The 220756-nt window shown below is 37.4% G+C and overlaps 4 protein-coding genes across 8 annotated transcripts; 2 read left to right on the forward strand and 2 right to left on the reverse strand.

Annotated features, from left to right (window-relative positions):
- Window positions 1-12566: 12566 nt before the first annotated feature.
- On the reverse strand, window positions 12567-144209 carry LOC124153688 (arfGAP with SH3 domain, ANK repeat and PH domain-containing protein). Its single transcript, XM_046526998.1, has 21 exons — window positions 143936-144209; window positions 40737-40809; window positions 39712-39860; window positions 39476-39597; window positions 39013-39145; window positions 38778-38863; window positions 38425-38584; window positions 37748-37978; window positions 36066-36213; window positions 35045-35173; window positions 34886-34984; window positions 33796-34018; window positions 33022-33202; window positions 31744-31897; window positions 30615-30811; window positions 29255-29374; window positions 28498-28762; window positions 27121-27633; window positions 24325-24629; window positions 20926-20985; window positions 12567-14636 (listed from the first exon to the last, which is right to left on the reverse strand). The coding sequence occupies exons 1-21, from the start codon at window positions 144059-144061 to the stop codon at window positions 14313-14315; spliced, it is 3798 nt and encodes a 1265-aa protein (XP_046382954.1). The 5' UTR covers window positions 144062-144209; the 3' UTR covers window positions 12567-14312.
- A 5-nt stretch (window positions 144210-144214) lies between these two features.
- Window positions 144215-145270, forward strand: LOC124153687 (biogenesis of lysosome-related organelles complex 1 subunit 5). Its single transcript, XM_046526997.1, has 4 exons — window positions 144215-144319; window positions 144419-144501; window positions 144586-144774; window positions 144933-145270. Exons 1-4 carry the CDS (start codon window positions 144301-144303, stop codon window positions 145095-145097), a joined length of 456 nt encoding a protein of 151 aa, XP_046382953.1. The 5' UTR covers window positions 144215-144300; the 3' UTR covers window positions 145098-145270.
- LOC124153686 (transmembrane protein 199) lies at window positions 145179-149090 on the forward strand. Its single transcript, XM_046526996.1, has 2 exons — window positions 145179-145638; window positions 148562-149090. Exons 1-2 carry the CDS (start codon window positions 145179-145181, stop codon window positions 148798-148800), a joined length of 699 nt encoding a protein of 232 aa, XP_046382952.1. The 3' UTR covers window positions 148801-149090.
- A 7197-nt stretch (window positions 149091-156287) lies between these two features.
- LOC124153689 (nicotinate phosphoribosyltransferase) lies at window positions 156288-210688 on the reverse strand. Of its 5 annotated transcripts, none has more exons than XM_046527000.1 (14): window positions 210406-210688; window positions 209730-209900; window positions 209510-209636; window positions 209122-209205; window positions 207814-207941; window positions 182319-182437; window positions 181532-181710; window positions 181082-181168; window positions 173397-173537; window positions 166085-166209; window positions 161766-161909; window positions 161107-161243; window positions 160791-160919; window positions 156288-158237 (listed from the first exon to the last, which is right to left on the reverse strand). In XM_046527000.1, the coding sequence occupies exons 1-14, from the start codon at window positions 210488-210490 to the stop codon at window positions 158160-158162; spliced, it is 1734 nt and encodes a 577-aa protein (XP_046382956.1). In that variant the 5' UTR covers window positions 210491-210688; the 3' UTR covers window positions 156288-158159. The 5 variants fall into 5 exon arrangements, with proteins under 5 accessions (XP_046382956.1, XP_046382955.1, XP_046382957.1 ...); XM_046526999.1 differs by having other exon boundaries at window positions 181517-181710; XM_046527001.1 differs by lacking the exon at window positions 210406-210688 and adding an exon at window positions 210196-210289 and having other exon boundaries at window positions 181517-181710.
- Between the last annotated feature and the right edge of the window lie 10068 nt (window positions 210689-220756).

A 220756-nucleotide genomic window follows, 5' to 3' on the forward strand; every position in this document is an offset into this window, starting at 1 on the left:
TCTGTTGCTCATATCGAGTCTCGCCAGAATGCCAATTCTCCGTCCTATTTTGACATTTATTTCCTCGCGTAAAATGCTTAAATAAAGTCAGAAATGCGTCTCGTTTGGTCTTGTTCTTTTTTAAATTACGTGCACATTACTAATATTTCAATCCAACAAAGGTGTAATATCAATTACCGAAAGTCATTGTTAGACACCTTTTGGGCTAATAGGTGATTCATGCAGCAGTTGACCTCCAGAAACTGGAAACTTAGAAGCAGGTAGGCTGAAAAAGTTCAGTGGGTGAGGAAAGGGGGGGGGGGGGGGCGTGAAACACATTTCTTTTGTTCTCGTGTAACTTGATATTTTATCGAAGCTAAGGTCTTCGTAATGTGATTCCTGCGCGAGCTGGGACCTTTTTTTATTTCGGAGAAGAGGAAAGCCTCAGAGGGGGGCTAGTGCTGAATGGAGGGGGATAGCGGATCTTGGGATATGCGCTGTCCTTATTAGCCATAAATGACACAAGGTAAACACTTCGTCTCATTTTGCGAGCTGGGGCCTTTTGTTTGATTTCGAAGAGGAGGAAAGCGTCGGAGGAGGGGCGGAGGGCTGATGGATGGAGGGGGAAGCGGTTTTGGGAATTGTGCTACGTAGTTACTATCCCACGGCACTGAGGTTTTCCTGGTGGGGGAAACTGGGGATTTTCGGATTTTTTCACCTGGATCAATTGAGGTTCCCCAAGTCGAACTGTTGTGATTGTTTTGTTTGAATATGGCTGGTAATCTCCCAACTATCGTATTACTGTATTCATTTGTTTTTTTGTTCTTCACCGGAAGTTTGTTCTTTTAATAAATTGCAGTTTCGCCATGTTATTCAACACGTGTGGTCGTGTTCATTTACCACTCCTCCTGAATCTAAAACCATCGTCCCCCCAGTAACTATTTACAACAGGTTATGGGCCCAGCGCACTTTCCACTGCGCTGCTGAATTCAGATTTCTTTATTTTTGTGGTAAACCGTGTGGTAGCAAAGATGCAAGAATCTCAGGTCACTTCGCAGGCGTATGGTTTCGAAAAACTCGTTGGGCGGGAAAACTATTATGACTGGTCGTTCGCGATGACGAACTATTTACGTCGTAATGGATTGTGGAGTTGTGTCCAGGGAAGTGATAATGGCGAAGGTAAAGAACGTAGGGACGAGAAAGCTTTAGCAGACATTTGCCTTATGGTGCAGCCTGTGGTATATCCCCATGTAAGGCCAGCTAAAACGGCAAAGGATGCCTGGAATGCTTTATCCAAGGCATATGAGGATAAAGGCAAGTGGCGGTATGTATCCCTGCTTCGTTCTATGTGCCAAATGAGGCTCGAAAAGTTTGAAACCATGGACACTTATATCAGCGAGGTGATAATGTTGGCACACAAGCTCGAGGGTATCGGTGAGCCGATGGCGGAAAACTTTGTTGCAGCAATGTTGCTTCAGGGGCTGCCAAATTCGTATGACAATCTTGTCATGGCCATCACGAGTGGGGAGAATGTCTTAAATTTGGATCGTGTGAAGACGATTTTGCTAGACGAAAGCTACCGGAAGAGCGTGAGTGCCGGTCAAAATGCGAGTGTTCCCGAAACCACTGCCCTGTATTCCAAGGGCAAGAAGTACAACTCTTCGACCATGGCTGGGAGTTCATCAGTTGTGAAGGCGTGGAAGTGCTGGAACTGTGGTGAAAAGGGGCATCTTAAAACACAATGCCCGCAGTCGCAGAAGAAGAGGGATCCGAACGAGAACAGAGCCGAGGTTAAGGGAGAGAAGAAAGGAGAAAATAGGAAACCGCTGAGAAGTCTTCTGTGTGCCCTGTCGGCTGCATCGTGTGACTCAGATTGGTTTGTAGATTCCGGAGCATCCGTGCATATGTCACCCCATGAAGACCGTATGCATGATTATTGTCGTGACGTTGACAGTCATATTGAGATTACTGTCGGAAATAACGGTAAGCTTAAAAGCAGAGGTGTTGGATCTGTGAACCTAAATGTAAGTGATCACATTTGTGAACTTAAACATGTTGTGCATGTTCCTGGATTGAAAGAAAATTTGATTTCTGTAAGTCAAGTTGCCGACAAAGGGATCACTGTTGTTTATGATAAAAAGGGTTGTAAAATGTATGATGATGACTTTGTCTGTAATGGTACAGAACTAGCTACTGCAAGTAGAACGAGTAATGGGTTATACCGTTTGGATGTTAAATCAAAGCAGGCATTTGTGTGCAATATTAATGATTATGAATTGTGGCATCAAAGAATGGGTCATTTGGGTATGCAAAATATGATATTGTTGCGGGATAAATTTAGTGATTGCATTGGTTTCAAGTATGAACCTGCTGATGATTGTAATGCTTGTGTTCTTGGAAAACAGCACAGAAATCCTTTTCCTAAGGAAGGAGGTACTAGGGCAGATGAGGTACTAGGTCTTGTTCACTCTGATCTGTGTGATTTTGGTTCTAATGTAAAGTCATGGAGTGGGTCAAGGTACATTCTTACTTTGATAGATGATTTCTCTCGCAGAACGACTGTTTATTTCTTAAAGAGCAAGTCTGAAACCAAGCAGAGAGTGATTGATTTTGTAAATATGGCTGAAAATGTAACTGGTAAAAGGTTGAAAATTTTCAGGTCTGATAATGGAACTGAGTTCTTGAGTGATGAGTTACAGAATTTCTTTAAAAGCAGAGGAATCACACATCAGAGAACTGTAAGGTATACTCCACAGCAAAATGGTGTAGCAGAGAGACTGAATCGCACCATTCTGGAGAAAGTGCGATGCATGCTCTTTCACGCAGGAAGTCCTAAGGAGATGTGGGCAGAAGCAGCTAACACTGCTGTGTACTTATTAAACAGAAGCCCCCACAGGAGTGTCCCTGACAATGTCCCTGAGGTCCTGTGGTCAGGTAAGAAAGTCAGCTATGATCAGCTCAGGGTGTTTGGTTCTGATGCATATGCTCTAATCCCTGAGGAAATAAGGGGGGATAAACTAAATCCTAGGAGCAAGAAAATGGTCTTTGTGGGTTACTCTTCAGCTTCCAAGGGGTATCGTTTGCTTAATCCTGAAAACCCGAGAGAAATTCTTGTTGCTCGTGATGTTAAATTCATTGAAAATAGTTTCACTGCAATTAAGGCTATTGGTAAAGGGAAGAAGGGTTCTTTCAGTATGCCTGTGCCTGTAAACTTAGATGATGATTTGCCATTTACTTCAGTGTGTAATGTCAGTGATGATGTTCATTGTCAGAGTGAAACAAATGCCAATGTCAATCACATTCATGGAGCAGAGAATGATATTGAAAATCTGTCTTTTGCGGATGCAAATGAGGTGCAAATAAATCCTGGAAATAATGTCGATGAAGGTGAAAGGAGGTATCCTATGAGGGAAAGGCAAAGGAAGGAATTTCCTGGTTTTGAGTTATATTTAGCATGTGATGAAAAGGTAGAACCTACATCAGTTACCGAGGCATTAAATGGTACTGATAAAATTCATTGGAAAGAAGCTATGGAAAGAGAGATCAGTTCTTTTCAGGAAAACGATGTGTGGGATCTTGTAGACAGACCTAAGGGTGGAAATATAGTGCAATGCAAATGGGTTTTTAAATTGAAGCGGAATGGGGAGGGAGAAGTGGACAAGTATAAGGCTCGCCTGGTAGCTAAGGGTTTCTCTCAGCGTTATGGTATTGATTATCTTGACACTTTTGCTCCTGTGGTGAGACATGATACCTTACGATTGTGTTTTTCAATTGCTGTTGCTCATGGTTTGCATGTACATCACTTGGATGTTTCCACAGCCTTTTTGAATGGTTCACTAAGTGAAGACATTTTCATGTACCAACCGGAAGGTTTTGTTTCAGATGCAAGTAAAGTGTATAAGTTAAAGAAGGCCATTTATGGCCTGAAACAGGCTTCGCGTTCCTGGTATGAGAGAATGGATGAAGTCGTATTAAGTGTTGGTTTTAAGAAATCTCAACATGAGCCTTGTGTTTATTTTTGGAGAGATGGTGCATCCATGGTTATAATATGTGTTTATGTTGATGACTTTTTTGTATTCTTTAATGATGAAGTTCAAGCTGAGAAACTGAAACAAAAGCTCCACTCTTGTTTTAAGGTAAAAGACTTAGGATCAGTCGTGGATTGCCTGGGAATGAGGGTAGAAATGGGTAATGGTAAAGTAAAGTTGAACCAAAAACAGGTAATTTTGAACTTGCTGAGTAAGGTGGGGATGGCAGAATGTAAATCTGTGTCAACCCCTATGGTTCCTGGCACTCGACTGACCAAGGGTGAATCGATAACGTGTGATAGTGTACCTTACCAACAAGTGATTGGAAGTTTACTGTATTTATCAGTGTGTACCAGGCCTGATATATCCTATGCTACCAATTACCTCAGCCAGTTCAACAACTGCTATGGAAATGAACACTGGCAGTGTGTGAAAAGAGTGTTAAGGTATTTAAAAGGAACAATTGATGCAGGAATAGAATTCCGAAGGACTGAGAATAATCCGGATATTTGTGGTTTTGTTGATGCGTCATTTGCTAATGACGTCAACAGAAAATCAGTGACTGGGTATGTTTTTGTGTCTGCTGGTGGACCAATCTGCTGGGAGAGTAAAAAACAAAGTGTAACTGCCTTGTCTTCAACCGAGGCAGAGTATATTGCCATTGACTCTGCAGGTAGGAAGGCCACTTACTTGAAGGGGTTACTCTCTGAGTTATGTGGTAGGAAGGGGCCAATTCTTTTATGGAATGATAACCAGAGTGCACTAAAATTAGCCTCTGACAATGGATTGCATGCTCGCACTCAGCATATAGAAGTGAAGTTTCATCACATCAGGGAACTTGTCAAGCATAAGAAGGTTGTCCTCAATTACATGGAATCTGAAAAAATGATTGCCGATGTGTTTACTAAGGCACTTAATGTGACTGCACACCGCAAGTGCATTATTCCTCTGGGTATGGTTAATTGTAAAAATGCAATGTAAAGTTGGTAGATTAAGGGAGAGTGTTGTGATTGTTTTGTTTGAATATGGCTGGTAATCTCCCAACTATCGTATTACTGTATTCATTTGTTTTTTTGTTCTTCACCGGAAGTTTGTTCTTTTAATAAATTGCAGTTTCGCCATGTTATTCAACACGTGTGGTCGTGTTCATTTACCACTCCTCCTGAATCTAAAACCATCGTCCCCCCAGTAACTATTTACAACACGAACTCTTTTCACCGCTCTAACCCGCGAATTTGATGTAGTTCGTCAACTTGCCTAAAACAGCGCTGCATGCTCTAAAAGACTCGAGTTCTCTATATTTTTCCGAGTCAACTACCAACAACGTGCGTGCGACAGTGTACGACGCGAAATTCAAAGTATTCGAGGTGGTACTTTTCGCATAACTATTCGAGACCTCGAATATCGAATACTTTCTAGTATTCGCAGGGCCGGCCCTAGCAGGTGCGGGGCTAGGGGCGAACCTTCAGTGCGAGGCCCTTCACTTAAAATATTAAACTCTATACCCCATCTACAAACTCGAGCATTTTGAATCCCTACCACTCTCTCTGGCTAAGTATGTGTTCCCCTCCCAAATTCAGACTTCGTAACAACGCCGTTATGATACCATCACGCAGTTGAGTTCAAAATAGTATAATACAAATAAAATTTATAATTATATTTTTGGGTTAGGAACTTCGGAACTGTTGACTTTGTCAATGTCAGTATCACTTTGATCTTCTTCATTTTCGTACTCAAGTGTTGTTTTTGAAGATGAAGGTTGAAGATATTTTTCGAAAGCACCTTTTTGTGCATTATTATTCCTTACTTAAAATTACTGTATTATTATTCCTTTTTCATAATATTATTTTTTGTCTAGCACGTACTTAACAATACAGTAATAGTTGAAATTGCGTTTTCAAAACTATCGTATATTTTAATTTTTTTCACGAACGCGGGGCCCCCCAAAGCGCGGGGCCCGGGGCGGTCGCCCCGCCCTAAGGCCGGCCCTGAGTATTCGCGGATACTATTCGCACATATCTACTAACCATTGATCCTCTCATTTCAAAATTAAGTATATTGGTGCTAATTTTGGCAAAAAATATTTTGCCGCATATTTAGGTACGTGCATTTAATTTAAAACTGAAGGTTAAATTTGAAGCCATTTTTTCCAGCACTCAAAATTAATTGTGTAAATACTTTTTAATGCGTAATGTTTTAATTTAAAGAATGAATATGTTTGCATATCTGCCATTTCGACGTAATTCACTTAACTACTAGCTGATTTAAGTTGTTTAGACTCCCATTGTCTGCTCTCCTCTGTTTTCTGCGTTGATATGTGCATCTTTAAAATGGAGAAAATAAAAAAATCTGATGTTTTCAAGCTTTAATTTGTCAGAATAATAGAATAAACTTTTTTAGGTTCACATATATATTTAATATAGCACCAAGGATCACTAATATATTAAAAAAAAGCACTCTATTCTTGATAAACCACGAAGCATAGTGTGCTTTTAAAAACATATTTTAGTGAACCTTAAAACTTTTATTCAAGCGCCGCAAAGCGCCGCGAATTATATATACAAGTGAGGACACGTAAAGGGTTCGAGAGAGAGTCTCAAACCCATTAACTTCATTCTCCCTACCACCCCGCACACCCCTTCCCTCCACTCAGGGCTGGCCCTAGCAGGTGCGGGGGTAGGGGCGAACCTTCAGTGCGGGGCCCTCTCACTCGTTGTTATCACTCACACGACACAGTACTGTGCTGACAAACGCAATTGCACAATAAAAATTATTGCTTTATTATTCCTTTTTCATAATATTATTTCTTGTCTAGCACGGACTTAACAATACAGTAATAGTTGAAAATGCGTTTTCAAAACTATCCTATATTTTAATTTTTTTCACGAACGCGGGGCCCGGGGCGGTTGCCCCGCCCTAAGGCTGGCCCTGCCTCCACTATTCGTAGGCCCTCTGCGTCTCAGGAATACAGTACGGCACTTGGTCATCAATTATGAATTGAATTCTGCAGCAGTGGTTGTTGACTGTCCGTTGAACGGCTGGCTTACCGTCCTTCCCCTGAACGGCGGGCTAGTCGTAATACACCCCCTCCGTTCAACCTATTTTCGCTGAGCACCACGCCAGCCAATGGCAAACAGAGCTTTGGGAAGAAGGGTGAGTAGTCGTACCCTAACAGCAATGGTTCTAGTTAAGTGGGACAACTTACAGGGATACCTTCTTATATGTTATTCTCGCCGTGGAGATACAAGCCTCAAATATCGCTGATTTTTGCTTCTGGGACGTCAGACTTTCTATAAAATGGACATTTTAAAAGTCGGCTATTAGTGTCGTATGTTATGGCAGGAGGTATACTCGTAAATGGTATCATTAGAATTTGTTTACATTTTTCCTCCCCTTCTGCAGCAGTGGTTGTTGACCGTCCGTTGAACTGCTATCTTATTATCCCTCCCCTGAACGGCGGGCTAGTCGTAATACACCACCTCCGCTCATCCTCTATGCGCTGAGCACCACGCCAGCCAATGGCAAATAGAGCATTGGGAAGAAGGGTGAGTAGTCGTACCCTAACCGCATTGGTTCTAGTTAAGTGAGGCAACTTACAGGGATACCTTCTTATATGTTATTTTCGCCGTTGAGATGCAAGCCTCAAATATCGCTGATTTTTGCCTCTGGGACGTCAGATTTTCTCTAGAATGGACATTTTTGAAGCCGGCTACTAGTGTTGTACGTTATGGCAGGAGGTATGCTCGAAAATGGTATAATTAGAATTGTTTACGTTTTTGTGTTGCTTTCAGCTTCTTTCGGGCTTGTTGACTGTTGACTCTAACGGCTGGCTTCTCATAATACACCGCTCAAGGTTAGCTGCCCCCTGCTCGATACCTCGCCGGCCAATGCTGAACACAGCATTGTGGAGTAGGGTGAGTAGTTGTCCCCTAACGACAACACCAGCTGAAGCTAAGCGGGGCAGCATACAGGGATACCTCCCTACACGTTTTTCCCGCCGTGGAGATAAAAGCCTCAAATTTCACCGATTTTTGTCCATACAGGACCCCAAATACACTGTAAAGACGGCATCTTCGAAGCTGGCTCTAATGGTCGTATAAGACGGATCAGGCGTATAGGACGGAATAAAAGGATCATTGTTGTAACTAACTCATCACTTCGTTTTACCTGCTGAATTCTTTTACTGAATCGCGATTTCGAAAACACGAATATCGCAGAGAAAAATATGAGCATTCACTGGCCACTATACTTGCCACTTGTGCAAACTCCATGTATTCTAAAATAGCATTGCCTGAAGTAGTCCATTATGAATCTATCCAACGCTATTTTACAAACCAGAGTCACTTGCTTAGTACTTCATCAACTACTGCAGCATGTTCAGCAACTCATAATTCTTCCGAGAGATACAGAGCATTAGTTATCCCAAGAGCAGGAAAAACACTACCAAGTAAATTATCGTCTTCCATCACTTTCAAGTTTTAACTTTAGGAACTATTCAAAACCTAAAGGTACTGCAAGCGACGGACTTCTAATTCATGTGCCAACCTTTTTTAAATATGGCCAGAAATGCATCCTGTTTGGACTATTTTTTTCAAATGTTGTGCATGTAATCAATTCGGTAGATATATTAAGGTACAACATTATCTGCGATAAGTTATAATCCTAGAGCCTATAGTGACCACCTATACAAGGACATTCTGGAGTGATTGGGGGCCCTTGGCTGGGGTTCATGATTGGGGGTCCGCCCCCTACCCCCACACCTTACCCCAGCTGGGAACATTTAAGGGATTTTGACGCCATTCTGGCTCTAAAACTACCTTAATTAAAAAAAACAGCAATTATGTAAGAAAAAATACTATGAAAAGTGAGAAATTCACAGATTATATAATTTAATTATCATTATGGCTCTATTAGGTATTTATTTAGTGAATTTGTTCCTTGAAACTACACTAAAATTTTCCTTAATTTATTGTCTGAGGGCAGTGTGACCTAGGGTGTCCCATGGAGTAAGGTGGGATTTATGATAGCAGAATAACACCACCTCTTGTAGGAGGCAAATCAGCTTGAATAACCCTGCCAACCTTCAATTGGACACTCTCAGAGTTTACACACCCTGTCCTCTCTTTTTGGATTTCTATTTTATTTAAATTTTTTATTATTTGACAACATGAATAAGTCCTTGATATTCAATATGGTGGTCACTGGTTAGATTCCTAATGACGACTGGCAATATTTTTCTTGTTTTGAACATAATTTGAAAACTGTATTTACCATGTGTTTCCTTTTAAATATTTGATGTAACCTTTTCGTGGGCAATTGCTCTTTGATTTAATTATGGGTATTTTTATGCACGCCTAAAATGAAAATATGAAATATTCCAACGTACCAGAATCTATACCTAAACTCTCATTGTGAAGTGCTGTCGATTGCGTATTTGTACTGGAACCACTGCTCTTGTTCAGTCAAGCAATCAAGTTTTTTGAGATATTATTAACATCTAAAAGTTTTTCTTTCAAGGTTCACGATGCCCCTTTGTCAAAGATTCTCGGACAAGTGCGATGGAACCCTGCAAGCAATTACTATTTTACAAGAAAAAAACCCATACACAAGAACTTCCTTCCCTTAAATCGGTGTTGAAAGGCAAAAATGATGACAATCTGAATGTGGAAAAAGCAGCTAAAGGCAAAGCAGCAGCGCTAATAGAGTAATCTAATAACCTAGAAAAATGGCATGATTTCACTATAGAATTCAATAGTGAGACTCCCCAACAAACCAACACCTAAATTTTGAAGAACAGTAAGAGGAACACTAAAAGCCGTCAATGACGTAGTGCAGCCTAATGAAATTTATAATGCTTAACCCGAGTGCTCCGAGATTTTTTCTCATTCACGAAAATCCACCAAAGAGATATTCCAGTCAGGTGGTGCAAATATGTAGCCCATACTCACATTCTTCTAGAACATCCATCTTGGCATGGTGTAAAACCTTGGGTATGAAGTCACTATTGCATGAGGCTTCCTGATGGTGTTTCGCAAGGTGGGATTGGTTCACATTCCCGTTGCAAAAACACCTATTATGTACATTCTGCTCTGGTTCAGAATGCCCTACCCCTCTGCCCCACAGTCATTTAAATTTAATTTGTACATACATCCCACTAATTGTTCACTTTATCTTTTGTCTTATTGAGGAGATATCTCAAGTATGATTGTAATAAGCAAGTCTGTATTTTCCTTTGGAGAAGACACTCAACACTTTTTTGTAAGCCAACCGTAATATGGTAACTTACACCACTCAAACTCCTTGCCATTCTCTCCCGTGTTTGTGATTCATGTGGTTTGTCCAGTCAATATTTTGTATTCAAGAATGATGCCTTAGGGTTGAAACGTGTCGTACCGATAAAGAATTCTGTGAAAATTTACTAAGGTTGTTTATCTTCATTCAGCATGCATTTTCACCAAGTGAAAGCCAAATATATCGATTTCAAAAACCTATTGACAGCTCGAGGCCAATGGTTATGCTATCATCGATCACCAGTGGAATTATAGTAATAAAATACATATATATTAAATTAAAGTTATCCAATAGTTCAGTTTGTACGGCATAAATGATCACTCGAATGTCACAGACATGGTGGATATGGCTTGAATTTATATTATTTTTAAATGATGGCTGTAAACAATTACAAATAAAAATTATCTGAATAAAATTTATCCATTCCAGCAATAAAAATTCATTAAAGAAAGCAACACAAGAATTCCTATAGCTACTCAACATGAAACACCTTTGGAAATTTAACAGCAAACAATTTGTGATGTTTTTTTATTTTAAGAAGAATGACAAAATGAAAATTTCCATAAAATGCAAACTACACTTCCAGCTACATGTGAGACAGGTATTCTATAACAATAAGCACCATCAATAGACTGGTACGAAATGATGAGTTACACATTAACATAAAATCAAACAAGTTGATAAAAATATAGAATTTACATTATCCATGTAGTTGTCGAGCAATGTCATTGAACAATAAAAGGAACTTTTATCATTGCATGTTTTAACTAGCTGATTCACATTCATACACATTATTGGTATTGAATATTACCAGCGTACTCGGCAGGATACGTCTATGACCTGTGCTTGAAGAAGAGTTAGTTCTTCATTGAGATTTGCTGCTCAAGTCATGCTTACTGAAAAAATAGGATGCTTAGATAACATAATTACGTATTTGAATTCCGACTTCACTGCAGATGTTTTCTCTTGAGTGAGCTATTGCACAATAATTCAATGAATGGATGGTCTCCATTAACAGAAAGAGTTCTTACCTTTATAACAGTAACAACTATCACAGTACACTGCTAACTTGTAGCAGAGATTACTTGGATGAAAAAACCCACTGAATATTGAAGAAGCATGATAAAACAACACAGTTTAAATTATTTTCCTAGACTTGTAGTCTGTTCCATACTTCTAAACCTTGGAATGATTCCAAAAACCATTTATGTTGTTAATTGATTTGTTTCCTAGAAAAGTGTGATTTGGAACGTTATGCAATCAAGTGGCAGTCTAAATGATTCTTACACAAAAATTTTGATTATTCATAACTTTCTTATTAGAAAGAACCTCCCTAACAATTAAGGCAATTATAGAAGTGAAATTCCAGGATCATCATTTAAGAGATGAGAAAAAAATAATTCCTATCCTAGAAGACCACAAGTATAAGTTTGGTTGTTCATCTTCTCATTATATTAAAAATAATATTTTATGGGACAAAAATTGATAACACAGAAGAGACCTTTTTCTAAAATAAATATTTACAAGGAGTAAGATTTCAAATAGCCATGGTTAATATCACGAAGAAATAAAACTGCCAAAAACTGAAATGAGAAATGTAAGGTATCACCCAGCAATAAAAAGATTGTGTAAATATTTTGACCAAAAGTGAAGAAATCAGAAAACTGATCAACAAATTGGTTATTAATTGCACATACCAAGATACTATTTTCATTTACTAACATGGTGACCTTACTTTGAAAATATTAACAGAATATGGAAAAGTTGAAAATAATTACTTGTCACACCTGACTTCGAGATACAACCAATTATCTGTAACTAATTATATGTGACAAAGTCAAATATGCATACCTATCACACATCGTTTATAACAAAATTGTTGGCACTAGGGAGTTTTTTTATTTTTAATACTTCTTAAGGCCATTTAACACTGCGGAAAAGCAAGTTGCTAAGATATAAGACACTGAGCAAATGAAAACCTTGAACTTGCATACTAATTAGAGGGTAGTTTTCTTTTTTACTAGGTTGTCACTCAAGAATTCATGCAAATTACTATGTTACAAATACAACATCTTTGTTCATGAGCTGTTCCAAGAATTTGTGATGCACAATAGCCTTAAGAACATATTTCATTTAAAAATTATGTAAATAATATTGGATAAATGGTATCCATCATTTGGGAACTTCTTGCTCATACTACTGTAAATAAAATACGGTTCAATCAGCACAAAAAAACGGAGGTAGAAAATAAAAAAATAAGATATTAAAACCTGTTTAGAATGGTATTTTTATGTGTGTGTATATATATACTGTACATAATCACATATATGTATTTTCCTATTTACATTTAACATACTTTGATCACAAAATAATTAATGTTTCTTCGACATATGTACACACTCTCTCTTTATGATACAATTTACACAGACAGGCAAGGGATGAGCTGGGAGGACAATCTCACAGATGGGGCAAGAGGGAGGGCTGTAAGCCATATTTACACTGATTAATCTCTTTGGTTTCACAAGGGAATAACTCCTGTCCTTCAAATCATCCCCCTCAGCAGTGATTCTCATGCCCTCAGCCTCGTAGAATATTTTTATAAGCTTCGAGTTCTAAAATATTTGTAGCACAATGCACAGCTGAATTACTCTCACTTTGGGACATACTGTTTTCTGGTAACAAACACATGAGAGCAGGGATGGAAAACTCTCCTGAGACACATAAATAACAAGCTCATGAATCAGAAGATCTAATCACATCACATATCTTTCCTTTCTATGTCCTCACACTATTTCATTCCTGTAAGTTTTTCACACTCTATGGTTGTTGTCTCAAATTAAAAATAAGGATGATCTTGCAAAGGCATTACAATCATTGAATCTTTCCCCAATATAATGTAAAAAGAACAAATATTTAAATTAAGATGTGTTATATAAAAAGATAACAATTTTCTGAAAAAGAGCAAAATTATCCCATTTTTTGTGACAGTACAATAAAATGTAAAAGTAGTTACACACATTGCAATAATATGGCTTCAAAAACACGGGTAGAACAAGAAATCTGTAGAAAATATAGTGAACACTTTGTAGGCAGTTTTTTTAGCATGCAATTTATCACAATTGATTGAAGAAGAGATTCAATGTGATACACAATACACCTTAATGGGTATTCTAAATTTTAAATTACTTTAAGTCTTTTTATTTGGATAAACAGAAGATTATATTACGGCTTCCTTTTAAAATAATTAAACTCATAAAAAGGGGACATTTGAAAAAACTGCACAAACATTCAACTTTCGGAAATATTAAATAAAAGCACATGAAAAAGCCACATAAAACCATGATTTTATACTTGTTTATCACTTGATTACACGAAGAAATCCTTTGGCATGAAGTATAAAAAAGTGACTGTGAGGTTTTTTGTTAGCTTTTTTCATCTTTTAATAAAAACACCAGTCAAAAACTCACGTTAACCTAACTGGGCATAACATAATGTGGAACTTAAAGTACAGTTATGCCATAATAGGTGGAAATCTTTCTACTTTCCAGAGGGATATGAATGTTCATAAAATTTGACTGATACATTAGCCTCATAAAAATGAGATATATTAACCTCATTAGCAATACTAAACATCACCTTACAGATATTAGAACTAAATCACAGGGAATAAGATGAAAAGACAGTATATATACGTATGTAATGGCATTACATAAAGAGAATTTCACAAAGCAAGAAGAGATCTTTGAAAATTGTTAGTCAAGCTTTTGAAACTCACCGAAATAATTACTAATGGTTCAAAGCCTCAACAAAAGCAGTTACATAGAGAAATCCAGCACTTATAATACACTGCATAAGAGTGTAAAAATGGATCACCACCACTGGGAGCATCTCGAAGAAGCCCCAGGATTCACTAGAACAACACTTTCTCTTGGCGCAAGTAGCCAACGAAAGTGAGTCAACCCCCTTCTCGGGCATCACAATTGTGGGCAGCTTTGACGAAAGAACACATGGTATTCAGTCACTCAGCATGTGCACAAAACTGACTGGGAACATTCCCCTACGGCCAGGATCTCCCTCCACCCGGCCTTCCATCCAATTGTCGTCCTCTGTCTGATCGTCAGTCACTATGATTACTTCACCCTCTCGGAAAGACAACTCGTCTTCGTTGTCTGCTTCACAGTCATAGAGAGCCCGGCATCGCCGCAAGACTGACGATGCAGCGTTCCTCGTGGACGCACCCTCGTTGTCTTGCACTGCGCTGCAGCTCGACTCGTCACGTGGGCCATTGGTCAGGACTCCACTGCTCTCCAAATTCTGCAGGGGACAAAAGAAATATGGCTGCCCACAACGAGCAACACAATTCACAGCAATGCGAAAAACACGTAAGCACGAACAGAAAAAAAATAATAAAAAATAAGATATTTAAATGAAAAAAATAAATTCCTCTCATAATTAATCAACGACTCCTATTTAATAAATGGTATTGCAGCAAAATGAGTGAGAGTAGAGTGAACATTTTCAACTGAAAGCATACCACAGACTTCAAATGATTAATAAACATTAATGAATTTCAACATAAATGAAAATTTGGCTACTCTAAAATAAAACTAAGTGATGGATTTCCCTGCTACTTCTAAACTTCATCATAAGCGTGAACCATAGGCATAAAAGTTAATGCAATCGTTGGTTTGAAGGGCCAGTCATAGTGAAATTATTTGACCAAGACGGAGTATCGGCATTGATGCAAGTGGTCACTTGCCTTCATCAGACTACCTAAACTGGGTTGCTTTTATTTTCTCCTTTACAAAAAAAAAAGCATTAATTTCTAAGCTTAACTTGCACTGTAAACTAATCCCTAGCCAGAGAAACATTTTTTAATGCCCCGCTAATTAGCAACTATGAACACAGCCAAATAAAGATCAAAATGAATTTCAAGGCAAAAACAAATAGAATGCTGGGACCAGCAATTACCAATTACTTTAAGGCCCATTAAATACAAAATAAAATATCACTGGCAAGGGTCATACAGAGATTGTTTGAAAAGAAATTATGCAAGATTATTTCTTATGAGTGAAAATTAAACTTTACATAAGAATGAATGCAATGACAAGTATTCGTAACCAAAAATGGTAATATGAAAAGCAGAAGCAAGAAATCACCTCAATTGATTTCAGTCCAACTGAAAATTCTCAGATAATATAAATGGAGTCATGATTTTGGACGCATTCTAATAAATACTTCAAACGAGGCTTTGGGGAGGATTAGGTACAGGTATATTTCATTCTGTAGACCTCGAGAACACAGCCTATGATGAAGGTTGTTCGCAGATAAGAAAAGACTTTTAAGCTAAGTTAAAAAAATGAATATACAAAAAATGAATTCTTTAACACATTCAATGCGGATGATATTTTCACCGAAACCTCCAGTGACGGATGGGTGATTTTCCTTCATAACGGTGGTCTTGGAAGTAATACAACAGAATTTGCAATTTTTTTTGTTTCTATTTCAAGCAATTTGTAAAAAACCCTAATGACATACATGTATGCCACCCGTCACCAGTAATTGACAATTCATGCAACCCGCATTACACACATGCAATTTTCCTTGTATGAAGAAGTGAACTTTTCTTATTTCCGTTTATAATACTTCTTCTACCGTTGATTCCATAGGTTAATGACGAAAATATCTTGGAATTAGTCTTTACGTGTATTTTTTTGTTTCAACGGCCGTAGATTTAATTTTTTCAAGTCACAGAAGTAGAACACACAATGAACGGCAAGAAAAATATAAATTTATGGGATAAACATTTTTTTAAATCTATGTTACCTCAGAGTTATTGCAAAATTGAAACATTTCAATAAAAATTCTCACAGATGTTTATGATATATTTGAAAGCAAGGCCTTAGACAGAGCCCTGGTTGACCTTCACATTCTGGGCAAATCGTAGTCACTGTCCTACGGATGCCATCACGGTTAGCGGAGAAATGAAGAGCCTGCATCATTCCTAAAAACCTATCACGGCACATTTTCTCCCGAATATCGCTACTCGCACTAATTCTAACCTCCAATCGTTAGAAATCGTGTTAACCCTAATTGCGCCCATGTGTGGAAGTTTCCAGTTCTCCCTGTCCAACGGCTTCCAATCCATTATGCCCTTAGTGAAGGCCCTTGGTGAAGGATTTTGGAGGAAAATGCTTTCTGCATTTTTCTCCGTCTATGAGAGGATTATTTCAAAGAAAATATCATTTGCAAGTTGAAATAATCTCTGCGAGTGCCGCTGGTAGGGAGGGACTCCAACCTTGAGCCTTAATAATTATCCAGCAAAATAGTACAATTTGTGTAATGGAGTGTTGCATATGTGATTAATACCTTAGTTTTTAGGAAAATTAAGACTGTATCTGTACCTAACACTAGAATGTATAAATGACCTACAAAATGAAAACACCATAATGATCAGAGGACAAGTAATTGATGTGGAGCAATGACTGAGAAAATATGCCGTAAAATTAGGAAAAAAACCCAAATTATGTAAAAAAACGTAATTTGCAATAATTATTTTAAAATTATAAATAAAGTATAAAATACGACCTTATGGACCGCATGAAAACATTTTGGAATAAAATAGTAAGTTTTTAGACGGGAATACACGTTATTAACAAAAACTAAGTCTTATAATAATTTTTGTGGTTGCACATAAGATATGAATAAATTAAAAAATAAGATAAAAATACTATTTCAAGGGAATAAATAATGTTTAAATGCCGTAATGCTTAAAATACCTCTGAGTCTATTCTTTTCCGCAATTTCGTTTACAAAGCTAAGGAAACAAATAAACGAGTAAAAAAATACAGACCAATACTGTAGATAATGTAATGCAGTGTTGCATAAGCCATTAATATGTTATTTTTTTATGAAAAGGAAGAAAATCTGCAACTAACCCAACACGTATGAATAACTCAGAAAATGAAATAAAATCGAAATGAATAGAGGATTGGTAATTGACCTAGGGAAACGAATAAGAAAATATGACGTAAAAGTAGGAAAAAGACCCAAAAAAAATCACTCAGGATAAACGTAATTTGCATTAATAAAAAATGTTCCTTGAAAAAGAAATTCAAATATAACATTAACTGAAGCACCGCAATAAGATCATTTTTTTATTATGTATTGAGTATGAAACGGGGATAAATATCTTTAATAAAAAAGTTAGTCTAATCATAATTTTTGTGATAGCACATAAAATATGAATAAATTAAAAATGAAGGTAAAAAAACAAATAAAAAAAATAATCCATATGTAAGACATGATTATGATATTTACGATAAGAATGATGAAAAAAAGACGAAGGAAATGAAAAGAAAAATCTCAACCTGCCAAATTGTTCCAGAAATAGCACTAAAGTAAACAAAAAAACACTAAAAATGAAGGAACTCGTAGAACTAGAAACGGACACTTCCGCAATGGTGTAAGGTCACTCCCGAACTGCGGGAGGGTGAAAAAGTAACGCTAGGCGCGCTCGGAGCACCCTAGTGACCAGCGGAAAAACGAACTCCCGAAGACATACATTTATGTCATCCGCCTGAGTGGAAAAGCCCTCATGACATATATATATGTCATCCGCACTGAATGTGTTAATGAGCATAAATTTAACAATTTTAAAAAAAATACTGTGGGTAAAAACATAAAATAAACTTTGAAATTATTCAAAATAATATAAATAAATCAAAAACAACAAGACAGTTGAAATAAAAAAGCTGTATGAATCTGAAACCTTGGCCACTATGAAGATCTCAGAAAGCACAAGATTCTGAGCAATATCAAAGCATGATATCCGATGATTTGGGAAAGAGAATTTTTTGGATTTTAGGAAATCCATTATTAAAACAATTTTTTAATTTAGAAAAAATTAAAACATAAACAATGTTCTTTGAAAGTCCAGAGAAATTTATAGTATGTATTATAAGAAGAACAATTGACATTTATAATCACTTTACCTCTAATATGATGAATTTCATTAATCCAAAATACTCTAAAAAGTGAAGACAAAAACAACTAGAAAAGCAAAATTAAAGCAAATCATGCGATATGTGAACCTACAAGTATTCTCACATGAATTTACCGCTACAAACACTAAACAGAATTGCAGCAAATAAATGCAGTTAATGTGCACAGCATCACATACACAAAGAGACTATCTCAATGAGCATTATGCAATTTGACTTCACATAAGAACAATGACATCATCATTGCCAAGAAATGAATTGTACTTCATTTGCAAGCAGAAAAAGTGCATGGAAGCATATAAACAAAACTATGATCTAAGAACTCAAAAACATATCATATCCTATGAGCTGATGAGAACATCTCCACTCATATTCAACAATAAAATAATGGATTGATGTAGACACTGAGCACCACAAGTTTAACTCCCACAGAAAACCATACCTCATGTTATAACACTATACTTTGAATTAAATTCAAAATCAAAAGAAAGTAAATGATAATAAAATGTAAAGAAAAGATGAATTATTTGAATAGCTGGAAAATCCTATGTTTAACATATTTAATGCTCACTTTTACCATACTCCAATGGTAGCCACGTCTAACCTTGCCATACCTGCTTCCCTCCAACTAGGACCATTATGGGTAAAATATGAGGACTTAGTTCTCTATGCTGGCATGTTATTACCAAATATTTTTTTAATTTTAAAATATATACGCTCAGTGAAATATTCCTGTTTCTAGGCATTGAACAGTAAATACGATGCTGGATGGTGATAGGCATTCTTTGCAAAAATCATTTCACGACCACAAGGGGGAGAATTCTATAATATAATGGATCTGAAGTTCAGTTTAAGAAAAATAGTACAAATAATGCCTTCATTCTGATGGAAATTTACTGCTTCACTGAACATGGCACTGCCTTTTCAAAATTTCAAAAAGAATAATTTAACTCACTGGTGTAATTAGTTCACCTAGTATTTGGAAACAGAAGGCATTAAGAAAGTCTCATTACAAGGTTAATTAAATACTTTGAAAATATGGTAAGATGCACAGAAAAAGACCTTATGTACTGTAACATATTTCAGGGATGAAAATCATTATAGCAAAAAATAGCATTTCATGAAGTATCCTGCATTTCAGGAAAGCTGCAATATCAGCATTTCACTACGTTATGGGGATCCACATCACTTAATTGGAAAGTTAAAAGAATGAACCAATCAATTACACACTACAAAACATGAGAAATTGTAGAAAATATATAAATATTTATGAGAATTATTCACTATAACTTTTGGTAGCACAGGTGAAACCACTATCAATTATTATTACAAAGGAGTATTGATCATTTGAAAACTATACAAATCCTATGGAGGCATTCAGTTTTTGGCCACGTGACAGAGCTTAGGCAGTAGAGCTACACATTAAACCATGCAGAAACAAACCTGATTTCTACAAAATAAATACTTCCTTTCACCACACAGCATTACCACCCATTTTGAGAGCCAGAAGTATTAACACTTAACATATCCATAAAAATCCAAGTCAAGTTACTTAAAGAGCTAATCAAAAAGGAAAAAATACCAAAGTTTTGACACGTAAAAGAGAAAACTAGCATAACATGCAGGTTTTCAGTTGCACATATATATAGGGTAATACGTATATCTACAGTGATTGGATAAGTAGCACGGCAACAATTAATTGCACTGGATTGGATACCATAGTAGTGTTTTATGGCCTACACATGGCTGTGGTTACCAATTGAAGTTAAGATGAAAAAAGTAGAGAAGAAGAATGAAAGGGGCAGAGGGTGAGCAGGGTACAGGGTTCAGAGTCCAATGCTGGAATGGACAGTTTGGAGTGATTGATAGTGAGAGGTCTCTAACCATTATGTAAAACACAATAATGTTTATGCAGAGTGAAACAACCCCAAAACTGCATGGAAAGAGGGAATATTCTGCCTTATTGGGTGAACTATCATTCTTTCTTGGGAAGAATAATTAAATTAAATAAAACATCATGGTAAACAGTCTACAGGTATAGGGACGGGTATATGCAATTATACTTGATACAGCTTCTTAAAATCAGAGGCCTCATGAGGCATGATTACTCATTCATTAGTTCCTTTGCAACTAGTATCACACCTATTTTAAGCTTGCAACACAAATGCATATTCACCATCAGATACACTTTCTTTAAGGGTCAGAATTATAATAGCCTTAATGCAGTGATTTCCCAAAAATAAATGCATAATCCTTATGGGTAAATACCAAAAGGAGTGAAATTTTTTTAAATCATTACAAAAATTAACTGAACTAGTTTATAATCAAACTAGTACACAAAAAGTTGCGTTAAGGTTATAATAGCTGAAAATAAAGACCACTATAGCTCAGATCATTCTCAGAAATGCCAAAGTAAAATGAGGGAATTCCAGGAAAATCATCAGGATGCATGCTGCTCATAACATGAATGCTCATGGAGAGAATAGTACATGAATATATTATGAATGCATTAACACATGCCAGACTCGCACACCACAGAGAAACCACACGCAAGACCAGAATTAAAGACATACAAACCAAATTCATATTAAAACATTCACACAAGGTCTCACAAACAATCATACCAAGGTCAGCTGAAGGTCACCTTCTTCAGCATAACTCTCAAGCCTTGCTCGGTCTTTTTTCTGTAACATGAAGATGGGAGCACAGGAAAGATGACTTTAGATGTCAAGATGGCAGTGAAATTATTATCTTTCCTTACAATGATACAATTTGATCAACAAAAAAACTATGCCATGATGCATGCGAAAGAAATTAAGGTGAAACGACAAGATTCTTAAAAGTATGTAGATGATTTAGCAGAAATAAAAATGAATGCAGAAATTTATAGCAGCCATCCTATTACTTAATTTATTGGCATAAAAACATAGTGAACCATGAATACTTGTATGTATAGTGTTTAAGGTTAGCAAAAGATTTTGAAAGAGACAATTTCAGTTTCAAGGTTTAAAAATTAAATAATTGAAGCACTGAAGGGGGAACGATGCATCCCAGCTGATGGCCAATGTGCTGAGCCTAACTACCCGCATAAAATTAGTTATTATGTGAGTTTACTGTGTGATTCTCAACTAATTAAGATGATGACAACCCCTTGAGCTTCCTGAGTAAAGCTAACAAATAAAAAAAATACTAATGGGAAAAAATAATCAGATACATGTATACAATTTCAGAATTTTCTCTGAATAGCCATACTTAACTCAAGAATAAATTCTTAAATAAAGTTTAAAAACAGACAGTATGTCAGACAGATTCAGGGATGATTTGCTAAACTAACGGAACTTCCTATGATTCTTCAATTGCCAAAGAAGATACATATGTACCAATTTTACACAAATTTGCATTGATATGAATCTTTACACTAATTTTCAGTAGAATCATTAATATCAATAAATCAAGTTAAAATTGATGCTGTTTAAAGTCAATTGAAGAAAAAAATTGGTACTGTTTGAATTCAATGCAATGCTGAAAAGTTTCTAGGCTTCCTGGTCTGACACATGACCAAGAATAGAAAGCAGACAGTGGTGTCTACACAATTAAGAAGTCATCAGATATATGAATATATGTACATACATGTTTATATTACACAAGATTAAAGAAGCAACAAGATTTTGAGATTCCCTACAGATGTACAGGGCCAGTCACAAAATTTAAAATGTTATTGATGCTGATTATAAGGAAAATCTGAAGTGAACCTCACCTATGAATATGTATCTCAATACACATAAGCAATCATTTATGAATAGGATGAATTTGTGGAAGTGAACACACTGAAAATGCTTATATGGAATGAGAAAAAAACTTAAAATGCAAACGGTAAACATAAATGGAAAGAATTAATTAGTAAATATCAAAGAAAATGTACACATCAGTTTGATGAGGCTTCACATTTTTAAGAACAGTGCTGAGTGCAAGTGCTTCAAACCTACGCAAATTTATTATAGGAGCTAAGACAAAAGTGCGAATTACACTAATTTATTAGGTGACCCATGACTAATAGTATAAGATAAATGTGATTCCCTGCAAGCTTAATTCTAAATTAAGCTTTGTACTCCCAAAGCAGTGCTAAGCTCCACTAACCAATCATGGCAGGTATGAAAATTCAACTTTATGTGGCTTTCACAGAATGACTCTCCGAAGTTTGGTTGAAAGGCATAAAAACATACCCCCTTTGATGGTTTCATCATTAAAAGCAAACTTATTAAAATTTATAGCCACTTGATAGTGGGTATGGAGATAAATTACTTAAAGTTTCCTTTCAGAGTTAAAATAAAATAGTTTTCCGTATGAAAAAACAAATATGTACCACTTTTTGCTCGTTTCGGTACCTTCATTATATTTTTCTTTGATATAAGGTTTAAATTTGGTGGTGGCACTTTTGTTTCTATAGAAGTATTTTTTTCTTGCAAGCATGCTTTCTTCCATCACGAAGTCTCTCATGACAATGAGAAGACATGTTGCTAAAACAAAGGTGGCTGCTTTTTTGAAAATGGAGTAGCAATCTTTATATTATCCACATTAAAAAATAACTTACATAAAATGTTTGTCATCACATCTGCCATACATAACTAGCCTCAAAATTCCTCATTGTATTCAGGTACCTCATATGAAGAGCTGCTGCTTAACAAATTAATTTTGATTCAACTAGACACTTAAAAATACCTTCGCAAAAAAGGATTAACCTTGAGCAGTAGAAATGATCTCCTATATCTGAGTAAAAATGAAAATGGTGAGGGAAGTTCTAACTTCTACACACTCAGTACCACCAAATTTTCAGCAAAATCTTTATTTTATATTTTACTCCTAGTGTACGTAAATAGGTATGTTATGATAACTGCAGATACCATTGTTGTCATTCAGACTGCCATAAACACTAGAATTCTGTCCATACTCCAGAAATGTGAGATGCCTGAGAAATAAGCTCTCCATATCTCAATATATGTTATAATGTATTTCAACTACAGGGAGTAGGTTGAATTCCAAAATAAACTTCTGCATCAATTAGTATTATCTTAAGCTGGCATAAAAAAATTATACAAATTTCAATGAGAAAATAAAATTTGGTGCACTAAAATGAGTGAAAATGGTTGCATTACATGCATTGCATCTGCATGCTGTACTTATGATTACCTCGAGTCACTTACACAGCTTAAAGTAAAAAGTCCTCGATAACTTCACTTCAGCAAAAAAATCTACAAAAGTTGGCTGAGAAATTGAAATTCATGAATCTATAGAGAAAAAGACAAATTATAACTTCTGGGGAAAATAATTGACTGCAGCAGGATGAAAAAAACGCAGTTGTTTGCAGAATACTTGAAGAGTGTAACTTTGTAATAAAATTAATATTTATGATCCTTAAATGCAATTAAATATAAATAAACATACAGCAGATCAATAAGAACCATCTTTCGTCCAAGGCAACTAACAAAACTCCCAAAGAAGTTCATGCAGTGCATTACATCTTTATATATAATCATGCATTAGTAGGCCAATAGTGCAAATAAAATGGAATTAGTTGTTAAAATACTAATAAGAATGCTAATACGCCACGTTATACCAAAGCTACCATAGTAATGAACTGATTAGCTAAGAGATTAGATTAAAATTGGAACTACTTTTATCAAACCAGTTAAGGTAAGAGAATAAAATTGGAGATATAATTAGTGCAAAATTTTGAACAACTTGCCATGCTTCCTTCACTAACCTCATTAACCTGATGTACTTGATTAAATGTGTAAAAGTAAAAAAAGAGAAGCAGCGCATTAAATAAAAACAATTGCATGCACTGCCCCTAAACTAGCCTCCTGGCCATTACAACACAAAAAGAGAGTTTTGATAATAAATCCATGAAAGGTAAAACTAGGCACTCGATGTAAAATGATTTCCCTTGGTATCAAGCCTGAAAAAATAAAAATTGGCTATGCGTTAGGCATCTCATCTAACCATATTAACCCATAGAGACATACCTTCCTAGGAGGAGGAACAGGGTTTGAGGGATTCCCTCTCACTACACCCGAGACATCCAAATCTGAAGAGACAGAGGAAATGCTCTCGTTGGACCGGCCATTGGCGAGCGCTGTTTGAGACATCCTCATTCCGGGAGGGCTGTTAGTGAGGGGAGGGGCGGGCGGAGGGGGCCCTCTCGGCCTCTGCACCCCACCCGCCATTGGCCTCTCCAATGACGGAGATGCACTCCCGCTAGGTGAGGCAGGGCATGCAGTTGGCTTGAGCACAGGATGCTCCCCAGGTGGCAATACCAATTTTGCCCCAGCTACAATTCAGAAATAAGTGATTTACAAGCTAGATAATCAAACATATAGGCCGTTTTACACAGGGTACGGAATTGCGCAGGTTAGAGCTGCATTGGATAAAATTGCATGGAATTGCACCAATGCATGAACGAAATTAGAACAGGGGCTATTTTGCCGTCTTGCATCCATGCATTCTTGCATGTGTTCTAGCAATTCACCGCTTTACACGACGCAATTTTGATTGTGCCTTCGCACGCACGTCAGATTGCGCAATTCCGTGTACCAAGTAAAACGGCCTTAACACACCGTTCTCAGGGTCAATAAATTAAATAGCCAATGATAAACTTGTAGGTAAATACACACCCACACTTTAATTATTGCTAATTTATTGCATTTGTTACACTAAAAGAGAGCACAAATTGAAACTCTGCTATTCAAACCATCATTAAGATAAAGATGAATGCTAAGCAGCTAAATTCTTCCCAGATATGCCACCTTCACAAGTTTCAAACAGAAGAAATTTCAAAAATTATCCTTTAAAAATAACATAATGCTGTAAAAATTGCTTCATAAATGATTAAACATCATTCATATTTTACTTCAATTTTGAAGTAAAACAATATATGAATGATGATTCATGAATCAGATCCATGAATGAATAACAACAACTATTGAGCTATAGGCTTCAATTTAAGTCATATGTAGTGTAAGTCACTATGTATCTTCATGCATGTGATTTTATTGTAAAAAATATGAACTTCTAGTGTTTATCTAACGATCCAATTGCGTCTTTCAGTTCTTTGAAAATCAGTACGGCACAGAAGTTAAACTAAAAGCCTCAGATAAAACAATATACATATCACTCATTGCACTATCAGTCACAAAAGCACGACAAAACTTGAGAGAAGACAACTTGGCTTGACCATAATTACACCTTATTATGTACTTACATCATAGATAACATAGTAGATCATAACATCATATGGTATAATCATAACATGATAGAAAGAATCGAAAGATAAAAGCCTTTACCCAAATTATAAAAGGCAAGAACCCTGAGGGAGCGTCACCATTATTGTCAACTTTTTCACATAAAGACGTTGCAAGACTTCTAACTTAATGCCAAGTTGTAGTGTATTCCTTGTCAGGCTGCATAGGATCTTTTATTCTGTAAATTTAACTGTGAAACAGGACATGAAAACTTAGAATGGGTACAATGAAAAACTAATTTTAAAAAGGTACAGAACTTAGCCAAAAGGTTCACTAACCGATTAAGTACTTAATGATGTACAGCAGACTCCCGATGTGGTTTATCGGGGTTGCCGATTATCCGTGCATGATTTTCACTCTCGCTCAATTGTTTCCACGATCTTTATTAAAAAATAAAATCTGACAAAATAATCGGAATTACTGCTTTAATGCTAGGATAAACGGGGCTTATTATTTCAGTTAGAATCCCCTTCGTAAAACGGAAGCGATCGCACACTAGCTGCATTCACGGGAGTACCGTGTTTCTGTTTTCAAGCTTTGCAGTGAATGACCGCGCTCCGTGATCACGGATACACGTCCTGCAGCAGCTGCAACCCGGGCAGCATGTGCAATACGCGAATACGTGGCATGGTGCCTGACAGTGTAGTTTCCGACGTCGAGCAGTGGTTTTGAACCGTTCGTGCAAACAACTTTTCTATATCCGTGATCACAAAGCCACGGATGTGTGGTTTTCAAAACCAGGCCTTACATTGAGCATTGATAGTACGAGTACAACTATGTTATCGCCACTAAAAAGATCGTGAACTAGCGAAGAAAGCTCTCATTGAGTCTGGGAAGCATTCTAAAATAATAGAATAACTGCATAACTAAAGTGAAAGTTTGGGTTATCTGTATTTTCTGATTATTCGTGCTGTCCCTCCCCATCATTAGCCCGGATAATTGGGAGTGTAGTGTAATAGCAAAAGCCTTGATCAACCTGTTCTTAAAATTTTGACAATATTCATTTATAAAAGTTTTATATCCGGGATTTTTCACTCAGAAACAAACTAAACAGGTAGCAGAATACAATCCTGACTGAGGCATAGGGCACACTGGGTGCCGTAATCACAGTGCATTGCGGAAATTTCGAGAGCGTAAATGTGGAATAGTGATAATATGAGCAGCGTAAATCATGGAATAGGTGTACAGCTAAGGCAGTAGGGTAGAGTACTGGCCTTCCACATCCTATTCTCATGTATCACAATCAATTCCATCCTTAATTTTATGGTAAGTTAATGATTCTAAATGTGAAGTACTAAGTTTTAGGATGAGATGCTAAAATATGACATGCCTTTAAATCAGGTCGAAACTGAAGGCTAATACCAATGATAGGTTTCTACCCTCTTTCCCCATCCACAGAATGATGATAGATGCTCAACAACACTACCTCTTGATTGCAAAATAATTTCACCGGGCCTAAATAAAAACAATGAGATATAATGGAAGCATTACAATTAGATTCATATTAACACTTCCACTCACCAAGGTGCATTCCCGCTGGGATAGAGCTACGAGTGGTAGGCTGCGAGGAACCAATCCCCCCAGGAACGGCAGCAGAGTCGCTGGAGGGGGAACGTTTGTGCGCCGTGGTGTTCACCTGGCTGCGACCACCCACACCCGAGGGCGACTGCTGTTGCTGGTGATGCAGGTGTGAGTGGTGGAGCATGTGGGAGTGGATGTGGTGCCCATGGTGATGGTGCCCGTGGTGGAGGAGAAGCGTGGATGTGGAGGGCGATGGCGCCACGGGGTCCGACGTGGTGCGGCTGTGACTATGGCCCGCAGAGGGGAGCGTGGCATATGGGTGGGCTGCGGTGAGGGTTGACGACGAAGAGGAGGAGGACGAGGGGGAAGGGGACGAGGAGGGGGCGCAACCGACTGCCAACTGCGAGGCTGCCGAAGACGATGAGGGGGAGGGTGACGCCGAAGGGGAGGGGACCGAGGGTGGCGGTGGGGCAGCTCGCTTCTTCAAACTCCCGTGGACATTTGATGTTGACACTGAAGAGAAAAAATTATCTTAATTAATACGCTAATATCAGTAAAAGTATGCTTCAACAATAGTCAAACATAGTGGAACCATAGTTGAACAACCTTCAGTTGTACATACTACTCACTCAGTTGAACGAATGAAGTGGGTTTTCTCAGGGTAAATACATGCATTTCTATGGGAAATCACTCTCGAGTGTACAAAATACAGTTTTACAACTTTCCTTGTTTCATCATGCAAAAAATCTAACCACACTAATCTAGTTATATGTAAATCAATCTTAGTAGTACGATGCAGCTAATCTCCCTACATATATTTTGAACATCCCGTGTAGCAGGCCTTCAGTGAACCTTCTCAAGTCCCACTTTAAGCCTACTGTCTTCAATCAATCACTGTTTTTAAACCAATAATTTTATTTAACCAAACAATAATATTATTTGATTAAGGTTAACATTTGCCACTTTAGGGTAGAACATAATATGTTTTACCAAAAAGCACAATAGTAGGTTTATTTTCTGCATTAATGCCAAGGAAGCATGCAAACAGTATCTTATACTTCATTAATGATTTAAATAAAAAAATATCTATCAGTATTTTTCAAAAGTGCAAAATAAGTAGTGTCGTAGACTACAGTAATTATTTTTTCAAAATACTTTTTTGTTTTTATTGACTAGATTTATTAAAAAAAAACTCCAGTTACTATCTTCAAATGGAATGGTTTAGAATGTTTTTAGAGTTTTTCCCAAAATTATGGTGAATAGGCTTCCAAAAGTAAGACCTCTCAATCGTATGATGCTCTCATTTGCACTACGTTTTTTCCCTGGATCTGGAGCGTCATAAAACTGAAGTTGCACTGTAATTATAAAATCACTCACCGACAGATGGCTTCCGATTTTGTGGAGGTGGTGGTGGAGGCATTTGCCCTCGTCCAAAACCACCCGCACCACCAGAGGGTCCTTCCCGAGGGCTGGAGCTTGACTTCAAACTATCCGACGTAGAGGACCGTGAGCGAAGATTGACTGGAGACGACGACTCTGGCCCCGATGTGGCCAATGGGGAAGGACCACCAGCATTTCCTTGACCAGCATAGCTGGGGGGACGAGAGAGGCGGGACTTCTTCTCAGGAGTGACAGAGCCATTCTGTGTGGAAGAAACAGCAAATCAATCCAATCAGAGGAACTGAGTTACCAACAAAAAAACAAATACATATGTACTTCTTCATGATTGGAAATATGTCAAAATAGAAAGTCTGAATTACAAAGGAAAGGTTTTAGAATTCAATGTATTCCTTTTTACCAAAAAATCCAGGAAATAAACAGAATGCCTTTCCAAATTTGCACTACAGATTTCTTACAATAGTTCACACTGTTTGAATGTTTACCTTCCCTTTATCGATTATCCTTCATTTACCAGTTGATAATTCACTATATTTTCAAGAGCCAAAAAATGAAGGAATATTTTTTTTTATTTCAGTTATAACTCAACCTAAATAATGATCAATGATGCAGAAATCAAACCTGGTGAAAATCACTTCATTTTAATATGCATACTCCTTCTGAGGAAGATAATTCTACCAGGCAGAACAATACAAGCTTCATAAATAATACCTAAATGTCATAAAAAATGACTTACCCTATCTTCCACAATGGTTTCATCATCAGAAAAGTCTGTCGAGCCTTCATCATAAGAAAGGTTCCAATCAATATCCACATTATCGAAGTACCCTTTCTGTCTCTGCATGGCATGTTGCAGCTGCAAAAAAGTGAAAATAATATCACTTCTATTAATTACTAATAATATATATAATATTTCTACAATTAATTTTGAAGAATTCATCAAAAAATACAGATCGAGTATACTATAAAATGAAGGAAATGAAAATGGGGCCTGGGTCACAAGAAATTGAAGACATCTTTGGCACTTGGTACCTCCCATCGGGCTAAGTTAAAGTCATTTTTTATGATGAGGAATAACTATTCAAAATCTTGATATTTTAAAACCTAAACAACCTTTCACTTGAAAGCATGTACAATTTTCTGGGTATTGCCCTGACAAAGAACACATTCCATTAAATGGAAAACAATTTCTACAGGACGTTTTACACGAGGCACACACTAGCACTACCATGTGTGTAAGAAGGCCCAGTCAAAATTGCATTGTGTAAAGCGGTGAATTGCTAGAACACATGCGAGAATGCGTGGATGTTGCAAAATTCCATGCCCCCTGTAAAACAGCTTTAATACAATTCTGTAGAGTTCAAATCAAAGTTGTTTTTAAGATTGAATGGGCATGCTGATTTCAAAACTGTAGTCAGTATTCTTCTACCAAATTAAGTTTTTTCTCAACAACTTATGTACATGAATGTGACCAATCTCTGGAGGATTGAGCATGGATAAGGAAGCATTATTGCTCCCCTATAACTAGTGCTGGGTGATTTATGTTGTAGGAGACCAGCAATACATGCATCATTGTTAATTTATACTTGAGATACTGTAGTGAGATGTTCAGTGATGCAGTGATAGTGAAGCGCATTCTGATGTTGAGTCCGTGTTCTTTCCTGTATACTAGATAACAAGTTTTTACTTTTTACTAATATGTGAACTGAATACCTACTTTCCTTACACCTGTCTCTGTTAGTCTGCTTTATAAGCGCATAGATAGGTATTGTAATAAATGCGGCAGTTTTGCCATTCCAAATCAAAAGACAAACATCAATATCTCCAACAGTCACGCACGCCTATTTTGTTTGTTTTTAAGTGTATAAACAATGTATATTGTCAAGTATTTAAAAATTGGTGTACAATAATTATTCATCAGATGCAATCAAAAGAGGAGATATAAATCCAGATGAAGTACTACCAGGCATCATAAGTCAGAAAATTCATTATACTCTATTTACAATCTGGGAGGGCATTTTAACTTTCTTACAGAAATAATATTTAATTGGCAAAAATTCATTAGTGAGAATTAAAATCAGTAAATGGCTCCTTACCAGCTCTGCACATTGTGCGTGCCCTCGCTCTTCAGCAAGTTCGAGAGGAGTTTTATCTTGTCCACTTCGTGCACAAGGATCTGCTCCACTCCTCAATAAAAGTTTCATACACTCTGATCGACCATGCATGGCACAATAATGCAGTGGTCGAAGGCTACCAACACGAGTTGGTGCCTCTATGACTCCACCACTGCCACCTGCAATAAATTAATATAGATAGAAGTATGAGATTGGCAATCAAATTAAATGGCAAAATATGATTAAAATTACTTTTAGCATTTTTAAGCAGAAAAAAATGCACTTTTGTCTTCAAAGAGGTGTTTATAATGTTACCATTATTTTAATCAATCTAATATAATATAAAACCATGTTTTGGGAAAATAATAGTAGTTTACCACTAAACTTATGATATCCCCAACATCTGAGCTATGAATTTTCACAAGTTTTAAGCTTAATATATACATATATACTAGTTACTATGAGTGAGTAAAAAGCATCCTGCTTCAACTTAGCCACCTCGTAGAGGATTGTGTAGACCAAGTTGCGGCATAAAAAACACTTAAGGGAGGAATAAGATATTTTGGGGAGATATGAAAAAATAAATAAGATGTAAGGATTTTTGGACAAAGTAAATATCCTGAGATCATTTTTCCTATAGGATGATTTTCTATTTTTTGGGTTGGTTGATCACATTTCCTTCATATAACAGTATGAGATTTTCTCTCCCTTCTCTTGTGAACTTATCATGACACTGGCAGATTCATTGTGCTCATCACATTGAGAATTAAATTTTCTTTTTCTTTTAGTTCTAACATTTTAAAATGCAGGGTAATTAGGTCCAATGCCTTATTAACCTGACTTTAGGAGCAAAACTTCATAGGGCCAAAATTACTTCTGATTTAACATCGATGATGAGGGAATGCATGATAAAAATTGGGGGAGGCAGCAATAGTAAAGTACATTCAATCCACTGAAGAGGTTACATAAGCTGTTCATGTGGAGTGCCAATTACAGCTAGGTCTACGAGTGAACAGAAGAACTGGTGACATATGGGGAAGAAAGGTGATAGATAGTTGATTATATGATTATTTGAAAACAAGACAATTGTGAAAGTAAATGAAAAACATACCTCCACCATTTTGTATTAAGAAATCAACGATATGGAGAGATGTCCCAGTTGATGATGCTGAGGAAGTTGAGGCTGCAGAGGAGGATGTTCCACTGGAGGGACCTCCTTCTTCCGCTTGGAGTATTGCTACATGCAATGCCGTCTCACCTGTCTCCTGAGGGTTGGTGGAGAAAAATATTAACAGATTCATTAACACGCAGACAAGGGCATATAACTTCCTACACATGCCCTGGAGGAGACAAACAGTGCATGAACCAATTCTTCAATAAACATACATTTTTCCAGAGAAATATGATGGAACTAATCAATCATAAATGAAACCATCCAATCAAATACCATTTGAAAATAAAAAACCACACTTGATCATGGTGTCACACCATACAAATACATACATAGTATGTGAAATGGAACTTTTAAGGAGAATTTACAAAGTGTTTTTTAAAAGTCAATTCCCTCTTGGCTGACATCAGTCACGGCAAGATATTGAAAGAACATGAGTTTATCAATTTCCTTCTATGCATACCATCATCTGATTGACAGGTGATAGCTAAGGATGTTAACATAAGCATGTAAAGCTTGTATAGCATATATTGTTGTTTCTTTGCATTACTTTCTTTGGAGCAGAGATCCACCAATAGACAAATATTCTTCTACATAAAGGTACAGTGACGTACTAATCTTAAATTATTACTGCAAATTGAAACCTTACCCACGAGAAAATATTCGCTTGATGACTTAATAGACAGACATTTTAAATTATTGGTTCCTAATTTTCTTTTAAATTTCACCATAAGGCTATCCCCTGAAAACTCCAATCAACAATGATAATCAACAAATACATTGCCGGTAGCCCTCAAATTCATACATCTGTGCTTGTGGTTGATCTTCTGAATTGATAGGCCAAGGAATAAAATATATTTCACAAAATCAAAATAGAGTGTTTTCTTAAATACATTTCTTTTAACTCATAGCTTAAATAAAGTAAATGTAAAAATCAACAAAAAATGACGTACAAGGAATATCCTAAAGGTTATACACATCCTCATGACCAAATTATAAATTTACACCAGATCAGAATAAGTACGAAAAAACATTTTTTAGAGAATCAGATATTTTAGGGAGATAAGAAAAAATAAGCTGCAAGGATTTGTGGACAAGTTTGGAGAGAAAAAACCCACTAAAACACATGATTTAATAAAATTTTGCAAGGGGATAAACATTTTCAGAAAATCAAAACTAGAGAATAAAACTATTGATGCACCATGGAGATTTACTCACACTGGAAGGGAGGGGAGCTGATAGGTCAGCTCCTTCAGCAAATGCCTGGAGCAAGTGACTCAATTGCCTGCTATTCACTGCCTGCTCAAGCTCACACAGCAGATCATGCTCATTTGAACATGTGCGTAGAACGTATCGCTTATCAACGTACTTGGCACGGATAAATTCATAACGCTCCTCCCTGAAAATAGAAACACAATGGAATAACTTTTATTTGCTTAGCTGAAACACCTGATCACATGATTCAAATGCTATGAAATATTCTACAGTTTATTTTGCAATAAACCAGTCATACAATTTTAAACATCAATAATTTTAAAAAGATTTGATGTCATCAAATCAAGGGAGTTAACCACGTATCATTAACAAAGAGGCTAATGTAACCTTGAGTGTAGGTATGCAAAGCATACAATAAGTAATATCAAGAAGACAAGTTCAATGACAGCAATACTTTGAATAAACATACAAAAAGCTGATCTTGCCAGATTTAGATTGCTTTAGAATAGTAAAATAAGCATTACAATCACATGATTGAAAATTAATAATTTAATTAGGTAATAGAAATGAGTCCATCAATGAATTCATCAATGGTTCATTTAATGTTACTTAACTCAAAACAAATTCATCTAAAAATTTTATAATGGGATCTCACCAGATTTATATTGAAGACAAATTTCATTTTTGTTAAAAATCATGATAAGTCAAAAATAAATTCAGACTTATTTAAGAGTTTAATATTTATTTAAAAAGCAGCAAATTTCTGAATACACTTACATGGAGCTACCAGGGTGAGGTTTGTTCGGAGGATGAAGGGTAGCTTCCATGACATCATTGAAAGCTAGATTAGAATTGTGACGAGCAAGAAGTAATTGTGCTGTCCCTAAGTGGTCCAGGGTGAGAGACTGGATTCGAGAGATATGAACTCCAAGGTCTCGATGAATACCTGAGCACTCAATGCACACCATCACTCCAAAGTTTGTAGAGAGCCATGTTGCATCTAAAATGAGAATTTTCTTTGCTCATAAAATTGTACATTGTTTAGCTGAGACTTTCAGTGTATTTTTATTTAAAATTAATTCAGTTCTTAAAATAGTACGCAGTAAACCCTTGCAATAAGATTTAAATACATTCCTCAAGACAGATTGTAAAGAATATTGCATCATATGTTAAATCGGCATAATGCCTTGGCCACCTTTGCAAAAAAATATCAGCTTTTGAAGTCGCTATAATTTGAAAACTCAAACACACCTACACACGCACCTCATAGATTAATAAAACAGTTGGAAAATGTATGCTCTACAGCACTGTTAGTGGTCTAAAAAATAGAGTGCTCACATTTTATTCTCAAACTCAAAAGTAATCATTTAAAGTTCCATTCAATCAACTTTTGATCTATAATAGATCATCATGCTCCAAAAGTAACAACCATTTTCATAGAATTAAAAAAAATATAAGCTCTGGAATCCATTAACTCTTTTAGTGCCAGCTTCATTTGCCTGGTACAGTGGAGAAAACCAGGGCTTATAGGCGAATTTGTAGGTTTGCACTTTAAAAATTTATATATGTAAAGCTTAATACATATACATTTTATGAAGTTAATATTTTTTCTGCGTTCTTAGAACTTACGGTTATGTTACATTACACATATTAAAAAAACTGTTACTAAAGTCATACAAAACACAAACTATGAAAAGTGTGAATGTAAAAAAACTCAGTCGATAGATCGGCCCCCAGCACTAGAGGGGGTTTATTAATACATGACAGAAAGTAATATTTTATTTACAAAAGAGAAGTATTAAAATGGCAGTAACATTTATTTAAGATAAGATAGTCAACTTAAAGGAGCAGGGGTTCCATGTCTCACCGTTATGAGAATTGCAGTCACAGCACTTGTCATTTCCTGGTAGCCTCTGCACGTATCGAATGATGGCCTGCTGGAGCTCAAGGAGGCTGGGGGAAAGGGCTTTGCCCCCTGGGCCATGCCCCCAGCCCCCCGCTCCACCTCGGCCACCACCACCCCCACCACCTCCACCCACCCCCCCGGGGTCGTCAAATGCTTTCATTAGAGCACCTTCCTTGCAGTTCACCAAAACTGACATCCAAGCCCTTTGATCATTCTCATCTTCCGCTTGGAAATGATAAGTTCGGTTGTCTGAAAGGAACAAAAAATTACACATTAGGAAGTGGAGTCCTGGCTTCAACCTGAAATTACTTTTTATTTGGGCACAATCTTGAAATGTTGCGCATTCAAATGTGTACTAAAACAATTAAAACAGTTGTGCCAAGAAATGAGACCTCTACACAAGTTCAAAGTTAAATGCTCTGATAAACACAAATGTTTAATAAGGTCTACATGATTCCTATCCATCCAGTGTACGACACACATTAATTATCCTAACTTTGAGCTATCAGCACTATCATAAAGATACATGCTACAACCGAAACACATGATTCAAGGTGCAATCATTTATCCTGGATGATAGGGAACCCAATTAACATATTGACCACCATTCCTATCTTCTTGACCAGCAGTAAAAGTTCCTGCGATGCAGATTTAATTTTTCTTGGGTCTTCTTATTTTCTTTTGAAATTAATGTTAAAATTAATGCGTGTTGTACTTTGGAGCCAGGCTAGTCATCAGCTTAAACACAAGTTAGGTTTGGAGCAGCATGAGAGGAAAACTCAGGCATAAACCCAGTATGGAGTAAATGACTAAATACAGCCAAAGATGATAGGCATGCAAAAAAATGGATTAAAGAATTTCATTGGAATAGCTGATTAATAAGTATTATAAGAAGGAGGAAGTTCATGGTATAATTATAAAGTATTAAGGATGGGTAAGTACAAGATTCACGGTTGCAAAAAAATAATTATAGCCTTCATAAATAAACTAAATAGTAAGAAAGATTATTATAACAATGCCTCCACTGTGAATCTAATCTAATATAATTATACATATTTCATTATTCATTTGAGAGTGCATTACATTTGATGTCAATGAGTCAATTTAGGGCACTAGGCAGAATATCCTCACAAACACTCACAGGAAATCAGGTCAAAGCACCTCCTGTCATCGGGGACCATTTTGATTTGGCAAGTCAAAAGGTTCACCCTGGTCGGTGGCTTGCTCTCATCACCATGGCAAACATCCAAGAAACCTTCTCCCACCTGACATTTCCGTTTTTGCCACACCTTGAAAGGAAATGATCAATTAAATACTCATTCCCTTCCAATGAAAATGATAATGTAAACATATAATGAATACAGTACTAGAAATAGATGCTAAGTAATTAATACCAGTTAACCATTCAACATTGAAAAATCCATAGAACCATGAAACTGTACAAGAAAAAAATTATGGCATTGATGGTTGAATCTGTTTATAGAATGACATCATTCCATGAGGAAACAAAAAGTTCCCACTCATAGCAGACAATACGTGTCCTGAGATGCAAAAATGCTAAGTCTCGTTCCGAGAGCCAAAGAAGATGCAGGCAGGCATAATAAAGGTACCGATTCCTTAATTTCAAGGCATTTGCATCCCTTGCTTGTGCAAGATGTCTTGAATTCAGTGTGTTAATAGTGAATGAATGAACGAGGTAATTAGGATTCCAAATTTCATTAAAATCTTTCACATATATTTTTAAGAGACACATTACTTTTGACAATTAATTATAAACACTTCAGATAATTTCCTCTTACTTATTAAACCAAGACTGATTACTCAGGATAGCCTGAATTATTATTCACTGAATGAAATGTTTTTAGGTAATAGGTTCATCCATCCATTCCTTGACCAATCCCTCAGTCTCCCTTCAGTTCATTCTCTGGCACACCTTTTTCCACAAAACGACAAGAACGAATTTGAATGGAATGGGCACAAAGGAGACACAGAAAGCATAGAATTTGCATAAAGGGATAAAGACTTCTTCCTGCAACTTCCAAGAAAAATAATCATTAATAAGTGATTCATCTTTTTTGAAGATAAAATTTGTATCTCAGTCTTTTTAAGGGTAATAGGGTGGTTTCCTATTATTTTTTTATTGCCTAAATCGAAAGATTATTACTCCTGGAGTACGTATTTCACGCTTTTAGATTTTTAAATGACGATACCTATTTTTCGCGATTAAATGAAAAGTGAAAAATTTCAAGCGCGAGAAAATGCGACGTGTAAGTAGGAATGATGGGAAAAAGTCCGTGCGACGCATTTCTGGTTCCCCCTCCCGCATTGTGAGGTGACCTTGATCGAGGCTCTGAGCGCTGATAGGACGCAGGATGCTAGCAGGTAGCCGAGTACCTTGCTGGCTGGTAGCGCTTGGCTTAAAAAAGGTTTATTAATACCTTATCAAACGAAGAAAACTTTCCGACCTTAGCCAGTTTTAATAGGTGATTATTAAGACATGTTTCCCTGAGCTCTGTGCCTCATGCATGCATTGGTAACCTCAGACGATGTATAACTCCTATCCTCTCGTGTAGAAACTAGGTCCCTGTGACGTCACGTGGAGTGGAATCACATGGGCGCCAATCTGGCCTTTTTCAAATGAGGATAAAATTTGACCCTTGCCATTCGTCTAAACCGGTATTTCAAAAACCAAATAATTTGTGTATTATGAATACACTAATGGTGGGTAACGAATCGCAATCGATGCCTTTCGTTTTATTTGATGAAGGAAACTACCCTATTGTTATCCGTAGTAGTACATGAATTCCAAAAACGTGAATTTACCTTCCTCATCTTTCCCTCTGATTTTTTCATGAGGTATCCAACCCTTGTTGTGCCTGCTTGTTTATCACCTTGAGGTTGGTGTAATGAGTATCCGCCAGTTGAGGAACCAAGACTACCTCCACTAACACTCGAAGACCCAATCAACCCACTTCCACCACCAGAACCACCGCCACTAGACCCCAAACCTCCGGTCCCACCAAGGGTCGTCCCACCTGATGTCATCGGTGTCAACTGCAAGGAATTTAACAACAATTACAGTATGCACTATAATCATTATTGTTATAATAATTATTAGTACTCACTAATTTTACAGGGATATTAAAATAAACAGCAGAGAGTGCCTGCTCAAAACATCTACTCCACAACAACATTAACAACCAGTTCTATTTGGCACGTACGAAGGTTGAATCTTTACCTTATCTTCAAACAGAATACAGATAGCAAAACACACAGAAGACAATGAAGATAATCATTAAGATAAAAATATACTCTTGACTGCACTGCTAGTTTGCAAGAGTCTCGAGGTTATTAAATGTTGGTAAAAAAATTTATTGCTTCACCTTTAATGCTATGAGGACTGGCATATTTTAAGATAAGAAATACTATAATTTATACCTAAGTTATGAGAGCATAGAAACAGCTTCCAATGCAACAATCATAGGAAAGGAAAGTTCAACCTCTTTGTCTAATCCTGGAGCACTACGAAGAAGTGTGCGTAGTTCCAAGAGCCGACGACGCTCTTCATCTTGCTTTTGTCGAATTCGATGCAATTTTGAAGAGAGATCTTGGACATACCCTCCAAAGTGCTCAATAGTCTTCAGACCATCTTGAAAGTAGCTGTACAGAAAAAAAGTATACACAAATGGTGTCATAAAAGGTACAAAAACATATTTTTTTGTTCCATCCACAGTATCTTCCTAATGACTAGAACAGCCTCAAAAGTTAGTCTTTTGAGCTCAAAGTCAGTATAAAAAATAATTTAGCAGTAACTATTACGATTTAAAAAAAAATAATAATAAATAGCACTTACTTGGTTTGTGCATGGTAGTACTCAACGAGATGTTGCAATAATTCAATACCCTTTTTAGTTTTGATTTCATTGACTTTGATGAGGTACTGTAGGAATATGATGGAAAAAGAAAAAAGTTAAACATCATCATATGAAAATGAGTAGACTCATAACTAGGTTATCAGACTTTAAAAGTTAGCAGAAATAGAACTTAATTTATAAGATCCACTTAGAAAAAAACAGAAGTACCACTTACTTCACACATTTGTAACTGAAAGACTTTTCGCTCCTTATCCATTTCATCAGCAACCTCTGCAGATGTGACTTCTGTTCTTATTAAACCAGCTTCCCTCGCTTGCTGTTTTTTCTCCTTTTCTATGCGAGCATACCTTCAGTAGAAAGGTCAGAACGAAATAAATACCTCAATTATGCTATGTTATTTATTTACACAAATTAAAAAAAAATTGTTTAAAAATTTGTGACATATAGCATTAGCAGAGTTTTTGAGTAAAAAACAGAAGTGCAAATAAGAATTTTTTCCAGATAAAATTTTCCAGGCAACTTTAACCTAGGATTAATCTCAAATGAGTTTTATAAATTGCAAGGAATGGGATTGAAATAATATACAAATAATATCCAAGTATAACAGCTCTGAGCAAGCATGGCTATTGTGTGCTATCGACTGAACAAGAAGCAATCATGAAGACAAATTTCCTCACCTGGCTTCATATTCCTTGCACGCCCTGTCAAAGGGCCTCTTGAGGTCACCCTTAACCCCTTTTAGATCTCCTTTCAGAAGATTTTCAAGGGGAAACATCACAATGTTGTTGACATTCTGCATCTTTTGATGAAAAGAAGTTAAAGAAAAGGAGAAATTAAGAGGTATTAAAAACTAATCATAACCTATAATGTTGTGAACTAATATTTCAATTAGTCTGCTTTGAAGAGAACTTACCAAGGTTTTCATAAGGGCTGATAATTCTTTCGTGACAACAGAGAACTTGATGAATGCAGCTCCGATGTCTGGCTCCTGATCTTTACTGAGCGCTGCACTTCCAAGCCTTTCCAAGGCTCGAGAAAGGTACATTTCATTGTCAACATGAGCTAGAAGTACACAATTATCCTGAATTATATGCGATGACTCATGGTAACACTGATTTTCGTCCTTTCCAGAACAAAACTTCCTACAGATTAAATGCCTTCACGCAACATATCAATTGCCACTTAGACTTCTTTGCAATCCTTTCCATAGCATCATATTCCAAAGAACAAACTTGAGTCCATATTTAAACCTAAATAAAAATCATGTAAAACCTATAAAATCAATGAATGATCACTGACTAGCTTGCATTACAATCTCTAGTTGTTTCATTTATGCATAAAATTACAGAATAAATATATGTAAAATTTATATAAATAAATATGATGCTACGTATTGAGAGATTAACCAAAATTATGAAGTATTTTAGTTGATAAAACTATTTCCATTACCACCAACTTGTTCTAACTCATGAATTACTACCATCTATTTGACAATTCTAGTCTCAATTATTAGACCATTTCAGTACGTGAAAAATGATAACAAAGCTTTATGATTTCACTTCCATCGGAAGATTGAAGCATGAACTTAATTTTTTCATCAAATGCTACTTTTATTCTTGCTGGAAACTACTAAAACACAATTGAAATCACGGTCCATGTTTCTGTTGTTTTCCATATGGTTTGCAATGGTTTCCATATGGTTTGCAATATGATCTTAGTCATTTAAGCAAATGGATATTCATCACATATATATGCCCACTGTAATTCTTACATGCCCTTAGCATTTATTCAAGGCATATTACCTTAATAATAATTAAATAAATATCAATGTGAAGATGAGATGACTGAAAAATTGCTATGATAGTTTATGATTACTAACAACAGAGTAGATTACCCCCAGTAAGTATTCATAGCAAAAGAAAGTAATTATGTACTCACAATTACCACTGTTGTGAATGGCTTTCACTGCTTTCTTCATTTTTGTGAGGCCATCCCGGTCAAAGTCAAGAGTCTGAAAGAAAAATATACTATAAGTAAACATATATTGAAAAGGGTTTAACATCACAATTAAGTCATAAAAATTAAATAAAGATAGCCTTGGTGCTAAATAGATAGTAATAGTTCATTTTAATATGAAGCTTTCCTAAAAACTCTTCTCAGATAATTATATAAAACAATACTATCCCCATATTTATCTTGTTTCTGATCAGGAAAAAGATTTATTTTTCAATGTCAATGTACGCTCGAATTCGGCATAGAAACAGAGAATTTTATTTTTGGTCTTGCAAATGATTATTGACAGCAGCTATGAAGAGAATTCCACCCCCTGAGAATAATATTAGTGTCTTATCCATAGATGCTGCCATGATGTTGGTGAGAGGGAGATTTTCACTTCCCCCATGGAAGTGATTGTGAGGAATTTTATATCAATAAAAAACACTCAATCTTCCAGTAATGTATTTATTAATGACCTGGATTTGACTTTATACAGCACTTTCAGACCTGGGAGCATCTGGGAGACCTTATAGTGAACCAGATAAGGGATGGACAATGGAATACACTAAACAGAACCCACACGATTCAAGAGTATTGTATATGAAATATCCTGTAAAATGCCCAGCACCATATCTGCTTATCTACCATGAAACCAGATGCAGTTTTTGAAAACAGCGACTACTATGTTGCCATTTTACACTAGCCTCAAATATTTGTGACATAGATTAAATTTTTTAAATATCATCTATGGGCTGAGGAGAAAAAATTGGAAGCCACAGACCATTTTCAGAGGAGTTTTCTATGTCATGGTGAAGTATTAATAATTATTCGATTTTGCCATGATAAAACACAAACGTGCACAAAAAACATGTAGGGTGCATTGAAATAATAGAAAAATTCCAGAAATTATCAACGAATTAAAACTCCATTTCTCTTCAAACGGCATTATGAATGTCAAATAACCACAAATTGAATAGGATAATTTACACAGCACTTGATTACTGGGTCATAAAAAAGGATGCAATCAAAGTTGATAACTGGCCACCCAAGGGTATAATCAAACAAATTAAAAGATTCATCCACACATTTGGAAGATAAAAAAAATAATTGGTGGATATAATTAAGACAATGATAAAAAAATAAATGTACTTCGTATTAAAAAAATCGCCACACTAAAATTGCTATTTCAATGCGGAGAACTTCATCAATATTTTAAATCTAGTCGTTATGTAAACTAGTATTGTTTGTCATAATTTCACGATGCCAATAGCTGTCGAAAAAGACTAAATAATGCAGTTTTAAACAACAAAACACGCCGTTTAAGTTGCTTTAAAATTCATAACTTTAAGAAGAAATGTCGCAAAGCTCTGTTCAATAAGTATATTGCTCTGAGTTAAATTTTGCGGAAAAGGTAGCGCAGCGGAAACAAAATCATATCGACGCGATGGGCAACGGACAGCAAAAATAGAAATTAAAAAATGCGCAAGCGGGCAAAACGTTCGGTTCGTTTGACCAAAAGGGGGGAGGTGGAGGCCGGGGGTGGATCGGAGAGGAGGGAGTGGAAGATAGGGTTGGCGAGAGAAGGGAAGAAGACAAGAGGGTTGACGGCTCACGAAGCTAGCCAGGGGTCGGCGCGCTCTTCCAAACCCCCCTCCCCCCATCTCCCCTCCGAAAGATATCTGACCCGCTTCAACCCGGCGGCTGCTCGCTCAGATGTGAAAGCCGCATTGCTTCGCGAGCCGCCACCGAAACGGAAATGGGAATCGTTTTCTTTTGCCCCTCACACACACACACTCTCTCTCTCTCTCTCTCCCTTTCTTCTTCCATCCCTCATAAGTCGTGCGTGGGAGGAAGGGACACAAGTCGTCGCTACATGCAATCATCCTCGACGCCTACTAGGGCAGCGGCGCACCTGATGCAATGCCATTCGTTCCGAGAGCCAAGAAAAAGTAGGCGTTGAGAAAAATTCCGTCGAGAACATTATGCGCCGATGAATATGCCTCATCTGTCGGGAACTCAAGAGTAAACACATGCAAGATCGCTCAAGGTGACCGCGCACTAACCAAAAGCTGAGGCCAGGAGTAAAAAACCAGCTTCAATATCATTATGGGAAATGGAAAAAATATAGCAAATGAAAAACAATATATTGTATTAAAATCCCGATATTTATCGTTATTACTATTACTAAATTGAATTGAAATGAAACTTATACTCTAAATATCAACTTGGAAATCAAAAGCTATCGTTGTGGTCAGCCAATCAAACACATCACGTGATCCCCACGGACCAAATGGCGAGGCCAGCAATAAAAACCCAACTCCAATATTATTATGGGAAATGGTTAAAAGTTACCTAATGGAATACTAAAAAAAAACATATTTTATTTAAATTATGATGTTTCTCCAGATTATCATCAAATTTAATTGAAATAAAACTTCTAATCGAAATATGTAACAACATGAAATCAAAAGCTATCGTCGCGGTCAGCCAAACAGACATCACGTGAGCTAGGATTTTACCATGTCAATCCTGGTAGAATGCGCGGAAGTTGAAGATCGCCCTCGTTCGGATTTTCTCAGAGGCGAGGATGAAGAGGGACGAACTCAGCACTTTCTAGAGAGGAAAATGACCAACGCATATGCCTAGGGGAAGATGAAATTTTTGGAAAGCGCTTTAGGGTATCTGCATCCAATAATACGTAGATATACGAGAAGTGCATATATCATTAGCTCACACCCAGACAGAAGTACGGTTTGGAAACAAATAGGAAAAAACAACAAGCAGAGCGGAACGAAACTGATGGCTGAAGAAATGGAAACTGTAGGAAATATTCTGTATAATTACTGAATATTCTGTATCACCCGTGGCATAAAGATGAAAAAATAAGGGGGTAGAGTACACCGATAGGTCAAACAGGAGAAAAATATTAATAGGTGAAAACATAATAATAACTAACGGCCAACAATTCAATCCAAAGGTGGACGGACTGCAGGGCCCAGCGCAATCGAAGATAACGTACTATCAAATTTATAACATTGCTCGCACTTATTCAATCATGTGCACACATTTAAGTGAATACATTAAAGAACGGTAAGTACAAACGACTTTTTTCGATTTCATTAGTTCCAACCGTCAACCTAACCGGAGCAAAAGGTTCAAATTCTAACATTAAAAAGGAGAAAATATACTCAAGACGCTTTGTGAAAAAATATATTGTTTTATGAAATATCCACTATTCCTATAAAAAAAACTGACACCATAAAACGGTACGAATGAAACAACGTTGGCCAGCACCAATCGTGAAGAGTTTCGATAAGGTCATAGAAAAATAAGCAGGATGCGATGAAATTAAAGGAACAAGCGAAAGATAAAAGACTGCGAAATAGGCGAGAGATTCGACAGCATCTCCAACGCTCAAGATTTAAACAACATTGAAACTTACCGGGCGAAACGTGGCCGGAAAACGACTGATAACACAAATCCCTAGCTAAATTATCAATATAAGGATATAGCTTTGCCTGTGGGGGTATATGGCGCGTATACCCTAAGATACATGGGAACGAAATTACATGCATGCAGAGTCGAATAATTTATTGGACTAAAAATATACGACGGAAAAATTTACAAACAAAACGATTCGTATTTCGATTAGCCCTGGAAGTAAAATGGAATCTTAAATAGGAATACAAAACAGCGGTTAGAGATTAGAAAGCTCAACAATCTAAACGGAAGGAGCCAAGGTCACTTCCGGTTTCAGGGAATGGTTCAAGATCCAAAAAAATCTCAACCCATCCATAAATTTCCTGAATTCGCATTAACTACCCTTTTTGAGAATCACCGTCGACAGGTTCCACTAGCGTCATAACTACAAAAAAAGTTATAGCATGTATACATACCAAAATATATATCAAAACATGGTATATACCATGTTTTGAAACTCATCAAATTCAGATATTACCTAATTCTTTAAGATTCAAAAGAGATAATTCAGAACAATAGAGGGAAAACCCAATTCCTCATCCTCGAGGCCAATATTTGCATTAATTAAACCAAATTCTTTGCATTTATTTCATTAATTATAAATGCAAAAACGTATCTACATTACGGTTATTTCCGTGATCACCCCACAAGTAGAGGAACTGACATCCAGCGCTATTCCGTGACGACCACATTGCTAAAATTGGTCATACAGAATTGGGTATTCAATTATCTAATAATATACCAATGCAGTTGAAATATATGTAAAATTATGGGCCGTTTTCATTCCAATCAAAATGGTACTTGTGACAGAAAATGTACCATTCTGTGCAAAAATAACAAAAGTACATTTAATGACTTATGGTATATATTTAAAATGAAGTGTCTTTTATCGTGCCTAATTAAAAATCATTGTTTGACGGCATCCTGATACTTTTGGAAAATAAATTATATTATTACTATTCTAAGCGTGGCATTCCAGAGATTCGGATGAAAAAAAAATTGAACAGTTTACCACAAGGCTTTAACCATTCACATTTCAGTATTTCACCCAAATTGCTGTGAAAATATCTCTCTCCGAATTTTCAGAGTGACCCATTAAGACGCAGATGATTCCTGCACAAAATTCGATAGCGTTAGAACAAGGGCCTTGTGGCGCGTAGTGCCGGAAGTACTGGGCGTAACTTCCCATCTGTTGTTCTGGCGGCGTGAGCTTTCCGTCCAATTTGGACGACCGTTATCGGGAGCTCCAACCGCACTTCCCCACTCTCGCATTATCACTCAGCTACGACAACACTAGACAGGATGGACGCCCGCACATTTTCATCCATGGGATAGATAGCTTGGACCAGTTGCCTTAAATAAACTCGAATACAACTAGCCAACAGCGAAAATTGACAAAAACAATGAATAAATAGGAAGTTATGCAGGATCAACACGCAGGTACGACTCTTCCACAACAATGCAAACCTTAATGCCAAGGCATTTTTTTGTAAATATACGACAAGATTTTGCAGGCGATTCGTAAAACCACATCATCAAACACCAACGTCTCTACAGTAATTGGAAGGAAGACCGTTGATCAGTAGAGTACATACCCTGAATAAAATGCCAGAAAGAATTTCGACACTTCTATGGATAAATTATGCTAGGAGGCCCTGGTAAGCTCACGCTTGCCGTTTTAAATGTCGGAGCAATTGTGGAGGAATTAATTTTTCAAAATTAGAGTAGTTGTTGACGGTATTCCACTCATTGTGAAAAATCATTACAAATATTTGGTTAACAGTACTGATAGTTCCGACATACTCGTACAATTTACTTCCTTCACGTTAAATTTTTGGAAGAAAAGGTTCTCAAGAAGGTGAAACTGGAACAAATAGAAAAACGAAACTAAGGTGAGGGACAAGACGAGAATTTAAGAGCACCGGATAAATTTTCAAAAATAATAGGCATGCTGCCACTAATATGATACCAGAAAAAGGAAGCTTTAAGAATTGAAATGAATCTGACGTAGTCTAAAGGCCAATTAACACGCTACATTAGCTCGTACAAGTTAATACCTAAATGCACGAACGCGAGAATGAACGCACCGCGTAACAACATCCCAACTTGCACGAATGCATGAACAGAAAACAGAACCTGATCTAATTTGATCAATGCATTCCTACATGTCCCATTCCGGTCCTCAATAATCGTTCATGCGTTCAGGCATTAACTCTTACGTGTTAATTTACAGTGTAACCAGTCCTTAATAATTGGGAGGGAATAGAGAATCACCTAAAAGCAATTTCAAAGCGTTCATGAAACTGATCCAAACGCCTACTTATTGGAGTCCGAAATTAAAGAAAGAACAGAATTTCAAACGTTCACATTTTCAGCTTGAATAGCTCGGAATATTTACCGATGAGCGCGTCAGTTCGGATCATTGCCTTTTATAGTAGTAGGACTTTTCACCACTCAAACACGTGAGGCACCAATGATTTTTCCAGCATGGAAAACACTTATGGCTTTTAAGGTAAAGTCAATTCAGAGAAGAAACCGTGGATAACGCGTCCTACATAGAGTGTCATCATTGTAGTGGACTTTCGCGAAGTAATCGCTATCACCCGCTAAACGAGAGGATTCCAATACTCCCGCGTCACGAGGTTTACCCAAGACTCGATATGGACGAATCTTCCTGCCTGTGACTCAGCCACAATTGCAAGTGCCCCGATCATCACAGATACCAATTGATAAGAGCGACGGAGAAATTATGTCACGATTCAAGCAGATATGAGACTACATAGCCCATCACTCATCACTGACGACAAGAAAAGCGATTCTCCCTAAATAAGGATGACATCAGCGACCCCAGATCGGATTAACCCGACGGAGCTATGCTCTCTTCGGGTGACCACGAGCTCAGGGTCTATGGCAGAGAGGTAAGCAGGAAGAAGCTTTTAAAAGTCCCTTAAGTCATGATTCCATTCCCCGCATTCTAAAATCATTCCTCGGCAAGCACCACTAAGGATGAAGACCAAACGACGAGGAATCACTTAGGCTCTCGCCGCTTGCATTGAGTTAAAAATACTCAAATAAGTGTCGCCGACATTACGATAAAATTGAACAATGGGCAATCCCTTTAGACCACTTTCATCTTCTCCAATGATCACATGGATAATTTCAAATCCTGAATGAACATACTTTTCAGATAATTACTGTATTACAAGTAGTTATTACAAATACACAAATTAAGATTTCAAAAATGATCCTAATAAGTACAAAGCAATTTGTTGGGAGGAAATATCCAATTAGAATGGTATTCATTCATATTATTAAGGTAGAAATAATAAAATCAGCCTCGCAAGTGAGCGTATTATCTTATGAAATGGTAAGGATGAAAAAGCTTACAATTTATTGTTCCGAAAAAATAATGCACTCAGTAGCGAGAGAAAAAGAAGAGTGAGGAGAAATGTCGACACAAGCAACAAAGAGGTTGAAGAAAATGCTCACATAAAAGATTATTTCTAGAAAAAGTTAATTGGTGAAATGCTGGCGCAGAGAACTTTCGAAATAAAGCTAGAGAGAACGAAGTGCTACTCTGAGCATTTTTTCGAACGGATGATATGAGAAACATTTTACTTTTTTTCTAGTTCATTGCGAATAAAAATTTTAATATTTCCAATTCTGCCAAGTTGAAACGACGCCGAAGGAATGAACACCAAAACTTTCGGAGAAGTAACGGGGTCCAGTCCTCCGACAATGATTACACAAAAAGCAAAATGGGTCGAAGAACAAAGTCATTATCATTTATTCCTTTTATTACAATGGAGACGGCTTCAAGTCAACGGAACTTCTAAAGTAATAACAATTATGTAGTACGGGGAAAAAGTTCTTCGACATTAGTCGGAATACGAGGGTTAAACGAACTTAGTTTTTTCCTTAACAAGTCTAAACTTAGGAAATTAAAACGCAATGGAATCAAAAAATGAATGTACATAATAGACATGCAAAATCTGGTACATACTTCTCGGAAATATTTCCTTACGACCTCTAATGCCTTTATGAGGAAGATTCGATAATATGTGGTAGTTCACCACACCGGAGCTATAATCCCACCCAATAAGCCTGATAGCCCACTATTTTCATTCATTCAAGAGTGTGTTCCAAGAAATGCCTGCTTCTTGGAAGACGGACCAAATTTGAATGAGGGAAGATGGCCAAGAGAGTTGGATTTTTAACTGGGGGTACTTCCGATGAATCGGCGAATGCTCAGCTAATGGCTTAACAAGATGACGTCCGAGATAATGCGTGACGTCTATCACTGGACAGGATGAGTTTTTGAGCGTTTTATCTATGAAAAATATTTTAAAACAGTATTTTAAAATTTATTCACCAACAGCATCAACGAACTTAATGATTAAAACAATCGTTTCATTATGTAGAAATAAAAGTAGCTAGGCCACAAGAACCAGACATATAAAAAAGATTTGGATGCAAAAGAGAAGAAATGTGCACGCACAGATAGATAGATAAGACAGTTGAGTGGAGAGCTGCATTAAAACGATCCCATACTGACGATGATGATGACGATGGGTATGAAACGTCCATAGTTCATAGTAACTCCAAAAAAAATTAACACCTAAGATACACTGAAATGGCTATTTTTATTAAATAACACCACACGCTTCATATTTCTAGCTCACACAGAAAATATGCGACGTCGTATTAAGAGGGAAGCATAAACGCCGGAGAGAAAGGGATTACAATTTATAATTCAGTATTAAGTAAATATATTTAACAACCCAAGAATTTTAGCATTTACTTAAGTACTTTTCATAAGCAACGATATGGACATTGTTTTCTGCGACCGATCTATATTCAATTCAAATTTCGAAAATAAAACAGGAAAACAAACAATTTTGAAATAAATAAAGAATTCCGCGCATGGAAATACTATGAATATAAAAACAGTCAATCTAAATTTTATAGTCAGAAGATGACTAACTCCAAAAATTTTAAGTTATAAAACATGGATATTCAATGAAAGTCACAAAAAAGTTTACGATGTGCTAAGAAAATAGGCCTTGCACTGAGCGAGGAAAATAACTAGATATAGCGTACGTCATAAGTTTTCTTGGATATATAACACTATTACTTATACCACTTCTTTTTTACATAGCGCGTCTCGGGTTTCGATGAATTATCATAATTTTCAGGCGCAAATTATTCAGGTGAAGATGATGATAATTCATGGAAACCCGGGTCGCGCTGTGTAAAAAAGAAGTGGCATAAGTAATACTGTTATATGTATATCCAAGAAAACTTATAATGGAATACCACAAAGTTAGTAATGAGTTAGTGAATTTTGAGCGCATTTCATAGCTAAACTTAATTTGTCAACGCTTAAAATCAAGAATATGGACTATAAATTCAAGGAATGACGTCTAATAAGCAGACAGCATATGTATTCAATAATCTTCAGAAGATTATTATAATATTTTAGCATTATTTTATCAACCATAAGCGAAAAATAATCACTGGGAGACGTGTCCCTACAAATATCCGCAAGCTGCGACAGATACTGCGAACTGAACTACAACTTCCCGGATGTCATGGACCACAGGCCACCAACAGCGATAGAAAGAGCGGAACATGTGGTTAATTATGAACGACGATTTCCTATTTTATCGCTCTCAAAGCAAGTTGCGACAGCTAGCTAGCCAACTGGAAAACAAAACGAATGCAGTTAGCTCGAATAAAGAGTTGGAAAATTTAGCCCCACAGAAGTTAGTGAGAAAAAAATTAGTGAAAGAATATATTTTTTTTTAAACTCTCCCTTCAATAACGACGATGACATTTTAACTACCACGAAGAATATTATTAACGTTTAATTTAATATCTTTGACCTTATAATAGAAGTTACTTAGTAACGTTCATCCTCCAGAGAACGCTGATATGCAGCGAGACCAGTTTAGTAGAATAGAGATTATTTCCCCGGGGAAAATGCAAGCGTTTAACGCTACGCTAACACCATTAAAATACTGCTTATGCAATTACGTTGGCGTCCAGCAAGATGATGCCCACTGAGGACAGAGAGTGAAGCCCCTTCAACACAAACACAACGGTCGTGAGACAAAGCCTAGTACTTTAACAGGATTTCAAAAGAGGAGAGACATACGCTTTGGGGAGAGGGTGGAAGAGAGCTTAAAAAAACAATGCATCCCTTTTCCTGCTCCTAATTGGATCACGGGGTTGTCGCATCGTTGGAATTTCAAGCGTTAAATGTTAAGGTCGTCCCAGAGCTTGACGTCCGTTGCATCCAAGCCAAGCTATTTAGGAGACCATATGACGAAATCGCCGAGCATAGGCTCTGACGAAAATATTACCCTCTCGGCTCGGTGGTGTGTAGAATGAGGGGAAATTTGGGGAGGGAAGGATGTATAGGCGAGCCGAGTGCAGGGTTGAGGAGGGGGGGGGGGGTTAGGTTAAACACACTGAAAAGAGGAGGAAAGGGTGAAGGGAGTGGAGAGGAAAAAAAAGTTTAAGGGTGCCTATGAAAGCGTGAAGTCAGTGGAGCACGGGGGAGGCGTTTTTGCATGCTGGAGCCGTTAATAATTCACGTGAGTTGTGATCGCGAGATGGAAGTTCCTCCAGGGATGGGGGAGGGGGGGGGGGAGCGAATTACATTTTTTTTCGAGCGTTGTAAAATCAACTTGCTCTTTCTCCCTCCGTTCTTCAAAGGGTATCAAGGTCAAATATAGCCCAGGGGAAGAGGTCAACGTGGAGTACCCTACTTCCACTCGGGTTCATACTTGAATTGGATGCAAGACAAGCGGAGAGGAATGTCTCGCCTGCTCCTTTGGCGATCATTGGCCTGGCAAAGTTAAAAAAAAAGCACGGTTCATGAGAACTACGAGTCTAATCCAACCGATGACAATTTCATAAATTAAATTGGATGGAGTAGATTTACCAGATCATGCACCACGGCAACTTGCGTTGGTGGAGCTTCATCAGAGAAAACTAATGCTATTTAGCAACGGAATTTTTTTTAGCATCACGTATATAATACGTAGGTAAAAAAAGAGCCAGAATCAATGACAAAATTAATCGATTATTCCTTTTCTCCCGATTTGAAACTTGAAATATATATTATAAACTCCCTAAGTACCGAAAAAAGTTACAAAAAACATTATTCCTATACAGGGTAAAAAGTAATCCGAAAAATGAGTCAACGAAACACAAACATCCGTTCAATATCAAATAATTGTAACAAATACATAAAAGATAGTATTTATTTATTACATTAAGGATTATGCGCTGTAATTATCAGCAAAATTAAGACTATCAGCCGTTGCAGCAAAAATTCTACTTCAGCGATCGCATTAGCCATTGTATAACTGCGCAACAAACAATCCAATAGGAAATGAATATAAAAAAATCATCCGAACGAAAACCATTGAACATCCTCAAGACGAGACTCGAAACAAAGTTTCCTCAAGCAACTAATGGATGCTTCCACATTTAAAAAAAATTACGCACAAATTTCTCCCCTGGCGAATACATTCATAGTAACGTCGCATAAAAAGTTAGCTACTCAGTATAAAATAGTGCCAAAACTAAAATGAAATGCGGAGATACTTTAAAATATAATATGGGGAACAAGAGAAGGGATGGCTTGAATATACATTAAAATATAATAGAGGGAACAAGAGAAGGAATGACTTGAATATTTTCACGGCACAGAATTTCCACGAAAACCAAACTTCGGTTACGTACTTGAACAGTTTAGTTACTTAATTATGTTTGAATCTCTTCACAAGGGTCCAACTAACTTTCGCCTTCATCTCTACTAGGCTCGATAAAAAGCTACGCGGGACCAATCTCTGCCGTTGGATTCCATTACGAGGATTTCCAGAGAGGGAAGATTTAACGAGTCAGACGAGAGGTAAGCTTGCACATGAGTCCACCCTGAGCCTCCTTCACTTCATTAAAAAAAAAAGAAAACCGGCAAGGCACGCTCGCAAACAAGATGCTTGAATTCAGATGGTGATGAACGATGGCGTGTGGGTAGTAATGGAAATATAGAATTTCATTACCCACCCACCTCTATTTCCAAATAAAAACGAAGGGACACCCTTCCCCGTTGAAGAATTAGAGGAATATCAGACGTCCTAGTGTTAATCCGAAACGGTACAGTAATATGATAATTTTGAAAAAGATTAACCTAAGCCAATATAGAGATAAGAGGTATTGCTCTTCAGGTGTTATAAAGGGGTAGGACGGGTAGGATAATTATCAAGCCCTTGTAAGAGATTTATTTCACTATAAAATCATCTACAGGCTCCCACGTTTCATCATACCATGGTTAATTCCACGTTTCTTTCATGCAGTTTTATAATTGTCACCACACCAATGTCTACATTTGACTACAAAGTTTTGCTTTACAAGGATGGATAAATTGAGGGAAAATGAAAAAGTGTCGAGTCGTTGGTTATTAGCCTTGCGCACAGTACGCGGTCTTTCATTCAAGGATTACTACATTCCAACAATGTCGCTGCCGAGTCGAGAACACTCCGGGACGCTCGCAGAAGTTCATTATCTTTCATAAAAATTGAATAAACAGCGTGGCACGCTCTAATAACTTGCAGAGTGCGGAGGAAAGTATGTGACCCTACGCTACTCCAGATTGAACAACACATTGTGATAAAATAAATATACGAGCATTTATCATTTTTCCATACGCAGAGAGTGAAGTGTCACACCAGACGCTGTGCGTCAACGTATACGGGATATGATTATACGCCCACAAGGTATAAAAGCACTCCTCTCATTTATTAACACTTTAAAAACGCCACATTAAAAGTAAAATGACGTTATGACATAATTATTTTAAAAATAAAACCAAGTATAAAATACTAAAGGGGATAAAATTTAACAGCAATAATATGCCAATTTCTAAAATGAAACTTGGTAAACGTGTTTCTTATTTCACAGTGCGTCCCAACCTGAGATATACGAGTAGTAATGCTAATATTTATCATGAAGGGCGTTTGGAATAAGAAACCTAAATACCAAAATCATAAGTCTATTTCTTTCTCACAAACGACATCCTGAATAGTACAGACTAGGTGGTGTCTTTTTTGGGTCATCTCCCGCACAAGTTTTGGAAAAACCAGGGTGGTGCATCTATAGGTAGTTCAACAACAAGATTCACAAACGTAGCAACCAATCACCTGAATCTCATAACAAAATGTACATTCATTTCTTTTTGGAGAGACTGGAGAAATATCAACCTGTGCAGTCATTAGTAAACCAGCGAATCTTGTACACGCACATCCATGATTCACGTAAGTCTTTGGACAGTAAGAAGGAGTTCGAGAGAACATTTACACTAAACTCATTAATCTCATCCAGCTAATTCGCAAGAATAAATGGTAGCAATAGTAATAAGTAACGCAAAGATGTTGAATGATACGGGAATATGGTGGAATAGAGTAATTAAAATGATTTGATAACATTTCCAACTGAATGAAGATAAATGCATTTGGTTCAAGATCTGGCATAACAAATCCCACATTTATCTGAGAATGGAGTTTTAAATTTAGTTAGAGCAGCTAGATAATAATACGGGATTCTTTACCATAATTTTTTATCCCAAATTCTCCAAGTTTTTATAAAATTTATGCATATCAAACAACTATCGTCTAAGATATTTAATTTTACATGTTCTATAGCAGTCGAAGTAGAGAGATAATCCAAGGGTTGTCATTATCTCTGGTCGGCAATTATTTCAGAACAGCAAGTCATAGATCAACTTGACATGTACCTATAAGTGCCTGCATATTTACGGTATGAAAGTTATGGACGATTACGAGTTATGGGGGCTAAATTGCATTATTTATAAGATCTTTGCCTAAAAAACACAAAGGTAGCGGAAGAGCTTTCGCTGGAGCTATTCCTCGTAAGGACAGCAAAATGGATTCGGGCTTTCGAGCACCGGAGTGCAGAAGAAAGGGATCTATTAACGCGCTCACCATGGTAGTATACGGCCTAGAAGGTTGGGATGTGGTGCTGTGAGAAGGCGTGCAGGGAAAAATGAAGGGACGAGAGAGGGCTCAGTGGCAGGGCCCCTGGGGAGGTTCGTATCCCACGCGACATTCCGACGCTGCGGGCGACGTCATCGGCTCGCGACCCCTTGTCACAACAACGGGCCAGGTCGCCAGCTGATTTTTCACTCAATTCCTACCATAGGGTAATTCCATAAAAGAATCAACTTCGACGAAAATTTTCGTTCCACAAAATCACTGGATTAGTTATATATTTTGTGTTGATTCAGTGTCTTTGAGTATAGGTCTCGAAGAATTTTAAATGCACATTTCTGATAACGTTTCGGTGCATTTATACACCTTCATCAGGGTTTTAATATGTACTAAGGATCATCTTGGATTGTAGATTTTTGTAATCTACTAATATAATATTTATCTATACAATATTTGTTTTGTGATAGTCTTCTATACCTACCTCATGATTGTCGAATTTTAATTTTTTGGAGGCTCTCCGAGTACTCTTCTGCTTTTGGAAAAATAGTCTTTTAGAAGTAAATATTTATTATAATAATTATTCAAAGTAATTTAATGTCAGTAGCAAATATAAGAATAGAGTTTACCGTTTAAAAATTGTAATTATCTTAGTTTCACAACAGAGTAGTTAAATCTTAAGGCAGTGCATATTTTACGCCCGACACTAAAAAAAAAATAATTTTATAGTAGAAACAAAAAAATTCTCGTTGATAACAACTCATGTTCAAATGTGATTATCGGAGGGTTAAAAGATAAAAAAATAAGCTTTCACAAATTTTGTAAAATTTTTCATCAAAAAAGAACTAAGCTAATTGTTGCATCAGAAAACTACAAAATGTGATACCAAGAGCAAATTTTAACCCGGCATTGACTGAAAAAAAAATGGTTTGGCCTGTTATACGGATATCATCCACTGAGAAGGTAAAACATAGGCATACGAAAGGAAGAAATGGAAGGCAGTAGTGCTTTAATCCTGGAATTTTAATAATACGAATGCATGCACGGATATCACACGTCTTACTTAATTTTTTTGCCATAAAAAAACCACAATTTAAAATGAAATCATAGCCTTTGGCAAAATTTTCTTTATTTTTCGAACAGGCATTTCGAACAGGGCGAAGAAGCTGTCTTTTTCCCACATGAGTTAAGGTCACATCACAATCAAACCATTACTCACAAATTATGGTAAATGAGCTTTTACGAGCCTTAATTAACATTAAACCACAACGCATTCTAATAAGAAGTTTTTTCGTTTGTGCCGTTAGGACCCAAGATAGCAATCAAAGCCAAACGTGGGTTCACAATCGTTAAAAACACCTAATTTGAAAGAGGTGGGAAAATAAAAAAGCTCAACCAGTATAAAACAGGTTTGTACAAAATATTTTTGTCATACAAAATCCATTTTCTCTCAAAGATGATGTTGATAAATATAAAATAAAGCAGCGCAGCTGGCTGTGATGAAGAATTAAGGTAATTAAACTACACATTTTACGAGGCATTATTATTAATCTACGCAGTCTACACATCATTAAAAATCGCAATATATTGCAGTGACCATTAGCCTTCAATTAAAGCATTGCAATGGTGCCAGGATATGGCACATTCAGGGGTCTTCCCTGTGCCATTCTATTTTCAACTGCCAGCTCTTGAACAACCTTCACACCTTCAAACACTGATCGAGGAATCAATTGAAATGTCTCCTAGGAGATGCTGCAACCGGAATCTAGAACAGAGCTATTTTGGCAATCAATTTGTTCGGCATCCAATACACTGTCGACCTTGGGGCTATCATCCAAATGAACCTGTGACACGAAAATATCAATAGTTGCTGGATTCAATGAGAGGGGAGGTTGTAATTTGTCAAAGATGCCAATGCAAACAAAAAGAAGCAAATAATCAGCGAAAGCGTTCGAAAAACATTTATTACTTTGGAATTCAGTTTATTACCCGTCAGTTATTCAGAGCGATTCCAAAGTAAACTAGCACAAAGTAAATGAAGCGATGTATACGAAAAACCATCAAACTGAAAATAGAAAAGCATCGTACGGTATAAAAATTGACGGCGTTAGATGATAGCAGCTGAAGATCACTAAAAAAAGCCGAGTACCATTTCCTCGAACAGGTAGTAAGTTCTACTTCTGAGATGCAACTAAACCCACATGAAGTCAGAATAAAAGTAAGCAGCATTCTTCTACAACAATGTTGGATATCACCAAACCACCGCAAGAATTACAGATGCACCGAACAAAGCCGCAGAACATAGATTAGAGAACCCGATGAATAAAGCAATACAATTTTCATTACTTCCATCTAGCAAGGTAATCTCGAGTGAGTTTAATAAACGAGTCAATTATTAAAATTACAAGAGCCTCCAATTGGAAAAAATCCATTACTAAGAGGCATATTGTACGCAGGCTCAGGGAAATAATACCAGCGGAGTAGGCATCACATTTTAAATTCAAAGAGTTATTTCTTTTCATTGTGATTAATTTACCACGGTATTAATGTTAAATGCAGCTTCTAATGGTTCCTCTCAAGGAGCAATAACATGTTTAAAGGGTTTATTGCATGCATATTAGTAAGGGACACTCAAGGAGGCAGTGAAACCTTAGAACATGTGATTCTATGGTCATCGAAGTAAAACCTTTGATATAGGGTGATAAAATATTTGATTATGGCAGATAAATTCTCCAGAAGGGTCGACACAAACAATAAACCAAAATTGAAAAAGAAAGTAGGCAAAGAAAGGGTAAGTTTTCGAAGTTCCTGACCGTTGGGTTTCGTAAAACATAACACAAAGGCAGAGGAAAGGGCACGAAAATTCTAAAAATACGTTTCTAGTAGAGTTCTTCCAAAATTAGGAAGTTTAGAAAAAATAAAAGAGGAGATGAAATACGCAGGTGTGTAAATAATAGCTGATAGGTGAATTAAGTGGTATGCTAAGTGAAACCAATATCAGGTTTTGACCAGTGATCATGATGATGTCATAATTATAAAAAATATGAATAAGTTTTGATTATATTTTCAATAAAATTTCGCTTCCTTTCGAAATTCAATGTTCCATAATACAATTGAAAAATTTATATTGTTTTTGCGGAATTTTATGTCCAAACCCTTCCCACCAATACAAGTTTGGGAAGGCCAAATAATTTAATTAATAGCTCCTGAGTTAAAATACAAATCGAGGAGGATATGAATTTCAATAGATAAAAAGTGAAAAACAATCAATAAGTACTGCAAATATGATAAGGCGGCAATTACATAAGCCACTGGGAAAAGTACATAAATGGTATTTAAAAAAATTCACTTCGATTCTGAAATTAGATTAGAAAATGCAAATTGATCCACAAATTAAAATCTTTCTTGTAGTAACGTAAGCAAAGATTAAGCCCTGCATCTCACGTAGCCTATTTTTATCCATTCAAAACAACGAATATATGCCTTAATAAAAGAAAGAACAAAATCGGAGAGGTAATTTGAAGGAAGCAGATGCAATAAAATGAGTTCAATTTCGAATTGATGAAAAAAGATGCGCATTACCTACTTCAAAGAGCCGTTGGAGATAGCTACGGCATGAACTATTCATCCCTAGTGCAGGAAGATGATCCACTACACTCAAACGAGTACTTTAAGTTTTATAATGGTATTTTTCCCGACCAATTCTTTTTAAGCAAATTTGGTATGATAATTTCCTTTTATCGGGACAGCAATAGCGAACGGAAGTCGGATTCGAAATACCCCACTGAAAATGTACATTTTGAAACACAAGGCTTTCCTGATTCTCAAATGGACGAACGAAAAGTTTTTCTTATCGCGTAGCCAAAATACTGAAGTAGGAGGAAAAATAAGTTTTCTGATACATTCCCGAGACCAAGTAGAGCCTAACGGAGTGACTTTCCAGATTTGAATATCTTTGAGAAAAAATATTGTCCCCGTAAAAACATCATTAAGTATCATTAACCTTAAAAGGAGATTTTGATGGAGTTCTTTCGTAATGTGGGGTTATTTCGTACAAAATAAACATGGATGACGATCATGCCACTTACGGATCGTAAAACCCAACCCAATTCCGGGAATCAGAAATAAATGGGGACTAGTTGTGCACTCATGTTAATTTGATGCCATTCAACGCAAAATAACCTAGTTTCAATCCATGGAGAGGCAATTTATTCAAGTGATAGTCGACGCTGATTTTCATATTATCCTGCATCTCCTATTTTTAAACCGAAAGAAATGAACTGAAAACGATGAACTATTTTGCAACACGAAAGCCGCCCTGACAGAACATCTCTACGACAAATTGATTGCAGCGATTGACTGCCGAGGAATCACGAATAGAATACGCAAAAACAAGTTCAACCCATTTTCATTTCTTCAAAACAAATATTTTAAAATACTGATTCATTACTTTGCATATACTTCCTGAGTCTATTTTCGGCAAAATGAACTTCAAAGCGGGTCATCCTACCGAGTATTCATCATTATACGACCCTAAACTAGGTTGAAATACTGATGGGATAAAATTTATAGCAGGAAAAAAACCACATACCCACAAAATAGGTAGACAATGATCAAGTCAAATTATCCAAACATGGATCATGAAAACATTTTATGCAACGTGGTAGAAAAATGTTTTATTTTTATAAAATACTGCGTCCAGTACTTAAACGAAGTCACAAGCAACTTCACCAAAGAACAAAAACTACCAAAAAATTATATTCTTCGGTCTAGATTTGAACAAAATTTGTCATAAATTCACATCTAGTGACTTACAGCTACTTACCTTAGGATTCTTGCCAATAACAGAAGAGAAATAAAACGTCTAGAACAAAGAATTTGTGAAACAGCACAAAATTGAATGCAATGGGAAAGAAAATCTCGACATTCCCGACAAACATGCGTTAACCTGGTCCGCAAAAATTAAAACTGTAGTCCCTACGCCAATTTACACCGCGGGATGAGCTTTCAAGACCAAAGGGCTTCAAGGTCGGGTACATTTATTTGAGGAAAGTCATTAGTAATTTATTTTTGAATTTTACGCAGCGGAAAAATTCATCAGAAAACTCACGATAGATTCGGTGAGTATATACGAACTCATATGAGAAAGATTCAGGTACTTTCTCCACATAGTAGGTTGTCCCACACAATAAGCATATACATCTCACGAGAATAATAATGAGTAATTTTTAATGAATATTTACATGCTCGAATCCTTACGGCATTGTTCCTCTCTTATTCATACGCAGTAGCAATTTGCTGGACAAGAGAGGCTCCATAAACGCTACGCATACGCCTGCTCCACTCTAGGAAGTGTCAATCAAAGACGAAACGGAAGTGCATACGGACATTCCTCTCTGTATGTCCTTGACCTTGATCGCTCCACGAGCTAATCAAAGGACGAAGGATCCCGCATCGCAAAGAGCTGAAGTCACCGCGCCAACTACGTTCAGATAAGATACACACAATGCAAGGAACCATTGTGAGGAAGAAAACTGAGGAGGAGAAGAAGATAGAGTAATCTCACAGATAATATACTTCTCCCAACCCGGAAAATAAAATGCACAATTGCGAATACTTTTCCATCGTATCATGATCCAAGAAAGTGAAATCTTTCCATCTTGTATTTCCTACAAAATTTAGCTTTGTTAACTGAACTTAATATTACAAGGACCTCATCGTGTTAGAGTGAGGAGAAATGTTAACCTTCCCACTCATGAAAGAATTAAGAATACCATAACGCGTAGGAAAACCGATTTATACAATGACATTCACACATAAAATGGATACAAAGAGGCAAGGCAACGAGTGCAGTCACATAATGAAACGGTGAATCCACAAACTGCGTCTTCAGTATCATCGAAAAGAATTTTACAGCCATTGTAGTTTCATTATGGGATTTAAACTTATTTGACTATTGAAAAAATCCAAGAAATTGAAATACTCTTAACGGAATGAGAAATTTGTCCAATATTAAAACTCTAATTGTACCACCTTTCTTGACACAACACCCTTGTACTCTTAATTCTCGATTGTCAATTATGAAGTCATACTGAACTCTAAGCTTATATTCACCGAACTATGATCTGCCGCCAATATTGTTATACTACCAGTTTGACAAAGAAGATACAACAATTAATAAAGAATCATACTCAAATAACTAGATATAGATACCACGAAAAGTTTGGTTTTTAAAAGTACTAGACTAAAGATTTTGCGAGAATATTTTGGCTATTTTGTGAAATAAACAGGCATTCATCGTAGCAACGCAAGATCTTCTTTTAATGATAAAATATCTTTCACGAGAATAATCTCGAGTAAATTTTTTCAAAATTTGTATTGTCTCATTAATGGAATAATGAAGATAATTGAATGATTAATAATGAGAAAAAGGTCCCAAGGATCAATTTCACCACAAATAGTGATAAAAAGAGAATCCTTGTGTACTTAATATTTAGCTGGTAATCATAAAACATTTGACCAAACAAGCAATACACTAACGAATTTTGGGTACCAGCATAAAATTTGGGCTCAAAACTACCACAGAAATGAAAACATTCCACACAGTTAAGGTTGACTCGAATTCCAGCAACGCGCGAGAGAAAAATGCCATGAAAATAGCACAAGGTAAAATCCACTAAAAATTCTTTCAGTCCGAGACCGAGGTTGGGATACACTTTTCCCTTCCAGCACATATTAGACGTAAAACTTGTCCTCGATGCCGTGCATCGCATGAGAATTTGTAAGTCGCACTGAGCCAAGTTAAAAGGTAGTGTAATTTAATAATGTAGAATTAAACTTACGAAAAAGTACGTGCATTTACCTGCCGATATGGAGGTTCTAATAGGAGTCTTCGTATTTTTTCAACGCAACTTCACTCTGCACCCTACTAACACTACCGACTATCGTAAAACATTAATTGTTTTGGTCTATACATTCTTGAAATTCCATAAAAGTATAATAGCCATGATAAAAATGAAACGCAAGCACTTCAAAATACTAATTTATTAGTTAGAACAAATTCATGCCGTTACTGAAGTCAAAACTTTACAGAAATAGGCCCCACAATTTCATTTGGCTCAAATAATTGAATTTCATACCTCAGTTTATATAAAGAGAAAATAAAATAATTAGTAAATTAAAATTATGAGTGCAGTAGTACTGCTTTTCAACAATGAATGACGTCGTACATGAAACAAATGTCGTTAACGAGATAAGTGAGACTTTTCCTACAAAATTTAACCTTGATAAGTGAACTAGTTTGTGCAATGACCTCCATGTGAAAGAGTGAGAAGAACATTAACCTTCCATCTCATCGATTCCTGATTATTGAACAATATAGCAAAAAGGGTAACTGATTCATGCAATGGAATTTATTCCTACACATTTTCGTAGCGCGAGAAAAGATAAACCAGCCTTACTGGGCACCGCTAATCGCAAACACGGATAAATTGCGAAGAGCCAAAAAGCAATTGGGAGGGGAGGGGGAAGGTGAGTCACAGAAGGGAGGATAGTGGGAGGGATGAAGGTTTACAAGTGGGAGAGTGGGGAGGTGTACAGAGATTCCAAATGGAATGGGGGAATTAGAGATTTAAGCCGCTGGCGAACGCGGGATTTGCGGTCTGAGGAGCGTGAAAGGAATAAAAGGAAGAATGGAGCAAAACCATTCGTCGCTGCCTAAATCATTGTCGCATTACAGGAAAAGTTTGGAAGCATTATCTCCGGAAAAGAAACGTTTTTAGCCATCCGTTTTCCACCTAACAACTCATAAAAATCACAACAGAAGATGATTTTTTTTTAAACATTTGATGAATTTTTTAAGCAATTTTCCCAGAGTATGATTGATGAATTTCTATTCTGGAAAATCCTACACTCCCTAATGCATAAATTCTCGAAATTAATTTATTCACTAGAGTATTAACATAAGAAACAGTTTGCGTATTGGGAATGTAATTGTTTGCTCGAGCAATGCTAATTCCCTTCTCACCCTGTCCTATATCACTGATTAGAATGATGGCCATGATAATCAGACCAGTAGGTCCTTCCTAGCATACAGTACTAACAGTCCTCCATGGAAAAACTTTTAGTCATTAATTATCAGACAAAATGATGTGTTTTAAATAATTTCCTTGTCTATACCTTCTATCTATTTTACTTTATATATATATATATATATATTCCTTGCATTAAAAAATACCCAGAAAACAGAAATTTCCACGGTATTTATGAAGCCTGAACAATTCTCAAAGACGATATTTATAATCAGTTTCGTCAACAGTAATAGCATACCTTCTAGGCGCCTTAAAAATATCAAAAGAAATATAAAAAAAGCCCCCCAAAAAAATGAACTTATGACTTACAAGGAGGTAAATTTAAAGCGTACTTGTAGAAAAATGGCATCATTAAAATTAAAAGACACTACGGAACCCCTTTGTCCAACCGATGACGATTGCGTTAAGCTTCTCCGAATGGCTGAGGAAATACTTTCTAATGTTGGCTCAGTCTAGAAGTAATATAAACTAGATACGAGATTCGTTACCAAAGTTTAAATGATAGAGCACCATTACTTGTAGCAGTAACATAAATACACTATATAGCAAATATCACAGTACGCTAAGAAAGTTAACGCCGATCGATAACTAGTATTAAAAGAACACAGTCTGATATACCAGCCACATAAAAACATAAAAAGTATACTTAATGCTAATTATGGTTCAAGGAAGTAATCTATTTCAAGTATCGTAGTCGATTCAACATTATGTTAAGTTCCTATAAATAAATGTAAGACTTTCCACACATTAAATCAAGGGAGACATGCCGATGACTACCACAGATCCAAAAATACAAGTCTGAAGTTTAATTTTCCTAGCGAAACATATCTTTTGAGATCGATTAAAACAAAGAAAACATAAAAAATATTTTCTTGGTCGATCACAACTCGGAGAAAAATAAAAGAATAATCAGCAAGAGCAGGGTAAAAAGGACAAGTTTTGAGAATGTACAGGAGGCACTTCACCGATGGAATTTCTTTTTTTGGCTTACAATTATTTGTGAGCATCCCATCCCATTAGCAGAACGAAAATACAGCACCAGAGAAACCTTGAAATTGAAAGATTTTGGAACAAGTGGAGCAGACAGACGTTCAAGTGAAATTTCGTCTCGCACTTCCATCTCCATTACAATACCACGAGGCGGCACATAAAATTTTCACCCCAAAAATATTTATTATTTCCATGCCAAAAACTTATTCACTTCCGCCACAAGGACGTTGATACGTCCTTGACTCTTTGCTTCTTTCTTTTCAATAACAGAAAGTAACATACCGGATTTTCATCGCTACTGCTCCCCACAGAAACTTTTCCAAGTAACAGTTGTCTCCGTTTCCAATGACATATTTTCATTTTCCCTGCTTTCTTCAGATATTCAATACAACGGAAAGGTGCCGCTCGCCAAGCATTTACATGCCTATTTCAAAAAATAAAACCGTTTAAAACACTTTCCACACAAAAACATGAGATAACTACACCGACCAAGGTTTCGGCACCTACTGCCATTATCAACGTACCAAACACTATCACGGGAATGACAAACACGACAGGATGCGGTATTACAACATAAATATTATTCATACTTAAAAAATAAAAAAAGCTGTGAGCGACACGTTCATACGCAACTAGAGAAGATCAACATATGATGCCAAATTTTAAGCTTCAAATGAAGTAACCACATTCTAAGCAAAAATTCAACTGACGTTGCACTGTTCAAAAATGTTCTTTTCAGTGACCGCAAGGCTCTACAAGCCTGCAAGACATAGAATTAATATGTAATCTTGCAGATGAAAGTAAACTCTAAGTCCGTTCACATAAATTTCATAGAACACCGCTCAGTTTATTTTAATGTCAACAAAGAATTTTCCATGGCAGTTGTAAAAATTAGGTCCTAAAACTCATCCATCCTCAATATGGCTGAGGCGATGAAAATATGGTCTCAAAAAACGGTGTCAGGAGCATGATTTTGTTTTACTTCGATCACAACATACCAATTTTGTTTAAAAAACAACGTTCTCTCGACGCTCATGATTTCATGGAGAATGCATAATCTCGGAAGATACAAGAATCTCGTTGACACAGAGAGGAGCACAAGACGTTCTTATAAGGAAAACGAAGATCACGTGACCCGAGCTGTTTCCCCATATTTGAATGCACAAAGGCGCAATAACGGGACTTCCCCATACACTTCTCCAAAGCGAGTTTCGAACCCTCCCTCCTTCAATACTCCAGCCGGAGAAGGAGGACAAATAGTGATGCCTCTGCGGGAACATTTTTCATGTCATTTCAAGGCAAATTAGTAATACTTACACATTAACGCTGTAAAATGTTACTAGCTCAGGAATAGTTTCCATCCACGAGGGGAAAAAAGTCTTATTTTTTTATCATTGGCACATCAAAGGTATTTCCAAATAATTCCACCAGCATATCTTAATGCTGTCGCTTTCTTAAAGTTTGCGACATCCAATCTTGGACCGGCCTTCCAATATTCTCTACCATTCCTTCACGACTCGATTCTTTCGCAACGATAATTTCAATCCCACGAGTTCGAGTCAACAGTGGATAAAATACAAAACTGAAATTAGCAACTTTTGAAATACGAAGACAGCCATAGTAATTTCAGATGATTGTTAAAATACACTTCGCTATATTCCACACGCATTTATTACAAAAAGCTCAATCGATTATGATTTATTTATGGAAAAAATTCCACTAAGTGAACTCCTTAAGATAGATAATAGTTATTTCCAGCAACAATTATCTCACATATTTTAATATGAGAAACTCGGCTCCCGAATAAGCACAGAGATCAACGCACAAGATTAACCGATGATAGCGGGCTCGTATGACACAACCAGTAAATAAATACACTGAATTTTGACTTGGGATTAGCCTGATGTAAAAAGAACCGTAACATTCCTGTTACAAAGTATATTTAGAGCACCACAGAGCACACAGAATACTACATAGTGTCACCAATAATTTTATGAATGGATGCATTTACGCAAGTCAGTCAAGGTAAAGAACCATCGTATTATTTTTATCATCACTATCAGTAATAGAAATCATACTCCAATTTGATAGATAAGAAAAAAATCAGCAATGATACCCGTACGTAGTTATGTTACTAAAAAACAACAAATAAAGCGGAAAATAAACTCTCATTTTCACAGGAAAAGTTCTTCGTAGAAATGGTAAAAACGACCGATGCCAACAAAAACGACTGCGTAAAAACCAGAGATGACATAAGACTACGACGGTTCTTTCGTAATCGGATTACGTGTTGTATTCTTCACATTTTGAAGGCAGTATTTCTACAGCTATTTGAATGTTAGAAATAAAGAAACATATCTATGGAAAAAAATTCCAAATGTTACCTGAATCTGTACTTTATCTTCCTTTACTACCGGGATTACATTCGGGTTTTCGGAATGGCCAGCCAAAACACCGACTTCCTTGCCCATGAATATAACTATGGAAGATTCTCCAGTCGACCTCTAGTTGTGTGGCCACCTACCGCGCGTTTAAATGGGTTAACATAAGTCGCCACTCGCGTCGCTAGCAGTCAGAGTGATTCGCATTTCACGGATAAATATGCTATGATTACGGATGTGAGCCGAAATTGATATAATTGGCGATGTGACCAATCAAATCCATAACTTCCGAATTCTATCCCCAATTCTGCAGAGTATCTTCGTAGTCACACGCGGAGTCTATCACGTAAACCACTCCGCTGAATCTTCATTAGAAACGCGAAAGCCTGCACAAGGACTTCTATCCCTTGCGATTACAGATAGTAACTGGAAAGCATAAAGAATATATGGATAGTTGAGCACTCATCGCCACGCTGCGGATACTTTTGAAAACCGATTAATACGAGCCCAAAGTAGCAAAAAAATCAAGCTTCAGCGGTGAAGCCTCCTTTACAGAGGGGCCTCTACGACTGTGCCCAAGGGGACTGCATAGAGGCCCAATTCCATCCCATGAAAGGCTGATTTCAGTTGCCATTTCGGTCGCATTTCAATCGGTTGACAACCCTTAATTATACCTTATTTCCCCGAGAAACTTGGATCGCTTTATCCACCAGCGACACGAGTGGCGAATTTTGTAAACCCATTTAAATGCGCGGCGTGTGACAACGCATCGCGGGTGGCCGTTTCGACGATCCTCTTTTGTAATATTCGTGACCATGCCAATCCACTCCCTATAGCAGGGGTTCCCAACCGGTGGTATGCGTACCCCTTGGGGGTACGCGACGAACCAGTCCAGAGGTACGCCGAGTAAAATCGGTGATGGCGGAAGCCAGGAACTATTAATGCATGTTATAGCGGTTAATTAAGAGTAAGTTTCTACTTACACAATTATTTACAACTAAAAGTGTCAACTACTCGTAGTGAAATTATGTAATAAAATGTCCACGTTACATTTTTGGGGGTACAATATTAGTTATATAGAGGGTACGGGAGGAAAAAAGAGTTGAGAACCGCTGCCCTATAGGATGCGATGATTTATCTTAACGCGGGACTTCGGACTCGGTGTTACATGAGTAAAGAGGGATGCGCACGTCTTCTCGCCAGACTTGCTACCCTTTAATGGGTCCGAATCCAGCGTCCACATGAGCGGACGCATGACGCGTTCTCACACGGCGACCACAATTGCTAAGGCGAGCCGCAAAAATGACACGACCCGCTTACCCCGCCCACCGCTCGTAGAGCAGCTGAGGCACGTGCAACTGTTAACATGGACAATTTGAACGGGCGAAAAAAAAACGTAATAAATGACACGACCCCTCCACCCTCGCTTTTGAAGCAGATGAGTCACGCGCGAGCAACAGGACGGGAAAAAAAGGATGCGTTCTGGTGAGCTCGTGGAAGACAAGTCACTACGCATGGTGATACGTAAACGAAGGAACGAGGAAAAAGGGATCATGGGTAACATCTTTTGAGAACTTTAAAGAATTTTAGAAGACCCAAGCAGGAAAGTGCTGGAAACAGAAAAAATCGGGTTCATTAGCGAAGGGGGTGAATTTTGGGTTGGTGCATTGTTACTCTCATCCCTAAAATAATTGGGAGGTTTGAACACCTTAAAACCCCCGCTCTCTACAGAGAATGAAAACAACTGCCAGGAAATACGGACTGCAATACTATGAATGCAAAAAGAATGTTAAAAAACCTGCCCTTATGATAAGAAGAAAAGATAACTTTTACTAATATTTGGCAAGAATTAACCTTTAATTAAATTAGGCCTTTAAAAATCAATTTCAACATGCATTTTTTTGCACTGAGTTTGAAATAAGTCCCTACGCTTTTTTATGGACTTCAAGGAGGTTCCGCTGAGAAACGAAGAAAATGTCATCTAATTGTAAGTTAAATGCTGCAAAATATCAATCTTATTTAGTTCCATGAATTGCTTTAAAAATTAGAATACCGTTGTAATTTCCTGATAATTGCAGTTAAAATCGGAGTGGATTCTCACGTTGATGTTATAATTGTCTAGAAAAAAATACAGGCAATACTAGAATATATATATCGCCTGAAAATTAAACTGACGTAAGGTGCGTATAAACATAAAATTAATTATAAAGGCAAAACATTGGGAGATCACCCAACTGCTTCCAGCGTAGCCGTCACCTCAAAGTGTCGGAAAAAAGAGTTGATTTAAAAATATATGCATTTAATTACTCACATCATTCGTAGCCTAAACTTGCTCTCAAGCATTTAAGAATTCTGCCTATTCAATCAAAACTTCTTCTAACGGCACACGACAAGATTGTTTGTTTTGACATGTGCAGTCACAACGGAATTTCTTTAATAGGAAAGTTGCTGCAACTTGTCGCGCGGTTTCCTTCCCCTCATCAAACAAATCTTCACCAGCCATCAGATTCCACCGCAGGAAGTGGGTTAAGGAAGAATGAGAGACAGTTGGCGGGAATAACTTAACCAAAATTCTCACGACGGCATGAAATTAAAAGATGAATATCAGCACGAGAAAGACGATTAAAGATATGCATAGCTGCACGGGAAGGTACTTATTCCAACTATATAGCATTTTCCTCAACGCTATTTGTATTTTTTTATCAATAAGATCGCCGTAAAACTTGAAGAGTTTCGACATTATGCGGTGTAACTTGAGATTGCATCAGCGAAGAATAAAACATCTACTCAAGAAGACATTAGAACAGGTATATCGCATGATTACTTAATTTCAATTGACAGGTTTGTTTCACATAATCAATCTCACGGAAACTTTTGTGAGCAGCGTAATATTAACGAGTCTATCACGGGAACGGGTGAGAAAACTTTGCAAGTTGTTCGCATTTCTCCATACTGAGTCAACCTCCCATTATGGTGACGAATTGCATTGCATTAACTTAATTAAATTAGTCGAGCATTTCAGCAATCAGATAAAACAACGCAAATCTGGCACTCCATGGCTGCGTATCTCATCGAATTTCTAAAAAAAAATCGATAAATCATTAGTTGATATGATTTTTCAGAACAACCAAACCTTATCATACTCCATTGTAGTTGAAACCCTGGGTCAACGCCCTTTATTGTTGCCATATTTAAAGGCGATGGAACCAAACGGTATTTTAAGCCTAGATTTACGATGGAAATATTTTTCGTACAAGACGCTTTCCAAAAAAACCTTATTGAAGAAGCTGGAAAATTTTTATAGTTTCTGCTAAATAGTTGCTGATAGAAATCAGCAACTAATTTCTACCGAAATATTCTCTGACTTACAACATTTTCTCTTAACATCAATTGTTCTGCGAGTTCTTACCTAAGTAACTTGCACAAAAAATCGCCTGTACATAGCTATCCAACTAGCTATTTAAGAATCGATTACGGATCTCATTCGTTCCATACCGTTTAATATCGCAATCAACTGCTATCTCTTTCTCAGCCAACTCAATAATCACGTATTAATTCATGAAGGGAAATTCGAACTATAAAGTCATCTCAAACACTTAACTTAATTGGACAGTAACTTAGACTGGCGAAAAACCAACCGAAGTAGAATTCCGACCTGAGACCTCATATTAGCAAGAGAGAACTTAAACCCATCGGCAGCGAGGCCAGCCTATGGACCAATGCTGAGGCTCCACTGGTTGGGAACTTCTGCATTATAGCGAGGGGAGGAAAAAAATGAGGAAGACGATCCGGTATAGATTTGAATCGTTTTCAAATTTAAAAATGGCAGGTATGAAGCACCACTTCCTCCGAGCGACTTCAAGATAGGGTGGGAAGCATTCTGCAAGTATCCCCGCAATGAGGAAGTAAGGAGACAGGGTTGAGCACGTCGGTGAATTCCCAGGCCTCCTCGTTACGGGGAGCATTGAGGAAAGGGTTCGAGACTTGCCAGACCCAAGGAGTGCCCCAAAAAGGGTACCCACACACACACAAAGCCCATTTGAGCAACCGCTCTCTGCTCCTTTCTCCACAAGTGAGATACATCTAACCCACCACACCCCCTCTTAAAGAAAAAAAAAACACTTCCTCCCCTCCACAAAGAAGTTACGGGAAGAAAGCGAATCAGGGCCGCGTCGAAGGCGGCGTAGCAGGCGAAAGTAGGGCCCGCGGGGGGAATGTACGGACCAAGTTTCGCCGTTGAAAAATGTTTAGGGGTATTTGAAAAACTGACAAAGAATTTATTTATTAAGCGAAAAATCGACATAGAATTTATTTAATAAGCATCAACACACATTTTTAGCATGCTTAGACAAGTATCTCCATAAGAACATGTATTTAAAAGTGGATTTTCAATTGTGATTTCCAGAAAAATAGCTGTAAATGTCTAGTATTTGTCAGTCAGTCGATGAGGTAAAATCGGTGAACCAAATTTTAAAATTTTAATGAAAACGACATATAACTCATTTTCCGGCACAACCTCCTTAAATGATGTACTTACTATTACCTTCTGTTTATATTTCAAGCCGAATTCAGGTTTTATTTGGTATTGATAGACGTTAGCCGTTGGTATATGAATATTAATATGAATGTCCAAGCACCAGAATATTTTAGTGCGCCAACAACGGCGCTGTATGAAATCAAGAGCAATTATAAGTAGATAGATTCTAAGAAAAATAAATGCATCGCAAATATTTTTGTGAATCTGTAAGGTTAACTAAAAATACTTTTCACTCGTTTAAAAAGTATTTGAGATGCATATCTAGGTTATAATAAATTATGGATATCAAACGTTCATTGTAGTTTAATAAACCATCCTCCCAGTATGGGAGCGTAATGACCTATTCGATAGAGCCAATGGCTTTTGATCTTAAGGATTTGGATCAAATCCCGAGAGAAGCCTTCTAAAAAACCCCACACGAAAACTCTCGGACTGTGGGGCGGTCCATGGGCTGTATTTGAACCGTTCAAGCGAGAAAAATTCGATCGAAGTGGACTGAACTGAGGCGTTAGAGATATTAGAACTCAAAGATAGATGAAAAAGTAAACTTTGTTGTATTCCACACCGAATTTTTTGATTTAATAACATTAGTAAAGATTTTAATAAATTCTGCGTGGAGTACAACAACGTTTACTTTTTAATCAATCATGTTACCATCCCACAAAGTGAACTCACTACAAACCATTGATTTCATATAAAACGTATTTGAGTCCTAAAACGAGTTCTCTCATCGGGAATAATCACGGAAGATTCAAACACACCGTCCCAATGAAAGGAACTGGCCATTCCACCCTGACTCTGTGGCAACGACACGGGGCTCTATCCCCGGCTATCACAACCAATTTAAGGGCGGATTCACTGAGTGAGGTGATGATGAAGCCATGCTATCAAACTCCGGTCCAGGGAAAGTGTCCGGATGAGGTGGGCTAAGACAGATAATTTAAGAGGGCATGTGCCACCATAATTGGACAGGGGGAGAGCTGGGGAACTCTGAGTTGGGGACTCTATCCTCGGGAAAGATGGCTCAGAAGTGGAGGGATGAAAGCAAAGAAATCTTGAGAAGGCGGAGGGCAGAATATGAACAACGATTAGGTAGATTATGTACTTAATTAATATTGCGTGAAAAATGTGTCAATAGATAATTGATTTCCAAATAACTCAAAAAGGTTAGGTGAGGTGGACTTAGGTACGTCGTATTTGATCACGATTGCTATGTCACGACGCACCTCGTATCTGTTTTTCAAGATGATGAATAAACTATAGCAATTCATCAACATCTATAGTACGTTGAGACAGGTATCACCTTTGAAAAATCGAAAAAACCTGAGAATATTTCCAGAAAATAAGGAGTGTAAAACCCACTTTATATTGACCGTCAGTCGATGATTTACAATTAAAAATATGCACTACATAAAAATCTCTAACTTTTTGGAGAAATAACACACATCGTTTCAAAAATCTACCGAAATTATATCTTAAATCAAGTTCCACAACACCTCGCCTTCACTTGCGACGAAGACGCTGCTGGAGAGAAAGAGAGAGAGAGGAGGAAAGGATATGGAGAAAGGAGGGGGAGGAGGAAGAGAAAGGAGGTGAATAGGGTGGGATACCTACGCCCTCCTTTCCCTCCCATGAGAGGAGGGGTACAGGGGTCGTCCGCTCAGCTCAAAATCCAATCCCGCCCCGGCAAAAACCCGAAACCAACCCACCTCCTCCCCACCACCTCCTTTCGCGAGAACAAGGGCGGAGGGGGCGGGAGGGTGAAGACCGCCCCTCTCCGCGCGTAACCCTGCCAGACGGAGTGGAGCTGGGCTGCTGCGAAGGGGAGGCACCGAGCGAGCCCCTAGGAGAACGTCGTACGGGGGAAAAGGGGTCGGAGACCTCTCACTCTCCGGTTTCCCCCGCCAGTTGGAGAGTTCGGTGTGCTCGTGCGATAGACGGATAGATAGTAGTGCAGGCCCTTCTAGGATTCAAGGATTTTCTCGAAAGGAGACGGGAGAAGCTGGTGGGTGGGAGGGTTCAAGTGGGGAGAAGCCGGTGAGAAGTACTCGACCGGCATAATAGGAGAGAGGGGAATTATGGGAGACGGCCAACGCGGGAGTAATGCTAATGAGCTAATTGATTGCATCCCCAAGGCGTGCATAACTCTACCGGAAATCGAAGAAAGTTACTTCACATTCGCACGTTTCCAAAGGTGAATCGTTGCATATAAGCAAAGGCCTCATTGCAGAAGCTACTTCAAAAGACTCTAAACGGCTCCGATACGTAACCATATGTTAGGGTTCCCACAAGCCTGCAAAACCTGAAAAGTCCTGGAAATTCGAGGAAAAAAGAGTCATCGGTTCTGCAAAAATTAAAAGGGTTGATTTTTCATGTACCAACTGTAAGGAAAAATCCCTGCTCACTAGTCGTTCTTATCTCAGCTCACGGCTATGGACTACTAGAAAATGCTACAAGTAGCATACATGGACTATCATGCGATTCTATTGATTTAAGCCGTACTGACCAATGGTTAAAAACAAAGAAATTTCTAAATTATGGTCAGGAAAGTGATGGAAACTGACAAGTGAGACATAGTGGGAAGCTTGTATGTAATGAAAATTGAAGGGAGTGGTAGCCCAGTAGGTAAAGATTACCTTGGCTGCAGATCGAAGGGCTAGGTTCAAATCCCCGTCGAAGCCTTCGGATACCACGAAACAAAAAATTCCTCCAAACGCGAGGTGGCTAGAGAAAAGGAAATGGCACTCCAATATTGAATGTATGAACATCACTGTGGCTTGGATCAAGTTGAAGTCAACTCTCACCGATCCAACCAATCTTCGGGATGGATCACTGAATGAGTGATTAAAATAGAGACGCACTAGAACAAGACTATGCGCCGACAATAAGTTACTGAAATGCAAGCACATTTTTGTACACTGATTCAATATCACGATAAATTTCGGCGATATGAATTAGTCACGTATGCCGTGCGTCACTGGTGACGCGTAGCATATGGAAAAATATAAATTTTTCGAAACATTATTCACTACGTTCCGGCTGGCATCGGTGGCGGTAGGGGTAACTCCCAACTTTGCAACCAAAAGGTCGCAGGTTTGAGTTCCACCTGAGTGGATGTCATAAAGCATGGTTGCACGTTATTTTCCAGCAATGCATTATAAGAGAGAACCTGATAATCGTTAAACTGTTTCGTGAAGTAAAGGAGAAGTTATCACTATTAATGTTAAAATGTAGGTGGTCGCAATTGGCAAAGTACATCCCATTCGAGCAATTATTGTTAAGTTTACAGTATGCTAAACAATATTCTGGATCAATGCTAACGCCGCGGAAATTACGGGCTCGACTAAGGCCACCGGTTTTTCATAGTCGTTGCTAAACCGAATAATGCAGACACAAGACATGTGGGTAACTGTGATGGTCGCGAAACACGTTTTACAAAAATTGCTGAGCTGTCACGCAGGCCATCTACTTCGCAAGCATCATCTTCACGTGGTTTTCTGGGACAAATTACGACGCCTAACGGCCTGAAAATTTCCAAAATATAAATACTCTACAATAAGACATTTGGACGGAAAAAATTGAAAAGCACCAAATTGAAAGAATAACTGCAGTAGTCACAGTGCTATGACGTTTTCTTCCATAAAAAATTTGGTGATTAAGAAAATCCTACAACATATTTTACTTCTTCGGCAAAAATTAAATTAAGTGAAAGCAAATTTTGAAGCAAAAGTAAGCAATAGCAATAGCTGAAATATGAATAGCATTGATTTAATTGCCGAATACAAAAAAATCCTTTAATTAACAACGACAGAATTGGTACCTGATTTTACGTTCAGAATTTTGGAAATAGCGTAACATTACTAAGGAACCGCAAAAGTCACACTATAAATTACATTGACGAGCATAAAAAATTTGTGAAGTACCAAAATCCGAGCTTTCTATCATTCTGTTTGAGTGATCGAATCGTATTAAATATTTGGACTTGATACGCAGTCACTCGTTACAACTCTGGCAACGCAACGATCGTGAAAAGTTAAAAGTGTGTCAGCCTATGAACCGCGGGTGTCGGTAATTGGTCGCCATAAACCCGAGCTGGACATAAAAACGTCTCGACCGATTCAATGTAAAAAATGAATATTTCATGAAACACATTTCCGATGGAATTTATCTTAGCCGGAATTACCGTATAAGACTGTCCTGCCACCCATATTTCTTGATTTAATGGAAAACTTATGGGTTGAAACATAAAGGGCAGTGCTAGCATGGCCGCCCGCGCATGCGCAACCCACTACTATCCTCGCAGAACCCACCAGCAGAGGAAGCCACTTCAATAACTTAAGAATCCGGATTAACGACACGAAATCTCAACGGGGGAAGGAAAGAACGGAGAGAGGCCGAAGAAAATGTAACTTTAAGAAGTGGCCGGCCGTAGATGAGATCAAGCGGGAGGGAAAATCCAGACCTGCCCCAATGAGAGAATAAATCTGAATTCCCATGCCAAGATAGCGTGAATGATATTATCGTAGGTTCACAATTGTGACTCGAGGACGTAGGGGGGAGATAAAAGCCATGAAAATTGGGAAGGGAGTACAGATTAGTAAATGGAACATCGCAGCTGCTTCTCTACAAAAGAACAGGACTTATGCGCGAGAGAACGATATTCTTTCACGCATCCATTCTTTAGGGCAACAATAAAGATTTGATTGAAACAGAAAAGATATCATTAAGATAGAATTCCAACACTTTCCCCACGCCCGAGACAATGACTGGGAAGCGATAACGTTAACCCGGAAAAGTGGAGGATAATATTGTAATCACGGAAATATAATAACTCACCAATAGAGCCAAAAGTCAAAAATATAGAAAAAATTATAGAATGATAATTTTGAAAGTAAACAGTCAAGAATAATTTTATTTTAATGATTGACATGTACACAACAAAACAGAAGAACGTGTTTCCTATTACCTACGAAGAATCCCATGCTTGAACGTAGGAATCGCATTTTCTAATGCGCAAAGTAGGAAAAAACATGATCCAGAGTTTAGAGAGCCTAATCATCAAAACTCAGGAATCCTTTCCGTCACAAAATCGACTGAAAGAAAAGACATTTCGTAGGCTTAGGAGAAGCCCTATAACATGTAGTTTCATGTGTTTAAAAATTGAAGCATTGTAATCAATAGAAATTTAGTATCTAAAGCTTTCCAAAATATATGAAAAAATATATACATAAAATAATATTTACATTTTAGGACGAGGACATCTTCTAATGAGAAGAAGACAAAGTTTCAATGTGTTTTCAGACTCCAACTGTACTAAAAAAGATTCCTACTTCATCAGAGAAACTTTTTCGTCTTTGTCTAATTACAAAAATATAAAAGGAAATACAAATAATAAAAAAATACAAATTAAAGAGGAAGCAGCTCTGAATCGAAGAGATTAAAACTCAAGACACCAAAAGATAAAAAAATCAAATAAGTCTTAATTGCCGGGTAAATTGACTGGCCAAAGAATAAGAGATTAAACATGAATAAAAAAATCCGGAAATCTCACCGGAGGAAATAAAGGAATCATGGCGGGGTTACTTAAAGGGGGCAATCGCTTCCACAGAGCACCTGCGAACTTTTCCTCGTAGCAGACACAGGGACTGTCAAGCGAATTTTGGAGTGCATCTCACTAGACGGCCGCGACTGGCAGAAAATTTTTTCGCGAGCGACGCGGAGTGAGAAAAAAAGAACGAATTAGGATTTAAAAAAGGAGAGTTCCTACGGCGAAAGGCACCTAGAGTCACATTCGATTTCCTAGCGAGAGAAGGAAATGTAATAGGAAGGGACGGAAGGGAAAGGGAAAATGGAGTCAGACCTAGACATCTCCATGGAAACCACTATAATTGGCTTATTCACCACTTTGCCTTCATTGTTAATTGTGATATTATTATTATTTAAGTATTCTACCGAGGTAGGTTTCCATGGAGTGCTTATAAAGAACCTATTATTGCAATCTTAGTTCATTTTTCAGCGAAAGGCACTATTTTAATCTCAATGCGCATATATCGTGAAGAAGATCAGAGAATACCAATGATCCAACCAAGTCAATATTCGCAAGACATTCCTCGTAATAAGTATTAATGAGAACAGCGATTCCTGTTAAATACGAGAGAGCATTTGCACAGGTTTTCTGTTATTTTCTCACGATACTACCAAGTACAGGGCGACGTAGAACAAGATATCGTCTGCAATTTATCTAGGTTATAAACGTAGAATAACGTGAAAGTTATTAAAATTAAATTATTATACCGATTAAGGTAGGTATCCATGGAGTACTTAAGAAATATTCTGGCAGTATCTCCTTCCCTCATGGACTTCCCTCTTCAATTTACAGTGAGGCCTGCTCCCTTTCTTTCTATCTTTAAAATCCTATTCTCTTCCTTCCTCCCCTTCGTTTACCCAAGATTCTACCCTCAAACACTGTTTCCAACATCCCATCCCCGCTAAGTACTCGCTCCATCCATACCTTCTTAATCCTCCGAATCTCATTTAGAAGCCCTTTCTCTTCACACAGCACTTCGTTGTTCCTCCTCCTCTCCGTCCACTTCACCTTCTCCATTCTTCTCCAGACCCACATCTAAAACGCTAATTGTGATAAGGCTTGAAATTTTAAAAGACCCGTATTTTTCGTCTTTCCATCCGTAGCCTATTTCTCGAGCTATTAGCGGAGAAACATGGAAGGTCTTCTTAACCATTTCGCAGACAAGTAGATGACGTCACGAACAACTGCAGTTTACAGTAAGGATAAGTAAAGGGCGGGTGATGTCATTATTTTGGTCCTAACATACCTCGAGCGTCTCCATGGTAACGTGGTATTGAGTGACTTGCATGCAATTAGCGAATGGTACACTATTGCAGTGCATTCACAATCGTACACAATTGTGTTCATGGAATGCCTTAAGAAAACCAAAACTGGTAAATAAAAAATAAAGTGGCATATTATTTTATGCACCCTCTTATTAATTTTAGAGACACATTAGCAAAGAAAAAAATCATATCCCCCAAATTTAATGTCCACAGACTATGATTCGTCATGTCCGTGGACAGTCCCACATATAATTTCGAAGAGGTATTGCATTAAAAACCTTTACTAAATAATTTATTATAAAATCTATGGTTAAATAAGTTATAACAATATAGACATTCCAAAATAGTCTTTTTGGGTTGCTTTTTTCATAATATTCATTAAAAATAAAATATTTGTCCCACCGAAAAAAGAAACGTCCGTGGACGCACAGGAAAAAGGGGGAATTATTCATAGGATATGGTGGCAGCCCTGAACAACCAGCGTGTAGAGAAAGATATTTCCAGCTATATAGGGTTGTTTTAGTGTATACTTGCTTTAGTGAATGTTTTAACGCTGGAAGAAAAATTTTGGTTCAGTTTTTTGAAAGAGCCAACATAATAAGTCATATCCGTGGACAGGTAAAGATTAGTAAAAATAAAATCTTTTACTAATTACAATTGAGATATCTTTTGCAGCTATAAAATGCAAGTTCAATGTAGTAAGGATACTGCCCTAACTTATAGTAAGTCCCAACTATAACTTAATTTAGAGGAAATAGTCACGTGGACGTCCGTGGACATTATTTTCGTGAAATATGCAGTCCATGGACATGACAGGTGGTAACGGACATGATGATACCTACACTATGACTAGTTACATAATGTCCAATATTAAAAAAAATTCTCGTGAGTAAACACAACATTCCTCTTCTAATATGCCCGTGGACACATCCGAATCATGTCCGAAGACAGCACAAACGTAAAAATAAAAAAAGAGTAAATATTACTAATGATCTCAGCCACTTACGTCATTACCTCGCATGATTGACAAACTATAATTACACAATTTTGGTTCTCAATAAACAAAAATTATTTTTTTTTATTTGCCTGTAAAAAATGTACGTTTTTTTGGAGACTGACCCTCCTCAATCTCTCATGTCCACCTACAGAGCTTAGTTGTTTTTTACACTGTTGTCAATGGTTACTTCCTTCAATCAAATGTTCTTTCTGAACGGGAAATGAACCAGAACTCTAATGTCGTCACCAATTTAGGAATTGTGGGCGGTAACTGCCGGCCTCGGTGGCGGCTGGGTTAATTCCTCGCCTGCCAAACCGAAGGTCGCGGGTTCGAGTCCCGCCTGGGTAGGTTGTACCTACCCAGGGAATGGTTGTGTGTGATAATCGTTGTTTCATGTTATTTCTTCCGATGTAAAAGGCCTTAAATGAGCTGTTTTCGGGGCGAAGAAAATAAATAAATAAAAAACTCTCCTTTTTTTTAAATTACAACTGTTGAGTGACTGCCTGCATGAGGAAGATTCATTTTCGCCATTCCCTTTCCATTTCCATAATTGCTTTAATGAATTGCGATTTAGAACCGGAGTGAACGACCCCAATGGAGAATAATAAGCGCCGCCGAAGCATCCCGCACGGATTTGTGGTAAAGTGCATTTCCACAGAATGGAGCCAGCACGAGAGAATGAGGACCCGTCGGATCAGATGAGGAGCACCATGAATATTCACGGGAGTGCCTAAAACAAGCACTTCCTCGCGAGGTAATTCATAATGCGACACGAGCAGGGCGAAAATAATTTCCGTCCCAGTAAATTGATCGCGGTTATATATCCCAGCTGCGGGGCACAAAGCCGGGCCCGGAACAATCTCGATCGGGGGAGGCAGTGTGAGAGAGAGAGAGAGAAGGAGAGGAGATGGCGAACCCCTTCGCTGAAAAAGGCCCCGAACGGGGTCACGAATCTCGACGACCCTTTCCGAAACGAACGGCGACAGAACGTCATAAAAGAATGCTACTCAAATAAACCGGAGGGACGAAGCCACCGGTTCGCTGCACTCATCACAAAAGCCTATCAGACAAGACGTCGCAAGAGGACTTTGGCGGAAGGAGAGAGGACTATGGAAGCGAGAAGAATGAGGAAAATCACTTCCGAACATTGTTAAAATTTATGACCACCCTCGAGCTCACGAAATAGTTCTATCAGGTCCTCAAACCTACCGAAAACCACCAAAACTCCCGGATAGGCGATAAAATAAGTATGCTAACACTCCTTCCAAAAACCACGGCAAAGCTTTCTCCTCTAGCTCCATCCCCGTCAACTCCCCAGGGAAGTTTTCACGGGAAGAAAGAAGAGATGAGGGTACGAAACGAAGGAGAGGATACGATTTGGGGTGGGGAGAATATGGGGCAAAGGAGGAGAGGGAAACTATAAAGGCCATCAGGCAGAGAGGAAGAGGTGCGAAGCGGAATGAAAGAGTATACGTCCAAGCGGAAAGAGAGAGATATATACACGACCGTTTGCGTGAAAGAGAACGGAGAGAGGGAAAAGAGAAGAAGTAATTTTTTCGCTCAAAAGAACGAGGGGAATGGAGGTCCAAAGGGTAAGGACGGTTAAGAGAGGAGTTATATAGAGGCGGTGCGGGAGGGGTGGAAAGTTGGCTGGAAGAGCACGGGGGGAGGGGTGAGGGAGGAGGGGGGTAGGGCGCTCGGCCGCTTAGGTAAGGGAATCGATAAGCCTTCTCCCTCCCTCGGTCGCCGCTCCTCTCCCGCACCCGACCACTCCCCGCAGCCCGACAAAACCCACCACCATCGCCGGCGCTCGTCCAATGCACCACCCCAAGAAGAGAACACGCTGGCACCACCGTGCTACATGCGAAGTTGCAAGGGATTGGGCGGTTGGTGTTGAAAATTACTAGGAGCTGAGTCGCTGAGTTTAGCTTTGTCCTCGGCGTTGAACATATTTGAAATGTACTACATTACAATAGCTACATTTTACAGTTTTTACGTTCTTCCTTTGTTAAGTGTCTCGTTCATTATTCATAGGATATAATATAAACAATACCGCACATGTTGGTTGCGCAGTAACCAAAAGCCGAGGCCAACAATGAAACACTATCTTCCATATTGTACAGGAAAAATTGAAACTCTCAGTAAACACCTATTAACATATTTTATTAAAGTCCTGGAACATTTAATTCCTCGCGAACATTCACTTCAATGGAAGCGAAATTTATAATCGGAATTAACAAAAAAAGACATGAAAACAAACTCTACCGTCGTAGTCACCCAAACACACCCATCAGAATCATGACGTGATCTAGGTTTTTGGCATTTGAATTTTGGCCTCATTCGCAGAAGCCGATATGCAGTCTTGTACACAATGCCTATGAAGTTCATATCCCCAATGATTGTTTTAGTTAGTCAATGCTGTGAATAAGCCATTGCGGAGGTTGAACGTTATTCTTTTTTCGTGAAAATAAAGATTACCAGGGCGCAAAAACTGAAAGTAGGCACGGATTTATGATTTACATAAAGAACTTTATGAGGAAGAACGGCTAAGAAAAACAACCAAGAAATGGGGAAGGGGGGATGAGAGGATTGGGGGTTTATGAAAGGAAGAAATTGAGGGAATGGAGCAATGCATAAATGAGCGGGTAAAAATAATTAATACCTACGCGGAGGACGGTGATACCGCGTTATATTCGACTACAAAGGTATGAGGCAGAATTAAAAGAAAGTATGCGGAAAGAGTTAAGTTATAAGTCATTAAATTTTTCATAGATTTAAAAATTGACAAAAGCAATGAGTTACATAAAGAAAATAATTTTCCTTAAATTTTTGATAAACCCAATTTTCTTTACACGCCGCCGTTTTAATTACCTAACAGATGAAAATGTTTATTTATAACCCTGGTTAATCAAATATTTAAAACTCGAACTAGTTTTCAAATGAGCGCGGAAGATGCAAGTAATTCTATACTACAGTACTATACCTGAAACACAATTTCTCATATTTTTCGTAAATAAGATTTTCCCATGCGAGATTTCACATGCACTGAATAGTATTTTTTTAACGAGCTTCTTGAAAGAAAAGTTTGCAAATTTCCACCATAACTGTGGAAAATTGCACGTGTTTCTTTAAATATGGAAAAATTCCACTCCATCACGCTAAGTTCTTCTGAATTTAATCAAACTTCTGTTGTATTTGCATAGAAGAGGGAACTTCCACGGTGCACAATGAATCTATGATCCACAAACCCACCAACACCATCGCCTGCTCCCGTCCAATACACCACCCAAAGAAGGGCACAACGGCTACAACATGGTACGAAGTTGCAAAGGACTTGATTGTGAGTGGTGGTGTGGAGGAAACAGCGGTACGAAGGAAGGGAGAAGGACACTGACGGAGCGAGCAAAAAGAGCGAACAGATAGATACGCAGAGGACGGCGATGAGAAAGAGCCGCGCTGCTAAATGGGGGCAAGAAAGAAAACAGACTTCATTTCAGAGATATCGACTCCATACCCCCCTGCCCAGCTCTTCGCGTCGGAAATAGAAAAATATACTCACAAACATGCACACGAGCAAACGTAAGAGGCGAGATGGAATTGCTAGCGATTAGGGAAAAGAAGACGCTGCATACATACTATTATTTATTTCCATATTTTTTTTTATTTTTTCGTTTAGCGTTGCGCCTCGGCGTGCGGCGTGGTCTCATTCGGGTATCGATCTTTCTTTCTCTCCTCCGTGGACGGGCGCGGAGTTTCTCCAGAAACCAGCTGAGATGATGATTCGTTTCATTTTTTTACGGGATAGGTGCTGAAAATGCCTCCGCTTCGTGCCGACTTCCTGAGGCCACCGCAAGAGTTTACTCGAGGATAAAGACCTTAGAGGAAAACGATTATTGCAAAATTTATGCGCATAGTTTAAGATGGGCGGAGGGAAATATTAATTGGCCAAACCACTAAATAATTTTCGTGAAAACATGAAAATAAATATCTAGATAATTTATTGAAAAATTATATACTGGCCATTAGTAGACAAAATCGATTGTAAATAAGGTTTCTCAGATTCAGAGGGGCATATGGCTATCCTCATCGCCTAAATTATGCCGTCAGTATGCCAATTAACCAAAACATTCCAGAATTAGTGATTCATCGTTTTCCAGAAAGAAGTAACTTATATGTTCTTACACTCACAGTTTTTTAAAAAAGCTGCCGAATTAAAATTAGCCAGTACGCTTGTATGAGAATCCTTGTATAAATATGCAATTTTCTGTTTTGTGATGCCATATTAATTTGTTGAATTTTTGACTAATTTTTTACCTATGCCTACGTAATTCCGGATTCATCTTATTGTAGAAAACCTATTGCACATTTAATTACTAATGCTTTTCTTCGGCCAACGGTTAGGCATGCACAACATGAAGATAACATCGATACATGGCTACCTTCTTGATTATCTACATTTTTCCATCTATTGTAAAATTAAATTAAATTAACTGATATTATAATTACTCATGCTTTAATTATTACCTACCAAATTTGGGGACACCAGGCAGCCATCAATACGATACCTTCTCACGAGTGAAAGGAGGTCATAATTTAATGTTCTAGCATGCATTATCTGTAATACGCTACGTATCATAGCACCTTAAGAGAGAGAAAGCGATATTGGCATAAAATGAAGTATGGCAGCATCGGAGATGAGAAGTTCGCAGAACCGCCGGGCCAAAACCAAATTCTCAACTCTCAGACTCATCAATTAGAAAGCAGCAGACGCAAGTGACGGCTAATAAGGTCACAGGGTGTACGTCAAGAACAGAGTTTGCGGCAAACGTCGACCTCAAGGTACACAGTCACTCATTTGTCTTTGGCTCGGACACCACTCAAAATTAAATAACAGTAATTCAGAGGTCAACAAGGTAGAATTCTGCCGGAGTACAGACCCTCTACTTCAATGGATCTAACTAACAACACAGCACTTTGGATGAATGAAGTGACATAAAATAAGCATTCTCCAAAACAATATTTTCCAAAGAATGTATAGGCTAACAGACAAGAATACGGTTACTCTAGGACAACCAATATTTCACAAGCGGCTCAGCGTACAAGTATGAATATATCAGCAGAAATATTATCATTTCGTTTATAAAATATAAAGTTGGAAAAAATTTTGCATAAATATTTTGCCTCCATCATCAAAGGCTTTTGAGGAAAGATTTCAAATATTGTCGACTTTTAAGGGGAAAAGTGCGTTTAAGTAAACTTTAATCAAAAAAAGCTATAACTTTTCCATTCCCAAAATAAGTTATTTCACACCTGGGCACGAACAACGAAATAAAAAGGCCGAAAAATCGCTCGAGCAGTTCACTGAGGAGTAATCCACTACAATTACCAATTATGCATCTTCTCCAAATCGAGAAGACATTTCCTCGAGAAAAATGATAATTATATGTGATTAAAATAATAAGGAAATGCGATTTCCGAAATATAAAGAACCAGCGCTCGGCAAAAAGGCTTTATATCAAAAGCAGCAAGGAGATGACTTTATCTGAAGACGTATCATTGAGGCCTTACACCGAGAATCGGATTCAAGTGATAAGACAAGAATTCCAAAGCGTTTGTCCTTGCCAATACACCACGCAATACTGTGAATCCGTCTACTGACTCCTTTCATTTTTCCTCTTAAAGCTATCACACAGCCGCGTGAGGCATATTCTAGCTAATTGGCCATTAGAAGGCTTCTCGTATGAGTATATACATAAGGAGGATTTTCAGAACCTTTAGACACCCGATATGATGGACTTGAAAATGAAACCGAGAACTGGCGAGCAGCGCATGAGATATAAACGACGATTGCAAAACAAGAGAGATAAGACCAGCAGCAGGAAGTGGCAAAGATTCACTTCCACAGTATGTCTACTCAGACAATGCAAGCGCCTTCCATATTTAAATTTGATTCACTAATGTTTTCCACGCATTTTTTCCTTGAAAATAATATAGTGCGAGATCATTAGATGGCTCGGTATCTAGTGATACTAAATATATTATCAGCGGCTAAATCCGAGAAAAAATTAAGCAATCAAGTATTTGAAGCTTTCTAAAGCAATAGCACCAAGAACAAAAATTTAAAAAAAATCATCAGATACATGGTTCTTCTCGCACAACTTGTGAATTACAAAATAGATCATACCCGTGAAAGGACAAAAATATACAGGACCCCGGAAAATATAAATAATCATATTTGGAAGGCACACACAAAAAAAATTAAGGATCAAGCATAGTACAGTGCAATGATTCGCACAAGATTATTTCCTCACCCTTCCGAATGAAGTGATGTCGTTTAAACGCGTTTAAGGAAATAATGAAAACATAGGCGCGTAAACACAAGCCTTTACGAACCAATAACCACAAGCGAAATAGTACATCAGGACAAATGCAGCTTTTGGAAAATATGAGAGCATGCAAAGCACAACTGAAAAGTATATACATTCACACATGCAATATCCAAAGCTAAGAAGAAAAGGAAAACACACATGTAGATAAGATATGAAATTCATATGCATACAAAACATTCAAAAATGACGTCCAAATTACCACATAACTCTAAAAGGAACTTTCCGCTTTCCCAAAACAGGACGTAAACGTTGAGCACATGAGCCGTACAAATACGGAAGGTACTACCACCAAAAAACAGAAGATAACAGAAGAGTCGAGGGAGAAGTTTATGGCAACTATTCATGATAATATAAAATTTTTTTATAAGAGGTGATGACACACTATAAACAGGAAAGCAAAAACTAATGATGAGAAAATAGCAAGACGTCATATATTGATATGCGGACTTTTGTCTTTCAAAACGTAGTATGGAATCCGCTGCAGGGGGTTTGTAATTGCAGTGATACAGTAATTTGTTACTAATTACATAAATACATATATAACGAATGAAGCGAACAAGGATGAAAATACAAACATCATCAAACTCTTAGGATGACTTTTCACGTCTTATCTCTAAATTAAATCAATATGACCAAAGGGTTACGAGAATACAATGTACCTCTACCAATTAAAAACTTGAGGAATGTTTTAGAATTAAAAATTACCATAAGACTTATGATAAGGGTGTTAGTTTTCAAACAAAAAAGTGATCAAGTAATCAAGCATCCCTTATGCATGCTGAATATCAAGAGTTATTTAATTTTAAGAACAGCTACTTTGCGACAAGAATCCCATAGTAAACCAGCCAATCCCAGTAGATATGCCGTACGGGCAGAGAAGCAAGATTGGCAAATCGGCCCCTCTGATATCATCTAACTCGAATTCATCACAACCGTGCGCCACAGTTGGTGACACTGATCGATTCGTGGAGATATCTTAACACTCTCTGGAGAACATATTAGCTTTCAACTTGAAATTACTTTTTTATTCTTCGAACGGAGCACAAATTTATTTAATTAGTTTCACATTGGTGGTAACGATGTCAGAAATCATTGTTCTGATGAGTCCTTTTTAGTAACTTCCTTAAACTTATACTGGAGAAGAAAGATAAATATCACAAAAAATAGGAAAAAGCTGCATTATATCACACAACTGTAAAAAGGACTAGAGAAATTAACCCAAACCTGATTCAATTATTACATTTCCATTATTATATGATTCATGATTTATACATGAGTAATACCCGATAGAGGTTGAATTGGAAACAAAAGATCATCATTGAAAAAAAAAAGAATCTTAAACAACGAAAAAATTATAAACTCTTCACTGACGAACACAGCGCAAGATGTTTAGCAGATTTTTAAACGCATCCATTCGTACGTCACTATCTTCCGTACACCTTTGAGTTAGAAGGAAAAGGAAAAATCGGCCATTAGATATATTCATACCATACCAATGTCCCCACATATTACTGTGATCTGATACATTTCTGCTGAAATCAACTTTCTTTCCTATGATCAAACCTCTTTATCTTCTTCTAATAACCATCTGCATTTCCTTGTTTGTAGTCGTCATCCGGTCATCTCACCCCCATCCTTTCAATCATTCCAAGTCAACAATATCAAAAAACAAATATAAATCGACATTATCGTAACGAAAAACTATAAGCCATGTCCTACTTCCTCTTATACAGCCATTGACACATAATGGCGACGATTAAAGTGACAATTTGTCGTGTATCCAAGATAAAAGTAAAATTACCTCTAATCGCACACCAATGCACACAAATTCGAAAATAGCACAATAAATCATGCACTTCCACGAATGACGCATCCAATAGATAGTGATCATTACACTTCGTACCAACCTTCACTGTATCAATTTCAACTTTCAATGCATATTGCTTATCAGCGCAACTACACGACGCCAACAATCACAGAGATGAAAATTTGCGTCCGCGGACAATAAATAAAGTAAATCCATAACTTCCTCGATGAAATACTAACGGTATTTGAAAACAGCTATGATTTCTCAAGCGCCTGAGTAGTACATGTGGACAAATTTCCATATCAAGAGGAAATGTTAGCTGACTTAGAGCTAACTGAAAGTGAAGAAGCATGATTTGCGGTAGAACTAGGACCTAATTGAAACACTCGAGGCAAAACTTTGACAGCTCCATAATTAATGGTGTCTGGTATGCAACTAATATCGCAAAAGTTTCTTGAATATTGGACTTTCGCCAAGGATATTGGAAACAACTTTCCGAAGACTATACTTCCCAATACCCAAATACACCCGGGCTGTGTGATCAATGCACTAAAAGTAATTTTAGAAGGAAACCCAACCACTGAAGTTTTTCACTGGAACCATTTTTTCATTACATAAATTGCGTCGTCAATGTGTGCAATATATACTTAATTGCATTGAAACCGACTTAAATAAAAAGGTGGTAACAATAATTTCGCATCGTTTTTGATATTTTTCATCGCTGAAAGAGGTACGACAAGAAAAAATATTTTGTTACCGACGATCTACAGCTTTGGAAGAGAAAAAATACAAAGGATTTTATTCTCATTTAACTAGGATCTATGGAAGAAAGACAATAAGCTCAAGCTGGAGCAAAGAAAAATAAACATAACATACCCACATCACGTTATTCCTGACCAAAATCACCATATGACATGAAAAAAGGGAAGCCCTTATGCTTGAAAATATCCTAAATGCTTCATCAATTCGACACAATGGTAATAATTATTAACCCAACATATATGGGTGTTATTTATAAACTAAAACACAAGTCATGCCGAAACTAGTAATAATGGAAACTGCTAACAAAGGCTGACTCTTATTCACGACACTACGCATACCGCTTCTAAGAAGCTACGATGACCTAACCCATTCTTTGCATTGAGTAGCGAAACAACTAACCTATAAGTCACATACGATCATATACCACTCAGCAGTTAGCAGGAAAAAGCCCATTTCGCTGATGATTTAAGTAGTAAACACAAAAAATCGCCTGTTTACATAAATATACCCAAAAACTCGAGAGATGATTATTACAGCTGACGTCCCCGTCGAAGCGATGCATACCATTATGTCGCCACAATCGCATGCTCCCCTCGCTGTTTTTTTCGCCCAGTTACCCTTAAGAGAATCGTTAGATTTCAATATTTTCGACAGTTTTTTGGAGCGAAAATATGTGAGCTAAAATGAAAATACACATTTTACGCGTTTTTTTAATGCTGTAAAAATTACTAAACAGGAAAATAACATAGGAATTAACACACTATCCAAAGCTTTACAAATATTGCCGCCAATACCTACTGCCTCCTCCAAAATATGTCTACCTTAAATGTTCTTATGTAGACAGTGAAATATCGGATACAGAAGCTGCAGTGCGCTAGAAGTGAAAGGGAGTCCACCAAGAGTTCTGCTGACTAGTTTCAAAGTATATGCTGTAGTGAATAATATCAGGAAAGTTACCATCGCAACAGAAAAATATTGTAATGGGAAGGTATTGGAAGGCGCTTTGATTAAGGGAAAATCAATTTATCAAATCAATTTTTCCAGGACATTCGTCGAATTCCCAGAGTTTTTCCAACACAACTCAATTCCCTAATAATTCACGGTCACTCGGGCTAGTGGACAACCTGAAAGTTTCTCCGATTACTTTTGGCGCTTCTGGAACAGTTTTTTGGATTTTTATCTATTAATGGATATCAGAAAGACTAAAACATGTATTCATGGAAAAAAGCTGACGTAATGACCGTATAATATTTGAAAATGTAGCGTCTGCGTGGTGTGCCTAAATCATCTAGCCCTATTTCGGAAATCGCGGCTTCATATTATACGTTCGAGTGGCTGGCGGAGGGATGACAGTACAGCCGAACGCTCACAGATTGCGGGCTTGCCAATGGCTTCCCCTCCGGTCTGATAACGCGGACGCATCACGCAACTGCCTCTACCTTATCCACTTTCACTGATTACAGGCAGCCTTAATGGCTTAAATGGCCTACGCTGCCATCAGCTCTTAAGATAGCACCAACTACTGTATTTACACATTCGAAGTGGTGAAAGCAACTGGAGGCTAACCTATGAGCCTGTCTATAATTGAAACAACACATCATAACAATCCCATGACAAGGAAGGTACAAGCAATTCCCGATTATCAGGCTTCCAATTATTCGGTGTGCGGGTTTACCGCAATATTTTTGCCTCACTCAATATAAAAAAAACAATTCAACGGCGAAAATAAATGAAGTCTACGAACTATAACTGTGTACAAAAGTAGCGTTACCCTGTGCAAAAATAATATACATACTCGTTTGTTTATTGCATACTCAACACTTCAACCGCATGGTAGGTTTAGATATGTGACGATAAACCTCACCCCGAAAAATACCAGAGGCAAGTGAATATCATAAACATTAAGGGAAGAGGGGTCAGTTTTTTTCCCAGGGAAACCTGGCAGTGCAAGTATATTTGTGCATGTTCTGTGATGTCAAAAGACTAAACCAAGTCGGCAGTCAAAAACTCTACCCAAAAGGCCACCACTAAGAGCACAGAGTAGCAAAGATATGATGTACAATGAAAACTCGCAAGATACACACAAAGTGATTGGGAAAAATTCGGCATACAACACCAAAGCAAAAGAGGGAAAAAAATTATCGCGAGCATTACCAGGGAAGAACGGAGGGTGAAATAATCGAGGTTTAACAATAAATGAAGACCATTTTGGTGAAAATAAAACTGCCAGCCCAGCCCATGGATCACGAACACAGCAGAGTTAGCACTTGACTAGTCAGCAGATGAGTAATCGACTAGGAAGCTCATGAGGAGAAGATCAGGTGTCGGAACGAAATGCTGACGAAGGATCGATGACGATTAAACTCTTAGTTCATGATGTGGCGAGTCCGCTTTTAACTCAGAGCCAGTTTAAGTTGCACTGAATAGCAAAGTTCGATGCTACTTATGCATTTTTGATGTTTTCCCCTGCTTGAAACATAGAGTATATTCCATATATAGGGAGAGTAATTACCATTGAGATTATGGAAATTGAGGTGCGGATACTCTTAATGCAGGGGGAAAGGAAGGAATTTCATGATTGACGCTTGGTGGTTGTGATGATCAAATCAATTCGCAAATCCCACTTATACAGACGGCTTAGTCGTAGAAAGCAGGTTATATTTCCACTTCAACGCTGACGTTACAAATATTTTCTACCTCAGGAAAATTTTTGCCAACGATCTATTAGTTATTTATTAATTGTAATGAAAAGCTTCAGCCACTATGCACCCGGGGTCACCTACATACATATGACTGACTTAATTCAAAATTTCAGTGATATTTCGATAAAACTTCAGTCAAATAAGTAGGTTAAGGAAGTACGACAAAAAACTCTTGGTATTGATATTGGAAAGTCTGTGCTCCAATTAAATTAATCTTATTTATCAAACAAATAGACATGCAGTCCGAAATGCACATATTTACCAACAAATAGAGAAAAGGAGAGAAGGTAATACCTAAGAGTGAAAAAAACAAAACTTCCAGATAGCAATCTGTAAGCTGACAACGGAAGTGAAAAAGCGGCATGAGAAATTAAGAACCCATGGTATGTCTTAACTTAGAAAGAAAAATCGATATTAATTTAACAGCCATCAAAACCAAACGGGAGGTAAAAATTTTGGCGCAAAGTGAAAACAAACCAAATCTCGAACATCGCTGCAGAATCCGAAGGAATATTAGGAATAGCAGCGCGGCGGAAGAGTGGCAAGCCTCAGGGCACACATTCTAACTCCTAGGCGCATCTTCACTTCAACCCACGCTACGCGGTCGACTGGAAAGCCAATTTACCTGGCCGGCCCGATGTGCCCGATAAACCACGGCAAAAAACCACCTCCAGTCCGCCTGGAATCCCTGTTATGCGAATCGATGCTCAGGAGAGAGAGAGAGAGCGCTGAGCTGGAAACGGCTTCCACACAAAGGCACATGCTCAAGTGAGCCGAGGATGCATCGATATTCGTGACGCTGCACCGGAGCATCCTAGAGGATGCGGCCGTTGGAAAAGAGAAAATATTTCGCAAGCAAGGAAAAAGCACACGACCCGACGGTTAAACATTTTATGAGCCTCTACCATCCATTACAATCCAAATCTTACTTCTTTTAAATCTCGAATGTATTACAGCTACGAATCATTTTCACGTATTCTTGATATTCTTTCCTTTTACACCTTGATCTTTCCAAAATCAAAATTCAACTAAATGGCAAATATCAGAGACACAACTATGGGGGGATGACAAGGATCCCTTCAGAAGATCCAAAAAAAATTAAAAATAAGTCTCACAGCAATCCGCCTTGCATGGAATGCAGTAATTAAATGTTTTACTTTTAATTTCGTCCCTAAAATTTATTCAAATTAGTATTTTATTAGCAAAATCAACGAACTAAAATAGGTTGGTTTCATTAATTAATACACGATATAATATTTCTTGGAGTTTAGGTCAATTTTAAAACAAGTTTCAGCCAACGTTTCGATTTATTTTTAAATCATCATCAGGGCTATGTAAAAAAAATTATGATGATGATGATTTAAAAATAAATCGTAACGTTGGCTGAAACTTGTTTTAAAATTGACCTAAACTCCAAAAAATATTATATGGTATATTAAACAAGGTCAAGAAAAGAAAAAAATTAATTAATACACCCATTTAAAGAAAAATTTCGTGTATTATTATCCGGAGTGAATTGATACTCAATCTGATACATCCCCAAACCCCCGAAGTCACAAAAAAATAACCTGCTAAGCACATGCATTGCATAATTTTTACCAAAGGACAAGAGAAACGGACCTAACGAATGATATTACCGTTTCTGAACGGAGATTTTCACATTCTCTTGATATTCTTCCCTTTTAATCCTTCATCGTTCCGAAGTTAAAAATAATACGGTAGAGATAAATTCACAGCGTATTTACATAAGTAAAGCTCAGATATGAGGGTAGTAGAGCAAATGGACTCAATTAGTAGTCATTTGATGAAAAAATGTTCGGGTACATACAAATGATGTCGTTGGAATCACAATACTTTGCTTAAAGACGAACGAAATATTCTTAGCACAAAATGGAGACTTTGTCAACACTTCGGCGTAAAATATTTGAGCGTCACGGTACTTTCGAAATTGGCAGAGCAAAAATATCCTTAATTTCTATCGGCACAAGGTCCCCATTCCGACAAATTAAAAAAAAAATAATTATAGGAGTGCTGAGAGGACCCTTGGAAAACAATTGACCTTAGTGGCTGGCTGAAGCAAATGTATTTGGAACGTTGCATGCGGGAAAATGTAGGATCCAATGGAATTCGGCACTTTTAGGTCCCCACCGGCATCCACTCGACGTCAGCACAACGCTAAGTGATCGCCTCTGTCCCTCAATACAGAGACGAAACGCGCCACACCGCACCACGAAAGATAATAGGCTGCACTTTCGAAAGAGTGCGCGCTTGCACCAATAATAGCCTCCCACCTCGGGGACACCTCGATGCGTGACAGCTACGAATGACGGCCTTTAATGACGCACGAAAAAAATGAACATGTGATGGCCCAATATGCCATACAATGAATAATTCAATGACAGCCGCGGACAATATGGACGGACGATTTGAAAATACTGTACCATTATCACCACGCCGAACGCAACATTCGAGCCTAATTGAGAAAGAAGGCTAGGTGAGCCGGTAAGCATTCATTCATCGCAAGAAATTATCTTAAATGCGCAGCCATTACATGTTTTCAGGTTTTATTTCAGGGAGAAATACAATCAACATGGTTAGGCTAAATGAATTCAAAGTCCTAAAATAAATAATTCAACTGTGTTGATGGTAGAGTGTTCAAAGACGCTTACATAAACATCTAAGTCCTGCATAAACTAAAATAAATAACTCACCGATGGATTCATATTTAATGATTTTTAAACAAAATGGGAAACGTCGATTGTCAACATATACGAAAAAACGAGGTCAATCGTAAAACAAAGCAAATAAAACTACCATATAATTTAAAACTGAATACCCTTCTAAATGAAAACGAAGGATAACCCGTCTCCAAAACAAATTATGACACCCAACTGATGACACTGAATTCCTATCCTTAAATCGCTACTCAATAAAATAAAAATATTCTAAGTTATTCTTTCGAGAAAGGCTCCCATATTTAACAGGCAGAAGGAGAGATATAAGGGCCACATACGCATATATTCGCCACATTCTACCCTAATATCGTAGGATTTTCTGGTGTGTTACAAGCACACGAGATGCGTTGAGGTAATTATCTACGCGACCATCGAGTACACCATATATACTACATGCACCACTTTTCCGTCATAAATGTCCATTTCAAAAGGAAATATGCGTGATATAAGGTGGCTTAATAATTCCAAATAAGATTATCCCACAAAATTAACTGCTTGTCAAACTTAAAGTATAGCACACACTTGATGAAAAATGTACGTCTTGAGAATGCATGCCACGGGTGTGGACAAAATATAATAGTTAAACTAGCAATTAACTCGTTAAATATATATTAAGTGATTAATAAGTTTATATTCAACTATGGAGATACACGAAGTAAATCCAGAAAGTATGCATACATTAATACTGTTATTTATTTTCTGATTTAAAAATAAATATATCGCGATAAACAAAACTATAAGCATTGGGTTAAAATATACGATCCTCCAAGACTTTGGGCAGTAATTAATAACTCGAAAAATGAATAATAGGTAAGATGGTTTTGATGCCAACTAAAAAAATATAAAAATATCCATGGAACTACTTCGTAAATCATGCACTGCAACGATTGTTACCGCCATTAAACCAATTTTACGCAACACGGCAATGGTATATCCTTTATTGAACAACAGGCTCTCTACTCGGGACCGCTCTAAATGCTCAAGGCACACAATCAATACCACGAACACGGAGACGCGAGCGTTAAGTACTGAGTTTAGCCATGCGAATTTGGAGCAAAGCCTTGCCTTCCCTTCGTCAGTGCCGACCGTTAGTCGCATGCTGTCCGCTATTATCCATCATCGCATTATCTATTTACGACGAGAATCTCAATAAATTATGGGCAAAATAACCATAAGCTTAAGTAAAATAACTTCAAGACCGAAAGTACTACACTTTCATAACGTCATTTTGAGCTCCGCACGTAGTAAAATGACCGCTAAAAATATCTAAAATGTGAGGAATGGCAATCAATTCAAGTACACATATGGTATATGTGATAAAATTACACTGAGGTACGAACCATACTTCAACGTCTCTTTTCATTTAAATCTTTCACAGTCCTGGGTAATTAGCAAAATAATTACTATCCCAGAATTTCCCACTGAAAGAAGTAAACGTACTGCGGTCCATGAGGTGGAACTGTTCCATCATGAGCTATTGAAAGGAATGTAATTTTTCAATTTAAAAAAATGATTTACTGAGTCTGATACGCACGAGTTCGAATACGAAACAGAGTATTGAAACTAGTAGTCTCATTAAAAAAAGTAGAATAATGTATTTCCTTCAGTAGTACAAGATGACGGAGGGTGTGTATGGACGACGACACTCCGATAGGTATCCAACTCTTACCAGCACCCGTTATTTTTTTTACTAGTTCTGCGTTTCATAAATACTACTGCTAGGGAATGTATGGCATGCAGCGGAAAGGGTCACTCGTAGGAAGACAATCGAGAAAGATGTGCTTTGAGGGAGAGACTAGAAAGGCATTCATTTGTCAGGATAGTTATCACCTCAAGAAAAACTCACGCGTCTGAGAAATTCACACTTCCAGTTGGGGGAGTCGCGCCCATTCCCCGCTTCACACAAGGAATAGTGGCATGGAAAAAAATGCTGCATAGGAATTTGAGTCGGGGAGTGTCCCGGCGATGCTCGAAAAAGTATTTTTCTACGGCGATTGAAAAGAGCTGAGCCAACACGGAATCTCCAATTCAGCTGCGACCTATCGATACGACAGCCATCATTCCAATAGGTAAAAGGCAGACGTTCGATAAATAAGGCTTCCTATAGAAAGAACACGGATTTAACACTTGACTAGTGAGTAGCAGATGAGGAATCGACCTGGAAGCTCACGAGCAGAAGATCAGGCAACGGAAGGAAATGCCGAAGAAGATCAATGACGTTCACCGTTTATGATATAAAGTTTGCGCTTTTAACTCAAAGCGAGCATAATTTGTAAGAATGATAATTTTGCATTCCTCTATTTTTGATATTTTAGTCAGATAAAGAAGTACAAAATGTTTCACTATATATTCATTCATCGTTACAATTTTTTAACATAAGTTTACAAATTAACCATACACATTCAATAGCATGCAGTGACGGAGTGAAATGGAATAGCGTGATAATATTTACACAATGTGTGAAATTTTCCATGAGGTAATAATCAAAAGAAATAAATTTGATCTCAATAATAACCAAATACATTCTCTAAAAATATTAAGCAACCTTTTCACATAGCATCATCTAATCTATTTCAACTAACCGACTTTAAGTGCGACAACTCAGTCACAAATACATACGAAGTTGACACTTAAAGTTTCTCAGCTTCAACTGGGAAAATTAACTTTATTTACACAGGTTCATCACTCCCGCAGAACACACGCTGCCAAGCGCTGGACGTCTCTCTTCACTTGAGAATGAATTTATTAGGGTCATATGGGTATGTAAAAATACATTAGTAAGCCATGATATCATGCGGATGTTTGCTTTTAAACGTCATGTTTCAGCTTAAATATTTAAATATGAAAGAGCTAAACGACAAATATTAAGAAATAAACCAATTCAATACACACTTTTACCTCCTGCAGGGTTAAAATGATTAATATACAGAGTGCTTCAAGAGGAATCTGAAAAACTTCAGGCGGTGGAAGGAGAGACAATTTAAAGCATTTTTTTGTCCATAAACATAAGCTCGTAACTCCTCTGTTACTGAGCCTTGGCAACGAAAACATTTTTAAAAAGCACTATGCAGTATCCATGAAAACGTTTTTTATCCTGCGTTTAGGACATTTTATTTAATTCTCTGTATTTTTAAGACATCGAATAATTAGGGTTGGACGAAAATGCGCGATTATAATTGTTTGAAACAATTAGGGCCATATTCCAGAACGTCACTCGAGTGTTGATTTCCCTCACTTGTCACTCCAACTGCACTCGGTCGCTACTTTGGTATTCCAAGACGTCACTCGAGTGACGTTGCTCCCTCGGACTGCCCTCGGAAACGAGTGTGTTGGACACTCCGAGTGATCACTCAAATGGAGTGAGCAAAATTCAAGATGTCTGCCGTTAGCACCTCGCATATTTAAAGCGGAATATTGGGAGTAAAACGATATCCACCAACAAAATTTAATTCCAGTGATTTAAATAAAGCATGATTAAACAATTATAATTTAGTTTAGAGGCGTCAGTCGTTTTAATTAAGTTCAACTAACGTTCCTTCCGATACCCCATGGTGTCCACGGGTCCGTGATTTGGCATAATTTATAATCAGATAATAATTACTGATTTTATGAATGGAAATCTATATGATGTAGGAAATATATAATCCGGAAATACTAATCCAAATTTTGATACCATTTTACTTATGTTATCGGCTCATATTCGAAATAAATCTGAAACATTACGGAGACCTTACTGTCTGGTTTTGATTCGGCTTGGGTTGCGATTTTTAAATCAACTTACAATGACCATATACACCTCTGTTAATAAAGGATGATGATATTTAAGTAATATAAAAGTATTTTGACCCCCTGCATGACATGTAATGCATCATTAATATTCCCCGAAGAAATATATTTTCAATTAACTTCTCGCGTCGAGGTTCAAATTTACCGCTCTTCACTGCCGCGAGTCTTCTATTAAAGTTTTGCTATTGTTTTCGTCAAGTAAACAGATCGCCGAACAGCCCCAGACGAATCACATTTATCTTAAAATAGGTTTACATAAAGTATCCTCAAAGACTTTCAGCTTTAAGGAATGTATTAAAATGTTACAGGTAATCATGAACTAAACTTTGTCAGTGTGAAATGAGCAGGTAATATGAATTCGTTCCAAATTGGGTCCATTATCTTGACCCACGTAAGGTCATCCCACGCCCTGGGAAATAGCGACAGTGAATATGTAAAGAAGGAATGGTTTGTATTATTGTTATTTAAGCGAATTTGTTAATGAAACGAGGTGGAATAGTTAAAGTAACGTTAATTATTTAATTTAGCAATATGAAAATAATGTATTTTTGATATAATGGGTGAAAATAAGACTTTATCATATTAGTGTAGACAAAGCTTTATTGGGTTATTCATAAATACATAAAAGCGACAATGCTTTGAAAACAAGCGTACAAGTAGAGGTAAGCAATCAATATATATGTAACGTACCATTGCAACCCGTTTACAGCAAATGTATGTTAACAATAACACTGTAATTACTAGGGCGCTATTTAAAAAACAGACCCCTTGGGAAACGAGAAATCAGGTAAACTTTGACATTGGATGTTACATAGCATAAAGACAAGGCACGAATGAAATTATTCCTTAATGCAATGGGAAATATTATAATCTGTGAAGGGGATCATTAAAAACATCGTAGTATAACGATAAAGAAACAGAAGACATTATATAAACTGGAGCGCTATCGGAATGACGCCTCGTCGAAAAAAGTGATTGCAGGCCATATGTCACTGGGTCATTCATTTGAACACCTATACGAATAATCTAAAACAACGAGCTTCATAAGAAAGAAGAAATAACAAAATTTATTAAACATAGGATCCCCATAACCATTCAGCTCACATAGAAAAACCAAATTTTTTTTAAAAATAGGGCGCTATTACATTTCGACACCGAAGAAATCCTCAGTAATGGTTAACATTTACACTGACACATTCAAAAAGGTAAAAAGCGAATTTTATTCAAAACGCAAACCTAATTCTGACATGCAATGACGAAATAAAGGCACAGCCGGAGCAGTTTCTAAAATTGGAATTAACGAAGTAGGAAAATAAATAATAATAATTGACCTACCAACAAATCGAAGTAAAGTTTCAATGGGTAATTTTTTTTAAATTGCAGGGAATTTTTTTGTCCGAACTCCTCTAAAATACGATAAAAAAACATCGAAGATTACAAAGCGTCCATAGACCAAATCGTTTAATAATAAATACAGTAACCAGTCAACAAATACTAGGGCGCCCACCAGGGGCGGATTCAGGATTTTTTCCTGGGAGGGGCACAAGGATACCTCGCAATACAAAACGAATGCAATGATAATGGGACCGTATTAAAAATCTTGCATATTTTTGAGGGTCTGGGGGGGCACGTGCCCCCGTGCCCCCCCCCCCTGGATCCGCCTATGGCGCCCACACGAAATCACGCCCATGAAAAAGGATTGAACAGGCTTGGAAGTCATTTTTTTCTAACGACTGTGACGTACCTAGAGCTGAGATAAAGCATACATAACAGAAAAGACATGCGAGACCAAATGGAAAAAATGAAAAACAATCATATAACATCACTTAGCCTCTTTAAAAACTAAACTTGGGCTTGCACAACCCACAGTCTCCGCACCAAATCAAATTCAGGAACAGTAAAAATTTTTATGTCTGATTAATTTGCAGCTGCGATGAAAGGAAAAAGTATAGACACTTTAATAAAATCAAAATAATAGGACTTGAGGGTTTGAAATAACTTTCACACATAAAAGACGGAGAAATAAAATAATTTGCCAGAAATATATTCGAGAAATGGGTTTAAATTCGTCATTTTAAAAAACCGTTAAAGCGAATTTCAGATGTAAAGTCACCAATATTACGTGTGAACACATCTAAGATTATGGGAATCCCATAACCCAAATCGTTTCAATAGAAATGGAGAAACCACGAGTAGAAAAATAATAGGGAAGCCACACCAAATCATCCATATGGAAGGGAAGTGACATGAATAAGAAAATATTTTTTTCCGACGACTGTGCCCGGCGTAAAGCCGTGAGAACACCCTAATCATAGTCAAACATTTTCAACCAAGAGATGAAAATGAAAAACTCTCCATTCAAATTTCGTCTTTGAAATCAAGGCCTGGGATAGCCCAAAATACAGCCTGCGACAAAAATAATACATGAAAAAGTAATGTTTTTAAATTCTTTATTTTCGGTAGCAATTTGAAGAAGTTTACAGAGTCGCAAAAGAAATAAAAACACGGCGATAACACCGTTTTAAAAATTAACTGCAAAATGTAAAAAAATAGAGGAAAATAATAGACCCAAAAAAATGGAAGTAAACATTTAAAACTCTAATTTTCAAAACTCTCCTTCAGAATTACGGATCGAAACTCATCTACATTTCGAGGCAACAAATCAAAGATTACGCTACACCCATAGCCCATACAGATTTACATTACATAGAGATACCACGAGACGACAATTACTTGCTCGCCCACACCGAATCAAGCGCATGGAAAATATGTGATGCGAATGGGAATATATTTTTCCGAAGACTGTGCCCGGCCTACAGCTGTGATGACACCCCAATCGTAGGAAAATATGTTCAAACAAGGGATTGAAATTAAAAACGACAGCGTAAGTACTTCTCCCCTTTGAAATCTAGGTCTTGGATGGCCCAACCCACAGCACTCGACGCCATCAACAAAATCTGGAAAAGTGAAACATTTTTAAAAGTTTTATTACCGGTAAAAGTGAAAAGAAATTTACCACAATCCCAAAGGAAACGAAAGCATGACGAAGCCTCCGTTTACAAATGCATTTGAAAAATTTACAACACTAGAGGAAAATACTTGACCCACAAAAAACTGGAAGGAAAAATGTAAATGTGACATTTTAAAAAGACTCCTTCAGAATTTCGGATCGAAACTCGTCTACATTACGAGGTAACACATCAAAGATTACGTAACACACATAGCCCATACAGATTTACGTTACATAGAGATACCACGAGTCGACAAATACAAAGTCGCCCACCCCGAATCACCCGCATGGAAGGTAAGTGGTATGAATGGCAAAATATTTTTTCCCGAAGATCGCGCCCGGCCTAAAGCTGTGATGTCAGCCTAATCGTAGAAAAGCATAGTCAACCAAGGGATTAAAATGAAAAACGACAGCGTAATTACTTTTCCCCTTTGAAATCTAGGTCTTGGATGGCCCAACCCACAGCCCTGGACGCCATCAACAAAATCTGGAAAAGTTAAACATTTTTAAAATTTTTATTTTCGGTAAATATGAAAAGAAATTTACCACAATCATAGATGAATCGAAAGCACGACGATACCACCGTTTTAAAATTCAACTGAAAAATTTACGTCACTAGAGGAAAATACTGGACCCACAAAAAACTGGAAGGAAAAATGTAAATGTGACATTTTAAAAAGACTCCTTCAGAATTTCGGATCGAAACTCATCTACATTAGGAGGTAACACATCAAAGATTATGTAACACACATAGCCCATAAAGATTTACGTTACGTAGAGATACCACGAGTCGACAAATACAAGGTCGCCCACCCCGAATCACCCGCATGGAAGGTAAGTCGTATGAATGGTAAAATATTTTTTTCCGAAGATCGAGCCCGGACTACAGCTGTGATAACACCATAATCATAGAAAAACTTGGTCAACCAAGGGATTAAAATAAAAAGCGATCGCGTAATTACTTTTTCCCTATGTAATTTAGGTCTGGGCCGTGAAATTTAGCCGTGTTATATATAATCAAATATTTGTTGTTCCCATGGATTAATAATATATAAAATGAATTCCTTGTGTTTGTCTGAGCGTTAAGAAGTTTTAAGCGAACTCCTAACGATCATATTGACGGGTTTAGACTACATATTTTTATTCCATATTGGCTGATTTGGAACTGAAATGAACTCCACTGATGTTAACGCTAGAACTCCGATTGAAATTTCCATGTGATAAGCGAAAAACGAAGAATTCATGACTAACTTCAGGTATAAGCTACGAATATATTTTCGGAAAAAAGACCACAAATAGCAGTGGAAGACCGCGCGGAGGGGATAGAAAAGGGTCATTCAGTTCTATGAAGGGCATGGGCTCGAGGGACATCCAATAAGCTGGTCTTTTGTGTCCTCGGCGGTCCCTTTCCTAACCCCCGTGCGGTGCACACGCACGGTCAGGCTCTTTAACCACTTTTTCGGACAATTTCGTGCCACACGGCATGAAACTATGCGACGCGGAAAATAAAGTGTATGGGATCCTTAACTTTCAAAAGTGAAAAGCTTCATGCCGGCCTGGTCCGAAATGAATCGGATCGTTTCGTGCCTTTTCGTCAAATGTTTGTTTCACCGCAGCTCAGTTGTATATACGTTCATAAAATTTTCGTAAATATTTTCCGTTAACACGGAGTCATAAAATTTTCAATTGTACTGAGTGTGAAATCCTTGATTTGAAATTCATCTACATCTACATAATACCCCGCAGCCGCCTAAAAGGCGTGTGGCAGAGGGTGTTAGGACACAAGCCGTTTACAGCTAAAAAAAATGAAGTGCTCAAACGAAGTTCGGACTAGCGTTTATTAAAGTCCTATATGGTTCGGGGAAAAACGAATTCCCATATCTATCTGGCCCGAAAATTGGGGTGGGCAGGCCCAAGGCTAGTTTAAAAGTATTGCAATAAGTCTTGTGAATTTGAAACGTACGCGATTACATGTTTTTACGATGATCTTAGAGCAATAACAGTTTTTAGCGCGTTAAAGTCGCCGTAAAAACATTTTTCGATGCCAGTCTTCCACTGGGCCGATTTCCGGAAGATTCTGCATATTGTTTATTGGTTTGGGGATGTTCTGCTTCACAAATAATGATGTGTAATATTATTAATAGTAGCGGGCGTAACTTGGTGGAAATACATAATCGCAGGAATAGAATGATCTACAACTTTGCTATTTCCACGTAGCAGTTTATTGACACCGACCATGGTTTCGTAACAAGGTGAAAAATGCAGGTAAATTGATAGTATGTATAGCAGAGGGTTGGGTGCGGAAATACATTACAAGATTTCCCTACCCAACACTGTCAATTTACTTGCATTTTTCACCTTGATAATGTTACTGTGTAACGAAACCATGGTCGGCCTCAATAAATTACTATGTGAAAATAGCAAAGTTGTTGATCCTTCTATTCATGTGTAATATTTATATTGAGGTGCATTTACAATGAAAATTCTCTTTATTTTTTATGAATGACATAGTGAAAGATATATTTTCATTTTTTTCCAGGCTAATTATTTTGTTTTAGCGTCGTATTTTGTTGAAATCCCGTTTTAAAAATTTTTTACTGTGCCTCGCTTCTATCTAAGTTTATGAAAAATTGCATATTTTATTTCCCAGAAATAACGACATGATTAAATTATAATTAATTTTCCTGAGTCTGAAGTACCTGTTATGAAATTGGGATGGAGTGGCCCAACGGTTTTTTAAGCGGAGAAGCAATGAAATGGGTCTTGCGTTTTTTTAACGCTAGAGATAAGATTATTATACGCTGATGTAGATTTAATAACAATTTTAGGCGCGTCAAATTCGTTGGGACAAAATAAGTTCCGATGCGTATGATTTCTCTTTCCATAGGGCCGATTACCCGTTGGCGCACTAGTATTTGGTGACCCGGGAGTACCCTGTATGTACATCGATTACGGTTTTAAGGAAGTTCTCTTTCTTTCATTTTATTATTTCATTTTATATCAATCCATCTGAATTTCATTTAAAATTTTCTTCAATTGTTGCGTGATTACCCGGAGAAAATATCATTTAAAATTTTGAAGGTTAAATATTTTCCATACATTTGTCTTAAATATTGTCATAATTGTCTTAAATTCCAAATGAAATTTTTCACTCGTTGCGTCATTGTTGCATCTAAGATCATGAATAATTTCATTTAATACTTTCCAGAAAATAACAAAATTATAAAATTTTTACTTTTCCTAATCGTGATTTTCTAGCTGGGCAAATGAGGTGGGCATAGATATCAAGATATTTCAAGATAGATTCAAGCATAATTTCAGGAAGAAAAATCAATGAAATGGGTTGTAGTACTTCGCGACTTGCATGTGCTCTGAATATTATTTATTGGTTTCGGGATGGCCTGTTACATCAATTTTGATTTTATATCTTGACAAAAGGATTATTCGAAATTTGCTTTTATATTATTTGTAAATGACCCAGTGAAAATTATATTTCGATTATTTCGTGTATCTTTTCTTTTCTTATTTTTCAAACAAAGAGTAGATAAAATTGCAAACATTTCTTACCATGAGCCATTATTAAATATAAGTGTGTGGTAAATTTCTTTTCTTATTCTCCGAAAATAACGATAAAATTAATTTTAAGGTGGGCCAACCAGCAGTGGCGGATCTATGGGGGGCTACTGGGGCTATAGCGAACGTTAACCTCCTTGGGAATCCAATTTACGTTAGATAGCATGGTAATTATTTCCGACCCCCAATATACTGCTGGTATTTTTGACCCCACTTAGCCCCATTCCCTTTTCCCTATCCTGGATCCGCCACTGCCAATCAGTGGCTATTTATCAAAGCGGAAAAGTATTGAAATGATTCTGATGTACTATTACGTTATGGAATAACATACTTTTACTATTTAAAACATCCTGAAATAATATCAGCAATCGGCACAAAAAGAGTCGACGGGAAAAATATAATCCAGTACGTGCCATTTCTCATCCGCCGCGCCGCGCCGGGACGATTTCGTGCAGGCGCCCTATTAATATTTATTGATTCGCAGTTACATTATACATAGTTAAAGTTTGGGATGGCGTTCTCCCGCAATATTTGATGTTTTATCTTGTAATATAGAAGAGTTACGCTTTGAAATTCGATTCCAATTTTTTTTAAATAACGCGTTAAAAACATTACTTCGATTTTTTTTGTCAGTAAAATATTTTCCTTCAGTATCCTCCGTTGGTTATATCCAATTTCTAACATCGGTGACGTGTCGTTCTGCCATCTAGTTGTGTGGAAAGTTTCCTTAAAAATCTTCAGAAAATAAGGAAGATATAAAATTTTTACCTTTCCCTGTTTTGAATTGGTGGCGGAGACTGTGGGTTATCCCATGCCTTGATTTCAAAGAGGAAAAGTTAATGGATGACGTTTTTAAATTTTCGTCCCTCGGTGGAATATGTTCTTCTGTGATTAAGCTCTTATCTAAGGTGAAGACCTGGCACAGTCTTTGGGAAAAAATATTTTTCCGTTAATATCACTTATCTTCCACGGGCATGATTTGGGATGGGCGACCTAGTATTTGTCGACTCGTGGCATCCCTGTGCAATGTAAATTGGTATGGGCTACGGGTATTACGTAATCTTTGGTGTCTTACCTCGTAATGTATATAAGTTTTGATCTGAATTTCTCATGGAAAACTTAGAAAATGTCACATTTAAAATTAACTTCGATTTTTTTTGGCTTAGTTCTATATTTACCTGCAGTGCCGTAAATGTTTCGGTTAAATGTTAAAACGGTGATATCGTCGTGTTTTTACTTCTTCTATACATTTAATAATAATAATTATGGTAAACTTCTTTTTATATTCACCGAAAATATAGAATTTAAATTTTTTTTAGATTTTTAGTTGGTGCCGCAGGCTGTGGTGTGAGCTACCCCGGGCCTAGATTTCAAAGGGGAAAAGTAATTACGTAGTCGTTTTTCATTTTAATCCCTTGTTTGAACATTTTACTCTACGATTGGGGTGTTATCACAGCGGAAGGCCGGGCACAGTCTTCGGGAAAAAATATTTTGCCATTCATACCACTTACCTTCCATGCGGGTGATTCGGGGTGGGCGAGCAAGTATTTGTGGACTCGTGATATCTCTATGTAATGAAAATCTGTATGGGCTATGTGTGTTACATAATCTTTGATGTGTTACCTCCTAATGTAGATGAGTTTCGATCCGAAATTCTGAAGGAGTCTTTTTAAAATGTCACATTTACATTTTTCCTTCCAGTTTTTTATGGGTCAATTATTTTCCTCTATAGTGTCGTAAATTTTTCAAATGCATTTGTAAACGGAGGTTTCGTCATGCTTTCGTTTCCTTTTGGATTGTAGTAAATTTCTTTCCATTCTTACCGAAAATAAAAATTTTAAAAATGTTTCACTTTCACAGATTTTGTTGACGGTGTCCAGGGCTGTGGGTTGGGCCATCCAGGCCTAGATTTCAAAGGGTAAAAGTTTTTACGCTGTGGTTTTTTATTTTAGTCCCTCGGTTGAACATGTTTTTCTACGATTAGGCTAACATCACAGCTGTGGGCCGGGCGAGATCTTCGGGAAAAAATATTTTCCCATTCATACCACCTACCTTCCTTGCGGGCGATTGGGGGTGGGCGACCTCGTATTTGTCGACTCGTGGTGTCTCCATGTAACGTAAATCCTTATGGGCTATGTGTGTTACATAATCTTTGATGTGTTACCTCTTGATTTAGACGAGTTTCGATCCGAAATTCTGATGGAGTCTTTTTAAAATGTCACATTTACATTTTTACTTCCAGTTTTTTTATGGGTCAATTATTTTCCTCTAGTGTCGTAAATTTTTCAAATGCATTTGTAAACGGAGGTTTCGTCATGCTTTCGTTTCCTTTTGGATTGTAGTAAATTTCTTTCCATTCTTACCGAAATTAAAAATTTTAAAAATGTTCCACTTTCACAGATTTTGTTGACGGTGTCCAGGGCTGTGGGTTGGGCCATCCAGGCCTAGATTTCAAAGGGGAAAAGTTTTTACGCTGTGGTTTTTTATTTTAGTCCCTCGGTTGAACATGTTTTTCTACGATTAGGCTGACATCACAGCTGTGGGCCGGGCGAGATCTTCGGGAAAAAATATTTTGCCATTCATACCACTTACCTTCCATGCGGGTGATTCGGGGTGGGCGACCTCGTATTTGTCGACTCGTGGTGTCTCCATGTAACGTAAATCCTTATGGGCTATGTGTGTTACATAATCTTTGATGTGTTACCTCGTGATGTAGACGAGTTTCGATCCGAAATTCTGATGGAGTCTTTTTAAAATGTCACATTTACATTTTTACTTCCAGTTTTTTTATGGGTCAATTATTTTCCTCTAGTGTCGTAAATTTTTCAAATGCATTTGTAAACGGAGGTTTCGTCATGCTTTCGTTTCCTTTTGGATTGTAGTAAATTTCTTTCCATTCTTACCGAAATTAAAAATTTTAAAAATGTTCCACTTTCACAGATTTTGTTGACGGTGTCCAGGGCTGTGGGTTGGGCCATCCAGGCCTAGATTTCAAAGGGGAAAAGTTTTTACGCTGTGGTTTTTTATTTTAGTCCCTCGGTTGAACATGTTTTTCTACGATTAGGCTGACATCACAGCTGTGGGCCGGGCGAGATCTTCGGGAAAAAATATTTTGCCATTCATACCACTTACCTTCCATGCGGGTGATTCGGGGTGGGCGACCTCGTATTTGTCGACTCGTGGTGTCTCCATGTAACGTAAATCCTTATGGGCTATGTGTGTTACATAATCTTTGATGTGTTACCTCGTGATGTAGACGAGTTTCGATCCGAAATTCTGATGGAGTCTTTTTAAAATGTCACATTTACATTTTTACTTCCAGTTTTTTTATGGGTCAATTATTTTCCTCTAGTGTCGTAAATTTTTCAAATGCATTTGTAAACGGAGGTTTCGTCATGCTTTCGTTTCCTTTTGGATTGTAGTAAATTTCTTTCCATTCTTACCGAAATTAAAAATTTTAAAAATGTTCCACTTTCACAGATTTTGTTGACGGTGTCCAGGGCTGTAGGTTGGGCCATCCAGGCCTAGATTTCAAAGGGGAAAAGTACTTACGCTGTGGTTTTTTATTTTAGTCCCTCGGTTGAACATGTTTTTCTACGATTAGGCTGACATCACAGCTGTGGGCCGGGCGAGATCTTCGGGAAAAAATATTTTGCCATTCATACCACTTACCTTCCATGCGGGTGATTCGGGGTGGGCGACCTCGTATTTGTCGACTCGTGGTGTCTCCATGTAACGTAAATCCTTATGGGCTATGTGTGTTACATAATCTTTGATGTGTTACCTCGTGATGTAGACGAGTTTCGATCCGAAATTCTGATGGATTATTTTGAAAATATCGCATTTAAAACCCTATTTTGATTTTATTGTCAAATATTTTTTTGTTCCATGTTGGACATGATTTCATTCTATTTTTAAACATTATGGTTGTGTTACTCCAAGATATTAGCTTGAGGAGAATATTGTAAATAGATTTTCATCCTCATTATTTGAATGTTTCTGTCCTTAAAGAGATCTAATATGCACCTACTTTTGGTTCCTGAATGCGGATAGCGCCTTAGTTTTTGTCCATGCGTAGTATAGCGCCTTAGTTTTTGAACATGCGTAGTTTTTGTTGTATATTAATTCGGGGTTGGGAATGATACGTTACCATATGTTTGATTTTTTGTGTTTCATTTACAAATCCCTGTTTTAGATATGTCGCATAGGTGAAATAATAAATGTCCAGGGTACATATACACTGCAATCTCTTTTTGCGACTTGCCCACCTCTCGATAGCGCCTCAGTATTTCATGTTATGTGGTTTAACAACGGATAAATTAACGTCCTTATTAATGTCTTTTTATTGATCCTGATGTTTATCGTTAATTTAAAGGTAGATTCAGTCGGTTTTTTGCTTTAATGTTTCGTAAAATTCAGTGTATAAAGTTGCCTTTACTAGCGCTCTCCACGGGACACCTATCAGGATAGCGCCATAGTATAAAACGTATTTTTTTTGTACATATTTATCCTTTATGCCGGTTGAAATGTTGAGTTACATAAATTTTGTTTACTTATCTATACTTTAAAGGTAATTTTTTTGCTATATCTGGTTTTATGTCTTATTAAATGTCCGAGTGGAACGTTGCCTGCACTTATATTTTAGAGTGTCTCTCCTGCCAATTCGTAATAAGAAAGAATAACTATCTTTCTTAAAAGAATAAAATGAACCGATTTAAAGGTGTAATAGTAAGTTTAATTGAAAAAGCCGTCTTTATACCATAATTATAAAGCATTATGTGTTAGCATAATTTTGTCGCTATTTCCCTGGGCGTGGGTTGACCTTTCATGGGTTAAAATAATGCGCGTTTCCAAATTGGCGTTTCTGTCATAGGAAGTTAGCTTGTCGACAAATTTTGAGTTGTCAATTCACTATTTCAAGTAATATAAGTGCATACAGAACGACTGATTGCAGCTTAATCAACAGTGTTTGTGGTAATGTGATCGTGTGTTACTGAATATATTTTTGTGCAATGAAGCAATAGTTATTAAGTTTTTGTGTACTTGTGGCTAAGATTTTAGTTCTGGACTAGTTTTAGGTTTCACGTTACTTTCTTTCATGTCATCAAGGTTTCAAAATCTAGTGATTATGATCGATTATGATTACTGCTATTGTAACATACTGTGTGTAGCATTTGTCAGTGGACCTTCGAATATGCATTCCTTTTCTGATAGGAATTATCGTTTTATAAAACTCATGAATTTGTTTATAAATTGAGATAAATCATCGGTGTGAAGAGAAGATATTTGATGTTACAGGATAGTGTTTCTTTTCCTTGTTCCTTGCTCCTATTGGATCATAAATGTATACAATTTGTGTAACGAAGCATACAACGAGGAAACCTTATTAATTTTCAATGTCCATTGGGTATTGAACGAAAGTTGGATGGGTAAAAAGTTGGTTGGATCTCCACGATTTCGACGATTATTTGCAAGTTAATGGTAACGAAGCTCTTCCTCTTGAAAGTTGGCGAATAAGGGATCTTAATAACAATATGTAAATGTTCAACGACAGAAGTCCGCGCAAGATTTAGATTTCCCAAAAAAAAATGGTGAGAGTTTTCATCATCCCCATAGCTTCGACCCCACACCTTAGCATTCTTTAACTGCCAGTGCCAGTAGCAATTTAGACATTAGTGTTTCTACGATTTGTAGCCATTTGTTGTTTTTAAGTTGGTAAAATTATTAATTGCTGGATATCACATTATGTTTGGTGGTGCATATGGCGTTAAAAATCTAGAAGAATTTTTATTTCACTTCACATGTCTTGTCCTAGGTTGTTTGTGGTGATTTATTCAGAATTATTCTATCAAAAATATCAACGTTTGTTAAGGTTAGTTTTTTTAATGGGTACCTATTTAAATACACAGGATATTTTCACTTATTCAGTAGACTTGAATCTATTGTGATATAATATAACCAGGTTATAGCATGCAGCTCACCCACCCTCTCATCCACTGGGTAGGTATGCCAGTTGGTTATTGAGAGTACAATTGACATTTACATAAATTTCACATTTTCCTAAGTATGTACTTAATGTTCAGGAAAGCATTTAGTGTACAATTTTCTATTTCACACCTTTTTTTGATTATTTGAAACCTACATCGCTGTCTATGACGCTCCCTAGTTCATATGAATTTGAAAATATATGCTCCAATTTATGTGTGTTTTACACTCACCAGTCTAAAATGATTTGTAAAACTTCCTACTAGTAAGTATTGAGCGTAGTAATACACCTATGATATTGCCTACCTTTACTTTCAGATGATCTGCTGAATAGAAATGTTTAATTTTTAAGTGTCCAGGGATTTTAACAGAGAAAAACATAGGAAAGCCAGAAATGAGTCAGAATTGGAATATAAAACCACTCACTTTATCAAGTTATATTACTGAAAGAAAATATATGACCTATTTTTGCAATTTTTGAACTAACTTCTTAATATGGATATTCCACTTCAATTATTAAGCCTGCAAACTTCATGTCATGTATTTATTCCATTTGAATATCTTTAAAATAAAGTTATGTACGAGGAATTTCTCTTTTTTTTAATATGGATAGTAGGGTATTATCTCATTAATTGATCTTATTATGGTTAGATTATTGTGCCAGAAGCTGTGAAGATTTGCTTAGATTATTTTATAAGAAATGGTACCTTATGGCCCATTGATAACAATGTATATAATACAATGTTTTCACTTTTCAAAGCTGTTGAGGTAATCACTCATCTACAAAAGAAATGTGAATGGACCTGGGTTGCTAATTGAGGATTGCCATATCCATGAAATTCTTTTTGAAAATTGCGGACTGAAGTACATGTGATTGTCAGTGACCTTTGGAAAAATATTTCTCCAATCCTCGATTAAACTTAAGCTGATCGCATAATTTTAATAGATGATATAGGCCCCGAGTCATTAATCTATGCAGTTGATCAACATTTTATAGCACAATTATGTATATTTTGTTTATTGGTTCCTTTGAAGAAATATTTTATAGTGAATAATAGCCATTTTAACATCCACCCTGATGGTTCACTATCTCCAATTTAGAAAAAAAATTATGTAAAGAATTCAGTTAACCATGTTTCTTCCATTGTACTAATGATTGCTCCATTAAATATGACTGCATCAATATATTTTGTCCTCCTTATTGAGCATAGATAGCTGATACTAAGCAGAGTCGTCTGCTGCCCTGGTTAAACGTCAAAGAGATTATAAAGGATTAACGTTGAGGAAGATGGTATAGGTGTGGCTAGGATGAACAAAAATAGTACATGGTTAGCAATTTATTGGTCCATTTTGTTGGATTACATGTGTGACTGTACTAGCATGAGCAAAAGTGCACTTCAAGCATTGTGGTAGCTAAAGAATGTATGATATGTACTTAGATTTGTAAGACATGGGTTTGTATATGCCTCAAATCTTAGCCATAGCTCATGGTTGTTGAATTAATATTTACTCAGCTAACTCAAATTACCCATGAGTCTTTTGACAATCAATAATGATCATGCTTATCGTCAATAATGCTAATTTTCTGCATGGCTTATTTCTTTTCTGTGCTTTTAACATTTAAACTGCTTGGTTAACTATTATTATCACTTTAAATAGAACATGAGTATTATGCTCACAAGAGTGCAGTTAGTTTGGTCTCCATAATTGGAGGGGCTGGCTGTGCATTTTTGTAAATCATAGACAAGATTTCTGATTCAATAAGTAGTTTGGAAAATCTAGTTATTTCTATTTATTTAAACTAGATTTTGCAATCAACATACTGAGTATAATCATCGGTATTGAATTGAAATAACATACATAAACAAATCTAAAAGAGTATAAAATTATAACTGGAGGCAAAATGAACATTTCTTAAGAGAGACAATTTATTTTAAAATATCAGATATTGTTTTTATATAATACATTTTTTTGGCTGAGGTATTACCGGTCGTGGAAGGTGGTAAATCATGTTCTGACTAGTTCTGAAAGGTTCTTTGGCTAGTGGCTGAGTGCAGGGTGGCAGTGATGCTGGTAAGAGTACCGATGAAGGTGTATCAGTAGGTATTTTGTTAGCTGTAGATGATGTTGATGAATTGAGAATGGTAGTTGTGGTATTTTAAAGGGATGGAGCTCCTTTTTCATTAGCTTCATCATTAACTATGGCTCTCTTTGTGGGTGGATGGAGGTAATGGTTGGTGGGTAGTGTTCAGAGTTTTTAGCTTTGGTTGGTGGCTGAAGTAGAGTGCAGGGTGGCAGTGATGCTGGTAAGAGTACTGATGAAGGTGTATCAGTACATATTTTGTTAGCTGTAGACGATGTTGATGAATTGAGAATGGTAGTTGTGGTATTTTAAAGGGATGGAGCTCCTTCTTTTTTTGATGCCAGCCATTGTATGAAAGTCAGCTCACATGTGAATGCAATGCAAAATATTAATCAAATAAAATAATTAACAACTTTTGAGAAAAGAACTTTAAGACTAAAAATATGATAATGCAATTTGAGTATTGCATCTCACTACTAATATCATTATGTACATCAACAGGGGCGGATCTAGGATTTCTTTCTGGGGGAGGGGGTCACAACCAAGGCTGTGTCCAGGATTTTGTTCTGGGGAGGGGGGCACAAGGATATCTCACAAAACAAAATGAACACAATGATAATGGGACCGTATTAAAATCTTCCTTATTTTTTAAGGGCCTGGGGGGGGCGTGAGCCCCCACTCGAATGAGTACATCCACCTATGTACCTATATCAACTATATTATCACTATCCCCTGTATTTGGGATGTGGTATGAAATGCATGGCACTGCAATCTCCAGCAAGGGATCAGTAGTCGGGGGATTGGAGTAAGGCCCTCCACAAGTGCCCATTCTCTCCTGCGTCTACTTTGCTAAGGTGGCCTTCCTTCGAGCTGTTATATTCTCCCATGCTTTTATTTTGGCTGGCAGACATCACGCTAAGGCAAAAACGAAAATCAATCCAATGGACATTCTTGTTATAATGCATTTAGGACCATACAATAAGAAAGGAAAACGAATGTTTCATATATCATTATTTACACCCCATCACTTGCATATTAACTTAAGTGAGTGTTCAGTATGCATTATTCATCAATATAATAATGTTAAACTGATCGTAACGTAGTTCATCCATCCGCTTTTCATAATTACATCTCCCAAGACTTAATTTATATTTTTTCTTTTCGTCTCGGCTATTGGAATCGATTATAAAACATTTACAAACATACCCCATGAACGCAACTGTGCGCATTAAATTCCTCTGCTAGCTTCATCCAGCTTTTGTTTTAGCTGCTGATGTTTGCGTATCAATTTTGTTATTTTCTAACGTTGATTTATATTTGAAAACCAAAGAAATGACGAAAACCTAGCCCTGTTGGACATTTTTATTTACAATCAGATTTGCCGCTGATTATTATCGCTCGTCATTTTTTTGGTGTAAATACGTCATAGTAACTAGCAATCCCCAGTTACTTGTAACGATACTGGCCCTCAAATGAGTGGAGTGTGAGTGTGTTCTTGGAATACCGATCAACAATCACACTCATTCTGAGAATGAGTGATCACTCGAATGAGTACGAGTGATCACTCGGAGTGAGTGACGTTCTGGAATATGGCCCTTAAACTTTGAGCTTACATAAACGAGAGCTTTCAGAGAGTATAAAAACTACGCTTGCGCAATCTCACCCATTTTGAGATAATGTAATTTATGTATGCACCCGGTGGGTGAGACACTAGCACAATATATTCCAATAATTCGTACTTTCATGGGCCACACAATATTTCCCATCACTGAATACTATGTATGACCCCGGTGGGAGACACTAGCAAAATATATCCAAATAGCTCGTAGTTTCACGAGCGGATCGCGGGTTGCCGAACCCTGCTCTAGGGGAATAACTGGCGCGCCTAGAGAAACAGCGAGAAGCTAGACTGGGCTACGGCCGCTCGCACACAGTGGAACGCAGGTCCTCGACCTCGCCGCACGACCCCAATCAGGGTCGACAAGAGTGCACCGCGAGAAGGGTCGTTTGAAAAATATTCTCGCGGAAGGTCTGGTCACTGGCCCCTCTGCACACCCTCCCCCTTGACCGCCAATGATTCGTGTGTATTTCGATGCGAGCGAGTATCGATCGATATATGATCGATGACGAGCTCAAAACGCGAGTCGGAAATTGGCGCAGAAAAAAAATTCACCGCCAGAGCCACGCAGTGAAGTACTGGTCTGGGAACATCCAAGTGCAATTTGCGAGCCGCAAAACTGCGACGCGCCAGAGTTTAGAGGGATCGGACAACTCCCAATTAGCGTGGAAATTTCCAATCCAAACTGTTTTTAACTAGTTAAAACTATAAATAATCAGGTTCACATAGATTCAAAACGATAAAACTACAACTTCCAAATCACTACCATGGGCAGCCTACATAAAATACTCAAAAGCTTTGGAATATATAGAAGTCCCTTTCCAGATTCCAGCGCTAATACTAAGCCGGAGTAGATATTTAATTCATTACCCCTATGTCGCCAGTTATTGTCCACAAATTAATTGACTGAAATTATAAAGTAATATTAAAAATTTATAATAATATAATGAAATAATAAATCATAAAACAACTCACAAGAGAAGAAAGCAGTGAATAAACCACAGCTTGTACGTTTCACTTACCCCCCCCCCCCCCCCCAAAAAAAAACTTTTTTAATAAGACGATATAAGTCCAAGAAAATTGAAGAAGGAAACTGAAGTAGCTGCAGAGTTTTTATTATGTACCTATTCGTGTGAAAATGTGCACATCATTTATTTTTGTAGCAATCCAATAAATCTTAATAAATCAATTTTGACCCGTAGTCTTGAGGAGCACGATAGAAAACACCATTTAAGTAATCATTATCGCACAGATTTTTTATTGAGTACGAGCTAATGCATAAAATATTACAACAAACTTTCCCAAGAAAAATGAACTACTTGCTCATTTCAATCTACAAAAATTGCTAATTATTCTTGATGCCGTCACAGGGCAATTAAAAAATCCAATAATGCTGCAATGCAAGCTAAAAATATTAAACACAATTTTTATGTAGCTTCCATAGCCAGAGGATAAGTAAAGCTCAACTAGTCATTACATACTCATAAGGAAAACACTGTTATGGAATTATATCGACGTAGTGGTCAAAATTATTACCATAGGCTCTTAAATCTGAGGGTTACCATAAATCTATCACGAAATATGAGGCCGGAAGTTCAACATCCTTAGCAAACACTTAAAAGGAGACGCTTGTTCTCCAGTTATCGAATTCCAATGCATAAGGAGGAAGCGTAAATAACAAAAGGCATTGCCTAGCTAAAAGTCGTCATGTACGTGAAGGATTTCGCCCCCTGCGAAAACGGAGGGAGAGACGAATTCGCGAGCCGCCTGTTAACTCCGCTTCACTTTCACCGCACCAAGCCCTCGATTCCGTAACTTTTCAGACTGTTTATTACGAGAGAAAACGAAAGTTGAATGCCAAATCGCTCACCTCCATACATTAGGCGAGAGAAAAAAAATGAACTGGCGTCGTACAATAACAATACCTACCAACTTCCGTCCATTCAATCGATTTGTCAACATTAAGAAACCACTAAAGAGGAAATACATACTAGAGAGCGCAAGATGGCTACGCAGTAAATCAAAAGCAGAGGACACTTGAAACTCAAACTTCCATATAGCTACCGGATATTGAAAAGTTAGCTGAAACTTAAGTAGAAGTTAGGTAAGAAAACAGCATTGAAACGAAAGGTAATTCGAAAATAATTAAATTATATTTTTTGGAATTTAATTTGTTATAATTATTATATAATAATCACTATTATTGCGGAAAAGTGCGATACATCGAACTTCCACTATATCACGCCTGAATCGGCTGAAAATATTAAGAAAAGAGTAAACAATGTGAATTCTCATAAATAGATTTTCTTAGAATCCTGATATTTCATTTCATTAATGAAAATTAAATTAAATGGAAATAAAATTACTGATTGAAATAAACAATATGAAAACAAAGGCCACAGCTGTAGTCAGTCTTATCTTATCCATCATGTCATATCGGAATTTGATATTTTAACCTTTCTTCCATGCTCAGCATCCGTTTAGCGCTCCTTCTCTACGGGACACCGCATATGTTTTCTCAGAGCACAACACAAGAACTAAGGAAAAATATGTAGTTTGAAGGTGGCTATGGGTAGCAGATGCGACACCGATACTTTATTATGAAAAAAAATTCAAATTTAAATATGAAAGCAGGGCAGTGGCACCCAGCCGGTCAATGGAATGAAAATGGGAGAAGGAATGGCACTGCGGAGAACCATGGCCAACAGGTAAATACGGTAAATGTTCCATATAATGACAAAGACACAGAAATTACGTTGTAAACATAATGAATAAAAAATACAAAAGCTAAGTCCCTCAGGGAAGACTAAGATATGAAGTCAGGGAAGATAAAGAAGGACAAAGGGTCATAGGAATAGGACATAGTATACCGTTGCAAGGATTATAATATTAAAATAGGAACTCTTGAGGTTTAGGTACCTTTTGTTAAAGAAAACATATTAGCCGAAATTTGGAAAAATTGAAAATTAATTTTACAATTAAAAATATATCTTCTGAAAGTTTTAACAAATAAGCCTTGAAAATGGGAAATAAATATCCGAAACGTCGGTAAATTTGTTTTTTATATAATATACGAGTACATGGATTGCATTCCTATGCATTATTGAAACGATCAAAGTTTGATAGAGTGTATATAAAATCTATTTGTGACTTGGAAATTGCTAATTCAATGCAATAGTAATTATTTGAAATGTACATGCACACAATTTTTTACCTTGTTTGAAAAAAAAACTCATTCGAGATTAGGTGCAATAGAAGAATGATGAAAATCAAAAGCATTGACCGATTAAGCAATGGAGAAGTACTGAGAAGAGTCGGAGAAAAGAGAAGCGATAAGAAAACCTTAAGAGGAAGACAGTGTGACTTTATCGGCTATACCTTGAGCAATGATGACCTGATGACGACAATTGTGATGAAAAAGACGATTGAGAAAACGGAGAAGGAATACCTCGGATAAAATACGTAGGATATATGCTTAAGGATATCAGCAGGAGGAAATATTTAGGTGTGAAAATATTAGGTGATAGGGATAGAGAGAGCCATAATAAACCAATCTGAAGAATTTTGACTGTTGATAACGGTTACGGAACCAGACCGCCTCACCAATAACCTCCTACCACCTTGGATATTGTCACTCCAAATTCAGTTCTGAAATCACGCCACAGAAAACATCGAGGCCTTCTTACCATTAATATCACAGAGTAACTTATCCTTAAAAATAAATCTCATCCGCGAGGGAAGTAAAAATGAGTATATAATAATGACCTCATCAGTTATTTTAGCGAAATCTATGAACGTAAAAAAAAAGGATTCCAAATTCGTTCAATTCAAGTTCGTCACCATATAATTTCTTTTCTGTCAAGCAAGAATATTTACAACGTTGACCGTGGCGAAAAGGTATTAAGACCAGTCCGCAAGGGGAATATTAAAATATTTGGCATAGCATTCTTCGGGACGCCAGAGAATTATAATTAAGTCTCACAAAGCATACACAGACAATAAAAATTGAGTCACTTCTGACGGGGATAGCAACAAGTTCACCTGTGCACCCGTACTGATAATCTAATCATGTTAACACAATCATTGAGAGTAATTACAGGATGATAAGTGAAAACTCACTGATGACACGATAGGTAAATCACCGTAAAACTTATAACAGTTGGTTTCCATGTCATCGTGAAACTACTTCCATACACGCTACAACGCTTACACTGTAATTCCCGCATCATTCTTGCGGACAATTGAGTTTTACAGAAAAAACAACTTTATAAGCAGGATGAAATTGCTTACGATTTCTGAGGCAATAAAACGTACAGTGGTAAATTACACTCAGCAGTAGAGAAAAAAATCTCACAAAATTAGATTTTCTTAACGTATTTCTGTATCCTGAAGTCCGATATGACTCTCAAAACATCATATCACCGACAGTTTTGGCGCTAATCATTTACCTGGCCAGTTTTGATAACATATCTGAAAGTAAATAGTACCTAAATGGCAAATGGATCACGTTGAAGTAGAATACAATTGTTCACCACCAACAAACAGAAATATGAAAGGTAACGTGGAAGTTGGAACCAAACACGCACCAACATATTTCCACTATAGCAACTACTTTTCCTCTTCCAGAGAACTTCTCCGTACTCACGGTGAAGCATCCAGGAGCAGTCACCCATCAACCGAGCGTTTCAAATTTTCTGGACGCATTGTACAATTTATTTGATATTCTGATGAAACAATAATGAAATTAAAAAAAAAAACCTGTTTTATTCCATCTATTTTTTTTTAAAGGTATCGACGCAGCGGCGTTATCATCGGATAATATCTGATGATGAATTTAAAAAAATAATAATAATAAAAAACTAGCCATACCTTTAAATAAATTGGTGGAATATAATGAAGTTCTTTCATTTCATTATTAAAATGAACTTCCACAAAGTTGGGCTTGATACGATAGAGGTAATTCTGATGAAACCTTTCAACGGCAAATTTTGCGATTTGTTGCATAGATGGGTAAATCCTTAGATGTGTATGAAGAATGTTTTAGGAAATCATGCGCACGTCAAACATACTATCAATGGATTTACCCATGGTATACTGCTTCACAATTTCGAAAACCACAGTGAACCATTTCAAGGATCCTTGAATAAGTCGTATTCGTTTCCAGTTCATCCTTGAATGGCGAAGTCTTCGTACAACCCGAAACAAAAATCCTCGAAATCCGTGATAGCCCACCGAAACTAATGGTCACCCTACACTGAATGTCGGACGTATACTCGGGGGTGAGCTCTACCCTCACCCATTCAAACCATTTATCTATTAGGGTTCTATTACTGAGATAACCTTTTACAGATGTGGAATCAGAAACATACTCAATATGATAAACTTCTCAAGTAGGGATGATGTCATGATGAGATTTCATAACTTATCACCAATAAACTTCAATGCTATACTGAATATCAAACCGATACGATAAAGGATATAGGTGCTTTTAAGACATTTTGAACTTAATCTCCGGGTGACCAATTAAAAAAATTGAAATAAATACCCCTTTCCTGAACTCAATACTTTTATCGAAAGCGATATAATCTAAAGCACGAAGAAGAATGCACTCTAAAACATTCTAAGGTATATCGGAAACTCTTGAGACTGATGAATAAGTTATAGATAATATAATTAACCTGTACACTTATAATGAAACAACATAATCCCTCGACTATGAATCATGGGGCTCGATAAAATATCATAATATTCAATTATTAGCGAAAGCTGGTAAACTAAAGATGTGTGCCATATTTTCTTCAAACTCTCCTGCAAAAGCTTCCGAAAGGCCATGGAGCAAGAGTAAATAAAAATGAAGACATAGTGAAATGTGAAATACTTGAGTATTCAGCATACAGTGAGATTTGACGAATTGATAAATATTGAATAACCCCTAAATTTACCTAATATTTACCTATTGAAAATAAAACCTGCATGGAAAAATTAAATAAAGCGATAATAAACAACAAGAAAAACAACCCAAAAATCTATAAAAAAAACTTAGCAATGAATTAGGCAATATTATCTTTCGTTTTTCGTTAAGAGTTGATCAAAAATGCACCTCCAAACGATGAAAATGACCCCATCAGCTTTCAACAAGATCCAGGGAACAAACTGACGAATTAATAATGTATTTAAATTACCAGTGACCTTCCTGTTAAGGTCAATGAATAATGGCAAGACAATGAGAGATTAATCTCGGTGTAAATGGAAGCCAGGAAATCATACATTTCAAATGTCAAGGAGTACAGATGTGGAACGGAGAGGATGAAGAGCTCCACCTACCGATTTGAGTGGTGAAGATGCTATGGTCTGACGGGCAAACGAGTAATTCAGAATTCAACTGGTAGCTCAAGTCCCCTAAGCTAGGTAGACTTGCGAATCATAACAGCGTGACCAAGCCAACTTCGCTAATAAACAATACCAATTGCAACACACATTAAAAAGCTTAGGAAATTCAATTCTGGAATTTAGCGTTCAAGTTTTCCGAAGGAGGATGTACGAGCTTTTGGGTTTATATCCTAAATTTAAACTAGTTCTTCCGACGATGTAGCTAAATATTCCATGCCAAATCCGTATCATCAAAAATGATGTTTCCAGCACGGTTTGCTTTCCTTTTAAGTAGGGAAGAGTTTAAATTGCACCGACCGTTTATTCGGCCACAAACCTTTATAGTAAATAAAACGGGCGTATGTTTAAACTAAAGACAACAAGTGTATTTCCTGTTTTTCTTGGCGCGAAAAATATCCCGGTTTTGAAGGAAAACAAAATTAAAGCCTTAATAAAACCGTGGAGGACAATTATTAAATTATGACCACGACTCAAGGAAAAACTAAGGATGCGTGAAATGTATAAAATTGTCTGAATTAATGTAAGGATCACAATAGTCTCTTACACATATAATTCACATATGTATAGACTAGGAAATAAAATGCATACTACAGAATTAATTAAGAGTAGTTAATGCTGCAAAATAAAAGTCTAAAAATACCTTTTAAATAAGTACGGACAAAATCGGCAAAGGCCACACAGAATGACTTCTTCCTCGCATGATCAACGCTATTATGGCTTAGCATTATTTATTCATGTTTATCTGGCAATCATAGGGAATATAAGCAATGACAAGAAAATGAGATTTATCTTTCAGGCATGGAGTGTAATTTTCCCCAAGTATTCAGCTGAAACGGAAAGCATACATTTCAAAATTAGCATAAATCGGAAGAATTAAAAATATCGTACGGCGGCAAACGACAAGTATGGGGTAAAACTAAAACTCGGGCGAGACAACAAGGACGCCACAATTTTGGACAAACAGAGCAGATAAAAATTAAAAAGGAAGTTAATTTGTTCATCTTCACCGCCCCGAAAACAACGCATTTACTGTTTGTAAAGAAAAAAGGCAAGACACCCGAGTTTGAGGAGCTCTAGTGTCTAAAGGAAAAAATAAATTTCAATACAACAAAAAGCATACAAGAGAGAATTTAATTCTACGTTTTATCATATACTTTTAAAACTCTTCGGCTCCGTAGTATTTCCTGTCCTTAATTTTTTCCCAAAATAAGTACCCGTTTTTTGCGCGTAAAATCAAGTTGCCCAACTTTGAGCGCTTGGTGTTCCCGTAGTTTTCGTTCCATAACTAGCAATTTTGACATAGGAAAGCTAGGTCTAGCATTAACAGTTTTCAGAAAACAAATTGTTTATACCACTAAAATTTATTGATTTGTTGTAGACAACGAAAATCTCTGCTAACTTCGGAACCAATTTAGTTTTAAGTCCTTTACAACGGGGGAATAAAACGAATAACAAAGGTGGACGATCACAAACACCCATATACTGAACAGGGGCAACCAATCTAGGCCAAACTCGATCCCGGGATCTCCAGTTTGGCAGACATGGAGTGAACTTCGCCGCCACAGAGACCGAAAAGAGCGTGATGAAAAGAAAGAGTATTGTACAATTTTAGAAAATACATAGTTTTCTCAAAATAATCTAGCAATAAATGTGTAATAACGTAAGAGAATACTGAAAACAATCTCAGATACATCTTAAAAATCAAACACCGACGAATTTTACCTAATTTCGCAAAAAAATAGATCGATAGAAAACGCATCTCAACGCCGATGCTGATTCTTCAAGTTAACAAGATACGGGAAAAATCGTCGACTTTTTTTTGCATGAGGGCAAAGCTAGCCAGCAGCCCGCACACACAACGCGAGGAACGGCAGGAGTTTTTGGCATGCACGCTCCCTAGGAGACCCTTACGAGGGAAGGGGGTGTGGGGGAGTTGGGGGGGGGGGGGGGTTGGAAGCGAAAATGAGCACCTTCCGGTCTCGCCAGCCGTCTAGGTCACTACCGCTGCTCATGTCCATCCCCCCGTATCGAGCAGAATTCCCAAAGGCAAACAGCGGAAGGCGCAGAGGTGGCGCCGTACAGTTGACTTCGAGCGGAAAGCGCGGAAAATGTTGAAAAAATAAAAATACTGACATTTAAAAAAAAACCTAAGGTATGGGGGGGGGGGGGAACAGAAGGTGAACAAACAATGCGGTATGGAAATTAAAAGTTGAGGCGGCAAATAAGAGACAAACATGACGAAATGTAAAAAAAAATCCCACAGAAAAACAATACTTAGTAATATTACGGTCGGTTTTGTATTTCACACCAGGATGACGAAATGGCTGAAGAACCAATTTGAAGAACATAGTGCCAGTTTTCGTGGTGATAACTTATATAATGAGAGAGAATAGAACCGGATCGAGAATACAAACACGCATCCACAAAATATGTGAAAAACGGTGCACAGTTTATTTCCAAGAGCTCGTTGAAAGAGCCTTCACATTTCACCTATGCATTAAGGTCTCCTGAAGCTGGAATCCGGATTCAAATTGAAATTTCACGTAGCAGCCCAATCTATGTGGATTCACTCCTCCCGTCGATGAGTGATTCGTTCTGCGATATGTCTGAGTACGAAACTGTAAGGGTAGGCTGAATTTCCATCAAGTGCCCATGGACATGATCCACAGACAAAGAACTGCAGAACCACAATGAAATTTATATCTATCTACACTTACGGCAAGTAATTACCCATTTGAAACATTAAACTCATTCAGAATAAACTGTAAATTGCAAAGGAAACACACAAGCGGAAGAGGCAAGTTCTATGGGACACTCATCAGGAAAATACACGGGCGATCACACCATTCGAGTGTCTACATTTAATGAAAATCAAAAAGGGAAAGGCGAAAGCCAGTACTGATGCAAACTGTACCGATATCAGAGCACTTTATTAAAATGAAGTAGTTCCCCGGTCAGAGGAAATAATTTCAGCAACAATTAAACGAATAAAATTTTAAATCAAAGCGTAATACTGACGGATACCGACGGATGGAAAAAATGTTTTTTATTGATTGTAATCTTCTATCAACAGATACGTAAAATAGAGTAAAGGATACCAAGAAAATCAACTTACCCACCAACTAGTTTTCAAGGGAGCCCTAAATATAATTCCCGTCAAATATAAGAATACATCAAATCTCAATACTACGCATGCACTCAATATTGAACACCACACGACAGTTAAGATTCCATTATATGTAAAGAAAAAATCATTCGCTTACCGTCTTCATACACTTGAAGCAATGAACCAAAAACTGCAAGAAGGATGGCAAAAATACCATGATGAATGAAGAATAGGCTTGCTAATAAAGTTATTGATCACATTAACAGCGATTCTTTCAGCCAACAGCTAAATGCAAATGGATGGCCTGGGGAACTGGAATGTTATTTTTCCTGAGACTGTTTTCTGGGCTGAATGATATTAATAAAAATCGAACGATCAACGTCTTGCAGCTTATCAACGTCGCGTCGCTTCACCAACTACACCATCTATCGAATAAACTCTGATGAGAATGATAAATAAAGGAAAGTTCACTTATCTTGAAGTGCCACATGAAGATATGAATCTAAAGAATGATACAATAGTTAACATGCCTTTCGCATTTAAATTCACAGTCCGCACAAAAAATCTATCGACGCTGGAAGCAAGAGACGAGTTAAAAGGAGGAGCGGAAAAGGATGATTACGTATTTTCAATCAAAATTTCAGAAACTTTTTTTCTTGTACTTAATCGATAAAAGGCCACGAAAAAAAGGCTTCCTGAAGTGAGGTTTCTAAACGTATCATTTGAAAATATATATCGTATACTCGTTCTCACAGTGAAACTTGCTTAGACAAAGGATACATACAATGTTAGAAAATATCCATACAATACGAATACGTAATAAGAATATATAGGCATACATTAATGGTAGAATGCATGTATAATTACGGCAATAAGCTGATGAAATATTAGTTATACCTCAATAAATATGGTAAACATAAACATAAAACTGAAGCTTGTCATCAGGCCACTTTCGGAGCAATTAGAAAAAGAAAGCTTTACTTAAAGTCAAAAATTATCAGTTACAAGAAAATGACGCAACGGTTGGCTCAAAGACCTAAAGAAAGGGCTAACTTCAAAAAGGATGGTTCATCCAAATTCCCATTATCCACATTTTGCCTTTTAACCTCGATTAATGTCTTTTGTGATGGAAAAAATTATTTTCAATAATATTTCCGGTAAATATTTGATTCCATTCTTGCAGTTGCATACCAATCACATTACCCTCAGAATTGAATTGTTTCCCCCACGCTACTACAATCAGAAAGGTCAAGGCGAAGAGAATTTGTGCGAAGGGTTGGGCGGGCACGGATATAGCGAGGACGAGCCAAGCACGGAGCGTTTCAATCACGGCCACGGTGAAGGTTCCGCACGTAATTTCGGGGATGGATGAACTAGATAAAAAAAACATACTGTTCCCCATCTGCTCCAAAACTGTAACAAAAGAGGAAGCCAAAACGGAATACTTTACATTCAAAGTTGCAACCACCACTCAAGTGAGCAAATAGGTTGGTGTATACCCTCCAAGTTCTATTACTTTTTTTTGCGGACATACACATCCGTTTCTTGAACTGAACCACTCTTCTGCAGATCAAATACTCTATCCTTGCCACAATAAGAGACTTCAGTAACATAAGTGAGGCGATTTAAGTTATGAGGGGGTTGGCGAAAAATCACAAGGCATCACGTAAAGTTAAAGAAAGTCTTCTAGTGAAAAAAATGTGTTCCATCATCCAGATAACATTTAGCCCCTTTTAATTAATCATTTAAAAATAAACATTTTATGGCATAATAGAGAAATAATGACAGCAGCACTTAATGTTTTATTCCACCCTCCATTTCTTTATCAAATTTTGATCCAAAAGGAATTTTGAATCACTATTAGCACACCACTTGTCTAAAATAGCGATATGAGATGCCACCCATTGAAAAGGGAAAGGCTTAAAATGTAAAAAGAACAAAACGCAGCGCCGTTGCGTGAAAAAGTGACCCATTTAGCACAACGTCAATTGATAGATGTCGCAAATTTCGCGAAGATTCCCCCTAAAAACTCAAGGCAGCGATGGAATGCCTAGGAGGAAATTAAAACCGTTTAATGAGATTATCAATTATTTTGGGATTGGTTGACGCACTAATTGCATCCAATCACAAAAAACTACCTGCTGCCATTTCACTCCACCTTGATGTGGTGCAAAGATAACTTATCACAAGGAAAGAATTACCATATTATAACTTCCCTCAAGGAAGCTGTCGGTATGACTCTTGACATACCATCTATTTACTCAATCACACAAACATCAAGCTCAAATTACCATTCTCTGAGGACAAAACTAATGTTTCCAAAAACTTTTTCCTAGGCCCATGGTAGCAAACATATATTTGCTAACGGAAAGGAAAACGGCAGACATTACATAAAAACAATTTACGAAGAAAAAAAACTTCAGAGCAATAGAAACGATGAATTTCTCAATAAATGTGAAACGATGACCCAGAGTTCAAAAATAAAACCTCGGTCCAGAGAGCAAAATCTATTTTGAATGGTAGTATAAACAAGCTTGTAAATTTTAACAGTAAGTAATTCATTCTGAAGTATAAGAATATAGTCACATGCCGGAGCAAGAGGAGAGTATACAAAATGGCTACACATTCATAATAGTTTAGCGATTCCATCACCAGCGGGTGCAACTAGAGATATATAGATGAACAAAAAAACAATATTAAGTTGAAATTTTATTTAAAAGATGTCTCAAAAGAAAGAAAATACACACGAACATTTATTACAATAAACCCTTAGAAAATACGAAAGGATGTATACTCAATCAGAAAAATTGCAAATTTAAGTATAGAGAGAAATTAAAAAAACTAATTATATATGAAGTTGAAGAATAAATGTGGTTTGCTCATTCGGAAAGCTCGACAAACAAATATAAGATATTAGGCATACGAGAGCTGGCCCCACATGCAAAACGCTGACTGGTGTAAAAAACATACCTAGGTTCTCGCTTAACAAATTATTGGTGAAAGCTACTTCACGTAGCAACATCGATCAATAATGAACAATACGTTCCTTAGATAATTTGTGATTCCATTATGCAAAAATTATCTAAGCATCACACATCCGATATCCTGCATTGATAAAGCACCAGTATTGGCGGGTAGTATTTATCTCTCGTGAATCAGGAAAAAACATGTCTGAAGAGCTGATAAATCCTTCTGAATCATATCATGTATACATTCTCACAGTTAATTTTATCCTTTTGTTATAAGATTATTTTTTATCAGAGTTATAGCCTGATTATCATCGGAATAGAAATCACGCTAACTAATTAGTATTTGCTCAATTTTACTCCATTACGTGGAGGGCTTAACGTGCCTCGATAGGTGGACGATTCAAGCGTTAAAAACGGATAAAAAGGGGCTTACTTAGTATAGGTTATGAAACGACCACGCAGACGTGACCTGAGGACTTTGAAAATGTTTCCTCTCCAGTCTTCCATCCTCCCCCTTCCATTTGTATATCATGCCTTACATGGGACGCACGGGTACAACGCAGAACTATGCCGTAAAGATGATTGAAACGCATTAAGCGATGTGACGATGACAATCAATACAGTGACGGCGGTGCGTGTATGTATCCTGATGCCATCCATACTGCATAAATGAAAGTCAATGTGACTGATTGTTGCGTAGCACCATCTTCTTTAATGAACTACGATGACAAAGGAGCATTAAAACGTCGAGTATATCAGTCATTCATAACAAAAAGTAATAATTTTAAATAGCTGATTTGATCAATTTCATGGTTTCCATTTATCATTTGAAAAGATATTACTTCATTTTTAGGCATTAATTTCGATTTCGAACACTCTTCCGAAATAAATACCCGGATACTACGCACAACTCAACACTACTATTTTCAATCCGACAGCATACCGAAAAACATCACAGGAAATTGCCGTTACATTGAAACCCATATCATAATTACCACGAGTACTGCATTGAACACAGCAGTGAGGTCTAAAGACCTCTTATTACTAGTAATACGCACTCTGAGCTGGTGCACATATTTAATTAGTTTATTCTGGGTTATATCAATCTTTATTCCTAGCATTACAATTATCGACCGAGAATACATATTATCTTACTTCTAAGACATCCATAAACTTTAATGCAAATTTCGACAAAAAAAGCGGAGCACTAATATTTACCGCCGGTTCAGATTACCACTACCAACCAAAATTACATTAAGACGAACATATCCTTTACGTTTCAACAATACTTTGACTCACGACAAATATATATACAACTCCATTAGCTTACAAAAAACTACAAATTATGGGACAAAATAGCTAAATTCAAGAAGTAGGTAGACAAATTTACACATGATCTAGAGGGTTAGATCGAAAAGTAAATCAATTTTTCGAACCCGGGAAATCATCCTACAGTCTCGTATTCTAACACTCTCGAAATTGCTGTAATGGAAGTTACATGCTACTGGGCTTTCAACACAAATATTCCAAGTAAAACTACAGCGATATCAAATCAAAGTCTGCCAAACGATTCATCCCGCTATTTCTGAATCCATGACATGCCGAACAGAAACATGTGAAGATGAAATCCAACGCACCAAGTGCGGTCCTCATGTGATAAAAATGCACGGACGACTGACTCACCCGCCTTGAACAGGTAAAAAAAACAGGCATTGCTGAAGTGTACGTCAATTTCCTAGCCATCTTCACCGCTCCCTGTAGCCTGCTTCAACTCCCTCATGGCCTCCTTTCAGACATGTTTATCCCAATCCTTATTTTCTCTTTCTCTCAATAACCTCCTTTCTTAAACTGAAAATAAACAAACTTCCCCGCAGACTCTTTCAGCACAGCGTGGTCACCAGAACCTTTTCCGAGGGAAGCACTATCTGTAAACTATGTCGGGATTCTGAGGATTTATCAAATTCAGTGTGTACGAACTGGACATAATTTTCAATCAAAAAATAAGGTGGGTTTGGAAATAATAAAAATTACGAATGAGTAGCAAAACTTCGTTACAACCAGTTAATTCAATACTTATGCAATTCTTCCTCAAGCAACTAACAGTGGTAGTAGCTGCGAGGGCATTCTATTTTACTGCACATAGTTGTAATGACAAGCAATATGGCAATTTTTATTCATTCAAATCCAAATACCTGTCATAAGGTGCATCAAAGGCAATAGAAATTGTAATTTATAAGTCTTTTAAGACATTTCGAACTCAACATATTGTTTTATTTAGCAGATTATTGAGGATTATTTAAGTGTACGTTATTATTAAAACGACAACTCATGGCTAGCACGGCAGAGGATATTAGCGCATAACCTGCAGATAGACTTCGGCGCAGTTATGGTAAAACATAATGCAGGAAAATAAGGTTAAGTGATAAAATAACTTACCGCAAAAATTATCCTCAGGGAATTACGAGAAGAGATTATTAGAGACCCATCGAATATGGGGAAAAACATTATTCCTTGGGGAAGCTTCCAGCAAAATGAAACAAGTGTATGCTTGAGTCCAAGATATAATGCAGCCCGCCACAATGAAACACCAACTTGACGATTAACGCAATAGGAATCCATCACTCGTAAACAGAACATCACTTTCACAAGATTTTCAACGCGTCCTTCGTAAAACAAACATGCAGGATAACTCATTATTCAAACTCAGAATCAGGATGAGCGTTACTGAATTCAGGATTGAGGATATTAGAACGGCATTTTTCCATCAATTTACCATGAAGTATCAATATGTTAACCAGAGTATTAATACATAAAATATAAATAAATGCGCAACTGTCCTAAACGGGTGTGAAGGAGCACTAAAAAAAGTTTACTATGGCACACGGACAAGAAGTGGAGAAGATAAAAGCAGTTTATAACATCTGAAGCAAAACATGCAATTAAATTCAACAGCGAGCCAACAGCGAGGGCTTTCCCCTCAGAATATGCGGTCAACTTCACGACCACAGGCCAAAGAAAGGGGTCAATCCAACCAACTGGAAACATACTTGAATTTAGGCATAAAAACGAGCCGTAACAAAAAACACGAATAGTAATGACGTCATTTTTCATCTAACCTCCTCCCTTGAGCCTATAGCATTGGAAGGACTGGAGGAGAACTTCGAACCAAAACCATCGACGGCATTTACGTATAAAAGCTACCGTCAGAAACTCAAAATGTATAAAACCAGAGGATTCGAGGTGGCTAAGCAGTACCCAAATGCTGAGGAAAACATTGAAACCCAAACCTTCAATAACGCTATGAGGAATAAAAAAGGCAGAACGTATTGTATTTGTAAATATAATTTATCAAAATCTTGATACACCCACATATTCGCGAGGGTAAAATGCAATGGAATTAAAATATCCAATGGATACGAGGAGCATACAAACAAGTGCAATCGTCGTAATCAACCAACCAAATCCATCGGGGATCGAATTGTCAGAGATTTTGCCATATCAACCTTATCCGGATGCGCAGAAGCCGATAATCGCTAATGTTTATAAATGCTACGAGATCGAAAAAAGCCGTACGCGTCCCCAGATGGGCGAGACGATTCTTTGAAGTGTGCAAGAATTTCGTTTACTCACGATGTAAAATACCTCGGGTGAAATCGGGGTGTAAAAAGTGTTCCACTTCCGCACACCAGAGGGCATTCTTCTGCCCCCCCCCCCTCCTCCTCAGTTTCAACGGCCCTCCACCCCTTCCACTCCCTCCTGGAACCCCCTTCTCCCCCTCTCGCCGCGTGTCTGTGCATGATGCCCCCTCCTCCCACACACCTCCCAATCTCTCTTGACTCACTTCCAAGGTTCGCTCGCGCGTAGGCGTCTCCGACGGGCTGAAAACTGCAACTCCCGAATCGTCTGGGGGTTTTCCAAAAACTCTACACGCACGCGAGCATTCCTTTCAAAACAGTAGACGGACACCGCCCGCACCGCAAGGCTACATAGGCCGTCGCGCCTTACAGCCAACGCGTAAAAAGTCGAAAAAGTATTTTTCAAAAAAATTCAAAAGTGGAAAAGACGCGTTAATTGGAATGTGGTGTATATTGTTAAATTAGACGCCTGTCAAGCAAACGCAATAATTTCCAATTCAAACCGTTCCACAAAAATCATAAAATGCCGTTTTTGTATCCCAGGGCAACCTTCTTTACTTAAGTAAACAACATGCTTAATGGCATCGGATGTGTAAATAATGCATAAATTAAAATACGTTTCACACTATTCGATAGTTCTGATTTTCTCCCCACTTTATTTGATTTTAATGTCCACTTATCTGTTATGCAAAAGAAGTAATCCGTTTTTTTCTGGCTAACAATAAGACTATAATATTTGAGACGAATCTTTTGCCGCATCACTTGCAAAAATGGATATAATAACCAATTTCGTAATTACAGCACGTAATTAATAACCATACCCCTGAGACCGAAGACACTGGCAAAGGAAAAGACTCCATTACAACAGCAAAAAGAACCACTTCATCGCCCAAACCCTCACGTCGGACTACATACGCTTTCTTGGTTTCCTCTCGTCACTGGTCCGAATACCAGATCATTTAATCATCCCGTAGGAAAAGAGTTCAAGCACCCGCTATAATACTTCCCTTTTTCTTGGTGCTCTCGCTCACAAACATAATTACAACCAACATGTTGTGACAAACCCGGAAGAGGAAAGATTCCTATATTGGGGTCCTTGATGCATATATTTTCCATATAACGTTCGGACATCATACTGCCTCCTGTAAGTACAATGTTTCAAGCATGTCCACCATCCTGTTGTCTCACATCCTGATCGAATTTATATGAAAAATAAAACTAAATTGATAAATAAACTACATTAACAACGGAATTTTCCATATGAACCACAACATAGGATTACTCCATTTTTTTTCAAGTGTTGACCACCAACATTTACCAACACCCTCCGAGGCTAAGGATAGGCTACCGTACGGAAAGAGCGCAGTCACAATGTACAGCACACACACACGCATATCCATGCACGCTGGTACGTGACCTCCATAACAGTTCGGCGCTTGCCCAGCGATGCCTCTTCCTCCCGTGATTCGGAGGAGGGATCTATCTGGGTCGCCGGAAGAGGTCGCTACGAGGGAGGACGCTGGGCAAGGTCTCGCGGCCTCTCACTCTATCGGTATTTTCCCCCCCGCATCATCCGCCGGACCGGGTGACTACGTAAACTGAAACAATGCGAACGCTATTCGTAGCAGGCACTAGACGAAATATACTCAGGCTACCTATGCTTCGGTGAAATGGAGAAGTATTCGTATGAGGGTATTACATGAATTTGAAATTACATTAATTGAAAATTCATTCAATCAAATGTAAATAAATTACATTTGATTGAATGAATTAAATACAAAAAAAATGCTGTGTGGTAAGATTTTACACTAACACAGATTTTCACTACCAGACCTAGGTTTAAATAAACCATACCATTATGAAGGCCCCTCTTCGATTATCGAAACCTGGGTCGAACAATAAAAATCCCACAATCATACAATAATTTTTTCCGTGATTACGCTTCCTTTCACAGAGATAAAGGAAATATTGCCATCTACCCTGAAGTTTATGATTTTTTGTTTACATTAACCAAAAACATTAAATACTTTTAGAAAAGAAGTAAAAAGTTCCTATTAATAGAAGTCGAAGTCGTTAAATATATTCCGAAGATATTCTCATTGCTTTGTAAATGAGTTCATCCAATCCATCGACCAAATTTGCTTGACATCTTTTGATCTTCACCCACTTTTTTTATTAAGTGAAAACTGGTTCCGTAGAGGCATCCACGAGGAACGGCAGAGGCGATAATGCACATCCGATTGAAAAAATACCAATAACTAACACACCCATAGAATGTACAAATGAAAACAACTTTAATATTAAAAGGGTGATGACTTGACAGTTCATGCAAGTTGCGAAGAAATTTTTGATACACTCAATTATGTTATCATTTAAAAAGTAGCCAAATATTCAGACAATTGAAATATAGCATGAATTATGTTCCTAGCAAGCTGTAGAAGGTAAGGTAATAATGCATTGAATCTACAGCTAAGTACTTAATAATGGGAAAAGTTAGCTTATTAATTTCAGGTGCAAAGATGTTTTTACATTAAAATGATAAAATTTTGCGGGAGAGCTGGTTCATTAGGCTAAAGGTTGTGATAAGGTGAGCCGTCGAACTTAAAAAAAAAAGGATGGACAGTACAAGGGCGAGCCCAGGATCAAAACTAGGGTGGGGGCAAGCCATAAAAAACTAGATTAAAGTTACTACTACAGTTCGACAAGAAAACCAACGTCCAATTACCGAGTTAATGAACGCTCTCTCTCTCTTTTTCGCTCTCTCGATGTTGGTACATACAAGTAAACACGAAAAATTATGCATAATGCCTAATAGAAAATATTTCAGAAATAAAAAAATCACTAAAACCAGTAAAAAAAACATACCCCGTGACTCCATCATTTCCCGAAATAAGGATTTAAGATTATCATTATTTCCCTCTTCTCTAGAAAACCATTCTCATCATGTTCAAGAATTTCTTTACATAAAACTGCAGCGATACGCATGTTAATCAAATAAAAAATATGACTATCTGAAGAAACTCTGTGATGCCCCATTTCAGATCAGAAAATAATCAGTAAACACACCACCACTTTTTTAACAAGCAAACAACATTCAAAATGGCTATTCGGGTGGTCTCCCTCCATTCTGCCGACGTTTCGGAACACGAGTCGGGTTCCATCCTCAGGCCTAATGGTGAGTGGATGAAGTTTGCCAGCTTATATACTCTTCAATTGGTTGTGAGGTCTAACGTGATTAACCGGGAGGCAGCTACACTAAACCACAACAACATGCTTCACTAAACTTCAGCATCAAAAGGACCAAAAGTAAAGGAACGCACAAAGTCTGTGAAACATGCTAACTCATAAAAAATATTTTTTAGGAACGTTACAAAACCCCATTTACTAATTAAATTAAATAGAAAAGCTTAGACGGCCCCAGGAATATAAGCTAGCGGAAAATCGTTCAGCGAAATATGTTGTAGCGTGAGTTACGACAAATAAAATGGCGAATTTATTTTCTGAATATAAAGTAATACGGGTTACTAGGATTCAGCATAGATTGCCCATTCATAAAGTACTACAATTGACGACCCCAGAAGCCAAAGGGGTACAACTGCAAGTTTTAAAATTTGGAGATAAGAGTAGACTCACCTGATGATAGCATGAGATGCTGAAACCCGGGTCGTGCTATTTAAAATGAAGTGTGGAATAGAACAAAGTAATTTTATTTTACTCTATGTAGATCTGGGTTGTTGGGGTATACAATAGTGTTTTGGCAAAGGAATGTAAATGAATCACTGAATCTACTCATCTATATATATAAAAGAAAGTCGAAAATCGTGTTAGTTAGAACACTTATAACTCGAGAACGGCTGCACCGATTTCAATGAGATTTGGTTCTTTGGATTCGTCTCAGGCGGGGTTAACATATAGGCCATTAAAAAAAGGATAATTTCACAAAAAAATTCATCTCTTTCCTATGGACATGCTTTTAGGAGTTATAGTAACACAGCAATTGATAAGTCGGTCAAAACTACAAATTAAATAATTTGTTTTGTTTTTACCCCTTTAATAACTGCATTTTGTAACAATTTAACATTTTAATTACTAAATATATTCAAAATATTAATTAAATTGAAATTACATTTTTTAAATTTAATTCGAGCTGATTGTAAGCCCAGCCGTGGCCCAGCTCGAGTTGACACTTCACTACCGTGTTTGTAAACAAATCTCCAAGCAATTGTTGACAAACGGTAATGTCCGTGTTCCTGTCGAGGAATCGAGTAGTTTTAACTCATTTCCTTGGAATGATTGCAAATTAGTTTCAGTGAGCTCATCAACAAAGAGTTCCAGAATATGATTGATCACCAAAAGAATCAAAGATGGTTGATTTAGCGAGCAAGAACGAAGATGTGGATGACTAAAACGAGGTAAATTCAAATAGTTCGTACTCTGCATGGATTCGAATCTTTTAAATGTGTAACAAACGAAGACGAAATCACCAACTATCTATCTGAATATTTTAAGTCCTTGGACGTACCTGGCTTACCAAGGCACGATTTACAGAAAAATGTAGTTTCTGTGCTCATGATCTTTCGAAGCCTAAACCAACCATAACTATCCAACGGAACGTGTTTGATCATTAAAAAAATTGGTGATGAATGTGATTCACGCAACTTTACTCAAAGGAAAATTCAAAGGTTAGGAAGTCCTCATTCCGTAGATTCCATGATCTCAACTCATATGCCCTTTTGAGCTTAAACGTATTCAATTTACAATTCGTGTTGCATTCGTGATAACGATTAAAAAATCGCATGGTCATTCTTTCAGTTTTTGTGTTGTTTGTGCTCATGTGCTAATGAAAACCCATGATTTTCTCATGGTCAATTTAGCGTGCTATGTTCACGAGTCGATAAACCATCCTCTCTATTTCTTCCTTCGCTTCAAGTGCGTAGCTAGGATAGGGGGTTTTGGGCGCAGCTAATACCACGGGTCTGTAGGGTATAGAAAACTCGCTAAGGTAAGCGGGAAGTGTGGGGGCACTTCCCCCAGACATTTTTTAAGATAAATGGTTCAAAATAGTGGGTTTTGTGGCTGTGTGAATAGTTAAATATGTTTTGTTTGTTAGTCATCCGTCCCCCTAATATTAATAACAAAATCTTTCATTAAAAAATTCTCTAAGCTCTTGGGGGGGGGGGTTTATCCCCCAAAACCTCCCCTCGCTGCGTCACTGCTTTGCTTCGCTATATTTATTTAGCTTCATTCGCTTCATCTTGCGCCTGATAACAAAACAAAAACTGTTGTTTCTCAGAAGGTGCTTGACGCAAGACATTAAACCCGAATGTGTAGGGCTCGCCGTGGTGCGTTAACGCATTCAGTACGTTTACGCAGTGCATTTTTTCCAAACAGAGATACTAAAACTGGCGCGCCTTAAGTCATTTAATGCGAATGCTGCTTCATAGGGGCTTTTCCTGCACGATTTTGAGCATCAGTCAAGCGTCGGTCTGGGGTCGTGTCAACCTGCCCCCTGAATGGGCCAAGTGTATGCAACAGACTTGAACCTAAAAACATTTTTTTACAGCTAATAACGCAAATAGCCAACAACTGAATGCGTATAATATTTATTTCATGAACTGCTTTATTAAACCACAATGCCCAAAATTTCTTAAGCTAAAACGTAAGAAAATTTGTTGAAAAAAATCCGCGTAAACGTGCTCCGATTCACCCTATGTAGATTCAATAAAGAAAATGTCTTTCTGACAAGCAATTTTGGTACTCATTTACGTATTTTTATATAATTTGTATCCTTATTTTATTATAATAAATTAAACATGATTAAAAACGATACAGCCGCTCTTGATTTATAAATGGTGTAAGTAAACTGTAAGTTCATTGATTGTTAGGCGGTACGAAGTTCGCCGGGTCAGCTAGTATATACTTAAAAACGATTCGCTTGCATCCCTTTGCTACAACAATAAAGTGTACCCCACCAAACATTATCTTCACTCATCTCCAAATTACAAAAAATTGCACTTGTACCCTTGGCTTCTAGGATTCTCAATTAAGAAAAATTCATTTCTGACAACTAAATACAACAATGTGGGACACCGAAAAAACTCAGGATGGCACTACTAGGTTTCGTTAGCTATCCACAAAACTAGAGAGTTGACCGGGATATAAATTGGTCGTACGGGAAGCTAACTCATTACGCCTAGGGGGGGATCACTGGGTCCGAAAAAATTTAAATGGTTACAAAAAAGCTCAATATAACGGAGAAACGCAACAAACGCGCCTTAGGGAGAAACGGACCCATGGCCTTTTCGATAGCCCTCGAGCACGGGAACCGATCGAGAAAATCGGGTCGGAAGGAAAAAAACGCGCGAATCCATTAAAATTCATTGACGACGCAGTCAGTCCTTCTAATCTTTCCAGGACAGTCCAAACTACTAATTTCCGGAGAATCGAAAACTGTACCACGACGAGGCATTGAAATTGCTTGAATACTGACATTTATATTAATCGATTAACCAGCATAAGAAACATTGATGCTCGCATTCCCCAGCACCTTTTCCTGACGATGAACTTAGTGTTTGAGATAGTAATCTTGCTAGTAAGTACCATCTAATGGTGGTGAGAAGAAATAAACGTGTTTTTCCCGCTCCCTCAGTCAGGATAATAAAACAGACATTCATAACTCACATGATTACCCTGGGAATTAGACTAATTAAGTGAGAATTCTTATATAAAATGTGACGAAATTCTCCAAATTAAATTAAGTAGGGAATAAATATTTCGTCGGAGATTAAAACGACAACACAAACTCCAGGGTGAAATTCAGTACTTTAACTTTGAATAATTAACAAGAGATATATTAACAAAATAAAGAAAATTTGAAAACTTGCGATGGAGGTTTGGGAAACGTGAATCTCCCTCATTGTGTTAATAAAATTCTACAGTACTTTCAGTAAATGCAACGCACGCTACAACACCATGGCTAAAGCTTTCTAAATGTTAAAAATAATCAGAAATTACTTCACGTTGAAAAAAGGTAATTAGACCAAATAATATCTAATTAGTCGGATAAACACGAATATAACAAAAAAAGGATCCTCAAGTTGGTCTCTAAATGATTTGTCACCGACCGCGTGTTTAAATGGGTTTACAGAAGTCGCCACTCGCGTCGCTGACGGACAAATTGATCCGAGTTTCACGGGGAAATAAGGTATAATTAGGGGTGTTAACCAAAATTTATACACATGACGATGTGATCTGTCAAATTCATAACATTTCAATGTTACTCCTCGCAATCACAAACATTATACCGCAATAATGAAAAAAAGTAAATCGAGTTCCACTCATCACCGCACCGCGGACATTTTTGAAAGCCCATTAAAATGCGACCGAAGTGGCAACGGAAATTAGACTTCTACGGGATGGAATTGAAGCTCTTCTATGCAGTCCCCTTGCGGATACACACTGCTTGAGGCTAAAATAATTACCAATTGACTTCAAAACGAAAAAAACGAGCAATAATAACAAATCCAGGTGATGGACGTAGTCAGCCACCATTACACTCAGGGATGGCACTTGAAACTAAACGAAAATCAAGACCTTTCAAATTTCAATATTTTCCTTCCCGGGAGCGAAATGTAGAATCCAAATGGATTGAAACCCAGGGAGCTAAACTCAGGGTCGACACGAAATCGGAGTCATAACTACATCGGGTCGAAACTAAAGTAAAATTCTGGTACGAAACAAAAGGCAGATAATGTTTCGCACCGGAGGGACCACCTTCGATTAGATTCATGGGGCACTCGTATTTTTACCACTAACAGGAGAACGATAAACACAAACTGGCCATTCGATTTTTAATCTCAATGTTTTAACTTCTCTACACGCATGTCAATACTATTCCCTCTTAAGGCCCTCCACTCAATTTCTGAGATCGAAACTTAACTTAACTTAGCAGCGGAGTTTCGATTGATTTAATTTCGTTCCCGGGAATAAAGTTTCGTCCGGGTTGAAACTAAACTCCTTGGTGATTTTAATTTCGTGCGGGAACGAAACTAAACCTAGGCCTCGTATTTTCGTTTCGTTTCACTTGCCATCCCTGATTAAACTGCCTATCTTTATCCTAAACTGTACTCATAGCAACCTGCAATGGAATGTTCGAAAAAACAAGGCATAAAATGTATTAAGCTTCGTTAATGAACCTTTCACTCACGTAAGGTGTTCCCGGCCTTGCCGTGAACGTGAAAGTCAGAGGACTCACAGGTTGACAATTGGTACAAGGTTTCGTTAAGTACATTTTTTCGAAAAAAGTGTGCGACTGCGTACACAATAAATGCGAAACATGGTATGAGGATAATCAGAGCAGTCGTCAGGAGATTTATGATTCCACTTCGGTCCAAAGGGAAAAACATAATGAAAACATAATATTAAGGGCGGGTAAGCGTGACACACTGACGTAGGAAACTCATTTCAATCAAGGATGAATGAGCGGCACGTTTACGGAAATGTACCGAAATTTTAGAAGAAACACACCAGGCAATTAAAAGAACTAAAGGCAAAGTAATAGAGTTCCTGACCAAAACCTTAATCGAAAAAAATTACACAATATCTTTCCATCGTCAGGTTGAGTTTAAATCTTAACATTTTGAATGAATATATTAAACTTTGTACTTCTACAGAATTTTTTTATTAAAATACGACTATGGTTTCGACATTCAACGTCATCTTCTGTTTTTTTGACGCCGAAACCATGGTCTTATTTTTAAAAAACATTCTGTGGAACAATAAAGTTCAATTTCTTCCTCAAAATGTTCAGCAAATTCCACTAAGTACCACCGGAAGCCACCAACTTTTATTCTTAAATTCTGGTAATAAATATTTTGCAAATATCAATGAATGCTTAATCCTGTAGAGTAATAAGCGTCATTATCAACAAATCGTCCCTTCATTTCATAACTTGGTAGGTATTTAGAAAAGTGACTCATCTCACAATTCATGATACGAGCAAGAATGTTTAGACACTGACAACAGGTCATTAAGAATCACTTGACATCATCACAACTTCTGACAACGATAAAAGAATGCGAAAAAATTATTAAAGTCGGGCATTACATCCATTATGAAATAGAGAAGGTGCTCCACAGCATTGGCTTAGTTTCATATTTGAACTAGAGGTGGTAAAGACAACCCCGGGATACCCCGATTTTTTAAAAGTTAGGTACCATGCACAATCTATAATTTTACCACATTTAGACTATTCCGCTTTCAACAAAACTCAACGAAGAAAATAATAACAAACTGCAAGTCACCATCAACTCACCAATACGCTACATATTTGGCTTGAAAAAATGGAATAGGAGAAGGAAGTTCATACGTTCGCTCTAACCGACTGAAATAGAAACGACGTCGCCTATACCACATCATTTTCCTTTCATTCAAAATAGTGCACTTTAGTAACGCTCCTTACATCGCCGACAAATTTGGCAGTTTGAAAACTATTAGTACAATTTCAAGCCGTAACCGTCTCGTCGCTATACATAATCCCCGGCATAGAACCTCACATCTCAACAAATCTTTCATAGAGATAACGGATAGAAAAATGTAATTCCTTGCCACCTCACGCAAGAACGCTGAAGTCTAAAACATCACTTCAAAATAAATTACTCACCCTATTTCATAAAAGATCTGGCAGTTCCGTCAGAAAATACCCTTGCTGTAATTTTTGTGAGGGAAGGTCTGTAATCTTGTATTTTTACTATGTACTTCTGAGATCATTTTTGTAATTATAGCTCGAAAATGTTGAATTTGCTATTATATTGTTACTTTTTTCCTTGATGTCACAAATCATTTTACTCTTTATTTTCCGTAAAGCAGCTGTTCGAAAGGTCAGTAAGTTCCCAAATGATTTTCAAATCTTTTTTATTGTTTTATTTCGCATTACTTACCCCTACGGTAAACTTTGATAGTGATTTTATTCATATTAATTTTTCACTGTAAATCACACTATTATGTTTATAATGCCTCAACGGCAAGAAAATCCCTCATTGATAAAGTGAATTGAATTTATGAAAGCGAGCAGAATTAAACTTAAAACTCCAGTCTGTCTGCAGTATGCACATTGCACCACCAAATCTCTCAAGGCACAACGTACTTAAAGATTGACAGCGTTGCAAAAAAACAAAACAAAGATACCCATAATAAAATAAAACCCATAAACAATTAAAAAAAAAAACAAAAACTAAAGAATAAACTCATATCAACAACTGCATTTCAAAATTTTCTTATCCTTGTGCCGACAGTGAAAACATTTCTCATTAACGAAGATGTACATAATTTATCCATCCATCCGTCACTTTCATAATACCCCGCGGCATTTGCGCACTCTTGAAGCCCTCTCAATAATTTCTGCAAAGCCTTAAGTCATTTTCTCTGTCTCAATAAACAATGCGTGTTTTCACGGAACACGGCACAGTATCATGTGTACTGGCTGGAAACAAGAGCGCGGAAAACGAAAATCAAGCTTAACACCCTGACAAGGAATATTATTTTATTTGCAACAGCCGCGAGTTATTTTCCTTGTTCCAAGATATTTCCGTATGGAGCACAAGTACAGCGACCAAATGAAATGATGCGCGTAAGACGTACGGCAGGTACACCTAAGGCTCAGATTACATTGACTAACGGTATACTACGATTTAGTCTATTCCTCGGCAATTTTTTTCAGATTTACGCCAGTTGACAGGGATTCTGTTGGCAAGTGAACCGTTGCTTTTGTTGAAACGTGAAATACAAAGAAGGGGAATGTCCTGGAAATTACCTTGAGGATCATCTATAAAGGATTTACACTCCACATTCGCCCGTTTCCGACATTATCAAGTCCAAAACGAAAGATTTGGATAAAGCATTCATAGATACCCATCTTATATTACATGACGGCATCTCACGGAGTGGCTGACGCTGATAGTATTATTCGTGAGTAGATTTCATAGGAGATGGTTCACAGTGGCGGATACCATGGACCGAAAGGGGAAAATTGCGCCCTCCTATTCTGTGAAATAAAATTGCTGAACTACTTTTAGCAACCAATTTTACTTTAAAAAAAGCATAAGATTAACGTTTATTTATGCGATAGTACTTACACTTTTTAATAATTCTCTGCTGCGTAGCATTTCTTATACTTCCTTATTTCTCACAAAAAATAGCCTTTCTTGCGAGTAAAATCATATTTCCCAACTTTTAAGTGCTCGCTGTTACCATAGCTTTCGTTCCCATAACTTTCAGTTATCATTCAAGGAAGCTGGACCTCATCCAGTTCGCAGAAAACATTGTTTGCACCACAAAGGTTAATAATAAGTAAAGACCACTAGCAGGTAAGTCCTGATTGTTCAAGGGGCTCCAGCATGCCCAGGTTATACGAGTGCCTCTGAAGGTTCTCCAATGGTGCACCAGACCGCCGAGCTTTGAAGCCCATTCTTCAGGCTGTTTTACACGATACACGGAATTGCGCAGTCTGACGTACGTGTGAAGGCGCAATCAAAATTGCGTCGTGTAAAGCGGTGAATTGCTAGAACACATGCGAGAATGCGTGGATGCGAGACGGCAAAATAGCCCCTGTTCTAATTTCGTTCATGCATTCGCGCAATTCCACGCCATTTTAGAAATTAATGCAGCTCTAACCTGCGCAATTCCGTGTACCGTGTAAAACGGCCTTTCAACACGTCGCCAGAGCATCGTCCGCCGAGCAAAAAAAGCCTCGAGGATCTCACCTCTTCCTTGAGGACGACTCTCTATCGAAGAGACGATGGCAGCTGCGATCCAGTGCACCACCAGAGATACTCTTCATACACACCTCAGGAGTAAATATAAACAAGAGCGATTTCGGGTATCTATGGTCGCGCCCGCGAGTGAAATGGAAAAATCCAAGATACCACGATGGGTCTGATCAGCTGAATACGACGATATCAATTGTTTCCATATTTTTTATTTCGATGGGAAATTTTATTTCCATTAAGTAAATTCAACAAAATCTTGCAGTATTGATTCAAGGAAGATTTTTCCCTGGGTCTAAATCTTCCTGGGGCAACCCAGTTTAAATCACTTGTCACACTGATTTATCAAGATTTTTATAAAATTTATTTTTCAGTCCTTCCAATATCCCTAAATAGTATTAACGCTGGGGTTTCAATGTTGGCCTCAGCTTTTGGTTACCGCACGGCTACCTCGAACGCTCTTGTGCCTCTTATGTTTCCTCTGAGACACATTTGCCAGGAAATCATTTGATCACGATAGATGGAGGGGAATTTGAAGAGGCACGTAGGGTTTCCCGACCAATTAATGTGTTACCAATGTTGTATAGCAGCCCTCAAAAACTGTTGTAGACATGTAAATTAAGGAGGTGATTTGAATTCCTAACTGAAATTACTCCTCTTTTCTAGACTGAACAGATCATTTTGGCAATTTTCCAGACTTATCGTTTCAGACAATAGACATGTTTTTAAGAAATACTCTAATACAGGCGATAACGAAAAAAAACAGCTAATTAATAACTTCAACTTAGGTAAAATTACTATACTACAATTAAAGTCAATGATTTTGGACCACCATCTGAATGAAATCCTATGGGCGGGAAGTTAAAATAGCAAAGGCATATTAAGGCGAAAGAGGAAGAGGAAATACAAACACTTGAGTTGCGCGGCCAAAGTGACATTTACATTTTACTGCCATTCTCCCAGCAATTTCATACCATTGGAAACACAATAAAATTCCCAGGTATTCTAGAAGATACGCCAAATATTTCTAGCAACCCGTACATGCCGAGTCGAATGTAAAGGGGGAAAGCAATTTATCTCCGATTATTTTTCAGGATTTGCCGTAGATGGTCTAGCTCATACGTACTGGGTCAATGGCGGGTGAATTCCAAAGCAAGGAGGGAGGAAGAGTACCAGCAATTTCCCACGAAATCGGAAAATGAGTTACAAAATCGCACCGCGAGGATTTGAAATCGGAGCATCAGAAGATTCGAATTCGAACAGGGATCTTTCCGATAAAAAGACCAGCGTTTAAAAGCTTGCGAAAACCATTACGTCACCATAACTTCCACGACTAGCTTTCAGCAAAATAATACTACCAATATACTGCTACGACATCAGTATCGCTACAAAATATTGAATTTATTCGCATGAGAATTGAGAGCTTAACTTCGCAACTCGATTTTCAGTAAAAAATATCTCAGTTAACTCCGTCATTTCTCTGCGTCTTTCTTCACTCCACTCCTCAATGATTTACGGCCTAACATCCAAAAATTTGGAGTATTTACATCGATTAGAAGAGTCAATACGACGTAAACTCAAGAACACTACACGAGGATGCTCCAGACAGGCAACTAATTACGGCGTGTCCCAATAATTGAAAAATAACCTCCGTCATTCTCCACTAGAAACATTCGTAGAGCAATGCAGCGGATTATAGGTACCATACAAATGATATGAGATTTGAAATTCGCCACAAGCGGCCACAGACAGCAAGGTGGTCTAACTCTGCCCATCGGAAGGCTGGAGAAGAAAAATACCAAGGAAAATCAGCAAAAAAATAAATGAAAATGCTCCAGAAACAGCTTTGCGCCCTTGAAAATTCAACATGCCCCTCCCACTCCAGGTAACTTGACCGGGAGTGAGTAGACTGTAGCTGTTTTTTAAAAGGACCTCAGAAAAACGTCCTGATTGTACGCATAGATCCGTGGTTTATGCACAAACAATTTGCGAATTCTTAAAATAATTTGATAAAATACCAAAGCTTAACAAAATACCAGTCAATAAATTGTGAAATACTTCACTTCAAAAGGCTCACTACTTCTTTACGAACGCTAAAGACAAGGTAAACCACACGAGAGATGAGGAATTTTTTCCATTAAGAATTGAATTGAATGCGAGGAGAAATGTTTTTATATTAAACGAGTTAGTACAGCTAAGGACTTCTTCGTATTAAATTTTGTCAAGGAAGCCAGATTAGCAAACTATTTGATAAAAAATTTCACAGAAGAACGACACGTAAATATCATGAACAATGACTCAAGAGAGAGATTCGAGTGTCCTTGATATTAGAAAAGATGAGATGGAAATACGTACTATGCGAAAATCATGGTAATCCATGGTAGCTTAACCTTAGACACGGAAGTATAACAAAAAACACAAATGAAGTAACGAACGCAACAACAACATGCATCCCATTTCCAGATGTAATTTCTTAGAAGAAATTAATATAATCACAATAACAGGAAAAAGGGAAAATTCTCCAAAATCACTGAACCGTCAGCAATAAAAGTTCGCACACAGCAAACATATTGACTATCAGGAGGGGTGAACTATAAATTGGACGATCGTCGCCGTTAATGCCGGTTTATGCCCACCAATAACAAGAGCTCTATGGTACTGACATCAAAGACAGCACATTGTAAAATCCCGATAAGCTATAAACTAAAAATTTACCAGTACTAACCCTCCATTAAGGGCGCTCGGTGTCAAAACCGAACGTACATCTTGAGCTGTCAAAAAGACAGCTCATAAATTAAATGCTTTCCGAAATCACTTAACTGTCAGCTATAGTCAATGACTGGCACCTATATCCCTTATCACATAACTATTTGAATTTCCGCCCAGTAAGAATTCAAAAAAAGATGACACAACAAAGAATCAATATGATCACGTAAGTGAAGCCGACGAGACAACAAGCCCAACAAAAGGGAGTTGGATACGTGCAGAACGGTGTTTAACTTATTGCAAAGACAACAGCCATCACAAAAGTTAAACACAAAAAATAGAATATTTTTCTATCACCAGGACGAAATGAAAATACGAAAGAGAAACGAAGAGCGGTGGAAAAATGTCATAAACATACAAAAAAACGATAACTGCTAAATAATTTGGCAACTGTCATCGAATTTCAGCGATGAAACGTATTTATCCATTAACTATACACCAATGAACACAATCAGAGGACACAAACCTTCCAAAGTAAAAATATATCCTCAAATAATAAAAAACAGCTGAGCAAGGCAGTGTGTTGACATGTTATCACGAAAACATGTTAACCAAATCTTATCTAGAGCACAACAACAGTCACAACATAATGTGTTTTCCTGTGACAATCACTAATTCCTTAGAAATTTCCTAGTTAAAATCTGTCGCCACCTACAATTTCTCCACAACAAAATCCAACGGAAGACGAAAAAATTTGTTATGCACTGAACTCCATGCTTACCTCCTCCAAAGCAGCTATTGTCTGTCGGAATTGAGGCATACGCGACACGAAGGTCGAAGTCGTCGGCGAATTGTAATCCTCCCGCGTCTCCTCGACGAATTCACTCACACCAATTAGACCAGGCATTTTGAAGGTTTAGTAGTACACTATCCACAAAACACAAACAAAGATGAGCTTCCTCTCACATTGCGATGATATGACAAACCTTTCACTTTCCCACACACCAATCTACTACTAACGATCAGAGCCTACTGTGACGATTTGTGGCAACATCGCAGGCATCGCAGCATCTACGACTTTACCCATCATTCCCTTTGTCGACCAAAAAGGAGGATCGTATGATCATGTGATTTCATTGGCAGAAGATGGCAGCAGTTGTAAAGGGTAGGTGAAGGAACATATGATTCAGTAAACATTCAAGAGAAAATTTTTATTTATAAGGGAAGAAGTGAACTAATTTTTAAAGTAAACTTACGATTGCAGATACTGGAGAGTTGTGGACTCGCCTTTTTGATCACGGACCATTTTTGCAAGGGGAAATCAAGTACTTCTTGAAGGAATTCGAGGTTAGGGTATTATTTTTTCCCTTGTTTTTTGTATTTAAAACAAATTATTTCTTGCATAAAATTCTAATAAACTTCAAATTTTAGGAGAGGAGAGCCGACAGAGAGGTCGAGAAAATTTTTCAAATCCTTGAAAGAGTGACGGAGATAAAAGAAACACAGATAGACCGGTTAAAACTTTCGTCTGATGTTCACCTCCCCACGCTAAATGCTAATTTAGAGGTAGCGGTTGGGATGTGTAACAGAATTCTGGAGAAGGAAGAAGAGTATTGTCCGGTAAGATTTTATTTCGTGTTGCGCGTATTTTCCAGTGTCAACTACTGGGATACTGTCATATGTTTTCCAATGCACATTATCAAGCCTCGTTAGCACTTAAAGTTTCTTTTATTGTGCAAGATATCTGATTCAATAACCAGATTCTCTGTTTTTCATAGGATAAAGCCCTCGCAAACAACAGAGAGAGGCGTAAGGCTGAATGGGAATCTTTTGTAGAAGATATTACCCAAAAATGTTCTAAGGTGGAGGCAACTTTTGGCGAGAAAGAAAAGGAAATGAGGGAGTATTACGAACAACTTGGCCAGAAATTACAAGCAGAATAGTTGTTCGTTTCATCGTGGAGCATTATCTGCACATAAACGCTTTCTGTATCCCATAAGTAATTTCATAGCTCACATCCTAAGATGGAGTCGATAAAGGATCCATCCATCAAAATAATTCCGTCTGCTCGATTGTTTTCCGTCATTAAGAATTTAGAAGTTAGTGATGATGAAATTATGCCAAAAAGCGTCACCGACTTACGGGAACTGCATAATATTGAATCAAATGAAAAGGAAGCAGGAGAGGAATCCTCATTTACTGTACTTTTCAGTGTAAAAGACGTAGAATGGGTACTAGAGAAATTGCAAAAGAGTGATAAACACGTCGAAAATCTTGGGATGAATCATGACCTTTGTTTACACAGCCTTTTAGAAGAGTGTAAGGTTGTTTTGCCAATGCCAAAGCCAATTAAGAGGAATCCCGTGCTGGAAGAGAGAGTCAAGAGGCTGCGTTTGGAGCAAGATGAAAGGGATTATAGGAGAATGACTAGAAATGTGGATGTTAGCAGAAAACATGAGCCTCGAGAGACCATTTCATATCAGTGTAAGTGTTCATCTGCCAGAAATTTTGACATTCCCATTTTCAATTAATTTCTCTTAAATTTTATTTTTAACTTCAGTAATATTCAATGCTACCCTTGACTTCTGACTGGGAAACTTAATCAGAATCATAATTTTAATCTACTCATTACAAGTCAATTAATTTTAAAAGATCTATTTTTAAATATTTCTCATTTTTTCCAACTCCTTTGTTTGGTTAATATTGTATGACTGGAGTCACTGAGACATTGGATCTGAGCATAATTTTGAATTCAGTGGCTTGTCATTAGCTATGCAGTTAATATCTTCATTTGCTAGTGCTATTATCTTTTGAATTCTTCCCCATAGGTCTCTTTTGAGTGAAATGTAACTTACTCCAGATGTGTTCTCCATGAATTTCATGATGCTGTTGTTTCGTATTATTGGTATCAATTTATTCAAGGAATACTGCTTTTTACCTCTGTATCATCCTACTATCATAGGCAGTGAAACCTGCCTTTATTAGAATTCCTCAGGACCACGATTTTTTCTGATTTAGACTAGCTTTTAATGCATGTAAACTTCATAATTTTGCAAGATTTTATTTTCATAAGACCACAATGTCTGTTCCCTTCAAACTGTCTCTGGCTAACAGTTTGCATGCATTCAAAAGTTAAAGATTCCCAGCATGAGTCTCACACCCTTTGTCCTCCTAGGCATATAATATTTAGTCACCCACTCATAGGTTGGTCAATCTTGCAATGTTATGTATGAGAAGAGTAGGCCTGAGTAAATAAAAGTATTTAACTAAAAACTGCTTTGTGAAATGGGATTTACAATAATCCGGCATATAGTTAAACAAATTTTGAGATTTTTTAAAGCATAAAAACTGAAGGTTAATTCCTGTGAAATATCAGAAAAAATGTGCCTTATGTCTTACATGATTCTTAGAAATCAGTAATGCTGTTCCTATTGCTTCTTTAAATGGCATTTTCATTCAATTTAAGTGATAAATAACTGTAAAACCACATTCTATTCTCTGGGAACAATTTTTTCCTGTTTATAAATTTCTGGTTAACCAAGTTTTCTCAGGTTTTACTGTGGCTACCAATGTATATTTTTGTAGCTTGGATAGTGCAGTCCACTTAAATTAAATCTAACGGGTCATTATAAATAGTAGGAATTATTCTGCCCTGTCAAAACTTGGTGGCCTCTTGAGTGCTCAACAGAACTCCACTGAGTGCTTGGAAAGTGGCTGTGGTGGGAAGGCAGAACACTTCAGACTGAGTCAAGCGTAGAGCTTAAATCATGTCGATCTCCAAGAAAATATTCCAAGTTTAATATAAACCTCATTGTAGCAGTGCTTCCTGAAAATAGACTCGTCCTCGCCCAAAACCGACATTATCGCAAGGGCTGCCAAGTTTTAAGTAGACTGTACTTTTGCACTTACCTATTTAAATGCAGAGAACATCAAATGGTTGTTGATACTATCTGTATCAGATGTAACTCAGCAACATTGCTGCTGGGTCTTCGTCCATCCATTTCTCAAGCTCTTCCATTCTACATCTTATTCTGAACTTCCCCTTCCTCCATATTAATAGTCTGGAAAATTCTTTATTTATCTCTTGGCATAGTTTAATTGATCTTCACTCATTATTCGTTTCCTTAAATTTGTCACACTAATTACATACTTCACTTTTGTGTGATCACATTTTTTCATTCCTCTATGAAGTCTGTAGCAAGCAGGTAGTGAAAGAATGCAAGGGGGGTTCAATCTTCCTTCACTTTGTGGAGTGAGGTCATTACCCCTCCAAATGAACCCTCCCCAAAATGTACCCTCTCTCCAAATGAATCTCTCGCCTTGAAAAGGTCTTCTGGATACAACCATATGTGGAGCTAATTTTTCTTCCCTTATGTTCTTAAGACAAGTATGCTTCAAGGACTTTGATTTTTCTCAATTGGTGTTCTTACCTAGATCCGTTGGTTGATCCATTGTTTACACCACAGACATTAAAACTAATTCATAATGGTATTTTTGTGCTGTGGTTCAAGTGAAACCTACTGTTTCTTCCATGCATTTTTTTGTTTAGAGAAGTTTTTATGGCTAACTTACCAACTCTGCTCTCATGAAATAAGATGTGAATTCTCTTTGGTTTCTATTATGTACTTTTAAAGAAATTGCTCTGTGCAACTGGCATATTTCAAATTTTCAACTTCTATTCTTATATTTGCATTTTTTTCTTAAGTTAAATTCAAAATATTTAATAATTAGCCTGTCTTTTCTAAGCAAAAAAGAAAGGCGACATATTCCAGGTGTTTTTCATCCTGTAATCAAGGTTGGCAGCTAGTCAGAGTTGAATTGAAATGTATAGAAAATTGTATCTAAGTTGTGGTACTGTATTATCTTTAGCCTTACGAGTGCATATATTGAATACCCAAAATCCACACATATTTTTAGTAAATCAGTTAAGCTGTTCAAATTCCAAAAAAAAGAACTTATTGAATTATAGTAGCCTCAATTAACTGTTCAATGGAGTCATGTATCACTTCATTAGCCTGTCCTCTGTTACTTTCATCCTCTGTTCTCTCTTCCCTACCCTTACCCACCTCAAAAAATTTAGTTTGAAATTGGTTCTAATGGTGCAGAGAAAGCATGGCTCAGAAACCAAAAGAAAAATACTACGAAAATTATCATGAATGAACTTTCTCTATTTAAATTATCTATTTGGGCTTTCTGTTCCATTAGTATGGATAATCACATCTTTACTTAAACCTCTAGTTTACCATTGTTTTGCTTCCTAACCAAGAACTTGAAATTATTAATACTCAGGTTTATGTGATTTATTCTTTCTGTCTTAACTATTCCACACATGGCAGTTATTTCATATTTACTGGATAACTTAAATGGAGTCTAGAGCATTAAAATACATGTCATTTTTCTTTTACAGTGCAGCAGATAAACCGTCAGCTGATTGCAGTCTTTCAGTTTGTCGTCTCTGTCATAACTGGATTTGTGTTTGGGTTCCTTGGAATTGAGCTGATGGTGGGATCTCTTGACTTTGGTTTTCGACTACTGCTGGGTATTATATGTGCTCTCATAATTGCTCTTGCAGAGATATACTTTCTAGCAAAGAAACTTTCAGAGGATATTTTTCCTCCTGAAAAATATAAATTGCACCAAGATTGAATTTTTGTCCTGTTGATTCTGTTTCTTGTTTACCTGTAAATCATTTACATAAACTGTTGAATTATCCATGAAATGGTGAAAAATGTAACTACTAAAGAATGATTTCATGGATTATAATCTTGAGGCAAAGTTTCAAATTCACTCTTGTCGCTGCATTTTGTAAGTTGTATTTTACTTCCTTGTTTTGTGATATATATTTTTTTCATTTTTAAGCATGTTTCGTTAATATGGTGTTATGGTTTGTGTATGCTTTGTTTTGTTACAAGAAAATAAAACTAAAATAATTCACTTAACACAAGCTTGCTAAATATCATTCACGTGTGTGTTGTGACGTGGCTGTAAAGTGGAATTAAAAAAAGCATCTAATGGAATTGATCAATTTTTATTTAAGTGATAAAAGTGTTCAATCAAAAACTTTTCATTTTGGACTAGAATTTTTCAAATTGCACCCTAAATTTTCACTTCTCTTCTATAAGTAAGCCATAAGCAACAAGGGATACCTCATGATGACTGATTAGAAAGCTTGTTCAATTTATTCCATAAAATATATTTGGCAAAATCGATGAATGTATTTGCACAAAATTAAGATGATGCTTCCCATCCAACTCCTGCAAAAGGAAGGCTCATCTTAAAATCTGAGGCAAAATTCTCCAAGTCTATTGCGGGTTGCATAATCCACGTTGATGGATATAAATCATTTTATGTTCCATATAAGACTTGCAAATTTTTTGGCAGCAGACAGAAATTTGACTGATGCAGACAGGCGTCGGATGCACTTCTGTCAAATCTGCAAGTTTGACTGTGTTACTTAGGGTTTGACTTAGGAAAGCACCCATTTTTTTGTCTCCACGCTACCTTTTGTGACTAGATAGTGATTTCATATATACTTATATCGAAATCCTGATTGCATAACTTTGACTTACCATGAGTTAGAAATGGGCTTACCTCATTTTTTCCATGCGACAAAAGATCTCAGAAAAGTGCTCATCGTCTTATTCTCACAGTATTCTTGAGGCTAGAAACATGCATAAACAATAAGGTGTTTGATAATGATTTTGTGTTTGAATCAGTTTAAATTTATGACCACCCTTAGCTACCAATTCTGCTGTTAGAGTATAACACGTGAAAAAGCTGATGGCCTTTCCTCACTGAAAAAAGTCTCCCTTCAGAAGGAAGTTGACTCAAGTTTCAAAATAATAGTGAAAGGAACCAAAACCTAAAAATTAATAAATTTCTATCATCATCAGCTTCAGTAGCATGCGCTGAGAAATAAGATATAATTAGGGATTAAGGTTACTAAAAAAATTGGAAATAATGCTTTGAATACAATTGTTTGCATTAAATTACGTCCACCACATGATAATTCATGCCTTGACTGTGACGTTCAGATTTCCTAATTAGTCACTCAAGTACCTACTTGTGCTCCAATATTATAGGCGTGGCCTCCTTTAAATCTAAAATATTAAAGGAAGCCATGATATAGGCCACCCTATTCCAAATCTTTTGAGGTAAAAACAGGGTACAGTAGGCTCTCGTTAATACGAACAACGTTATTACGAAGTTCTCGATCGTTGGTCCTGACGAAAAGGCCTATCCAAGCTATAGGAAAAGAAACATTACTACGAAATTTTAGTTTTTACGAAATTACGAACCTCAGTCCCGGTCCCGGCGGTTACAAAATGAACTGTATTACAAAATTCCACGCATAAACTATGGCATTTAGATGGATATTCACTATGATAGTTTTAATTATCACGCCACGTTCAAGTTCTCCTCGTGTACTGTGACCAAGAACGTCATTTATGGTTCTTTCTTCACCATACACGCAACGTCATATAATAAGCTTCATTCCTGGGGAATCATGGTGACAGACTCATTAGAGCTCGTAAATTTGATGTACAGTTAGTTCTCTTCCTACGCACATTCGATTTACGAACTTTCAGAGATGCCAGCATTCAAAAATTTCGAATTTGGCACCTTTTTGATTTGGCCGTTGCTACGCGGTTGCTCAGCGTTTCGCCCGTTGTTCCTTGTCGCGGAGAGCGATTTTTTTCGATCCGGCTGCGTTGCACGCCCAGCTAGATCAGTTCACCACAATCGTGAGTTAGTGCACAATTGTCACGAAGTGTTACATTCTGCAGGATAACCGTACTCCTCGATGCCTTGCATGCAGTCCAGCCAGCGAGAGTTTCCGATCACGGCACAATAGGAGGTGCGGATAACCCTTCGACAGCACGGTTTGCAGCTAATCGCTGTCCCCCAGACGCACGTCACACCATCGCCTAGTCATACAACGCTGACAAATGCATAAAGAGCAGCGAAATAAGCCTGATCCACTAAAACATGCCCTTTCTTCGAATCCCCAAAACAAGTGATTCTTCCACTGGGTCCTTCACGCTCGTCGTCCTTTCCGTCTCCTTTCTTCACGGAGCCCTTCGTAGGCGTTTCACTTGCTTATCTGGCAACGCTGCCCCGACCTACACCATTCTACCTGTAATCGGACAACTCTCGGCGGCCGGACCGTAGGTTTATCAACTTAGGAACAAGGTCTTTGAACGCATCTAGTTCGTAAATCGGACTTACTGCACTCGGGAAGATGTCAACCCTCGATTACGTCGTGCCGCATGCCGAAACTGAAACGAATTTTCCTGTTTATATTTATTTCCGCCTAATTTAATCGCGTTTATCACATCTGGTTTTTTATGAGGATTCCTAAAAGAAACGTTCATGCAAACTTTGTTATTACGAACCTCTGGTTTTTCGGTCCTGTGAACTTCGTAATAACGAGGGTCGTATTCGTAGTCGTAACGAGATAGTATTATATTCGAGATATACAATTACTATTTTCAAGGTTCAATTTTTTCCCCAGGGGGGTACTCATAAAGGAGGGTATTATTAGAGTATCCTATTAGATTCACGCAAATGCAGCGCATGTATTTTAATTTCACAGCCATGACAAAGCCACCAAATTGATGCAAACAAAAAACGAAAAAAATCAGTTAATGATAATCATAGGAGTTATAGGACCCCCTAATGACACATAGCTTATGAAGCTGATGTCACATGTTTCATTTTACCTTGCTTCGTAAACCTAACTTAAGCCTTACTCTCAACTTAGCATAGGGCTAATACTGTGCATCAACATTTTACAAGAAAAAGGAAGGAAGAAATAGTACTGAGCAAATGTGAATAATACTCACTCAAATTAAGGAGCTTTTAATAGTTCTCCATAGCTTCAATGGTAATTCCCTCTTAATCTCTTCCACCTTAATTTACTTTCTAAATACATATCGTGCTCCTATCCTCTTATTTTTTCTGTGGTTCTTTAAAGAAATAGAAAAGAATTAAAGAAATAGAATGGTAGGTAATGAAATGATATTTTGCAGTTAGTAATCAACGAAGAACAGTGCAATATAAAGTGATAATTATTTAATAATGTTCATGAACGAACCCTCTTCCCGTAAGGATATCGAGAACAACCCTATCGCTACTAATAGGGTGGTTTCATATAATTTTTTATTGCCTAAAACGAAAGATTATTACTCCTGGAGTACGCATTTCACGCTTTTAGATTTTTAAATGACGATATCTATTTTTCGTGATTGAATGAAAAGTGAAAATTTACAAGTGCGCAAAAACGCGACGGCTAAGTGTGAACGCTGGGAAAAGCCCGTGTGATGTCATTCTGGTTCCTGCTGCTGCCGTGTGAAGTGACCTTGGGGCGAGGACATGTGTGCCTCTGTGATGCAGGCTGCTAGCAGGTAGCAGAGTACCCTGCTAGCAAGTAACGCTTGGCTTAAATAAGGATTATTAATACCTTATCAAACGAAGGAAAATTTCCGATCATAGGCAGTTTTAATAGGTGATTATTAAGACATGTTTCTCTGAGCTCTGGTCCTCATGCATGCATTGGTAACCTCAGACAATGTAAAACTCCTATCCACTCGTATAGAAACTAGGTCCCTGTGACGTCACGTGGAGTGGCATCGCATGGGCACCAATCTGGCCTTTTTCAAATGCGGTTAAAATTGACCATTGCCATTCGTGGAAACTGGGATTTCTAAAACCAAATAATTTGTATATTAAGAATACACTACTGGTGGGTAACGAATCGCAATCAATGCCTCTCATTTTCTTTGATGAAGGAAACTACCCTATTGTAAGGTAAAATCATTTTATTCCTCTCAGTGCATCATACATATTTCATTATATGAGTTCTTTATGAATGTTTTAACATTGTTACACTTACAAAATATTTATATCCTACCCGTAAGTTATGCTCTAAAATTACAAAAATCTGATGACAAGCTACACTCATCATTGTACGATTTGGCAACAGAAGTCATGACAAGCTAGACTCATCATTTCTACACAAGGAGTTAATGCAATGAGATTTTTCACTCCAGCACAATTTGGAATTTCATTCATTTGATGATGAGATAGAACAGAAATTAGTAAGCCACCATAAAAATTCTGTGAAAGGATAAGAAGCAATAACATTTCATTTCTGATTATTTAATTTGATGACTGATCGACAGCTAAGCTTAAGCAGTGGTGGAACCAATGATTTTTTGCATTACCCGATTTGTTTTTTTATAATGAAATGAATTAATGTTGGGTATTCTCTACCCTACAACAGAAAGGTAAATAATACCCAAGAATAACAGTTGGGTATTCTTTGCCTTTCAACCGTAGCACCATTCCAACTATGTACTTAATTATAGATAGCAGTATGCAATATTTGCTAATTCATATAAGTTTAAGTATTTTAGGCTATTAGGCATTTATTTTTCCTGCATAACAAAATTCTAAATACATCTTCAGCAGTTTTTCCTTGTACTAATCCAATCTATGACCCTTACAGCATATACCTGAATAACTAACATACTCACAAGGATGGGTTTGTAATAAGTTGAGTTTGAGTGATATAAGAATTGTTATTAGAGATGAGTGGAAAAATTTCGCTGATGAGAAGAGCTAAAAATTGATATTGTTTCAGAAATGTTCAGTCGCTATGAATTTAAAAGAGTCATGAATTCAAAGTTACGGCAATTATATTTGCAAATACAAAAGCAGCTGAAAATTCAAGTAAATATACATAATAGTACTACATATATCTAAACCACAAAAAAATTAAAACTATTTTTCACCTAAAGAGAGAATTCTTCTACCCCATTGTCACATTCTTTTATGCTGCTTAGTCTGTTGGTTTACCCATCTGACTGTAATTTATTTATTCCTGTACTACTGAAAATAGCACTATTGGCCTTTTACATGGGGTCAGTGGCGCCGACTCCATGGGGCCTGAGTGGGCCCGAGCCCCGCCAAAAATTCGTTACAGATGTGAGGAAAAAAGTGTCAGGCTTGTCAATTTTCCCCGGAGTGTCCAGATATCGAGATTCGAGTGATCAAGGTTCTAATTTTAATCATATGACTCTTCTAAAATGCTTAAAAAACTTAAAATTCACTACTTACAGAATTTCTCGGGTAAGGTCCCCAGTTTGGGCCCCCCCAATATTTTTAGTAAGTCGGCACCCCTGCATGGGGTTCTTATTAAAACTTAAAAATTTAATGTACATGAACATCCATGCCCTGGTTATGGGCAACCTACCCAAGTGGGACTCGAAACCGCAATTGCCTGGCAGGCAAGGACTTTCCAGCCACTACCATATGAAAATACTGGAATCACATACCGTATAAGCACGTGTAAGAGGCGCACCTTTTTTCCCAGAAATTGCAGCCGAAAATGAGGGTGCGCCTCTTACACAAACTTCTCATCTTCCCCCCCTCCCCTTTACCGGTCGCAAGTCCAAGGGGAACTGAGTGGCCTTGGTTTTCAGCGTGAGTCAGTCATTTGAAACCCTAGGTCAAAAACAAGAGGCAGGCAGGGGAGTTTCTCCCTTAGTGACGTATTTTTAAAATGCTCCCGTTTGCTTTTTTGTAAGCATAGCACTGTTACGTCAGTACCCCAGAGGTAAACATGGAAAAGATTGCTCGGGGTTTTTCGATCCGGAGGACGCACTAAATTTACTGCCACGAGTGGGTATCCCGCGGCATTTATACTGCATATAGTAATCGCTTATCAAACGTAGAGAAACGCGTAGTTTTGAAGGACATACCTGGTTAATTGTCAACATCTGCCTTGCCGAGTAATTTCCATTACACTGAGGACCTGATTTTTTCAAAAATCATCTTCAGACGCTAATATGAGGATTATTGCAACAGAAAGTTATATTGGTGTCAAAAACCTGCGCTTTAAAAAATTCAAACGAGTGTGTTCATTGTTGGAGTAAATTGTGGATGGAAGAAATCAGAAATGCTTATAAGTGAAGAGCGCTGAAGTAGAGGTCGAGGGAAAGGAGCGTGCTCCCTCCCCTCCGTATTTCAAGCTACGAGGCTATGATTGAAGGAGCAAGGGAAGAACACGTCCGATCTTGTATGTGACGTCGTTGCCTTCAAAGCGAAGGGGCGAAGGCGCAGCAATGTGAAGTATGCAGTTTGCGTTGCCTGAAGTTTCCAGTCCGTCTCGTCTTGTTTGAATGCGCTTATGCTACGCTCGTTTCTTCCGAAATTGTGCTGTTTGGACTATGTTGAATATTAGTAGCCTTGTTTTAACTATAAATCTTTGTGTTAATCAATTAAGATCAAAATCAATAGAGCTTCAAAAACTTAAATGCTGACATATATACGTCGCGTTAGGTCTCATTCTTTTTAAAACCTCGTGCGTGTCATACAATTGCTGAAAGATATCGAGATATCTTCGAGCTTAGTAGGTGACTCACCTAGCATTTGGCCTCCAGAAACTGGGAGAATTGAACCTGGTAGAACGAAAAAGGTCAGTTGGTGAGATGGGGGTAGGGATGAAACACGTTTCCATTGTTCCCCGGTAATTTGATATTTTCCTGTGTGGTCTTGGAAAGGAAAAAAACGGCATAGGCATTGGCTGATGGAGGGCCGAGTGTGGTTCCGTTAAATTTACGACATGGTTATTATCCTACGGCGCTGATATTTCCCCGATTGTTGTCCAATCTCATGGGAAGGTTCATGCTATGTGCCTGTCGTGTTTTTCCATAAAATTTTCCATGGCTGCAATTCTATTGCAATACTCCTACGAGAGCTTTTATACAAAATTGTTCGTGAGTAGGACTATCATCGTAGAGCAACGGAGTATGCTAAGAGAGGATCGGAACTCTTTCTACTCCCTCTTATGCTGCTATTACCGCCGCAGTTATCAAAATTTCCTCTTTCAAATAGTATTGAAAGAGGAAATTTCGATAACAGACAAAATTCCAGGCATATGTCTGCAACACCGCACGATAGGATTAAAAAAATGCCGCAAAATATTTTTCTTTATAGCTTCGATGCTCAAAATAGGGGTGCGCCTCTTACACACGCTTATACGGTATACTCACATTCAGGAATTCCATAGGTGGCAATTCTAGCAAAAATTTCTCCATAAAGGTGGTCAATAATAACTTAAAAATGAATACATTAAACCTTTTTATTTCTATTCTGAAAATTTGTATGCAATTATTAACAGCAGAAATGTTTTCACAACAATACAACATGATCATGAACTACACTTTATGAATAAAACAGAAAGCAAACATTTAAGAACAACTTAAGTGCATGAAGTTCTTTCAAGTATGTTTGATGATAGTGAAGGTTTTTCCATAGGATGAAATTCTTTGCTAAAACTTTATTTTCATGAGATTAAATGCAATTATATACAGTTACGTCATTGAAGTAACTTTCCTCTACATTTAGACATAAATGAGAGCATGTACGTATTCTCCCACACTTATGCACACGCATATTTAGAATCTTAGAATGCAGGATGTAAGATGATGACATCAATCAATGTGCAAAACCACATATGTAAGTACCACAGCAAAAACTATTAAAAAAAAGTCCATCAGGAGCCTGTTTCACAAAGCTAAAAGTCATTCTTAAGTCCCTTGATTAAAAGTAAAATAAACACAATGAAATATTTAATTTAACACATCCTGATAGATTGTAATGTAATTGAGTATTGGTGCAGTGAAAACTGTGATCTTTATTATAAAGCTGTGAATACAAGAAATGCAAATCTTTGTGACCTGACTTTTAACTTTGGGAATTTGGCTAACATTATTAACCTTATTCCTTACATAAATAGCGAACATACTATCATCTATACATATTTTTAGAGCATTGTTAACAGGCACTTCCATGGATCCCACAACATGGTACATCTTCTGTGTGATGCATGTGACTTAATTGGCTGTCTCACCTCATCTCACGGCCCAAGAGTTTAGCAGACACATCTGCACCACAGAAAACTATTCAATATCATAACTGCAGTAAGGTACATATATACCAATGACATAATCTGATTAAGTACACAAGTAGAGATAAAAACAAAACAAATAAATATGAATAGCATTTTGTGCCAATGTCATTAAAAGGACATTTGTACTTCCCCACAACTCATGACATTATAGTCATAAATTTATAAGACAAATTTATATACAAATCACCATGATATGCTTCAAAACTTTTAGCTAACATTCACTCACACATTTACTCTTTGCCTTTAATTACATCCATTGCACTCACTATTTGCTATTCAAGTACATTATTAAATAATTAAAACAAGCATCACAAAATGTAAAATCGATGCTAGGAGAATACTATGCAAAAAATGCTTTCATAAATTTATCAGTAGTCTAAACATTTTTGTGATATAAACATGGCTAACAAATGTTATAAAATAATAATTCTGTCTTGTATCCAACAATAAAAATATCTGTCTTTAGAATGTATAGGATAGGTAATAAGTCATTGATTTTGAAAAAAATATGCAACAATTACACATTTTTTCAATTTCCCATGCACTAGCAATGCCCTTAGCCTTCTACATTAGCCTTTACATGTGATTCATTGTTTACCAACATTATTTGATGCTGAAGAATTCTCAAATGACTAAAATAGCTGCAAACTGTAGCATTCTTTCTTGCATATTGATTAGGAATGGTAGCAGATATGAGCAAGTGGTAACTCATAGAGGCGGTTGAAAATGAATGACTCCTGTTTCCTCCCAAGCTGAACACCAATTTCACTGATGACAACCGACAAAGAAGCAGGTCCTTCAATATTTATTTTCATGCAGGTACAAAAACTTATTGCCACGAGTCATCTACACATTCCCCTCAATGCCACACGTAACATTACAGCCACTCCAACCACCACCACCACAGCAGGTACCTACATTTCTGTTCAGTTCTCAACAGACAGAGCACCAAACGGCAGGGCAACATCCAACCCCTTTACAGGGCATATAGCCACATACGAAGAGGAGGAGAAACCCTACCTCAACCTCAGGACAGCTCTCCAATTGGTGCATTCTGAAGCCACAGGTCATGTATAAAACTGTATAGGTTATCACTAACAGCCACCTGCAAATGAAAAGATAATACCACATCACTACACAACCCTACTTTATTTTGAATATTAGGAGGCGTCCATTAATTACCAAAGGTGATTACGGTGATTTTTAAACCCCCCCCTCCCCCATCAGTGAGAGATTGTGAGATTTAGCTCAACCATCACCCCTTTCCTCTCACGTGGGATTGTTAAAAATAAATATTTTATGCATCAATATATGCTTTAACAAGTTGGATTTCTTAAAAAAGGTGTTTTTTTTTAACCCTTTTGAGACGGTGGAGTTTTTGTCTTAGCATGACTGCTGTACTGACTCTTCTTTCCCCTGATACTGAGCATTTTTGTGAAACATTCGTTAAAAAGAGTCTCGCAGATAATCACATCCTCTCAGCTCCAACTTTTTTCGACTCCTCCCAGTGGGGACTCTGCATTATCTAGGACTCCGTGAGTAGTTGAGCTCCCTCCTTTCTGGGTTTGCGACCCCACCTGCGGCATTGGTTCGCGGTCAACTTATGGATTGCTTATATGTATTTGGCATATGGATAATTGTTGCTTGCACAAAAATTGTAGACTTTGAATTAAATTCCTCATTTTTTTCTGAGCATTGTCTAATTTCAAACGAAGTTCTAAGGTCAATATTAATGTGTTTCATACAGCAACAATTTCCATGTTGATGTTTATACAGAACTCGAGATATGAGTTAATATTTATCCTAGAATTTTGTTTAAAAATTGTAAACACGGCTCAAAAGACAAAGAATTTGATTCTTAGTTTATATTTCTTGAGAAAAGAAGAAATATTTATTTCGAAACATTACTGGATAAACAATTGTATGACAGCGGTCCCTTACTGCTAAGAGGGGGTAATATAAGACGAGGGGTCCGGGTACCTGCTCCCGTATTTCGAGGGTAAAGCCTAAACCCCACAGTGTTGGGTCCCAATACAAAGATGCCTTACTCTCCTGATCGTCATAAAAGGGGGAGAGCTAGGAAACGTATATTTTCAGCATTCGTTCATTTGTGTAAGAAAACCTCCAAAGAAAATATGCTGCTTTCGTCTCCCGGGTCAAGAAACGTCCACACGTATATTTTCATCTTTAGTAGGGATAAGGTTAAATTATTTTTTATTTCAGACTTCAAGATTTTATTTAATCACTAGTATTTAAGATTACTAATATCGCAATCTAGAATCACATTTTACACTGTTTCTTGTGGAAAAAATTACGTGATACTTGCCACTCCCCCACGTGAGATTAGGTGAGAATCCGAACCACCCCCTCCCCCCTAAACCGCCTCACGTAATTAATGGATGCCCCCATACTGTTTGGTAAGGCATACTGTAATAGGGACAAAAAGGAAAGCCACAAGTTAGGGAGCCAAAATTATTCTTACTTAAGGGGAGAAAAAGATAAGGAAGTACACAGGAATTCGGTGATTAGCAAACATTTGCCCAGATTCAAGACTCAAATCAATGGACTTTGCAATAGAAACTTGATTTTCATGGAGCTGATGGAATTAAAAGGCGTCATTAGGAAAAGGATTTTTTCTCACATTATGAAGTCATCTTCAAATATCCAACACATAGTCAAAATACTTTAATCATAGTACGCAATAAAGAGGAATTCTAAAAAATGCATGGCCAACCCAGAAATAAAAGAGAAGGGCTTGATGCCAATGTTCGTGGAAAGAATTATATTTCACCACATTTGCTTTCTTATCAATATTCTTGAATTTACTGGAAGAAAACTTACGCCCTACAATATGTATATGTTGGATGCCATAATAACCTAATTATATGAAAAGCTTATATTACAACAAAAATAGAGAGAGTACCACCATTTTATTAAGATTCACACAGATGTGACCAACAAAACCTATAGCCAAAGTGAAACTAGGATAAATATTTAATAGTAATCAATGATTATAAAAACTTATCATAAAATTTCAGACGTACATATGTACATACATATATGTATCTACATACATCTACAAGAATTTCAATTATCCATAAAACTGAATAAAAAACTCATCTTGTAAAGGAACTCATCTTTTTGAAATTTTAAATGAAAGGAGAAGTCAAGAAAAAGAAATGAAAAATAAAACTGGAACAAAACTACAAATTTCAACTAAATAAATGTTAATTGGATACAGAAAAGATAATGAGAATACCATAGATGGACTTCCTTTGCATTATAACTTTAGCTAGGCCAGTCCAAGGAAATAAGAGGGAAAAATGTGATATAAGAGCCTTGGTACTCCATAGAAGGGGGCTGTACTGTAACCTGCCCTGAGCAAAGTTATACTGGTCTTCAGTTAGGCCACAAAGTTTTTGCAGGAGAAATTTTTCTACGAATATCTATGGACTACTCTGAAAGGATCGTTTACCTTGCAACTCTTGAGTGCATGCAAAGTACAAAAATTCCATACAGTCATAATCATGACAGGAAACACAGAAGGTATTATGTAATAAAAGGGCCAATACTTAATGACTTGATAAAATTAAAAAAATATAATACACAATGAGTTGACCATGCACAGATGAATGAATAAATATCACATTTAGCATACTTTATATGGAGTAGGATTCAAATTCCGTTTATGGTCTTGACGCAGAGTTTTTAATGATGTCTGGACTCGATGCCGGACCTCATCTAAATCAGGCAGCTCTCTAACTATTTGCCCATTTTCCCAATAGACCTGCAAACAAATTGCAAAAGAAATGTTTAATTTTCAAAGGAGATATCCAGCTGATTCAGGTAGCAGTACTTTCTCAGTATATCCACATGTAATACGTAATTAACAATGGAACAGGAAAAAATGGTGCAGGCATGATTCTCTCTCTCATTTGCCAATTATAAAGAGAAAGGCACACAGGAATACAAACCTTGAGCAGTGGTTCTACCCGAGTAGGAATGACATAAGCTCGTTTGGATTCTTGGAACGGATGCCGACAGAGGACTTTTTGCCCAACTTCTGGGGTAGATTCAATTGATCGTTGCAGCAAATCTATAAGGGCATGACCTGAATTCCGTAGATGAGAAAACCATAGAAGACGCAAAATGAAAAAAATTAATCAAAACAATAAAATTTCAATTCAGAAAGTTGTACATTTGTAGCTGCATAAGAGTAACATGGCTGAATTTCAAATGGCAATACACCAGAAGACTTGTGAGATGAGATGATTGAGTTAATGAAGTTCCCATGACAATTACTCATTGATTCAAGAGCCAATACAATCTCCGAATTGTTAGCTATCTCAAATCATCACAAATCTACTGATATCACTAAACATTTACTGGGCATTAAAATTTCTACAAAAGCTGAACAATTAATTTTGTACACATTGTAATATTTGCTACCACTTATATGAATGGCATAATTAATTCATTCAAATTCATTAATAAACTGAAAATCTAATTGATAAAAAATATGAGGAGAAACTTTATCTCAGGACTGAATAGAAAATCTTCAAAGAATGGTGTTGATCTTCCATTCCAAGGCATTGTAATTACCACGGTAACAAGTACCAAAAAAATAACTTACCATCTGCACCATACAAACGATATGCTGTTTTCTTCCCAGGCATAGTAACTTTACCAACGTCTTGACTTAGTTTTATTCTTGGCGTGTTGTTTATCTCAACCATTTTGTACACACAACCAAGAGCGGGTTGACGCTGGCACGTGACTGAAATTAAATTATGACAACAATAAGCAATACCTTTGTGAATAGGAGAAAATTACAAGACTAGAAATATTACCTACATGCATGGTGACAGCAAAATTATTCATCCATAATTAACCCACTGAGAATCAATTACATATCAGAACATATCTTCTTAACGCACAAATAAGGAGGAGAGTGGTGGTCAAGTGGGTAGAGCATTCCACTGTTGTGGTCGCAAAAGTGTTTGTGCCCAACCAGAAGATTGCAGTCACGATGGCAAGACAAAGTGTGGGAGGGATAGGGTGGCTCTGAAAGCAGCTCAAGTAAAAGTGGAACACAAAGTATTTTGAGAAGAGAAATCAGAATATTGCAAACGGAAGCTCCACTTCCTAGTTTAAATTGGTAGTGTCCATATTTTCCTTTGAGTCAACCAGAGGAGGGGTGGGACTAAGTTTTGCAGTATAAAAACTCTTCAAAATTTAGTAGAGAGCAGCAGGGCCGGCCCTAGCAGGTGCAGGGCTAGGGGCGAACCTTCAGTGCGGGGCCCTTCACTTAAAATATTAAACTCTATACCCCATCTACAAATGTCTTTGGAAAACCCTTCATTCAAACCTACACCAAGCTCAAGTTCAAGTTGTTCACACTTTGCTTTCAGTTCGTCATTATGGAGAGATTTAAAACTTTCTGGGGAAAACAAAAACCCAAAAATCTCCGAATATTTGTTCAGCTGCATTATTAATCCTTTTTCATAATATTATTTTTTGTCTAGCACGGACTTAACAATACAGTAATAGTTGAAATTGCGTTTTCAAAACTATCATATATTTTAATTTTTTTTTCACGAACGCGGGGCCCGGGGCGGTCCCGGGGCCCGGGGCCCTAAGGCCAGCCCTAGAGAGCAGTTGTGATCCAGGACATGCTACTTGGGGTGTGGCAGCAAGTGATGGTGTGCCCTGCTGGACATGATAAGGTCCCATCTATGAATGACGCTTTCAATTTCTCAGGGCCAAATCGCTCAACTCTGTTGGCAAGGAGATCCTCCTCTCCTTCAACACCGGTGCTAAGTACCCTACTATCCACTTGCATTCAAAAATCATAGAATTTGAGCAAAAAGAGCGAGCGAGTCCACAGTCCTCAACCCGCAGTCGAGCCAACCAGCCGCCTTCCCTAAGCGATACTACTTTGCTCGAGTTGGGAAATTTCCTAGCTACTGTCTTTGCTGTGAGATCCAGAAAGTGAAGTGTCTCAGTAATTTCCAGCTTGAGCTAAATCAATGCATTTGGCACCCAAGGCAAGAACCCACATGGCAACAGCTGGATTTGATCCCTGTCTTAGCAAGGGGGTCGAGCACTACACCACTACTGATCAAAGGATCCTGTGTTGATGTCTGGTTGAAGCCTTACACATCCCAAAACAACCTGAAACAAACTGTCCCCCTCCTTCCCTTGATAAATGTGTGTAACTCAAGCACATGTAGCTCAGTCAGATGAGTGATGAAACATTTCCCTCATAAATGCATCCTGACAGTGACTTCAAGAATGCTATAACAACATACTATGTAGTCATTTTCTGATATAAAAGATGGCATTACAAAAACACGTCATTACTTTATGTAACATATGCCTATTGAAAAAGGTACAACTCAATTAGAGATGTGCGAATAGTATCCGCGAAAACTCTAATACCTCGAATACTAGAAAGTATTCGATATTCGAGGTCTCGAATAGTTATGCGAAAAGTACCACCTCGAATACTTTGAATTACGCGTCGTACACTGTCGCACGCACGTCGTTGGTAGTTGACTCGGAAAAATGTAGAGAACTCTAGTCTTTTTGTGTGTTCAGCGCCGTTTTAGACGAGTTGACGAACTACATCAAATTCGCGGGTTAGAGCGGTGAAAAGAGTTCGACGTGGGGAACCTCAATTGATCCGGGTGAAAAAATCCGAAAATCCCCTGTTTCCCACACCAGGAAAATCTCAGTGCCGTGGGATAGTAACTGTGTAGCACAATTCCCAAAATCCGCTGCCCCCTCCATCCATCAGCCCTCGGCCCCTCCTCCGACGCTTTCCTCCTCTTCGAAATCAAACAAAAGGCCCCAGCTCGCGCAGGTTTCGTATAAATGAGACGAAGTGTTTACCATGTATCATTTATGGCTAATAAGGACAGGCACTTAGTTTGGATCTTTTCCAGGAGATGAAACTACCACAGGGAGAAACTCAGTGCCGTGGGATAGTAACATTGGCGCATTTCCCACGATCTGCTATCCCCCTCCATTCAGCACTCACCTCACCCACTCTGACGCTTTCCTCTTCTCCGAAATCAAACAAAAGGTCCTTGCTCGCGCAGGGATCGTATTAGAAAGACCTTAGCTTCCAAAAAAATATCAAGTTACACGAGAACAAAAGAAATGTGTTTCGCAACCCCCCCTTTTCTCACCCACTGACCTTTTTCAGCCTACCTGCTTCTAAGTTTCCAGTTTCTGGAGGTCAACTGCTGCATGAATCACCTATTAGCCCAAAAGGTATCTAACAATGACTTTCGGCAATTGATATTACACCTTTGTTGAATTGAAATATTAGTAATGTGCACGTACTTAAAAAAAAGAGCAAGACCAAACGCGACGCATTTCTGACTGTATTTAACCATTTTACGCGAGGAAATAAATGTCAAAATAGGACGGAGACTTGGCATTCTGGCGAGACTCGATATGAGCAGCAGAGCTTCTCGGAAGTTGATGCGGTATTTTTTCCGAAAACATACCTATATCAAGTTACAATCTATGAGTGGTGCTATAAATCTTTACTGTTACAGTCCCAGACGAAGGGATATTTTCTCAGGATATTTGGTTTCTCCCTGATAGCAATTCCAATTCATCTTCTTATCTTGTGAGAACTTCCAAAGATGGACTGAAAATAATTGAAGAAAATCCGGTGGAGAAGAGCTTGTATTTTACAAAATGCCTCAGATTGTCAGCTAGCACTTGGCAGCAGGAGTGGGGGTAAAGCGATGTTAGTTGAATTAATTATATGCCCAATTGTTTCCATAAAATTAAAATATTCCATTAATCAGCTTAATTAATGTTCGAATCCTTTAAAGGAAATCAAAATTACTCCCCAAATCTTGTGTTGCCTGCTGCATAGGCAACCGAGTCAAACATTCCAGCATTCATCGTTTAGTATTCGAGGTATTCGAATATTCAAGCAATGATTTAATATTCGAATTCGATATTCGAGTTTGAGAAATCTGCTATTCGACCCATCTCTTAACTCAATACAACATTTATGAGTTAAAAAGAAGCTATGAGTAATGATAAACCATATCATCATTGGTTATAGAACAAAAACGTAAATACTTAAAATACATAGTAACCATCAAAATGACCGGTCCTTCTAAATAGCTGACCAACTCTGCTCCATCTAGCGTTAAAAGTAGCAGCATAACTTGGTTCTGGAAATTTAATGGCACTTAAATGGTAATGTAGAAGTTCCAATCGGTTCCAGGATGTAATGACTAAATTCACATCCAAGAATTTTTCATCAAATATTGGAGCATAATTTCAATTTTAAAAAGAAATTAACACATATTACTACAAATTAAAAAATTACATCATTTTTTCAGGGCCATCCCCATACTTGTGAAACAAATTCAGGATTAGGGTAGGAATGGGTGATATGTCCACTTAGAAATTGTACGGTGATAATATCACAACATTACAAGAGTAGTAATACATATCTACATATATGCTTTCATAGTTGGAAAAATAAAATCATGATATCTCAGTAATCACAATAATCATGTCAAGTAGACAATGATTGTGATGATTATTGCAACTGCAACTGTATCTCAAGAGAATCTTAATAATCATACAAATGCTTGGGGTAATCATGAAATATTGAGATAATGGTGATGACATCATGTATTTTTCATGTCCATGCTTAGGTGTAGGGGCTGATTACTTTCCCCTGCAATTAACTATAATCTCAAGACAATCAGAAGACTGCGCAGTAGGACTTTTAGGGAAAATGTCATAAATATTTTCAACCCTTTTGACAAGCTCCAGAGGAGATTTTATATCTTTAAACAAGAAGAAAACAAATACATATATAAATATCAGTAACTCACCAAGTAGGTCATTGGTAGCAAAGTCATGAATACTATCATTCTGTGCATATAAAGAGGGTATATTTCAACTTACCCAAGTGAGTTCCAATCCCAAAACAGTCAATTTTATGCTCTTGTTCATTAAGGCTAAGAATGGTTTCCTCATTGATGTCATTTGAGGCCATAATCATCATGTCAGCAAACCAAGGAATGTCATACCTGAAAGAAACATTTCAATGGCCCAAATAAACATGACATACTGGTATGATCATTTAAAATGGCCCGGGATAAATTGTTGCAGGTCAATTAATGTGCCTAACTTAGGTACCAAGATCAATTCTTGCTTAACTAATGCAACAGGAAATTATTATACATGGAATTTTTTCTGCATTGAATCCATAATGACACATTTAGATTCATGAGTATAACAACAAATTTTGTGGTGCCATTTCTGGATTGTATGATGCAGACAGAATCCCACACTAACTTTTGAAGATCTTATTAACAATAGCAAAGTCATGAATACTGTCTTTCTGCGAACATAAAGAGAGTATATTTTACATTAAAATTTACAGGGGTGCAGCCGTTGATTTTTTAACTAATTTTTATCTTCGTTGAGTGCAGTCCAGGGAACAAATTTTTGCAAATACAAAAGGTATGCTACAAAGGATAAGTAGATTAACAAATGATAGTTAAATAAGCTTTGGTGATACATTTTATTGCAAAATGAGCTGCACAATTTATGTTAACCTGTACCTTTCACAGATTCCTTAACTAATTGCCCAAAATGATGCCTTTAGAGCTCTGCTAAAAGTTCATGGAACCCGCACAAAAACCAATTTTGGTCCTGACAAAAGTATTTTGACAAACAGCAGAGAGAGAGAGGAGTGGCTGCAAGTGACCACACTCTTTCAGGCCTCCATTGAGAATACTTGTGATTGGTGCCAACCACTTGGCAATTGCTTCCATGGAATAAATATGGATACTCAGATTAAAATTACCCATCTTGGGTTGTCCACCATAACAACCCTTTCTTAACCTTGAGCACAAGAGTGAGGGGATACTTTTGCCTTCCCCTCCAAACAATCTCCCCTGTGGTCAATTTCCCATCTCTTACTTGCTGTTCTGCACATTTATGTGCCAGTTTATGTAACTGAGCTGTACAATATTACAGGAAATGTGAATTTTATATGGATTTCTCTTCTCCAGTATCCATAGAAAAGACATGAAAGCTATTTTTAAACTTCAGGGGAAGTGGCACCACTCAATTTGTTGCAATACATTAGAGTCAGACCATAGGCACCATTCATGACTTAGCTTAAGAGTTGATCTTGGAGCATAACTATCGAGTTGAGCACTTGAGAAGAAAAGCTACTGGCTCACAACTTGGAAGTATCCAAGAGAAAGGAAAATAATAAAACATATATAGACAGACATATGAACCACTTAAAAGTTCACTTAAACAGATTTTACAATTGAAACATGGTCTTAGCTTTTAGCGGAAGAATATTTCACTTATAGGTTTAGGTGATATAAAGTTACGCCAAGCTAGGCTGTCGTGAACAGAGGGTTAGCTGTGCACTTACATGAATCCATGCTATCACAATATGTAAATAGAATTTATCTAGTTAATATTGTGCAGCACAAGTTGAAGCATTTTCTAATGCAATACATTATATTCTACTGTTACCACCTGAGAGGAATCCTAAAATTCATTCAGTGAACAATTACATTAGAAGGCCATTTATCATGCCCATTGTGTTACAACTTATAGCAGATAAATTTTATGAGAAGTTCAGATGGAAGTATGAATGAAAAAACAATAACTGATGCAGTGAAAGCCTATATGTAAGGTGAATGTCGCCAAAATATTCAGAAATTCTCAAAAGGCAAAAATAACAAGGGATTTTGAGGAGAGCCAAATTACTTTTGTAAAAATATACAAGAACCCCTAAGTAACAACTGAGAAGCATTTTTATCACACTGATGATGAATTTATCAATTTATTTTAATCGATTTATTTAATATTCAAAATAAAGTAGTAGATGGTGAGGGTATGATAGATTATTTTCGCAAAAAATAGGTAAATGACATACCAAATTAACCATATTTAATGAAAAGTTAAGAGAAAAAACTCAACAGAATGGAACTTATCAATGAAAAAAATCATAAACAATGAAGGAGAAATAGAGGGTGACGGAGGCTGGAGGAATAAAATTTTAAAGCCAACAATAAAAACATTTTGGTGAAATATTTACTTAAAGCAAAAATTCAGCAGCAAAGAGATAGAAATTTTTTTTAGTATTTTTTGTTCCATTTAAAATCAAATCTATGAATACGGCCGTAGATATTTAAGGTAAGAATGGGTGGGAAAGGGAGAGAGCAAAGAAGGGTAGAAAAGGGAGGGTAGAGAACCATAGTCTGAATCATGCGTGAGGGCAAGAATAGTATGCAGTGACACAACACCAAATATACGTATATTGCACGTTAAAGTTAAACTGTGGAAAGCAGTAATTTGACATTCATTTTCTGACAAAAATCATGACCTTCCAGACAGAATGGCATATCCTGACTTGTAAGTTTTCCAGAAGAAGGGAAACCTAGTGACATAGGTATCATATTTGAATGCTAAAACCATTATTATATTAGACTTATTAGAATGATTTGCTGGCTAACCAACTTGGCCCTCCATTTATGAGCTGGTCGATTTCCACCTATAATGACTAGATATTTTATTGAATAATGTTAATTTTTTTAAGCATAATTTCCATTAAAAATAGCGAGAATATTAAAAGCAGAAAAATTAGTAGACAGAAAGACCGAGATATATTTTCCTTTTCTGGGCCCACAAATGCAGAAGACTTAGTTATATGGTCCAAATGCATGGGCTCACGTAGGGTAACTAAATAAAAATTTCTCACAAGAATAATAATAAGAAAAGTTCAGACTATATTTTGGTATTACAGTAAGATGAACAATCTGTAAGCAACCTACTCATTAAAAAAATAGTCAATGAGTTAAAAATATGACTAAAATTATATGAAATATGGATATTATAAAACAGGATTAAAAGTTCTAAGCTCAGGATATAAGTTTTTATTTAAACTTATACACTCATGAAGAAAGAGTCAGCGTCAAGTAAAAGTTTTGAAAACTATAGAAAATGTCCTAAATGTACAGTAATTATATGAAACTGCAGGGTATCTGTATTATAATTGCATTGAATGTACAGCAAAACCTCTTCACGTCGTAATTGAGGGGACCAAAATTTGGGCAATTTGATGCATGGAGGTTCACTATAGAGAGGTTTTAGTGATAGGCACCATTTTTCATATCTTTTGGAAATGAAAGACACTACTGTCTTTTAAACCATTATATTTATGCATTTAAATAAACATGCATGCATTAGTGAACATATATTTATTATTTAATGATAACTGAAAGCGAGCGCTATCATGTGATTTTTACCATTATTGAAGAGAAAACGATGTGATCTCTCCTAATTCAACAGTCACTTAAAATGATTAAGATAGTTGGATATTTTTTTTCTTAGTTACTGTTAGGTATGCTCTCATATGGAACAAAATGGCCATAACTGATGGTTAATGTGAAAATTAAATGTGTTTAAGAAAAAAAATAAACGTGAAACATTTATTGCTGAAAATGTCATTCCATGTACGTAATCGCGGCTGCATTAATGGTCTCTAGTTGTCTTGGTACGATTTGCGGAGGTAGTTAGGCGGTCTCGGGGGTGTCTCCTTGGTATGATAAGTGGAGGTTTTACGAGATAAGGAGGTTCACTACAAAGAGGTTTGCCTATAAATTTACATGTAAATCTGACGGGACTGTAGGGGTGGTATGAAGTATGGAGGTTCATGATGTAAAGAGGTTCACTACATAGAGGTTTTACAGTATATTGAAATTCAGTGAAGTTCAATACTTTCATGCTTTTGTCATCACTGGAATGGCTTCTAATGGAAAGTTTATCTGGTCATCCCACAGCATCTACAGGTCAAATGTGACTTTCACTTTCAACCTGAAGATGTAGCATAGTAGCTGGTAAAAGCAGTTGATGTGTAGACACTATACAAAGGAAGAATACCACAAAGCTTTGACTGTTGGATTCCTACATCCAAAGTACATTCAAATTCATTTAGAACCTAAAATAAATTTATGCATAGAATTTGTAGGTCATTATTACAAGCTGGCCAAGAACAAGGTTAATACACAAAGACTGTTATTTCATAGGCTTGGATGTTCCATTTAGTCAAGAGACAAAAAAATAAAGAAACTTGAGGGAAAAGTAAATATGTAATTTACTTAAAACAGTGGGCAGCTGTCCTTAGTATGTAGCAGGTCAGACAGCATGGCTACCTCTTTACCATCAGGTCACAGGCATCCTGTCAAAAGGACATTAATCTTTTACATGCCTTATACTGCCACTTCAGCATCTAAATATTTTGACCTCATCACCAGATGGAAAGCTAAGTGCAGCAATAGCAAGAATGTCAAATATCAGATACAAAGGGTAGCCCATAATTATTTGCGACTGTGACAAATAAAAATGCTATTGAGTTACCTTAAGAAACAATTGTACATGACTTTGATCCTATGATGATTTTAAACCCTTGGAAAACACACATACAATATCAACATTTATTCTGTCTGTAAGCTTTTCTTGAACTATGTAACTGCCTTTTCAAATGCTGGTAAAGTTGAAGAATTTTTAGGCAAGTTTTAGGAGATAAGAGTGAGGTATCAGAATGGCTATTAAGTGGTATCAGAGGGTGTTATTTATTAGCCATCAAAATAAGGAAATACATAAGGATAACGGCACATAAAAGCTATAAAGAGCTTTGTTTAATGCTGGAATGAATTCAGGAAGTCAAATCACTCACAAAGTGCATGTGAAAATTTTTTGTATAATCTACAGGTTAACTGCCTATGTACTAACACCTCCTACCAAACGCCTATCAAGGTGGCTTACAGGGTGGATGCAGACATAGACAGTTATAAAAAAATTTCTGGTCCTAGTATTCATAAGTCTACAGAAGTAAGCAATGGAAATGTGTGTAACGTAAAACAACTGATAGAAGAGTGTGATCCAGCAAATTGTTAATGAATGCGACAATGGGACCCTTGTGGGCAATGTCCAGAAAAAAGAATTATGTATTATGGAGAGTAATTTGTCTTGTCCACTAAAATTCAATGGACTTCTGTAGATTTCAATAAATTCAGGTTTTTCCAAAGGGATGACATGGGCTTTCACAAGAATGAATTATTCATCCCCACAAACTGAATGATAAAGCAATGACAAATAATACACCAACATGGTACATGAAAGAGATCAGTATCCACTGCCCAATTGTTTTCGTACATTATTACATACATACTTTAGAGGATTTACATTTAAGGTTTCTTAAAATTTACTATGTAAAACGAACAATGTGAAACGAATTGCACTGATTGGGGTGATGCATTGAACAGAAACACAAAAAGGAAACTAACTCACAAAAGTAGTAGCGGGAGCTTTCTTACTGCATGTTTCCCTTTCTCAACTCCTCATTTATATTTGAAATTTAATCCATGCTCTAAGAAAGCTTCTACAACTACATCAGTATTTTATAGCTAACTCCATAAGACAGATACACAATATAATAAAAAAACAGAAAGAGCACCTACAATGTATACTTAATTTTCCAATATTCTTGCCCCACTCAAAAGGTTATCTTTAACAGTAAGACAGGTAAGGGAAGAGAGAACAGCTAGGTTAAGGGCATACATGGGGAGATAAATAGATGAAGAGGAGGATTTGATATCAGCAGGAGCTATTCCAATGAATGCCCGTCCCCCTGAATCCAGATACTACATTCTCTCCACAAGCAACAAACCCCCCCTAGCTGGTATAAGCCCCCTTTATTTTTCATTTTCCTCAAAAGATTTTCTATAGTGAATACATCCTCCCTACAGGTTGCCCTGGCTATTCCAAGGAAACATATGGGAAGGAAGGGAGTGTGAGATGATGGAATTTGTCAAAGAGGCTTTGGTATTGACGAATTTCTTTTTATGCGAGTTCAATAATGTTCGGAGAGCGCAACAATATAGTCATGCATATTATGGAGAATACAGCTGCAGCCTACATTCGAATGGCTTTTTCTCAGAAACGGTAAATCTTAGAGAAAAAAGTGAAATGACAATTTTGTAGATAATTTTCTGATCTACAATTTTGATCGGAGCAATTTTTATCATAAAACTAACCGTTTGGCCAAAAAATGCAAAACTCATTTTTGTGACCTTTGACCTTGAATAAAATTTTTTGCACACACGGGATCGATGGGGACTTTTCAGGATTTCATTAAGGCCTGTTTACACGGTACATTAACACGTACGTAACGTGTAAATGTCTAAATGTATGAACGCGAGAATGAACGCCAAAATGCACCGTGTAACCACCCAACTTGTGCGAATGCATGCACAGAAAATAGAACCTGTTCTAATTTGGTTCATGCATTCGTACATGTTCCGTTCCGGTCCACAAAAATCATTCACGCAAATGTACATTAACTCGTACGTGTTAATGTATCGTGTAAACAGGCCTTTAGAGTGGTATCCTTGAGGTTCATGCAAATTTTCAGCTTCTCAGCAATTTATGCAAGGGTACCCCTAATTTTTGGGCTAATTTGACCGGGCTATTATGGAAAGAGGGATTAGAAGTGACTGGAGGAGAAAAAAAGCAAGGAAAGCCATTGAGTACAGATTTGAAAAACCTGAAAGAATACCTAATGCCATAAGGTGATAAAAAAAAACTAACTAAAAACAAAACTTTTGCAGTCATGATTGGAGAGAGAAGAGGTAGGCAATTTCATACTAATTTTATAGTTCAACCCTGGAATGGTGGTACCACATCATTAGGTGCAGTCAGACATGCAAGCTTCACATTACTAAACAGCAATACTGCTATAAATTGATGGCAATGATAAGTACTGCTGTCTGCAAGGGTAGCACTTGCTTGGCTAAACATTACCATTAATATATATATATACCACCAACTCTGATAATAGCATAGCAACATTGAAAACAGTTGGGGGTGAATAAAAATTAGAACAAGATTACCAAAGGCTCCTCTCAGCATGACAATAGTAAATTAATTGCAAATAACAATTACTTCTTTGATAATAGTAAAACCCAAAAAACTGAGTCATCGACAGCTGAATTATAACTTTATTTAATGGTGTCATGGAAAAAAGGTTTTTCACCTACCCTTATAAAAATCAACAAAATACTTAATTCTGTGATTTTCCCACTGTGAGTCACATCAACGCCATAGCAACCTCGTCTAATACAAATTTTTTGATTGGATTTTTAATGGCTACAGATATAGTTCCACAAACATGCGTGTTACTTACTTGTCAGCAATTGTCCGGAAGACCTCCCGTGATTTGTTGGATAGGTATGCCAAATCCCCACTGTCAATTCGTATTCCAACAGCACGGTAACCAAGATTGTTCAGGGCTAGCGCCACTGAGCAGAAGTTCAGGAGGCCACTCCTATAAGGTCCACGGGACAGAGGGAACATCCACACAGGGTAAGGTAAGCATAGCAGAAATACAACAGTAGAGTACAAAGTTTGCAGGGGAAATAAATTAAAATGAAAGCAAGGAGGGCAAGGGATGAGGTTTTTGGAATGATGGCAATTAGGGAAAATGAAAGGGGAAGATAGTGCAAACATTTTATTGGTTGGAAGATATTCATACATGCAGGAATATTTTGAAAACCAATTAGAAGATATGGACACCAGAAGGAAGAGTTAAGGATAGGAAAAAACAGAAGAGAAAATAATATTAGAATACAGAAGTAATATCTATCCCACTATTGCATGCAATCTACTTCTAGAGAAACAATTCAATTTTTTACAAATTTGAATAAACATTTAAAATTGAGATAGCACAACTTCAGGAATTAACAATAATTATCTCCTTTTGTTGGGTCTTTTGTAATATAATGAAATATGTGCTTGAAATCAGTGTCACTCTCTGTGAGGCCATGAGTGCCATTATTCAGACTGCTGTGTGTTCATATATGTATATGTGTGCATATATTTAAGGAGCAAGACAACTACATGTACTTAATAAAATGGTCATTTATAAATGAAAAATTAGAATTGAGCATTTAAATAATGATACACCAATTCTATCAAAGACTCCTGATCACCAAAACTGACCAATAGGGAGATGAACAACATGAGAAAATGTGTATTTAAACAAAATGAAAACTAAATAAATCATACATAATGGTGTAAGAATTATTAAAGCTGCTGAAATGAGTTATTTCTTATGTAAGAATTAAATTCTGAATCTTAAGAAACAGAAAATGTTTCGCCATGGCGCATTAAATACTGAAAGCATATTAATTTTAGGGGATATATAGATTATACTAATAAATATTGCAAAAATTACAGGTTATCCAATTGCTATCAATGTAATACATGTGACTTATGGGTACCAGCAAAAACACTAACGGGATTTAATTTTTTCATAACTTTGCATAAAAACTTTAAATATTCATGGTAAGTATGATTAGCACAGAACTGGTGACTACTACCATACAAACAAGACAAGAATACTCAACATGCTACAGGTAATATTTTAATCAGATGATCTAACTATATTATAGCTAAGGACAGGAACATTGTGTGTATGTCAGGCAATGTTTTCATGTTCATTAATATTGTGTGTGTATCCATTGATTCCTAATTATGTATTCAATTCACTGTCAAAAAGCTGAATTATATTTAGCAACATGGTGAACCATTCCAGAAAATTTCCAGCATTCTTATGACTTTAATACACAATTTATAATCACACTGGTAGTAAATTTTAAGAACAGTGAAAAGGCTTGACATAAAAAAAATCAGCCATGTAAATAATATTTCGTGATGTTTTTGAATTGAAGTGAATTTTGCAAAGAGTGACATTTGAAAGAATCAAACAAAGGAATATGAGGCAGTGGAAAAAATATTTACAAAAATAAAACAAAGATGATAAAATCAAAGTCATCGCATAACATCCAACTCAATATTCCAATGCCATATAATTACATAAACACAAAATCTCTGCACATGCAACATATGAAACAACTAAAACGAAACAAGAACAAAAAACAAACAAAATTTCATTTGAAACTAACAAAACAATATGTAAATCCAAAATAGAACATAAATCACTAACCAACAAAGAGAATTACGGTTTCTTATAATATTAAAATGCAATTTCAGAATATTCTTGGTAAGATTAATAAGTTACATATTTATTTAGCAATGATTAAACAAAGTGATAAACATTTCAGATAATTTAATAAATCTGGGGCCTGTATATAATATCGGGGTGCTGCAAAAAGCGCTGTCATGAGTCACCCATAGCTATTCACTTCAAGCCATGCTTGATTTAGAAAGCTGATTTTCCAATGGGATAGCATACTCTCAAGACATTTGAGACTACATGAACAAGTAAATATGTACTTAGAGTAAAAGTAATAGACAGTTAGATAGCTTTAGATAGTTCATTGGCCTCTTTCAGGAGCAGCTACATTTGGTTTTGCATCTACGTATGAAGCTTTCATAGACATTACAAGAATGATGATACACAGATTATGCAATCTGTAATGGCTACCACAGCTCGCCAAACAAGAGACAAATGCAGCTTTTCCTAAATAAACCAAGCAAAAGAGCAGTAATATATAGGTTTATAATATAATGAATGATAGCAATACATATTCAGCTAAGTTACTGTGTATCCTTTATTAGATTTGCACTCAACCTCTTCAAAATGATTTTTCACAAACATTATCATTAATGCATGCATGAATGTGCTATAAAATTGAAATTTTTGTAACCTATATACTCAAAGTGTCATGGCATAAGGATTTTTGTGTGAAAAATAATTCTTATCACTGAATAATTCCTTTTCCTCAGAAACTTCGACCACAGCTTACATGCATATGTATGTATCTGTATTGATTAAATTGAATAAAATATTCCCTGGTGTAAAAGGGAAAATTTTATGGTCATGAGAGTGGAACCATTGAATTTGATACAGAAAAAGATATTTTCGGGAAAAACAAGTTTTTCGTTCAACGAATTTTTGAGAATAACTTGGACAGTTTGATGACGAAAGTGTCTAGCAAGGGAGAAAACTTGCAGGAACACCACTTTTTGGAGCACCCAGAGGAATAATACACTCACAAAAACACAAGTGAAATAGCAATGATTTAAAATAAAAAGCAGAGGAGTTGTTAAGGAAATGGAGGGCTTGAGAGAGAGGTTGGGCTTTCATTTGGTTTCAACTCCAGCTTCCAACATCTCTCCCAATCCCTACACTTCCTCCTCCCAATCTTCTCCTTCCCATGTTCTCTCTTTCTACTCCCGTTCCCACAATATCCCCACAAACATTGATCAAGCACAATTTGCAAAGCCTTCACAGTACACCAAAGAGACACACAGATCCCTCACTTTCCATTCCCAGATACATCCTCTAACACTTGAATTCCATCATACATTTGGCCCACACCATGAAGGTCAGGGGTACAGCTAAGAATTAAGGCTAGGGGGGGTTTCAGGCGCAACTAATACTGGGGTGCCTGGGGGTGTTGTATACCTGCCAGGGTAAGTGGTAAGTGCGGGGGCCCTCCGCAAGAAAAAAAATTAAGATAAATGGTTGAAAATGTTGAGTTTTAAGGCCTTCTGAGGGATATTTTGGTAATCCTCACACTATTCTAAAAGCAATATTAATCCAATTAAGTAAAATAGATTTAACTTAAAAATTTCTCTGAGCTCTGGGTGGGGGGGTTTATCCCCCAAATCCCCCCCCCCCTGCAGTGCCACTGATGAAGGTAATTCAACAATCAAGACAAATAGACTCCAATGACTAGACAAATAAAAGATAACACTGTCAAATTTATAACAACTGCTTGTAAAAAATAAAGTTGCAGATTCCAAAACAGCAAGTCCATTCAGCAAAGTGCCTATTGAGACAATCCACTTTTTCTGTAGGTCTTCAAAGCAACTAAAGCATTTTGTCTTTTTTCCCAAGATTAGACAAGTGATATCTGTTCATAAGAATAAATTGAATCAACTGCTCAAGCAGCCCTGAAGATTTACTAACATACGTTCATCCCATAGCCTTGTGTGACTTGTGCCACTTTGGAATTCATGGCTTCAATTTATCAGTGGATGCATAACAGCACTCCTATAATTTAGACAAATATAGACAAACAACCAAAGAGAAAAATCCCTATAGCAGGGGATCTTAAACAGCCAAATACTAATTGGGACAGAAATTCTAAAGAAGTACTGAGGCAAAGTTCAAAACCTTGTAAATAGATTAATATGTTAAGAGAAATTCGAGCAGCTTGTGAGGGGACAAACAAAAGGAAGAAAATTATGGAATGTGTTCCTTCTAATGCCATTTAAAGGCATTCAAAACTTTGAGATTATACCAGGCGTAAGTGATCACACAGTGGCCACAGGAGAGTTAGAATGGTCACCCACTAAGTCAAAGAAAACATTTTTTTAAACTTTTTTCTGAAGAAACTTTTAAGATCTTCCCAGCAAATATTTAAAATTTTCAAGTGTAAGTGTTCTTTGATTCGTAGTTGACATCATTATGGTTGATTAGGAAGCATTGGAAATGGAGTTATTTGGTTCAAATTGCATTGTTTAATAGTGTCATAATTATATTAGCATATTTTGTGTATCCTATAGGTGTATTTTCCGTTCCATTACTTTGCACTTACGTGGATAGTCTTTTCATTCATTTATTTCAATTCTCATGTTACCGCCAGGTGTTTGCCTACTGGTAACAATTTGAATTAAATAGATAAACAATAATGCGGATAACTGAAGGCAATAGATTGGCAGAAAACAACATTAAATTCCAGTCATACTGATTCATATAGACAAAACATATGATAAAATCTACACCTTTACCACTACTTAATAGCACAAGATGGTACATACTGAAGTTTAGACGAATTGGACAGTGATCGTAGGGTCTGACCAGCATTATTCAATTTGCTACACCCTTAATATATCAACGCTTGCATACAGCAACATGTAAAACCACAATCACATCACTTTTATTGCAATTTACAGCATGCAATTTAAATAAATGTATTAAGATTAATTAACTGTAGCAGCAAGCAATCATTTCATTACCTTCCCTAAATTTCATTCCCATTCAATTGCTGGTTTGGAGAGAAAGAGAGAGAGAGGGCAGAAAGGAATAGTCAAGGTGGTAATATAGGGTAAAATGGAGCAATATGATTGGTCACACCGATCTTTTGGAAATGCCTTTGGAGTAGCAGAAGGATAAACATCCTCATGACAATACCAGCAAGAGAAAGCAGCTACGACAGAAGACCATAATTCATGGATTTAAATAAATTTTTACTGAGTCTATAAGCATTACATAAAACTATTTTTGTCAGTTTTCAATGCTACCATCGCTTCCATTCCAGCGACCTTGTAACCTTTTTTCATGTAGTCACAAGAGTCATCAGATATAAATACTTGCACTTAATTAAATGTTCCTTTTCCATTCTATTTTTTCTTGTCACAAATGTAAAATACCATTTAAAACCTGAATGGAAAGTAACTTATCGTAATGAATATTAGTTGATAGGCAGCAGGAGCCACACAGATCTTCAGGTGATGTCCACGGTTTTTTATTTGTGACAAAGTAGGAGCATGGTCAAGCAACACGACTCATTAAGGTTACAGATTAACAAGTGAATACTCTTATCTTTGTTTAAAATTTTATGCAAAAAGAACAATAAAATTGCCCTTTATCGAACAAAAATGCTTTGTAAACCAGTTCCACCCTGCCTGTATAGGACAAAGTAAGACTCCTGACCTCTCATCCATTAAAACAAGTATGTATTACTCAAAACTTAAATGGTTACTTAAGACACTTTCATAAAGTGAAAAAGAGAACCATGTTCTCTCCATTATGACAGTTCACCAACAGTCTAATGAGCCAAAACCTATAGCTTGCCAGTTTGCACAAACATCCAGCAAGGAGGTTCTATAACCTCTTTAGTCTCAATAGCCAATGCAAATGCTAGTAACAAGCAGTCCGAAGGCCAGGTAACCATCTAAATGAATCATAATAGTGAAATGAAGACAATTATTAACAATGCCTACACAAAATTATAAAGGCTTATTGAGCTCTAACGCCCATGCAGAAGCAAGGTATGGTATCCCAGCAACAATAATTAGAGACCTGAAATAATTCCTGGAAAGAAAACTTTTCCATGATCCCTACAATAAATGAAAGCAAAAAGCAAAGGCAGGGAAAGTACATACAAATTAAATGAATTTTTAATGCTTAAAAAATTTCTAGATTGCAGCTTCAGGATAATAAGAAATACATACGCCAAAAGTACCAAACTGCTCAAAAAGCAATAGTTTTCAAAACAATACAGAGGATACGTAATATAATTATATGCTGATCCAAAATCCAAATCAACAGCATCAAAGAGAATGACCTTAACTTCTCATTGGGTTTAGTGAAATGACAACTGGACAATATCTCTTAACAGCTGAAGTGTCTCAATTTACAATCCATGAATCACTTATCCACGTATTTCATCCATTTGTGTACTTTTACAAAGCATTAAGCAAGAACTAACACGATTTCAAATTGCTTTAGAGAGATTTTTTTAATAGCCACTGAAAACCTCTTCAGGCTAATAATAAATCGAATACAGTGAAACCTCGATATAACGACACCCCACGGTGCACTAATAAACACTCGCTATAGCGAATTGTCGCTTTACCGGAGGTGGAGCAAATAATAGCCAATATACCTGTTGCGAACAGATATACAGGAACAGGAGTGGTGCGGCGACAGATAAACATCTATCCGATAAACGTAAGCATAAATCCAGACGAAAGGCGATGTTTTTTTGCATCACTAAATTTCCTTACTCAAATAACGGCTAACTATTCAAACAATTTATAAGCGCCGCACTGAATAAAAATCATGCAGAGCATTGTTTCGTCAATCATTATATTTATCGAACGACAGTTTACCACATGAATTTGAGACTGAGCACTCCATTAACTTCATTTCTAACAGATCGCTAGCAGTTACAAAGGTTAAGGAGTCTTGATGAAAGTCTTCCGGCGGTGAAACCCTCGCTATGGCGAGAGCCAACGCCGAAAGGGTCTCGTAAAAACGAATTTTTTAACACGCTTATTATAGGGTCAATTGACGGTGCATCGGCTATATCTCGTAATAGCGGGGGTGTCGTTATAGCCCGTACTCGCTTTAACGAGGTTCCACTGTAATTTAATTTCCATTACCATTTCCTCACATAGTCTACGAGTATCTAATCTCTACCAACTTTCTCACATCCTTTCTCCACACTCAAGATTTGCACCCAATAAGGCAATTATAATTCTTGCACAATTCAAACACTCTTCCAACATCTTCCCCATAAATTAAAGCTCCTTTGTATGTTCCAAAACCACAAGTAGCACCAAGGGTTTTCATGCATCATGATGGAACCACAGCCAGTCATTTCCTTCAACATAGTTAATGCCATCAATTATCTTTACAGCAATGGATTTTATATCAATGTTAATTCAAGCGCTCAGTCCTCAACTGAAGGTAGTAACTCCTAAATAATAATGCACATTATAAGGCTGCAAACTGATTTGAAAAGTCAAGTCTTAGTGGGTGAAAACTCTGATGGGACAAAAACTATGATTAAAGGCACTTTTTCATTCAAACAAATATTTGACAAAGGTTTTTGAAGGAAATTTTCATGTAAGAAAACCCTCCATAGGATGTTAACATATGCTAGAAACAAGAAGTTATTCTGGGTAACACACTAGTTATCCTCCATAAAGTTATATTATAGTGATATAAATTGCATCACAAGCTGTTAAGTAAATAAATATCCACACCATCTTTACTCCCAAACAAATGACTTAACCAGCATCATAAGTTTAAGTTCATAAAGCTCATGAGCAATAAAAAGTAACCGATCATGCAAAATGATTTGTGGCGACTAACGTACCATGACTTACCGGATAAAATTCAGCTTGAACTGCCTCGGCCCGAGCCCCATGTGACTCCGGGCCAGAGGCATGCACTTAATGGATTTTTTATTTGTCCTGTCCGAAAGGATTCCAACATCAGAATTGCAACAAAAATATGAATGATAAAATCATAATAGCACTTAAATGACCCCAAATTAATCACTCAATACACATCTATTATCATGCTTTTCTATTATTTTGTTTGCAAAAAAATTGCCACACAATTGATGTATAGATTGACAATGCCAGTGAAAAAGTTGCTGTTAGGTATGGTATAAAAAAAAAAACTGGGATGAAATCCAACTGCATTAGGACTAAAATTTTCCAAAGGGTAGGTGTGAAAATCATCTTTGCAGGAACAATTAGAAAAGAGAGGGCTAGGAAAGGAGAAGGTCGGGGAGGTGCTTATATCTAGGAGGATACCTCTGAACATCGTACGTGTCGACGAGAGCCACGAAGCCTTCCGGAAAAGCGATTGCAAATGAAACAAGAGCAGCAAGTTCCCCATCAGATGCTTCATCAGTTAATATATGCAAAAGTTCAGACAGGCGATGACGCCATTCTGTACTTAAGGCCACCAGATCTCTATCTTGGTTTGTCCGTCTATCCCTCAGAATCTGAAGAATAAATATAGTAATACAAACTTTAATCAACACCATGAGTAAAGACCAACTGAATTGATGCAAGTCAACTAAAAGCCCACAGTCATGAATTCTAGACACAAAGACATACTGTACTGGCCTGAATATAAGAGGGTTACTTATCCTAAAAGGTAAAAAAATCATGTCCCGTATTTAAGCCACAAAAAAAGTAAAATTTCTCATAAAATTTTGCTACAAAATGTGTGAATACCTTAATCAGAAACACTCTCCATGCTTCTTTCATCCCATAAGGGTATTAATTTTTTTTCCAAGAATAGCAGCTCTATTAAGTCCATTCTTGGCATTGCTTGAAACCCATCTCATATTTGAGCCAATACAATGTGTGTATTTAACCTTAATTATCCATAAAATTTCAGCCAATATATTTTGCGATCAACTATGTAGTAAGGTTGAAAGTTAACAAAGAATTGTATGGCTGCAATACCACTACTCCTGAACAGTCCCAAAGACTGTTCTTTGAACTTAACCAGGAAAATTAGATACCATTCAATGGATTAAGGTACCATGTATGTACTTCAATTTCAAGATAGAATATAAATTGCAAATGATCAACTAAAACTAACCCTTGTTTGCAGTTCACCAAAGTCCGAAAATGATGTAATATAGGAATGAGCATGAGTGCCTCGAACTGGGATGTTAAATAATTTTCCAGCCAAAACATTGCTAGTTCCATCAAAGCCACCTGCAAAGCAAATATAAATGGGTAAATTAGATGAATAGGATGTTGACAGACAGGAGAAGCTCTAGAATCATGTACATATACATTGAGTGCAGTAGAAAGTATAAATTATATAGTTCCCATAGAAATATGGAGCCTAACCTTATCTGATGTGGTATCAGACATTTGTTTTGATCCAAATCCTCTTTATTTTCTTAAAGATACTGTTTCTTTTTGCCCAGCTACTTCAAGCAACCTTCCCTTTTTTCTCTCTCCTCAACAATTTTCTCTCTCTTTCCATCAACAACTCCCCAACAACATCAGCATCAATAATCAAATACATATCAAGCGTAACACTGATATAAATTATGACTGATAATAAGAACTTTAAAAAATGGATAGTAGGTATATCAACAAATTGTAGAGATTGACAATGCAATGAAATCCATTGGGTAATGGCTTTGACTGTAGAAAGTAAGAGGACTGAGGTTTTGGGGAGGTAATAAAGAAAGAGAATGAAGAAGTATTAAACAATATTGACTGAGAAAGCATGCTCTAGAATGATGACCAGAGAATCAAAAAGGAGGGGAGTATTATTGACACCCCCCCCCCCTAACCATGCATCTGAGTAGGACCTCCTCTCCTATCAGGAATCAAAGATTGTTGATTACTTTTCAAAGGACTGAGTCCAATTTGAAAAAAAAACATTTTCTTCTTCATCCCTAGTGTCCCTGCTCTAATTTCTAAGGATGAAATAAGTTTAAGTAAAGAAGAGGAAACTTCCCCCTACCCTTCCATAACTAGCAAACAGAGTTTTTTCAAGTTTACAACTCCCCACATGAAAGCATGAGGTAGAGATCATCCAAGTAAAGATTACCAGAAGAGAATTCAGTGAACGTTTCATCACTGCAATTATAAAATTTGGGATTAGTAAAAAGAATTCTAGGTAAAAACCATAGAAAGGTGAAAGACATAAGCAACCTGACTCTAGGAAGACCTCACATGGAGTATGTTGCTAGTATGTGGGACCCTTATGCAGTAGGACTGATGGCAAAATCAATTGATCACAACGCAGGGCAGCCAGATTTGTGATGAGTTGTCACAGTATAAAGTTCAGCGTTTCCAATATTTTAGCGAGTTAGCATGGGAATCTCTACCGGAGAGTAGAGCAAAATAGAGACTAAATTTGCAAAGCAAATTCAAAAAAGTTTTTCTTAGGCAACGTCAAAAATATCCTTTGTTTACTGTCATACTATGGTAGAAGGAATAACGAAAAGAAAATGAAGATCAAAGATAGATAAACTGCAAAATATAGAGTTTTAAAATGCCATTATTTCCTCATACTATCAGGGATGGCAACGGTGTCTTGATTGGTAAAGTTAATTGGTTCACTCGCTAGTATGTCTGATAGTATGTTTTTATTTTTCCATTGTTTAACCTTGCATGGATTTACTACAGGAATTACTAACAGCTGGAAGGTTTCCCCTTTGCATTAATGTCCACGTTTTTGTTATTATGAGTATTATTTTTATGACCAAGTGGTGTGCATTTGGGGATCCTCTTGGATGCTGGTGATTGGTCACACCCTATCAAACACCACAGAGTTGGCCCATAGGGAAGATGAAGAATCCTGGATTTCCACACAGTAAAAAAAGTCATCCTGCTGTCATGGGAGCCTCTTAACCTTCGCCTTCTTTGGCCTTCCCCGACCATCCTATTCTGGCCAAGACACTGAACCCCAGCATCAAACATCTGCCCGCGACTAGTTACACAACTATCGAAACACGGCCGGCTGGGCTGGAGCCGACAAGATCTGCCCCCAGACGTCTCTCGCGGAGTGAGAGGGAGTGAAATCGAGAGCGGCATGAAAGGGGGCGCGCCGTCGCGAGATAGGCCATTTCGTCATCGCGACTAAATCTCCTCACCCGCGCGGGACCAAGGTTCGTTCTTTCTCGTCGGTGCGGCTGGCGGGGTGTTTGTGACGGAGTAGGTCCGCGACATAAGCCACGGCGCGAGGACGGGGGAATCGCGATGCAATGAGCAACAACCTCACCCCTCCACCTGTTGAGTCCATCGGACGGAATGGTCGAAAAACAAACAGACGCGACGTAGTTACTCGACGAACGCGACGCACAGCGGCCAAAATTCAAGAAACGCCGTCCGAAGTCATAACTCGGTTGTTTTTAAAAACGTCAATAGCACCTTTTATACCTTTCTGTGATTTTCATCGACCAAATATGAAAATAATGATTTGCCTTCATGTAGACCAATGATGTACTTCTATGAGACAAAACACTGGAAACGGAAAGTTTCTCCTTTTCATGAATCCAAAGGCCAAGAATCAATGACATCTCCACGACAAATGCTATATTCATTCAAGTGAGATATTAAAGTAAGTAATCAACGTCGATACATAACTGTACGCCACTTGTTCTCGTATAATCGTTACGTTTGCATCGATTTGCATGCATGCCACGCGTATGAGAGAGCATGTATTTAACCTCATTCAAGGCGCTAGCATGTAACAATTAGCATGGCAAAGAGGCCGCTACTCGAAGAGCAAAAGAATGGGTACAAGAAAAACGTACGCGGGGGAAGTGAAATTGTACGAAGCAGAAAAATAAGTAACGTGATGGACAATTAAAAAACTGATCAGAATAGAACGAGGCGCTGACGAAGGGAACTGAAGGTTACACGGAAAGAAAGAAAATAGGAGGTTTAATGAAACAATGTTATAAAAAATAGCATTATGGATCGTCATAATGCACCGATTAATGCTTAGATGTTGCCATGCGAAGAGAGGCAGTTATTGAGAAAGAAACATACTGGAGGGAAAAACTAAAGAATAACTCCTCAAAGGAATTTAGCATTGGAAGGAATACTAACAGCTAAGAGATAGGTATTTCTCGAAATTTATCGGGTGGCGTAAAATGTTTTTATAACATCCATTCCAGATTTTTTTAACCGTAACAGGTAACCAGGGGATCGGGTAAGTGTGGTGAGCAGAGTGCTAGCTTCCCACCCCATGGACATGGGTTCAAATCCCAGCGGTGGCAGAGATTTTTCAGAGATAGCCCGATCCCTGTTTAAGAGTTGAGTAGAAGGCACTTGAGGTATAGCACTACGACCGTTGACTAAGATTCACAACAGTTTCGCCAGCTTTCATGGTGGCGTCTTCAGATGAGCAATTCTCGCTTAATTTTCTGGCTACTATGCCGCCTGAGATATATTCATACAATACTATTTGCAAAAACCTTTAGTTTTTCATTTTTTCATGCTCCTCATCCCGCGTCCTAATTAATTTCGATTTGTTGCGGGTGGGGAGTACTCAATCAGGACATATTAATGATCGTCCTTTAATGAATTGGTACCCAATTCAAACACTTATTAACTATTTTTATACCATTAAACTGGTTATGAACTGCAATCATATTTACTGTTCGTCTTCACGAAATAAAAAATAAAACAAAATGTAATTCGGCATAACTGACGCAGATTGTCACGGAAGTTTACATGCAAAATGCAACACTAGTTTTGTTCGAGAAGTTTACACAAACAGCATCGAGGCGATTTTGTAATGCCAAATTGAAATCCCAGCCATTTTCAAGCATCACTCATCTTCTACAAACTGCTCCTGGTCGATAGCGCGGCCATACCTTTCCCAGGTTTTCTGGGGCTCTAAATATAAAACTATTGTTTATGTGCACACCTTCGAGTACACATATCCCATTGCCAATTTGTCACACACGTGTTCAAGCGGACTTGTGAGAAAAAAAGATCGAGATTTGCTTACGGATCAATCATGATATCATCGACATAGTTCCTAGATTTAGCGAATATATACCTAGTTGAAATTTCGACTGATTTTCCACTGGACCATTAAGAAGACGATATTTAGCTGCGCCAAACATCTTCCTAATGCTCAACTAGATTTTTCTGCCGTCGTAAAAGAGCGCTTCTATCTTATGGACTATGCCAGCATCGTATTCTGAATGGCCGTGATCGTTTGAGCGTAACCGTTAAGTTGCGCAACAACTGCTATTAAAGTCCTCGTCAATCCCTTCATCAGATACAAGCAATGAGTGAAAGCTAAGCCTTAGAGGTTAGGACGAACGACTACTCTCTTAACAGATCAAGTATGCTAGACATTCCGCAAATAAAATGGCATTGGGGAGAAGGAATTCATGAAAGCTGCATGCTACACGGCATAGTGGAGATAATACGCAAGTGAATGAAGAGTTCTCTTAATTGCATTAAGTCTCACGATGACAAAAACCTACCTAAAAAAACCGTGCCGTCATCGTCTTATAGCAAGTAACAGACACAAAAAGACAAATGAGATTCCTGATTAAAGCATGTCGGCGGGCCATTAACTAATGACAAATAAAGGTGACGATTAGCTATCATACAGGGTGGCTGGTATGTAACTAGATATTATTAAATATATACCTGGCCGCTTGAGACGATTGGCCGATGCCAATGAATTTTAAAGTATGCGTGACGATTCTAATATAATATTGCATGTATGATATTAATTTCAATAAATTAGCGCTTTAAATATAGAATCTATTCGTCTTTTTCAATACCTACTTATTAGTCATCAACCCTGACTTATGATGATACATAAAAATGGTAGGAATTACAAATGGAACTCCAAAAGAACGTGATGAGAAAAGAAACATAGTGAAACGGAAAGCAATGGAAAAAATCACAGTACATTTCTCGGACGATAATAATGAAACGAACGAGACTAAAATGCGGCCAAGGGACACGGAATGATAGAATATAAGAAGCCCTAAAGTGATGAATGTAGGGAATTACGAAGGGATAGATCTGTAAACTGAATAACGTGAAATAGAGTAGACTAATTAGGCGTCATAGCTAATTTAGCGCGATGAGCTTACGTCCAAAAAAATCTGAGCAATGAAGCGGAAACCTTTATCATACCTGACAAACATCCACTCCAAAAACGTGAACTCGGTGAACAATATTCCAATTTAATGTATTCACTTTCCTGACAATAATCTTTAACAGAAAAAGGAAACTTATCTATATTCTGAAGTTATCTGAATAGGCAAATGTTATATGGCATCTCCCCGATGAGCAATGACCTAAATTACAATATGAAATGAACTGATTCACGAGAATTCAAGCCACGTTTTTGGCGATTGAAATATTCTCACATAAAAATAAGCCTCGAATGTTAATAAGCCACGAGGATATTGACTCTCGAAGATTAAGGACAAACTTCCAAAAAAAATCAGTGCAACAAACTTCACAGTAAGCGAAAAGAAGCGAATTTTATACGGAAAAAAAGTATCTCGCTTAGAATGTTTTAATTAGTAAATTGTGGAACTCTAAACGTGCAAAATTTACCGAGAGTTTACCTAGCAGAACTCATAATTGCTTTACTCAATAGAGGGGTTCTACCATTACAAAATAATTTCTTATGGCATGGGCAATGCGGAAGAATTTAATTTTTCGACTTGAGTAGGCGATTTTAGCTTCTCTCTTCGTATGGTCACTACATTAGGTAATAATAAAATTTACAGGAAATCAATCCGTTTCTAATTACTGTCTCGAGTGTCTGAACCGTCTGAACAACAAAAGTTCAAGCATTTGTTAAATCCGGATGGAATTACAGTAAAAACACTAAATTTACAGCTAACTTTCAGGGATAAATCGAGTTAAAGCATGACAGAATACGGAAAACTCTATTTGTGAATAATTTTAAAACAGCATCCACAAAACACTTTTGATGGGATAGTAAGTACGCACCTAATTGATGACACATCTCGTGGTATCTTCACATTGCGAAAGGAATTAAATGTATAAATTTTCCTCGAGCATTACATCGGGTGAATCGTCCAGGTTGGACACCCAAGAAGAATTCGTCCAATACTATCAATTGTTTCAAATACATTAAGAGACGCCACTAACAATTTTCGGAATTCTAAAGAATTTAAAACGATACAACATGATTTTTCGCAACGTTCGCAGTGCGAACGAATCATAATTCACTATAAGCTGGACGCCAGCGTATGCACCAAATTAATTTTTCACTAATCCAACGAGTAAGTATAAAACGTTAGTCATGATAGTATGAAATAAAAATCCTAGTTAAATATCCTCTTAAAAGAGCTAAAACTACGAGAAAATGCTTGCAGGATGGAGTCCCCGACCAGCGCCAAAATATTGAATTAATATAGTACACACTGACGCGGGCGGAGAAAGCTAAGGTAGCTGGAGGATCATCTTACATAATCGTTTCATCCAACGGCCACTGATCCTGCTTAACAAATGCCAAAAAGAAAGTTCATAAGCCAAAAGCGGTCTTAGGGCTCCAAAGAGAAATTTTGCGACACGCCAATGTGTCCCCATCGGCACATCGTTGAGTAGGTACCACTGAATCGCTTAAATTGAATTGAATACAATGACGATACTTCCGAGACTACATCAATGTGCAAAATAAAATCCTGTGGTATGGTGCCCATAACATTTATTCATGAACAATTAGGAATCCGGATGTCTTTAAGTATCTAATATCAACTTCCCTCCGTACTTAACAAGGAACCTCAAAAAATGACTCGAATAATACTCCCGTTTTAAACACAAAATCACAGAACTGTAACACAAGGTTCTCAAATTCGAAGCTTAATTTCATGACTGGCAATTAATGGTAATAACCATAGCGATAATCATTGGTAGAAGTTCAGCTTCAATTCTAAACTTCCCCGCACATTTACCATGGTTCGCAAGCAAGCGTTCAACCTTCTAGCACATGATATAACTTTTGATCAGAGACACCGTCCTTTCATAGTTTTATTTAAATAATGACCGAGTCGCAGTGTATCTCAAGTAGGATGAATGACGTATGAATGGAAAATCCTCTGCCTCCACCATCTCTCAAAAAAAAATTAATCTGTACTACATCTTACATCTGAGTAACCAGTAATTACATGGCTCATATTAAGAATCATAATTACTCGGTACTTCATTCCGATCCACAATCTCGGTGCCAATTTTCACTGTTCGCCATGAATAATAAGTCATGGGGAAGACAATCGAAATGACGGGAACCACCGAAAACACATTGCATGAAATATCGTCTCATAAGTGTGCCACAACTTATTTGGTTGGGCGAAGTATAAGCGCACTGAAGGTCATCGTCGCACTTTGAGCATTAAATCATTTTATTCCTAAAAAGCAACCCATTATCTACGATATTCCCTTCTACGTAAAGTTCCACAGCTGCAAAATTAATCTTTGAAATGATATTGCCCTTGGAATAACGAAAGACGTTGGTTTGAAGCATTGATGGGAATGAAACTTTAACGAACTTTTATATAACATCCAAAAACCTTGCGGACACGAGGAATGATGATCGGTGATAAAGAATAAAAGAATATCACTTCCAATCAAAGAGCTAAATGGATGAAAACGAACAATTTGTCCACAAAAATCAAGATTAAAAAGATTTTAATCAATAAAACGTATAAAATTATGTGCTTACTGAAAAAAGCTCTGTGTAGTTGGAAAAACTGCAATAATTTTACTGATATAATACCACATCCCGAATACCACATTCGCATGAAATGTGGCAATTTTCGGTACCGTCTCCCCACCGAATTATCCCACTATGGTCGCAATTGATCCCCACGCTATCATATTCAAACACTGAGCAAAAGAGTCGCGCTGCTGATAGTAGCCGCCGTCAAAACAACGTCAGATGATACCGAGAAAATGAATGCCAAGCCCTGAATCATTCAACAAAGATTCAATCCTTGCGATAGGAACATGAATTATGACCTTACAAGTTTTAAGTTATGACGACTCATGTAGTATATACTGCGGAGAATATAACCAGAAAAAACACAAATACAGGAACCTACTTCCATATGAAATTATTAGACACTCGAAAATATTACTTAAATGGTGGCGTGTACACGTGTGTTGTTTACTATACCACGAATTCAAAATTGGCCCGAAAAACTTACGCTTCCAGAGATATTACAAAAACCTCCTCATTAAACGAGTAATACATGTGATCACTTATCAAATTCTAGATAATAGGTCTAATCAAATTTACTACATCCACAATCATAGAAGTGTTCAACAAACAAACATTCCACAGGAGTGAAACCTTATCCACAATAATTTCAACTAGGAGTCTTCAGAATTTAGAATGATGAAATTAACATATTCATCAATAACATACCCAAAGGTACATTAGATTATAACTTCAAATTATCATAACCCTACCACTTCGATACATTCCTATCCGGTTTTTTTTCGTATCGAGAGATAATTATGGTTACGATCATGGGCGTACCCAGCGAGGGGTAGCAGGGGGCAGCTGCCCACCCCCCACCCCCCTAGAAGCAAAAGTAAATTTATTTCAAAACTTAAGTACTTTCATAACTAATAAAAAGTGCTATTAGTATAAAAAATGTTTTTTCGAATAAATAATTTTAAAAACTAATAATGCGCTGTTATAATTTCCTTGAAAGTTTGGTTTCCTTGACCTTTTCTGAGTTGCAACTTGAACGACCACGGCTTGCCCCCCTCTATTTGGTACGCCCTTGGTTGCGGTATTCTTAGTTAGAAACAAAAGAGAGTAAGTTTAACTATCTTTAAACCATAATAACGGCTGTTGAAAAGAATTTTCACGATTACGACCACTTGTTGATTATTGATTCATAAAGGCATTAAAAATCACAGAGCATATACAGAGTCTATCAAAATTGGAATGCTAAATAAAAACAAATTTCTCGAAAACTACCATGTAACTTCCAAAACTACATACATCAAATGGAAAAGAGGAAACAGGGTCACAAAGAAAACTGCTGGAGGCATTCATACCATTTTCCTGCGAGGCACTTTCATAATCCGAAGTTATTTTTGTAACATCCACAGTTTTCTTCACGATTCTTGATCACGAGCTGATTTGGAAAGGCATTAAAAAACGCAATAAATCTCACCAAAAGCACCGCAGCAAGCAGAACTGCTAATAACTGGTCAAACCGGCTACAGATAAATCGTCGACGACAAGGGATATGAAAACCAACATACGAAAAGAGAAAAACATACATTTTTATCACTTCCCCTTTTAGTCCGTACCTCACTCTTTCCACCATACATTATCTTGTATCTTTTCACCATCTTAGTCACACATAACCTTAATTTTTCGGAGGTAATAATTTGATATACTCCATATATATATTACCAATCTTATTTCATAATTAATATTTTACCGTAACCCCGAAACTTTCCACAACCAAGCACCACAGTCACCCTCCCTTGACCTCTTCCCTACATATACCGTTCATAAATCGATCCTCTGGAAATATATTGACGAGCTAAGCTCTTACATACTTTACATCTTCTCATCCATAACTCCGTTTCATATCTTCTACTCTGCGTATTTTCCGAGTATGTATTTGATACGAATTCAATCCAAAGTGCAAATTTATTAATAACTTTCTTTCAAAAAAAATTAATACAGGTATTCATTGCAACAGTACTGGACTTTTGCTTCACCATGAAAATCTCATCGTTCCACCAATTCATGCCAAAATCAGTTGATTACATTGATACAGGTATCTACGGGGGGGGGGCTGTAGCTAAGAGGGCTGTAGCCCCTCCCCCTTACGAGGGTTACCACCTGGCACAAAAGTGTTTCGTTATATTTTCCTAAATATTTACCTTCTTTAACGAAATGAAATACAAATTAGCTCTAACCTTAGGACCTATTATACGTGCTTTTGGTACATCACAATCCAGAGGTAGTTCCAAAGAGGGGCTTAGGTATTCAATTTAGACTAGATAGAATCGTAATCTTAGCCCCCCTTTGTCCCTATCCTGGATCTGCCACTGAAGGTATTATTTTGGTCGAAAGGAAAAATAAAAAAAATTACTAAAATTCCATTTCTCATTTCCTGATACTGGTGGTGCCAATTCAAAGTACCTACAATAAGTGAGGGGACTTCATAGAGGAGGCCCAATTCCATCCCATAGAAGGCGAATTCCTGTAGTCATTTCGGTCGTATTTTCATCGGTTTTCAAAAATGTCCGCGGCGCAGTGATTAGTGCAATGCGATCCACTTTTTTCCAATATTTTGTTGTGATCTCCAATATATGTAAGCAAATGCGGGGAATATCATAGAGAAGTAATGAATTGGATAGATCACTTTATCATGTGAATGAATTTCGATTGACACCCCTAATTCGGTTATATCTTATTTCCCCTTGAAACCCGAATCACGAGAGACGACTTTGGCAAACGCCAAACCCAAATGCGCGGTGGGTGGAAACACATTTAGAGGCCGACTTGAGGATCTGGCCTCTTTCATAATACTCGTGATTATAAAGCTGGTTATTGCAGGGAATGTAGAAGGCTCACACAATTTTCAGACGAATTAGCGCAAATGGTTCGTCATTTGGCATTTACAAGAAAACCAGGTAAAACATCTTTGAACTAAGTTTTTTCCTATCGCGTGTGATTATCTCAAGACAGCGAGATAATGCAAGAGTCAGAGTGTGGAAAAGCTGCACTGGGAGCTGATTAGAAAGGGAAAATTCATAAGCTGTGAGTAAAGTACCGAATACCTTTCCGTCACGCACATGACGACGAAAGTTGGAAACAAACATTCCGTTCCCCAAGACCACCAATAAATGTCATGGAGGAACTAAAAAACCTAGTGGTGACTACAAGACAATTATAAATGATGCATAAAGTATACTGTCTATCTTAACTCTTTCACCATTCATTATCCACGAGAACTCAGGTGATTAAATTTTATGCAGTTTCAATAAAAATACAAGTTGACTTGGAGCGCAAGAATCCAAAAAATCAGTAGGAAGAAAACTAAAACACACCGAGGCAGTGGTATTAACCCTTTGCGCTGAAAAGACGAGTCTAGCTCGTCACGAACGTCCGACGCCCAATGGCGCAGTACGAGTGTAGCTAGTCATCGGATTTTCATAATTTTACCACTATTTATGGGAACAAAATATTTATTTTGAAATTTTAACTATGTTAAAACATCCATTATGTAGGGGAGAGTGCTTTACCACGGAACACTTTTTCAATTTTTTTTATATGAAGCGTAATGCATTTACTGAAGATTCAATCTAATATTAACAATTCATTCCATCAGGATTACTTAACATAAGTTTTAAGGTTTTGACTTGTACCTTTACTATTAATTGATCTAATAAAAACTTCTAATTTTTTTTAATTGTTCCTAGGCACATCATGTTCATGTACCTAGGAACACTACCTATTGTACCTAGGAACACAATTTAGATTGGTGGAAACAGTAATTAAACACATGAAAATGGAAATAATACGATTTTTTTATTGAATTTGAATGTATATTAAAGTGTTACGAGTAGAAAATTAATGAAGCTTTGGTAAAAACTGAATTTTAAAATATAACTCCTTCAACTAAAAATAAACATAAGTTAAACCCTCCTAAATTAAGACCATTCTCTATAATCCAATTGTGCAATGAATGTAACGCAAAAAAAGTATATTTTAGAATATTAGACCATAAATTACGGCTGACTACAAAAATCACAAGCAAAGGAACATGCTCCTAGGTACATCATGGGCTTGTGTTCCCTACCAAATAAGTAGCTAATACTAATCACCATTACATGTCGATTTCACCGGAGCTACGTTAACCACTGTTGGAGTGATCGATTTTTGGCGAAATACTTCGAAATATAACTAAAAATATTTACTTATCAGCAACAAAAACTTCAAACTAGCGTCTTCTTTGTAAGCATAACCTAACTGGACTCAAATTCACATATGCTACACTCTAGCGAATCTTTCACAAAATAGCTTACTTAAAGTCGTCAGCCGTCAGGTAGCAGAACTTGCCGGTAATTTCAAATTTCCTAGGCATACTATGTCCTAGGTACACCACCCTCCCCTACACAAAGAAATAATATTTCATGGAATACGACGCATTGTAAGGAATATAATTATTTCATACGCGTAGCGATAGCTTTGATCTCGATGCTTAATAATCACTCTCTATTTCACTGTTCTACGTTGATGACAAACAACAATATATCATTTTATTACCTACGATTCTATTTAAAAAGAACCACATAAAAATTAAATTACAGAATAGGAGCACGAATTCAGAATATAAATTGAATTAGATAGGGTTTAGGCCCAGTTTCACCTCATAGATGGGCTTATGGCAATTTCCAGCGTACATTCCAACAGCGATACACCACTATCAATTTCTAAAAAGTGCAAAGCTGACACAGTTTTTCACTCCCGAACATATAGAACATTGATTGCTCTCGTGTTTTTTTTTTCGAGGAAATGTCTAAATTCATTCAACAACGGCCACGATGTATCTTCGTCCCAATATTCCCGAAACCTTATTGTCTTCGACTTCTTTGGGAATGCTGCTACACAATAAAAATGAGCACTATAATCCAGATTAAATTCTACGTACTGTATTTAGATTCGAATACTTCCATTTTCACAAAGGCTGTGAGCCCATTCTAAGAGATTTATCACGTCACCAACGATTGCGGGCAGTAAACGGATTATCTCACTTCCTTCTCATGCCTAGAAAATACCATAAACAATTTTACAGCATTACTTTACCGTGCGCGACTTCTAGCGAGCCTATTCTCATGAGTTCCTGCGGTCAACAAATTAGAGCAATGAAAGAAGCATCGGGGAAAGTTTCGAGTAAATAACTTTTTGTGCAAATAAATCATGGAAAGAAAGTTTGATATTACTTATATTAGTAAAATAAAGGGCGATGAATTTCCAATAATAAAATAATCTAAAAGCTATATTTAAATATGCCACGAATTACAATTGAAATCCAAATTTGGATGCTATGAATTTTAGAATCGGGTGGAAACAACGGAAAATTCATATGGTGAAAGAAGCAAATGATGACGATGAGGAATATACACGTCACGAAGTAGCTTGTAGAAGAGCAGTGGCGCCGACTCCATGGGGCCTGAGGGGGCTCGAGCCCCCTCAAAGATTCGTTTGGGGGGGCGGAGCCCCTTCAATAATTCAAGAAGATAATAAAGTAATATTATGCTTTGTGAAATCACAAAAATATATTGGTAATTTTTATTTCCCATGATTGACGATGGTTACCTTTTAAAATAAATTCAACAATGTGTTACAACAAATAATTATAAGGTTAAGCAGGTTAATTGAAAACAAATTTTGTGAATCATGATAGTGTTTCGGTGCTGCAACACACTTTAAATCTGACCTCTTCCCTGGGCAAGACCTCCGATATAGGCCCCCCCAATATTTTTTATAAGTCGGCGCCCCTGTAGAAGAGTAACTAAAAAAGGGAATACTGATCAAAACAATAGGGTGAGCATTTTTGCCAAGGCAACGAGGGAAACCTAATAAAAAGGATGAATCTTTTTTCACAAGAACCACGACAAAAATTATATCCTATAATAAAATTGCACCTGTATTAGTTTCTTGGCATCTCTTTTCGATATTCAGAGATTCGTATCCAAACTCGAGTCTATGACTTTTATGATCCGGCCGCAGAAATATTTACACAACTTTTTTGTTTTGATTCCGAACAGCGTATACCATATCTACATCAATTTGGAGTAACCAACTACCAATCCCATTTTCTCTCCTCGATTATGCGTAAGAGGTGACTCAAAATGAGAAGCCGCAATTTCAGTATTTCCACGAATTATTTTATGTTCCCGGGAAGAACTAAATCAATATATAAGGAGGAGAAAATCCTTTTCGATAAAAATAATAAAAATAGCGTAAAGAGTTGAGAAATGTACCGCTAACGGAAGCGACCGAAATGTCATGGGCAAAGTAAGTAACCCAGTGCGACATATTACTTTTTAAATATAGATCCGAACGCGGTTCAACAAGGTCAACGCATAATTAGAGGGCCTTTATCGCTGAGACACAAGGTCAGCTGTCGCATGGATTGATATGAAATATCTACGCGGACTAAAACAACGTAGGCTCAGAATGAAAGACAGAGGAAACTGGGTTTCACACGGCGATTCCAAGGTACAAAGTTAGATGACAGAGAGGGCAAGAAGTATCGTGAGCCGGACACAGATTAAACTAACTAAAGTGCGGCTTCAAAGTCTTATCACTAACTGTAAGACAGGGAAGTGGAAGGTCATAGCAGGGGATATTTTCACGTTAATATATCATTTCCATCATCGTTTTCCACTATCAAAATTAGGTAGAAACTACAATAAAATAAATATAAATAGCAATATAAAAGGATTCTAAAGGCCATTCACCAACATACCTCAAGGACGGATAAAATACGAGGTTCCTACATTATCCGTGCCTTTCCACCATATAGTATAGCGCATAGGACTGATCCGGGGATAATTGAGGATCAAAATTAGATGGACCACGAAATGACGCAGTATACGGGTCGATATGTAGCATGCTACGGATTAGTAATACCTGAAAACACGCAAGAAATACGGCAAGGCGAGAGAAAAAAATTATGAAAACAATATCATTCCTTAGCTTCGGTACGACTGTTCAAAGTGCTGCTTAATACGTCGATCATATGTTGAATTACTGCAGATCGATATTTATTGATGCATCGGAAAGGATTTTTCTGGGAGTATTCGATGACATGATTGAAGCCGAGACCGAGCGCCCGAGAAAGCATTCCACAAAAGGCCGAAATTAAACAGAGTTCAAAGTTTTTCCTCACCTAACATATGGCAGCGTCATAAAAAAAGATCGGTGGAGGAAATCAGTCGAAACGTCTTGTCTTCAACAATTTTGTTTGACCAAGGGAATACAGCACTAAAAACATAAGTAACAACGGGGACAACAAAATCCAAACTGTAATAATAATAATAACAACAAGACATGCCAAAAACTGATATGGGAATAAAAAAATCGCTAAGAAAGATCGACTACTGTTACCAAAAACCTGCCATGAAGGAAAACGTGATACCTTCAAGGTAAACGTGGAATAAATGAGACCCCTAAGCGATTGTCACTGCCATCATCGAAGAAAGGAATAGTGGAAAAAGCAAGATGCAGGCCGAGATTTAACTAAGAGTGAGCATAGAAAATTCATGTGATATCAAGGCAAAATATGTTGTGAACGAACGAAGAACGCAAACATATTTGGCGAAATTCAAGATAGGAAGGATTCCGAACGTCGTGATAGCGTGAGAACTGAGAACGAAAAAGAAGGGTATTGCACCCGAATATACGCATCACTGCCTTCAAGGCCGACCGAGGTGATCGCCAATGATACAAAGATGACCCAAAAAGCAAACCGATGACCCAATGAAGACCAAAATCAACAACATGAAACCCACGGAAAACCTCAAACTGCTGACGCTAGGCGCGCCATACTGAGCAGGGCAACGATACTTCGCATTCAATATCGATTCGGGAAAGTTGGCCATCTTGACATTCAGAATTTCAGCTCCCCTAAAATCTTTACGACGCACGACCTTCAAGTATGACCCGAGCCCCCATCGGCTCCCGTAAAACTGTTACGAAGACGATCCAACCAATAACTACCGGCGAAGACAAACAGCAACACTATAAATCAAGCGTAAAAGATACTATAAAAAATTATCCTATCCTTTCGCCTGAATTGACACGAAAGTTAGCTTAGCCGTCCTTTTGCGACACGAAATACACTAACGTGAGCGTCGGAAAGAGATAAGGAAAATGGAGGAATGAAGGAAAAATTATTTTAATGCTTTCACAACGGGCTGAACGGAAATTTCACCACTCTCAGCTGATTTATATTGCGCCCACAGATACCGGTGACTCACTAGTTTCGTATACCCCGTCCACGGGACTCCTCATTTGCAATACAGAACCAACGAATACTAAAATAGAAAGTAAATAAAACGTGAAAATGGAAAGTTAACGAAAAAAGCAACTTGGAACAAACATTTTACGCAACACATACAGAATTTCAATACTCCTTTGGGTCTATTTTGGGTGAGCAGCTCTTTCTGGATACGAGAAAAAAGTAAAAAATACTAGTGTCGACTGTCCACCTTCCGATAAGTTCTCAAGTAGTTCAACTGAATAGCTAGAAAACCCACACTTGTAAGGGATATTTACCCGAGCACTTGGCCGATAACGTATGCTGTACTACTTACATAGCGATAACTGCAAGTGAGTTGGGAAGGTACACACTCAAGACGACGTCTCAATGCTAACAAATAATAAATGCATCTCTCACCACATCTTTCCACGCTATTGCGAACAAGTATAATTCATTCAAAAAATTAGTAACGAATGTAAAACAAGATGCTGACAATCAAGGATTGTGAAACGCTGTTATATTACACAGCAAAAGATCGCAAACTCGATTTCATAAAAAATACATCACAAGGTCAGCAACTTTCGTCAACAAGTCATTTTATCTACACCGAAGACAGAGTTCGCTTGTCAAAGATTGTCGAACCGTAAACCAATCACATAACTTTTCTTTTTAAACTGCACATGTAATAGTATCGTTATCAGGACAGGGTTCATTGGCAGTGTACACATACTTACCACAAAAAAGTTAGCGATGCTCTAACAATTCTAAAATAAAACTTAATAAGGTAAAAAGAATTTTAAGCAACTTATAGGGGAATGGTAAACCTAAGCTTCACGAGAAGAATGGACGACGGTCAAACCGCAAAACGAGCGTCAGACAAATTTATCTGTTACCTGCGAATGGAATACATATAACGATGGGGTCGTTCACTCAGACCCGAAATCGCAATAGAAAATGTGAGCATTTCGACAAGTTTACCTAAAGTTTAGACTTTTTTAGAGGGGTATTATTCAATGACTTTTAGTCGTATCTCGTCCCGTTCACCCCAACCTATTGCATGAAATAGTCAGTCAGTGGTCCGAAGTGGGTTTTATAGTACACTGGTTAGGTAGATAAATGGGAAAAGAAAAATGGAGTCGTCTTCCTTCAACTATTTTGTCATAACTTTCAAATGAAAATATGGGAAAGTTTCTGCCCACTTTTCATGAGTTACTGACTTCATTCGAGTTTTGTCTCATTAACTCGTTCAGACAGACACAATCCTTGACAGAAAGAATCAATTACGAGAGTGTTTATGACAAGTAACCGCGTAAGACGACGAGCGCGGCCAAGAAGTAGCGGAGAAGCGGAAAACCCCACGGCAAGAGTCAGTGACGCCATGAATTTATAAGCGAAAGGGGTAAGCCTGTCGATAATTCACCACGAATAGCTCTTGAAGTAGGACCGAAAAACGGAAAAATATAGGTCTATTTTATTGAACTATCGAAACTGATAAAAATAAAAACAATTGTGAACATTCCATCATTCTAACATGAAAATAATTCGTAAATATTCTTCAGCAGTCTAAAATTTACAAATAAGCAAATAAATACAAGAAGGCATTCCAATTAATTGATGAGAAAAAGTTGTCGGAATAGGAGATGAGTTTGATACCCCAAAATTATGAGTAGCGTCGCCGAACGCAAGTCGGCAGAGAGAGATTTTTTTGTCTTAAATGATTCGAAGGATATATCTGCAACCGTTATCAAGGAAATGATTACACGTTATCCATATTTTACTGCATATCAATAGCCCCTGCGGAGATCATCAAATGTCATTCAATAATGTTTAAGGATGTCTAATATTTTCATTATAAGCATGGAGAAGGAGTGAAAAATGAATGAAGTTCGTAATTTAACGGTATTTTCTCCTTTGCATGGAACTGTGATCATACACATTTAAAATTCAATAATCAGGAGAAGAAATTGTATGCACTCTATATGCTTCAAAGCCGGATGAAAATCGAAGAAAAACATAGGGTAAAATTACAGACTTATGGGAAAATTTTGAACTCATACAGCTACTTCCTCGACGGCAATGTTTAAGTATCCGAAAAAAAACCTTATAAGGGATTTTGTATTCCTATAACGACGCTCTGATAAAATGGGTAGTTTCGCTAGCCAAGAGAAACTGATTCACGAAATCTCATATTTTCGAGACAGCTTGGGCCCCAGTAAAGAGCAAACTTACTTTTGAAAAATAGGGTTTCTGGACGATAATTAGAGGCAAAATAAAATCTTTTCTACATCAGAGCAATATCGGCAACATCTATTAGGGTGGAACTCTAACAAAACTTGTGGAAATGGGGAATGATGCGTGATGCTATATAGAAAATAGCATGTTGAAGATGGTCGATACGTATTAAATATCATGTGAAAATTTGACAGTTTATTTAAACGAAGACAAGGATAGACGAGTCCATTGGAGCATCGGCTGAAAAGATAACATGCAATGCATTATCACGTCAAGAATCTTGACGATGCATCTATTTCTGCCTGAGGGCAAAAGAGGGTTGACTCCGCCGAAGGGAACCTTAGTAAAAATATGGAACCCGAGACACAAAAAAAGAAGACTGGAGGCGCTGCACAGTTTCAGATCGAGGAGTAAAATGATACTGCGGGAGCAACGAACTGCACGAGGAGCGCAACCATAAACATAAACACACCTAAGCATTCTGATGGACGGGCACTTAAGAAAACTGAAACTTGATACTGATTCAAGCAAGAAAGACAATCCCCACACACAAATCATCGCGACGTTGTCCCGAGGAGTTAAGGAGTTAGGGGCTGAATGAGATATTAAAAGATGACACTATTGCGGCAAAGGGGTACCATTGGGCAGGTGTAATAAAGCAATGCAAACTAAAAGAGGGCAAGAGAGTTTAAATATAGACATGAAATTAGAGAATTGAGCCCTCGGACTTCCTACTCCCATTTATATTTAAATGACTCCTTAAAATACTCACGACTCATTAATTACCAACACTTAAGTTTCCACCCCTAAGGAATTGGGGACAAGAAAAAAATCTCCAGAGGCGAATCAACGTTTTATTCGCGTTGAATATCTTTCCAAGTAATCAAACCCCCAATATAAGTTAAGAGTGAGGTATGTACGAGGAAAACCGAACATCTTTCACAATGGACGGGTTAACAAAATTGAACACGCTAGCGACACACTTTCTTCACGGAATTCACGTTTTATTCATTCAGCAGTCTGACAGCAGAATAAGAGCGCAATCAAAGATGTGAACGATTCATAACGATGATAGTTTTTCCAAGCATTGAGCACGGACCACGTGGGGGTGAAAAGTATTCTCTTAAGCACAATTCAATATAGAAGAAAATAAAAGATACGGCACAGCCAAAAAAGTAAAAGCGAAAATCTTCGTCGCTAAAGAGACATCTATCACCTAAGGCAATTTTCTGAAAAGGCTCCTAAAATAAAAACTTCTAAGGAAGATAATTAGAACTTCATGGCGAAATAGCAGCATCACGGAGGGCATGAAAAACAGCAGAGAATTTTACGAGGATGCAATAAAAATATTCTTAGGCGATGGTAACCAACAGCTTAGTTCCTTGGTAACAATGCTATAAAATGTTCACTTCTTCGTCGAAATGGGAAGCAATTCGGGAGAGGAGAAACTGTTTTCACCACATCCAGTCCATAAATTAAAACGTATTTATTGCGGCGAATTCTCCAACGAAGAGGTGCACAAATGCAGTGATGCATTATGTGTACCAATTTTAATTTATAACCAAGGGTGACATTCGCCGTGAAGTAAATCATTTGGCTTATCTGGAATGGCAAACTTCATCATAGGTGTACTTAACTTTGCACCCGTGCGCGTGGCTGAGTGCAATGTCACTTGTTCTCACACACAAGTGACATAGCACTTGTCACAAGCAGTACTTCTAAAATTTTAACAGCAACCATATAGTGGCATTAAATTTTAAGGCGTTTGTATTACTATAAGCACTTGTGGGTACCTCCTCAAGTCCAGTTTTTCATTAAGTTTTAAGGGATATAAGACATGAACAACAGCACACAATTAAGAAATGAATAAAGGGTGAAAAAAGATGATGAATGAAATAAGTTTAACATCCATTATAGGTGAAAATTTTTAAATTCTTTGATGAAAAGGCTGAACTAAAACCGCCAAAAACTATCTGGATGATAAGAATGCACGAGATTCACCAAGAGAATCATAAATTAATGCATGGTGCTATAAACCAACTTCTTATCCACGCTTCTTCTCCCCTCTTTTTTAATGGCCGTTCCTCAAGGAATGCAGTTATGAGCAACTCTGAACGCGGTTGTTAGAGACAAAAGAAGATACCGCACACACACTACGTAGAAAGAATATAAAACTTAATCAACGAGTGCAAGACGTCTCGCATTGCCGAGGGAGGAGCTCATCTGACGTAACCACACAATGAAGGTCACAAGGAGCAGAAAATTAATGATAAGGAACCTAAGGGTCAAGGCAAGTTCAAACGGAGGCCAAAGCACAGATGTGACGCATGTTCACCCATCTCCAATACCCTGTTTTCTTCAGCCAGTGACACATGCGACCTGCCTCACGACATTCTGTTCTTCCCCACGGGGGAAAAACGAGTTGATACAAGCAACCTGAGAGGAATTGTTTTCATATCGATTCGCCTCCATTCCAACCCATATTAGGTCGATTATGGCCATTATACCCTGAATATCCCTAGCGACTTATGACATTCTGCCTGTATACAGGGGAAAAGGGGTGAAACCAACTAACAGCACCTACCTCCAAAATTCGCGAGTACACAAGAGGGTTTCCATTCATGTTAACTTTTGCACAAATACAGAGATGCACAATGTGTACGAATTTCAATTTATACCCAGGGGTGACATTCACCGTGAAATAAATCATTTGGCATAGCAGGGATGGCGAACTTCATCATTGGTTGAATAAAAACTTTTGGGCTATGTCGCCGCGTCAATTTTTGGGTGGCCCCAACGTTTCCCGACCGATGCTGACCGCTTTCTCGAGGGATTCCCAACATAGCCCAAAAGTATTTATTCAACATGACGAGTACCCGCGAAAGTTTTGACGAAGAATTCATCACTGATGTACGTAACTTTGCAAGTGTACGCGTGGCTGAGTGCAATGTCACTTGCTATAAGCAGTACTTTAAAATTTTTATCCTCAACCACGGAGTGGCGAAATATTGGATGACGTTTATTTTAATCCCAACCCCGAAAATGGGAGTTGGAATGCGCCCGAAACGGCCGTCCACCAGAAATGGGCCGACACGGCAGAAATCCGAAAAACAATTATCATTTTAACTTGCATTACCAATGTCTAATAACTTCATCGATCAATTTAGCCAAAACCTTTACCCATCCTTCGAATCCCTCCATCCGAAATGAGGAAAATAAACGGTATGGCCGCGGCATGCAGAGATACTCCTCACATATGTATAGTATGTAATCCCAGTATGTTTAATGTGAAGTATTAAGGGTTATACTTATATAAAATAATTTAATCTGACCTTGAATATATATCCCCCAATTAAGTAATCGATGCCGTCAAACCATCCTTATTCGGCTAAGCTTTCCATGTATGAACCCCTCACGCACTGATTTCAGCATACCGCAAGTACATGATTTATCCACACCCTCTACCACCCAAAAATCTCAATCCCATCAAGAAATTCCCTCTTCACGGCCAATAAGATGGGCACTGAATATCTTCAATGGATATGTTACTCTGATGAAGCATACTGCCACGCACAAAACGGAAAGCTAATCCTTATAATTCCTAATATATCCTCATTTACTACGCTGAGGTACCGGGCCACAGGACGTGAAATAAGCTATTCACAAGGTCAATAAAGGAGGAAAGACGAGATGAACATGAGCAACACAAATACAACCTGTGGAAGGATACACTCAACTCAAAGATCAAAAAACTTCGAGTAGGTCACAGCAGGATTAACCTAAAACTGAGACGACAGGCAGTAATAAATGGTTAACAGGAATCCGTGCGCGCAACATCGGAGCATCTGGCTCTCAGGGGAATTAACCAACCTCTGATGACCTCCCCGATAATTTACTCACATTTGCATGAAATAAAGACGATATACAGCAGTAACGCAGCCAGAAGAGGACTCTAAAGGGGAGTTCCACAAAGAGTAATCAAGAGATCTAGCTTTATGTTCAGTGGACTTCTCGGCACCGTTTAATACAGTACAACGCGTAATATCGTAGTGGCGAGGGGGACAACTTGGAGCGCTGTTACGTCAGGAAAAGATCAAGAACAAAGAATGTAATTCGAGACGTCAAGAAACTAAGTATGTAATTGCTCTGTCGTAGCTAATTGACAGCTTCGCCGATTTTTTTCCTTCAAATGGATGGCATTTAAAATGTAAATTCGCCGGTGACCCGTGCATCCATGTACATCATGCGCACCACGTTTTTGACGTCACTAGAAAGGATAAATAGGTGCGCGTGGTGCATGAGAAAATACGATATCAATGTGGAAAAACTCACCAATCATATTCCGAGAGCGTAAAAAAAAATTGGGAGCCCCATAAAATCATCGCCCATCATCGATTAAAAGCGTTTTCAGAAAAAATATTGAATACGTAGCAAATAATCTGATTCAACACCCCCATTTCTTGCGCGAACAGCTGGCAGAAACGCTCCACCGCTACGACTCGTCATTCGTCACCAGATTCGGTCACGGTCAAGAGGGGCAGACTGAGAAAAGCGGAGATGGGGAGGCGGTGAGTCATACGTCCAGCAATGGGCATTTCGAGAATGCAAACGTCGCGACGGTTCGGCGACCTAAGACCCCCCAAGGAGTGGCACTATACTGTCCTTGTTCTCCGCAACCAACCGGATTCCCGCATACCACTCCACAGTAGAGAAAACAAAATAAATGTCAATTTCAAAACACGCGTTGGTAGCTGTAAGTTATCGACATTCGTTTCAAAATTCGGCTTTCAACACTATCCATTTCGAGTTACATGAATGGTTATCTTTCACAGTGACACGGAGAATATTGTCACAGATACGATAAATTAAAATAGATATTTTGCAGACTGGATAGGTAGGTATGGGAATTCGTTCTTCATCCGAATAATAATGGACTTTAAGTTCACATGTATCAGTTCCAATGAAGCATAAATATGTGAAATACTAATGGACACCATTAGTGTCATGATAAGAGCCGATGGAGAAACTATGGGGGGGGACGAGGGGGATAGATCCCCCCAAAGCCTAAGAGAAACACAAAAAATATTTTAAACTATTGTCTAGTTTTGGCATATATTTAGAGATTTTACGAGTTCTATTGCTGCCGTTAGAGATTATAACGGCAGCAAAAGAACACGTAAATAGATTGCATGACTTGCAGTGTAGCCTACTAACCTATGTAAAACTTAATGCATGTTTCTGAATTTCTATTCTATATTCTATTTCTAACAGCATATAGTAGTATAGTTTGTTATTATACGGGACGTTTTTTGGATGGTGTGGTGTGCATGTGGGAGTCCAAATGCATGCTGCATGCTGGTGATTGGTCACCCCCTGCCAAACACCCTAGAGGTGGCTCGCAGGGTAATATGTAGATGTAGATGTATAATTACTGCATTTACTCAAAGTGAAATTTTAAGGGCCAAAATGATGTAAAATGTATTTCCAGGCATGTAATTTTTCAAAAATTTTCCCGGACCCCCTGTCGCTCGGAGGGGGGCCTCACCCCCAGACCCTCCCATCCTCCCCCCAAAAGCATATTCCTAGTTGTGCCTGTTGTGTTCCTACTGATGTGAGCTATCATAGAGTATTAGTAAGTATATACTTACTCTATGCTGCTATTCACGATTGCATTGAAGTCTATGTATAAACACATTGCACTCACGATAAACTTTTTTTACAAATGTAACACATAGTGATGTAAAGGCAGAATATCTCCATAGAAACAAACATAACACTTCCACGAAAGGAAATACACATAGGCACACCTGCCCACCCCCTCAATAACTGAGAAAAAGTTGGTAAAGAGAGATTTTTTTGCAAACGGTATAGTTAACTAACTTCAAGCTTTTTTGTTTTAGCACAGATTACACAAAAAAAATTATTTTCCCCAAAGATGTAAGGTTTACTGCTTCCTATGATGGGTTTAGCACAAGGCCACCTTCCTCCTGTCTCCCTTTTAAATGTCTTGTTCTTCAGAGGTGTTCCATGCCTACTTCCTGTCTTTAGAAGTTATGACCTCAACGACCTTCTCATTGTATATGTGCCTGGCTATACAGCATACATGAATGTTTTACTGTTTTGAAACCCTATTACAGTTTCTTGGTAAAAATGTTCTTTGAAGGGCAGTTCTTTACCACAGACTGCTTCCTATACACACACACTTGAACTAAGAATATTAATTTAGAACTTTAATCAAAGTAAGGACACGGGTAGTTATAAGTCATTCAAGAAAGTGGGAGAACCATTAACAAAAGGAGTCCATAAAGAAAGGGAATATGTGGTGTTAATGAGGGCATGATTGACACAAATAAATGTGGTAATTACGTGACCATCATCATCATAAGTCAACAATCCTAAGACTGGTTTGACGCAGCTCTCCATTCCTCTAGCCTTTTCATAGCTACATATTTCTTCTCTTATACATCCTTTAAAACCTGTCCTATGTAACTCATTCGGGGTCATCCCTTGCCCTTCTTCCCTTCCACCTCTCTCTATACGATGGTTTTCATCAGGCCATCATGTCTCATAATGCAGCCCAAAGTTCCTGTGGTCCCATCTTCTGCTTAAGGTTTTTCAAAGACTTCTATTTTCTACTACTCTTCTTAGCACTTCCTCATTACTTACACCATTATGCAGGGATAAATAACTTAGGAGCAGGATTATTGGTGAGTAGAAAGAAACAAGGGAAAATGGTTGAATACAATAACCCATGAGCAGGCTTAATGAAAAAGAATAGCCATTGTTACAGAATTCATTTACACATGAGTGAAGTTGATATGTGAATAATCACATGATTATAGTGGATCAGAACGGAACACGAATTATTGAACCAAATAAGAACATTTAATTATTTTCTATTCATGCTTTATTCAAGTAAAATGGTTTAACAGTGCTTTTTATAACACATTAACATATGCCTGTTTAACTATACTTGTAACCAAGCCTTTTGTCTTTCATCTTACTGTTTCTCTTATTACTTACATTTTTATCTTACTGTACTGCAAGAAATTTAGTGATGATTTAAACTTTGAATCTCAGTTACTTTCTTTCCCCATCTTATCTTTCTAACTAGTTTCACACTCGTGTAAAACATACTGAATGATCCCAGAGTTTACATGAGACCTAGCTGTATATACGAATCAAAATACATAAGTGGATGTTACTATTAGGAGAAAGGCATATTCATTTATGCCTCTTACGGGAATAAGGTCTAGTAGCATGAAGAAGGAATAACATCAATAGTAAATACAGGAGCAAAAGCAATATCATGAGACTTCACTTTTTAGAAAAAACATTTCAACTCACCAACGTAGCAGTATTTAGATGCTGAAAGACCTCCATCAGGTCCCTGTGCTCTACGTAGCCCAAACTCTAGCAGTTGTATGTTCTTTCCAGCAGCCATCCGGTAACGGGCAGCATTTGTGGCCATTAAGCTATGAAATGAAATAAAGAAAAATTGGTAATGTCATAGAGAGAAAGAGTTTAATAAGGAACCTGATTATTTAGGAGAATATTGAACACACTTGGATTATTCCTAAACAAGCAATATTTAATCAGTATCAATATTTTTCATTGCCACCAAAATATCTTCACCTTACAAAATTACAAAAAATACAAGAGTTAGAAAGAATATTAATTTTATCTTGCCAAAACGTATTATTAGGTTTCACCAAGCCCACACACCACCCATCTGAGAATACAAATACACCAAATAAAATACCTTTACCTGCCAAGAATACTGCCTTATCCTTCATTCTACTTCTCACACCTTAGCTGAGCACTTATGATTCTACTGAACCGGGATAACATAGAGGATTTCATAAATCAACACAACCCAAGCATCCTCTTTTCACCCTTCTGATAAATTAGTATAAAAATGCAGGTGATTAAAATAAAACTAGTTCAGACGGATCCTTCCCAGACTTGGAACAGTATTTCCAACTGTTTACCTAATCATGCAACAGGTAGGGTATCACTCCTTTTGTTAACGCACACTTAATGAAGAATATTCATTAGAAATGACATTCAATTGATACCTGAAACAAAACTGCCATTACAACCAAGGGATTTTTAAGATTTTTGCTGATTATTTCATTGCTTGAGGAACCACTAAAAGAGTAAAATTTCCAAGGTAACTTCAAACTAATAAGGTAATTCAAAAAACTGAGAGGTAATTGGAACCTAACCCTCGGTCATAGGGGAATCCCAGGGAAAGGTTTGGTATCGGGAGATTATTATTGTGACATCCTTTCAATCGGCTCTTGAATTGAGACAAGCTATCATAAGCTGACGCAATGATGTGAGAAATGACATTACAAGCAATGAGAACTTAACCTTAAAAAAACAAATTTCAAGTTCAAAATTAGAATGGCCCTTCAACTACAAACTAACCATACATAACCTATCATGAATACCTATTCTCAACATGAAAAATGGAAAATAATTTTGATGATGAACCGTCACAACATTGAAAATGATACCAGCTAAGCAAAAGGCTACAATCAATGAGAAGCAGCAATGTTGTACGGACCCAATAGATGGAAAAATGACTTATACAACCTAAGGAATATCAGACAACAATATTTATAAAGATAATTTACAGAATTAACTAACCTGGCATAGTTGACAAGAGTTAAAAGGGTAGTTTCGATCAACTGAACAATGATCAATGGTCCATCAACCCTGAGCAATGGTACTCTGAAAAATAAGCAAATTACAAATGAAAGAGGTGCCTTCAACCGTTGCCCGAACAGAAAAATGTTTATAAAAATATTGTATGACTGATGACAATATGTTACAAATGCATAAGATGAAGGCAATATTTTTTCATGCCAATTTTAAATTTAAAATTCAGTAAGTTAAGCCGGGAAAAATCATAACCGAGACTAATTAGGGTACAAGACCCGTCAAAATAGCAAATCATTCTCAAAGCTTTTCAAAGGCTAATTCATAACCTGAAACCACAGATTTAACGATTACAGAGAAAACTTATCATTAATACCTAGGAAACACAACAGATCCTTCTTCGATAGCATATACAGTTATATCCTTGGCTGTCAACTGTCGAAGGAATTCAAAAAACTCTTGTTCAATTGTAGGAGGTAGTGTTTGCTTTAAATATTCAATATCTGGAAAAAAATAATCAATATTTATGGCATCAATTCCGTATTTATTAGCTTTGACATCGAATTCGACGTATATCCAACAATTCCATGACTTACCACTGTCAGAATAGTGAAATTTCTGTAAGAATTTCAAACATTCTTCAAGGCCTGCAAATATTGTGAATTCACCTTGAAACGGATTTTTTCTGAAGAAAAGGTCAAACACTGCAACATCATTTATCTTTCCCGACTTCCAATAAGCATATGCCATAGTAATTTGATACAAATCTGTGAAGTAGGTAAGAAAATGCTTCTTTAGGGACAGGTCAACATCAGGATGTGGACTCGATCAAGGCAAATCAGAAGAAAAAATAGATGTTTAATTTTTCACATTATAAAGAAAGGATCACATATGATTATGGGTTATATTTCTGAGAAACTATCTGCAGTAAATGCCTCTGGTCATAAAAATATTGGGTTATATAACATGTCCATGACAAAACTACGAGATGAATACGCCAAAAGATGAGAGAAAAATTATTCCTTAATATGATTACACGTGCGAAATTTCATTAATGTGTACCTTGAAGCTCCATGTTGAACAGTGAAAGTATATATTCATGAAAACTCAGTATTATTAATTTCTCATGCCGGGTTCATGAACGACCTTGTGAATGTCGAATAGAAAAGCGCTGTGCGCATCGTAAATAACAAGGGGTATACCACAGAATTTGAAAACTTAGCGAAGATAACTGAAGTTAGAACGGCTTAGCAGAAATAAAAGGTAGTTTACCTGTTAAAAGAGGCTGAATTATCCCATTCTGACGAGATCGGTAGGCGATGTCTCCGTTCGTGGCAATTGTTTTCATTTCTGCCATTGTATATAATTCTATTGATCAAACTTCAGATGGTCGATGGTGTTCTCTGCATTCAGTTCCAACGTTTTGTAAACAACAAGCCACTGGCATTTTAGCATAATACTAAGGAGCGACCTTGTCCGTCACCATCACACTACCTTCCCCGTACACCCCTAGCATCAGACTGAAGCTGGATAGAATGAACGGGATTGGGCAGAACGAGAAGCAGCGGCAGCGTACTCGAGTAGCGCGAGGATAGCGGATGTCAACGGAGCTATCGATTACACAATAAAAACATCTGAATAACGACAAACGTTTGGCGCGCAGTTTCATTGGAGTAATTCTAATGAGTTAAGTTTTGAAGTTTTTTAAGTTTAGAAGTTTGCAATCATCTTCCAGACACAATGCCACATACCGGATTATGTAAATAGATTATTATTTTTTTATTTAACATAATTGTTTCCTGATGTACGACTTTTAAAAATTTGTATGAAACTTTCGAAGTTGTCTCCAAAAATCGATGCAAATATATCTCCGCCATGCACATTCGAATTATATCTATATGCGGTCAATGGTTGAAATTATCAACATTTAGAAATTGTTGAGATTGCAATTTAATGGTTCAGCTATTTCCATAAATAGCATGCTAATTGCTGTTGTTGTTGTTGTAATTTACCTTTTGTCTTACTTGACTCAATAAAACGAAAAACTCAATACCTGAATCGCAGTGGAAGTTTCCTTTGACCCAGAAATTCATAAATTCTACAGAAATTAATATACACCCAGTCTCAATACAACCATTATCAGACGGCTTCACATTTATTTTATCTCATGATATTATGTCATAAGTTACAATAATTATTTTCACGCTAACTTGAAAAAAATGAAATGCATACTCTCCGTGAATAATCTTTACGTATAGGTATTAGATACCTCAAATGATAACTTACTCGACAAGGAATATTTTAGCAAAAGCCTATGCTAAAAAAATATTACCTATCTTCTGATTAAATACAAAAAGGAATAGTAAAAACTGATCATAGAGTACATGACAGTGGAGGATACAATTTCATTTACATAACTTCCGTATTCACAGGGTCAAATAAACATGGAGTTGCAAAATAATATTAAGATGCTCGAGCGTTTTTTATTTATAGATAGTTGGAAATTTCATTAATTAGAACGACGTTTTTTAATTCTGAAACAATGAAACAATAGTTAAACACTGTAAAAGCAATATGCTATAAAATTACCCACATTCAACTGGATTCAATACTGCGAGTACCTACTTAAACTATTAAATTGAATTACACCCGTTTTTTGCTAATTAATCTCACCCATGTAATAAATAGCTGAGAGGTAGGTAGATTCTCTTTAGTTAGGGTCACCGTAATTACTGCCTTAGCATTGAAACCCGGGATGCCCACAACATATGATTTCCGAGGATTTCATGATTAGCATACAGTTTGAGATCACCTAACTGCGATAACTCATCACCATCACGGATGAACGGATCTTCCCAGAAACACGTTAATACTAATCATTTCCAAGTTTCTTACTCTTGCACCTTCTTCTTTGTTTCATTCACTCGTTATATATTATATACTTTAGTTTTTTTGTTTCAAGCTAACTTTAAATTTTTAACAAGAAATTTCCTTCACTTTACCATTTATTATTTATCAGGACAGGGAATCATTTCTCATGACTTGCCTTCACGTTGCCTGCGTAGACCAATTCTTTCCGTTGCATTAATTTTCCCCTTCAATCCGCTCCAAAACACGTTCAAAACTGAGATAAGATTTTGTACCCTTCCGGCGTATGCTGCATCACCACCCATCTATTGACAATAGGGTGGTTTCCTATTATTTTTTATTGCCTAAATCGAAATATTATTACTTCTGGAGTACGCATTTCACGCTTTTAGATTTTAATATGGCGATATCTATTTTTTGCGATTCAATGAAAAGTGAAAAATTTCAAGCGCGCGAAAACGCGACGGCTAAGTGTGAAAGCTGGGAAAAGCCCGTGTGACGTCATTCTGGTTCCCGCTGCCGCCGTGTGAAGTGACCTTGGGGCGAGGATATTTGTGCCGCTGCGATGCAGGCTGCTAGCAGGTAGCTGAGTACCCTGCTAGCTGGTAGCGCTTGGCTTAAATAAGGATTATTAATATCTTATCAAACGAAGGAAACTTTCCGACCACATGCAGTTTTAATTGGTGATTATTAATAGACGATTCCCTGAAGTATGTGCCTCATGCATGCATTGGTAATCTCAGACGATGTAAAACTCCTATATACTCGTATAGAAACTAGGTCTCTGTGACGTCACGTGGAGTGGCATCGCATGGGCACCAATCTGGCATTTTTAAAATGCAGTTAAAATTGACCATTGCCATTCGCCTAAACTGGGAATTCTAAAACCAAATAATTTGTATATTATGAATACACTAATGGTGGATAATGAATCACAATCAATGCCTTTCGTTTTCTTTGATGAGGAAAACTACCCTATTCAGTCGTTCATTTTCAGCTCGGAACTTACACCTAGCTTTCTCTACGACACGTTGAGTTGACTGCTACAGCAGTTGACTATTGTGCTCAACTTGTACAACATGAACAGTGACTGCGAAATAGTGCGAAGAGAATAGTGCCCTAATAGTGCTTCATAGTCACTGTCCACAAGCTCCAGTTGAGAGTTATAATCGACTGCTATGGTAAACTAGGCTTTAATGTCAAGATCGCGACGGACATCTCGGCCATCGAAAAATTGGCAGTAGTGCAGCAATTTCCCCGGTGAAAAACCCGTATAGCATTCATAATGATCAATGTCCATTCCTCACGCTGCCCGTAAAACCAAGTCTACCCGTATTCCTCCATCGCAACAAATAAAAAATTTTAAAAGTATTTATAATTTTCAATAAGTTAATAATATAAGTACCAAGATTCAGGTTCATTAGGGATCACTCTCTATGCTATGAATTATGAAATCCCATAATTTCTTAAATCAATTGGAATCTTCGGAAGTCATTAAACATTTTTTCTCCAAATACTTCCTCTCCCGTGATATCTCACTCTTAATTTTCTGGGTACAGTCGACGTCTTTATTTATCATGCTACCGCGGTATCTTCTGTATGTTCTACCCACTCAAAACAGGAATGTAGCTAATTAAAATTATGGGGAGAGGTTCGATTCATTCGTAGGAGATCCTCTTGCGATTTGTTCCCCAAACATTTTGGAGGCAGGTGAGCTGTAACCCCTAATTGGTCTTCCACCCTTCATCGCTGGTTACTGCTTTGATTCAAGTCACCTGCAAAACCTCCGAATTACCATCATCAATAGTGCATCTTTATTATTTTCTTAAGTGATGCTGAATAAATAGTCTAAGGTATTTACACAATCCCAAATATGTTAATGAATCTCGGGGAAGACGGAATTTTCCATTGTTCAGGTGTTTTAGCTACTTTTTTTTATTTTCAGAGGAGATGGCAGCGCAAAGCCGATGCATTGCGATGGGACCAAGAACCGAATGATGTACATGACCATGAGATTAGGATAAAAAGTTTATTCCTAGGTTTAAGAAAAGTTCAAACAAAGGCATTTCTCCGATTCGGCAATTCTTAGTCTGCAAATAATGTTCCACTGGCAACTTAACCTCGCGAGGCTGTCGAAGGGCCGGAGGATTTTGATATGCATAATAACAAAAACTACAAGCAGAAAGTCAATGAAAGTTTAAGCCTCCGTTTTTACCTCGTTTCCTACGAATTTAGATACATCCTTATTATTTTGTGCCATTGGGAAATAGGTAAATGGCAAGCAAAGAAGAAACTATTTTTTTGACGACCAAATATTTAATGTGACAAACCACAGGACAAGGACCGAACGTCCTCGGGACACTACGAGGTATATGGACATGTTTTAGATCGTGGAACACCTACTATCGTTGAAAGTGACGATATAAATTAATGATGAAAGAAGGAGGAATAATGTATTATTGTAAGTGATAAACATGCAAACAAGATATGAAGATAAAGAATCAAGATGGATGATATATATCTGTTGATGCGGACGCTTAAATTTGCATTCTCGTAAAACTCAATCGGATAAAATATATGGTTATCGTACTCGACGCGAATAAAGACTAAAAGTGAAGGTGAAACTGATTGGGTGAAATAAAAAAAGGGTCCAGCAAAAAGGCCAAGAACTGACAAAAGTGAACGGCTATAGTAATATGAGACGTAAAAGATAAGCCTAATTTTTGGCCAATTATCAGTTAAGAGGCAGACTATCTAGAATTTTAGCGCATTAATGATGCTACTTCAGTGTACGCAAGTATCCCCACGATAATGCAACCCCCGCTGCACATCTGATGAGCAGGATTGCAAAGTACAACACTTTCCCCATGTTTCCTTCCATTCATCTATTTTGTCCATCCAGAGCAGCGGTTGCCAACCTTTTTTTTCCTCCCACACCCCTCTATAAGTATATAACAGAAATTTCACCCCAAAAAATGTAACGTGCACATTTTGTAAACATATTTCCTGGTTAACAGATACAAAGTTCCTGACGTCGGCCATTACCGATTATTTTCGGCTTACCCCCGACTGGTTCGTCACGTAACTCAAGGGATTAGCGTAACCCCGGTTGGGAATCGCTGATCCAGAGGAATGAAGGTGACAAGGGCAGTGGCAGGGTCCAACCAACCTGCTTCTGTCTTGATTATATCAAAGAATTTCACGCGTAAGGATCAATGTAATCACTGGCCCATTTAAAAACTGAACGCTAAATTGTGGTGTCAAGCACTCTCAACTATTTTGATGGTTAGCATCTACTGTGATACGGCATAGGATAGGAATTTTTTAACCGAAGGAAGATGGAGTTCATTATGTATTCACATCGTTCATTATTTCAGCGATTGTTAGTGACCATTTTGCTTGTATAACGTAGTGAAATGACGTTGAATCTTAGGTCAGTAGTAGTTAAGGGTTATTTCGTCTCCACAGGAAAATTAAATGGCCAACCCTAATAAACTCTCCGTCAAGTTTACAATGTTCATTTAACATTGAGAAAATTTTATAGAAAATTTATTCTTAAAAGGAGTAAGAATTGCCGATATTTAAAAATCAACGAGTTTCCTTGAAAACCGGTCATTTTTTCCCTCGAGCCGTATAAAAAACGCGAGAATTTTTGTACAAGGATACAATAAGAATGCTGAAAAATTATATTTATTCACACAATGAGTTTTACGCGCAACGTTCTTTAAAAACTGAACACTGATTTGTGGTGTCACGCACCCTCAACCATTTTGATGATAAGCAGCGCGTTTCGTATGCTAAATAATAATTTTTGTGATAATTTTACTCTTTTATTTTCATTAGTATATTTAAAAATTCGTATCTGAGTGGCGGACAGCCAATAATGCGTTATTTTCCCCAGTAGAGTATGGTAATGAATACCCCATAAACTTTAATCATGGGATGGCTTGGGAATAACTCAGACCGAATGTTAACCAATTCTTATACCCGCGTGACACTCTGTTAGATATTACGAAAGAAATTCTCCGATTGATAGGATAAGAACTCAGGCCCTAGACGAGAAAGGATAATTTACGAGCGGGCCCACTAAATTATTCAGCTCCAAAGAGCTGAGAAAGATCAGATGATAGGAAATCAATAGGTGATTGGTACGAACTTGCCTTTTTTCTCATAGGACCATCATAGACCCGTGACGAAAGTGCCACCCGTAGACGCGGTGGAGAAGGTAATGGATCGATCTCTCTCGGTTGCCGCTGGCCGACTAATTTCGTGGCCTACGGTTATTCCTATCACCTTCCTCGTACCCTGGCACCCTTGTACTCCTAATTTTTCGCTTGATTAATTGCGATAAGCCTCTACGCGTCACGCTATCGATGAACGAATCTCCCGATCGCGGCATGTGTCCTCATTTGCTCAATGCAAAATTGCAATGGGCTAGTTGGCAAATATTTTATAATATCCGAAGTTCTGCAAGGATAAAGTAACGTTGCACGCACCTACGCGCACGGGTGCAAAGTTATATACGCTCAAGATAAAATTCGGCATGAAAAAATCATTTTGCTTAGCCGGTATTCGAACCCGGATCTCCCGATTGCTCATATCAAACTGAGAGTCGTCATGAAAGAATATTTATCATCAAGTTAATAATGCATGTATAAAAATGAGGAAATTTTACTTATATGTTAACGCCATTCTAAGAAGGGGGAAGAATTGCCGATGGTAAAAAATTATCGAGTTTCCTTAAAAAAGAGGGTAATTTTTTTCTCTTGGTAACTGGTAGCATACCTGACCGGCAATCGGAAGATTTGGGTTCGAATCCCGGTTAAACCAAATGATTATTTTCTAGGCTAGTTTTATCTTTGGTATACATAATTTTATAATATCTATAGTGATAGAGTTCGGAAAATAAAGAAACGCATATGTTTCCGTTTTCCGATGTGTCACCTACTCGTCGAGCTCTTCGCGACGATAATCCGACGGCGTTAACCCTTTCGCAGTTAAGTGGATGACGTCTCTAGTTTATGCCGAACTATTTACCGTTTCTCACTTACTCATCGATCTTGTAGAATAATTTCAGTTCATGGTCATAGGCCTTTCGTGATTTCCTATTTGTATCCTCTGGTGAGAGATTCCTTACCTCTACAAAAGACTCCCTGAATGATTAAATGAAAGAGATATAACGACGCCGTCAACTTCGTAAAAAAATCTGCGGCAAAATTCGCGTTCCCTGATTTTAAACTTACGACAGAATGACTGAATGGGGAAGGATTTACTTCGTAATCGTAATTTATCTTTCCCCTTCATCAACCGAATACTTTTAAATGAATTTCGATTTCAGGTCTGCTTGTGAGTGGGCGACGCCATTATCATCACGATCATTCAGAAGTAGACAGAAAACGTGCTTGCCTTCTTCGTGCTTCATATTGTACTTCAAATTCCTCTTTTAAGATCGCTAGTAGCGCACGGTTGATGTAACAAAGCAAATCAAACGTCAAAGTCGTAGAAACCTCTCTAACCTCACTCCCCGAAATGATTGAGAGATATGAAGATTCTCCCGAGAAAATCTACCCTTCTCCAAGTGAAGCCTTCTCGTCTTTTTTTACACAATGTCCTGTTTAAACGTAACGGGATTATTGCAAGGAGGAAAAAGATAACGAAAACGGCTTAAACAAGAGCATTTTTTAATAATAATAGTTTTCCCGAGACCGACCGAATCATTCTGTGGCTTGGTGCTAAAAGAGTCAATGTAAAAAATTTACACTTTTGTAATTATACCTCCTTTCCATAAAATCACTTCAAATCTTGGGAGATGCATGGTGAAATAATAAGGTAATAATTTATTGGAAATTCCAAGAAGATAACTTATTTAGCTTCAGTTTACAATAACGTTGAATTTTCCATTACAACTTCAGAATGCTCTCCTGAAAAGTGAGCGATTTTAACCGAGCCACAGATTTTTCCCTGGAGAGGTTGGCGGACTATACGTCCGAATCCAAATAAAATACAATCTGCATGGAAAACCAAGAAAAAATATCCTGCTCGAACAATGTCGTGTACGAAACGACAGCGAGAGATAAATCTCTAGATGATTCTCTCAAAGAATAGTCTTCCATTTCCCAAGAAACACTAAGAAAAACTAATCTCTTATTCATTGTCTCGAACGTGACTTCATGGAATCGACTTAACTTAATGAAGGCATGCCCTTTTTCTATCTTGCCTCCCCTACTGCCTTAGAAGTTATCACAGACACACTGGAATTCCCCCGCTTCCCTTACACCTGACCCACGCGTTATCGTCAATCTTACCCTTCTTGAGAACATTATGATTACAGAATTTCCTAATCCTTCCTTCCTCCTTGACTCTATGCTCTTACATCCATGCCCCCCCTTTCCTTGGCCAAACCCCGTCACTGGGAATTCCCCTCCGCAACCCCTTAGCCCACACCTCAGACCGTTAAGGTTTGAGATTTTTTTTGAGAAATCAATTTTTGTGTGATTATACATTCTCTGTCTTCTATTCAAATGTACTACATGATGGCGTGCCACTTCGACACCAAGTTCGTCCTTTAGTAAATTTAGGAGGAATTACAAAGTTTTACTTTCCATTATGTAAACAGTAATCTGGTTTGCTAGTGGTAGATCGCGTCACCCTAATGGCAGTGCGAAATTCTTCTATCTTTTCCCTTCCGTCCCTATCCCTTCCCCGAGACATCTTGAGGCCCCTTATTAGCAGCGGCGCGGCGGCTCCTTCCTTTTTCCTTCCCTCTCTTCAGGTAAGGAGCGTCGAAGTCTCGAATCTTATGAGGACACGGGTATATCCCCACGGAACCTGTCCAGGATTCAATTGCCCGCCAAGAAGTTACGTACTCTGTTATAGTCTTTACTTTCATAAAAAGTCTAACTACGTCGGCTAGCCGACTGATCTTACAAATCATAGTTATTCAGCCGCTTTATCATTCCTCCTAGTTCTTCCCTCACTTAATTCGGATAAGCACTGTGCATCTATGCGTCACATTATCTGAGGATATGCTATGCGGTGATGGTGGGGCAGAAGCTTTCCCGAATCGAGGCCTGTGTCGTCTATGCAGTGGCGCAGCGAGGTGGGAGTTTTGGGGGATAAACCCCCCCCCCCCCAGAGCTCAGGGAAATTTTGAATTTTAATCCATTTTACTTAATTGCATCGATTTTACTAATAGAATAGTGTGATGATTAATACAATATCCCTAAGAAAGCCGTAAAACTCACCATTTTGAACCATTTATCTTAAAATTTCGCAATTTATTAATCTCTCACCTACCGCTTATCCTGGTGGGTATCCCGTACCCCCACACACCCCGGTATTAGTTACACCTAAACCCCCCCAGCCCTAATTCCTAGCTGCGCCCCTGCCTCTATGAACAAAAGTGCTAGATATGCTACCTCAGGGGATCCTTTTCAAACCTCACCTTTTCAATGTCGAGTGTGGCTTAGACATCTTATGATAACCATTCGGCGCGCGTAAGCCTATGCCCTCGTGACCAAGCCTGAGATTCGTCGTCTCCCCGGCTGGTTCATCCCAAAGTGACCGCTGCGGCGGCGAGAGCAGAGCCTTCGGGACGGTTACGAACCCCGCGACCACGCGATCCGTCTGCTGTCTCTTTACCATTAACTTTCCAGCAACGCGTAGCAGAGGTAACAGAAGTCCATATTTCTAACGTACAATTTGTTTCTTCCAGCAGGCGACTACCAGGAAATTTTCAGTCAGTTGTCCCTAAAGCCCAGACGATTGGCAAACAGACGAACATAAATCCTTTATATTGCCAGCGGGCCGATTATGGGACGGGCTTTATTACATTCACGCCTTTCATTTTTTGTGCTTCGTGAAGCTTTGGTGACTGTTTTTTTAATACCTGTGATCTGTTATGTAACATACCCGTAATTACATGTTAAGAGCTCATAAAAAATATTATATTAAAATGCATATTAGGTTTTATATAAATTTTAAGTGCAAATATACAAATTCGCCTAAAAAGCCCTGAAATACTTCAGTGTAGGAGGCAAAATAAACTGACATTAAAAGGGTTATATCAACAACAGATACAACACTCGAAGCCTTCTTGATTTGCCTGATAATACACGTTATGCCACTATGACGCTCTACACTCAGAGGAAATACATAATAGGCGCACATGATAGCTGCACAGTAATCGAAAGGTGAGGCCAGCATTGAAAGCTAAACTTCCGTATGAATGAAAGAATTAGAAACAGCAAAGAAAGTACTGATAAATGTTATCATCAACATTAATCAACAATCCTAATATAGGCTTGAAGCAGCTCTCCATGGCTCTCTCCTACCCGCTAGCCATTTCATTTCGACGTATTTATTCTATTTCACATCCTTTGTAACCTGTCCGATATATGTCATGCGGGCCCGTCCCTTGCCCTTCTTCCCTTCCACCTGTCCTTCTACGAATGTTTTAATCAGGCCATCATGCCTCGTAATGTAGCCAACAAAGTAATCTCGTCTTCTCCTTAAGGTTTTTAGAAGTCTTGTCTTTTCTACCACTCCTCTATGCACTTCTTCACTGCATCCTCGGGCGATCCATTTTATCTTCCTCATTCTTCGGTAGTACCACTTTCCGAATAATTCCACTCTTCAACATCCAAGCCTCGCTCTCGTACAGAATCGATGGCTAAGTTCTAACAACACGTGTCTCAAAATTTGGCTGGTTTGAGACTGGTATCTAAAACAAAGTGTAATCACATTTAAAAAATAA

This window comes from Ischnura elegans, chromosome 2 (genome assembly GCF_921293095.1).
Source record: "Ischnura elegans chromosome 2, ioIscEleg1.1, whole genome shotgun sequence".
Taxonomy (NCBI): domain Eukaryota; kingdom Metazoa; phylum Arthropoda; class Insecta; order Odonata; family Coenagrionidae; genus Ischnura; species Ischnura elegans.

Coding starts and splice junctions, on each gene's coding strand:
- LOC124153687 (XM_046526997.1), top strand. Junction 144,502..144,585: donor ACTTCTTGAAGGAATTCGAG/GTTAGGGTATTA, acceptor TTCAAATTTTAG/GAGAGGAGAGCCGACAGAGA. Junction 144,775..144,932: donor AGGAAGAAGAGTATTGTCCG/GTAAGATTTTAT, acceptor TGTTTTTCATAG/GATAAAGCCCTCGCAAACAA.
- LOC124153689 (XM_046526999.1), bottom strand. CDS start 210,490: ATGGCAGAAATGAAAACAATTGCCACGAACGGAGACATCGCCTACCGA. Junction 182,438..207,813: donor ATCTAAATACTGCTACGTTG/GTGAGTTGAAAT, acceptor TTTGCTTTGCAG/GTGGCTTTGATGGAACTAGC. Junction 161,910..166,084: donor TGGGATTGGAACTCACTTGG/GTAAGTTGAAAT, acceptor ATTTAATTTCAG/TCACGTGCCAGCGTCAACCC.
- LOC124153688 (XM_046526998.1), bottom strand. CDS start 144,061: ATGCCTGGTCTAATTGGTGTGAGTGAATTCGTCGAGGAGACGCGGGAG. Junction 40,810..143,935: donor CAATAGCTGCTTTGGAGGAG/GTAAGCATGGAG, acceptor TTTTTCTTTCAG/ACTCTTGACTTTGACCGGGA. Junction 33,203..33,795: donor CCTCACCCTGGTAGCTCCAT/GTAAGTGTATTC, acceptor TTCTATTTTCAG/GGAGGAGCGTTATGAATTTA.
- LOC124153686 (XM_046526996.1), top strand. CDS start 145,179: ATGGAGTCGATAAAGGATCCATCCATCAAAATAATTCCGTCTGCTCGA. Junction 145,639..148,561: donor AGAGACCATTTCATATCAGT/GTAAGTGTTCAT, acceptor TTTCTTTTACAG/TGCAGCAGATAAACCGTCAG.